The sequence below is a fragment of the Cyprinus carpio genome, chromosome B7 (genome assembly GCF_018340385.1).
Source record: "Cyprinus carpio isolate SPL01 chromosome B7, ASM1834038v1, whole genome shotgun sequence".
Classification (NCBI taxonomy): Eukaryota; Metazoa; Chordata; class Actinopteri; order Cypriniformes; family Cyprinidae; genus Cyprinus; species Cyprinus carpio.
Genome location: NC_056603.1, coordinates 20,822,656 through 21,106,361, shown reverse-complemented (window position 1 = coordinate 21,106,361; position 283,706 = coordinate 20,822,656). Strand labels below are relative to the sequence as shown.

At 37.9% G+C, this 283,706-nt stretch overlaps 2 protein-coding genes across 3 annotated transcripts; one reads left to right on the top strand and one right to left on the bottom strand.

Moving 5' to 3' along the window:
- Nucleotides 1-58,471: 58,471 nt before the first annotated feature.
- LOC109108396 (alpha-ketoglutarate-dependent dioxygenase FTO-like) lies at nt 58,472-192,219 on the top strand. Of its 2 annotated transcripts, XM_042727870.1 has the most exons (10): nt 58,476-58,752; nt 87,425-87,502; nt 88,417-89,173; nt 93,699-93,938; nt 95,748-95,827; nt 95,953-96,096; nt 103,625-103,744; nt 117,646-117,770; nt 190,486-190,626; nt 190,761-192,219. In XM_042727870.1, the coding sequence occupies exons 1-10, from the start codon at nt 58,675-58,677 to the stop codon at nt 190,765-190,767; spliced, it is 1,770 nt and encodes a 589-aa protein (XP_042583804.1). In that variant the 5' UTR covers nt 58,476-58,674; the 3' UTR covers nt 190,768-192,219. The 2 variants fall into 2 exon arrangements, with proteins under 2 accessions (XP_042583805.1, XP_042583804.1); XM_042727871.1 differs by lacking the exons at nt 190,486-190,626; nt 190,761-192,219 and adding an exon at nt 133,222-133,324 and having other exon boundaries at nt 58,472-58,752.
- A 39,870-nt stretch (nt 192,220-232,089) lies between these two features.
- irx3a (iroquois homeobox 3a) lies at nt 232,090-235,502 on the bottom strand. The gene is made up of 4 exons (XM_042727868.1): nt 235,050-235,502; nt 233,330-234,359; nt 232,792-232,858; nt 232,090-232,434 (listed from the first exon to the last, which is right to left on the bottom strand). The coding sequence occupies exons 1-4, from the start codon at nt 235,260-235,262 to the stop codon at nt 232,380-232,382; spliced, it is 1,365 nt and encodes a 454-aa protein (XP_042583802.1). The 5' UTR covers nt 235,263-235,502; the 3' UTR covers nt 232,090-232,379.
- Nucleotides 235,503-283,706: the final 48,204 nt, after the last annotated feature.

The window sequence follows — 283,706 nt, the reverse complement described above, 5'->3', positions numbered from 1 at the left end:
ATTTTTAGTCATTATAAGAAATGTCTGAAGATAAATCTGATGACGCATACTTGACCTTTCACTAGAAATAAAATTAGAATAAAATTAAGAAGCAAATATAATTTCCGCATACACAGTCATTGGCAAGTGGATTGACTGATTTTGCAATGTCCCCTTTAGGACAACAGAGGGAGTCAAACACTAGGGATCAGAGTAATTCAACACTCTCCTATAGCGACTGCCTAATTTCACCCTCTCTAAATAGGCACACAGGCTTTTGCTTCAGAAATCAGTAGTGTCATTATCAAACCTGTCAATGATGATTTCATTACATGGTCACAACAGTAGATTACATGTAGACAGTTTCATTGTGGCCTGCTACAGTAGCATATAAGTGTTCTTCCTGCTGTCTTCTGGAGTAATTGCACTGTAAAATTTGGTACCTGACGTTTGATTGATTGATTGGTTGGTTTCTTGAGGGATATGCCTCATAATAATTTATGAAGAACAGAGGGAAAAAGAAAAAGCTAATTTACTGCTTCACCGATTTACCTAATTAAGGAAAATGACATTGTCCAGAACTGAAAGTGGAAGCTAATTATTGACTTTAATTATTGTTTAATTATCTGATTCCATTTTGTTTTTCAATGCAGTCTGCTAAATCAAAGTAATTGGCCTGTAGTTTCTTAATGCAGCCTGTAAACAAAGCAAGGTCAGTGACTCACTGACAGAATGAATTTGACTGGATTCCAGTGGCATTTCCAAAATGTAAATGTTGGACACGAGAAAGCTGATTGCACTCAGCCTCAAATGCAAATACTCTCTGGCCTACCTGAGCTGGGGAAGTTCAGAATGTTGCAGCACAGAAAATGATTGTTTGTTGTTCAGCAAATAATGTGGCACAGTCCGGTTTCAGTCTGAACATTTTAATGTCATCCTGATGTTGTGTGAGAACAAGTCAATGCTCAATGTTTTATATGTTCTGCTGTGAAATAATAATAGCGATATTTGTGTATAGTTTTCTGTAGGCAACTGTGTACTGTCTCTTAGAGATTGTAATGTATGTTCACCTAATGAAGCTCAAATTCAGCAAGTCTTTTTGTGCTCCCATTTAGTCTTTAACATACGCAGGAAGACCTGTTTAAAAAGCCTTTTTAGAGAAGACTTTAAAATAATGGATTTCCAGCAGGCTTTCAGAAGGTGTTTGCTCGCTTAGTCCGTTGTTTGAAGTGAAAAAGCAACACTAATGAGCAGCTGGGTTGTTTTGTCCTTTTTTGTTAGTATTGATTAATGTACCAAACTTTCTAAAAAGCAGACACTCAGTAGGCCATTGTGTTTGAAACTGCAGATGAAAAATATCCTGTGCTCATCCTCTCCATCACTCTGTGTCTCCTCTGAGACACCAAGGGCCTGCTTATTCTGATCTGCAATTTGGTTTAAATGACAGTTAAAAATTGCAATTGGCAGCCCCCCAGTGAAATATGCCACGACAGCAAAAGCCATAAAGCAGGCAGAACGAATGACTTCACGTCTACATAATAAGTAATAACAATGTTAGTTTGAATAAGAAAAGCCAGAGCTGGATTCAGATGCAATATTCATTGTTGGAATATGCACGACTGGGGAGAGGAAAGAGGAGGAAGAAAAGCATCAACCGAGTCCCACACACAGCAATAGTCTTGTCTTATCCCTTAGGCTATGGCCCGGCTAGCACCTCAATGCAGCAATTATTTGCTATAATGACTGCAGTTCAAATAAGCCCGGAGATTTTATTAAACCAAATGAGGAAATCTTCAGTGTATTATCACCTTGTGATTGACAGTGACAAGTGTTGGGCCGGCTCAGATGTGAGTGTGATGAAGAAGCTCTCGGCAAAGCTCTCAATAATGTTCCCCCTGATAAAGTTGCCTATTGAACTCCAGCGAGAAGAGAGCGCAGAACTGCACGCATATTAATTCTTATTGTCAAGAGGTGGTTAAGGGAGCAAGGGCAGACAGAGGAGCGAATAGTCTGGCTGGGCTGGAAGTCCCTTACACTGCCTGGGCTGGCATTTTACTGCACTAATGAAAAGGAGATCTATTGTGTGTAGATTTTACTATATGATAGTAATAATGAAAGAGAAATATTCATATTAAAAGCAAAGGTCATTCACAGAGTAGGCTAAGCTTTCCTAAGCTGCAACCTTTACAGGAAAAGACAACCTGTGATGCAGATGAAGAGGAAAAAGGAGTTAGAGAAAAAGAAAAAGAGACAGAGAGTGCTGTTTCTTAGTCTGGACAAAGGGGGGAGACAATGCACTGTTCATCAGCTGTGTTTACGCACAACTAAACCCTGCTGTAAGGGATAAGAGTTTATTGAGATGATAACCATTATTCTGGCTTACACAGACTACTAAATACAGCTGACATGGTTAAAAATATATATAAGGCTTCTATTAGAAGTGTCCATTGCAACATACAAAATGACAAAAACTGTAACAATATTTGCAATTTTTAATACATTTATAGTTACAATATTACAGTAAATCAAGACTGAATTCCTGTGAGGTCATATTTTGCTACAATTGATAACTGAGATGCAAGGTGGAGGCAGTCTCATTTATATGAAATGTGAAACAGCAAATCCACAATAAACGGGAACACAGCGCCAGTGTTGTGAAGAAGTTCCAAGGGAATTTAGGTATTTAGGCTTCAAAATTAATAAAAGTTACCTTCATTTGTGAAAATGATCATAATGAACAAAACATGTAATAATCAGAGCATAGTTTCTGCAATAATCGAAAAGCTGACTGAAAAATACTACTGGGTTTTTGGAACCAGGGGTGATGCAAAATTCTGGTTGGCCTACACATCATCACTCTATAGTGCGTATGGTTATGTTGGCTGTGTTTGAAAGTTTAGGCAGCTGACTTGATGCCTCGCTGCCTTATCAGGCAGTGACTTCACAGGCAATGTGTGTGTGTGTGTGTGTGTGTGTGTGTGTGTGTGTGTGTGTGTGTGTGTGTGTGTGTGTGTGTGTGTGTGTGTGTGTGCACAAAGAGTGTTTGTGTGTGTGTGTGTTGGTTAAATGATCTACAACAACTTTCAGGTGCCTTTTTTTAGCTTGATGCACAGGATTGTGGCAGCAAAAGATTAGATGAAGGTATCTTAGGAGAGGGAAGTGAAGCTAACATTGGATTCAGATGTGCCTTGATTCCTATCATGGAATGCATCCTCCAAAGGCAGCATTTTTCAGCTTTTGGACCATGCCAAAGAGTGATCTGCTGGCAGTGCAAAAAGATGGCCTTTGAGGTGTTTTTTATCAGCCAGTTTTTGGCAAGAACCAAATCAAGTCATCTTTATTTCTAAAGTGCTTTATACAATACAGAATGTGTCAAAGCAGCTTCACTGTGATAAACAATGAAAATAACAAAATCAATTATGGAAACTCAACTATGAAGATGATTCAGATTCTGCAATAAAGCAGCTCTAAAAAGACAATAGTGTCATTAAACCCACAATCAGATAACACCTTAATCATGTCAGGAAAAAAAGATCTTCTTATGAAAATATTTGAGAACAACTTAGGATTTTTTTTTTTTTTTTTAAGAATTGCATAGTTTATGAACTGGAATCTATGACTGCCCTATCTAATTGATAATCCAATGAAATATAATCAGATTTTGTGCAGTCAGCATGAATGATAGGTGTCATAATTCACTATCGTTGCTTGGGTATGTTATGCTAATCTTAACAGATCTGCTCGCAGAATGATAAAACTTATTTTTAACTAAGAAACTAGCATCCGCACAACAGTTTTAATCAAAAACATAGGCAAACTTACTTTTAATAACCAGTGCACAGACGATATGAAGAATTCTCTTTAAGCTGGATGTTCTGGTCGTTCTTTTTTTAGACTTGGGCAGAGTTGCTTTGAAAGACAGTGCGCACATTATTGTCTGCAGTATGTGAATGAGCGAGTAAGTGATGTGGGCTCTATGTCCGCATATGCATCACACACGCCACCATTTATTAGAGTCGTGCACTAAGTACAGGCCATGTTATTGGATTTGAGTACCGACTCCCAGACACGTTCTCTGGCGCTGGATATATATTAAGATGAAGCAATCTCATTTAATAACACCCAAACTAATAAAAGGCAGAGAAGATTGGAAATTAAATTTATGAATATTGCTCAGCAGCAGGGGTTAGCCCAAAAAGGCAGGCTTGAGCTGTCAGTCTAGAAGCAGATGAGTTCTTATGAGGTTCAGACGGGCTTCTGGAAAAACTGGGAGACACTCTGGCACAACCTTCAAAAGCAGGAACAGAGAAAGCACTGTGACTTATCTGAGGTCTCCGAGTCACCATATTAAACAGGAGTGAATTAGACATCTAAACATATGCTCCTTGTGTAAATTCACAAAGCTCTATGTATGCTAGAGGATAGATCACTTCATATGTCATGTATGCTTGTATATGACATATGGCATATTTCTTCAGCAAAAAGCATTTTACTATAACAAAAATGAAAAGATACTGAAAGATATATTCCAGATAATGTAGAACAATACAAATCACCATCGTTTTTAGCTATATTATTATTATTATTATTATTATTATTATTATTATTATACACACATTCAGCTGTAAGCTGATCCATCTTTTGTGCTTATTTAGTCACAGGACTACAACTCATTGTAACTGGCTTTATATCAGATAAATTACTGACTTTTACTGACTGAATTATATAGGCCTCAATCTACAATAGTGTAATTATAGGCTACTTGTATTTTTATATTCATAAAATATGTATTTACCTCGATATTTATATTTTTAATTGTATTTATTTTGACATGATAAATGTTTATTTGTATTGTAATTAAAATATTGTGTAGGCAATATGGAGTTTTACCTGGTGCAATTATTGTAGGCCCTTTTTGATTTTTAATTGTATATATTTTGAAATGTAACCTATAGCCTAAATAATGTTTATTTTTTATATTAAATATTGTAGTTTATATGGAGTTCTATCTATCTATCTATCTATCTATCTATCTATCTATCTATCATTAACTTTAAACGATCATTTTCATTAGGTTGTACATTGATGTCAGTTTTCTACTAGAGAAGGCTAAAGGATCCGGGTATAGTTAGTTTTTTGAAGCTGATTTTAATGTGTAGTTGCTAAAGGAAGGTTGATTTGTTGCTGAAAGTTGCTAAATGACGTTGAGATGAGACTGTCATTGAGACTGACGTTGAGATTGTCTCGGGCCGGCAATACCATGACTGAGGTGCCCTTGAGCAAGGCACCAAACCCCCATCTGCTCCCAGGGCGCCGCAGCATAAATGGCTGCCCACTGCTCCGGGTGTGTGTTCACGGTGTGTGTGTGTGTTCACTGCTGTGTGTGTGCACTTTGGATGGGTTAAATGCAGTGTGCACTTTGGATGGGTTAAATGCAGAGCATGAATTCTGAGTATGGGCCACCACACTTGGCTGTATGTCATGTCACTGAGATGTCATTGCGCGATGACGCCATTACGTAATCACAACGCAAAATTGTGTCACTAAATCAAATCTCTTAATTTAAGATTTGTTCATAAAATAATATAAATGCATAATATAATGTTAAAATATAAATAACTATTTTATATACAACATTGAATTATTGAACACAAACATTTTTGAATGATTACAAGTTTTTAGTTTTTTCTTATTAGCTATTAAACTAGTAAAACTACACATTCTGAACAATTGTAGTTTAAAGCAGTATATTAGTATACATTCTGCTACACTCTAAGAAAAGGTTTTTACCTGCATTTTAAATTACGCATTGTATTTTGTGTTTCGGGTTACAACGGATTATGGATAATGGATTACGGATAATGTCCTGGAAAATTATTAGTACCTTTTCCATTTTTCTAGATATTTTTCTTACAGTAACTGATCAACAATCACAGGACACAGGTACAAGCTACTAACAAGGTGTATCATAAATGAACAATTATTAAATTATTATTATTATCAAATTGAACAATTGCAAATAGCAGTAACTTAATTCATGTGATGTGTCTACTGCTAGGAATCTTTGGTTTGCTCTTTTTGTGAAATTTAGATGGAAAATGTTTGCCTTTTATTGTTTGAGTCACTTATCAAAAGTTGCTAAAAGTAGGCAAATAAAATTTAAAAATAGCTAAATATGTTGCTAGGTGCTTTTGGAAGAAAAAGTTGCTAGGGTAGTCTGAAAAGTTGCTAAGTTGGTAACACTGGGTATAATGAGCGTGTCCCGCGGCTGCCGCTGATTGGCTGCAGCATCGATCAGCGCGTCCATCTTCCGCTGCACTTCCCAAACCTCCGTCAACAGACGCAGCCGCGCGATTGATTAGCGAGCGAGTCTCTTCGGAATCATATTTATTTATGTGTGTATGTAGATAACTTAGACGTCCATTACTGGGATTACCTTTGAGAGCTGGTGGAACAACAGCTGCTCAAGGACAGCTCATTCAATATTACTTAGCGAGAGCACCTGTCCACACTGAGCGGAGAGAGAGATGAGACGCCTAAACAACAAAGCACTTCCATTTATCCGTCGTTAATATTTGCCAGTCTTAATCAATAACTAAATGTCCTAAGTAACCTACTCTGGAAAGAGAATTAAAGGGGGGAAATATTGCTTATAACCCGAGTACTGAACGTAGGAATGACTGGAAGAAAATGCTTCTGGGCACTAGAGGGCGCTCATACAGCATTTATCATTTTCATATTTAAGACGAGTGTGGGGTTAATGTCTCGAGCTCCAAACACGTCTGCACAGCCACGATTTTGCTAATGTCGGATACCTTATGAGCAGCATCACTATTGTAAAAACAGTTTAAAACCATGTGTCCTCATGATTATGGTATTATGTCATAATCTATATGTAGATAATTATATACTGTATGGACTGTTAGGCTACTAAGATTATTCAAAGATTATTCATGGATGGTAGGCTACATGTCAGATTGTAATTTCCTGTATATTACATTATTATAAATCTCCATATACTATATTATATAAGCTACTTTTTGTAGTTAGGCTAACACAGTTTTCTTCATGTGATCAAATAGTTTCTTATGATGTAGCCTATGGAGTTTCAAGAGACATATTTAAAACATTTTTCAGACTAATTTTCTTGCATTTTTATTATGGATTTGCCAGTATGGCATAACCCAGCAATATTATCTTGATTCTTCTTATTATTATTTCAGCTCATAATATGCAAGGTAAAGGGCTCTGTAAATAGGATCATGTGCATTTGTAAAGGGTGGGGCAATAGAAATAAAAGCAGACTTAGCCTACACAATATACAGTACAAAATACAACATAAAAAAAGGTTAAGTAATGTGAATATATAGGATAGTAGTCTAAAATATATTTTATATAGGGTACCCAGGTTATTAAATTACACTAGGCTATATATATATATATATATATATATATATATATATATATAAAAAATCCATGATGTCTTTTTTTTTAAAGCACTTCTGGTTAAAGTTAGATACTCTGCAACAAGTACATAGGCTACACTTAGCCTTCTTCTATTAGCTTCATCTGCACACTGTTAAAACACAAGCAAAAGCATAAGTCATAACACAAAATGAAATGAAAAGTTTAAGTGAAACAATTTGCATTGGGATTGGATTAAATGTTAATTCGTTCCCAAACTAAGCCCCTAACAATCTACCCCCCCCCCCCCCCCCCCGATTATTTTTCCACACGGATGCGCCCATTCATTAAACTAAAATTATAAACATAAAGGATATCTCGGTATTAATATTTCCTCTTTTTGTTAAAGCTCAATCAACCATAATGTCCTAATTTTTCTCTCCGAACCTCATTTCGCATTATCTCGCTAACCGAAGATGGGTGTCCCAAAAGGGATTTATTTCATTTATCGGGATTATTGAATTAAATTAAACTAGACACTTAACGCAGTAGGGGCACGGCGAGCCCGTCTAGGCCTACTTTAAACTCTATTTAAGTGTGATTTAGGTAAAGGCATGCAGTCGACTTCCAATCGAGAGAAATTTGAATTCAACGCTTTTGACTAAATCAAGCTTCACGATGTTCATTAGAAAAGCAGTGAGCTTTTATTTTTTTTGTTACACAGTCACGTATTTAGGCTACACATTTTTTAATAATGTAAATAATAAAGAGAATTAATCGAGACTGGATTAGTGAAAGTTAAATCATATAGTCTATAAATACTCACTTTCTGCAGGAGAGCATTCACGGACACATTTAGCACTTCAAGGCTATTAATATGAGCTATTTAAATGATTTTCTATAAAATACTGATGACATGTTTTTGAGCCCCTTTCTCTGAGCTGCCGAGCTTGCTTACCATTTTTCAAGACAAAACCAAGTTCTTAATGAATTAAAAGCTGTTTCATGTTTAATAATCACGGACAGGTAGCTACACACTTGTTTCCGGTCAGCAGTAATTCAGTACATAAACAGCAGGTGGCAGCCTTTCTCTATCATTGTCTCCGCGTTTTTCTCCTGGGCTGAACTTCTAAACCTCTCTGTGATGTTGCTTTCCCAAGCCTCGGAGCTCATGCCTGTGAAACGCACTGCCTATTAAAATGATTTTAAAAGGCAGCACCACGGTTATAACCATCATCTCCCAAAAGCTGGTGCCACACACAACAGCATGTGGCGGCTGCCGCAAACAAAAAAAAAAAAAGTGTGAAAGTGACGTGACATTCAGCCAAGTATGGTGACCCATACTCAGAATTTGTGCTCTGCATTTAACCCATCCGAAGTGCACACACACAGAGCAGTGAACACACACACACTGTGAACACACACCCGGAGCAGTGGGCAGCCATTTATGCTGCGGCGCCCGGGGAGCAGTTGGGGTTCAGTGCCTTGCTCAAGGGCACCTAAGTCGTGGTATTGAGGGTGGAGAGAGCGCTGTACATTCACTCCCCCCACCCACAATTCCTGCCGGCCCGAGACTCGAACTCACAACCCTTCGATTGGGAGTCCGACTCTCTAACCATTAGGCCACGACTTCCCCAAGGCATGGCACTTTCCTCCCCGATCGCCACGGTTACAGCCCCAATCCTGCCAGAGGCAATTACAGCCCTAACCAAGTGTGAGGTCTGAGAGAACCAATCACTGCTAATAAGATCAAGACCTAATGCCATGCCACCCTCCAACACCTCTCTCTCCCATCTTTCTTTCTTTGCTCCTCTGGTGTGTTGGTCACGGCTGAGCTTGAGACAACAGTGCATTGGTATTTCACACACTTGAGGGTTAGAGACAATTATTTATACTCTAAGTTTGCACTAGATATTTAAGGGTTATGTTTATGCTTATTCTATCAGTGCACCAAAGCTTGCCTCTCCAACATGCTAGCTGGGGCTCTTCACATCCTGGGTCATGCAGAGTTCAGATGGGTAGGCCTACTTCTTTTTTTATTATTATTATGATTCAGGTTACCAAACGCTATAAGACAGATTATTTTACGAGTCCGATCTTTTTAGTGAATCAGCATCATACAATGTGACCAGTGAAGTCTGATTGTCAAGTAAGTTACTTTTATGAGCTGATTCTTTTAGTGATTTGAAAACAAGTGTGACTAGTGAAATTTCATTTGGAGCAGTTTTTCAATAAAGCTGGACAACATACTGAACTACAACTCAATAATTGTGTCCAACTCATGAACCAAGAACTGATATTGTATTATATCAAAATATACACTGAGTTTTGTCAATGGCATTTACAAAAATGTAGAAATGAATAAAATAGCCTGTTAATTTTTATTTTATTTTACTTTTACTAATTACTAAAATGATCTTAGTTTGAAAAAATATGCATCCTTTGTTCACAATTTCCTTCTCAAAGTCTCAAAGAACTACTTTATCACTACTGAGTCTACTAAATTCAGACTTTGTTATATTCAAGGATATAATTAGACTAAAGTGGCAACTATGAGGCAGTCTGCCATCAAACCCATCTGCAGCATGTGTCAGCTTTCAGGTGCTGGTGTTGAATGCTGGGTACAGAACAGACACCTGAGACATCGGCGGTGTGTGCATGTGTCCCTAAACAACCCTGAACAAGTTCAGGTCCTCCTGCTATCATCTCCTCACCTGTTACAGGAATCTCTCCGTACATCTCATCTTTCAAAGATGGAGAGACAGTTGACGAAAGAAAAACAAAGAAAGTGTTCTTAGATCAGCGTGTTCATGAAGGCCTTACTCTAACCTGCTGCTTGGGGAGACGAGGACATTAGTGACAATGGGAAATCAGAGCATCTGCGAGCTGATGCAACGGATGAATATGTATAAGGCTCTTTCTCTCTCTGTCTCCTTCCCCCCCGGTGGCCTCGCACACCCGTGGTTTTGCTCAGGGAGTCTGCGCTTCACGTGTGTAGCATCGCTGTCGCACTGGCAGCTTGCTAAATAATTTGTGCTCTGTTAGTGGGGTCATTGGATAGAGAAGCTGAACTCTGAATAATTTATCCACAGATACAATCTGAGCTGCCCTCTCTCATATCCTTCAGCTTTCAGACGGCCGGCTGCGCGCACGCTCGCGCACAAACCTGTTACCGCTAACACGTTCATTTAGATGGAAATAAGCAACGACAAAATGGGAAATACAGGGCTGGCGGACTTTGTCCTGATTGTGACCCAGAGGATCTGTAAGAATCTCATCATCTTCCATAAACACAGAAAAATTTGCCTGTGGATTATGTGGACGGAAATGAGACAAAATGCAGCATGGCCGATGGGCTTTGTATACCTACCTAATTGCTTTTCATTATTGAGCAGACAATGGGAACCTGAGGAGAGGGATGAAAGGAGTACAGTTGTTCTTGTTAGGGTTGAAATGTACTGTATTGATGTGGCTGTGTCTCAGATGTGCTGAAACAAATAGAGAATCGCACCTGATGGCTTGTCGTGCCTCCCGCAGAATATTAATGAGAGCATCCTTCGTTACAGTGAGATCAGACACTTGGACAGAAAGAAATGCACACCTGGACACCGCACACCTGAATACTGAACACAGAGCAGATGAACCTCCTGTAGAGCTTTTTGTCAAGGAATCAAGCTTTTTCGGCTCCTGGAACAGAGCACAACAGTGGGCGGCCGCTTTCTCGCTGGCCTGGGTTGCTTGCAGTGCATTTTCCCATTCATTTTCTCCACATGAACATGAAGGCTCTTCAACAAGCCAAATCTGAGATGAATCACAACATTACTATATTTGAAAATCAAAAAGAAAATCAGAAAGTGCTTATAAGTGAATGAACTTCAAATCTCATTAGGCTTTACAAAAGGTTTTCAGGTTAAAAGTGACTTCTCTGTGCATGTGAGAGAGCATTTGGTTTGATTTGTTTGATACAATTATATTAATTTTTACTCATAAAATGATTAAATGTTAAGATTACAATTTCAAAAAGATAAAAAGACAAAGTTTGTATATTAAAATACTTATTAAATGTATTTTTTAAATTAAAAGTATAAAAATTGCAAAGATTAAAGTTGGAAAATCTCACATTGACCTACACCGATCCCCATTCATAAACAGTAATGGCCACATGGTAAAATATGTAATGTACCTATTTGCATACTGAAATGTGATTATTTTTAAACATCTGTGTAAACATATAATGATGATACCTATAACTATACTTTTAATAATAGTTCTAATTTGAATAGAAAATGAATGTGGGAAAAAAACAACTGACAGCCAATCAGAATCAACCAGACTTTAAACAGCTTAAGCATTTAAATTGGCAGAAGACATAACTGCAGCATTGCTTATAATACACAAGACATTATCATCTCTTGATGTGGATGCTAATATAATTATCCATATAGTTATCATGAACTTGCCTTTATAGCTGTTACACTGTTAAAAGTCTTATGCACCAGCAGCTGATTACATGCCATACACTTAAACCCTAAACCTAACCTTACTTAAAACCCTGACGCAATTTTTTTTGCTGCTTTACAAGCACAAGTTTTTTTTTAGTTTGTATTTTTCTGTACACAGAGAAGGACCTCACAACAGCTCTGGTAAACCACTGGCGGAATGATCAGCCAATTACCATTGAAAATTTCCAACAGACAATTATGAGAAGGGAAGAGCGAGCAAAAACCAGAAAAGAGGCCAGTCATCAGATAACCACACAGTTGGATGTGTCTCTCTCTATCAGAGCTCACCAGTGTGGCAGACAGACTTGACTGGTTCTCACCGCAAGAGAACTTTAAACTGGGAACATCCTGTTTGCTGTGAACAGCAACTACAAATGACATAATTACACTAAGCCAATGCAAATCACTCATTGTATTACTGTCCCTAAGATTCCCTTGCAATACAACAAATTGTTCCTAAACACAGCACAAATACAACATTTCTGTGGCTAAAAGAGCTGCACTTTGTGTGTGTGTGTGTGCATGAGTCTCTCGTACAGTATGTCCCAGTTGCTTTCCAGCAGAAAACCAGTATTACATACATTTAAATAAAGCCATAATGTGCTAATTTTACCCAGCCTACAAAGATGAAGTTTTCCAATATGCCCAATTAGTGCAAAATGCCTGACCCTCCACCCCTCACACCGGCTATAATGAATTGTCAGCTAATCTATCCCATCCCCTGGACATTAGTTGTCTGGAAGCATAAGCTAATATGAGCAGTATAGCCTCATTTTCCAGATCACACCGCACGCCTCTCACTTAACGCTCCAAGTCAGATGTGCCATGAGCCACAGCTTTAATATATCATGCAAAATTAGGTCAATATTAATAAAGCACAGATCCAAATGAATGCTTCACATATGCTGTAAGGATGGAGGTTTTAATAGAGGTAATAGAGGTGTGTGAAATAAAATGTGCGTCTTCTGAACTGGAAAACGAAGGCTGTTTTTAGCAACAAAATGACTGGAGAGAAAAGAAAGAGATGAGGAAAAAAGGGAAGGATAGATACAGAGTTGAAAATCCTCCATAAATCTTGACGTTTTACCTCAAACCAGTCCGCACATGAAATATGTGAGTTTACGGGAATAACTCTGACTGTGAACAATGCAGCAGTGTGTTTGAGTGGGAGTGTGTTTGTGTGGCAGGTCTGGAAGCACTTTGCGTCCAGCTTTTCTTTTGTCTTAGTCTGGACAACTGTCCTTTGAAATCTGCTCGCATGATCATAAATTCAAAGTGCTCTTGGATGACGATCTTGTCAACACACTCTCATAAGGAAACATCACTCTAGAGACGTATCATTTGCGTGCTGTATGACTCCACTGTGATTCAGCATTCGCCTCATTTCATAGCTTTCCATTACTTTAACCAAGGCTAAAACCTGTTTAATTTAGCCCCCCCCCCCGAATGTCTGCGATGCTTTTCCATAAAATGAAAGTGAATTTTTTTACTTTTTTTAAAGAGGTATGATTTATACTTTCTTTCTTGAAAAATTGCAAAAGCATAATGTAATTAATAAGTCTTCTAAAGCCAAACACCAATTTTCTGTTTTTTTTTTCTCCTTTTTACTTTGACCCAATGTATATTTTCTTAAGTAGAAAATAAATTACAAAAGCACCATAAAATGTGTTGCAGCAGACCATTCTACTTGTGCAATTTATAATTCTTCTGAAGTCAAACAATGGTTTTGTTTTTATTTATATAAAATAATAAGAATTTCTTGAAAAACTAGCACATAGTTGTTTTCACTGAATCTGTTAAACTGTACATCTGGTTATGTCATCCTGCAGTCTAATATGCTATTATTCATTCAAAACTATTCAACAGCAGTCTATTAAATCAACAAATGATCTGTCTAATACACAAGAAGGAGTATGCTATTTTTTCGAAACACTCTTCACAATTTAAATAAATGAATTTAAGAAACTGTGAATAGGAATAATTTTAGGCTCTGAGCAAAACAGGTTAATCTCCCACACGCCTATTTCAGACCATTGCATTTAATTGATAGCTGTTGCTTACATGAAAGAAAACACACACTGAGATTTAATTGGCATTAAACATACATTAGCATTTTTAAAAGCTGGATTAAAACCTAAATCCGAGCAAATTTCTTGCAATGAGATGGTCTCTGGTTAAATGCCCCTAATGGAGAATTACTGGCTGGCACACTGAAAGACACTCAGGGATGAAAAGAAGTTTTTCCAGAAATTAAAGCTAGTGCTTAAATTCCTTAATCTGTATTTTGAAATGGAAGATTATGTGTAAAGGATGTCCAACTGACATGCTGAACATTTAAGACATGTTGGTTTTTACGTCAACATATCAGGTGAGACGTCACCATAACCATAACCACACTACTTACTAAACTTCAAGTATAACCCATCTAGTCACAGAGAACATGCATCAATAACAAGTGACAGGTCATAACCTTTCATAACCACAAGTGACAGGTCATAACCTTTTGGTAGGTTGATGTAATCTACCTAATGGAAAATGACAATATTGAGAAAAAAAGTACAAGAATAACTTATAACAACTCCATTTACAACCTGTCAAAACAAAGACGTTGCAGGGGCTGTTAGGTTGGTCTGAAATCAAATGCATTAGAAAGTCAATCCACTCCTCACCTGTGAGTTAATATTAATATCCTCTCTTCTCATCTCTCTGTACATCACTCATCAGACAAGGGTTTGCACTCAACTCAGTGTAGGAATATTTTATTACACGGATTGTTAAAATCAGAACACTGTTCAGAATTAATAAACAACGGACTATATTGCTCTAAGAGGGAGAAATCCTCTTATTTTTTTTATTAGCTGGTGTTACTGGAGGATCATGATTATTTTAGTGAGACTGTTCTGGTGAGGTATTTTAAAGTAAAGATCCATTAGACAGAGAGGTTTCTTCTGTCCATTCGCCATTATCAGAATCGCACCGCTCTCCAAAAAAACAATGTTTTAACTTGATGTTTTTGACTGGTACCAAAAACATCTGTGCACACATATCAAGCTATACTGACATTTGCACACACACACATTGGAGCACAAAAAGGGTCTAGTGAAACGAGTGCTCTTATCCACTAGTTTGCTCTGCACAGTTATCCTCATATTATTTAAGATAAGGGATTTGCACCCACTTTTCATTTTCAGTTTGAATCAGGTCTAGAACAATCAATTTTATATTAAACCACATGGAGTTTTATCTTTTAAAAAAAAACATTTTCATTATCAACAGAATAAAAGGTAGGATTACTTCCCAAAAATATTTACAGAAGAAAAGCAGAAACATTTAACAACCCACCTGCTCTCTGAAAGGAAAAGAAAAAAAGAGAAAAAGGCAAGAGAAGCAATAAGAGATACAAAAATAAAACTTTCAATGAAAGTCCAAGAGGAGTTTGTTAATCTCATTCTGTCAATCACAAGACTGCAGGGTCCAAAAGTTTACTAATGAAAAGCCCCCCACCCCATTATAAATGATCATTTCAGAATAATAGATCTTGATAAGCACACTTTAGTGAAGAGTTATACATTACATTGTGTGTCTTTACTTAAGCATCAATTTATTTAAATAAATTGTAGATTGTTTATGCTTGCAATGTGGTTTTAAATAAAGAGCATGCGTGTTTTTCATTAATGGGACTGACATAAGCAATGGTATGCATCCCCACACCCCAGAAGCACCTACACCCTTCATTCAAACACGTGAAGAAAACGGTTAACCTTCTTCCTAAGTGTCAGCAAAGATAACATCACTCCTCAGTCCATAAATCACAGAAATGCAGCCTCTCCCAAATCTGTCTTTCTTATGCTCTGTACCATTTCTGTGTGTCTAAAAACTACTGGAAACAAAATCTGCTCTGAATTTGCGAAAAGAGAAATACAGATAAAGGGACATTTTCACCCAGGGGCTGAACAATGGTTTCATATTTGAACCTATACCCAAAAGCTATTTTTCTTTCCAGATTTTTTAAGTAGTTGTGTGTATGTGTGTGCATAATTATGGTTATCTTCTATGTCTGATGTGCATTAGTGGCTTGAGCATTAGCCAATGCAGTTGGACAGACCAAAGGATAAAATTCATAGCAGGGAGAACGTCTTTTGACATGGCTTGGCAACGAATACCGGCCTTTTGCGACAATAAAGCTCAATTGCTTTGAACAAACTGATAGGAATCATTTAAAGCTGCAAGGACATAAAGTTAAATGGAATCCAATTTTGAAATAATTCTCCCCAAATAATCTGATGTCTCTCTGGAGGGAAGGTGCTGTTTAACGGAATAAAATCAAAACAACGTAGATGACCAAATTAAAAACAGAACATTCAACAACAAAAAAAGTACAATGTATGGTCAATTGTTATAGCAAAATAATCTTGTATATTGTGTTACAGCTCCCACTAAGAAAAGATTGTCTCCAAGATATACACTTCAACGATATTAAAGTAATATTAATACCGAAGTCCTCTCAGATAGTTTTCACATGCAGTTAAAAAAAAGAAAGAGTGAGAGAACGAGAGTAGTACGAAAGACATGAAAGTAGTGCAGGTTTCAGTTTTAGAAATTTTTCCTTGCAAAAAAAAATTTTTTTACTGTCAAAAGTTTAACGATGTATGAAGTACTGTACACAGAAATATTTTGATTGAAAACGAAAGAAAAGAAAGAAAGAAAGAAAGAAAGAAAGAAAGAAAGAAAGAAAGAAACAGCTAAAACCAGCCTAAACTGGTTGGCTTGTCTTAGCTGGTTTAAGCTGGAAGTAGCTGGTTTTAGCTGGTCTCCCTGCCTGGACAGATAAGACCAGCCTGAGCAGCTGAAGAAGTGGTCAAAACCTCTCTAAAACCAAAACGCTGACCAGCAATGACCATCCAACCAGCTTAGGCTAGTTTTAGCTTCTTTTTTTTCAGGGTCATTCCTCTGTGTGGTGAAAATCTAATATATTTTATTTAAATTATGATAATTAAGATAATCTAGTCATGGTATTGGTGAAACCAATCAAAAGTGAATGGAAAACAATCATTCTTAATTCAGTTAAAAATAAAGCCGATTATATGGAACAAGATTTTAGATTCCCTCTTTCGAGTCACAAAAAGTGAAATACTTTAGGTTGATCTGGCAAGACTAGCTCTAAAATTAATTCATCTTACAAGGGAAATAAAACATTGAAATATGTTACAGACATTGTTACTTGTGAGTTTTTGAGGTCAAATTTCAACAGTCCATTATTGATAATATTATGTGCAGACCATAAAATACTATTTTATGTAAAGTTTAAACAATCAACACAGGCTTGGCAGCACCACTGATGCTCACAGAGATGTACCAATCTCATAGTTATTCTAGCAGAAGAACAGCACACAGTGTTAATGTGACTTTGCTGTATGTGTGTGAGTGTGTGTTTGTATTTTAATGCATGGCTAGGGCGATATTGACTTTTCTTTCATCATTTCACATTACCCACGAGCCATCTCTTGCTCGCAGACAGACACAGGTAAATAAGGCCCAGCTCTTGTCACTGATCCGCATTCCAAATCAACGCTAATCATCATCATTGTCTTCATCATCATTACCATAATCATTATCCCTGTCACTTCTGCCACTATACAAACTAGATTGCTCTCCTCTCGCTACCCTTCCGCTAATCTCCATATTCATAATGGGGACGGATATTCTAATGATGTGTGTGAATATTCCTGAAGGCAGTGTGGATAACTGAGACTAGCAGTGCTGACAGCGTGGTCTGGTCACATCCTGCTCGCATCTCAGGTGTGAGTCCTTCATTTAGCACCGATTACCGTGACGCCCAGCTTATGCATGTCACTTCCTTTCCTCTTCACAATTTAACCAAGACTGAGGCTGTTGCCGTGGCCGCGAGCCCCGGTGGCGAATCAGGCGGTACGCAGCCGACTACCCGGCCTCCCGTCACCTCGTCTGTGAGCCTGCAGTTGTCAGGCGTGTGAAAATCACCCAGCCGGGCCTTCAAGGATCGGGAGCGCGTGCATGCTGCTGCATGAACTGACGCCTGCTATGTCCAATTAAAGTCTGGAGCGCTGCGACGAGCGCTGTAACTACATATACAGACTCTTGGGCACGCACACACTTTGTGTCGCTATCTGAGTAGATTATTGGTCTGTCTACTGATTCAGAGCGTGCAACATCCATTCCCTTTCCTTTAGCGGGAGCCGTCACTTCTGTCTGCTGAGTTATTGCCAATGGGAACATGCATCTACTACACACTCAAAAGCCCACCCTGTGTCCTGGAAGACGTAAGGGGCCGAGGCCTTCGTGCATCTATCAGTGCTGTCCTTAGCAAAAGTGATAGATTAATGAATGACAAATGTCTGTGATTAAAACTCACCCAAGTTTATTCTGTGACCATGTATTTGCTTCAAACCTAAAGCTTTCAGAGAAAAACATACAAGATAGTCAGCATTGTTGTGATCTTATCGTGAATAATTTATTCATGAATATATTTTTTACTTGGTAAGTAAAACAAAAACGGCATACCGGTACAAGTGGCTAAGTAGACAGCATTGTGAATTGAGAGGAAATCCCTGTTAACTTCATACACTTCTAACTAATGGTTAGCAAACTGTTAATAACACAAAACTAATTATTTAACTGGGCAAATAAACCAACTGTAAACTGCTGTTAACTGAAGCCAGAGACGCTGAAGATGAACGCAAAGAGGAGAAAATACTGTAGCAGACAGAACAAGATCACTGTTCACAATGCTCATAATACTGAAGAAAATCCTAAATACTGAATTGGGGTGTGGGGTTTATATGATGTATCTCTGAGGGAAAGTGACTGTCATCAGAAAAGTTTAGATGGTATTTTTTATTTTTTTTTATTCTTACCTCCACATAATTCATATTAATGTAGTATTTGAAAGCACAGTGCTGCTTTGTTTACAGTAAGGAAACGTTCTATCGCTGCTGTTCCATAAGCGCCACCTGCTGTCCAAGAGTGAATTTCCGTTCTTATACAGCCCTGTCTCATGCAGATATTTTTTTAGCTTAATTTCGCTAAAGTCAGACCATTCTGTTTTTGCTTTAAACTTTAAATTTATATAATCAAATTTACATTAAAAACTGCTCATACTATAATGTAGCAAGTTTGTTTGGATCATGATAAAAAATGCAGTGGTTCTGCAACTGTTTTGTGCAATCTGATTCATATTAAGGCACAGTCAGAGACAAACCATAATAAACCGTGAAACTGCCAGAATCCAAAAAAATAAATAAATAAAAACTGATACAGATTTTTGGTCAAACTGCCCAGCACTAAATCCAGTTAACAGCCAATGAACCCAATTAACCAAGTCCCCGCCCTACATTTTTCAATAATTAGTCTCTCTTGGATGTTGGTCATAATACAAAAGATCTATTGCTACTTCCGTTTAATCACGACTTTAAATGAATGTCATTATTAACTAAAAATCCACTCACTGGTGCTTTCATTAAAGAAGTAGATTTGTTGACATTTACTCCCTCTCTTGTTGTTCGAAACCTTAATTTTATACTTTAATGGCAATATATTAGCAATATATTCCTTTATATCACCTTTTGTGAAGAAAGAAAGTCATACAGGTTTGGATCAACAAAAGGGTGAGTAAATATTGACAGAATTGTTTTTTTAGGGGGTGATCTATTTCTTTAATATTGAGAAGTTCATACCCTATGTAACACATGTCTGACCCTGTTGCATGAGACTACCTTGTTTTGATTTTTGTTGTTTTGTTTTTAGCAGTTGAATGATCGCCATCTAGCACAGCCACTGAAATTGTGGTCAGATCTTCACAGAACCGAAGGGTAAGCCATGTAATTCTCATGCTGGGACTGCAACATTTATTGTTCGAAAATTGTTTTTATTTGCAAACCCACATTCCTGCAGGCCCGTTTAGTGACCTGCTCTCTAAATGTGTTTTCTCTCATTCTCTTGCCACACACTGAGCTGTTTCTCTGCCATCCCTGTTCACATAAACCCCAAAACAAAGAGAAAAACTGGACGTTTTTCAGTGGTTTGTTGTGTGTGTGTAGTCACGGTGGCCTGTCTAGCTTTCATCACGCAAGGATCTCCACGACAATGATGTCATCACAAGGTCAGTCTTGCACATGAAAGCGAGGCCTGCGCTCACTAAGGTTTTGTGGGCGAAATCTTTTTTACCAACCATGAAATACATACCCAGACATACACTCAGCATTTCAGGCTTCACCTGGTTATGGTTTATTGAACAATGCAAGAGCAGATGAGTATAACGTCAGCATAAAATACATTGTAGATGCCTTCCGTTTCAAAATGAAATGATGTTTGTGATATTTTTGTGTATAAACAGCTGGAAAACAGCTTAGAATCAAGCTCTCAACTAAAGCCGCTCAGCATCTGGGAGAGGGTGGGACCGTATGCGAGATATGTTTTACAGCGCGGTGATGAAAAAGTCACCATGTCAAATGTCAGCGGAGTTCACGGCGGAGCTGTGTTGAAAGGAGGATATATAGCGCTGAATCTGGTTTGCCAGGATGCTTGTGTTTCTAAAGCTACTTATGTTAATCAAACTTTTATATATTTGTCGTTGTTTTCACTTTGAAACAGAACAGATTTCTCCACCTTTAATTTTTCTGTCCCTCATATCAGAGGAGAGCAGAGGGTGTGCGATCATCCCGGCTGTGCCTTTCTCAGACATGTGTTACGTGAGGATAACAAGTCGTGTTTCTAAAGAGCTCGCTTTTTAGCCGCAATCCACTCTCAGATGAAGAGGAAGAGGAAGGAAATAAGACAGAGAGAGGGGAAGAGACAAAGAAAGGCACTTTCAAGCTTTGCATTTTAGTACAGGAAACAGATTTAGCAGAGCTGATTCCTGTCTTCTGTATCTCCATTCTCTCCATTTTTTATTCTTAAAAAACAGAGCGTGAACCTTAATCTCATGTTTTAAAGATTCTTTGATGGGAAAGTCTAAATATTTCAATATGAGGCTGTTTTATTATTCAGAATGTTCGCAGGTGTTTTAACATCCACCGATCGGTGCTTTCATCACACACACACACACACACAGACACACACACACACACACACACACACACACACACACACACACACACACACACACACACACACACACACACACACACAGGTACACTGCTCCAGCCAGCAATATTACATGGATTAGCATGATATATGAAATATTTAGTGGATTCGTCTCTTCTTTCCAGTCCTAAAATCTAATAAATCAAATGACTGCCAAATGACATTAAAAAGACAGGCAGTGTGTGAGAGAAAGCTTTTCATATTCAAATACTAGCCAGGGGAAATACAGCAAAGGAAAAGGTTACTTGATTTAGCACACAACCCTGACTGACCTACAGTGAAGAGAGCCACAGAGAGAAAAAATGACTATGAAAGAAAAAGAGATTGAAAGAAACATGACTGATAAAATACATGAGGAAGTAGACAAATGAAAAGGTATAGTTCACCCAAAAATGAAAATTCAAAATCATTTACACACCGTTCCAGACCCATGTGACTTACTTTCTTCTGTGGAACACAAAATTAAAAACATTTTCAAGAATGTGCTTATTGTGCTTTTCCATGCAGCTGCAATAAACAGGGACTGGAGCTTTCAACCTTCAAAGAAATATACAAAAGCATCATATAATTATCATAAAAAGGTCCATGCACTCATATGCAATAAGTTTTCTAAAGCTTTGTGTGATGAACAACCCAAAATTTGACTCTTCCTCTACAACTGGATCATAGAGACAATTACAATTCATGAACAATTTTGATTCACAGATAAGATTTGCTCAAAGAAACAATTATCTAAATTACAATTATGTTTATCAAAAAGCCAGCATACTGCTTTAGAATTTTTGTTTTGAATACTGCACACAAGTCATATGGACTACTTATTATTATAATTTTATTGTGCTTTTACATTGATTTTGAAGCTTGAAAGCCCCCAGTCCCTGTTCACTGTAATTGTGTGGGGGAAAAAAGTTGCCACTCAGCTAACAAAAATGTTTTGCTACCATTCTTACTAAAGGAAGAGTTGATGCAAAAATGCAAATTCTATCATTAATTACTCACACTCATGTTATTCCAAACCCATAATACCTTTGTTAATCTTAAGAACACAAATTAAGATATTTATGATGAAATCCAAGAGCTTTCTGACTCTCCATAGACAGCAATGCAACTGAAACTTTCCCAGGCCCAGAAGGACATCAATAAAATAGTCCATTAGACATCAGGGGTTATATATGAAGCTACAAGAATACTTTTAGTGAGCAAAGAAAACAAAAATAACTACTTAAGTCAACAATTTATTCTCTTCCATTTCGGTCTTCACCAGCATTCACAAGAGTACCACCTTTCATCAAAAAATAATATCTTAATTTGTGGTCCGAAGATTAATGAAGGTATTATGGGTTTAGAACAACATGAGGATGAGGTAATTAAAGGAGACATACAGTAACACACAGTTTCACACAATCTCATGTTGATCTTGAGTACCTATAGAGTAGTATTGCATCGTTCATAGCTCCAAAGAGTCTTTTGTTTTATTTATATTTATAAAAGAAAAATACAGCTTTACGATTCTCTCTGAAAACAGCTGAGCTCCTGGAAGCGCACCGTGGGCGAAATTATTAATCATTTTGCAAACATTATGTGAATGTTACTTATGTTTTTCACTAAACAGTTTTAAAAATGTTAAATGAACATCCAATTAAAATGTTTCAGAAAAAAAAAACACTTACCATGAAAGATGTATAAATAATATTTTTGTACTGACATTTTGAACATTAGGCCGGGCCAACTGGTCTTGAACGAATGTTCTAGTATCGTTACTGAAATAACTTTTTTTTTTTTTTCATAAATTTGACAGAATCTTGTCAGAAAATTCCGAGAATGTTCCCTGTTAGCTAGGCAGTACATTCTAGAAGCACATGTATTAACAGTAAGTAGTTACAATGGTAATTAAACACAAACACTTAAACTTTTACCAGACCATTTCCAGAACAAAATATTTCAATATACACTTTTGATTCCTGGAAAAAGAAGCAAGGCTTCTAATCACAGTATAATACATTAAATTGATACTGCAAACTCTAATAAGTCAGGATCATGAAATACTAAAGTTGTTTTCCCCCTACTTTTTATTCTCACATTTATGAGACTTTTTGAGTGTTAATTAGTAAGACCCTGAGCTCTGGAGGGAGAAGAACAGACATCATCTTGAATCATCCTGACAGGACAGCATGGCCCAATTACAGCAATGCTCCGTTTCACTTTGATGTGGCGGAAAGAGAGATAGATTGGGGCGAATCACTTAGAGACACGTGCACACACACACGTTATGGTAATGATGTGATTTAGCCCCAATGCTAAACTCTATGTAGCACCTATAAAGACGATGCTAATGCTAATTACGCCGTTGGTGGGGGTGAGCTACTATTTTGCCTAAATGATGAGGCTCTTATGTACATAGTCAACGAAAATGAGACAAAGTGACTTTTCACTTACCAGGGTTTAATTATACACGGGGTGATGTGAGAAAAAGGTTACAGGGCGGAGTTTCCTGCTTTTAAATCGAACCTGTTGGGTGTCTTCCATTAATTAGAGCTTTGGAGAGAATAAAGAGAGTGGAAGATGAGAGGTGAGGGAGAGAGGGAAGACGAGAAGGAGAGATAGACGCGTCTACAAGGAAAGCTTGATATTATCAGGCTGTAATTAAGTTGTCACTTCAATTAGGGCGGCTCAAATTAGAATTGTCTTGGGTTGCAGCACTGAGCGATGTCTGTTTGGTTAATTAGTCTGGTGAGTAGCCAGAACATTGTAAAAAAAAAAAAACACACACACACACACACACACACACACACACACACATCATCAAGCAGGGTCGTTTACGGTCTCAGCTGACTGGTTTATTGTCGAACATCAGGCAAACACGCCGGAGAACACACAACCCTCTACAGAATAAAGTCGACTGAAGGTCAAGCACAATCCATCTGTTATTAGTGAATAAACCTGTACTGCAGCGATACGTGGATGTCAGATTACTGTGCTCGTCCCGAGGGCTGGTGAGAACACGCCGAATAAATAATCAAGTGAATGTACAGTAGATGGCAAATGAGGGACTCTATTAGTCTTTTAATGTGTAGTTATGGGAATGGTTTAATCCTGTAAGCTTTACTGAACCTGGACTGATTAAAGTAAAATTACACTGAGGCATTAACTGAGCACTCATTTCAGATAAACTGACAGATCAACTGTTTCAAATCACGATATTACATTTTTGTGTAATGAAGATGTGATTCTATTTGAACTTCAGTTCAGTGACTGTGCTGCTTTTTTCAATTGTAGATCAGTGGTCAGCATATATCATCAGAATTACTGATAATTATGAAAGCAATTACAGATCCAGGCTTTAGGGGTGTGAGATTGGAATCTGTTTTTTTTTTTGTTTTTGTTTTTTTTCAAGGCCATGGAGACTGTTAGAGTAATAACTCAGATCACTGTGGCCATTTCCTCATCTTTATGTGTACAAAACTTATTTAACCTGTGTTCTTCAGGGGCACACAACAAAAATCTGAGAAACAGATTGAAATTTTAATTATTATTTACTGAAAATCTTAAAATTTGTTGTGGCTTTCCTTGGTGTGTTCATGAGAGTACATGAGGAAAGAATCAATGTCTGATTCATAAATGAATTTTTCTATTGAGACTGATCTTTTCAATGAATCAGTTGTTTCAGTTCATAAAACCGGATAGAATTTGATCAGAAATTTGACTGATTTAGTTCACAACCAATTTGGTCATAGTTGTTCACAGCTCACAGCAGTGTTTTCATTTAGCTTCAGAAAATTTGCAATATTACTCATATTCGAGTCATACAGACTACTTTTATGGTGCTTTAGTGTCCTTTTGAAGCTTGAAAGGCCTTTGTAACTGCAAAATAGCGATCAGTGCATTATTTAAAATGTATCTGTTTGTGTTCCACAGATGAAATTAAATCATACAGATTTGGAACAACATGAAGGTGAGGACATAAGTAAGACAAGATAGTAATTTTTTGGGTGAATTGATCCTTCAGCAGAAACACTTTTTGTAAAACAAATTACAGTCTCTCGATTGTGGTTATCTTCTCTTTCTTCCACTTATATATTATATTTTCACTTTATCCATTCTTTAACCTTTCTCTCTCTCACCAGTCGATGACTATTGATGTGGGCTGTATCCCATCAGTCTGCCCTGCCCTCTTCTTTTATGGTTTATCCATCACTTGGTGTCTGTGGCTTTGCTTCATACTCACAATGAGATGTATTACAACTACACTTGAAGATGCTCTTGTAAAAGGCCAGCCCGCGGCAGTCCTGATGCTTACTGCTGTCTCGAGATAACGATCACTTTATCGACAGCTGTCGTAGCACATGCTGGATAGTCTTGAGCTGTTAAAAAAAAAACAACTGGGTCAAGAGCACTACAGTACATGGGCAGTTTAGATACAAATGCTGAATAAAACACAACCATGGTGCAAAAACAATTAGCAATGTACTTACAGACTCGATCTGACAGTGTTTACAACACATAACACATAGGACAGCCAATAACCACAATGATACAATGTATTATCCAAGGGTGGATCTTTGGACTCTGCTGACCATAGCCATCTGTTTAGCTAAGCACAGATTATAAGAAATAAAAAGAGAGAGAGAGATTCATACCCTTGAGGTCAGTTAAGATGGAGAGTTTGGCTGGAGGCTGCAGGCTCTGTGGTGAGAGAAAACATGTGAAAGTATGTTTAATACTGGATCTCTCACAGTTTGTTTCCTCTGTGCTATGGACCTCATCCTGTGGGTTTAGGCCCCTGGAACTTTAAAATGAGAGCCCACACCACAAATCTAAGTTTAAAGTAAAAGCTTTCTATGAATGTATATGGAGAGGAGGTCAGATGTGTGTGTGTACTATATATACACCAACAGCAAACCCACATTCACAACTCAGGTAAAATGTTATTTAAAATTCAGATTTTTCGGTTCTTTGACAAACATGTCTTCTGAAGTTTCTCTCAAAGTTATTCATAATTGTTACACAGTTAACTAGTAAACTAAAGACTTGCAAAATTTAATGACCCAATTTCACCAAATTGCCATGACTTTGAAGAAATAACCACCACTTATTTGGTATACCACTAGAATTGTGTTTATTGCAAAGCGTTGGGTGGACTTTTCTAACTTTGTAAAAATAAAAATAAAATAAAATAATCTCCAAACTATTTTACTGGCCAAAAATATGTGTATGCTTTTGGTGACTCTTAAAAAAATATATGATCCTACATTTATTAGTTTAAAATTATCTTATAACTGTTTATTGCAAAACTGTAGATTCATAAACATTTTCAAAATGTCAAAAACACTTTCTTTCTATTTTCAAGAAAGATGCTGATATGTTTCTCTCAAAAATAAACTGCATGTAAGACTCTTAGATGGTGCAATACTAATTATATAATATAATTAGCTGTAGTACATTCCAGAATTTCATGTATTGTAACCCTCTTAGAACATCTCGTTTATTGTATTTTATAAGTAAATCAATCAATCAATCAATCAATCAATCAATCAATCAATCAATCAATCAATCAATCAATCAATCTTCTAGTTCCCTGGCCAGCTCTTACACCAGAGAACATTTACTACTCATAACAAGTTCAGATTCAGCTGGCCAGCAATAACATCACTATTTTTTTTTGTTTTTTTTTTGGCAATCCAGCTATTTGCCAATTTATTCTTCTTCTGCGTTTTAGCATGTGATTACTACAGACAGACTGGATGTTTGTGTCATTCTGAACAATGAAAATGAGGAACATTTCAGCACCACCAGCCTCTAATAAGTACAACCATATTCAAATACGCAGAATGCTTAACGGGATACATGCGAACTCTACAGACTGTTGGATGACAGTATTCTCTTGGGGCAGGTCAAAAGGCGAACTAATAGTGCCTGACAAAAACCAAATGATACAACTAGAGAAAATGCCAAGCTATCAAAGGACCGATGTGATTTTGGGGAGAGTGAGACATGCAGAAAATGCAGCCAAGAGATTTTTACAGTTGCTGAGCAAAATGAATCCGTCTCTCTCGCCTTTGCTTCAGTTGTTATGTGGGATAGAGCAAGATCCAAACTTTCATAGAAACACATTGTTAAATGTTTGGCCAATACAGACTGAAAACAACGAGGCAAACATGGAGGAGTTGGATGGAGACAGAATGCAGGGACAGATGAAGGCCAAGTTGGGTAGTGGTTTTGTGTTCTCTTTGTCTCCAACATATGTGAGCTCTAACCCATCCACACATGGTCGGATTCTCTTCTCAAACCTACAGGTTCCGTGTGACGTGCTGTTTTAGCTCTTGGGTGGGCACGTCAAAGGATGATTTGTGTTGGCCATTTTAGATGACATCACAGTGAATTGCATTAATCATCAGGGAAATACATGGTTTATCTCTTCGTATCAGGGACGCCTGCCCGCTTTACCTCCCCTAATAAATCCCATATGGGACCGAAAGCTGCCTCATCCGAACTGAGCTCTGGCATTCGACGTCTACGGCCAGGAAATGGCATATTCAGAGAGGCGTGTAAACACTCTCTTGAGAAATAACAGCAGTTGCAAAGACCATGATCAACTCCACCAGGACACGTTTCACTGTGACGGAGCTTTAAGTCATTTCTTACAGTCACAAGCCACTGAATAAAGATCTCAGCTCGCACATAGTCTGGAGTGAGTTTATTAGTATGAGGCTGCGATCAGGGATCTGGGTGTTATTAAGACTGACATTGTCGTTTTGAACTGACAAAGCATCTCTGCTTCGACGAGGCATTAAAAAGAGCAGTTAAAGTGCTAACACAAACATGCTGATAAATTACATTTATGTGTCATCGAGCTTCAGCGTTTGCTGACACCAGAAATGTTTTAACAGATCTGCCGAAGCAATGTGTTTTCATTATGATACTCGCGCTAACAGAGCAAGAAGGCTAATGAAAAGTAAACACGCTGTGACCTTTAGTAAAGTCGTTCATACAGAAGACCCAAATACACTAAGAGAGAGAGAGAGTAAAAAGACGCAGTAAGAAAGAGGTTTAAAGTTCTTCCATGAACTCAGCCTTGAGGTCAAAACATTCAACTCTGACAAGCAACGAGTTTTAAAAACTGCTTTTCCATAAATAACGCTGCATGTGACACTGTGAATGTTTAGTACTTGCAGATGTTGTCCACTTTGACAAATGAAGAGTTCATAAAAGGTCCTTAGACTTTGTCACCTCTCAGACACCTCAAAGAGCAGAACGCTCCTAAAATGCAGCTCTGAGCGCTTGGCGCAAGTCTAAAGAAGAACATTACAATTGTTTCATGAAAGCGCAAGAGTTTCTAGAGAGGCTAATAGCTTAATTAGCCCATAAGAAATAATAAAAGACAGAAAAAAACTAGGGCCGCCAAATTATGACAAAACGGCAATAACTTTTTACCCTGCAGATTCTTAGAAAATATGCAGCTCATTAACTGAAGGGGTAATAGGCTAATTTCCTATTCTGCAGACAAGGTTTATTCGTTTTTATTAAAGATAGGTGTGGCCAACAGACAGCACATAAAATTATATTTTGTTTCCTTTTATGCACTCAGATATGTAGACATTGCTGTGTTATCCCATTACTGTAAAGACGTATTAAACTTTAATTAAAGAAATCCAGTTATGTTTTATAATAAAGGAACATGTTAAATATAGTTTGACCTTTCTGTGCCCTGCAGCCACACTTCTCATAAATGTTATTTTGGATTAAAGGATAAGAGAGTTTTTAGTATGGTTTATTTGAAGGTCTTTGCAGACTGGGCATGGTTACTGTTGGCCTAGTGTTTTTTAAAATGTGGTTTTGCAGAATAGCGATTCGCTGGGTATTAAGAGTTCAGTGTGATCATTAAGCAAGCTCTATAAAACACATCTCAAATGGCCATGGCTGGACAAATGACCTCTCGGTGACCACAGTGTATGTCAGTGCATAAAATCTCTTCTGTTTCAAGACCATTTTGAGTTGATGCTTGAATTCACCAAGTCCATCAATTTGTTATAAATACCAAAATGAACACGAATAATCTCTGTTATCAATACTGTTATGTAACTTGGGAGAAAAATAGAATTTGTTATTCATAAAAAAAAAAAAAAGTTAATTGAACTGATTAATTCAAAACACTGATTCATACAGGAACAAAACAAGGGCTGGGTCCGAAATAGTTATAAATAGTGTAAAAATTGTGAATATATAGCTACTTTATTCTAAATAGTATGAATGTGTGTACTATTAATGCAATCCAGACATACTTCTTTAGTCATATTGCTGGGAAGTATTAGGGCATCCAGGTACTTTTTGCCTATTGTTTTATGAATACTGCGAATGCAGAACCACAGCTGTTTTCCCATTATTGTTTTTTCCTACTGCTGTATATATAAGGAAGCATGCATATTCAGATTCTTCCAAACAACATTTTCGAGTAAGTCACTGAATCATTCATTCAATCGATTTGTTCAAAAACACTGATTCATTCAGCAACAACCTTTTTGAGTTATTTATTCAATCGATTCATTCAATCTGATTTGTTTAAGAACAAAGCAAGCAGTTGTTGTGTAACAATCACAGAATCATTTACATTTACTCATTTATTCAGGAGCAAAGCAAGCACTTGTGTAGTCATGTCTAAATTGTCACTTACTCAATATACAACTTCTTGTTTATTGAATTGTTATTTAAAGCAGTATTACACTCAAAATTGTGCTGCTGTGCTGAATGTCGGCATATCTGTATTCTAAAACATCTAATTATATGATATATCATATGGTTGATTGTCACAACAACAATTTCAGCATGCAACGTCATCATGTGGCTTCAGAAGACCTACTCTTATGATTCATTTATACTTTTTTATTATTTTGGTGCTTGACAGGAATCATCTTCCATTTTGGTTGTTTGGAAAAGAGCATACATTCCTTAGAAAATCCATGGAGGAAAAAATTTGTTTGAGTAAATAATAACAGCATTTTTATTTCTGGATGAACTAACTCTTTAAAACACATGCCACATTTATTTTTATAACAATTTTTCCAGATTGTGGTTCCAGACTGCTTATATTAGCTTCATCATTGTTCTTTGATGGAAACCTCTGCCCTTTCTCACACTATGGATACGGTCATATGGCCTTAACTACAGGAGGCCTCCATCCGACTGGTGCTACACGCCACCAAAGAGCTGTCACACCTAAATAAGAGAGATCAAAGCTCTCAGCAACTAGAGAGCTGCACCTGTCAGACCACTACGTCACAGACGCAACCTGTCCAGCATATTGCTCTGACGCTCATATTCACTAATCCAAACTTTGATCCTGTTCTTTCCTGTATTTATTATTCACAGGGGGTCATGAGTCAGTTATCATGAGGGATCTAACAAGGTTTTACTGTCACTTTGCTGCTTTTTCTGGTTGTTTTGAGGTTGTAAAACCACACTTTTATGTATTTGTTTGTTTGTTTGTTGTCATGTTTAGTCTTGAAAAGCCGCATGCGAGAAAAAGCAATGCCAAAAAAATAGGAAAAAACTGTGAGAGACAAGGAAAGGGTTCTGCCATCTTCACGCTGCCAAGCCATAACCACCAAGGCTAAATTGTGATGAGGTTTCCACTTGTTAAACAACAGCTTTGGCTGGTGACAGAAACAGCTTTTCATAGGACAAACATGCTCGCAGCCCACAGCTCTCCACTCTCTTTTCTGAGCATGCCCAGAGAGCTGTTCTGGGGACTGTCATTAGCAAATTCCACAGGGGCGAGCAAGATGATTAAATGCTAACTGCAACGAGGCAGCAACTTCTGTGCCATGAAAACAATCACCAAAAATGAGGGCTGTAAATTCTTTGGGCACTGAGCAAGGCAACAAATAAGCAAACAGGGTGAAAAAATCCTGTGAGGAAGAGAAAAGCGGGAGGCAGTTCAACACTACGCTCCGTTGTTGATTAATTAAGGGATATTTAGGATTATTGAGCTTTCAGGATGTAGAGGTCCAATGACATCTGTTGGATCCCTGTTCCAGTATTCCACTTTATCCTTGGAAACATAATTAACTTAAGTATGCATACCCAATTGAACTAAACCTTTTTAGTCCAGATTGATTTGGGGAAATGTCATGGCAGATCACGTTAATGCTCCACTCTCATTCTTTTCTCATAAGGGTATTTGCTTCTTCTCTTCTCACATTACTGCAAATAAAATGGTTGTCATTAAATGCTAAAAGCTTTTATTTTCCACTAACACAACAAAACATGTTGCCGGAGGGCACTTAACACATTGTTAACCTTGAGATGGAAATAAATGTCAATCATAAATACCAAAACAAACAAACAAACAAAAAAACATATGTGATATTCACAGTGATAAGTTTAAAGCTTGATCAACTGAAATCCTCTTAGGTCATTTTTTTTACAACAATCAATAAATGAGTTGCAAGATGGCAGCAGTTGCAGTGAATTGAGAGAGAGAGAGAGAGAGAGAGAGAGAGAGAGAGAGAGAGAGAGAGAAAGAGATAGGGTCTGCAGTGTTATACAAGAAGCAGGAAAGTAGCATCAGTTTCAGTTTCAATGTTGCCATGGATGATGAAGGATTTTCACAAATACAATGCAACTCTAAATCACTTTTTCAGCGGCCTTGGTTCCATGCCCCTGTCCCCCCCCATCTTTTTTATTTCATAGGGTTTTTAAAATAGTCTTTGTTACCAAACCATCCAGCTACGAGGTAAATCACAACATTACAAACTATGATTTTAAGTAAAAAGGTATATGAAAATCTGACACAAAATCAAAAGAACAGGACTGTGCACTACAACATACAATCTCAGGAAGCACTGTGAATCACAGTTAAATAAAAAAATAAAAAAATCTAATTTGACCCCGATTTGATTCTAAAGTGCTTCATGTGTACAGTAGTATGCAGTAAAGTGCGACATTAATGCCTCATTCATTCATTCATGGAGGAAAAAAATGACTTAAAGATGTTGATTACAGTACATGCAAATATTAAAGTAGTTTGAGAGTATAGGGAGACTTTTACGCTGTTTGCTGTGCTTAATGGGAGTGGCTTGACCTGTTTTGGTGCTTTTCACCATTCTATGATAGGTGGAGAGCTCTTTTGAACAGGATTCTTGCTGTTAAATATTATTTTAAAAATAATCTGGTTTAATGGCTTCAACAAAAGCATGCGATCGATTAACAATCTCATAGCTTAAAGTAGGTCTGTCTTTAAAGATTTACAAGTTATTGTTAAAAAATCCACTATGAAGAAAAATGGATTTTTACTTTCATAACCAGACTGTTGTACTCTATAGAGATGAATGGCCAACCAGAATCTAGTATTCAATTAGTAATTCAAGAAAGAGAAACAGTAGAGTAAAACTGTAAAGGTATCTTTTTATTTAGCTTTTTGTGGTTTAGCAAAAAACGTAATTAGCGGAGATTAAGTCATACTGTGGTGAATTTATGATAAACAGTTATGTTTTCTTGATATAAATCAGTCAATGTATAAATTAATTTAATAACTAATAAAAAAATAAGTTTCAAATTTACAAAAGATGTGTAGCATACTTGGGGAAAATAAGATCTGTATCATAAAACAGACATTTTAATGGTTTGGTTTTCAGTAACAGCTTTGTGGCATTATGTTATTGATATTTTTCTGGCATTGAATAAAAGACACAGAAGAGAGGGAGAGGGGGAGAGGGGGTAGAGAAAAAGACCCAGGTCACACTTGAAAAAACACAGATGTTTTTATCAGAAATGAGTCAGTGTATGAAGTAAGAGCTTATCAGTCAAAAAGCTGTGACTGCCAGATGCAACCGTTTCAAGACAAAACCAATTTTTTATGTGCACACTAAAAATGAGGAGAGCAGGCCTCAGCTAGTGTCAACCACTGGTCAGTTTAGCGTTCAAAGGCATTATCACAGACCTAAGTGCCCTAAAGAGTTTTCATCACTCAGGCAGACATAAACATTTCTTTTTTCCACATACACATATATAACATAGGCTATATCACCTACAATTAAATCAGTGTTGTCGGAGACAAACTGTATAGAAACATTTGGTCTTAGCTCAGTAGTAAATTGTATGATAATATTTCTGTTAATCTATTGCATTTGGATCATAGATGGACAAAGTACTAACCGCCACTAGGTGTGTGTTTTTTGCATTCTATTATAGCAAATAAAACAGGTTTTGTGGTACATAATGCATAAAGTTAATTATTTGTCTAAGGCTTTATGTTTCATTTTCACAGTCAGTCAGACCTCATGCAAAGCATAGTAGGCAACCACAGTTTTGCAAACATGGAAATATTTTCATCTGTGATTGTTTATGATAATTCATAGGAATACAATAATTACATCAGACATGCTGCAAAAGTATTTTTCCTTGAAACGTTTCATAAGAGAACCTGAGCAATCTAATGTCTATACTTCTAAACCTCATAGAATGAATTGCATTTTATCAACAGGCTGCTATGCTAAGATGGCAATCTAGCCAAAAACATTGTATAATTTATTGTTATAAACTATATATATATATATATATATATATATATATATATATATATATATATATAACAAGGAATTCAATCAATGAAAACGAGAGACAGGTTACAGGATATCCATATTCAAAATTAATTTGCAGAATTTTTTTATTTTTTTGCATGTATGTCACACTTTAATGTTTCAGATCATCAAACTAATTTAAATATTAGTAAAAGATAACACAAGTGAACAAAACATGCAGTTTTTAATGAAGGTTTTTATTATTAAGGGAAAACTACAAAAAATCCAAAACTACATGGCCCTGTGTGAAAAGGTGTTTGCCCCCTAAACCTAATAACTGGTTGGGCCACCCTTAGCAGCAACAACTGCAATCAAGCATTTGTGATTACTTGCAATGAGTCTATTACAGTGCTGTTGAGGAATCTGGTCCACTCATCTATGCAGAATTGTTGTAATTCAGCCACATTGGAGGGTTTTCAAGCATGAACCGCCTTTTTTAGGTCATGCCACAGCATCTCAATAGGATTCAGGTCAGGACTTTGACTAGGCCACTCCAAAGTCTTCATTTTGTTTTTCTTCAGCCATTCAGAGGTGGACTTGCTGCATGGATCATTGACCTGCTGCAGAACCCAAGTTCGCTTCAGCTTGAGGTCACGAACAGATGGCGGGACATTCTCCTTCAGGATTTTTTGGTAAACAGCAGAATTCATGGTTCCATTTATCACAGCAAGTCTTCCAGGTCCTGAAGCAGCAAAACAGCCCCAGACCATCACACTACCACCACCATATTTTACTGTTAGTATGATGTTCTTTTTCTGAAATGCAGTGTTACTTTTACGCCAGATGTAATGGGACACACACCTTCCAAAAAGTTCAACTTTTGTCTTGTCAGTCCACAGAGTATTTTCCCAAAAGTCTTGTTGATCATCAAGCTGTTTTCTGGCAAAACTGAGATGAGCCTTTATGTTCTTTTTGCTCAGCAGTGGTTTTTGTCTTGGAACTCTGCCATGCAGACCATTTTTGCCCAGTCTCTTTCTTATGGTGGAGTCATGCACACTGACCTTAACTAAGGCAAGTGAGGCCTGCAGTTCTTTGGATGTTGTTGTGGAGTCTTTTGTGACCTCTTGGATGAGTCGTCGCTGTGCTCTTGGGCTAATTTTGGTTGGCCATCCACTCCTGGGAAGGTCCTTCACTGTTCCATGTTTTTGCCATTTGTGAATAATGGCTCTCACTGTGGTTCGCTGGAGTCCCAAAGCTTTAGAAATAGCTTTATAACCTTTTCCAGACTGATAGACCTCAATTACTTTGTTTCTCATTTGTTTCTGAATTTCTTTGGATCTCGGCATGATGTCTAGCTTTTGAGGATCTTTTGGTCTACTTCACTTTGTCAGGCAGGTCCTATTTAAGGAATTTCTTGATTGTGAACAGGTGTGGCAGTAATCAGGCCTGGGTGTGGCTAGAGAAATTGAACTCAGGTGTGGGGGGCAAACACTTTTTCACACAGGGCCATGTAGTTTTGGATTTTGTTTTCCCTTAATAATAAAAAAACCTTCATTTAAAAACTGCATGTTGTGTTTACTTGTGTTATCTTTGACTAATATTTAAATTTGTTTGATGATCTGAAACATTCATGTGTGACAAACATGCAAAATAAAAATAAGAAATCAGGAAGGGGGCCAACACTTTTTCACACCACTGTGTATATATATATATGTATATATATATATATATGTGTATACACTTTTTCACACCACTGTGTATATATATTTTTATGAGTTTTCAAGAATGCTCCAAGACAAAAACTTGAAGTCCCCACTTTACCAACAATGGCAGAACTGAAATAATTATTTTGTCTTGGTTTGTCATCTTGAACAAATAAATGCATGAATGTGGTAGACATATCATTTTCTTATTGCAAAATGCATGATTTATATCTGTAATTTACACTGAAATAAACATTGATGCAGCTTTATACATTTTAAACTTTTTAATTGCTGTGCATCAGTTTCTCAGTTGCATCAGCTTTACATTTCTAGACATCCTTATTGTTTTGTTTCAAACGAATCAATTCAGAGAATGAATCATGATTTGAGAAAGAGCTATTAAGCTGTCAGTCAGTGCATTTTAGCAGCTCTACAGCTATTATAAGATCAGTCGGATAGTAGTATCTGACAGAGAGGAAACATCTTCTATATTATTATCCGCTGGTTTTGGCAACACTACCATTACCATTTTATTAAACATGCTATTCAATTGGCCTTATCTGGTTCTTCATGATCTACAGTACTGTTGGCTTTTGGTCGGATTTATTGGTGATGATTAACTGAGCTTAAAATTGTAACAATAATTCCTCTAGTTCCACACAATCCCTCCACCACAAGCTCTCCCATTTATAAAGCTATAGAGAATTGTGGAAAGGTTAGATTATAGGGATGGATTTTCATTTGAAATGAGAAAATGGGTAATGTTGCACTCCATGAGAGTGTGTTAATCTCTTTACTGATCTAGAACTAGTTTCCTGTGGCCTGACGACTTCTACTAAAACCAAATGTTAGGCACATAGATGTGTGATCATGTGCGAGGTGTTAGCGTATGGTGAAAAGCAGCGGGCTAACATCTCACGCGCTCATGTTGGCACAAGCAACGGACGACTGAATGGCCGCCAGATGTATTTAGGAGGGCGAAGACACAAAGGCAACCGAGTTGAAACTTTTCAAACCTCTTGGCAGTGTGTGTGTGCATGTGTGAGCACACAAGCACATCTTAATGAGTCTCACAGTCACATCAAAGCTAAATTACACCCCTTAAAACCTGTCTCGCACTTCGATCTAATACAGAGAGTGAGAGAGATCTGATACCAGAACAAAAACCACAGCAGACAAAAGCTAGCCATGTGCTAACCATTACCGATCCGCTCTTTTCTTCCCCACTCTGATGGAAGCAACATGTATAAAACAAGAGAGACATAATCTCAGCAGCGGCAGCGAGGAAAAGATTTCGACATCAAAGACGCAGCGCACATTACCAAAATGTATGCCTTCACCCTTCTTGTGTCTTTATTGCCTTTTCAGATTTTTACATTTGTTAGATCATTCCGGGAATGAAGCGTACAGGCTACACCGCACCGATACTGACAGCTGTTAGCAGACACGGCTGTCGCAAAGGCAGCGAGAAAGAGAGAGAGAGAGTTGAGCTGCTCAAAATGGACGGAACGTGGTGCTCAGCAAGGATGTGATGACTCGCTGACAGAGCGCATGGACGAGGAGGGAATGTTCCGGCATGTCAAAATCAAGTTCGCAAAGATGTGAACTAGGCCATAAAACAGTGCCGGAAAAGAATGGGAAAAACAGAGAGCGGGAGAGAGAGAGAAAGAAAGAAAGAGAGACCACAACTGCTTCAGTCTGTGCTTGTGGCTAAATGACACCATGTTTGCTAGTGTGCCTCTGTTGTGTTCTTGTGTTTCAACAAAGCCAAAACAAAAACAGACAACAGGCACACCAGTGCCCCGTGCTTGTAAGTGTGGCATGAGGCCTTGTAAGAGGCTGAAAGAGGTAGTCTGTGTTTAGTTTAACATTATTTTGTTCACGCACATGGACTTCAGCCTTAAAATATAATAACAACTTATGCACGTTATTTTAAAATACAACATTAAAGTGGTTTCAATGAAGAATACAATGTAAAAAAGAAATCATATATTTTTTTAAGAAATGAATACTTTTATTTAGAAAGGTAGCTAAAACTCAAAACTATTTCAAATAAATGCTGTTTTTTTTTCTTTTCATTAAAAAAATGGTTTATGGTTTCCACAAAAACACTAAGCAGCACAACTGTTTTCAACACTGATAATTATAAGAAATGTAATCAATGATTTCTGAAGGGTCATGTGCCACTAAAGACTGGAGTAATGAATTCAGCTTTGAATTAAGTAATATTTAATAATATTACTGCTTTTACTGTCGTTTTGATAAAAAAGCAGTCTTGGTAAGCATAAAAAAATAGAAATAAAAATCGTACCAACTTCAAACTTTTGAACATCAGTAATAAATAAATAAATAAATAAATCTGTCACTCAATCAATCAACCTTTGGGTGCCATTTTTCTTCTCAAGTAGTATTACTCGGGACAATCTACAAAAAATAAAATGCAAAAATGTAAAAATGCAAAAAAACGTCTCTCAATGATTCCATTCTAACAGTAAAGTGAGGTGTCAGTGTTAAAGATCATTGCTTGTAAGTTTGATCCTTAAAAGCTTTGAAAAGATTGTGCCCATTAAGACACTAAACCTGAGGATGTTGCAGAATGATTGCTTTTGTAATAAGGTTTCTTTACTTCACTATCACTGTCAAAATGTTTTATGATCAAATAATCAAAGTCCACATGAGAACAAATTGGGCTTTCATCTACTCCACTGAGTTATTTTAGCTTGAACTCACTTCCTTTCTAAGGGGAAATGGACATATACATGTGGCTATGCGTTTGATATAAGTTCAGCTTCTTGCCTTTCTCTCTCTCTCCTTCTCTCAGCCTGAGGTACAGCTGGTTTGGTCTCTCAGGTTTCTGCCTTTAAAGTTCTTGATCCCACAGGATGCGAATCACACCTGCGAACAGAAAGAGCAAAGGAAAAGAGGAAGTAACACATACCTTCCCTTGATTTCATTTCTCTCCGTCACTCCATTTCCAAAACTCTTTCTTTTTTCGTTATGAGGTGGGATGAGTTTTCTGCATGGACCAGTAGAAATTTTCTCGCTCTATCCCTCAGCCACCATATTATCATCTCTCTATCTGCCACACACACACACACACACACACACACACACACACACACACACACACACACACACACACACACACACACAAACACACACACACACAGAGAAATCACTAGTTAGAGTCAATGTTAAATGTGTGTGGGTCCACTTTGGTTTAGGAGATTATAACAGTGCGACAGATTATAACAGGTTTGTAGGTGAAATGTGTTTAGAAAGAGAAAGATAGAGCAATAGTATGATTTATTTTTTCATTTTTTTTATTTATTATTGGTTACACTTAATGAAAGGAGGGCAGTGCCAATGTGTAAGCAGGTGATGTCTGAAACAACCATAAGACATTAGATCATCTTGATAAGAAACATTGGTTTGTCTCTCCCTCTCTCCTACTGAGTTTAAAGTGGATCCATGTGATGCTGGACTCAGAGCCACATCTGGAGCTGAATGCCATGACATTGTGTGTGTGCTCTGTTGCTCAGCCCCTTATTAGAGAGTACATTTAGCTTCTTTGTTCATGAATATAATTATCCCGTTTTTAACTTATGCAACAGAGCAGTAGCCAAGCCAAATGACAAACAGACCACAGCCATAAATTAAGATTTTTTAATGATTTTCACTGCCATAATGTTTGCCACTTACTTTGTGCTGCAAACTGCAGTGCTATTTATTTTCTTTCCATCATGTTTCTCTCTCTCTCTTTTTCTCTTACTGTCTCACTCTCTCTCATTTAACAATAAGTTTCCAAGCAACAAAACAAATGTGCCATATGTGGAATTGCTTTGCTCCGTGCATTTGGTTTCACTGCTAAACACATTGAGAATAAGTGCACAAAATGATACTGAGGGTTTATGAGGATATAAAAAAGTTTAGAGTGTTTGTGTGTGTGTGTGTGTGTGTGTGTGTGTGTGTGTGTGTGTGTGTGTGTGTGTGTGTGTGTGTGTTAGTTAGGACAATGGCATATGAATTTCTTATAAAGATTTTTTTTTAATGATTTTTACACAATAACACACAAACGCAATCAGCAAAACACCTCACCCCTACCTATACCCAGTGTCCCTTCCCTGTTGACCATAATTAGACTGATAAAGCTAAAAAAATTATATCATAACAATTAAATTATAAAGTGCATATAATTGTGTATATTTACTTTTTCTTCTTTTTGTGTAATTATTTATTTATATCAAACAATACAATTTTTAATAAAAACATATTTTACATATATACTTTTATTAAAAATTAGATTAAGATTTTATTTTTGTTGTAAAAATATATTAAAGAAATTTTTATACACTTTAAAAACTGTTCATTTTACAATAAAGATACCACTACAGTCTTTCTAATTTCATTAAAACTGTAATGAAGAAAAGACTATGTGCTGATATAATAAACAGGTATTTAACAAAAGAAATGCATTTAATGTACAGTGCAGATTTTTTTCACAAATAAAAACAGCATTCAATTTGTGGCTGCATGCAAGAGAAGCATCAAAGAATATGAAAGCATGGAAAGTGTATGTGCAACTATTTCCTTGTCACTTGCTTGTTCAGGGAACCCATTTGGTCTTACAGGTATGTGGCACATACACACTCTCTCACACACACACAAACACACACTCCTGTATAATTATATATCTTGTGGTGGATTCTGATTTACAGCAGGCCAGATGTGGCATCAGACGCCGTTTCTTTGACTTGTTCATGGTGTGTTTATTTTGACAGTCACCAGTAACAGCCAGAGATGCTGCTTGTTATTCAGAGTTGGTTGAGAGCAGATCCAATAACAAAATACATTTGGTTTATAAAAATAGAAATAGAATCCACATACTGCCTAAAACGTTGCGGTCTGAAGAAATGAAAGAAAAACAGCTCATATAAGCCCATTTTAACCTCGCTGTCTCTCTGTTTCTGGGAAATGCTCCGATTTAGTGCTTAACACACACAAATGTGTAAATTAGGCTTATATGTTCATACATCCATCAAATATCGTAAGGGTTCAAGCGTTTTCATTTCTCCGTATAACATAACAATGCTTCCTGCTCGCCGCACATCTGCGGTGGATAGCAATAAGATGCCTTTAAATGCATGCCAAAGCTCACCACTACGAAAAAAAAAATAAAGCAGACTAAAAACAACTCGAAAACCAAACTAAAACCAGGCTGAAATCAAACCTAAACACAAACCTAAGAAAATCAGCTCCCCTTCTACAAATACACCAGTCACTCAGTGTGCAAAATACATTGGGGTTTGGCTTTTTTTTCCATATGATAATCTCAATTCCCCAATGCTGCTCCTCCAGCAGACATATCTATATGTGTCTTCTTCATTTTTCAGCTTTAGCGCACTTGTCAGTGCAGAAGCAGCTGGAGAGAGGATAAAACAGCTTGAACTAACGCGAGTTCCAGCTGCTGAGGTATTATTACTAAATTAACCACACCGTGTATCTGTTAATTGCTTTCTGCGTAATGTGCTTTTCAAAAGCCCTGATGTTTTATTCTTTCTTTGTGCAGTTTCGAAGGGAAAAGGATATCGTGGACCATTTTAAATGAATGATTTCATTTTTCTCCTATCCTGGATGGATGAATATAAGACTCTCTTGTGAAATATAACCATGATTGCAGCATTAAGCACCTGTTACAGTGTCTTTCAAATGAACAGATTTTATACGGTATGGAATTATATGGGTGCATTATGTAATCAGCATTGCCAAGCTCTTAGCTTTCTATTTCAATTTTTTAATCTCGCTCACTTTTGCTTTACACTGAATACTTACTATATATTTTGAACATCCCAATGCCTGTATTTAATTCCCTGAAAGACATTCCACTATTATCTGTGTACACCTCAGACATATCCAGTTTGATTGTTGTGTCATGTATAAACTAGCACTGTGTGTGTGTTCATGCGTTTTGTGTGCCTTGCTCCCAGGCTCCAGTAAGCTGTAATTGTTTGCTGTAAAACATTAATTAGGACCAGATGAAGAGGGAGAGATTTCTAGCATAATTTGAGGTTATTTACACAAAATAAATGAGATAATAACGAGTCACTAACCAAGACTGAGAAGAGACAGAGACTTGGAGAGGAAACACAAACTCACACACGCTTTTGATGAGCTTGTGCTCTCACCTTGTCAATCACAACACAAAGGTTTTTAAACCGCTGCTTACTCATTTTCAATCCCTCTGTCATACAACAGCAAACTTCCATTAATAGACCTTTGTCAGGGTAGCACCACATTTAATGTTTGTTAAGAATGAAAACGAGGCTGTGAGGAACCAAAGTACAGTGTGTACAGTGGATCGTACTGTAGTTTAACAACATGCCAAGAGTTCAGCTGACAAAGCATATTTACAAAAGAAAAGGAAAAAACATCAGTAGACAAAAGCTACTGTTACATACAACATTGTGAAAGTTGTTAGTTTTGAAAATTAACTTTTAGTACCTTTATAAAGTATGTAGTACACGCCATTGTAAAGAGCGTAGTCAGCCTAATTTTCATCTGCATAAAATGCAATATGGCATCTGACTTGACTAAAAATTGGGAATTAGGAGTTTGAGTCTCATACCCCAGTTCTTCTATTATGGATAGAAAGTTAAGCTTTATCTATAGCACTTTCAAGGACTAGATAAACATGAACTTGTAAAGTAATGTTAAAGTCGTTTGTCTTTCTCATAAACAGTTACCAGAAGATGTGATGTGATCATTTTGACCCTTGTGCCATCAGATCAGATTTGGACAGTCCTCTTGGTTATGTGTTTAAACTAAACTGCTCTTGTTCCTTTGTTGTCCATTAGGTGGCTGACTTGTACAGCACTCACTCACTCCTCTCTCTCTCTCTCTCTCTCTCTCTCTGAGTCTTTCTTCTCTCACTCTGTTTGCACAGAGCCACAATTTGGGTACAGCCTTATTACATTAAACTTACCAAACATACTGAAGTCTGTCAAAGGCAGAAGATCAACTCACAAGACTGGGAGTAAGAGTGAGGTCTGTCACCACAAATCAGACACACACACACAAACATCTGAAGCAAATAAGTGGAGTCACCAGCTTTAAATGACAAGTGTATTCTAGATTTCCTGTGGTAAGAGTAGGAAAGAGACAAATAATTGCATTGCATGATGTTAAAGAGATAGCTCACCCAAAATGAAAATGTTCTCATCTTCATATTCTTCCAAACCAACATGTAGCTGTTATTTCCTCGATGGAAAACAAAAGGAGGAATCATCACATAGATCTTTTCCATAGTGAGCACAGGCTTTAAACCTCTGAACAGAACAAAGACAGAACAGATTTATAATGTACATAATGGCATTTAAATTTTTAAGGCTTAATAATGTTTTATGTTTCCATTTTTATGCTCTCTATTATATAATAGCTAACTTCCATTAATGAAGTCACCTAATTGGAAATTAAGAGCTTGATTTGAGTCTCGTGCTCCCTATATTATGGACAGCAAGCTTGTTTATATTTACCACTGTGAAACATTAGACAAAACTGAACTTATACAGACTGTCTCACATGGCTACCAGTATAATTTTGACCTCTATGCCACAGGATCTGATTTGGACAGTCATAGTCTCTCTGTCACTGTCATTAGTACTTGTGTTGTCAATGTCCAACCTTGTGACTGACAATACAGTATATTTGATTTGAGACCTATTCTGGAGGGGAAGATTTCCAAAGGAAAAAAAAAAAGCTTCAGAAAACGTTTATGCCATTTTACTGTTTCTACGCAGTATGCAGAGCTAAGAAAAGATCCATCCTTTTTCATTTAAAAAATAACCACATACAGGTTTGGAAATGACATCCATGTGAGTAAATAATGAATTTCCTTCTTAATTCAAAAGTTTGTTTGAAACTACTGTTGCCCTTTAAAAAGTCTCTTGAATCTGAAGGGATATATTTTTTTTGATCAATTCATGTCACAATCCTCTCAAGAGTATTACATATCACTTCTTGAAAGAAAGAAACTGTGCACTGTCAGTGGAGGAGAACTTCACCACGTTTCCCTCTCACATGCAAATGCTTCATTGATTTGATGTGAAGTTGCTTTCGCCTATAAATCTAACTCTGAGCATGGGCGGCATCACATTCCGAATCAATGTTCAGCACTTTCAGCTGTCGTTAAGGTGTACAGCACTTTGAATGGCCCTCAGCCCATGACAGAAGATGTTATGAATAAATGAATGCCCATTCCACACCAGCAGCTTTCCCTCTGCTTTTAAAATGCATATTGCCGCATATATAAAACATTTTATTTTTCCACCTAGACAACATCCCGAGTAACAGCCAAAAAGAAAGGGAGAATGCAGACAAAAACAGCCTTTATGTCATTGGTTGCAAGTTGAAAGTCCTCTTTCTTTTTCTTTTCTTCTTTCTTACATCATGGCGTGATTTATTGTCACACTCAACAAACTTGACATTCATCTTTTAATTCAACCAACTTCCATTCCAGCGAACCAGAGCTGTAACTTCTGGCTGACTGTGTCAAGTTTCTCTCTCTCTCCCGCTTTCTTTCCTCCCTCTCTGAGAGGATTAAATCAATTATGTTGATTTTGTATTTATTGCGTGCATGCCCTCAGTCGTTTGTAATTAGCTTATAGCTTTTGATGTGAGGTAATGTGATGAGAGGGTTACGAAATCTCTGGAGGCAGGAGCGAGAGAGCGAGAGAGAGGGAGAGTCGGGCGCCAATGCTGGTGGGTTTCTGGCCATCCCTTTGTTCTGACCCAGTCACAGTTGAACAGGTGAGTTCCACCTGAGCGGAGCGGGACAGAGGGGGAAAGGAGATCAGTGCCAGGGCTAAAGGGGCACATGACTCAGGGAAGGACCACCCAACGGACTGGCGTCAATCCTCAATCAAACCTTCATTACATACTGGGGTACCCCCCCCAATCATTTCCCCTACCCCTCAAATACACAATTACCTTAAAGATGGTCTTACCAGCACTCTCCTCCCCAGCCCCCACCCCGTCTCTCGTATTCCCATACCCCCCTTACAGATGTGGGTGGCCGCCTCTAGACTGGTCAGTTCGGGGATGTAGTTTTGTCCCCTGTAAAGGGCTACCGTATGAATTCGGTAGTTTTGAGGAAGGAGGAGAGAAAGAGAAGCAAAGTTTTTGCTGTTTACAAATATATTGACTGTTACTATCGATCAGTTCAAAGCATCCTTGCTGTATAAAAGTATTAATTTCTTTAAAACATTCTCAATTTCTTAAATTTCTTAAAAATCCATTCTTTAGAGTTGTATGTCATGCTGTTCTGCAAGAACAAACCATTAGGTGTCTGTAAAAATGTAGATTGTCCACCTGAAGAGAGTTAATAAAAATAGGTTAAATTAATTTTCCTCTGCTTTTGGGATCTGAGTAAGAGGTTTAAGTCAAGGCTCAGACACTGTTACAGGCAAACAGGCATTTCGAGCTGGAGTCGGATGGCTCGGGTTGGATCACAGACAGAGAGGCTGTTTGAAGATAAATTTAGTCCCATTCTCTGGTGTCAGTGAGGAGGAGGCATTTTAATGGCCCTGCTCTGAAAATGACTGAGATGGACTTCAGACAATAGACGACTTTCAAGTCTTGCCCACTGTTATTCAAAGACAGACGCCTAAATACACCTACTCCTTTCCATCATATATATTCACACACACACACACTCACACACACACACACACACACACACACACACACACACACACACACACACACACACACACACACACACACACACACACACACACAGATCTATCTCTCTTTTTGTTAATCTTAGGGGTCACCGTGCCACATAAGGCCCCGGTGCTAAAACACACACGGCTGCTGCCACGGTTACTAAAATTGCTCTGCGGCTGTCTGAACATCCCATAATAAAATAAACTCTGCATGTTTCAGGCTGCCTCGCTGAGGATTTAATGACTGAGGATTTCAAACTCTGGTCAAATTCGAACATGTTACAGAAAGGCAGAGCAAAAACACTCAAACAACTTAAAAAGCCTAAGGATATTGGATTGGACGTCAGCAGCTTTCAAGAGCTGTTTGCATTGGCAAACGGAGCAGCGGATATTCACGGGAGAAGTGTGTGCCGTGAGACACTGCTCCACGAATAACTGCATCACAGTAAGCCGTAGGAAACTGGTGGTGAAACTCAACACATGTAATGGCAGCCACAGGCTAGTAATGCCAGCCAACGCTGCCTCTCCTCTGGAAAAGACAAATCCCACAGGTCTGCAGGGCATCTCTGATTTCTCGATTTTTAGTCCGCTATAATGTCATAGATGTTCTGAAAATATATGTTCATAAGTTTTATCTTCCTAATTTCTTCCCACTTGCAAATTTTATGGAAAAATTGTGTAATTCAAGGCTGAAGAGAACCTCAGAAACCATGAGGTCAATTGACCCTTTGCTAAGCCCTGCTTAGCCTGATGTTAGATGTGTATATTTGGGAATGAGGATGGACACACTGTTTAAACCACAGAACCAACTTCACCATTTTCAAGATTTATTTAAAGATTTGTCTAAGGAGAAAATACTGTTTGGGTACCTCACTATTACAAGCAAATGTTACACTGTATCATTGTTTAAAACTTATCCAAACACAAAGATCCTTCACAGACGTGTCCACCATGGGGCCAGGGTCCACTAGAAGTGTCAACATGAACTACCAAGGGTGACTTAGAATGAATTAAAATGGTTGAACATAAAACAAATCAAGCTTTAAAATAAGATTATACACCAAGATATTTCTTCATTTAATTCACCTACTTAGCAATGAAGAACCAGGGTTCCAGGGTCTTGGAAAAGCTGGATAGGTAGCTGAATTTTAAAAATGTGATTCCTAGACCTGGAAAAGTAAATTAATAAAGTTTTATTATGAATATATACAAATTTTATATAGATTTTCTTTTCTAGTTTTGCCAAACTCTAAAACTCTTTTCCCAGATAGAAATCCAATTCAGATCCAATAAATCATGAACAACTGGAAAAGTAATAAATTCCTTCATGTAAATGGGAACCCTAAAAATATTCAGCTCTTAAAGATTCTGGAATCCTGGCATTTAATTTACAGAAACAAGGAGTGTTGGCCTGTCAAATGTTGGTATGGACATGGACAATGGGGTGGTTGGGGGGATGTTTTTGTTGCCATGAAATGTTTTGATTCCATTTTGTTCACAACTAAGAAAGGATATGATATGTAAATTTTTGTCTTAAAGTCCCTGAGTCTCTCTGCTTTTAGACATAAACTGAATAATGTATCGTAAAATAAAACGTAAATTAGAAAACAGAACTTCTCAACATTAAAGAGTATAATAATAATAAAAGCGAAGTCATAATTCTTTGTAAAATATTCTCCATCTTTGAGGAATAAGCACTTAGCTAAAGAAATGAAAATGTAGTTTTATTTTAGATAAAAGTATTTGCTAAATAACATATGTCCATTAGAATTATGCACAGTATTAAAGTGCAGCTTTAGCATCTTGCCATTTTCTCTTTGAACAATGAGAACAACACAAGAGTCAATGAAAATGTCTACCACCACATCACTTGTTGCATTACTTCGAGCTCTGGGATATCAACTAGTTCCCTCATGCTGCCAATACATTCACACCCTAAGTCACATACAGAAAAAGAAAGTGTGATAAACAATGGAGAAAGAGAGTGAGAAAAAAAAAAACTTAGCAAAGAAACACATGTGGCAAGAAATCCCGTGGTCTGTTACTTCTGGAAAACGTCAGTATCAGAAAGTAGTAATTAAAGATACACAAACCAGAATAGGGACAGGAGGATGGAGAGAGAAAGGCAAACATGACAGACAGAGAAAGTTTAAGATGAAAATCAATAAAAGACATAACACAGAGCGAACGAGACCGCACTTTTTTCACTCGTGGCAGGGAGGCCACTGTCATCATGTCTCAGGAATTAGGCAGACACATGCGTTGGTGCTGCAGTAGGAGTGAGGCGCCGCTCTTGGCCTGCGGTTGGGGAACATGAAAGGCTTTGTGGGATGAGCAGGAGGGCTGGCCTGGCCCCTGGAGCGCCGCGCTGCTCCTAGCCAGAGAAATTTGGCAGCACGCTCTCTATGCAGCCCGCGGAAGGAATCCACTCCTATATTCCAGCAGGGAACCACAACTCCAAACAATCCCCCGAGAACAGGGCTTCTGACAAAACAACTCTGTCCACACACGTTCATGCACACACTAAATCATTAACGAACACAAGTATACACTCAACATACACATGAACACAAGTATACAAATTAGCAGACATGCCCTCGGCATACAAATGCGCATCTTAGACGGTTTCACCTGAGAATAAAAGCTAAAGGGCCTTGCAATGTTTCTCTTCCTCCCTCCTTTCTTTTCTGTACTCCAGAGGGGAAAAACTCTCCAGTCACACACATACACACACACACACACACAGACGCTGGCTTGCCTCGGTGCTCATTTGGCTGTAATGTTCCCCTAACAAAGTTGTCTTTGTGTTTTGTTTTATTGCGGCCAATTAAATGGTTAAATCTGATATCTATCATTAAGAGGTCAGCCGGTGTGGTGAGAGGGGTGAGAACAGAGAGCAAAGCAGTGAAAAGGTCAAAGGAAACCCTCTGTCACTCACTCCTCTACCTATGGAAACACTGAGAAAATGCTGCATGTCCCAGCAAAACCTCTTCTGATAATAGGGCAGCTATAACAATGTGTCGTGGACTAAAGAGATTTTTCCAGAGAAACCTTCCAGCGAACTGATGTGTTATTGTTTGGCGCTCTGAATTACATTCATTTCAGCCTCATTTTAGGATGCTGATTTGTTATTTATGTGTATGTGTGTTCAAATAAATGAGAATAAATAGAATGATAAATGAGCTCGGAAAAAAAGAATGATGACAGTTATTTGCCATGTTTTTATTTTAGAAAAATGCAATAGGAAAAACTATTAAACCCTAGATCAAGGACTTTCAAACTTTTAGTGTCAAGAAGCCCAAAATAAGATGATGTTTCCAAAATTTATAATTATAGTTATTTAATTTCATGTATAAAAAAAGACATTATAATATGATGCTTAATATGTTTTTCAGACATATTTTTTAAAGACAACACGCTGTTTCCAAAATATACTATCGTTCAAAGGTTTGGGGTCAGAATTATGTTTTTTTTTTTTTTTTTAAGAAATTAATACTTTTATCCAGCAAGCATGCATTAATTTGAAAAAGTGACAGTAACAACATTTACAATGTTACTATATATATATATAACCTTTAACATCTGAGGAAACTTTCGGTTTCACAAAAGGTTGTTTGTGGCAAAAAAAAAAGTTCTTCAGATTATAAAAAGTTAAGAAAGAGAATGTTCTTAAAAGAACCTTTGACTGAATGGTTCTTTGTGGAACCAAAAATGGTTCTGTGAAGAACCTTTTAAGCACCTTTATTTTTAAGAGTGTATGTCTTCCACACTTTCAGTCTGTTTTTCTTAATTAGTAAAATGCAATTTTATTAGAGGAGTTGAATCATGTAGACAGCAGATTATGTAAAAATATTAAATTACAATAGCACATAAATATGATAAAATGCTCCTCTTTATAGTTATTTTTCTAGCTGACTGATGAGCTTATTTACACCGAATGGTTATTCTGAGGTAAATGTATATTAAGTTGCAATGTTTACGAGCTTTACACGGTTTCCTCAGTTTGAAACACTAAATTAGCTTTTACACGAGACATTTCAGTAAGTTGTACTGTAGGCTCTCTTATAAAATAGATGTTAATTCATGTTCATTATATACTATAGTAGTAAAGAGAAAGATAAAATGGGTTACTTGCCGCTTGAACTAAGGCGCTAAAGCGATCGCGCCTGCCGCATCATCCGTACGTCAACACGGCAAATTATGCGATCGCAAAACAATCAGGAAAAAAAGGGCATTATAGGCAAATTTTTAAGCTATAACATGTAAATATAGGCAAAGTCAGCAAAAACTTCACTCGCAATTTAATATTTAGTTTTAGTCGCAGCTTATAGCCCTGATATTAAAATGATTTCTGAAAGATCATGTAACAATACTGGAAATTCAGCTCTGCCATTACAAGAATAAATTACATTTCCAATAAAAAAAAAAATTCTAAATCGATCAAAATCGACTTCTTTCGAAAACATTACAAATGCTATCGACCCAAAACTTTTAAACAGTTGTGTAGTTTACTCCAGATATTTTCAAAACTATATATTTTTTAATTATTACTTTTTATTGTATTATTATTATTTCTTACAGTTTAAAAGTAGGACTGCCACCCCCCCAACCCCCCATCACCCCCCCCCCCCCCCCAGAAGAAAACTGATTTTAAGCCTTTAAAACACAAAATGCATTGGTAATAATACCAAATTTTGTAAATGTGTTTAAAAAAATATTGTGTAAAAAATTAAATTCTGTAAAGTCTTTTGTTTGCTGGCACCCCCTTGCATTCCCCTAGATCCCAGTTTGAAAATCCATGTAGGCCTTTTAGATTATTACGTGTGAAGGAAACATTTCATGTGCAATTTACTGTACAGATATGGCATCTCCATAAGAACCTTTACTTCAGTGTAATGGTTTTGCACTTACAGGTTCTCATGGCCATTCCCATTTCGTCTGTGTGAATGAGATGGCTAAGATATAACCTCAGACAGTAGGAGGCAGCACAGACCTACAGATAAGCAATGCACCATTAAACTCTCTCTGTCTTCTGCTTTCTTGCCTCTCACGCACACTTAAACAAAATGATACAGTTTCAGACCAGAAGTAACTGTCCATCCCTCAGGCTCAGTGTCTTGTCTCAGGCACACATCTGCAGAGCAGATCACAGGTCCATGGCCGCATGTAACATATGACCTACAGAGAAATAAAGAAATGTGACCGAAATCAAACCAGGCTTCCATCTCTCACGTTCTCACTTGCTTTCTCTTTCTTTTCATCTCTAGATTCATCTGTCTTTTCCTCTTCTGTGCTGCAGGGCCAGATTGAATTTGGCTGCTGTTGTTGTTAGTGGCCGTCATTTTGTTGTTATCCTTCACAACACAGGCTTACATGCAAACACACAGTCATACAGTTGCTACAGACACATCTTTCCCACAGAATCAGCAGAAAACGCCGGCCTGACGCTGCCAAACCAGCAGTCAGGAGGGAAAATGTCTTCTGGTGACACTCGATTCATCCGAACAACCACAAAAGATATTGCAAATGGCCACCGACTTGAGTTTACATCTGCGAATGATTTTGAGGATGTCACACTATCAAACACACAGAGAGGGGGTGGTTTAGGACAATTTATAACCCTTCACAGGTATAATTTATAGGATTTAGAGGCACAGAGGTTTATGTAAGGCCAAAGTATATGGTCTGTAAAACAAGGCTCATTCAAGACTGTGTACAATGAAATCTGACAAGATGTTATCCCCCCCCCCAAAAAAAAAACTTTAGTCACCTCTTCAAATGTTAATAGAGAAATTTGTCCGTTCTGGCACAGACTACAGTTTAATCAAAGCATGATAATGTCTCATACAGCATGAGCAGGAGACACAGAGTATGCACTCATGCAGTAAATTGGCCATTAGACATAAAGAGATGAGTTTAAAAAAAGAACCATGAAGACCAAGAGAGAGAGAGAGAGAGAGATACGCACATCATCAAACCCAAAAATACACTTCTGCGCATCTGTCTCTCTTTAAACACATTCACTCAGCTATTTCACTTTATAATTTCATGTTCGCAATTAAAACAGCCTGGCCCGTCCCTGAAGCTGACTGTAATTTACTGAAATAATGCTCTAAATCAAGCGTTTCCCCTCTGACAGACTCCTGTCTCTCTCTGGAGGAATCTGGGATTCAGAAAACCACAGTCTGCCATCCGCATGTTGTTGTCTCTCGAAAACACGTTTAATCTGCCATCGCTGACTAATTACCAGCAGCAAAGCATGCCGGGTAAAGCCTCAAAATGGCTGTCTTATGTTTTCTGCGGTGCAACTGCGCAATAACGGCCTTTCTTTGCGTTTTTAATTATGGCTGATTTGTGAGGCAGGGAGCTGAGGTCAGAGGCGTATAAAAAAAGGGGTCGCACTAGGTTTACAGCTCCACCGCTCTGCAAATCTGACGCAGCCAAAAAGTGTCAACAGTTTACTATGTAAATTTAGGGGGAGACAAAGGGAGCGATATTGTATCCCAGCTCACTTAGGGCCAATTGCTGTTTACTGTTTAAACGCATGATTATATGCATCCCTTCACCCGCTCATCAGGTCGGGGTAACCACATGTTAAGATATCTCTAATTGCTACATTCGCTGGCAAAACCTTATCCTTTGCGCAAGTCAGACCGTTAGCACTGAAAAGCATGTAATTAGTCAACATTTCATAGCATTTGTATGTGATGAACGGTGTCAAAAAACATTCAGACTGAACATTCCTGTGGGTTCTGGCTCAGGGAGATGGTCTTTGTCCGTCCAGGGCTGCAAGTCAACAGATTTATGGGTTCAAAGGGTCAAAAGAACCAGCATTGTAAGATTTGCACCCCACGTGCCGTTGATGCTGATCGAACAATGCGTGATCTTCTGGTGTGACACGTGGCAGGGTTTTTCTTTTCCTGTCTGATCAGGACAACACTAGGATGTTTCATCCCGCCTGCTGGGGTCTTTCGCGGCAGCCCGGAACAACGCCAGCATTTCTGTCACCTCTCCGCTTACGGATAAACAAACACGCTTTATTCGCTGGCTGAGAGAAGTGACTAATGAGAACGTCTGGAAGCACTTTCTGCAAAGAAATAAATTGATAAGTCAGTAAATATTGTTTTGCCAGCATTTCGGTTGCAATTGCAGCGTCAGTCGAAACAAAGGGAAAACAGATTATTAAAGCCTTGGACACATATTCCGCTGTTAGGAAACCCCAAAAAATTCAGTCGAAATTCAGCCTGCAACCACCATAAAAGTTAAAAGTCAGCTAGCTAGGCCTTTTTTCTTTAATGATAAGAGGAGCATTATATGTGGTCACATATTCGAATGCCACCTGCAAATTATTGGCCCGTGGAGGGATTTTTTCCCTTTAACACATACAAATGCATTGTGCGCTTTTTATTAGGGTAAGTGAAAAAAAGAGAAGTCACTAATCTAATCCTGGTTCAGTCAGAGGACGCCCACCACCAACACATCTGCGGACCAGCTGAGCGAAGCGTTCCTACCCGATCCAACTCCTCCCGCTTCAGCATATCAAAGAGCCTAAGGGTGCCTTGGCACTGCTTGCATAGTTGTCCTTTTTATAAAAGACAAATAAGCCCAAACCTCGGGCTGCCGTCCAAGAGCCGTCTATGACACCATGTTGAAACGAGCACTTGGCCGGTAGACATGTGATCAACATGCGTTTAAAAGCTGTGGCGGTTTCAGGACGGCAGTGCTTGTCTTTCACATTCTAATACAGTCACACATTCTTTCATTAATCTGGCCCAGCACTGCGCCACAAAACAACATAATTTGCAAAACCACTTGATGGCTTCAAAAGGTTTTACCCAGACGGCTTTGGTCTCCCTGACAGTGGGAGAGACGGAGAGGGGGAGGATGGGGGTTATGGAAAGTGTCAGCACTAGGTGTGTGGTAGGCCTCTGTCTTAGTCGGCTCTTGAAAGTGCTCTTTTTCCCCTGAAGGGTGTGTTTACGTGTCGAGAGGGGTCAGATTGTTTGTTTGACATGGTGATATCATCATGAAAATCACGAATTACAGTGGTGTTCAATTAAGCAAAACATCACAGAATTCTTGTTTTTCTTCCCCTTGGCCTCTCGCCGCTTTTATGCATGCTTTTGCAGTGGATGCATGTGAGTTTGAAGGGTCCTGTGAAGGCTGATAGAATCAGGTGTCAAGACAAGGGCCAAAGGCCTCGTGATGATGCAGCTGGTGTGATGATGATGCAGAGACTGGAAAACAATGCTGCCAGTCATGATAAAAACTGACCGCCAACCGCATGAGACACACGCACACTCGCTAATAAGGCGTCCTGTTTAACACACACAGACAACACATCGCCCTCACTGAGTCAGAGTCATATAACAACTGCATCTAAATGAAAACAAGCAGCTTTTGGGTTTCAACATCAAAGCAATTAATGAACGATGGATAACCAGAAGCCACTTTTTAGCCCAGGCCAAACCAAACACAATACACATGCACATACACGCCAAACCAAACACACAATTAAACACATGCTGTTTGAGCAGGGAGACTGCTTAAATACTGCTTAGATCCAGTGAACGGCTGCTGAAAACCTCAAACTGAAGACAATATTGTTTTATCCACACACACACAAGCATGTCATTTTTACATCCTCATGGAGACAGAATCATTCATTGGGAAAGTTAAATATAAATAAATCATCTGCGGAGTACAGTTATACAGAAGAGATCACAGATTATCACTATTCGAGATGATTGATACAGGGGAACTGGGGAGAATATTTGCTTTATTCTTCATGCTACTACAAATCTGTCTGCCATCTTTTGGTATAAAACATATGGTTCAACAGTAATAGCACTACTAAAATGTTTACATTGATAAATGCAAAACATCTAAATATTACAATTGCTTATGTTATGGTTAACAGTGGCTCCAGCTTGTAGGCTAGTACTCAGTTTAATGTAAAAATGCTAATTACACTGCATACAATTTTTTTTATTTCAGAGCTTCTTTTACAATCAGATCTCATTGAGCTGTTGTAGTAGGCCTATGTAGATGGACACTTTTGTAGCACTGCCTCATGTGAATCTTTCTGTTTTGAATTGGTGGTTCGGAGTTTGTATCGATTTCGAAACATTGCCTGCGTCCCAATGTGCACACTATCATTCATTTCTATCATTCTATCATTCATCAATTCATTATCATTAATTATTCCATTATTGTTTTTTAGCTTTCATTCGGAAGAGACTTTGATCTGAGGAGGTTGTACAGAACTAAATTCTTAAGTATTTTGTAGAAGTTGCCAAGACAAGAAGATCAAGCAGAAGAATGGCATTTGTTGATCTGCAGCGATGTGCCCTTACTTTCCCTTTGAAAACAATGTTTTGTAGGGAAGGCAGATGACTTCAACCTACTGCGGTGATGCATGAATAAAGAGCAGTCATTCCAGTGGCTTAACCTTCACTATTAGGACTAGCATACGAGGCACAGACACACAGAAAAGATGTGTGCTTCTGTATATAGAATTTTATAATGTCTTTCAGCCTGACATTGGGCATGAGTTTTAAAACAGGGCTCTTTTGTATGTCAAACCTCACGTTTTAATGGGTTTCCTATAAAACTGTTCACCGATCATGGTATTCAAATCACAGCTCTAGAAAAACTGCCCCCTCTGATGGTGTCTGGAAGCGATCCTAGCCAAGGAGGTACACCACATCTAACGCCAGGCTGCACGCTCTTCCTTCAGCACCCATCAGGCTTTTTCCTGTGGTGCGTGTGTGATCATTTATAGGGGGCTTAATCAACATGTATTTAGTGCATGTATTTTGTGAATCATTTTTATAGGCCTTGGTTGCCTGATTCTGTGTACACAAGCCAAAGGTTGTGCCAGATCTGAACACGGATCTAACAAAAAGGGCCACCGTGACATTCAAAGAAGGGGTTGTTAACCCTTATTTCACAAACTATTACAAGGTGCAGTAAATCAGAGACTAATAACGTTTGTAGAGCTTCATATGGTCCTCGAATCATGCCGGTGCTACCACTTATTAGCTTATTTGTTGCATATCTATCCATTAATTATGTTTTGTACCCAGACTTCCCAGTGCCACAGGCCACCCTCTGACATCTGAGAGCTTTCAAGGTGGGTCATTCAAACAAGAATATGAAAATAAAACTGAGAACGGGGGCGGGGGGATAAAAAGCAGGAATGCATAAAGTCAGCAAGAAAAGAAAATCTCTTTTGAAAGGGGTGCATAATCATTCTGAGAGCTCCAGTGTGGAACCTAAATAATACAGTTCAGGTTTTGATATAACTATTACTGCCTGGGAAGAGCGCTTTGAAGTTAATTGAAACCACTGGGCAGCAATCTCCTTTATAGCACTGACAAATAACAGTTTCCTACAGCTTATCATTGAAGGTTAGGGCATGGGGAGGCACATGCCTGTTCCATATGCCCACTCAATACAAATAAAACTCAAAAGGCCTTCCTTTTCTCCCAGGCTCACCATGCAGGACACTGAAATAATGGTCACGGACAGGATGTGAGAAGGAAAAAAATGGTCTTTAGTGGTCTTAAATTGCCTCAGTGTCTGATCGCCATTATTGTGTTTTTACCAGACTTTACCACATCTTTAGAATAAACCACATCACAACTTGATAATGCTACATTAAAGTATGTATAGGTGACCCAATATATTGTATGCGCTCAAAGGGAAACCTATTATTAATCAAAGGAGAGACTGCTTTTACTTACAAGATGTTTTCCAAACCACGTAGCAGGTTCTGGTTCGAATATATGAGCCGAGTATAACGGTCACTGAAATTGTCTTTAATGTTACTTATTGTTTTTCTGGCACAAGGCTCTTTTCACATTTGATTTCAGCTCTCTCTCTCATTTTTTACATGCCTGTTTGCAGGGGTAAAACACAGGCCCATCGGAGGGTCTTCCTCTGTCGATGCGCTGCACAATAACACATAACATCCCCCATGGTGAAAAGTGAGAACAGAAAATTGGCCAGACAAAAGACAAGGAGAATTTGATGAGCTCCAGGAGTTCAAAGTTTTCCGTTGTACCACATCTGAAAGCATGCTGCCCTAAACCTGCATTTAACTTGCTGATCACGTATTAAAAGTATTCTTGAACATGATGAGGCACATGATTGGACGCAGAGCAGGCTGACAGGCACCGGCTCGAAGACACAATCCGCCGCTGATGGGTCCATGAAGTCCCACTGGTGAGCTTTTTAAATAAGCCTTGAGTGACAGATGTAATATATGAAGAGTGGTTTAACACGCACACACAAAAGAAACGCTAATTGAATGATTGGATGTGAAGCATAAACAGACATGAACTTTGTTTCCTCAAAAAGCTATGACAGAATAATAATTTCCTTTCCATTAGCTTACAAAAGAATCCCCATAGACACATGTGCTTATACACTTATATCCATATGGAGCCACTTTGCTCAAGGTATTTTTCAAACACATATTTCCCTCCAAAGCTAAAAGAGAAGGGCGGAAATGTAGGTTATAAATAGGAATCAAAAGAGCCCTCCTGTTTATTGCAACAAGATGACAGAGACACTGAAATCTTTGAAAGTATGAGTGCTTTGAGCTTTTTACAAGACAGGTGAAGAGAACACGTGTGTTCAATCTGCGTACCAGGCTCGCCTGGGTCGACCCTATCATAAAAGAAGAGAGATTACAAAGAAGTCTAATGAAGACACTGATCAAAGTCTGTAATGCTAATACATAGCAGGTGTTTTGAAACCTTTTAATACCCCCCTGGCCCTCCGCGGGGCTCGTGCCTGTATATCTTTCACAGAGCGGTCCTTTTGTCCTCGGCTGGAACTGGGAACCGGCGGAGCGCTTTTCAACACCGCTTCACATGCATTACGAGATATCTGTTGACCTCAGACGCTCAGAGGGGGTTATGTCCATGTCATACACAAATGCTGCTACAGATTCTATTACAGCTCAAAGTGGTGTTTTTGGAAAATAGAATATCCTGCTTTGGGGCCCTTCTGTCTTCAGCTGTACAGCACCTGGGCAAAAGCTGGAGAAGAGGTTGCAAGAAACCTGACAAGGCTGACTTTTTGGAATATGCTCAAAGCACGATGACTATTTTTGTAGGAGCTGCAAAGCTCTGTTTCTGATTTCCATTCATTGAAAGCAAGGGCAAACCTCAGGAGAGTATAAACAGTGGCTAAGCTGCTCTGGTTTAACTCAGCTATGTATTATTAAACCTTATTATGGTATAATCATTTGTTATTAATTTACACTCTGATGTTAATTAGCCGGCCTATTGTCCAAAGAAACTGCACCCACCTGTGATTCTTGGATCAAAATTGAAAACTATCAGAATATAATCAAGCTTGGTTACAGTACATGGGGTCATCCTTAAGTAAAATATGTGTTCATTATTTAGCCCTAATCTGTAGAATATACATACTTTGGTCAAATTTTAAATGTCTATTCAAAAGTTCATGTTTAGTCAATAGTACATTCAAATGTACAGTTATTGTTATAAAAATTATAACACATTTATAATGATATAAATGTATATATAACACATATTTCTATATATTATATAGAAATCATATAAACTTATTTATATAGGCTATAGAGAGAGAGAGAGAGAGATTGAGAGAGAGTGTATACATACATACACACACACATATATATGTATATATATATATATATATATATATATATATATATATATATATATATAAGTGCTAGTTTATGTATATTTACTATGTACTGTATATATAAATACACACACATGCATGTATATATTCAAGAAAAATGTTACGTTTATACATTAAATATATTTATGTATGATATAATTTATATGAATATAAATATATACATGTATTTATTTGTTAATATTTTGAAGTTTTTTGTTGTATGTTTGTTTTTATTTTTATTTGTATAATAAATACACACAGTACACACATATATTATGTACATAAAAACTTTTATTTTGGATGCAATTAATCGAAATAATCGTTTGACAGCACCAATATATGTATACACACACACACACACACACACACACACACACTCAGAATTTTTTTCTGTTTTACTGTGTGTGTGTGTGTGTGTGTGTGTATATATATATATATATATATATATATATATATATATATATATATATATATATATATATATATATATATTCGTGAAAATGTCAGAAAACCTGGTCCTAATAACTGTAATAATCGTATTCTATCTGAAAATTTTGAAAAGACATTTACAATTGTCATTGTGACAAAGGATTGTCTTTATATAAGTAGTAATCTTGTTCAATCTGAAAGTATAACATATAACATTTAGAGTAATTCGCTTTATGAGCTAGTTATACACTATTAATATGTACTCTACACATTTAGTAATACAGTCATTCTTTTAACATCACGTCTAGCACCGCACGAGCATAAAATCCATTAGGAACCTCTCTCAGCCCATCTGAGCCTATATCCACTTCCGGTTTGACTCACGTTACAAGCGTGGTTTTCCTGGCGCGAGGATTTTGGGAAATGTAGTCCTAACCGGAATGCTGGTAGTGACTCAAAAGCAAAACAGCAACGTAAAATAACGACAACAGGTTCATTGTCATACATGTTGCATATAATATCGTAAACATAGCTAAGATTATATTTAAATCAGCTCAAGAAAAGTTTACAGGCTAACGGCACAATCTAAAGACTACATCACCCAGCTCTGCGCGCTATGAAACCGAGGCAGCGTAAACAGTACTTCAGGAACATGAAAAGATCGGATGACAGTGAGAGGGAAAAGAGGAGAAAGGTATCGCTTGTAGTTTTCTCTCAGTTCGCCAAGCACCACATATAGCTGTGGAGTTTGTAAGACACCGTTCAGTGTGTCCGTGGCGGTGTTGCACGCGCTGGTTGCTGCTGTGTGTTCATTTGAAGTGCGCATGTGATGCTGCTGATCGCTCCTGTAATGTTTCCATTCTTTTATCCGATGAGTTCGGTCTGTGTGTGCACACAGTCATCCGGCACGCGAGTGTGTGTTGAGGCACAGCGCGGGGGGAGTGTTTTCTCATGACTGCCACACACTGACTTTGCTGGAATGGCTTGTGTGGCAGCAGTACAGCGAGTTCAGTCGTGGCGCTAATGAATGAAGTCAGGACGCGTGTCCAGGTGTCTGTCACTCTGCAGGTGTCTCAGCTAAACCAAGTATTCCGCATTTAGTTTACTCATGAGGCACACGGGTCCTGTTTTTATTAGTTTTTTTTCTGAATAAAAGATGGATGAATGAGCTGGTTGGTAAGTGAATGAGTACTTTGTTTTTTTTTTGAGGAGCAGTGTAATAGAAATAACTTATGGTGCAGCTGTATTTATCTGAACCTGTTGCTTTTTCACTTTGGCATTTTGTGAAGCATCAGTGTGTGAAGCTATGTGGTCCTGAAAGTAGATACAGTGGTATATTGGTCTTTATCTCAAGATAAACCCTGATTATTACACAGTCCTTTTTAGATACATGGACAGTAATATTATTATTGTACAGTTTTTTGCATTGCATTCAAGGTATATTTTATAAGTTCATGCACTCCCTGGGAATCAAGCCTGTGACCTAGGTGTTGCTAGCACAATGATAAGAAATTATACTTCCAATATATACCCTTTGATATTTTGCTATACTGCATTCTAGGTGTCAAGTTTCTTAGGGGTTTGAAGTATTTGAAAATGAGTGTTTTTTTTTTTTTTTTTTTTTTGGATAGGGAAAAAATTTCAATGCCACAAAAAACAGTTTCAGTATGAAGTTATTTACTGGTGCTGAGCTCAAATAAAAACTAGTGATCTCTGAAAAAAGTAATCATTTTTTTAATACATCGCAAATGAAGAATTGCAAGAATTAAGTTTTACTCTTTTGGCACTGATCTCTAATCATTGTTTTCATTAGATGGAAGTAATGTTTAACATGTCAGCATATTTGAAAATGTCACATTTATTTATAATTGTACTTGACAAGTTGACTTGTCACTTTCTAAACTCGTCTGTGGTTAAGATGGTTTAGTTTGATAATCAAAATACATATAATGTGGCAATTTGTTTGCATTTCAAATGACTGTATGTTTGATTTATCTGTAGTATAGTCAAGTTGCTAGAAGGTCTGTCAGCAGTTTCTCTATTCAATTCTCTCTTTCTATAACCTGTTTCATTTCCCACTCACTTTTCTCCCTTTTTGTTTTAGTCTGCCCTCTCTCTCTCTGATGGCATGCGTTTGGATCTTGTCTGACAGCAGGGAGTCTGTGTAGTACGTGGTTCCTCCACTTTATTGCAGCTGCCACAGGAACCAGATGAGTCCCTGAGAACTTGATCCAGCTGGTTTCAGGTCTGTAGAGCAGACGGACAGACAGACAGGTCTGCTACCCTGCCCCATCTCATTTCGACTTATCTCTTTCTTCACAAAAATAAACGGATATGGGAAGAAAACCACCGAGCAGCTAGACTGAGGGTCTGGTGTGTGTTCCTGCGGTTCCTTAATATAAAACGCGGGTCCATTTAATCATAATAATAAATAAAAGGGAGTACATTGTTGTCCCAGCCATAAACATGTGTGCATTTGTGCCCAATAACTAGGATGTGGATGGATGTCAGAAGAAGGCCTGTGAACTATCCGTCTCAAAAAGGAATTATTTTTATCCTTAGTTCAGCTTCGCCAGGCATTTCCTAACCATATGTGGCACATATGTATGATAAAAAGAGCACTTCCATTATCATGCGCTAAAAGAGGGAGACTATACTATTGGCTAATAGCCTATTAAAAACTGACTTCATCCTTTTAGAAGTGACCTTACACGGCCTTCAACCTAAAAATACTGTTTTAGTAGTAGACAAAGGGACATTGGACAATCAGAGTTGGTGATTTTAATGTTGCCAGGGTGACCACAAAGATCCCACTGAAGTATTATTCAATTATAAATGCCATTTTGACCATTTTATTGGATTTGCAGGAGAATGGGGGCCCTGTTATTTTTCTTTCCTCACAGTTATAAATTAGAAAAGCACTTTATTGTTTTTTCGTCCATCATGTTTTATTTCTTCAAGCTCACAACTCTGTTGGCCTCCGCTGCTGCTTTTGACACCTTTCTTGATGACTGTGCGACATTATGTTCTGCTTGTACTGTGAAGAATAGTGCTTTTGATTGGGAAAAAAAAATAGTCGATAAATATACAAAGATTAAAGCTATATTAATAAAAATAACTAAATGCATTATTTCGGACTGCCAGAGTATGTGAGGAGCACAGAGGGTTGCCAGATGTTCAGAGGCTTGCGCTCCTCCCGGCCCATCATTCAGAGAGTTTTCGGCTCATTGGCTTTCTCAGCTCGTGTGTTTGCTGGAGAAAGCTGTTTAGGCCATTTCATTCGTGAACACTCATTAAAATGGTTTGTGTTCCCCTTGGCAATTCTGTTAAATTAACAGCTAGCTTCAGTTTAGGCCTGATTATGAGGCCACACAGCCAGTCTTGATTAATCAATTTCTCCCACAAAATGTTCCTCTGTAAATTAGTGTTAAAGTAACGATTTATAGGTCCTAATGCCGAGCCGCTGTCATGTCGAAGCCGGTGTTTTAGCGGGAGGTGGTGTCACTTTCGGCGTAATCAGCAGCTTTTCTGCCCCCCTTGTCGTTTTCCCCCTCTTCGTCCGTCACCGTATGCCTACATCCTATTAATGAGTCCATAATAGAGAAACAGTGTCGGACAGAAACATAAAACACACTCAGGAATACATAATTAGACTCGTGTTCAAGCCACGCTAGGGGCAGATTTATATCCCGTGATGTAAAAAGAAAGAAAAAAATAAAACAAAATAAGGAGGCAGTGCAGTGCAGCTCATGACTTCTGATTCTCGAAATCTGAAAAGACGGACAAAGAGGCAAGGGAACGAGGGAGGGTGGGAGTGTTAGAAAAAATACTGCCACAGTTGATAATGATACCATTACACTAATGGAGGCAGCAAATGAAGTAGCAGGCGGACACCGTGCTTTATTGCCATAGGGGGTCGTTTTCTGCTGCATTCCTAATGGCTGGAACTGCCGGTATTGATCAGGCCATCATACTGCTAATCCACGTGCGCATTACTTTCTGCCGCAACACTGTGTCAGTGTTTCCACTGCTGCCACCCACAGCCCACCCTGTTCCCTTGCCACAGGCCCTGCAGAAGACCCCACAGAGCCTGTGATTTAAGGGGGGAGGTTGAATGGTGGTGTGGACGGGGTCATTGAATGTCCCCTTAGTCAGGCCTCTTTTGTTTTATGATGCACAGAGGGAGAGTGAGGGGCCTTAGTGATTAAGTACAGGCAGAGGTGTTTGTTTAATTAAGAGGTAAGGCATTATCTACTCTTCTGCCTTTTTATGGTAGTTAGTCTGTGTTTGAGTTGAACCGTGAGTGTGCTGCTGTCTTTTCTAATGGTTTGGAGCTGTAAATAAGTCTAGGCTGATCCATATCCATTGGTGAAGCCATCTGCTAAATGGCAAGTAAAAACACCTGGCTTGCCAGATCCTTGATCAAGTATTTTACTGGACTCCAGGGGAAATGGCTTTTAATTTAAAAACGACTGATCTGGCAACTCTAGTCTTTTAAATTTTCTTTTGAAAAGAGAAAGTAGATCTAGAATGTTCCATTAAAGGAATCAATCTCAGATTATTTATTTTTTTATTTTATTATTTATACAGTTATTTTTACTATTATTATGATAGATTTTTTATTTTTTTAATTGAATGTAGGACAGTAATGCAGTAAGTGTTTCGCTGTCTTTTTAAATTATATTTAGTATCATGCAATACTAATATATTTCTATCATGATTTCATATGTTTGAGTTTGTTTGGACAGTTCACATTTACATTTACACTTAGCAGATGCTTTTATCCAAAGCGAATTACAAATGAGGATGATGAAAGTAGATGGAAGTAGGGCTGCACAATTAATCGAATTTCTAATCGCGATTACAATTATGGATGCCACAATTACGTAATCGTTCAAATCGGCAATTAATCATCAGAAAGTCCACTTATGTTATTCTGTGTGTTTAAGATGCATTTCTTTCTTTCTACATGTTATCTTTAGGGTTTTTCGCACTATTTGAATTTTAGTTTTAGTATAAAATTATAATACCATTCATATTTTTACTTTTTTATAATTTATAGAAGAAACCAATCAGATGTATATTTGACATTTGAGGCTAAATACTATAGTAAAGCACTAAAAGTTTTCCAGTTAATGTTTTCAGCTTGTTTATTTTAATATAAAAATACGGCATACAGTTGCATTAAACAATGGTATAAACATCATTCAGTGTAAATTGTGATAATTGTAATTAATAATCGCAATTACAATTTCAAGGGATTAATCGACAATTATGATTTTTGTCATAATTCGTGCAGCCCTAAATGGAAGCAATCAAAATCAACAAAAGAGCAATGATATGCAAGCGCTATAACAAGTCTCAGTTAGCTTATCGTAGTACACATTCCAAGTTTTTTTTTCTTAAATTATATAATAAATAAAAAGACAACGGATAGAATAGAAAAAGGATAGAGTAAGCAAGTGTTAGAAGCCTTTTGCTTTTGTTAATTGTATAATAAATAAAAAGAAAAGGAATAGATAGAATAGAAATAGAATAGAGAAGCTAGTGTTAGTAGCAGTTAGTAAATGAATAGAGTGCAAGTCTAAAAGCGGCAAGTTTTTTTTTTTTTTTATCTATTTATTAATTTTTTAAAAATCTAGAGTTAGAGGGTCAAATAAATATGGAAGAGATGTGTTTTTAGCCGATTCTTGAAGATGGCTAAGGACTCAGCTGCTGGGATTGAGTTGGGCAGGTCACTCCACCAGGAGGGAACATTTATTGTAAAAGTCCTTGAAAGTGATTTTGTGCCTCTTTGGGATGGCACAATTAAGTGATTTTGAATTTGAGTAAGGTAGCTTCTAGAGGGCACATAAGTCTGAAGTAATGAATTTAGGTAAAGGGGTGCAGAGCCAGTGATGGTTTTGTTGGAAAACATCAATGGCTTGAATTTTATACGAGGAGCTATAGGTAGCCAGTGCAAATTGATAAACAGAGGTGTGATGTGTGTTCTTTTCGACTCATTAAAAATGTATCTTGCTGTCACGTTCTGGATTAAATATTATTCATAATTCATAATTCAATAATAATAAAATAATGAATAATAATTCATTATAATTATAATTCTGAACTCACATAACAATACCTTTGAAAAGTTTTGGGTCAGTAAGATCTCTTTAAAAATGTTTTTGAAAGAAGCGTTTTATGCTCATCAAGGCTGCGTTTATTTTGAAATTTTTTCAGCAGCTTTTGCTCTAATATTCAGTGTCGCATGATCCTTCAGAAATTATTCTGATCTGCTGATTTGGTGCTCAAGCAACTTTTATTATTACTGTCAGTATTTGTACTGCTTAATAATGTTAGTGGAAATAGTGACAATTTTTTTGGATTCTCTGATGAATAGAAAGAAAGCTCAAAAGAACACCAAATAATTAAAACAAATATAGAAATCTTTTCTTTGTACCCTATAAAAATATTTACTTTAATTTTTGATCAATTTTAATGTGACCTTGCTCAATAAAATTATTCACTTATGCCCCAAATGTATTGCGCAAGTCACCTAAAATGAACCAAGTTTCATTTTTAGATAAAATTTTTTAAAGTTTGTGTCTAAGATGGAAATGCTTGCTTATTTAATCTTTCATGTAATCTTTGAGTGAAGAATTACATTCTTAGATTATCAAAGGTTCCTTTAGAAGATTTTTCTTGAATTCCCCAGTTCTTCCGTAAGCCCGTAGCACCTGATGATGAAATCCGCTTCATCACAAGTGACTTAAAGCTCGATTAACATGTACGAACAGGCCTTACTTCAGCTCGGTGCTGCTCTGCTGTCATCTCCACAGCCCCTGCCTGGCCCGAGCCATCAGTCTCGTTTTCCTGTATCAGCATATCAGCACTAACCTCTGCCCTCCGCTAATCAAACACTTCACCTTAAGGGAAACATTCATTCAGCTCTCTCATTATGATGGCTTGTGTGGTCATAAAGATGTATATTTATATTTCCCCACCTCGTTGCGTGGCTGTTGATGGAAACTAGGTATTGATCTGGATATTTAGTCATTTCTTTCTGCTGGGACATCAATATTACGCTAACGTGTATGCGAGCTGTGCTTGACCCTGGCCCCTGTCTCTATCCGTTCTCCCATTGGAGCTCAGTGATATACTATTCTGAAAAGCAAATCAATGAATGAATATGAAGTTTGAGAAGTAAGATAAGGCGACCCTGAGGCCTATAGCAGCCGCATTGATCCAATGTGTGGATTAAGGTTGATTTGTTTGTTGTGAAGCTTTTCACCTTTATATCATCAAGAGGTCCGGCACACACACAAACCCACACACATGCCCTAAATGCCTTTTATGGTTATTTCCTCCATTTCCATTACAACTTATTTGCATTTATTATACTGATCATGAAAGAATTCTGTAATAGGCTGTAATATTCGTTCTTTGTTTATCAGATATTCATGCGAGTGTGTATTATAGGCCCATATTGTGCACATAATGCACGTCCCGTTAGATGTCTGACCCTGTTTATGGTTTTGTGTATTTAATAAAGAATGTGATTTTTATAAAGACGCTCAGTCCTAAAGTTGGTTTTCAGTATATTTATTTCTTCTGAGACCAGAGGATGTCTAAGAAAAGAGCTGCTTTATCAGTTTTCATGTTCTTTTTATAGTCAGTCTGAGATTGTAATTGGTTTTATAAGGAGGGGACACTGAGTGGGATTTGTTATTTTACCTTCATTCTGACATTTCATTTTGTGTTGAGATCTGCTTGTGTTTCAGATGTCATGAAAGGGGCTATTTACTGTATACTTGGTTATACAAACTGATATCTATCCGATCACAAAACATAAAGCGTCAGTCCCATCCAATATATATTTAAGACACAATCAACAAAAAGATGCCACCTGTTTTTAGTTGTGTGAGTCAAGTCAAATCCAGAAAGATTTAAAGAAAGCTAGCTATATTTGTTATATTTGCATGTAGCGCAGCTAGGAGAGTTGAATTTATGACCAATTGTGTCCAATTATACCCAATTGAATAACAGTCTAGTCAACCAAGATGCATGAAGTTAAATAGGCCTAAATGTGCCTCAGTCAGCTGTTTGGCTTGCTGAAACTGACCTGTGTGTGTGTGTGTATGAGAGAGAGAAACTTATGAAACTCAGGGGAGGTTGATCTGGTAGCTATTGGCTGATCAGTGGTGATGTATAATCAATAATCAGGTTAATCAATAACAATAGGATCACTTCAAAAAAGCTTTGAATAAACATAAGATTGACCTTGTAACCTAGAGATCAGCGGTTAAGTTTTAAGGGGCTTCCCTTCCAAGGCTTTAGGTTTTTTTCATATTTTATAAAATAATGTATTTATTAGTTTGTTTATTATCTTTTTACATTTTTATATTATCTCTGCAATATATTTTTATATTACATTAATAATAAAAAAAGTTATTTTAAAAGTATATTCTCAAAGCATACAGTAAACACAGTATAAACAATACAATAAAAAAAGTAAAGATGATCAAATGAAATGCAAAAAAAAATAAAAAAATAAAAAATAAACATCATCAAGCAAATGCAAGTTTAAAAAAAAGTCTTAAGTTGAACTTTAAAAATATCATAGTTCTGAACTTCCCTCAATTCAAAAGGCAGAGAATTCCAAAGGTCATGAGCGTTGAAAGAGAATGAAAGAACTGTCCCCCAAAGATCTCCAGCGTGTTTGAGGAACAATGAGCAAGTTTGATTGTGAGGAGCGCAATGTGCGATTAGGAGCGTAAGGATGTAACAGTTCTGTTAAATAATGTGGTGCTGGGCAATGCAATGCTTCACATGTCAGCATCATCATTTTAAAATCTACTCTGAACCAGTGCAAGGATTCTAAAACTAAAGTAATATGGTTGCAAATCCTGGACCCCGATGGCTGAATTTTGTACACATTGCAGCTTGTTTAGTGTGGATTTAGAAACTCTGGCTAAAAGGGCATTACAATAATCTATCCGAGAGATGACAAAGGAATTTATTAGTGTTTCTGCTACAGTAAAATTTAACATAGGACACAATCTTGTTTCTGAGATGGAAAAAAGATGTTTTAACAGTACTCTGAACAAAAGAATCAAATGACAGATTAGCATCAAAAATAACTCTAAGGTTCCTCACTCTATTCTGGATTTCCAAAACAGAGCCATCAAAAGTCAAACACCGAGAAACAGCTTTAGAAATCTGATGATGGGAACCAATGAGCATAACTTCGGTTTTACCACTGTTCAGACAGAGGAAATTATTACTGATCCATGTTTTTAGCACAGTAATACAGTCAGAAAGAAAAGCAGTACCAGGGCGCTTATCAGGTTTTAAATGTATATAAATCTGCGTATCGTCACCCTTCATATACATATATTTATATATCTTTTAACATTGGATTTTTTTTTATGTAATGTAAAAATCACTCCATAATTTTTCCATCTGGCTGCTCCACTGAACAGCAGGCCCCTTCTTTGCTGTTTATTTGTGAATTTATTTTCTTGTGTAATAGCTCACCTTTTCTTGTAAAGGGAAACTAGCTAATGGCAGCCCTTTGCCCAACATCTGCTTCCTATTGCCAGTCCAAAGTCCCTCTTTCACTGGAACTACAGGAGGCCACTTTCACTAGAGCCTGTAAACACTAACTCTTAATTTGTACATCAGAAGTTATGTTCTATAAATGAGGGGAGTGAAAGTGGGCCTGAGCACCTGGTGTGTGTGTGTGTATGGATGCCCGATGGGTGACGAGGCACTGCCCCATGGTTGTGCCAGTTGGAAGGCTGTGCTTAAGTCTGCATGTGCCAGACAGGAAAATGTAGATCCTGCCCTGCCAACCTACTGCTGAGCGCACACAGGCAATGGATTTAGAGAGATAAACTGGAGGCTTTTAGAGGCTTCTCAGATGAATTTGATGGATTTACCTGCTGTTGCTTATAATGTAACACAGGCGGGCCGTGTAGATAGGGTTTCATGATAATAAAGAGTGTGATTTGAAGTTTTGTTCATGTTCTCATATCAGCTGAAATGTGTATGTACAGTAGTTTAAAGCTGCATTCTGTGAAAAATGTACAAAATTAATATAATAAGCGAGTACATCATGAATCCATTTTCCAAACCATGTTTTTGGCTTATCCTGAATCACTATGGTACACCTATAATAGGTTTTTATATTCGGAATATTTCAGACTGCTAATGGTGGATCTGCTGCGGAGTAGCCCAGTACCTGCATGATTCGTCATAAACATAAACAGAGAGAAGTAGCTTCAGCTACAATTTTCTTCCGCAAGACACATGCAGTTCTGTTTATTAACCGCTAGATCGCCAGAAGTTACGGACTGCAGCTCTAAGATGGATGATTTGTTATGACCTTGTTTAGACTGATAACAGAGCTGTAAAGGGATAGTTCACCCAAAAAATGAAATTTCTATTATTAATTACTCATCCTCATGTCGTTCCAAACTGATAAGAACTTCGTTCATCTTTGGAACTCAATTTAAAGGGGTCATATGATGCGATTTAAATTTTTCCTTTCTCTTTGGAGTGTTACAAGCTCTTGGTGAATAAAAAAGATCTGTAAAGTTGCAAAGACTAAAGTCTCAAATCCAAAGAGATATTCATTATAAAAGTTAGCCGTCAACCACGCCTACCTAAAACGGCTCATTTAAACACGCCCCCACATGTCTACGTCACGATGTGGGAAGATTTGCATAACACCGCCCAAATGTTCACGCAAAGAAAGAAGGTGCAACTTTTATTCTTGCTGTAGTATTGTTGTTGCCATGCCGCCATGTTGTGGAAATGCTGTGTGTTTCATTGTGAAAGCAAAACTACTTTGTATGGCCTTCCAAAAGAGGATAAATCCGCTTCGTCATGCCTAGAGCTGATCCGTGCTGGTCGCTGAGGAAATACATCAGCTTTGCACTGTGGATCGCCGGATCAGCTTTCACTGTGGATGAGGCAGAGTTCAGCCGGGGTCATCACATGTGGTTGCCGCTCCTTCGTTGAGTCTGCTGACTGCGCCGTTCTCGAGCTCGCCTCCACTCTAGCCCACCATGTGTGATGCTGTGTTTCGTTGTGAAAGCAAAACTAATTTGTGCTGGCTACAATGCCGGCTGTTCTGACTCACAGACTGTAAGTGCATTTTTCATATTTAAAGAATTTGCCACTGACGATTGAAAGGTGAGATTTGAGCAGTGTAGAGTAGCGCTTTTTGTTCGTCATTTCTTCAATCACAAATGCAAACATTGTTTTATGTTTATGTGGCGCGATGCAACTCGTAAAAAGACAGTATAAGTCATTATAATCAGTAATTATGTCCCCACTGGATGCAACAAATGCCTAGTTTATAATGGGTTTTAATGTTTTTGTCTCGTCTTTCCAGCCGGGACATAGCATCACAATGTGGTGAGGGGTGTAACATTTCCGTCACACGCTTGAAGTATCAAAATGCACTGGACAGCTGGCCAATCAGAACACACCTTGCTTTTCAGAACGATGAGCTTTGTAAAAATTGACGGGTTTCAGAAGGTGGGGCATAGAGGAGAAACAATAATGTACAGTATGTGAAAAATAATGTGTTTTTTGAACCTTAAACTGCATGAACACATTTCATTACACCAAATATACAAAATACTGTTCTTTTTAGCAACATCATATGACCCCTTTAAGATATTGATGAAATCCAAGAGCTTTCTGACCCTGTATAGACAGCAATGCAGCTACGGTGCTTAAGGCCCAGAAGGGTAGTAATGACTTTGTTAAAATAGTACTGACATCAGTGGTTCAATCGTAATGCAATGAAGCTACAAGAAAACAAAAATAACGTTTTATTCAAAATATTTTTCTCTTCAGTGTCAGTCTTTTCCACGTGTTCAGGTAAGTACTACGACACATGCATGTCTGACACAGAAGAAATTGTTGAATAAAATTATTTTTGTTTTGTTTTTTGCTTTCAAAAAGTATTCTTAAAGCTTCATAACATTACGGTTGAACCACTGATTTCACATGGACGATTTTAAAAGTGTCCTTACTACATTTCTGGGCCTTGAACATGTCAGTTGCATTGCTGTCTATGCAGGGTTAGAAAGCTATATATATATAGACCCCTTAAAAGTTTGTAAACATTGCAACGTCTCCGGGTGGGCGGGGCTTAGCTGGAGGCAAAAAGAGGCGCGGACGCAATGTTGACAAGCGTAAACTAGCACGTTTTAGGAGGGATTTATTAAACATGGATGCAGAAGAAGGTTCGGAACTGCCGAATATGTACAGTCACTGACTCTGCGGGACACTGACAAAAAAAATAATAATAAAAAAAGTGGGAGTTAGCATACATTTATCAATTAATTCAGTTGATCACTCAGTTCACTGACCAAACTGGTTATCTGACCAAAAATATAATGACGAGTGGATAACATTACAGTAGCCTAATTTATTTATTTATTTATTTTTAGCTACGCCTGGTGTAGTTCTTGAATCTTGTTCTCATTGGAAACTAGACAATACTTTCATAGACAACATATGAATTAGCCTACTTTCGGGTGGTTTGGGGAACTTTGTCAAGGCTTATTGTCTAATGTAACCTATCGCTGGGCTAACTATGATTAGCAATGTGGATTATTTTAAGAGGCCATTCAAAGGATGGCACACACATCTATCGCTGTATGTTTGTTTAACATTTAAGCTAGCTAGTGCGCTGAAGGTTGGCGACTTTTCACCTATAAAACATAAACTTGCTGATTTGTACTAGATAAAAACCAACACACCAGTACATATGCATAGATTATTTTACCTAATATGAAGTGTGCACTGCAAACACGAGCATTTATGATCGTCTCTGTCTAGTCTGTACGCCGTATTGCATTCAACCACAATTGTCTTCTTGATTTCTGTGAAGGAATGTCGGCCGGGATCCGGTGAAACTTTAGTTTTGAACCAAAAGTGCTGTTCCTTCTATTCTGGCAGCCAAAAACACAACAAGACGACATTTTAAAGCCAAAACCTCAAACTTTTAGCGCGCCTGCTATGAGTTCTTCCTTATGTTTTGCCTCCAGCTAGAGCGGTGACGTCACAGTGACGTAGGCGATTAAGGGGTCTATATATATAAAAAAATGAATAATAATAATTTGTGTTCCAATTCCAAAGATGAACGAAGGTCTTACAGGTCTGGAACGACATGAGTGTGAGTAATTAATGACAGAAATTTCATCTTAGGGTGAACTATCTCTTTAATGCTTTAAGCGATATGATTTTCCCCCACTTTTGTGCCTTTAAGACTTGTATATAAAAGCTCTTTTTTAACTTTGTGATTTATATTGTTCATTTAGTGTGAAAAGTATTCATGTCTTTATTCACCCAAAAATGTAAATCCTGTCATCATTTACTTACTCTCATGTCATTCCAAACCTGCATGACTGACTGACTTCTGTGAAACATAAAATAAAATATCTTGAGAAACGAAAAAATAAATAATAATAATAATGTGGTTGCCATTCTTGTAACTGACAGAATTCCTTTTCTGTGGAACAGCATTAATCATTCAGCCACATCCATATTCAGCTGCAGTATACATGGCCATTGTTTCCTTGACTTCATCACAACTTTTCTCAGCATTTTTCAAGAGTGGCATCACCATGCCAACAGGTTAAATGACACCTTGTCAAATGTCTAGTTTGTGATGCTGTTGTTTCAAGGTGAGGTGCAGCAGGAGTGAAAGAGAGAGCGAGTTTGAGCGCTCGAATGGTCACCGATCCATGACACTGGCCTCTCATTACTGTCTCTTCTGCCTTTACCAGCACACACACAAACAGGTTTGGTTGTGAGCGGTGGCCTATTGAACGCTCATTGGTATGCTTGTGGTAATTTTACTGTCAAAACTCGCTCTCTCTCTGTTTCTGGCTGTCTTTCTCGCTCTCTCAGTCTCTGTGCCCCTGGTCATCCAGCTGTAAGTTCACCCTGAACTACTGTCAAGCACATGATCAGGGCTGCATAAAGAAAGCTGCTCTGTCTTGCTGTCTATCATGTGCTCTTCTTCTTCCTCTCCTCTCTGTGTGTGTGTGTGTGATCGGGCCAGACCTCTCGTCTCTCCTGTTGTTTATTTAGATGAGATCAGCCAAGGTTGGTGGTTCAAGTTCAGTTGTTATGGTGATGAGCAGACGTCAGTGTGCTGTTCTTCTAGCGAGACTGACTGAATGGAAAATGTCTGTCCCATTATCTTTTGTTTGAGGGAGATTTTATGTTTTATGTGCCTGTTTGTTTGTGCTGAATTTGTTGTTGAGCTTATTTCTTCAGACAGATGTGATTCACTAAGTATTAGTTTGAAATCCTAACCTGAGAGCCTTATCTAGTGAAAATGAAACCCCAAAAGTCAAACTTTCAAAAAGTTTTATAGTAAGTTTTAAACATTTATAAATGTAATGGAGTGTATTAACACTTTTCTTTCAGAAATGTTAACTGTTGGCTGTACCTTAACCCTTGAGCCTGACAAGCCTTTTTATGTAATTACTAATTAGCCTATTTATATTTGCTAGATCTTGTTGTTGTGCTTTGGATCCAAAATAAATACTTTACTAAAAAACGTATCCTTGTTTTTTTTTTTTTTTTTTTTTTTTTAAATAGGTATTACATAGTTTTATTTAAATGATATTTTTTGATGCATTGATGCAACCCATCAGAACTGCTGTTTATATTGTTATATATACTTATTTAAGTTTTAACAAATAGCGTAATTTTCGTTCAAAGTTTGTTTTTAACAAAATAAATCACAGTCCCCCACCCCTTAGAATAGCATCCATTAAATCAAAATGGAATTGTAAGAACTCAGTATACATACAAAAATGCTGACAAACATTAACCTCCAACCAAATACAACAAATACATACATACATAAAAATTATAATAATAATTTATATATATATATATATATATATATATATATATATATTATAAACTGTCCATAGTAGTGGCATTATTTAAACAGACTTATCAACATATTCAATAATAGAGTGCCACAACTTAAAAAAAAAAATTTCCGATCCTCTTAGCGAATACCTAATTTTTTCGAGGCAGAGACAAGACATCATATCTTTGAAACAAATAGCCTAATTTTAAATGAGGAATAAACCCCTACAGTTTTTATGGGGTACACTACATTTTTCATAGCATTGAAAATAATCATTCTGGGGAAAAAAATAAAAAAATTGGAAAAGGCTGGAATGAATTAAAACAGTAAATTGCTGAAAATAAATAAATAGTGTAAACATTTAATAAATGTTGCTTAAAAAATCTATGGCATATGCATGGCATATATGGCATATATATATATATATATATATATATATATATATATATATATATATATATATATATATATATATATATATACAGAAATAATATTCTATATATGTGTGGTATCTATATATATATTATATATATATATATATATATATATATATATATATATATATATATATATATATATATATATATATATATATATATATATATATTGTTTTCATTCAAAGCTGTTGAATTGCAGTACATGGGTCAATGTTATGGTGTTTTAAGTTAGTATTTTTATGAGTAAAGAAATCTAGTCAAAGCATAACACCTTTTTTTTACTCCTTACTTCCAAAAAGTAGCCTGTTTTTGTAACTGTTTATGAGGATCTGCATCTACAACATCTCTCATGTTCTCTCTTGTAGGCTTATATTAGTTTTTATACCCTACACACTCTACCTCTACAGACATTTTTTTTTTTTTTTTAGCTTTTTCTATGTTGTAATTGAGACTTTCAAGAGTCTTTTATCTACATTTCCAGAAAAAGGAAAAACATGCACACACAAACACTGCAGGCCATTGTCACACATTTACGAATAGTAACCTTTGCTTATAAACAGCCAGATCAGTATGACACACAGAGTGATTATGAACGTAATCCTTCTCTGATACTTTCCCACTGTGTGTGTATATGTGTTTGAGCGGTATATACGTGTCTGAACACATTTTTGCTTAATCGCATTGTCACACATAGTTTGTCTGCCATTTTCTCTATTCGTGGTGTGTGTGTTTTTGTGCGGCTGACACACTGACAGGCTTCCTCGCCCTTGACTGATGGCACGTATGGATTGGATTAATCCAGGAGCCCGTTTCCTCTCACACGCACTCACACACACACTCTCTCATGTGCCACACACTGTCTTCTGTTCCTCACCCACAGACAGCTTCGGTTGGGCTATCTCTGTTTGTAATGGCGTCCCCTGCTCCGTGATGACAATGGGGATTAAACACAAGGTTTTTTTAAACGCATTTCTTCTTTTTTCCTGCTTCTGAAGAAAGAGAGCTTTCTTATCAGCTCTTCCAGGATCCACCATCATCCCTCTCTCCTCTCCTCCGCTGCCAATTACACAGCGGATCATTTACTTCAAGGGTATAAATGTTCCAACACAAGTATTAGCGAGAAGAGCTGAGTCGCTGACAGATGTACCAACTTTAATTCTCTACTTGTGTGTGTTTTTTTAACTTTAATTAATTTATGTATCATCCTTTCGTCCCTCCCGCTCAGTCCTGATAATCTGGGTTGCCATGGCGGCGGGGAGGAAGTGTCGCAGCTGTCACTCCAGCATGTGTTTCAGAGGTTCAGGTAGCTAATGTATTCAGGAAGACAGTAAATGAGAGGTAAACAGAGGAGAATTGAGCCCGTGTGTGTATATTTAGATGTGGGTCTGTGATGGGTCTCCATCACTTAATTTATTGGCACATACCGGAGCATATAATCTTATTCCTAATCTTTCTTAATTATAGTTGTTGAATTAATATTACTTGTTTAATTTTGTTTCAATTTGTTAACTTCATTTTACCTTTTGTTTATTTTGTGCTTCTTATCAAACTATTCTTTTTGTTTAGTTGCTACTTTTTACACAATATTATACTTTGCAGCATACAGTATGGCCAGTAAGATTTTTATAGATTAAGCATTTTACTAATTTGTTATTTGTTCAGTGTAAATTTAATTTCAATTATTTGTAATGGTGATTTGTGAGAGGCAAGAAGTTTTGGAGACTGTAAGATTTCTGTGTCAGTGCACTAGAGTCTGCACATACTGTGTAGTGAGTGTGTCGAAATGAGTGTGTAAGTATCTGCTAATGGGCTAACTCGCATCGTTTCCCCAGCATTATCATTAGCTGTGTTTTATTCCCTCTGTCAGGAGTTGTGACAGCTTTTCTACTGTTGATCAAACAGTGCAGTGACACCTGATTAGCCTGCTGTGAGTGTGTTGCAGTAAGTTTTTCCCCTGTGCTAATTAATCGTGAACCTGGCCTGTCAGCTCAGAGAGGAAGCAGAAACTACTTCTATGTCACGCCATACCTGCTTTTGTGACACTGTCCTGACATCTCTTCAGTGGACCCTTTTCACAAACTGTGATGATAATGCATTTTCACAGTTATTAACATTGTAAATCTAGCATTTTTTATAATACTTTATAATATGTGATGATAATGCATTTTCACAGTTATTTTTATTGTAATTTTTGATTTTTTTATTATAATATATTATTTTTTATATTGTAATTTTTTATTTTAAAAAAAAAAAAAAAAGTGAATTTTGTGGTTAATGCTATTTTTTTTTTTTTAAACCCAACTAGTATGACTAGTTGATGAAATCCCTGGAAATGTGAAATAGGTCCATAGCTGGTTTGAATCTTTCCTGCAGAAGCTGTGCCAGGACAGGTGAACCTCAAAGTGACAGTTCACGCAATAATGAAAATTCTAGCATTTATTTTAGGGGTCGACCGATTATCGGCGTGGCCGATTATCGGCGCCGATATTAAGCATTTTTATTGTTATCGGCATCGGCCATTTTCAAAACCGATTTGCCGATAAAACCATTTTATTTTGAAATGCGCGATCTGGCACTGATCCAGCCACCTCAGTCAGAGCGCACCGCTCTGTGGCCTAGACTAAGCCCCGCCCATCGTCCGTCTGATTTGTTGGGAGTCACGAGCCTGGCCAATCAATACGGCTGGCGCGGCTGGAAAATGTTCCGCTCTAACACCGAAAGCACAGGAGCTGCTTCAGTGATCATCATCACACATCAATAAGTTATCTCTCGAAGGTAAGAATGCAGTAAACGTTCCTGAAGTTGCAGTAAATCACTACACTTAAGTTGCCAAAACACCTAAATATAATCGATTTATGATGACAAGCCCCGTTCAGTTATTATACTGTGAATTCCCGGTCAATGTCCGTCATTGCAATGCTTTAACGTATCATCACATTAGTGCTGAGATAGTGAAACTAAAACCTACTTCTCTCACCATTCGGCCAATTTAACGTTATATTGTGAATAGATTATCAACACGAATGAATTCACTCATGTCTGCTGTGGTTTTTTTTTTTTGTGTTGTTCACATAGCTTCACTGAACAGTGTCCGTTCCGTTAGGGCTCTTAGTCAAATAAATTGCGCATATTTGGAGAAATATTGCTTTATTCTAACATGATTGCAAAATAATTTAACATACAGATTCAGAATTACCATTATGCAATTTTGAAGAGCTGAAAGAAGGGCATCAAGCGCGAGCTCTGACGCCCTGACGCGACGCGAGCTCCCTATTCCTGATTTAGTTATCTCCGCGGCCGCGCTCTCTCATTTGACTAATAACCAGGGTGCGACTTGATGGGGGGGATTTCCCCCTTCTGGTCTATGCATCCCTGCCTCTGCTGAATAACTTTTATCCCCGGTGGGGATAAAAACATCATGCAAACCCGCTCTGACGTCCAGATCTGAATCAAATGATTCGCGATACACGATCCGATTGAAGCGCATCGAAACAGTGAATCATTTTGCGACGCAATGGTTTAACTGATTCGGAGTTTCAAAAAGCTCCGTTGTGTTCTTTGCTCGCTTTCTAGATGTAATTTGTTGTTTGAATACCGTGGACATTAAATCATTACAATTAATAGGCCTAACGTAGGCTTACAATGTTTTTATTAAACTGAGATCACACTAAATACAATTTCCGTCGTATTAAAAACATTTCATAAAATTTTTCAAAAGCATCCCCCCCTCTGTTTATTTCACAAATCGCACCCTGCTAATAACCCTATGCTTATAACGTAAATTGTCAATAATCTCACATTGCACGTTTCTGGATGACGCTGTCCTGTATACTTCCTAGTTTGTATCGCCGTGATAAACAGTCTAAACAAAAAAAAAAAAAAAAAAAAAAAAAAAAAAAAACACTATAACAATATGGGTTGTGTGTGATTTTAATGCAATTCTGGGTTGCAAATAAAATGCTAAATATAACACACACACACACACACACACACACACACACATACATACATATATATATATATAAATATATATATATATATATATATATATATATATATATTACATTTATTTTCCATTATTTGTTCATTTGTTGCTGTTTAAATTTGCTTTAAGTTTTACTTAGTTTACAGAATGCTGCTGATGGATGCTCCCAGCACTTTTTATGTTTGTTGTTATTATTAATATTAATGTTGTTATTATGAACAGTTTCTCAGAATTAAAGATGTGTTAAAATAATTTAAAGAGAGTCTTTGTCAGAGGCCTTTTATTCTTAATTTTGACATTAATTTTCATTTTTACACTAGACACATATCGGTTCAAAATATCGGTTATCGGTCTCCTTGATCTGTAATAATCGGTATCGGCATCGGCCCTGAAAAATGCATATCGGTCGATCCCTAATTTATTTATCATCTGTCATTCTGTATTTTGAAGAATGTGGTAACAAAACACTTTGGTGGTCAGGTCATTTAATCTTTTGAAGGGATGGACAAAAAAAGTGCTTTGATTTTTCTCAAATGTTTCAATGTCTCCTCATTTCTCATGTTCCACGGAAGAAAGTCAGTCATTCCTTGTGGTCCAAAGTGTCAGTGCTGGACCTACCTTGGATTTCTTGGAGAATGGTATCCTAAGTATACCATGGTAAAGTAGAGATGTACACATTAAAGTTCTGGCTGACTAACCAATAATTTTTTTTTTTGTCTCTGATAAATGTTTTAAAATCTGCAAGTGAATTTAGGTATCCTAATATTATAATGGATATTCATTTTGAAGTTTACATTAACATTAGTGCTTTTAAAGATTACATTTAAATTAGCATTAGATGACAGCAAAGACAACCTAAATGTACAAATATTGGAATTGAACATGCACAATTAAATATTCAAAGTGATAAATGCAAAAAAATCTGTAATATTCACTTATAACTGATATCCTGTCCATCCCTCAGCTATTTTAATATAGTAATTATTTAGTTTTATAGTATAGCAGCATGGTATTACCATCAGATGCTGTCAGTGTACAGTAGCGTATTCTTCGTGCTGATTGTGTGTGTGTGTGTTTGAATGGCAAGTCCTTTGCTTTCCACAGGACCATAATTTACTCCCACCCCTCTCCACCCAGATGACTCCTCTGCCTGAGCTGGTTTGACCGCTGGTCATGTGGTGTTACCCGGGTCAGTAGGAGTAATTATTTGTAGCCGCTGAATACACACTGAAGATGAATAGTTTTTGAAGAGAGTGTAATGTGTGGCTGACCCATGCTGACACATGGTTCATCCCGACTCAACAGCCTTGATTTATCCCCTCGCTGTGTGTGTTAACGAGAGGAGGGTGACGGCGCTCTTAGCTTCACTTCCATCTTCATCATTGAGTGCAGGAGATGGTTGGAGGGAAAGGCTAAAGGGGATGCTGTTGCTCTCATCATTTCCTCATCCCTCTGCTGCCTCATATAGGGCATTTAGTCTGGTCTCTGTAGAGACTTGTAGCATTGTTTCCAGATAAAACAATGCAAGTTTACCTAAGGCCCTGCCCTGGTTTTGACGTTTTAGTTAAACAGCGATTTTAAGTTATTCAGTCACAAGACAATACTAAACACTGGTTTATATAGCATTTTGTGAGCCGTGTAGTAGCAGCAACTTGATTTACTTGATCACAGTCCACTGTAAATGCATTATGTACATCTGGGTGCAAGAGGTTATTGGAGGAAAAGAAAAAAAAATGTAGGATCTGTTGTTGATTGGTGGAAGGCAGATCTGGATGTGAGCTTGCAGTTGTTAGTAAAAAAGGGCCAGGTTTTAAAGGTCTAGTTCACCCAAAAATAAAAATAAAGAGGATATTTTAAAGAAATGGTAGCCAAACAGTCGATGGTCCCCACTGGCTTTAATAGCATGGAAAAAAAAGAAAGTCATTGGGGTCCAGCCAACTGTTTGGTTACCCAGATTTTTTCCAAATTATATCATTTTGCGTTCAGGAGAAGAAAGAACTTTAGATTTAAGAACAACTTGATTTAAAGGTGCAGTAGGAGATCTTGGGAAATGCTAACATTAGCCTGATAGCACTGAAAGTGAACGTCCCACCCTCTTTGCAATCACCATCCAAAGCCACGCCCCCTGAACGCATATACACTCACAGACCAGAATACCAGAGACAACATTACTACAATAGTCTACATCAGCGATTCCCAGTTCCAGCCCATGTTCCAAAGTGAAATAAAATTCAACGGATTTCCCCTGCTCAGGGAGGAGGGAACAATGAACACTGTGTAGGGAGGGATCATATCGATCAGGACACAGTTCATACACGTAGCTCACTTCTGGTTATCTGAATCGGGTGTGTTAACTAAGCGCGACATGCAAAATATGCAGAGTGAGGACCAGAATTGGGAACCGCTGGGCTACATCATGTGTCATTTCCCGGTGAGAAAACTTTAAAAATGCTACAATACCAACAAGGAAGGTCAGGTTGTTGATGTTTGTATGCCATTCTCGCTCTGTTTGCACAGCGTGTGTGAACGCACTGATGACGTATCCTGTCTGCGCGAACCAGGTGCGCAGAGTTATGCTAATACATACTTTGAATTAAAATGCTTGGACTGAGCGTTTTGATTGGACGAACCTTTCTTGGTCCTACGCCTTCCACAGAATATATAAATACAGATAAATACATTTAGAACACTTAAATTAACGATTGCTATCAGTATGTGAAGAGACTTTCAACCAGCATAACAAAAAATGTTTCTGAAGACAATCACCTATTGCACCTTTAATTAAAATGAGTTTAAAATAAATGGTTTTGGGTGAACTATTGGTTTAAGTGGAGTAAATGATTGGAGAAGTCTGACACCAGATGTCTTGCTTCATCAGATTGATTTTGATTTTGATAATAAAACGAAAATGGACAGAGATTTTTTTCAGCATAATCATAAAGATTTTCACATTTTGAATATATTATTATTTCTAATTTATGACGTATTAAAAACATGCTCTCGAGTATGACCTCACATCCCATTTGTTGTGTTGTCCAATTATATTTTTGTATGCTGAAATTATAGAGTGAATGTACATGCCAGGCAGTCTCTGTTGGCTGACCATTTGAGATTAGTTCACCTGAGAAAAATAGTTAAAAATGAAAACTAGCATAATCATATCTGAGCAGCATATAAGATTCAGTGTTAATGAAGAAATGGCTCCAAGGAGAAATGGGCCTCTGCATCCATTCCTGCTTTGATACTCCCACTATAGGGCCAGGGATTTGTCACTAGGTGGCAGATGGACATCAAGAATGTATCTGTTGTTTTTTTACCTCCGCCTCTTTCAGCAGATGTTAAAGTGTAGTGTTTTATAGGATCAGTGATGGCTTCTCATGCCTCTGTGATGCTGTAAAGAGCCCAGGAGCATGACCCGCCCCGCTCCGCCCTGTTAACCCTTCTGATTGGCTCTAATTCTTAGTGGCACAGTACACTGGGCACATGACAGTAACAGTGTTCCAGTTCGCTGGTGAGCAATCCGGCCCAAAACACACCCTACATCCTCTCTCCTACACACACACACACACACACACACACACACGCAAACGATCGTGTTAGTGTCACTTCTGTTTCACTGGTCTCATATGAACTTAAGTGCTTAAGCAGACTGTTCAATATGCCACCAGCAATTACATTTTCAAATGGGTGGGTTTGCAAACATCATCTGTGTTAATCTGTCTGTCACTGCCCGACTTCCTGCCGGAGGGAGGAAAGAGGATTAAGTTATTCAGTCCCTGGTAGAATATTCTCTTTGTTCACCCTGACTGAGGGAAAAGTAAATAAAGCAACAAGATTTTTTCCCGACGAGTTAAAAAAGGCAGCTTCCTCCTGCCATGTCTCTTGGATTTGACTAATGCTGTTCAGACAAGTCGTCCTCCCAGAATCTGTTTGGAAATCACCTAAACGTGAGGGGACATCATGGGTCTGGTGGTGGGAAGGAGCAGAGAGTGGCTAGGCTGTAGATTGTAAAATGTTGAATAAGTATTTTCCATACTTGATTCAATTATGATTCACAATTTTTATTTCACTTACAATTTTCTGCACATGAAATTGTCTTCCAGCTAATACTGTAAATGTATTACTGTAAAATTATTCTAAATTGTTTCAATTACATAAATATTATTTGGAAAAAAGAGAGAAGTGAATGCTTCCATTCAGCCATTCATTCCAGTAGAATGTTACAAAACATTTCTGTTTCAATTAATTGCAGTAATTTAAAAAAATTGTATTCATCAAAAAATCCTAAAGAAAAGTTAACACATATTAAGGAACATTTTTAACAATGATAATAATAAATGTTTCTTGAGCACAAAATCACTGACACTGAAGACTGGAGTAATGGCTGCTGAAAATTCAGTTTTGCCATCACAGGAATAAATAGCTACATTTTAAAATCTTTTAAATTGGAAAACAGTTGCAATAATATTTCATAATATTACACTATAGTTTTGATCAAATAAATGCAACCTTGTTAAGCACAAAATACTTTATCGCTTTAAATTCATTAATTAATTCATTCTTCAAGAAATGCATTTTTGTTGCAATGTTGTTTGTGTTGATTATTATATATTATTACCCCATTAAGAACGTAGATTTTTTTTTCTTTCATCCAATAACCCCTCTGATAGATTCAGTGAAGGATTCCTCAGACTGATTGTGAGTCGGTTTGAATGATTCATTAAAAGACTCTCCTTGAAAACATTCATTTTGATTATGAGTTAAACTATACTTCAGATTAACCGGACAATCAGTTTTACCCAGCTCTTTGAATTAATGAATCAGTTTAAACGCATATTTCATGGCTCTGTTTGTGCTGTAGAAAACCGAAGCGATACCACGTCTTGATTCACAGTGCCAGGGAACAGCTGACAGCAGTGGTAAAATGATCTGATTTTATTGTTTGAACTACTGAGAACGAAGTAATCAGTGTGTCACGCTGGGATTTTCAGCAGTGAGTCTGCGGCACAGTCCCTCACACAGAAACACATTGTTTAGCTCAGGTTGACAGGAACACTTTTAAAACATCATACACCAGTGTGCCTAAATGTTATTGAGTTGTTTATTGTAGGAAGATCCTAGCTCCTGTTCTTTTCAGCTTGAAACGCTCAGAGCAGGGCAAGCATGCTCCATCACTCAGCTGGGCCAAACGAGCGTGACGCTCCCGCTAGCTGAAATTTAACGCCTCACCCGCTTATTGATCCTTCCTGCAGAGGAAAGAGAGAGAGGAGCAGCAGGTCTAGGCCGGACACTGTCCTTGACTCCAAGCCCTGGAGGACGCCCCACTTCCACCGCCCTCCACAACAGCAGCCTCCTCCCAGGGGCTCACTGCACTTTAAAGCAGGATATTGATTTTGTAGGAGGAATGCAAGGAGGGAGAGAGTGAAAGAGAAGAGCAGGAGGAGGAAGAGAAAGTGACAGAGAAACAAGGCTTGAACAGGTGAACAGAGGAGAGGAGGGACACAGAACTGAGGGTTAATGGGTAACTAAAGGACATGACTGCTCCCCAGAAGAATAGACAGATTGAGTCAATCCACTCTCAGATATATTAATCATATTCTTTCAGCCGATATGAAGAACCGTACTGCAGTGGTTACAACCATAGTTTTATCTGTCTGCCATGCCATTCATGTGAATACATAATAAAAAAAGAAATCATTTATTACCATGTTACCTTATAGCACAGGTTAAACTGGTCTTAAAATATACATTTAAATTAGTTTTGGATTAAAAATGTCTGCTGAAGGAGTAATTATAACTTTTGTTTTAAGCAATCAATGTTTACGTAATTGAAAAACACTCCAAAGCCAATTGGTTATTTTTAAATTAAATTGCATTAATGTTTAGCTTTTAAATAGTTTAGACAGCTAAAAGGAGCATATTCAATAAAAAGATAAATTTTTGTATCTAGAAAGGTGAAAGATCACTGGCATTGGTACACCCTTAAAAATAAAGGTGCTTAAAAGGTTCTTCACAGCGATGCCATAGAAGAACCATTTTTGGTTCCAAAAGGAACCATTCAGTCAAAGGTTCTTTAAAGAACTATCTCTTTTAAAATCTGAAGAACTTTCTTTTGCCACAAACAACCTTTTGTGAAAGGTTCTTCAGATGTTAAAGGTTCTTTATGGAACCATTTAGACAGAAGTTCTTCTATGTCATCGTGAAGCTCAGTTATTTTTAAGAGTGTGTATTGCAACATTCATGCCTACATATATATTTTATGCCACTTTTTTTAAATCATGAATTTTGCAATATACCAATTCCAGTGAATTGTAATCCTCTCTTTTATAACATTACATATGTCTTTACTGTCACTTTTGATACATTTAATGCGTCCTTGCTTTCAAAAAAAGAAAAAAAAAAATGTTGTGACTTTAAATGTTTTGAATGGTAGCATAATGTATGTGCCAACATTTCACTTTGATCAGTACAAACTCTGTGAAAGACGTGTAGTCTAATCTGCAGGTTAATGCTAAACCATCCTTTCCATTAACATAATCTCAATATTAATGTTTGCTAGCTAACACAGTGACTAGTGTGGCAAAGACTGACCCAGAGCCTGTGTGTTTTTCTGCTTGTGTGAGTATAACTCCATCAGTGCGTCTGACCTTTCACCTCTCCTCTCTCCTCTTTCTCCTGTCCTGGCAGCTTGTGACGTGATCGGGCACGGAAACATCTTTTTCTGCTTTTAGATGAGGACGAGTGTGAAATAGATGTCGACACACACACACCCTGAAAAGCACTTAAGCCCAGGGCTGTGTGTTATGCGTCAGGCAGGCAGTGGAGCAACTCTCCTGTGTGCATTTCTAAATACTTTCAAATGATTGATTTGAGAACCTGGGCTTCAGTCGCAGGCTTACACCTGCTAAAGACCTTACCAGAGAGAGTGAATGAGAGTAACTGGAAAAGGCATGCGGAGAGTGTCGTGTGACATTAAAGCTTCTGATGTGTGTGTGTGTGTTAGGTGTGTGTTTTAAGCAGGTGTAATATGTGTGGTGTGTTTCAAGCTAACAGATGATCCGTGTCTTAGTTGACACATTAGTAGTTTTAAAGTCTGTGTGACAGTTTCTGACCTAGCTGAACTTTTTGGGACAAAATCGCTGTAAAAGCAGCAGAAGTTGGCAAAGTAAAGTTAGAGTAATACAGAACAACCCCTTCTTTTAGAGGCATTTTCAGTCATTTAAATTTTTCAGCATTTAACCAAGAACCCATTCAAAAAACCCATTGACTTCAGGACAATGGAAAGGGAAGTTCAAAAATGGTAACTAGTTTCCAGGTTTTTGGACTCAATCCTGAGGCACTCTAATGGGAATTGCCATGTTGTTTTGGAAAATTTCCGTATCAGATCCAGAGCTTCTGCGGTGAAGGCTCAGGACCAAGTGAACTTGGAGTTCCTCAGACTTTTCGAAGTTTCAGAGACTTTTCATTAAGCCTCACTCTAGTCGGCCAGATCTGAATGGTCAGTAATGTAGTGTCTGTTTCCATAGGACCGTCCTGTTTGAGATGAGATAACCGCGAGTTTGCCGTATGGGTCACCTGAACCTCCTCTGCAGTGTTCACATCTTTTTAACATGATGGAAATTCTTTCCTGTTACTTAGAGATGCTGACACTCTGACTACACTTCCACTTTAGCACGGATGTGAGTGTGTTTGAGCCGGGTCCACGGGCATGTATGACACCTATGTGGGGTGTTCTCACAGGCAGGTTCGATGCGGTCACACACAAGCCTTCAGCATGAGGTAAACGGCTCTGTTTGCTCAGGTGTGTCGTTTTCTCATTCCCTTCTCTTCAAGGAGGACATCCCCTGCTCTTCCTCCTGCTTCTGTCCGCCTGTACCGCCGTCAACCACAGAACACATTCCGGAACTCTCTGACAAATAGGAGCTGTGGAGGAAGTGTGTTTGATGTGTGTGTCCACCGACATGTTTGTGTTTGATGCTGTACAGGTGAGCTGTCCGACTGCTTGATTCAGCAGGAGAAAAGGAACTCAGTAACTAGTGACACACAAGCTCCAACGGTGTACTCGCCAAACATGGGGCTCTATTACACACATGGATCTCAATAGGCTACCTCTAGACAAATGTACACATAGTGAAACTCTCAGATGTGTTGGCAAACACTTAAAGGGTTAAACTGTAAGAATTTGTTTTGTGCTCATCAGTCACTCACACATTTTATGTTTGTACAACTTCCAGTGCTTAGAAACTGAAAGTCAAAAATATGTATCGTGTTTGTCTTTGACTGACTGGCATCTCTTATCTAAGAGGAGACCTGTTAGTTTGGTTTGAGTGTTTGTTTGTGTGGTTGAATGAAACCCTTTTTTCCTTTATTTATTTACGTGTGTGTATGTTGTGTGAGAGAGAAAAGAGCACTCGCTTAGGCTCATCTGTGGAGTAGAATGGGTCTGTCTCTTTTTTTCTTTGGAATTTGTGAGCAGCTTGATGTATTTGACATCTGCGTGACAGGCCACTGCTTCTCAAGACTAGCCCCAGAAACTGTGCTGTCCAGACCATTTCTGTGTGTGTGTGTGTGTGTGTGTGTGTGTGTGTGTTTGCACATCAGAGCAGCCAAGCATTGCCACTGGCAGAAAAAAAATAAATACAAACACACAAATCCACAGTTTTTTTTTTTTTTTTTTTTTTAAATACCCATCGCTTCTGCGTTGAGATACATTTTGACACCAACAATGAGTGTGTGTGTCAAGTTGTCAGTTTATCTCTGTCTCTTCCTTCTGTGCATCCACTTTGTCTCATTCTCGCCCTTTTCTTCTGCCTTATTCTTCCCTTCTTTTTGTCTCTCAGGCCTTTAAGTCAAGGCTGTCCATGAATAGTGCATGTTATTTTGTTTTGTAGATTTCAGTTTGACAGTCTGCCTGTCCTTTTTATTGTTTTTGTTTAACGGAAATAACCAGAAGAATCAAGTCCAGACCGGGCCTAAATCGAACCCTCCAGAACATCTTTTTCTCAAGAGTCTCCTTGTACCGTTATTGCAAAACCTTGCAGTAACTTTAATGGTTATACAGCCCTATTTCCACTCACTAACACATCCGCACACTTGCGCACGTGCACCCGTGTCCTTTCTCAAATCAGGACGTAACCTTTTTAATGCCTTTACTTTAATGTTATTAACAGGACATTTTATTTTACTCTAAAAGTCAAGACCCATTTGGGCAAAGTGTAGCCGCTCGGCACACTCACAAAAAGCCCTTCCCATGTGAAAACACTGCCATTATTAACATGGCTGAAATGTGAAACTCGGTCTCCGTAAATGTCAGGGAATATAGGGCATATATATGGCCCCCTTTCTCCGTTAACGTCTCCGCTGTGCGTCTGCATTCTTAAGGGAACAGCGTGGCCATTCTGCCGTGCTGCTTGATGGGGGTATCAGGCGGGGGGGCCGGATCGGGGTCACTGATGTAACACCCCCCACCGTCCCACCTGAGCGGGGTGAGAGAAGGCAGTCTCTCCTGCACCTGCGGTGAAGAAATAGAGGACGTGTGTGTTGGAGAGGGACTGGAGTGGGTGCACTTGTGAAATTTATTTGGGTATCGTAGTTTTACGCCGGTTGCTGTTGGATTTACAGGTCAGAATGGAATGCAGCCCAATAAAATGCTCTGCTTTGTTTTTCGGTGGGGGTTGAGTTTTGAGTTTTAGAGGGATGGATATGAGTAGAAGGCCGTAGTTTATGTGGCTTTGAGAAGACCCTCTGCTGCCTTCTAGAGCCGTAAAAACCTGAGATGCCCATGAACTAGAGCACTATGGGATGGCAGCAGAGGGTTCTGGGAAATGTGCTCTGACTGGGGAAGAGATACTTATGAAAGTGTGTGAAATTTTCCTCCTTTGGAGTTTTTTACTTTTGTAGAAATATAATAAAGTCTTTCTAATAATATGCTTCTTCATGAAAATGATGAGGATGTCCTGAGAAAACATTGAATATGCAGTGAATTTAAAAAAAAAAAAAAAAAATCAAATTCTAAATTTATTTGTGGTTTTTGTTATCTTTACAGAGGCGGAGGCTTATACAGGAACTGGGAGAGCAGAGGATTCCCTATCTTTCTCCTGCAGACCCAGGATTTCAGGAACTGGTTAGAAATTCAAACAAATCTCCACAATGCTCCATAATTTTTGATTGATCTGTTTGTACTCTACTGTTAAAAAGGTTAAGGTCAGTGTGTGTGAGCACGGTTCTATTAAATTGATTAAAAGTGACAGTAAAGACATTTATGATGTTGCAAAAGGTTTCTATTTCAAATAAACTGTGTTCTTTTGAACTTTATATTCATCAAATAATCCTGAAAAAAATATTTTGGTTTCCACAAAAATATTAGGCAGCACAACTGTTTTCGACATTGATAGTAATAAGAAATGTTTCTTGAGCACCAAATCAGAATATTAGATTAATTTCTGAAGGATCATGTGACGCAAGCTGTTGAACATTTAGCTTTGTTGCTACAGGATTAAGTTACATTTCATAGTAATAAAATAGAATATGTTTATTTTAAATTGTAATATTTCTAAATATCATTTTTTACAATATTACTATTTTAATTCAAATAAAAGCAGCATTGGTGCTGCAAGTGTTTAAGATACTTATTTCAAAACGAAATCTTTCTGACCCTAAACCTTGGACAGTTGTGTATAATGTAAAGATTTCCATGGGTTTCCACAGTCATAGAAATAGCAAATCATAATTGTTGTTTTCAGGCTTGGAAAAATCTGAAAGGTAAATAATTTTGGTGCCACTAGCAGAACTGCATAAACCTATGGCTGTTTTAAACAAGTTTCACACACTAAATGATTCATTAGCAAGTTATTGACATTATTCAGTAGGTCCAAATGAATGGAAGGAAAGTAATTGATTAAGATCTTTACGGGAGTCGACATACTTTCTGGCCAAGACTGCTCACATACTGTTTTTTGTTTTGTTTTTACTAATTTCATTGTTATGTTTGCTTGGGACAATGTGTAATCTGTGCGCAATCTTTGTGTAATCTGACAGTGGGACTCCAGTTATGCAGGACTGGCTTTACGACAGTCTTGTGCCCTGCCAGATGGTCTCCATGAGAGGGTTCAGTCTGCTTTGATAACTCTTCAGCGGCGTGGATGTCTCCTCCGAGATCTTGTCCGAATCCGAGATCGGGACGTCTTCACAGCTGTTTCCCGTGCTCTCGTGGGTAAGCCGGGCTACACATACCGTTATCTGGACACCCGTCTGTTCACTATCCCCTGGCACTGTGAGGGAGAAGAACGCCAGAAAGATGAGAAAGACAAACCTTGCTGTGACTCCGACCTGAGGGACGCTTGCAAAGCATTGTGGGAGCTCAATCAGTTCTTTTGCTCGGATGTAAAGCAGCAGACAAACGCAAGAGGCGTCAAGCGTTCCCGCAGTGACACTGAAAACAGTGAAGACACACCGGGGGAGGGAATGTGTGAAGAGAGTGTAAAGGACAGGTTACTTGAGAAGAAGCAGAAGCAGGAGAAAGAGGAGGAGGAGGAAGAGGAAGAAGACAGTGGTCAGGGCTGTTCTCATTCCTCACCTCCTTCATCTGCTCCTCCACCTGATGTGGCCGGCCTGGTTGAGTTTAACGTTACCCTCATCAACTACATGGATCCTACAGCCATGACCCAACTGAAGGAAGAGCCGTATTATGGCATGGGCAAGATGGCGGTCGGTTGGCATCATGACGAGAACCTGGTTCCTCTGTCACCAGTTGCTGTCTACAGCTATAGCTGCCCAGCAGAGCCAAAGAAAGAAGGTGAGAGGTCAAAAGTCTTGGGTAGAGCTTATAATACTGTATCAGAGCCATGGCACCATAGGGCTCTAACACTGTCATTCTGAGCCTCTTAGATTCGAACACCCCACTTTGTCCAAGACAATATTTAAAACCCTGCTCCTATCAAAGCTGATACAGTATGTACCTCTAGTAATTCTGTTGTAACAAAACAAATAAACGTAGACATATGATGGCAGTTTACTCTTTAATGTGCATCTTTATTTTAATGAGATATTAGCAGTTTTAGTTAAGATTATTATTATTATTTGACCTAAATTTCAGTCAAGCATAGCATTCTGGCAGGTCACGTCAGTCAAGCTTGCATCAGCTGACTCTCAGTTGATCAATAACTACCTAAAGGAATACAACACCTATCACGACATATCTATATAAAGTCTATTCAGTATTCAGCAGCTCTGTATTCAGCAGCTCTGCATTGCTCAGTAACAAATTACCCTCCTCCATCCCCGGCTCCTCCTTTCATTCACAGTCAGGACTTGACTTCTGATTTTCCTCTTAAAGTCAGACTCCTTTATCTTTAATTATATTGTCACATTAAATTGTTATTTAGAACATTAATGATATCTGCTACATTTGGTTCTGTTCTGTTTACTCTATGGGTGTTATTGTTGCTCTCCCTGGTCTTATTCATACCAGGCTGGATAGATGGGCAGGGAGTTTTTGCCCAGAACAGAAGTACTGCCAATCCAAACTGTGAGCTAATTGTCAATCATCTTTGACAATAGGGATCCTTACAGAAATAATTTAAAGACTTATTTGGGCCTCTCTGGATGTTTGCTAAGATACCAGCCCACTAGGGTAAATTTATGTATTTATGCATTGTTTATTGAATGTACTTTTTTATGGACAAAAATGTAATCAGAATCAGAATGCAATTGTTAATAAATAACAAAGACAATAGAATACCAGAATAGAATAGAATAAGACATGTCACTTGTATAGTTTTGAATGGGGAAAAATGCAATGCTCAATATGGCCGCTCAATCACAGGAAGCCCTGCCTTCTGAATGAAGGAGCCAATCGCTAATCGGTAAAGTCAGCGCGTCACTGCAGCTGCCGTTGTGCTGTGTCCCGGTTGCTATAGAAACAGTCAGCATTCTGAGACATTCGCTCAGGACTGCACATGCGCACTAGATGATCTAGCCTGAATAATAAAATTTTTATGATGCTATTTGAGCAAAATAAAGAACATTTATGACACGGTTGTTATCAGATTTCTTTGGTGATTTCAAATATGAAATTTAATCGCAAGCCTAGTGAACGGTTTTGTAGAATTTGATGTTTCCCCATTGAAAGAGATAGGAGTTGCACTTGGAAGCCCAAGAGGTGTTTCAAAGATTGCCGCCAAGTGACATGACTTGCCTTAAAGGAACTTTGTAAATAATTACTGCTTATTTAAAATTTTATACTGTATAAAACATTATAAAATTACATTTTAGAATCAAAACTGATAATTATATGAAAAATACAAATTCTGTCATTTACTCACCCTAAATGTCATTCCAAACCTGTATGACTTTCTTTATTCTGTGGAACACAAAAGAAGAACAGTTTTAGTCCATGCACTGAATGTCGGTGGTGACCAAAACTACATAATTTTTCAGTTTTGTTCTGCATCAGTATGAAATGCATTACTCGAATTTTCATTTTTGGGTTAACTCTCCCTTTAAATATTCCCACTCCTGTTTCATTCTCATTGAAGAGACAACAAATCCTTTATTTTTCTAGCCCACCACTGAGAATCTAAAACATTTATCATGACACCAGCTAGTTCAAAACCATCCTTCACTTGATAGGTCGAATGTGTTCATGCAGTCATTGTATGAACTTGTTCCATGAAGAAAGTGCCAGATCTTCCATATTTCACATGAATCTCACTGGAGACATTTTCTGGACATCAGTCTCTCTTCACGTCAGGCTAACAGCTTAGCATGCAGCTGTGTGCGTGTGTGTGTGTCGGTTCGACAGAACAGAGTGTGGTGTGCTAACCAGAACCACCTGCCTCATGAGCTCTGTTTCGCCAATCTCTTACTGACCGATTTGACCTTTGACCTCCCCAGGGCCTGCTTCAAACAGTGCATGAATGGTCTGTGTGTGTGTTTTTGTGTGTGAATGTGTCAGTTTTTGTGGAATTATTCCACAGCTGTTCTTTTGGAGGTAAAATTGACCCCTCGGTTCCAGACTTCAGAGAGACTCCCCTGATGGAACGCTTTTGCATGCGTGCGCACCCGTGCAGAGCATTGCACAAAATGTTGCCTTCACTTTAGAGAAATCGCTATTAAATGCTGCAGACCAGCTGAAACGAATTGTTTCTCAGAAGAATTTCACTTTGTACATCGTTTATTTGTTGCTCTGTGTGTGTGTGTGTGTGTGTGCATGAATGGGTTTTATTTTTATATTGTCCCTTCGGATAACATCTGTGTGTTGTATAGATTCGTGTTTCACCTGAACATGCTTTGAAAAAGAATATCTGACCGAAGCTTTTCATGATGCCCCTATCTTTTAACACATCTGTGATGGGTTTATAGAGTATGCTGGCCGTGCTGCGTGTAGTATCACGAACAGTCTCCGGCGAGTGGAGTCGCTCAGTGACAAATCTGTTCAGCTCTTCATCCAACACCGACTAGATCCAGCTCATTTCCTTTTCTTACAGGCAATGGTTTGTGCCACTGTGATTTTGAAGTGTTTTAGATGGAATCTTTTCCGCCGCTGCTGTGTTAGCTGCAGATGGCCCTTTGAGAGCTGTGTCAGAAAAAAAGGCTGAAATTAAGTTACAGTTTATCCCTGCTGAGCACAGAGAAAGCATTGCTCAGGGCTCGGGCTTCCAAGAGCGCTTTTGTATTGATTTCACTGATAGGTGCCAGCCTGCACTCTCTGATTTTATTTATTTACTTACTTTTTCTTTTGGTCTTATCAGTTACACTTTCTTTCTATATTTCTCTTTGGCTCTGTCATTGTGTTTTTATTAACACAGATCATTGGTGGAAGTTGCATAACATTTTATTAATACGTACTGAGACATTTTATCCAATGCGACTTACAGTGCACTTATTATGGTTCTTGAAACGGCAACTTCTGGTAATGACATTAAACTGCTGCATTGTATGCAGAACCGACTGAACAACTAGTTGTTAATGCAGTGTGGTCTAAAACACCTTGTAATTTTGTGTTGCACAATATATCGGTTATCCACCAATATTAGAGTGTTTATGTTGTATTTGCCTTACTCTATTTTTACATTTAGATGACCTTTTGTGGTCATTGGGTCACACTTAAAGTTAATCTGTAATAATAATAATTTAATTTAGATACTGCACATTTCAGAATAATATCTGCTTTCTTACTGTATAGTATAATGTGATGTCTCAATTCACTTGTAGCATTAAAAATATTTTATTTTAGTTTTTAGTATTTATTTTTGATTTGGGCATAAATAATTTAGAAAAGGCCATGCTTTATTTGAATGCATCCTTGTTGCAGTGTAATAAGTACTGACTAATAATAATTAACAGCTTTCACTTATAATAAGTTTAGGGTTAGGATTTGATTTAGTGACACCAGTAAGCTGATAACTCACAAATATCAGCTTATTAAAATAACCAGTTTTCCCCGTTTACATGCACATCAGTAACCTGACAATGCAAGTAAGCTGTGTTTCCATGACTTCATTAATATATCAGGTTATTTCCCTGTAGTGATGTCAAAATATAATCATTTGCGTATCTGACTCGGAGTATTCCATATATTTGTTGGTTGTGATGTTAAATTAAGCTTGCAACATGGCGGGAAACTTACAGCTCTTATATTTTCCTCTCATGCAGTTATAAACACAGCATTGTGACTGAACCACTTCTGCTTCTGCTGCACAAGATGAGAAGAAATTTTTATCACTTTCCGAGTCATGAAAAGTCTAATTTTGTGATCTATTTCCTTCTTTCTTTACTGCAAGACGTTTGCTCGGTCTAGATGCACTTAAATCTGCACTAACGATGTGTTCCTGTCACGTATCACACATGCGCACTTCAGTAAGCCGACAGAAAGCGGGTTATTGCATTTACATGTCGTGCGAAATCGGAGTAAGAGGCAAAAAACTACCTGTTATGACCGGTTTATGCTTACGCCTTTTATGACCATACTCCGATAAAAGAAAACAGGTTACCACGTTTAAATGACCAAGTACGTTTTCGGTTTATTAAGCATAATCGACTTAAGAACGTGCATGTAAATGCGCTCAGTGTTAGTTACTTGTAATTGTGTATGATTACTGTTATTACTTTAGTAAATACATGTGCTGTAAGTTGTTGCAAGGACACATTAATCTAAAGTGTCACCATAGACATTAAACATTGAACATTTAGTGGTCACTGGCTATAACAAATAAATAATTATCTCTTTATGTGCTATTTAAAAACCAAAAAACAACCAAAAAACCAAAACAAAATGGTACATCCCTCCTGTAAATGTCAAACTACATCTTTGTTTACAGAGGTGACTGAAAAGGACGGGGAGGGACAGAGTAAAGAAAAAGAAAAACAAAAAGAAACAGAGACAGAAGGTGAAGGAACAAGTAAAGAAGAACCGAAGAAAGAAGAAGGAGAAGGTTCGGAGAAGGAGGAAGTACAGAAAGAGAAGGCATGTTGGCGTGTTGGACTGAAGGTGGCCTGGGACATCCACACACCAGGTCTGGCTTTGCCTCTACAGTCCGGAGACTGCTACTATATGACAGGTACACAATCACACTCATCTGTATCCAGAAACAGTAGACTCAAGTACATGTGTAAAGCGGATTGTACCGTCTCGGGCATCTTGAAATGCATTAGACCAGGAATTATCTTTCCCAGAGGATATATTCATCTACATCCTTTTATATACATATGTGTCTGTTTCCCTAGGATTTTGCTTCTAAAGGTTCCTTTATCATGTGAATCAGAGAGTTAAGAAAACCAAATGTTATTTTATGAAGCGCTGTGACCCCTGTCTGAGAGCAGGACTGAGAGAGAGAATCAGTAAATCAGACTTTTATTACTGATTGCTACAACAGATGCCCCCTGTCTCCGACCCCACATACACACAAACCCTCTCCTCTAAATATCCCATAAAGTGAGTCTGATGACCTTGATAAGGACGCTATTTATTTCCCGATTTCTGTGTACAAGCATGACTAATGCTTCCCCCCATGCACACAGTTTTATCATCTCCGCTTGGACATTTTCATCTGTTTGGAAGAGCTTTCCAGTGATGGGCCTCTTTGTTGCTGGCTGCTCTAAACTGAGCGTTATTTATACCTACCTAATGGCACTCTTACTCTTGTGAAGTGACTTTAAGTGAAAAGCTAAAGCAGCATAAACATAATGGGTCATAATGGGTTTCCTGGGCGCAGGGCAAGGGTGAAAGTGTGACTGGAAAACTGGCTTATAAACTGTTAATGACACTATGTCTTCTGGCTGAATTAGTCAGATTTTTTTCTGTTGAATTTGTAGAAAGCTACTTCTAAAGGCACATGAAGTCTAGATGGCAGTGCAGAGTGTTGGGGTTTTCAGTAAGCACCCATTCTCTTAGATTTGAAGAAAACCACTCCCTAAAGATCCCAAAAGATGTATACTGTGTATATATACATGATGTATATGTACATGATGTGTGTGTGTGTGTGTATATATATAATTTTTGGTAAGGGAAGTTTTACGAAGTAAAAATGATGTGAAAGGACTTTTAAAGAGAGAGAAGGAAGGTAAGGGAAGTATTAGGAAAGAAAAAAGGGATAGGTAAAAAGGAAAAGGGAAAACATGAAAAAGAAGGTAAGTATAAAAGGCAAAAGAAAAAAAGAAGTGGAACTAGGAGAAGGAAGAAAAAAGGAAAGCAAGCTAAGGAGAAAGAAAGAGTGGGAGAGGAAGGAAGGTGTACAGAAAATAAGTCTGTGATTCTCTAACACTGTCACATCTCTTCCCCTTCATCTGCTGATGCCTCAGACCCCTGTGTGCAAATCTAATCAGTAGATTCTCAAAAAGGGAATTTGGTGCTGGGTAGCGGAGAACAATTTGTTGGACCGACACCGGGCCCAGCTGGTAATAAGATTTCCTGTGCTGAATGCTCCAGGGACAGGACAGACCTAGGGAGAGGTTTTGACCCAATAGATTTAAAAGCCCGCTTTTAACTCGAGCACAGCAGCCCCTCGATGACAAGAGAATAATGATAAATATTTATTAGGAGAATTTGGTATGGCCCAAGATTCACACCGAGGTTGAGAGAATCAGAATATTATTAGATACCAATTTAATGCAACAGAAAAAAATAATAGCATACAGAGGAAATGAAAGAGACATTACTGTTTATGCTGCAGTGCATCAGAGAATGCAGCAAAGGAAAGACAGTTCACTCAACGGATGTAATTGCAACGCCTTGGGCAGTTTATATATATACTGTATATAAACTCTGAATAACCAAGACAAATGCTCTCTTCCTAGGTTCATAATAATATTGAAGTATGTTTCTTCTGTTGTCTATGTGTGTGGCTGTTGGTATGTGATTGTATCTATAGATGATCTGAATCGGACACATCAGCACTGTGTACTGGCTGGGGACACGGCTAGATTCAGCTCAACTCATAGAGTCGTACAGGTGAGCGTCGCCTCTCCAGTTGTCCTGATCAGACCAGAACCTTCATCACCATTCATGTTAAATCCTCAAACAGTATTTCAGGCTCATAAGTAAATATCACATTAATATCTGTCATGTTTCTTTAGTGTTGTACAGGAACACTGGACTACATACAAAAACGCTGCTCAGAGGCCTTGGAGAATTTACACACCGACCCTGAGAAGACCACCAAGAGCCTGAAGTCCCTGCTCCCCAACACCCTCCAGCACATTGAGGACATCCACAACGAGGTGTGTATTTGAACAAGATTGTGAGTGTGTTTGAAGCAATGGAAAATGTGTACTCATAACATCAAATCCCAAATGCGTGTCTCGGGCCATAACAGATGAGGTTGCTTGGAGGTTTTTTAAAGGTTGAACTTGGCATTAATTTTTCAAACCCCAAACAATAGCTCTTTCAGAGGGCCTAACTATCAGTGCAGCCTTGTGTAAGTCTCTGTTGGACCCCAACTCACCTGGATTACAACCCAGCACCTTAAAACCCCCATCAAAATATAAACTGCTATATATATATATATATATATATATATATATATATATATATATATAAATATATACACCCCTGCCCGGGGGCAGCAGCTTCCCCCGGAGGTTACCGGCCTCAACACTCTGACCTGATTGAGGCTATTTTGTTGAAACTGCCCACGAGGGCCTGTGTGTGTTCTTAAATGATGCATTATTGTATTATTTATTATTGATACTAATTTTTATCCCAGCATGCTGTTCTAGCAGAGCTCAGTGTCTAGCTCTTGTTTAGTGAGGTGGACTGCATGGAGATTGCGGTAAGCAGCCCCTGATGGGGGTTCTGTAAAGGAGCTGCAGTGTGTAGGATTAATGGAGTGTGTAAGTCCATTGACGTTGATAAAGGTGAAAGTTTACCTGTGTGTTTAGGGTCGGTGCTGGTATATGGAGGTTCAGGAGAGGTTGTTGGGAAAGAGAGCTTTTCTGCACTCTGTATCTCTCGCTTCCAAGTTTTGAGGGTCTGCGGGGTCTTCTGAAAAGGTGTTGAATTGAGGGCTGTTTCCCCTTACAATAAAAATTCTGTCAACATTTGTTTACCCTCATGTTGTTCAAAACTGTATTTTGTGGAATACAAGAAAATGTCCGAGCAACTCTTTTCTATACAATGAAAGTAGAAAGTGCTAGGGGCTGTGAACTTTCAATTGGACACAAAAGTGGCTCCTTGACACCTGTACTCATGTGCAAAATTCCAAGTCTACTGAAGCCATACGATGATAGATTTGTGTGAGGATTGTGTCGTTATTTTCTGACTCTGTCCACCATTGCTTTCAAATCTAATTTGCTTATACATATTCATGTTTAACATGAGTAATCAGATTTCCATTGATGTATTTTTATGCAAATTTTTTCAACAGCTCAGAACGCACCAGTTTTGCATAAGCACTAGAAATGTTTGTATTCTTTTATATAGTAGGTGGATTTCCAGCCATGTAATTTTTTTTATGCAAAGTTTGTGAAATTTAATGAAACATGTGGAAACGGAACTCCAAGATGCAAATAAAATCAGCTCCCCCAAAAAATGTTTACACTTTAGCACATTTATGGAATAAATTCCTAGATGTGCATCAAAAAGCGCTTTACTTGAAGAAGTTATGTGACTGAATACTTTAGTTATATGTTATTACATTTTGCATCCCTGCATTTCTTATTGTCTGAGCTGATGTGCACACACATATATGGCTCTTTATTTTTATGTGTGCATATGTGGGTTGACAGAGCAAATGGCACAGACTGGCCTATTGATTGAGTCCCAGCAGTGCTGGACTCGAGGGTGATCTGGTGAAATTGATTGGTAGTCCTAACAGTGAGCCTTGTGTGAAAGATATCTAGAAATCTTAACCCATTTGATCTATAAAATGGCACAGTGCTATATCTGCAGGTTACTGTGATGAGCACCTGACCAGTAGCGTAGCTAACTAATAGTTACCGCCAAGTTCATCTGGAAATATATGCTGTCAGACTCTCCACCTGTCACTGCAAGCCTTTTGTTTCTGTCTGTTTCCTCTCTCTCTCTTTCTCCCTCCAGCATATGCAGGTGGCATTTAGTCTCAGTACCTCACAGCAGCAGACGGCTTGGCTCTAAATGCCAATCGCATAGTTTCCAGCTCTGTGCCTGTTGCAGGCCTGCTCTGCGGGAAACTGGCCTCCATGTTGGCTCAAAGCTCTCAGCACTGTGTGGGCTTTCAACACAGAAGGACAGACAGACAATCAGCACGGGGGGGAACGACAGACACAAAAGCGGCAGCTAGCATTTGTAGCCTCCGGCATCCGTAGAGAGGCTGTCAGCGGTCGGCATTGGTCTGAAGCGATTGTAGGTTTGAACCAACACAAAGTGTAGCATTTCTTTGAAGACGGCCATATGTGAAAGTGAACCCTGGGTGTCTGATCTCAGTCCAACTAAAGATGATCCTGTTCAAGCCAGTTTGAATGCTTATAAACTGATAGCCAACACAGGTTTTTATGAAGCTGAATAAGAGAGTCAGGTGTGTGGTTTTATGGTCCATCAGATAAATGGCCTGTCCACACCAGGATTTAAAAACAAAATACATACACATATTACATTCTGACCGTGTGTGTGTGTGTGTGTGTGTGTGTGTGCGTATATATATATATATATATATATATATATATATATATATATATATATATATATATATATATATATATGTATATATATATATATATATATATATATATATATATATATATATATATATATATACATATATATATATATATATATATATATATATATATATATATATACATATACATATACATATACATACATACATGCGGTCAGAATTGTTGGTACCCTTGGTAGATATGATCAAAGAAGGCTATGAAAATAAATCGGCATTGTTAATCTTTTTAATCTTTTATTTTAAAAATTTAAAGGTTTGGGGGGGGTATAATTATGAAATAAACATTTTTCTCTAATACACATTGGACACAATTAATGGTACCCTTTTATTCAATACTCTTTGAAACCTCCATTTGCCAAAATAGTATAGGAGTTTTCTCCTATAATGCCTGATGAGGTTAGAGAACGCCTGACAAGAGATCAGAGACCATTCCTTCTCCAGACCCTTCAGATTCCCATCTATCTATCTATCTATCTATCTATCTATCTATCTATCTATCTATCTATCTATCTATCTATCTATCTATCTATCTATCTATCTATCTATCTATCTATCTATCTATCTATCTATCTATCTATCTATCTATCTATCTATCTATCTATCTATTTTTGTGTTGTTTTTAAGGTTTGTTTTTGTATTATTGTCCTGTTGGAAGATCCAAACATGGCCCATTATAAGATTTCTAACAGTCAGTCACTTTTTGATTTTTTTTTAATCTTTTGTTATTTGATAGAATCAACGATGGCATGTGTCTAAACAAGACGTCCAGGACCTCCAGCAGAAATATAGGCCTTAAAAAATTTAAATAAACATTAAAGAGCAGGTCAAATGGTATTTTAAAGTGTCCTAATATTGTGTTGGAGTGCCCTACAACAGGTTTAAACAAGGTCAGTAAAAATTGTAATTTTCTCAGAACATACATTTATTATTAGAGTGATTTGCCAGTGATTAGGAAATGATTCGTTTCAAGCAAGTTCGAAACAAACCCCTCCCTTCCTCAAACCTACTCTGCTCTGATTGGTCAGCTGGCCAAGCCTGTTGTGATTGGCACAGAGATGAGTCACTGAGCCAGTTAGCCAGTGCTACCATTGACAAAGCACCTTTACATAAAACAATAATATAGTGCTCCAATTCGTTCTTGTAATAATGACATAAAATACAAAAACACTTATGCTAGTGAATCGTGCCTACAGCTAAAGTTTAACTACTAAACTGTGAACACTAGGTTAAAACATTAGCCGAGTGCTAACGTGACTAACTGATGAAACAATACATTTTGTAAACCAAAATATGTCTACTGTAATGTTTGAAGAACGACCGACAAAAGACGCTTGGTCTTAACTTTTAATCAGAACGCAGAGCAGCTGTATCACAATGATTATAAAGTCTGTGTGCTACACTACATTCTTTATTATTAAACGAAGTAATTAGAACAACATCAGTCTACAATAATCGACACATTCTTAGGAAATAGTAGGTTCACAGCGAATTATCAGAACTACTTCAGTAAGACAATAATATTGTGCTTCACCTGGAAACCTAAAGCTGCACTAGGTATACATAGAGTATATCACACATTAGCCCAAAAACTTTTTTTGAGCACTCAGTTGAAAATGTACACAGTGTTTCAATCCTGCTACTTACAGGTTGTGCCAAGATTAGAGAAGCAGTTCTTGATAAAATGACATGCACACAACAAAAGGATTGAATTGTATTTCTGTGGTATCCTTGAACACAGCGTCTTCTTAAACATGATGTAAACACACTAACTAGCGAAAGTGTTTGTGGGCAGGTCAGACTCTGGTCGTATTTCGTGGGCAGGTGGGGATTATGCAGATGTGTTACCCAGTGATGTATACCCGTAACAGGCAAAAGATTTGAAAATATAACGACTCGTTAAGGCGATTCAGAACTGACTCTCTCTTTTGAGAGACAGTATCTTAATTTATCATGCACTTTTTTGATTAACAACTTTGCAGATTGTTTTCATTTAAGGATAGCTACATTATAAACTGCAAAAGAGATATTTTTCAAAAACCCATATGACCTGCTCTTTAAAAATGCAGCAGTATATCTCATTGTACACATGGGGTACTTTTTACACCAAACCCATCTTGAGTGCTTGCTGCTAAAAAGCTATTTTTTTTAGTTACATCTGACCATAGAAGCTAGTCCCATTTGAAGTTCCAGTCGTGTCTGACAACTGAATATGCTGTTTTTTGGTGAAAGCATTTTTTTTTTTTCTTGAAGCCCTCTCAAACAGCATGTGGTGATGTAGGTGCTGTTTGATAATTTTTTTTAAGGTTTTCTGACCCCGAAACTCTGCAATTCTCCAGCTGTGATCCTTGAAGAGTCTTTGGCCACTCAAACTCTCCTCCTCGCCGTGCATTAGGACGATTTAGACACGTGTCCTCTTCCAGGCAGATTCATAACCTTTTCTGTTGATTGGAACTTCTTAATTATTGCCCTGATGGTGGAGATGGGAATTGTGAAGCTCAGTTATCTTTTGCTGCACATCAGAAATATATTATTTGTTTTTTCTCATTGTGAAGGCTGATTAATTTGGAATTTGGCCTTTGTTTTCTCTCCTATTTATATTTCTGTGAAACAGGAAGCCATGGCTGGATAATTTTATGTTCATAATAACCCTGGTGTGCTCAAAATTGTGAATATGAATGGGAATATATTTCAGATATATTTTACTCTTAAGAATTATGTATTTTAGAAAAAAAAAGAAACATTTATTTTTATAATGATATTTTCCCCCATTTTAAAATCTTATTCTCTAATGAAAGGTTAGATTTTTGTGAAAAAAAAAGATCAAAAGGATTAACAATGCAGATTTATTTTCATAGCCTTCTTTGATCATATTTACCAAGGGTACCAACAATTCTGACCACAATTCTGTGTGTATATATATATATATTTATACACACACACACACACACACACACACACACACACACACACACACACACACACACACATATATATACATTCATACGTGTGTGTGTGTGTGTGTATATATATATAATTATTATAAATCACAAATTCACTTTTTTCTGTATTTTTGACCCTAAACTTTAAATGGTATTGTTTAAATATATTTGTAGCTATAATATAACTCTGAAAATTCAAAAGCACACACTTTCATAAACACAGTATCTGGCAATATTGTGTCTTAAATATGTTACTCCATATGAATTTCAGTTTATTGCACAGTTAAAACAATCACAACCATGCTGATATTTTAAACAACAAGCTCAAAAGAGCAATAATCAAAATGTGTGTACTTTAATGTCACTCAGATGCTCTGGACCAAACCAGGCCAACTATGCAGTGAAATCCAGTAAAGAGACACGGTGCATGTTTGGGTTGCTGTTCTATTGTTGTGTTTTCGGAGTGTTGTTTAGTTGTAACTCTTAGCTAAGGCGCAGAGGGGCCTGTTGTTTGGAGAATGAATTTTGGAGCAGTGCTTTGTTCAACCGTTGTGGGAGGGCAAATGTGAGGTGCTTACATTTACATGTGGGGCAGACACAGATACACACGTGTACTTGGCTACATTAAGCATCCTTTGGAGGGTTAACTCATCACTTCAAAAGAGTCAAAGATGGGGAGATTCCCAGAGGAGAAAGGCTGAGAGCCTGTGGTGGATTCTGTTGCTCCCTGTAGAGAGAGAAAGTGAGAGATTGATGGGATGAAGAATGAAAGCAATGAAGTAAAGAACGAAAAGGATTCTTTCGACTGAGAAGGAAAGGAAAGAGAAGTGTGTGTAGGTGAGATGTTTTCGGCGTGTGGGATAAATCTTTACGTCTCTCCTGGGTGTTACATAGCAGCAGACATAAACAAAGGAAACGAAACAACAAACAGGAAAACAGGAAATGCAGATGTCATCAGCCCCCTTCCTATTGTGATGACACAGTTTTGATCAGCGGTGCACAAAAAACGCAAAGATGTCGAGTACAAAGCAAGCAGTTTGTTAATGTGTGTGGTTACAGAGAGGTGTGTGTGTGATTTGTTCTGCATCCATTGTCCTCTAGGAGTGTGTGTGGCTACCTGCGTTTCCTTGTTAGCGTGACCTTAACGTGGGTGTTTAGTTTTGAAAATGACTCCCACCACCCCATATAAATGCCCTTCCCCCGTCTCCCCTCCTCACCGACTCAGGTGACTAGCGCACAGTTCCCTCCGCTGCTCTGTTCTGCTGCTAAATTGCCCACTGATGGATGGATAGAGTTTGATAAATGGATGGACGTCTGGATTGCTGTTGTTTCAGACCGTGCTGTTATAATACACTACACATAGGCCAGAGTGAGGGATAGTGAAGAATGACTGGAGCACAGAACATTTTTGTCCAACAACCACATTTTACAGACTATCAAGCACACTTGACTGCTGTTTTTTTTAGTCGTTGTGAAGTAGATGTCAGCTGCTTGCAAGGGTTTGACCTCTTGTTCAAGGACTGGACTTCATTGGTCTAGTTTTCTTGTACAGGAAGGCAGAATGAGTTAGTTTTTTCGCTAGCTTTTTAAATTGTTCTTACGTTCAGAAACCAATAGTATTAAAGGAATAGCTCACCCAAAAATTAATTTTGTCATCATTTACTTACCATCATGTCATTCCAAACATGTGTTTCTTTCTTATGTTGAACACAAAAGAAGAGATTTTGAAGAATTTTGAAGAACCAAACAGTTCTTGGTCCCCATTGACTTCCATAGTAGAGAAAGAAATACTGTAAAAGTCAATGTGGACCATCAACTGTTTGATTACCAGCAATCTTCAAAATATCTTTTTTTATGTTCAAAACAAGAATTACATTACATTAAATTTTAATTACAATTTGTTTTTAGAAACATTTTAATGTGCATGGATGACTTTATGTATAACATTTGATCAACAATTTGTGTCAGTTTAGTGCAGGACTACCTGTTTGTCCAACCCATGCCAGACAAAGATAGTGATTAGTGAAACATGTAAAAAACAAAAGCAAAAAAAACAAAAAACACCCTGATTAATTTTGCAGTTCTTTTGTTGTCTCTAGTGTAGAAATGACACCGTGCAGCTTTAACATCTTGACCCTGTGTTGCTCCTTTCAGGTGGAGTTTGAATGGCTGAGGCAATACTGGTTCCAGGGCCGGCGTTACGCTCGATTCTGCAGCTGGTGGACTAAACCCATGGAACAGATGGAGAAAGACTGGAAGGAAATGGAGCGAATGGTAAGAGTGATGGAGTGAACTGTAAGCAGGCCTGCACAGAATCTGTGCCCAGATTGCAGCTGAATTCAGCGTCTGACATTTAGCACTACATGTGCGTGTTTGTTTACGAAATATTTTGGCTAATTTGATTATGCTTTCAGCTACCAATACAGTGTTGTAATCCCAGCACTGCTTAACACATTTTACAATATTTAAACCAAACAAAACATGTGGTAAATGTGAAACAAGTGTGCAGATGGAGTGAGAGAATAGGAAGTACAAATTAGATTTTGAATCTGCATTAAATCCGTTTTAACACAATCATAAGACCTAGTCCTATTTTTTGCCTGCTTACCTGTCACATTTTTTGTCATACCAGTTTTTATTTTCATTTTTTTGTTATATATATATATATATATATTTAGCTGTCTTTTGCATTGATTAGGACAATCTTTGAAGAACATGAAGACACATTTTAGTTTTGTTCTTTATAATTTAGTTTTGGTGGTTTAATATGAGGAATATTCCACATAGGTATTGTCTATGTGCTGTTCTGGGTAAAAAAATAATCTTTGGGTATCCTAGATAAACCTATGAGGTCACATTTTCCACTGAGGCATGCAGCTTGTCTGTTTTCTGTAATAGTTTGTATTTCTAGATGGCTGAGTTGCTCACGTCACATTAGTGCAGTTCAGAAAATTACATTTGATTTAAACCACACAGGCCTAATGATGCAGTTTTAAATATTTACTGGCCAAAGGTATTTGCTACTGCATTATTTATTTATTTATTTATTTTTTGACATTGCCTGTCCCAATAGTAACCCTTCTGCCCGCAGATGACCCCAGTATGCAGAGCGGCGTCCAGGCTCTCTGTACTGCAGAGGTTATATAAATCTAGACGATCACAGCTGATCAGTATTGTCTGTTGGACACATGTTTGATGATCCATATGTCTGTGTGTGTGTTCAGCACACAGCTCTGCTCTCAGAGCTGTAGTCACTTTCAGTAGGGGGCACTGTTGTATCGTTATATTCTGATTTCCTCTGACTGCCTCTTTCACTCTTTGAGCAGTAATCACATCTAATGTGCTGCTGGGGCTAAGGACCGCTCTTCAGCTAGCCGCTCTGTGTGTGTGTGTGTGTTTGTGAATGTGTAGGAAGGGGTGAGACAGTCTCACTGTGAGACACTAGTCTCCCTCTGTTAAAATACACATATATTTTAAGACATTTTAGATATGCATAATGGTTTAAATTGTAAACACACTTAAAAAAAAAAATTGTTTTAGTTTATATAATGTAAGTGCCGTAGTTTTTTGTCAATGCTAAATTATTTTCTTTATAGTAGTATTGTGCATATTTGTAAATAATACAATAAGATAAAAGAGAATCTTTAATTTATGAAATTAAATTATATATTGTTTTGACCACACAAATCATTTAAATAAATATATGTACAAAGGACGAGGAAAAAAAAATCCATCCATTCATCCAGCCATTTTTGACTGTATTTTTCTTTTTGTAAATTCGTCATTAATTCTTACTTTTTCTTTTTTATTGTTTATATATTTTTTATAAATTGTGTGTTGGTGTATTTTGTTTTGATTGATCTGGTTTATTGAAGTTTATAGTTAAACAAATATTGAATTTGTAGGATTGTTAGAGCTTAAATAATAGCTCATGAATGTGAAATACATATTCATTTGAATTCTTAATATCTGATATTTCCACGGCTGATTTAAATTCATTTAAATATGATTTCAACAGACAGTCATGGCATTTACCAGAGACATGTGTTTATCTAGATTCTTGGGAATTGTCTCGTTGGCCTTCCTGCACTCTTCTTGATTTTTCCGCAGTCCGAGCAGGTTCCGGGGTTGGCTGGTCCCTGTGTTTCTCCGTGTGTTCACCCTCTTCCTGCTGTTTATTAAAACCGCTCCTCTCCCATGGGGGTTTCTCTCTTTCGTTTTCCTTCTCTCTCTTTTCTTGTGTCTCCCTCTCTTGCTCTTCAGGCTGTTGTGATGCAAATTTTCACCCCTCCATTTGAATGACATCCTGATAAAACAACTCTCTCTCTCGCTCTTTCTGTGGCTGTCTCTCCCCCCTCTCCAACCTGTACCTCATGAATTAATATGAACTGCTTAATGGAAACAACATAGGAAATATAGCAGAAAATAGAAAAGGAGAAAGAAAAGAATAAAGATAGCCATTTAAATGTGCTCTGATAAGATGAGGTAAATGTTATCAAACATCAGGTCTCAGGTCCCTTTCCTCAATTTCTCCCTCGCTCTCTCTCTCACACACACACACACACACACACACACACACACACACTGGGTGAACGTCGGGTCCCTACAGAGAAGCTATCGTACTCCTCATACACCACTGACATTTATTTAGGCTTTTAACAGTGACACTTTCATTCTCTCCTTCTCTCGATCTGTCTATCCTGCATGGCTCAGGAGAGATAGTTGGCTATATGCAAAATATTTTAAATACCATCCAGGCATATTTTCTTTTTTTTTTCTTTTTCATTTGTACGTGGTTGCAGGGCTGAGAGTGAGACGGCTGAGAGCGAGACAGGTCTGTTAACAGTGTTGTGGGTTTATTCTGATGTTTTAGGTCTAATTTGTCACTTTTTCCACTTCTGTCGCTCAGAGCGTCACATCAAAAAGCTTTTTTTCGTCTCTCACTGCATGTATTCTATCTTTCTGCCACAAACGCCGTCATCAAATATTGTGTGCTGAAACATTTATTTTCAGACTGAATAGAAACTATGATGCATTTATGGATACAGTGAGCCGTTTAGGTGCATCGTCTGTGCCTTCTCGGTGGTGTTTGTGTTGGTCTTTATTTGTGTGTGTCGGCTCGTGCACAGTGACCGTTTCATAATTTCATCCTCTCCGTCCAATGAAAGAAAGCGAGTGAGAGAAAGCGAGCAATCATGACTGCAGGGGTCACCATTGATATCTGATTACGTTATTGACCTAGCGTGCGTGTGTGTGTGGCAGACAGGAAGGTAAAGACCTCTCTCCCCAGCGAGAGAGTGAGAGTGAGGGTCAATGTAAATGTTATTGCAGTGTGAGCTCATTTGATCAAAGCCACTGAAAGGTTAAGCGAATCCAATCTGGTTTAGTGTGTCTGAGGGTAGGGGGTGTATATGTGTGTGAGGGCAGCGGAGAGAGAGAGAGAGAGAGAGGATTATCGTATAGCCGCTGAAATGCTGGATGTGGTGCGGAGCGCTTCTCTCTGTCTCTAATGCGTTTAGACAGCAATTGGCCTTAATAACCTTTATTGACTTCAGTAGGTCAGTGCCAAGGATCTAATTATTCAAGTGTATCAATTTCATCTAGTTTAGAGCTGCCTCGTTCTGATAATTATTTTAAGGTCGACCGGGGCAATTAATCTCTATTCACTTATTTGATGAGTTTGTAAAACATCATAAATGTAATAGCTTTGCTGTACATTTTCATCATCATAATATTCCAGAATGCCTTTTGTAGGGCCGCTGTGTATTTTCCTATGTAGCTCTTTTCTGTCTTGTGCATTATTATTATTAATTTTTATTTTTTTTTAAATGTATGCATACTGGAGAAATATTTTACTACTGATATTCTGTAATAAAATAGATCTCAGATAAAATGTAGCAACAGCAAACCATTTTATTATTAGAAAGAAAATATATATGTGTGTGTGTGTGTGTGTAAGTAGGAGAAAGAAAATAATAGTTGTTATATATATAATGATAATAATATGTTTAAATAATACCATATATTGAATCAGTCTGCAAGTGTTTTTGTGTGTCACTGCTAATTTTGAAAAATATAGTTTCTTTCTCTTTTGGAACATTTATGTAATCATGTTTTTCTCAACAGTTGTTTCCTGTCAGATCAAAATGAATTACAGATTCATTTACCTGCTTTTTCCTTCGGCTCGCCTGCTTAAATAACAGCAGAAATTACCTCCCAATTTCTCTTATTACACTTATAAATAGTAAATAAAAGGCTCCTAATAAATTTCACAGTAAGGGATGGTTTTTACTGGAGAATGGGGGGAAAAATGGGAAGAAAAGAAGCAGGAAAAGGGGGGCGAGGAGAAAAACACTGTACAGTAGAATTTGCTGGCAAAAGGTATTTATGATTCCCTTTGAAGTCCTTATTGAGCAGGGTAAGCTGAATTTTAGCAGGCCGTGATAGTGGGGAGGGTAAATACTTAAACCCCTTTAGAGACTTTCATGCGCTGATATGCCACTTGCAGGCTGTGTTTGTGTTTTCTACCTACAGGGAGAGCGAGAGAGTGGTCGCTGGCTTTGTACCTGCATACAGAAGCTTTTACAGATTCTTTTGGGAGGCAGGGAGACTGGTGGGTTTGTGTGTGGGATTGTTTTTTTGTGGTGGCAGGGATGGAAGTAAACACACAGAGCCTTACGAGTCCCCGAAAGACCAGTTATGCACAGTCGGCTAACAGACAAAAATACCACACGTTATATCCCACCAGCAAAGCTGAAAACAATCTATTGTGGTCAGTCTGTTACTGGATTGATCAAATATTTTGAGGTGTAACTAATCACTGGTTTTACAACAGGTTGCCAGATTAGTGAAGTCAAATGTTTGATTGATCGATTATTAAACTTGAAAGCTGTGCATGTACATTACTGTTCAAAAGTTTGGGGTGGTAAGATTTTTTAATGTTTTGAAAGTAGGCTTTTATGCTTATTAAGCCTGCATTCATTTGATATAAAATATACAATAATATAAATTACAAAATACAATGTAAAATATTTTGGGAATACTTTAGTATAGGGACCAATACTCACTATTAACTAGTAGCTTATTAGCATGCCTGTTATTAACATATTGACTGTTTATTAGTACTTAAAAAGCACATATTCTGCATGACTAATGTATTCTACACCCCTAACCCAATGCCTAAACTTAACAACTACCTTACTAACTATTAATAAGCGGCTAATTAGGAGTTTGAGGCAAAAGTCGTAGTTAATGGTTTGTTAATAGTGAGAATTGGACCTTAAAATAAAGTTTGACCAATATTTTTTTTATATTTTAAAATATTAATCTATTTTACAAATTGTTGAATGAATTGTTGAATTGTTCTTTCTTTCTTCTTATTTTTATAAAATGAATTTTTACAATTATTGTCAATGTTGAAAACAGTTGTGCAGCTTAAAATTTGTGTAGAAAAAAAGTGTTAGATTTTAGAATGGAAAGTTCAAGAACATCATTTATTTGAAAGAAAAACCTTTAATAACAATTTTGAATGTTTTAAGTGTCACTTTTGATTTTTTTTTATGCTTTCTTGCTGAACAATATTTACTTGACCCCAAAGCTTTGAAAAATTGTGTATCATTATATAATACAAAAATGCCTTTCCCTTCAGAATTGTGTCAGATCTGGAAAGCATTTTCCACATATATATATATGTATATATATATATATATATATATATATATATATATATATATATATATATATATATGCATATATATATATATATATATATATATATATATATATATATGCATATATGCACAGCATTTTGTAGAAATCCCTACAGATTTCAACAAGATTGGAATGACCAGCATTCCCAAAGTTTGACCATGTTTGTTTATTTAATACTTTGACTAATTTCATTATGTTTTCAGCTACCCATAACAGCGTAGTACTCTATTTACCACATTAATACCATGTTTAAATCCACTTCCCCTAAATCCTACAAATTTCAGCACAGAAGATGTAAAGGAAAAAAAAAGCATACAGAATGGGACCGGTTCTAGTTATTAGTATCATCATGTGCGTGTGCATGATTATATGCAGACGCTTCAGTCTTGTTCTGCTGGTGCTGAGTGTAGCTCAGTGTGTGCAGGAGCAGACGTTCTCTGACAGCCGTTGAATTCTTTGAAGTTGAATTTTTATTTTTCTTAGAAAACCAATAAGTGCTTTATAATGCTTGATCCGTCTTATCTCCCGAAACCCTCCTCGCACTCCTCGGTTTATTTAGCACTTTGTTTATTTATTTATTTACTCTGCAGTTTTTCCGCCTCGCTCCTTGATCAGCGAGATAAGCAGCTGAAGAAAGAGGAATAAGATCTGGAATTACATACAGACCATGACTGATTAATCACTACTGGGGATATACACAAAAACACCACACATATACAGTATACTTCATTAAATTCCACAGAGACGTACACAAAACGTCTCTGCCAGTCAGGTACATGCCGACCTTATTTAGCAGATATACGTCTTTGAGTGTCTAATGTGTCTGTCTTTCTTCTCTATCCCTTCTTTTAATTCCCTTCTTTAAGTCACCAGGTTGGCTATCATGTTGGGGCTCTTAACCGAGTTAAGCCACGCTTCAGAACAATGAGGGGAAGAATGAGAGATCCTGATGCCTAGCCACTGTAAAATTGTCAGATTCGCTTGAAAAATCGCAAAGAAAGAGAGGAATTATAAAGAAGATATTGCAGATAATTTGAGAGGTTTTAGGAGAGGAGGGAAAGAAAGAAGATGATATAAAAGGAGCCTGGGAGAAAGAGAGCTTAGAGCGTGTAGTGCAGTCTGGTGGCTGGTGCGTACTCAGAAGTTGCAGTCTTTGTGTTTGTTTGTTTGTGTTTGGACAGAAGTTGAGAGCGAGGGATGACACTCTGGCTGAGATGAATAGACACAGATGTGTTTGATAGTAAACACTCTTTCCCTCTCCAAGGGGAAATGTTCCTGTAGAAATCTGTTATGATCCCCCTCGCTTTCAACTCGCTTCCGTTCTCTGTCTCGCTCTCCCTCTCTGTCTGTTTCGTATGGTGCTGTGGAAAGTGGCAGATGATTTTGGGATTAGAAAGCAAATTCAGCATCTTGGCTTGACCACAAGAAAGTCAGATCACATGCTACAGGCGAAGACTCTTGAAACTGTAGCAGATTGGTCCTGAGCGATAACTCGCATGAACGCTTCAGGTCCACTGAACCTTGAGTTGGAAGCAGTTGGATTTTTGGAACTAATAAGAGTATGGTGGGCTTTACCTGTAAAATATTTGAGAATTAAGTTTTATTTTGAAACGTGTTAAAGATATAGCTTATTAATTTACATTCCCGTTATGAGCCGGTTTATTATGCGTTTTGAACAGGTTTGATGCCTTCTGAGCAGATTTTGTGCTTTTATGAGTAGGTTTTACTTGTACAGGCTATGAATATTATCCTCTGCTGTTTTCTATGGTGTACTTAATGTGAGTGTCTGTTTGTATCTGTCTACCCACTAATATTATACTTACATGTCATAGTGAATGATTCCCGCACATATTTCTTAAAGCATTCTCGCTGGAGGTATTAAACTCCGATTTTGGAAAGAAAATTCTCTTATTTCTTATTTCTCTTACACTTACTCATATATAGTTAATGCACTGGAAAAATGTGTCCTGCTATACAACAGCCCTCAGGCTTCCCAAAACCACTGATGCATATTACTTCATTCACTTCACTACTGATATTTTCAGCATTTAGATGACATATAAATTACACAACACGGTGTCTCCTATAACATCATACAACTTGGGTTGGGTTTCGTTCTTTTAGTGGCAAGCCAACGTTAATCTTTTTCCCAAATGGCACTTTTCAGCCACCGTAGAAAAAAGACACATAATGAAAATGGCTTCAGGTCTGTGTGATGGTAATCTCTGCCTAGAGTTCACATTCTTTAAGTGCTGAAAATGAATCTGTGTGGAGTGAGGAGAGAGTGAGGTTTTGGCCTCGCTCCCACTGCCAAAAGCTTTCACTGGCAGGAGAAACGTGGGTACAAGATGCTAATCTCTAATCTCTGATCAGCAGGCAGATCCAGAAGGAGATGGAGGTGGAGAGAGATGAGGCATATGTGTATACATATGTTTGTGTATGAGAGAGAGTGGAAGTGGTTCTGAAGTCACAAAGTAAGAGATGCATTCAAGAGACCAGCACACGTGATTTTAAAGACACTGATATTGTATTAGTTGTCATAACCAACCATAAAGCATACATGCCACCGTTTAAAATGTTTGGAGTAAGATTTGTAAAAGCTCACCAAGGCTGTATTTATTTGATCAAAAATACAGAAAAAGCTGTAATATTGTGAAATATTATTACCATTCAAGATAACTGTTTTCTACATTAATATATTTGAAAATATGTTGTGGAACGTTATAGAGAAGCTGCATTTTCAGCAGACATTACTCCAGTCTTCTGTCACATGATCCATTAGAAATCATTCTAAGAAGCATTTCTTATTATTAGCAATGTTGAAAACAGTCATGCAAATATTTGAAAAAAAAAAAAAAACTAAATTTTCTTTTCCTTTTTTGGGGGGGTGGGGGGGTGGGGGGGGGGGGGTTAATAAAAAGATCAATAGGTCTTTTTTCTTTACTGTTACTTTCTGATCTAATTTAATGCATCCTTGAATAAAAAGTATTAATTTATTTATAAAAAAAAAAAAAAACATTACTCACCCCAGGTGACTTTTAGTAGTGTTTATGTATATATTTTCATATAATTACATATAATAATTGCATATTATTACATATAATAAATATAATTAAGTATAATTACACACAATAGTGGTGGATAATTAAATATAATTAATGGATAATTGATATAATAGATAAATTGAAAATTATTATTAATAATTTAGTAATGTGAGTCAAGTCAAGTCACCTTTATTTATATATCGCTTTAAACAAAAAAGATTTGGTGAAAGCAACTGAACAACATTAATTAGGAAAGTGTGTAAGGCAAAAGATTGAATAATACTTTGCATTAAAACATGGTATTACTAAGTACATTTACTTGAATTATTAGTAGAGCCTTTTTTTTACTCATACTGTTTGTATTCTCTGGATGAAGTTAAAATCTTTTGGGTGAAACTGCTCTGCAGATGAGATTTTCGGAGCTTATATTACGTATACAGAAAGAGTGGTAGAATCATTAAACTCTTAATCTATAGACATATTAGACGGCAGATTTGGTGATTTGAGATGTTATCAAAGGCTTTTTGGTTTGCAGTTGCCTTTTTTAAAACGTTCCCACCTAAAAGAGGCAGAGAGAGACAAACCATGGCAGATAAAGGAAGAAAATAACAAAGCTTTTAGCCTTTGCCTCATTAGTTCAAGCAAAAAGCATATGTCCAGTTGCCTCTGGCTAGAGGAACCACAATCCCCAGCACAAAAGCCTGCGGCCCACAGAGCTGCCCTACAATGCCTTCAAACACGGTCACTTGTTGCGTTGTGCTCTTCAGCAGCTGGGTTTCTATTATCTGTCCCCTCCTCTGTCCTCGGACACATTGCTGTGATGTTGTGAACACATTTTTCTAATGTTTTACACTTCATATAATCCATTCTCTCAGCGTGCTGGCTCTGAGGGGAGAGGTAATTGATGAGCCTCAGAGAGATCAGAGGGTCAATCTGGCTGAAAGGCCAAGCTCTCAATCACACACACACACACACACACACACACACACACACACACACACACACACACACACACACACACACACACACACACAGGCATGTGTATATATATTGTCTGTGCTCTACGTGTTAAACGTGATATGTGTGATTCAGTCTGCCATGGTACTCTGCTGTAGTTGTACCCTTACAGTGCTTCAGTGCATCAACTGTGGTGAGGACCATCTGTGCTGGACATAACAGAACTCCCCCAAAACATGTCCCACCAACTATAGTGAGATACGTGTCTGTGCATGGGCACAGAAGGTCTAAAAAATATTTGAACACCTGATTTACACTATAAATGTATTGATGATATTTATTTATAAGAAAGATAGCAGTTTTCAAGCAAAATGTTTGAGATTTGCCATGTTTTGAAAGATGAAAACAATGGGAATACTGTTTAAAATGTAATGTAGTCGAGCAAATTATTTGGTTGTCAGACATTAGTGGAGTACATGTACTGTTTCTGATGAAGACTTTGATTCTCGACTGTGGAAAACATGTTTTAAATTGACCCAAAAGTTAATGTGTGTAGTATGAATATAATTCTGACATTTTGTATGCGACATGTTGCTAGTCATGTGACCTACTATGTCGGTGGTGTCACTGTTCCTGAATACGTGTCTCCTGTGGCCTCATTGGACATTAAAAACCAATCAGATATATATTTTGGAATCGTGGAACCTTACTCTTTTATGTGTACTTCCTATTTAGACTCATTTGGCATACTGCTTTTCACATACTAGAAAGAAATTGGGTTCGGAGTAATTACCCACACTCTTAAAAATAAAGGTTTTTGCAGTAATGCCACAGAAGAACCATTTTTGGTTCCCCAAAGAATCTTTCAGTGAACAGTTCCTAATAGAACCATTTGAAGAAGAAGTAACATTTTTCCACTAATGAACCTTTTCTGCATTTGAAAGTTTCAATGAATGTTCAAGGGTCTTCGTGGAACCATCCATGCCAATAAAAACATTTATTTTTAAAAGTGCAACCCCTATTTTGGTAAAGTTAGTTCTAAGTAAATGATCCACTTATATGAATTTCGTACATTCCTTAAAGTGATATTCACCAAAAGAAAAAAAAGAAAAAAAAAAGAAGCAAATTCTGTCATTGTTTACTCACCCTCATATCATTCCAAACCTGTATGACTTTCCTTATTCTGTGGAACATCAAAGAAGATATTTTAAAAATGTTGGTAAACCAAACTGTTTTGATGACCATTAACTTCCATTGTATGCACAAAAAACACTAAGACGTTTCTCAAAATATATTATTTTATGTTCCATAGAAGAAAATCATAACAAATGAATGACATGAAATTAAAATTTTTGTCCAGTGTTTGGAGCCACCGTAGCCACTTATTGAGAAATCGAATTCACTTTGCATTTAAGTTATTGAATGATACATGCAGAAATTGCATTTTACTCCTTTTTATATCGTATTAACATAAAACTGCCTTGAGCACACTAATATCCAACTCATAAGTTCATCAAACAGAAAAAAAAAAAAAAAAAACATACTGTGAAACATACTGTTGTCTTGCTGCCTATATGTTTTATGAATTGATTAAATACAGTCTAGCTGTGTAAATTTAGTGTGTGTGTTTGTCAAACGTAGGTTTTTTTAAAGAATGCCCACTGGCTGTTATGCGTTTCAAATCCTCATGTCATACATTATCTTAGATTGGCGCTAGCTGTTCAGGTTTCTGTTGGTATTTTAGATGGCCTTTCTGCCATTGGTTGGCTGATGTACCTGTCACATAGTCCTGGTGAGTGTGCATGTGTGTTTATTCTTCCCCTCTGTTAGCGTGGGGTAACCTGAAGTGTGTTTCCTTAGACAAATACACTCAGCCGCCTCTGTTAGTCACTTGCCCTCTGTCTCACCCTCTCCACTGTGGTCCTGAACCCAGGAGCGCTGCACAACATCACCCTTCTGATGACAGCTACCGTCATTTAGGGGTAAACAAGCACATGCACAGATAAGGTGCACATATATAGGGTGGTAAGCGTAACTTAGTTGTGAAAATTTCTCTCATCAGCACAGTTTCTTTCTCTTTCACACACACACACACACACACACACACACACACACACACACACACACACACACACACACACACATACACACAAGATCGTTAGTCACTGTTGTTGTGTCATCTATGTTTAGTCTGATATGATTCAACTGACCTCGTGACCCTGTAGTCAGAGTTAGTCTTGGCAGACTCTTTCAGCTGACGCTTTCTGAGACAGGATGAGTCTAACAGGTAACGATCGCTGACAGGTAATGCTTCAGCGAGAGACAGAAGTGCTGTCTCATGGATGAACGGGGGATGAAAAGAAATAAAGAAAAAGAGATTGCTGTGAAGCAGGTGAGGTGAACCAATGCTCAGAGCACTTTTTGCGTATGCTTCCTCACCTGTCAAACATTTTGGCTCCTGCTACTGTAGAGGAAGAGAGTGAGAGAGGGACAGGTTGGGATTTTGCATTTTTTTAAAAAAAAATGAAAACAAAGATAACTTTGTAAAATATATTTGAATATGTTATTTTTTTTATTGTTATATAAAAATGTTCTACCAATCAAAAGTTTAGTGCACATGCATATATGTAAAGTAAAAAAAAAAAAAAAAAAAAAAATATATATATATATATATATATATATATATATATATATATATATATATATATATATATATATATATATATATGTATATATATATATATATTTTTATGAAGTTGATACTTTTCAGCAGTGATGAGTTAAATTAATTGAAAGTGACAGTACAAACATTTACAGTGTTAGAAAAAAGATCAATTAAATGCTGTTTTTTTACACTTTCCATGCATAAAAATACTGAGAGTATACATCACGGCTACCACAAAAATATTAAGCAGCACAACTGTTTTAATCACTGATAATAATAAGAAATGTTTCTTGAGCATACTACAATGATTTCTGATGAATCATGTGACACAGAAGGCTGGAGTGATGTCTGCTGAAAATCCAGCTTTGTCATCACAGAAATAAATTAATTTTGATATAAATTAAAATACATAATATTATTTTAAATTGTAATAATATTTCACAATATTAATGTTTTTACTGTATTTATGATGAAATAAATGCAGCTTTTGTGAGCATACCAACATTTTCAAAAAATCTTACCTATCACAAACTTTTAAATGGTGGTGTATACTGTATTTACACATTATTATGTAAATTATTATTGTGTTAAAAAAAATGATGCACACAGAAACATCATTGCATAGCAAATATAATTTTGTCCTGCTGTTTCTGATTCTGGCTTAATCATTAGTGTTTGTAAGATTGAATCAGCAGCATAAGTAAAGAGTAGATTTGACCTCTGACATGAAGGGAATGAATGTACAGTATATTGATTTGTTTAAGCGCTGGCTAAGAGCTTGTCCACAGGATTGCTATTACAGTTCAATTCCTTTATTTTCTTTATTTTCAGATAAGAGCTGTTGTTTCTTTATTGAGGATGCTCAGGGATCCATTAAGAGCCAGAGTTGCTGTGCAACCCTAATGAGGTTTTATTCTGCCTTGTTTGTGCCAGTCATAAATATATTACTTAATAATCACTCATGAATATAGTTGTGTACTACTAATTTATGATTGTTTGAAATGCGGAACGTAAAAAAAAAAAAAAAAAAAAAAAAAAAAAAAAATGCATTTATTTAGCCTTACTGTAAGATATTGTGTGACCATTGTCTTGCCTTATGCCATGACTCTTAATCTCATTTACAGTTCTTCTTATTCAAACTTCACATCCTGGTAAGTTATGAGATGCTCCACGGCTAAAAATGTTTTATCAGCATGTCTTCATGCAGTAATTTGAATATCTTTAAATTTTTGTAGCAAATTGTAAACAATCACTTACAGTAGTTGTGGTTTCTGTATATAAAGTACAAAACCATTTAAATTGCAGGTTTTTCTACATTATTAAAAATCCAGTAGAAACAGTAATATTGTGAAATATTATTTCACTTAAAATTAACTTTTCTAATTTGATATATTTATTCCTGTGATGGCAAGGCTGAATTTTCGGCAGCCATTACTCCAGTCACATGATCCTTCAGAAATCATTCTAATAAGCTGAAAGATAGAAATCAATAATAGGCTGATGCGGTGCTTAAGAAACATTTGTCATTAATATCAATGTTGAAAACAGCTGTACTGTTAATTTTTGTGGAAACCATGATATTTCTTTGATGAATAGAAAGTTCAAAAGAACAGCCTTTATGTGAAAAATAAATCTTTTGTACCATTATGAAACAAACAAACAAAAAATACTGACTACTGATCCCATACTTTTGTACTGTGTATAGTATAACGTTGTTGAGCATAATTGACTGACTGAGCGAAACTGATTTTGTGTGATTTCTAGTTTGAAGTTATAAAGCGACTGTTCTTTGTTTGCAGACTCAGCTGCTGCTGGATGTGGTGGAGGACGAGAACACGGTGCAGGAGAACAGAAGAGAGATGGCAGACATTTTACTGAACGCCCTGACGGACAGACAGCAGCACAGACAGACATGGAGGGACAGGTATGTGCCTGTGTGCCAAACTCTTGTGCTTATTGTTACATCTTTAGTGAATTGTATAGAAGCAAGGTTTTTTTATGTTAGCAGGAGAACAACCCTTTAGGCTGAGAGAGTTCACACAAACACACACATACACGTGTGCTGATAGCCCATTGACTTCCTTCCTCTGAGATAAGGGCGACTGAGAGACATAGCCCATTTGTTCCGATAACACAGTGAACCAGCCGTACACACAGATACAGATACGCATACCAACACACTAGCACACACTCCTCCTTTCTCTTGCTTTATTACTTCCCATCAGACTGCTGTGTGTGTGTGTGTGTGTGTGTGTGTGTGTGTGTGTGTGGTAATCTGTCTTCATTTAGATCAGACCATTAGTCAGTATGGCCTGAAAGAAGTGGATTTCCCGCTTGAAATTCTTGCATCTTAACTTTAAGAAAAATAAGGACTCCTCCCTGTCATCTTGTTTCTGTAAAGTGGCCTCTTTAAGGGGGTCCTCCCCTCGCTTTGACCCCAGAGTGACACCCAGGGCTGCTGGTACCTGTAAACAGTGCTGATGTTTTGCTAAAATTGCGTTCTTAAATCAAATGATGAAAACTATGGACCAGACCGAGATTCATTTGGCAGATGGCATCAAGGACACATCTTCACTATCTTCACTCCTCTGTGTGCACACACTGCAATGTGTTTGAACTCATCCCTTTCCACTATCACTTCCTGCCCCCCTTCTGGAGCGAGATAACGTCACTCTTCGGAACATCAGGCACAGGTCTGTAAAGTAGCTGTCAACAAATCGCATTTAGGTAGGGGAGGCAGATAGCTCAGGCTAAGGTTAAGACACACTGTTAAGACAAAAATGAACTCATAGCTGATAATATCTCCTCCGACACGAGCTGATAAAGTGAACGTCGTACACCGCACACCTGAATGCGGTGATGTATTAGTACTATTATTATGACGGACTGTTATAACAACTATCATGACTCACAGTGCCCAACACAAACATCCATTTCTGACCACTCTTCTTGAAAAGAAACTTCTTGGAGCAGCGTGCTAAATCATGTCGCTTATTTTGCCATGAAAGGTTGTGATTGTTTTATTCATTTAGCATGCAGCAGGCCCGCTCCTCACATTATGCCTTTCTTTTGTCTCTGTGTCTGTGTTTTGAGTGGTAAAAACCGGGTGATGGATGGTTGGCGCTACAGGCTCATAAACATAAGCACAGCGAGCTGATTGATTAAGGCTTTTATTGTCTTACAGACATTTGCTTTCTTAAACAGTAGTTGGAGTGTTGCAGACTGTGGGGCCTCTGGACCTGCTTTCAGCTATCTGAAGTTACCCTGAGGCACAGAGATGCTAAATGTGACTGTAGGCTCCTCCTGTTGACTTATGGGTACTCAGGCTTATTAACTTACCACCTCCAGACATTTTGGGTCTTTATTTTTTATTATCTTTCGATGGACTCATTTTGGTCGTTTACTTTTTTATTTTGCTCTTGCAAAATGAATATGACAAGACAGGTACTGCGGTCACCTGATTCTTTTACTAGACTGTCTCGCTTTCCCGTAACACACAACATGTGGAATTTAAATTTAGCAATTAAACAGTGAAGCAATAAATATTTGCATAAAATAGTCTAAAGTGGTTCAGAGGCTCCTTTGGAAGTTAGCTGAATGTGTAAGTGCAGTGTATGTAAAGGGGACCATATATGCATATCCATCTGTGGTTTTGGAATATTCTGGAATGATTTGCTCTTAAAAATGTGTTGTGTCTTCCATAGGTCAAAATCAAACACTTACAGAAGGAAGATCTCTTAGAGATTCATTTGCATTGGCAGACGAAAGGGGTCGGCCTTGGGTTTTGTTTCATCCATATGCAAGCCGCAGTGTTGTGGGTCAGAACCATTGATCTCGCACCCTTTATGCCTGCACAGACGTGCTGCATTTCGAATTTACGTAAAAAGTACACATGTGAACGCGCTCAGATAGAACCGACCTTGCTCACATCTCCTGTCACATCTACATCCATCCTTTGACCTCTGCAGGGGTCACAGTCCATTCCTGCGGTGGGCAGATTGCGTGTTTGGGAGGTGATGAAGGGGGCAGTGCCGGGAACAGCTGTGTGGTTTGTAGTGACCGTGCTAACTGCTGTAGGCTTTGTAAGGTCATTATATGATAATGAAAATGATTACTGAATTACATGGGGGTTTAGGAGAGGGGAGGGGAGTGAACGGTCTGAGTTTGATAAATGATCTCTGAAAATGCCCATCTGTCTGCACCCCCCTCTCTTTCAGTCTCTCTCTCTGTTATGTTCCCCTCTGTGTTTTTGCTTATTCTGTTTTTGGTGTTCTTGCATTGCCACTCAATTACAAAAGGTGATAGAGTAGTAAATGGAGCAACAAGAGAGGTGTGAGAGGAAGTGTGCATCTGTGTGCATGTTTAGTGCTGGACTCTCAGTAAAACCACAGGAGAGAGCAGCCACCGTTCATACTTCCTGTCAGATAGCAGAAAAATGAACTCACCCTCCTCTAGATACACAAGATGTCTGTCAGATTTAAGTGGACGGGGCAGATTTAGGGCATAATTTACTAAAGCATGTAGGTCATCCAAAACCAGTTTTTTCATAGACGAAAAGAGCAGCAGAGCATGCACTTGGATACATGGCTCTTATTAAACACTTAAGTTATTAATCATTTTATTTAAATCTGAAAAGATTTATGAACTGCAAAATGCTTCAGTTGATCTGTTCTCTGCTGTTTCCTTGTGTTATTTTGAAAATGTCTATTAAACATATTAGGGTAATAATTTTTTTTTTGGTTTTTTTGTTTGTTGTTAATTTTTTTTGTTTTTACTATTACTATAAATTTATGTTTTGTTTAATTAAATTAAAGCTAATCCAAAACCTAACCATATAGTAAGTACATGTAGGTTATTAATATTACTCAATACTTAAATGTATAATTACACTGTAACAAGGACACCTTAAAATAAAGTGTAACCCATGTAACACTTACGTGGTTCAATTCATCAACATTAAGTAATGCATAAGATATCATAATATATATCTGCATTTTTTACAGCATTTATTATTGCTGTTTATTTTTGAGATGATATTACAATTTACAAGAGCTGTTTTCGCTTTTAAAATGTAAAGTACTCCCGTGACGCAAAGCTGAATTTTCAGGAGCCATTACTCCGGTCTTTAGAAGTCATTCTAATATGCTGATTTGCTGCTCAAGAAACATTTCTTATTATTATTATCAGTGTTAACAATTGATGTGCTGCTTAATATTTTTGTGTAAAGCATGATACATTTTTTTCAGGTTTTGATTTTTTTTTTTGAAGCATTATACATTTTTACTGTCATTCACTGACACTAAACTTTTGAGTGGTAGTGTTTGTAGAAATTAATAAATGCTGTAAAAGTATAATGTATGCATTAACCGGTGTTAACTTATAGAACTTTGTTATAAAGTGTTAACAAAATATGTCTTGCATATGCATGCATTGTGGCAAATGTTTGTTTGCATTTGAGCATGTGAGTGTTGCATCCTGGAGGCCTCAGCTGCCCTCATCAGTCACCCTCAGTGCGTGACCTTTGACCTCAGGCTCTGAATGTCTGTATTTTAGTGAGTGTCTCAGTGTGTTGAGTGTGGTGTGACCTCTCGTACTTCACCTGGGTGGAAACCTTCTGAACAGAAATGCCACAGGCTGTCATCACACACTCACACACACACAGAAAGGTCATGGAGTTCAGAGGGCAAGCAGAAGTTTCTCCACAGACTAGAACATCAAACACCAAACATTACACTCACAGGCAAACATGATAGGTAACTCACCTATGTTTTGGCAATACAAACGAGGTCAGTGTTAATGCTTTATGAGTAATGTGCATTAAATAATTACATTGTTTTAGAGGAATAAAGTTATTAACATGTTACTTTTTGAATTAACACCATCATATTTAGTGCTTATATAGCACTATACTTTAAGTAATGCACACTTTGTATTATATAATATTTTTGCAAAGCTGTTACTACACTTTATTTTTGTTTCAGTTTTGATTTTAGTAATTTTATACATATTTTGGTTAGTTTCTAAGGCAACATTGCTATTTTTTATATTTATGTTTTTCATGTAATATTTGTATTTTATATTTTTTTAGCTTTATTGCAGTTACTATAAATAATTTTTAATAGTTTTAGTTTTGATTTGACTGCAACTGCATTCAACTCAAATAACCACATTTATATTTGCAAAGCTAAAACATTAAGTTAAGACATTTAGGAAAAATGTATTCAGGGGGGTAGGTGATCAATTCTTGTATTCCGCCACAACATGGCATGACACAACATTACTAGCATTATACTATTAAAAAAGTCAAGCGTTCAGAAAACCGTAACTAACCAAAACTAACATGTTAATTTCCTTAGATTTACACTCTACATGTTTTTAGAAGTAACACAAAAGCTATACTTAAAACTACCATTCCCAAGCACTGATTGCAGGTTTTCCCTCAGTTGGTTTGTCTTTATTCCTCAGTCTCACTTTCATTGGCACACAAATTCACTCCACCGGTTGTCATCTCACAAGGTACGGGGTGTCTCCATAGCTGTCAATCCTGCGGCGTATCTTTTGTCCCAGCAGTGACTGTGTCCCTCCCACCAGGGTCTGACAGAGGACAGACAATAGAGCTGCTGTCCCCGAGTGGAGGGAAAAAGACTGTTAACGTCTATCTTCAATGAGAACGGACAGGTTTACCCTGCACATGACAGCGCTGATGCTGGGGAGACCTTTACAGTTCGTAAGAATGGAGATATCATGCACACACACACACACACACCTACGCTTGAGGGTTCGATGGCGTTTGCTCTCGCTAACTCATCAGTTTAATTACCCAAACTGCTTTTGTGTGTGTGAGTTTGTCTTCCAGTAAGTAGGGCGGGTTAATGAAAAAGCCGTAAAAACATACAGGTACACACCCATATGGGAACATGCTTACACACACACACACACACACACACACACACTCATGGACTCGAGTGTAAGTGCAGTGTGTTTTTTCTTACGGCCTGTGATGGGTGTTTTAGCATCGCTGACTAGAGCTTCTTATGTGTTTCACCGAAGGCTCCAGTGCTCACGGGCAAACACCTGGACTTGCTCTCCGTAAAGACACACACACACACACACACACACACACACACACACACACACACACACACACACACACACACACACACACACACACACATATATTCTCCTGCTGGTGTGTTTGCTCACTGCACACCGCTCAGAGAGGTAAAACATTTATTTGTGTGTGTCTGGGTGTGTTTCTTTTCATCATCGACAGGGCTGTAATTAGTGTGAAAGTGATGGTTGGGCTTAAAAGCTGTCATCTAATTTGTCTGTCTTTATCGAAACAAACATGTGTGGTCCCTCCATTGCGACGTGCGTGCGATGTGTGATTACCAGTAGAAAGAGCGTCTGAGAGTTTGATCATAAATTACTCCGCTATGCCTAAACCACTGTTTAGCAATCATAATGCTATGCGAGACATACCCACCATGGCTGCCGTCCCCTTTGTATGCCCACTCTCGTATGCCTGTGGTTGTCAGGATTGGAGAGTACATGCAGTGACCCACTCGGCGAACCGCTTGGATTTAGGGGGCACCAGTACACACACTAGAATGTCATTCTTATTATATTTGTTTGTGGAGAGGAAAAGTTAGTCCTATTTGTTTCTTTGCTTGTATGTTTGCGGCGAACGAACGCAAACAAGTACAACGGATTACACCCAAATGTACACATGCACACTGGTGAACACATGTGGTGTCCTAATAGCTGGGTGGATGAGGCCTGTTTCTCGGTACATGGAAGGCTTCATTATGTGACCAAACTATAAACAACAGTTTATAAGAGGACATGATTCAGCAAGTTGCCTCCCTGTGTAAAACGAACGTTTCTAGGATGCATCCAAATGAGAGGGGAGAATGCCATTAAAAAAGAGAAATTGCTTTTCGTTTTAATTGCTCGCTTGGCTTAATAAAAACAGCATCGCATAATTATGCTTTTTGCAGTGATGGTAAATGGTTTGCCGTGCTTGATGCAATTATGAGCACCGCAGAAATTCGGGGCCCCAGCAAGCAGTTGCGCACTCTGCTATTAAGCATTGATTTTATATGGAAAGAGAGACTGAGAAACGCGTGAGGCTAACCAGAGTGGCACAACATTACTGCATCACAGAAAATGCCAAGAACAGTCTGAATTGAAGCGAGCAAGAGAGTGAGGATATAACTGAGCTAGAATGTAGAGCTGAGCTGGAGCTCAATGGCTACTGAAACACTTTAACAAACTGAAGCAGACACAATCACATTTCGTTAGCTCAGCTGTTAGATACACTTGAGTTTTGCTGTATAAAACGCTGGTCTTTACTTTTAAAACAAAGCGTATTAACACCTTTATTGCTTTGGCCTAAAGGTGAGAGAGCTCACCCAAAAATATTTGTAAAAAATCTGCCATTTACTCACCCTCCTGTCATTATATTCACCTTCATATAGTTTCTGTTTTTCATCAGCTGAAAACAGCTAGTTGCTCATACACTAGCATTCCAAAGTCTGTAATATATATGAGCAATATCACACGAGTAGACATGAGACATGGCTGTATATCGGTAGGGCTATCATTCGGCCATAGGTAATCACAGTGTGATATTGCATTTATACTACAGTTCGATGACTCAAGTGTCTAAACAAATTAGGAATAACAACGGCTGTCATTCGGTCATAGGTAATCACACTGTGAACTACTTCCTTCCGCCACGGATTCAAATCTAAAGTTGACAGTTTAACAGCTGAGCCCAAGCCTTCATTACTAATTTGAAAACATAACTTTAGAACTAGTAACTTGGAACGTTGAGTTGCTTCATAAAAAGCTTATTGTATTACTATATTAAAAGCAATGCATTATGTGTCGTAGAGTATTATGTAAGAGAGAGATTGACTGAACAAGTGTGATAACCTGCATCTGATACAGCATTCATTCTTCAGCTCAATCTCATATTCACAATAAAACATTAGTGCTGACTCATAAAACAGTCTCTTGTCACCATCTAATGTAATTAAAATCACCATAACGAACACACACTGATTCCTAAAACTGAATACTACTATTTATTTATAGTATTATTTATTGAATAATAATATTTAATAAACAACAACAGCCATCATACAAGTTGATTGACTAAGACTTTTATTGGCAAAAATATATAAGTCGTCAATATTTACAGTGTTGACCCTTGTTCTTCATTAGCTCTGCAATTCACTCTGGCATGAAGGATATTAGCTTCTGGGCCAAATCCTGACTGATGGCGATCCATTCTTGCCTTCTTAGTTCTCAGAGTTGATCACAATTTGTGGGCTTCTGCTTGTCCATCTGCCTTTTGAGGACTGACCACAGGTTCTCTATGGGATTGAGATCCAGGGAGTTGCCTGACCACAGGTTGGAAGTTTAATTTTAATGTTTTTAAGTTGACTTCTTTATCACTCTTGCTTTGTGACATGGTGCTCTGTCATGCTGGAGAATGCACGGCTCATCACCAAACTGCTCATGGATCATGTAAGAAGTCGAAGTTCTTTATTCATGGTAGTGTTTTTGGGCAGAATTATTCACTGTTGGCACAACACATGTCTCATGGTAGCGTTCACCTTTTCTTCTCCGAGCAATTGATTTTCCAGATGTCCCAAACAGTCAGAAGGGAGCTTCATCAGAGAAAATAACTTTGCATCAGTCTTCTGCTGTCCAGTCCTTGTACTTCCTGCAGAATTTCAGTCTTTGATGTTTTTCTTGGAGAGAAGTGGCGTCTTTGCTGCCCTTCTTGACACCAGGCCATTGTCCAAAGTCTTGGCCTTCTCTGTGTGTGCAGATGCTCTCACACCAACCAGCTGCCATTCCTGAGCAAGCTCTGTACTGCTGCTGACATGATTCTGTAGCTGACTCCTCAGGAGGAGACGGTCCTGGCGCGGAAGTCCGGAAGACTTCTTGACTGCAGTCGAACATCTCGCGTTGAAGTTCTTGATGATCCGGTAAATGGTTCTTTCAGGTGCTATATTCTGTAGTAATTTTCCTTGCATGTGATGCCATTTTGATGCAAAGCAATGATGGCTGCACTTGTTTCTTTGGAGGAAACCATTGCTAACAAGAACACAATGTTTGGAAGAGCTTCTTCCATCCTTTTATAGCAATCAGTCTGCTCTTACAGTCTATTTAGTATGATAGTGATTTTATCTGAGTAGTACTCATTCACACTTTCACATATGCTGCTGATATGATTAGTCAGTTAATGTTAGCTGGCCATTTTGTGTCAGGATCAAAAAACAGTGAAATTGGTTTTGTTTTGTTTTTTGTGTGAAAAGTTCAATTTTTGGGCAATGAAGCTTTTAGCAATTATTTAAAATGCATCTAATCACTCTACCCAATAATCTAGAAACAATGTGAATGAACACCACAACAACTTAAGCAGCAAACTTTGCAAAACACAAAATTTATGTCACTGCCAAATCTTTTGGCCATGACTGTACAGCATTTAATTTACAAATATAACGTGATGAGATTTTGCCCTCAGCCAAAACTATTTGTTCTAGAACAAATAATAGATTCATGAGACCAAAGACTACCCGTTAGATTTACCCAAAATGAATTATATCTCATGTTTAACCACTATAGAGACATCAGAGCCAGCTGCAAATTCCAGAAGATCTGGCCGAGGTGAGGTTGCTTTTGGCGGATTTACAAGAATAGGTTATATTTTAATAATATAATATTTTACAATGTAATATTTTTAAATATTACCGTTTTGTTCAAATAAACGCTACCTTCATGAACATGAGAGAAAAAGGTTTGAAAGCTTTCTACAATAAATTTTAAATTTTTTTTTTTTTTTTAAATGTCCATATTCAAATTTGTGTACTACATTTGAAAACATGCAAAAGTAATTAAGATTGGAGAGACATTTCCTAACACAAAGCTACACTCTGGTTTTTGGAATTGTTTGGACTTGGAATTTTGTGTGCGCAATATAAGTATAATTTTTTATATGGTTTTATGTACTTTTTGAAGAGTGGTTCATGGGCTCACAGAGCCATTAGCCTACACGAACGCTAATGTGTTCTGATAATAACATTTCTCTTTTTCTCCCAAACACAAACTCTTTTCCTTTTTCTTTTGGGGGACCAGAAGATGCAGGAGGTGGCGGGGCTTTATTCTGTGTTTGTGTGTGTGTAATTAGTTCTTCATATCCTTGACTGTGCTGAAGTGACATGTACGTTAATGATAGTGTTAGCTCTTCTTAATCTTCCTCTCCACAGACACACACTCACTCCTTTTGCCCTTGCACTGTTAATTATTTCCAACACCGCTGGAGCAGTCCGCTTCATGGCAAGCATATTGTGTCTGGCAGGCGAGTGGCGGGTTATAAATGATCCTGAAGGTGAAGATGTGACTGTGAGGAGATAGTTATGAAAATTTCATCTGTCTATGCGTTACGGCTACAGCTGCTGCTGTCAGTGGAGAAATTACTGCGGGTCAGCCCTGTCAGAGAGAGAGAGGGACATCAGAGCGGACCTGTCAGACCCCTAAACACACACTCACACACTCAACACAGACTGTCCCCAAGCTGTCTGTGTTCATTACCAAACTTAGACAGGGATACAGCAGGCAGGTGGAGCAGACCTTTCAACCTTACCTACTGCCATCAGCTGCTGTCTGTGTGTGGCTACATCTCGCTCCGAATTACCAAATGTTGCTGTGCACTATCAAAGCAATTGCTTATGATGTGTTTAAAGGTGCAGTTTGACATTTTTTTATTCTTTTTGGATGAATCCAGGTCAGCAAAAAAATATTTTGTATTAGGAAAATTAATTTTACTTTAAGGCCTTTTTTTTAATTGTGACATATAATGAAAAGAAAATCATTATTAATTAATATGCATTTAAAAAAATACACTAATGTAGGATATAATCTTTTTACATTTTAAGATTGACAGTCTGGGTCTGAGACAAGGGTAAAACAATAAAATATTTACATATGAAGCATTGAAAAAGTATAGCAAAAAAAATAATGATTAAAGTATGGTACAAATAAAAAAAGTGACCTTTATATACAAAAAAAGAAGTGTTTAAATTAATTGAAATTAGTTTTAATAAAAATCGACCCTACATTTAAAAAAATATATATATAATAAATAAGAACAATATAATAATAAATAGTACAAATTTTCGCTACATGCCCTATTCAGAAATATATTTGTCGCCTATAATTTTGTCACAGTTATGGACTTTTGTTTGTGTTCCTGATCTCCTGTTTTTTGTTAATTTGACCTAGTTCCCCTTAGTTGCCCTGATTAGTTCATTATGTTCACCTGTGTAGCTTCCATCAACTTGTTAATCATCTCGTTGCTCCTTTTGTTTGCCTGTCTTTATAAGCCTTCAGTTTCTGTCTACTCGTCGTCCTGGATTGATGTTTATGAAATGGATTATGTGAGTTGATGTGGATTAGTTCTCCTGGTTATTCTTCTGTCCTTTTGTTTTGAAGTTGGAATTAAAGACTATTTACGTTTACTCCGTTGTCGTGTGCTATTGCTACAAACACATTCCAACAAATTTATTCCACAACTGAGTGTGTCAATATTGGGGCAGTCACTGAAATAAAGTGGGAAGTACTCAGCTAGGGTGGCTATAAGGGGACAACTAGGGGTGTGCATTATGACGATTTTTGATCGTGGATGCTAAAAATGTCTCCACGATCTGCTTTTGAAGAAATATCGTAGTATCGTGCTACAGCACACATTCTATTAGCTGTCGCACACGTAAAGCCTGTCAAGCACTGTGGACCAGCAACTGTTTGGTTTTCCACTTTCCTCAAAATAGCGTATATGTTCAGCAGGGGAAAGAAACTCATTCAGGTTTAAAACAACTTTTGAGTGAGTAAATGGTGGTATAAAAATAAAACACTATGACAGAATTGACAGACAGCTGACAGAATTTTTATTTTTGGGTGAACTATTCCTTTAAGGTTAATAAAACAACAAAACACAAAGAGAAAAATCACTCAATGCTCATTTCTGAAGAAATTTAATACAGTTGTTTTAGAAATCAGTTTATATAGCGTTTTATTTTTATATTTGTTCGTCCAATTTCTTGAATGCTCCTGCTAAATACACCTATTGTACCTGAAAATAAAGCACTGCTTGTTTTATTTGTATATTATGTGTAGTTGTAAGGTGTATCTTTGTCATTCTTTTATCTTTGTTATTAAACATAAGAACAAAGATTTTTTTCTCTTGCCCTCTTTGGCCTTAATATCTGCCATATCAATATCTGCCTTTTTGTTTTTGTTTTTTTTTTTACCTTGAAAGGCTTTGTCTTTATAATTAAGAAATTAGTTTGGCTGTAAGGCTCAGACAACTTGCAAAATAGTAAAACCAACATGACAAAGAATTGTGCTAAAAATCGTGAATTGTGATATTTCTAAAAAAAGTGTGATATATTTTTTTCCATATCGCCCACCCCTAGGGACAACTTTTATGAAGAATCGTTTGTCAAATGTGCTGTTCATTTCTTTATGAATACAACGTATCAAGTACTAGTGTTGTGTGTGTTTGTGTGCATTTATGTTTGACAGGTTAATGTAAGTTCACTTTGCTGATGTCCTTAAAAGGATTTTTGCAGCTTCAGTCCATCCTGAAAGCATTGTAATTAATACAGGCACGGCCTGCCATCTCCCTCTCCCTCACCACCAACTTACAGTTTCCAGAGAATTCTATTAGCCCAGTCCAGCAGCTGTTAATTACCTCTCTATATCCGTCGCTCTTAGACAAATGAAAAGCTCTGGTACAGATGTAGGATAGAGTGATACACTGCCTTTCCTCTGCCTCCTATAAAGCCACTTTCAGAAATGGGTCATCAATCCGCCGTTGATAAGTGTCTTTGGTTGGTAATGAGTGTTTTATCAGGGTGGGATTAGTGCAGATACTTTTTGTAATTAGTGTACTAGCACAGCTCTCGCTGCTTTCTCTGAGGTGTTTGTCCGTGTTTTACTCAAAGCGAATTGTGTGTGAACTTTTCTGAGGATGAAAGGAGCCGGCCCGGGAGGGAGCACAGCTTATACAGGACTTTGAAATAAAAACAGAGAGCTAATCCACAGCCAAGTGCTTTACAAAGAGATTTCAAATTAAGTGAGATACATCGGATGGCCTGGATATAGGAATGAGGCTGACAATAGGCGATTAAATCAGAGCAAGCTTATAATAGTGCTTTACAGTAGCTTGAGTGTGTTTGACTAAAGCTTTTGGGTATGTTTGATGGAAGGTGCTGAGTGTGAACTTTAACTTGACTTTAACCTTTTTGACCCATCTCTCAGTTTGTGAAAAAAAAAAAAAAAAAAAAAATGTCTACGAGTGTTTCTTCAACTACACATTTGGGTCTTGGACCTGTAGAAGAGTTTGAATTTTTTTTTTTTTTTTTGTTATTTTAATGAACATTTCCACCTCCACAATCCAAATTATGTATTTTACAGCATTCTGTGGCAGGCATGACGGTGACTGAAATTATTATTATTATTATCTTGACATGACACTTTTTATATGTCTTGCAAAGACTATGAAAATGTGTTTTAGTTGTACTGTATCTTAAATACACAGTTAACAACCCCCCCCCCCCCCCCCCATAATTTAGTAGTAATAGTTCACCAAGCTGAAAGCAGGCACTTATATGAGCTCTTCAGTAGAAAAATTGTTTGTTTGTTACTTGTGGTAAAAATTTGTCTAAACCATCCCTTCGAGGGGGGATGTTTTTAATATAGATTCTGGCAACCCATTAAATTTCTTTCCGTTGCGTTTACTGCATTTAAACAAAGCTTTACGGATGACTGATGAGTTAAAATGGTTTACTGTGCTAATAGACAGCCGTAGATTAATTTAAGTTGAAAACATCAATATTTCTTTAATAAGATCAGTTTGGCCCTTGAGTTTGAGTTGGTAGTGTGTTGCAGTTACTAGAACTCTTAATCTCTTGTATAATCATGTCTCTCATTTAAGAAGTACATGCTGTTTTCTGTCATTTTCTACATCTGCTTCTGTCCTGATTTCTTCAGCTTCGCTGAGGCTCTCCAGTGCTAGTTTACACAGCCTCTGGTCTGCCTGCGAGTCTGCTAGCTCAGAGGTCACATTATCAACCCACTGCTGGGGGCTTTCAGCCTCAAGGTACCCACTTAACTGCCTGTGGGAAGAGGAGGATTCACTTTCAACTTTCTTCTCTCTTTCTCGTTGCTTTGAGATATCCGCTGTGAGTCATTTTTGTTTCCTCCACTCTTCTTTCTGTCGGAGGGCTGCCTTTTTTTCTTGCTCATGAAATCACAATGCGATGTATTCCGCCCGAGGTGCAACTATTCAGAATGCCGTTTGACACAGAGGAACTGAATTCCTGCTGCTTGCTGCTGTTTAAACGACCCCACGAGCTCCGAGAGGCCATCGAAACACACACATCTCTCTCTCAGGCTGCAGTCGGTGGCTTATCTGACATTTATGAGGCTCTAAACTGCACTAGCGGGTGTACTAAAAGATATCTGATAAATAAACACATCAGGCTCAGTGCATTAGAAACACTCTTTCCATCCTTATGGATGCTTTATGAGGACCTTTTTAGCTTCGCTTCTTTCGTTTATTTCTCAGACGTTTACTCTAAAAAGAAAAATGATGAATTTCATTTGCTTTTGCTAAGGAGACCAGCAGACCTCTGTTAACTGTTATAAAAAAAATAAATAACATGACTTCTCAGTGTTAAGTGGGAGATTCTGATTACCTTATGTGTACTGTGTGTAAGGTTCTCCTATAAATATTCAGTAGGTTGGGCTTTTGTCCTTTCTGATAGTGAAGTAGCTGTCAGAAAATAATGGTATGATATGTGTGTGTCATCTGATTGAGATGTGATACAAATTTTTCAAAACTCATATTTTGCTTGTTGTTTCCTAACCAAAGCAAATAAAAGCCGTTTCTGCTATTTCATATTTTTGTTGTTGTTTTCATTGCTCTCCAGCAATGACCATAGCAAGAAAGATGACAACCATGTTAACCAAGTGTTAACCATTTAGTTTCTATTTCTGAAACATTGTGCTGGCTTGCTTATGTCTGGTCCTGCCTCCTGAGAAATTTAATAGATCTAAATTTTATCTGCTGTTATCTGTACATTAAACATCAGATATCCTCTTACTGGCTGTAATTGTGCTACATCGCAAAGCATTTTTTCGTTAAGTTACTACCAAATTACTTGTCACATCATGAACGAAATCTGTTGAGTTAATTATTCTGATCATAGATAATTATACTTGGTGACTGCACATTAATAGTTCTATAACAGTATACTGTGCTGCAGGGATGACATTGTTTTGTAGGCCAAGCCAGAATTTAGCATCACCCTGATTCTCTTAACATAGGATTTCTCCATTGGCTTTTGGATTATTGTAGAAAATAAGATCTTTGATGAACAAAAGTGATTTTGGCCTTCACAGTTGAACAATTTTACGCTTAGGTTAGTTCTCACAAAATTGAAAATTCTGTTGAAAATTAATTAATTACTCACCTTCAAACCCGTAAGACCTTCGTTCATCTTTGGAACACAGATGAAGATATTTTAATGAAATCTGAGAGCTTTCTGACATCAGTGGTTCAACCATAATTTTATCAAGCTATGAAAATACTTTTTTGTGCACAAAGAAAACAAAAACTTTAACAATTTTATTCAACAATTTCTTCTCTTCTGTGTCAGCCTTCTCCTGTACTCTCATGAACACGCTGACTGACACGGAGGAGAAGAAATTGTTGAATAAAGTTGTTATTTTGTTTCATGTTTCTGACAACTCTTTCTAACTTTATTAAAAAAAACAAAAAAAAAAATTGTTTTAGGTAGAATAGCTTGCAAGAGTATGAATATAAACATGAGGCTGTAAACTTACAGTAGGCTAGTGAATAGACAAGTTTTTCCTTCTCTGCATGATGACGTTTAATTTCTCTAACATCTCTGTAGTCCCATTTTGGCCAATTGTTAGCAACTGCCTTTTTCAAGATAGTTATGTATTTTGTTTCATAGAATAAAACGTAAATATATTGAGGTTGTGTTTTCCACAGACCTTATTTCACATATTTAATCAAAATCCCATTGACATTGGGACAATGGAACTGGAAGTGTAAAAAATCTAACATATTTACAGCTTTTAAAGACTCAAACCTGCAGCACTCAGTATGAGCTATAATATTGAGAACACATCATTAGTGTTATTTTTCTGTCAATATTGCTTCCCTGTACAAACCTTCATACTACATGTAGATGTTTTACTTTTTTGTATTTTAAATGTGCAAATGTTTAATGATTGATTAATGATTATTTTCTTACACTACATTACAGTAGTCCAATCCCAAATGGATGCTGCAGGGCAGTGAACGTGCCACAGAGTCATAGTCTACACTTTTTGAGGATAACAGCCTACAAATAGTCTGCACATTAAACTGGTTAGAAAAAAAATATTTTTTATGTCAATTGCACAGTATTATGAAAGCATACCAGTGCACACACTCCTGAGTCCTGTGGAATATAATGCATTTATTTTCTGCTGTTTTGACTCTCCATAATAGTTGAGTGCATGTACCCTTCACAAATGTAATTGTTTTAGTGTAGACTTCTCTCCTCATGTCTGTGCTGTTCACTACCTGTCTCTGATGAGTGTAGTGTGCAGGCTGTGCAATAAAAGACTGTGGTAGCTCTAATTAGTAACATGCAGTATCTAATAATGAAGTCTAAGCGGTTCCTCATTACGCGCTCCTGGAGCTTGATTAAAATGTCAAGGTTTAGTGAGGACAGATTTGGCCAGGGGGGTTTTATTTTTTTGTGTGTATGTGCTTTGTAGTAGTCAGTAAATATCTGTGCTTCAGCTTGTTTCCAGCGTTTTAATTGCTAGCTCCGGCTGTAGTCATTTCACTGAATCATTTTATCAGAAACAAAGCAATGCCCTTCCCAGCAGCTCTGTAGTTTGACGTGGCCATTGTTTCTGTTTCAGTTGTATCAGCAATTGCAGTGACTGTGCCCCCTTCCCACAATCAGACACTGGGTTAGTTAGTGGTCATTAATTTTATTTTATTACTCTTTTTCAGTAGTGAGTCATTGTCTTAGGCTGGATCTGAAACCCTAACATACTTTCTTATTGCTTAGCATCCAAAGGTACCAAACCACCTTGCAAACTGGTCTGATACCATCTGGTCTGTTTCCTTGAGAGTTACTCTACCAGTCAAATGTTTCGACAAACTTGACAGATTTTATGATTGTTATGATATGTATATGGATCTAGTGTAAATAAAAAAACTAAATAAAAATTATAACAATAATTGATAATAAAAATAAATATAATTCTGATGCTTTTATTTGTGAATACAAGGCTTAATGCTATTATCCTGATTATAATATAAAATGTTTTATGTGTTTGTATGTTATGACATGTTATATGGATAACATTACTAACTAACAACAAAAACAATTTTGATATTGTATATTATTATTAAAAAGGGCTGTAAAATCGATTAATCACAATTAATCATCCAAAATATAAGTTTGTGGTTACTTAATATATATTTGATATTGTATATTATTATTAAAAAGGGCTGTAAAATCGATTAATCACAATTAATATATATATATATAAAATATATGTGTGTGTGTGTGTGTGTGTGTGAATTAATCATCCAAAATATAAGTTTGTGGTTACTTAATATATATGTGTGTACTGTGTCTATTTATATTTATGTATAAATACACACACATGTATATATATGATTTATACATATATATGTACAAATAGATACAGTACACATCCACATATTATGTAAACTTAAACTTTTATTTTTAGTATGATCAATCACGATTAATCAATTATACAGCCCTATTATTAAATTATTGTTTTAATCATTTTAAACAGTTTTGCAGAGGGTCCGCTCCATTTTTCCCATGCTTTTAACTACATAATTCTACTGTTTAGGGGAGATGTTTCTGATTAACCAAACTTTAGCAGCCAGGTTCTTTCTCTTTTTCTGTGCTTCTTTTGTCCTCTCCCTCCTTTAAATATCTTTTACTTTTTCTCTTTTCTTTCCTATAATGCTGCAGGTTTGTAAATGGTTATTGGGTACATGAAGGAGTGTTTCTATTGCAATGTAATCAGGGCTGATTTAAATTACAGGCAGCTGAGGCAGACTTGAGGGGGGTCTCGGTGCTTTTATAAGACACTTAGAATCTGTGTATCAGACCCAGCGCTGTAGATCCTGTGTGCTAAATGGCATTTATTCAGCCGGTTAGTCTGGGAAAACATATGGTGCCATTTGGAGCATCAGACTGTTGCATGCTGTTCCTCCTTAATTAGAGTAGGCCAGCTAGTGAGTGCCACACTTAGCACTCTGTCAATTTCCCATGCACCATGCAGTCTGAGAGGTCACACACTATTACACTAACTCCACTGACTGGATTGGCACTACACACTGGATGGAAGGGGATCATTTTTAACTATGATTGTTGTGTACGTGTAGGTGTTTGAGTGCATCATTAGGAGGTGTGAGGTTTGGTTTGTGCAGTATGTTGGTGATTGGCCAGTCATCTGGGAGATACTTACAGAGAGGAAGAGCAGGTTGGCAGCACTGCAGGTTGTCTCTGTTAGGAGTCACTGCTGGGATTTCACTTAAGTGAAGTCAGTCAACTTAAAGAGACACACTATGGATAAATGCACTTCTCATTCTTTCATAAACAATGAGCCTCTCATAGCCGTCCCACTCTCCTCTCTCTCTTTCATCACTCTTCTCAGGTTATATACTTCACCCGTTTTAGAATAAAGACCATATGGCTGTCCTATTTCATTTAAACATTTTGCAATCAGTATGCAGATCAAAACTCAACTGGCCAACCATAAAAATGATGTCAACTGGAACAAATCTCTGTTGGTGTCTCTTGGGTGCTTTCACATTAGAGCTTTTGGAGCAGACCAGAGTCCATTTGTTACCATATAGTTCAGTTTTTTCGGTTGGTGTGAGAAGTGTGCTTAAAGTGGTGGTCTGGAGTTTGTTTTGTACGAACTGTGATACAATTCACTGTTGGTGTGAATGTGATCCATTCTATATTACAGAAGGTAAACCACTATTGATAATTTGGTTTTGAATTAACTGTTATACTGTATATGTTTGATTTTATATTGTTGGATTTTGTATTATTAACATTCGTATTTGTAAGTTGAAATTTACACTCACAGCTCTGATGTGAAAAGCTGAATCTTTCAATTTGCACACACAGACAATGATCAAACACCCGTGTTTTGAATTGGAAGTTGTAGATTAATAGTCACAAATGTGTAAAATGACATACACAAATGTTTACGACATATTTACTTTTGCACTTTACTTTAGTTTGGCTGCACAACGTCAAGTCGGCACTTACAGCCTCTCAGATCTGGCAGTACAAGTTCAAATAGCGCTCTGACTTTTGCTGCTCCTTTTGCAGTATTCCTGTTGCAAAAACTCACTTGTGCACTTGTATATGCAGATGTGAGAGCGCAGAGCCAGGGGCGGGGCTTTGGTGCGAATGAAGACATTTTATTTGTCGATGCCTGACCAATGAACAACGCCAGCCACCGCGACATGCCAAGAAAGAAATGTGTTTTATTTCATGCATATGTATCAGTTATTTGTAAAACACTGCAAACTATTTTCACTGAATATCCTTAGCTTTTACAGGATTTTAAGACACTGCATTCATTTTGTCATTCAGGTATTATCTGGTAGACAAATAATGCAACATCTTTCATATGTATATCACACTGCATATCGCTGTACCAGAATTGCAACATAACTCTGTTGTTTTTATTATTTTTATGATTTGTAAAAATAATTTAAACTTCTTCATTGGATTAAATTCCTAATTTGCTTGTCAGTAATGAACCTTTTTAAATGCAACATAAAAAAAAAACTTTAAAAATCGAGTGTTTGATAATGTCTAAATGTACATTAAAAAGCAAAACCTAAAAAATAAGCAGTTATGACCAGCAATACTGTTTTGACGCAACTAGAGTAGAGCTAAATACATCTATTTATTAAACATCAATAATGGTTAAACAATGGCATTACATATAAATATTATCTTTCTGGACACCAAATGCCTCTAATTTGCCTCTTTGCACTGGAATTTAAAAACATTTTCTCTATTTTAACCCTAAATACTACACTTATTGTAATATAAATAATAAGCATATTAGAAATTGTTATATTTTAAATGGTCATTCATGGATCATAATTATTGCGCATATTATTTAGTATCATAATCTCTTCAAATTAACTAAACAGGACTGAGCTAAGTAAGAGCTATGTAAGAGCTATGTAGTGCAGTTATTTTATTGGTTAAAAGTTCCACTTAAGGTGTTTGATCACATTTGACTGATAAGGAGTATGCGAATGCGAATATAATACTGTTTCATCTCCAGAATAAAATGCTATTGTAAAGCGTAGTCAGCCATGCACAATCAATGTACATTGTGTTAATAATTAAAAATCGCTGCAAATATAGTGAAACCGCTGTCTGTCCTGATTAATCCCATTCCAAATAGATTGACAGCGCGAGATGTTTAGTACTATTGATAGCTCCACATGACCGCGTGGCGGTGAGATCAAAGCATGTCACAACTGTTTCTCAGCTGCTCTGGTGCAGCGATATTACTCTGCAATATGCAGTGGGATATACATATGAATACAAATCATAAAAATAATAAAAACAACAGAGTTATGTTGCGATTCTGGTACAGCGATATGCAGTGGGATATACATATGAAAGATGTTGCATTATTTGTCTACCAGATAATACCTGAATGACAAAATGAATGCAGTGTCTTAAAATCCTGTAAAAGCTAAGGATATTCAGTGAAAATAGTTTGCAGTGTTTTACAAATAACTGATACATATGCATAAAATAAAACACAAATTTCTTTCTTGGCAAGTCGCGATGGCTGGCGTTGTTCATTGGTCAGGCATCGACCAATTAAATGTCTTCATTCGCACCAAAGCCCCGCCCCTGGCTCTGCGCTCTCACGTCTGCATATACAAGTGCACAAGTGAGTTTTTGCAACAGGAATACTGCAAAAAGAGTAGCAAAAGTCAGAGCGCTAGGATTTGAACTTGTACTGCCAGATCTGAGAGGCTGTAAGTGCCGACTTGACGTTGTGCAGCGAAACTGAAATAAAGTGCAAGAGTAAATATGTCGTAAACATTTGTGAATGTCATTTTACACATTTGTAACTATTAATCTACAACTTCCAATTCAAAAACACGGGGTGTTTGATCATTGTCTGTGTGTGCAAATTGAAAGATTCAGCTTTTCACATCAGAGCTGTGAGTGTAAATTTCAACTTACAAATACGAATGTTAATATGACAAGTTCTCACATTCAGATGTCCAACCTCTCGAGTTTAGCTACTGATTTACCTCCACACTGTTGGTGTGAATGTGATCCATTCTATATTACAGAAGGTAAACCACTATTGATAATGTATGATCATTGCATGCCGATAAACACAAGTGCTGTTCTTTGTGTGTTTTAGTGGTAAATCCATTGCATCAAAAAAACATGCATAATCTGGCATCTCTCGTAACTTAGTTACAGTGATAAACATCTGCCACTCACCTTGGTGATGCAAACACACTGTAGTCCAAAAATGCAATAGGAAAAGTAGAGAAATCAACCTCAGGTTTGAATTAAGCAGCTGAACCAAGTGTGAAAAGAGCCTTAAATTACAGCTTTTTTTCAACCTTTTTATTTCTAATTATGCTCCAAACCCCACCCTCAAAACTTCTTTCTCTTTTTGACTGTTTATGCCCAAATTGCCCAAATAAAAGTGTGGGAGAGCCAGCAGACAAATTAGCATATGCTGCATTTATATTTCAGCAGCATTTAAAACACATATCTCCAGCTGTGAATTATGCATGCTGTACAGAGAGGTTCTTGTCTTGGAGCCACCTGGGAACCTAGTCTGATTTATTTATGTATTTAGATATTTGCTTTTTAAAAATGAAATTAATTATTAAATCAGCTATTTTCATTTCATATTGCACCTTTATTATTGTTGCTATTGGTTCTTTATTTTTGGAAAAGCCATGAATTGTTATGCCTACGAATAAAGAAATGTACAGGATGATCTTAGTAGGGACCCGAAACTCTTATTAAAGAAAAACAGCACAAGTTTGAGGGTACAAAAGGATTCAGCTGTCAGTTGAACTGTTTTTCATTTTTTTGCTATCACTACTGCATCACATGTGCACGTTTGAGCATGTATTCGTCACGTTTTTATCTCTGCGAATGTGAATCATTGCCAGTGATGGCAGAGTGAATAATTCAGATCCTCATGTCCTGTGGAATGTGGTGTAAGCGGCGTTTGATTGTCAGAGGATGGAGATTGTGTAATGGTAAACATGGCTTAAAAGACTCGCATTTATTATGGACAAGCCTTTTCAAAACGCTTGCAGATGCAAATCCACCACAGATCAGTTTAAATATGCTGCGTACACTCCTGCAAAAATATCTGAATGAGTTTGAGATGTTTATGTACATATTATCTTGCTCGGGTAAATCGGATGAGAAGCGTACGGTCAGGGGGGATGGAGTAAGTGAAGATATGTTTTATGTATCAGTGAATATGCTCTGAAGCTCGTATTTATCACAGACTAAATCTTGCCATCAAAGCCCTGCTGTGAAGCACTGTCACAATATGATATAAAGACTGCTTTTAATTCATACTCTATATGTCTGTTTTTATTCCTAGAAGACTTAGCGGCTGTTTAGGTTTAGCACGCAGTATTGCGGTTTACACATTTAGCATCAGGCTAAATTGAAATGAATAGCTGCTTTGTTAGCAACACAGTTGTGAGCTTCCTCATGATGATAAAGCTGCGGTCTGTAATAAACACTCATCTCATAAACAGCACTTTCAGACACATGCTGGCCTGGGGCGCTTGTAACCGCTTTGTATCACCATTTATTGCACCTTTAATAAGTATTTAATAGAGTGTAGCGAGGTAGGAGTGAGAAGAGTAACCTTTCCTAATGGGAGCTGGGAATTGGACCAGGTATCACAATTTTTTATTCGCTGTTTCTTTCCCAAGCGTCTAGTTAGCGCACGCTATATTTAGCCCAGTGTTGTTGGCCCATCCTGTGCATCTATAATTTTTTATTCTCTGGCATGAAGCGTTTGGCTCTTAAAGACCTTTACTAGAAAGGTGTATTGGAGCCGTGCTGTTAGATGGGAAGAGTTTGTTTTATAACTGCAGAACAGAATAGCAATACAAATTATTGGTGGGACTTTAAAGGTTAGCGTGGTTTTCATGTGGGAAGACTATCTTGACCGCATCTAGCTGGTTCTTTGTTTTGGAACTTTAAATATGCTATCGATTTGTTGTTCTTGATTTTACTGCCTCGCTTTAAAGCATTTGTTCTCGTGCCAGCATTAATCCATCCTCCATGTTCTAATGGCTCGAATGAGCTACCGAATAAATTACTTTCTGCTCAAGTACAACGTCTTCTTTGTTGGGCGAGATTGTGTTTGTCGAGAGAAGCAGCGGCTTCCTTTTCTGAGAGCACGTTTTCAATCCTGTACACAAAAGTCAGACATTTTCTTATTATCTCTTATTAAAGTTACCTCTGGGTCTGGATATCTAATTTTGCTCACTAACTCACTTTCTTCAAATACCAATTTGACCTCCCTTTTATTATTACTTTCTTTGTTCTTTCTGCCTTGTTTTCCACTCTTACTCCCTCTGTAAAGAATAAAGGTATTAATCTTTTATGTTTTGGAAAAATCAGACGACTGCTATTTGCGGGACCTCCTGTGCGGTTCAGGTCGGTGCGCTGGCAATTGGGGGGAGAGAGAGAGAGACACCAAATTGCCGAGTAAATCAATACGTTGCTGTAATGTTAGGGGATCCGCTTTCAAAGGGCGGCGTTGAAATTTGTAAGCCTTGGTTTTGATCTCTTTTCCATTCCACTCCAGCTCTTCTTGTTATCATAGTTGCTGTTGTTTGTATGTTATTTTAGCTTCTTTTCCAAGTAGCTATTTTGCAATTTGGACAGAAATACAATTAAAGGCCCATCTGGATGTAATGGCACTAACAGCAGACAGATGGATGGCTCTATTGAAGCCATACCTCGGCTTTGGCAGGTCTGGGCCCCAGTAATGTACGTCTGTAAATCGGGATCCTTCAGATTTGGGTAGTGTAAACTGTTGAAGGAGCTATCGGAGAACCAGAGGATGGGTTTTTAAGTGGTTAAGACAGTACGTGTGTTGGTGCCAAACATTATGCCCTGAGCTATTACGGCTTGACATCATGGCAGCATACTCTGTTCATTTTTACACAGTTTTGGTTGCAGCTTTTGTCTTTTTTGATGTAAATGTGCTTTAAATTTATTTAATAATTTGTCATATCCTATTTATTGGTTTTAGTCAGTGCAAAACTACATTCACATTCTGACTAGCAGTAATATTAAATAAGTAATATTAAATTTATGTTTTGAATACACTGATGTATAAACATTTGGAGTCTCCAACTTTGGTTTTTGAAAGAAGTCTCTTTTGTACTCACCAATGCTGCATTAAAAATGAAGACAGTGATATTGTAAAATATTATTGCAATTTAAAATAACTGTTTTTATTTAATATATTTTAAAATGTAATTTATTCCTGTGATGGCAATGCTTTCAGCAGCCTTTACTTAATTTTTCAGTGTCATGTGATCCTTCAGAAATCATTTTAATATGCTGATTTGCTGCTCAAGAAATATTTTTATTGTCGTAGTTAAAAAAAAAAGAAAAAAAAAAAAAACAGTGCTGCTTAATATTTTTGTGAAAACTGTGTTACTTTTTCCAAATTCAATAGAAAGTTAAAAAGAACAGCATTTATTTGAGATATAAATATTTTGTAATAATATAAATGTCTTTGTCTTTTTTTACCTTTTAGGTTGTATAGCCATTTATTGACTATGACCGGATTATTTGAAACAGTCATATTACTTGTATGTTTGCTACTTTAAAGACATTGTTAGTAAATTTATTTCTTAAAGTGTGTTTTTTTTTCCGTCTCATGATTGATATTTTTATTATTATTATTATTATTATTTATTTAATTTTTTTTTTTTTTAAAATTATTTTTATTAATTTTGTTTTATTTTTTCGTCTCATGATTTTTATTATTATTATTATTATTATTGTCCCCCCAATTCCATGACAAAATCCAAAACCCAAATAACATTGCATGTAAAATATCTACTGAATCTGAATTTTTAGAACAATATAGTGCCACTCCACTTAAGAAGAAAATGTTATCACTTACTTTCATCAAAAAGTACTTTCCATCCTAAACGTACACGTACACTATCAGTGACAGGTTAATCACAGGTTATAGATTTGACTGACTACCTGCACTGCTTGTTTTGTCCTAAATCTCCTAGTCAGAGACACAGGCATCTCACGTTTCTCCTCGACTGTCTTCAGGGTGATTGATTGTGCTGTGAGAATGAGGACAGACCTGGACTACATTTAAACACACACTTCTCTTTCTCCCCATGTCTTCTAGAGCATGCAAGTACAAACATCTCTGACACCCTTTATTAACTAGAAACAAACCCTGGAGGCTTGGGCCAAACGGGAAATATAGGAAAATTGAGCAGCTTTGAACCGAGGTGTTTTTGATAACTACTTGGTATGCTTCCTGAAGGATAACCTGTAGGCTTGGCTTCTTCAAACCTAATCCCTTTGATTAGGTGCCAAGCCAGATAGCGCTCTCTTCCCCTTTCTCTCGTCTCACTCCCGATCCCTCTGTCTTCATCTCCCTCTGAAGGCCTGACCTACTCCTCCTCATCTGTCCTTTGAAATTGTTTTTGCCCAGACTCTTTCGGTATAGGTGGACAGGCACATAGACCTCATTAAGAGCCTCTTCAGAAGTTTGGGGTTTGATGACGCCCTCCCACGCAAAGAAACACATGCTTCTATCTCTACTGTTCAGGGTCACCGTGGCCTGCTCCTCCTCCCGTACACCCCGTGACTGCTGCATACTAACCTCTGCCAGGCATAACCCTTGGCGCTCTTGCCAGACTACTGTTTCTCTGGATTATGGCATCTTAAGGAGTTGCTCGTTGGCTGGCTGATGGGGTCATAGTGACAGTTGCTAGAGGATACAAGCTGAAGCCTTCAAGTCGGCCGGATCAGGCTCTGCAGATTCCATCCCAGTGCTTGTTATCCAGCTCAGACCCCAAGCTCAACCTTTGTAAACAGCCACCGGTTACCTAATCACCTCCTAATAGCTCTCAGCTTTGCCACTGAGCTGTTTGACCAGAATGTGGTGCAGCCCTTCATAATCCTTTCAGAGTCCATTGAGAAGACTCGCTCCGCTCTGATATTCAAAAACGAAAACTTCTGCAAAATGACAGGATAAAGAAAAGACCAACTGTCCAGCTGACACTCTGTAGTAATAGGCAACCTTCACTGAATTAATCCATAAAACCCCAAAACCCCTCTTACAGTATTAGAGCTCATTTCTGTCCAGTTCATGTTACCCAACCCTGTTCCTCGATTGAATTTAGTCCATCACCAACAGTCTCAAACCCTGCTCCCAGAAGACCCCAGTTCCAGTAATCCTCCAATTTCATCAGTAGCTTCCGGCTCGTTGTCAAACCCACATCCCTAAAGCGTCTCTCACTTTGCTTTCTTACGTGTGTGGCTCTCTAAAAACACTTCTATGTCAGTCTCCAGAGGTTTCGTAAAACATTTTCTTCCCAGCTGCAGTTTGTCAAATGTTGTATCAATTTAAATCCATTAGAACATCTATTTCAGGCCTTTCTATTCAGCTTAGTAGTTTGTTATCTAAGAACAGGCACAGTTATTTTACCTTTTCAAAAACAGTCCATTATGATGCAAACTGGTATTTATTATCATATTATTTTAAATTTCATCTCATAAACAATGGGTTGTAGCAAAAATGGTCTTAAAGTTTACCTCACTGTTGTTTTATCTAGCCGTTTACTTTTAGCAACTGATGAATTGGAAGTCTCTCACATTCACAGGAAGTAACTTACTCCTGCTTTGAAAAATTAGGTGGATATTTCATTTATAATGTCTATTTTTGCTTACAAGTGAATGAAATTCTCTCTCTGCTAATCCTATAAATTTATAGGACAAGTGATTTGGACTAATTCAATCCAGAAACTTTAAAAGCAGCTCATAAGAGCAGTTTATTTTGGAAATCAGGCTACACTGGTTGTGCTGTATGTTTTTGATTCACTAAAAAGAACTGCCTCGTGATAGCCATTTTCTTTTTGTGTGTATTCATTATAACACTATTCATGTGTCAGAACAGTTGGGAAACTGATTTGGGAATATACTTTAGGAGACTTTAGGAGAACCACACATTTCTCGGATCTCGATTGCCTCTAGTTGCTTCCTAGTTTTGTGGCTGAAAACAAATTCAGCAATAGTGTTTCAAGTTAGCTTGCTAGAGAATCTGTTTCCTGTCACTGTTTCTTTGAGCTGACAAACCCCTCAATTTTCTTTGTGTCTAACATACGTTGTCCTTGGTTGTTTCCAGTGGGCCAAGGCTATGCAGTGTTCCCTGTTTAGTTGTTTTTTTTTCTTCTAACCCAAACCAGTCGTGTTTGAGATACATAATCTCCCATTACTATTCCTTCATCCATATCAGATGTTTTGTAAGAGATCACAGCTGGCTCTCAACCATGTTTTATTTGCCTTTTTCCAGCAGCCAATTGAAGAAACAAAAGCTGCCTCAACAAAAGGCACGTCAGTGTTTTCAGTACTTCTGGTGGAGGACTTGTGCTTTTCATTGCCGTGACATGCATGAATTCTCAGGAGATGTTTCTTGTTAAGCAGACTGATCAAAACGTATCATCAGCGTGAATAGCTAAATTTGCAGTCTAGTCGGATTGTGATGCTAACAACTCCAGTATCCCGCAACCACTGTCAACCTTCTGATCAGAACAGCATCATTTCAGAAGTTTCTTATGTGTTGAAGAAGTAAACTTTGAAGTCCTAACATGGAGTTGACGTCCTGATGGAAGGGTAAGCTTCTCAAAGTGGCTCCACCACCATCTATTAAACATAAAGCAATATTTTGTAGAGTTATTTATTTATTTCTTCCAACTTTTGTCATGCCAGAGCACAGGGTGTGGATAAGCATGTGTCACAGCTCTTTACAATCCCTTATGATGAAGTCCCGCCCTGTCGTAGCATAGCATTGCATGGTGCTAAAGCCTAGCCCCCAGCAGCCGGAAAGCACAGAGAACTGCTGATATCCATGACTGGATTTGAGCAGGCAGGCCAGCCCAAGCCTTGTGCTGATCGCTTTTAGTCAGGGATGGAAAGCTGTCTTGAAAGGCTTGTTAATGGGAGGGAAGCCTCTGTAGTCGTGCGTTCTTGAGCGTTTGTGTGTACTGTATGTGTGCTTGTCTGGAGGGGTCGGGGATGATTCTAGGCTAACAGACGTGGAAGATGGGACGACAGTGACCCTGAGCTATGCTGTTGCTCTGAAGTTACTGTCACTACCTCAGGAAACGTCTTCTTTTAGAACTTTGTGTTTGCTAACACTTTCCAAAGAAATTGAAAACTGGTTCTGCACCGGAATGTAGAAACCGATATAGTTTACATTTTAGGCATTTGAAGTATGATTTCCTCATACCATTAATAGTTTAAATGTGTTCTTTTTTTTCCAATGTAATATTTACAGTGATTAGATGCTTTCAGTTTCAAAAGATTGTTATACAGTGCCGTTCAAAAGTTTGGGATCAGTAATTTAAAATAACTTTTTTTTCTATTTTTAATATACTTGAAGCAAAGTTGCATTTTCAGCATCATTACTCCAGGCTTCAGTGTCACATGATCTTTTAGAAATCATTCAAATATGCTGATTTATAATCAACAGTTGTGGTGCTTAATATTTTTTGGGACCTTAGATTTTTTTTTGGATTCTTTAATAATTTTTAGTTAAAAAGAACAGTGTTTATTTAAAATATAAATTTTGTGTTACAGTATACACTACTATTCAAAAGTTTGGGGTCAGTACATTTTTTCATTCTTTTTTTTTAAAGAAATTAATACTTTTATTCAGCAAGGATATGTTGAATGTATAACAAGTGATAGTAAAGACATATTGTTAGAAATGATTTCTATTTTGAATATTTTTTTATTTTTTGTTCATCAAAGAATCAAAGAAAAAATATTAAGCAGCACAACAGTTTCAACACTGATAATAAATCAGCATATTAGAATGATTTCCGAAGGCTCATGTGACACTGAAGACTGGATTAATGACTGATGAAAATTCAGCACTGCTTCACTGAAATAAATTATATGTTGAAGTATATTAAAATAGGAAACTAATATTAGAAATTGCAATAATATTTCACAATATTACTGTTTTTTTTTCTGTATTTTTGATCAAATAGATGCAGCCTTGATGAGCATAAGAGATTACATTAAAATCATTAAAAATCTTACTGATCCCAAACTTTTCAACGTCAGTCTATATATCTTAATATTATAAACAGTGCTACTTGAAAGTTTGTGAACCCCTTGCAGAATCTGTTAAAATGTGAGTAATTTTAACAAAATAAGAGAGATCATACAAAATGCATGTTATTTTTAATTTAGTTCTGTCCTGAGTAAGATATTTTACATAAAAGATGTTTACATTTAGTCCACAAGACAAAAAAAATAGCTGAAATTATTAAAATAACCCCATTCAAAAGTTTGTGAACCCTTGGTTCTCAATACTGTGTATGGTTACCTGGATCATCCACGACTGTTTTATGTTTTGTGATGGTTGTTCATGAGTCCCTTGTTTGAGACTCATGAGAGAGAGAGAGGGTGATTCAAGATCCCTTTAATTTGCATTTGAGACATGATTATCCTGCTAGGGTTTTTTTTTTTTTTTTTGTGCAACTGACTATACACGATCAATTACTTCTGAACCACTGACACTGACTTAACATTCAAATTTGTATCATGTGATAAACAAGGCTTTTGGTATGTTCAGAATGAATTTTGTTCATTGTTTGTGCGCACACGTGCATTCAGCTTGTGTTCTCTGTTTCACCTTGTCCTCAGTCTTTCATAAAACAGTCTTGAACATGAGAGAGACAAATTGCAGCTGAGTTATCTGCAGGTGTGAGGAGTGTTCTCTAGTCTATAGCTCTGGGCCATGGCGTATATGTTTGAGACTACAGGTAAAGTTGTGTTCACTCAAAAAGGAATGCATGGCATCTCCCCACACAGAGACCGAAAGTAAGTTGACCGAGTGGGCCAAACGTGTACAAACCATCCCAATTAGCTAGGGAGGAGAGAGTCAGTGTGCCCGGTACATGGAAAGACAGACGGGGAGTAGGAGAAGGAGAAGGAGAAGGAGAAGGAAGAATGTCTAGGTCAAAGAGACAGAGAAAGAGAAAATGAGAGTGGAAGTGAGGGTGTAGAGGGTCACGGCTAGAAAAAAAAAAGAAAACGAGTGAGTAAATTAGGGTGACTGCCAAACTTATTTTGGACAGCAAGAGTTTGACACGTCCTGCTCTACCTCAGCGAGTTCTGCTGGAGGCCATGACATGTAACATGTCTGCCACAGGCACTGCTCCGGTAATTATGTGATTACAGATGAAATACAGCCTGTGTGTGTGTCACAGACGGTGGAACAGGTTTTAGCAGGCTTTTTTGACGCTCTCAAACCTGATAACTCTTTGACACTATTATATATCGTTATACTGACAATGAATATGCTTTCAGATCTGAGAGGTCATACATTACTGATAAAGTCACTGAGAGGCAAACGCATCAGGTGACTGCATCGGACAGGAATGAGGGTCTGGATAGTGTGAAAGGCCCCTCGTACACATCTCTCCTGTACTGAAAGTGATGAAGGTGCGCACACACAACCACGTCTATGAGGACAACATGTTTGTGCGTGTAGGTTAAGAACGATGGATGGATGGTGCGCTGTGCACTTTAGTTTATTTTCAATTGCAGCTTACAATTTTTCACGGTCATATCATTCCCCTTTTCAAAATAATCCGATGCCGGCTGGCTATGCTGGCCTCCTTTCATTTGGGGTTTGTTTCTGAAAAGGTTGCTATTATAGCCAAATGGGTTGTGTGCTTCTCCAAACACGGCAAACATTAAGCCGAGCTCCGGTTTCAACGTTGCTCTTTAATGAGAGACTTGAACAGCGAGGGGGGAGAAAGGAAGATCAGTTGTATTGCATGAAACCCCAAGTGTGGTTTTACCCTTTCAAACAGCCATTCTTTCATTCTGTCATTCTTTTTGGTTTTCTTTCACTCTTCTTTTCCTTTCTCCCCTGGGAGAAATGTGTTTATTTGGTTTACCAATGAATTATCTGCTGTAACAGCCGTCTTTAATAGTGCGGGTGGCAACGTCACAAGACGGGCAGAGCTGCACTCCGTTGGTTTTTAGCATGTGGAGCCGCTGACTCATTTTTGGCATTTTATCCTGGCTCCTGTTGTGGTTGTTGGATCTTTGAACATTTCATAGGTACTGGAAATGCGCTATTTTGTTTTAAGAATTATCAACGGCTGCGTGTTTTTGCATCACTTTTGAATGTTGAAGTTGCTATTTTGGAAATTCTCCCATCATATTAGTGGTCTGATCAGTTTTGGATGGTCATAAATACCATTAAGCATGCCAACAGATGTAGAAAATTTGATGCAGAAGTCTTTTTATGTGAAGTCTCGTGTCTTATTATTTCTCAAGTCAGTGTTTCCATGTGCAGTCTCAAAATCCCTTTTACTAATTATTTTCTATATACTTCAGTTTAGTTTTATGAACCCTTTTAGAACAATAATATATATATATATATATATATATATATATATATATATATATATATATATATATATATATATATATATATATATATATATACCCCCCCATGGGGTCAAACATAATTTAGAATTTAATAATAAAAAAATTTTTAAGGAATGTTTTATTTTAGCTTTAATACAATGAGAACAGCCAATTATTTATTTTTTAAACATTTCTATATAATTGTTGCATTTAATATTACTGTTTTTTCTGTATTTTTGATCAAATAAATGCAGGCTTGATGAGCAGAAGAAACTTCTTTCAAAAACATTAAAAATAGTAACGTTTCCAAACTTTTCCCCTCTACTATATATATATATATATATATATATATATATATATATATATATATATATATATATATATATATATATATATATATATATATGCTAAAAATAATGCCCAAAAGGTAACTGACTTTTGCTGTTTCTAAGTACATCATAAGTCCTTTTTTTTTTTTTTGCAATTTAAATGGGTTGGTTAGACTCAAAATCTGTCATTATTTACTCACCCTCATGTCATTCCAATATAGTGTTCTGTTTCAACTGATTTCAACAGTTTTTGTCCCAAACAACATTGAACCCCACTGACTTCATTGTATGGATAAAACACTTCAAAGAAGCTTCATCTTTTATGTTCCACAGAAGAACGAAAGTCATACATATTTGATAATGTGAGGGTGAGTAAATGAAGATAGAATTTTCATTTTTGGGTGAACTATCCCTTTAAGTGTGACTCACTTTTGCAAATGAGTGTAGTCTAATCTAGCCTACCTCATGATCAAACTAGTAACCAAACTGTCCATACATTTCATCCAGGCTTTAATCATGTTTTAGGTACTGATAAATGCAGCTAGGAGTAGTGTCCACCTTTGTCCTCTCTCACACTTCCTGTTAGTTGTCAGTGTGTCATTTGGTCCTAAAGCCTGTTGTACAGCTCAGATAATTCCTCTACTCTCCTCTCTGCCTCTATCGCTCTTTTTTTTTGTAGTCAGAAGCAGGTGTTTCTTTTCTCCCTGAAGCGAATGTTTGTTTAATGGTTTATATATTCTTTTTTTTTTCTGCCTGGCTGATTACTGGGGCGGTGAATTGGGTTTGAAACATTCACCATGAACTGTTTGAACTTGAAAGCTGTCCCCCCACCCCCTTCTGGCCCTGTCTTACCAAAAAGCGTCCCCACCGCAGAGCTGTCTAATAGTGTTCGTTATCTACATATTATTGCTTATTACTGTATAGCTTGACATGGCTGTCGTAAAAATAAAAAAACAGTGTGGCAGAACTTCTGACAAACAGGAGCCTTTGCTGCTTATTACTACAACACACACATGCCGCGATGCTAATGCAGGGGTTGACAGGGGATACACACACTTTCGAGGCACTCACATACACATACACATACACACACACACACACACACACACACACACACACACACACACACACGTGCGTCCATAAATGAAAAGCATTAATTTATACAGACAACATCTCAGGATTTTGTGTGAATTCACCTCTTTTACCAGCAGGTGTCGTCGGGCTAATGTAAAGTAAAGCTTCTTTCTCTTTCACACACATACCCACCATGCACAGGTGCACACATAAAGCTGGAGGGGACAGGTAAAGGGTGGAGCGCTTGTGCAACGGGCAGGTGAGTTACTGCATCGGTGTCAGCGAGCGCATCTCACCTGTGAAAAATCTTCCAGCCTCGGGTGACTGTCATATACAGATGTACTACCTCAGTTCCCACCATTACGGGCCGTGTCGGATCAGGACTGGATAATCGCGCCTCCTGCTCCGACATGCAGAGGCCCAGAGCTGCTGTCTTGGTTAATGACTAACCTGACGAGCGTTTGATGTAGCTGAGCATTGACATTAGCGTAGACTAATTTACTCCACCGATGCGGTATTTGGACTCACAGCATGCGTTCCTTTGGGCCGCCTCAGACTGTTCTTAAGAGATGAGAGGGGTGTGTTTAAGTCGATCTCTCGCTCTCCTTCCCTCGCTCTCTCTCCATTTGTCATGTTTGAGGATCTAAGTTGAGATGGTGTTTGAGGAGTTCTTATGAGAGAGGTCTTTTGTAATGAGCGGAACAGCTGAAAGGCCTGCAGGTGATTCTAAATTACCCTTTATTCCATAAGTCTGCATGATTTACAGTCAAAAGAATAACATGCCATTCTGATGAATGAACAAGCGGGTGTGAAAACGGGCCAGTTTCGCCATAAAGCTGCGGCGAGCTTTATTGGAAACACGGCGTGTGCGAATCCGTACTGTAGTGTTCTGATTTCGCACAAGCGAACTCTCTGAAGGGAGCCTGGTGCGCTCGGAGAGAAACTGCTCTGAGTAGTTTGAAGTTGTAGAACAGACATTTGGGAAGATCATGAATAGTAACAGCTGTTTTTGGCACTGTTGGATCAGTGTTCTCATTTTGGCTGGGCTGCATTATCTCCGGAGAGCAGAACTTAGGATGGCTACCAGCTACGGCTCCGGGATTTCTCGGCTTACCCCGGCGCCGCTTCGCATCTTCACTTAAGGCGAAATGATCCTGCAATTATGTAAACTCATTTTCCAACACACACACAAAAAGAAAGGCATTAATATATGCTTTCACCTCCAGCCAGTGTTTTATATGCTAATGCGAGTTAGTTTGCAGCAGAAAGAGGAGGTGTTTTATCACAGGGGCTTTTTGACTGGGCCTGTAAATGGATCCGTATGTAGAATTAGATTAGAGACAATGTGGAACTCGCGGGAGCGGCCTGGACCCGAGCTTGATGCACGGTAGCAGTAGGTGCGGGTCCCACCTCTCTGCTGGTTGCTTGTGTGTGAGCTGCTGCTGTGTTTGTCTAAGTCATAATGAACTCTAATAAGCTGAATAAATCATGCTGACTGTGTTGAGCTCTAAAGGGACAAGCTGGCATTGATGGAGGGCCCAACCAGTGGGGATAGCTTCTGTGAGGAACAGACAGTAAATACAACGCCACCATTTGTTTCCTTTCGTGTTTTTGTTCTTCTAAATCAACAAAGTGTTACAATAAGAAAATATTTTTATGAGGTGAGAACTGCGTGACAGATCCTGAAGTCCAGAAAACCAACAGAACATTTAAAAACTTGGAAACTTTTTGGAAATAATTTATCCCATTGTTCACTTATTTATTTTGTACACTTGTTCAATTTTCTTTAATTTTATAAATTCTTTTATTTTTCAGTTCAGTTTTGTATTGTTTGGAAATATCTTTTTTTATTTCTTTATCATAAAAGTTAGGAAATTCTGATTTCGTAAGCTGCATTACAATGTACGCCTGTTATCACACAATCTTTATTAACAATGAACTACCATGGGTGGAATAATTGTTTATTCTAATTATAATAAATATGTTGTTTATTATAGTTATATATTATATATAGGGCTGCAAAGTAATTAATCACATTCAAAATAAGTTTATCCATATACTATATATATATGTGTACTGTATAATTAGCATGTATATATAAATACACGTGTATATATATATATATATATATATATATATATATATATATATGTGTATATATATATATATATATATATATATATAAATACACGTGTGCATATATATATATATATTTTTTTTTTTGTATAAATTTTATTTTTTTTATTTAATATATATGTATATATGTCTGGTTTTGTGGTCCAGGGTCACGTATGTTGACCTAATTTGTTGACCCGATACATCTATCTATCATATATATATTAATATATTATATATATATATATATATATATATATATATATATATATGTATATATATATGTGTGTTTATACATACATAATAAATATACACAGTACACACACATATAGTATGTAAACAAACTTTTATTTTGAATGTAATTATTTGCATATTATTTGCAGCCCTAATTATAATATATATAAGCAGTGCGTTATAGTAAATAACACATTCTAAAATTATTGTTTTATTAATAGATTCAAAACAACTGATTATATGCTGTCTATATTTATTCATGTCTTGTCACTGAGACATTTTGTCCACTGTGTGTTTGTAAGCATTATAGTAACTTGACTGCACAAAAACACACACAGCGCTACCTACTGATTAATTCTGTTCTGTCCTTATTGAGACATGTTATCTGCTGCTATTAATGCGCTGAGATAATTGTACTGGGCTATAATTACAGCCTCAGACTTCAAAAGTGTTTTGCATCTAAAATCAGTCTTCATACATAAAGCCTGCGATTTACAGTAAAACTTCATTTAAGGCAATAAGTCTCGCAGATTATGATTAGGGTTAGGAATGGAGATAGTGTGCGTGCCATCAGAGATAGACAGGTTAGAACAGGATCTGAACAATATTACTGCACAGTGCTGCAGGTTATGAAAAATAATTAGAGATGCTTGTGTGTGTGTGTGTGTGTGTTTGGGTAGTCAGGTTAGAACAGTATCTGTTTTGAAGTTGCATATTACAGTTTTCACAACTTTCATTGCGTGTGCACTCTCTTTTAATTCCCTTCCAAATGAAGACCATTATTCTCACTCTTGCATACTGTTATTAAGGGGGAGAAAATATTAAAGTAGCTATTGCATTAAAAATCTTAAGTGCACATTAATGAGAAAATAATGCACTGCAAATGATTCCCGCCTTTTATTCTGAGACGTCACGGGTATCAGACACACTGAAGCAAGAACCAGAAGTCTGTTGTGTGTCACCAAAACAATAACTTCATGATTATTTGAAAAGAATACTGAAGATAAATGGACAATTTATGTCATATTGTATCCAGTTTTATTTTTTTATTGAGATGCCAGAGCTAATAAAAAAGCATCAAATAGGCAGCAGCTGGTTTCCAAGTTGTTTCTAAAGGTTTCCTGGCATCATGTCCAAAACCTCTGAAATGCAAACTATAATTAGAGCGAGAGAATGAAAACGAGAAGGAGGGGAGGGAAAGTGCTTAACGTTAAGTGCACAATCGGGTGTTTGAACCGCTCAGAGTTCAGGCTTCTCGGTTTTGTGTTGCTGTCAGACTGTGTCACGGTGTTAGACTGTGTACTTTTGTGAATTCGCAGGAATAAAGATGAGATGAATCAGATGTGCGCGTATGAAAGTGCGCCTGCATAAAGAAGAGACTAAAAAGAAGCCAAGAGGAAAAAAAAAAAGGAAAAAACTCGGCTTTGGTTTTTCAGGCCCACTGGCAGAACTAAACAAACGGGTGCGTATTTCAGGGGGAGCACATTAACTGTAACGGCTCTTGATCTGTTCGAGCTGAGAGTGCTGTCGGCATGGCTAATAAACACTTCATTTAGTTTTAATGGTGCTGGCGTCTCTCGGCAGCCTTCAAAAGCCCTCTTTATTTGGGTCATTTATGTCTTTCCTCGAGGAGCACCCCGGGGACGCGGGATCTGTCCACACCGCTGCGCGCCGCAGTGTTTGAAAGCGAGGGGGAAATTAATAGGGCTATCTCTAAAAAATAAATAAATGATGGGCAGAATGCCGCCAACCAGCCCGCTGAGCTTATTAAAGAGAGACGGCGAGAGACACTCGCAGAAAGAGAGATTTTAATATGAATTTTGCACCTTTTAATGTGCGAGTATTTTCCTTTTCCTCTTTGATTTCTTCCTTTCTTGTCGCCCTCCCTCCGTCTTCGTCGGCTCTCTGTTTCAGACTGAGTTAATGTAAACATGGCAATTATGGATTGTTTGAGAGTTAATTACTGGGTGTGCTCCTGCCCCGGGGGACGTTTGGCAGCGTGTTTGCGTTGATAAAACGTTCTACTCATCAGCAGCCCTCCAATGGTGGCTGTGCCCTCCGAGAGTGGACCGAAGGGAGCCAATCCCCGGAGTCCTCGCGGCTCAAGGACCAATTAGTATTAAGCAGAATTAATCTAAACGGAATATTGCCATCCACAGCGGGTCCACTGGAGGTGAGGGGGAATTAACCGACCGGATTGATTGGATGGATCTTTCTAGCTTCTCTTGCTTCCTCCTGCTGAAATAAAGATTTAGAAAAGAAAAAAAAAAGACACATTTGGGCTGGAATGATTGACTGCTCTTAAATGTTTTAATGAGGACAACAACAAACAAAAGTGAACTTGGCTCTGTGTAGTACACTCCTAAATTTTTTTATTCTTTATTAGTGTTTCTGTGGGTCCATGAAGAAACTGTAGCCTTTCCATTGCACAAAAGGTTCTTTATAGTGAAAAAAGGTGCTTTTGATCATTATAAGGTTCTTCACACTAAGAAAAATGTTTCTTTTGAGGAATGTTTAATAAAAAGAAAACGGTTCTTCAATGGTAGGGTTTCCAAAAATTGTTGTTTGTGGTGGAAATGAAGGAGGTTCGTGACTTGATGAAAGGCTAATAATTATATTGAATGAAAAATTATAAACAAATATGGAAGAAAAAAAATGGGACTGCACTATAATTGTGATATAGCTTTATGCCATACTAAAAAGGCTGCAACTGAATTAAATAGCTGCATAATCTGATGCACTGTTTCAGAGTGAAACGTGGCACTGTGTTCATGCAGGCAGCTCATCATCTCACTGTACATGTATAAACCCCATCTCGGCATGTGCTGTGATTTTTAGTGTGCATTTGAGAATTCTAGTTTTACTTTATTTACACATTTACATCATTTCTGTGGGCAGAAGTTTTCAGAATTTCTCCAGTATTCTGCCAAAATAAAAACCTGGGGATTTAAAATGATAAAAACTTCAAAAGTTTATTATTAAAGACATAAATATTAGTAATGTAACTTGTGTAAAAAAAAAAAAATATTCTTGTAATTATTAAATATTCATTTTGTCTAAGGGGTTCCACTGCCAAAAAATGTTTGGAAATCACTACAAAAACCCCTTTTTTTGGAAAAAAGGAATTATTTTGAAATACACATCACACACACAAACACCAACAAACAAGCTGGCCATTGGATTTGGAATTTTCTGAAAAATAACTCTCATGTTCACACTGCCCCAACAGACACTGACAAATGCTCATTGAACATGTTCACTCAGGTGAAAACAAACCCCGACCAATTCTGACAGGGCCGATCAGACAAAATCCAACAAACGTGTTTTTTGCCGTTTAACTGTGCTGTGTGAATTGGGCTTAAAAGTGTATTTGGACATGCACATGTGCATTGATCTGAGACTAAGATTTGGCCTCCACACTCTGTCCTGTTGTGGTCATTTTATTTGGTTCAGATGAGCACCCGCTGGTTCACTTTCCTCGTGTCCTGTATCGATTTGGGGCGAATGCAGCTCCATTAGGGTGCAGTAAGTGTGCACGTTTGTTTGGAATGAGAGATGTGACACTCGCGACCCCAGCTGCAGTGTAGAATTGATTAGCTCAGGCCAAGAGAAAAGGAGTCGGGTCAAGGTTAGCCCCACCAGGCCTCATGCGCGATTATGCTACATTAGCCTGTTAGCGGTCAAACAGGAGGGGTCCTGTTAAGCTAATTAGCACTTTCTCATCATATCAGCGCTGACAGGAATTCACAGCTTTTCATTGATCCTTTTTTTCTGTTTTCCATTTAGCAGGCCCGTCCCGAGTACGCTGGTGCACCTGACTCGAGCGTCTCAGCGGAAAGCGCGCTCATTTGATTACCTGGAAACGATTAGCGCTAGTTGTCCCGCGATGCTACGCTAATATGCTCAGCACCGCAATACTTTCTCACTGGAGCTCTGGTGTAGGAGGTTGTATTCAGATTTCACGAGTTAAAGAGTTGATTTAGTAGCCCGTGGAGAGCGAGTCGGAGTCTCTTTGCCTCCGAGCCATCTGCGTTCACATCAAAAGCAGGTCAAAATTCACAAACGTCGTTTCGCGCAAGCAACCCCAGTGCGTGTTTACACGCAGAATCTGGAAGGATGTAAAGCTACGGGGTTTTATACACTATGACAGCTGCTGAGATGAGCGCTGCGTTTGAAGACTGATCTCCTGGAGTTGCAGGTGGAAGTGTTGGGGATGCTCGAGCGAGTGAGAAGCAAGGCAGTTGCCTTTTATGATAGTGTGGTACACTCTCTCTCTCTCTCTCTGAGAGACTGGTTCATTTTTGTGTTTTTGAAATCTTTCCCTCTATACATGCACTCACACATACACTCGCTATCGGTAATTTCTTCCTTCAGCGATTAAAGCAAGGAAGTGTCAGAGGCACGGCGTCTTTGTCTCTGTCTCGCGGTGAAACACTGATCCCCCTGTCACATCACACCTAATCCCCTCATACAGCAAACTGCCATTGTCTTCATTTCCCTTCCTCTTCTCCTGCTCTGCCGTCTGTCCTCTCTGTCTCTCTCTCCTACTGTCTTTCACTCTTGTTTATTTACTTTTCACAATATGCTGGCATTTGGATGCTGCTTTGTCATGGAGCAGTTACAATGTCTATGACTCTTTCATGCGATTTCACACTAATTTTTGTAGAGGACATTATAAGGGATGCACAATATACCATATTGATTATCAGCCGTATCTATGGCAGTAGCACATCGATTATCAACCGAAATGACTATTCAGCTATTATTTTCCAAACTAACTTAAAAGTTTATCTTGAAAAGCACTAATAATTTAATAAATTAAATTTGGTCTTTTGCTATTTTCTAAATAAATATATATATTATGATTATATGATAATCATAATTGCATTTGTGATGATATGAATTTGTTCTTGAAAAGCACTAATAATTTAATAAATTAATATATATATATATATATATATATATATATATATATATTTACCTGTAATACATTTGTGCATTGTTTATGATCAGATTTTCTACAACTATGGTCAACTAAAGCCTGGAATACACTACACGGTCTTTGCCCCAATTTTCCACCAATGTACAATCTAGAGAAGTTGATGCATGCTGTTGAAAGTCAGAGCCAGATTCCACAGGAAATTGCGTAGTGTATAATGGTCACAGATTTTTTTAGCTTCAGACTTTGATTCCATCCAGATGGAGGATATCACTCATGTTTGATATTTTGAGTTGATTTTAGAAGGCATATTGTTTTTATTTGTCACGCGTCTCAGAGCAACAAAGCACACATTTATGCATGAGTTTGCTGTGATCGGAACAATTTGAAAGTCTGGTAGAGTGTGATCCTCAGTTGTTTAGTGTATGATGCCCAGTTTTCCTTTGTGACTATTTACAAAGTCAGTAAGTGTATGATACCTAATGTTTTAAAAATCTTCCAGCCTTAAGCAGACCGCAAGTAACATTAGGGCATCTACTAGCAAAAAATCACTGTCGGTGTGATCTAGACTTAAGAGGAAGAATGAGTCAATGAATGAAGAAATTAACACTATGATGATCTGAATGGAAAGGGTGAATGAATGAATGAATGAATGAACGGATGTGTGATATATTTACCACATGTCACTGAGTGCAGGTGAGTTATTAGGCCTGATTTGGGTTTGGCCCTTTTGTTGCAAATGCTCTCAGGTGAAGAATGCTGCCATAACAGATCCCCACTTGATTTACTGGGATCGAACACAAGCGAAGGCCTCGGGCTAAGAGGGTCATCATGACAATTATACAATCTTGTTTTCTCTTTCTTTGCTGCCCTGCCCTACATTCCTCTGGGTAATTTGCTGCACTGCACTGAATAGCTACTTCATTTTGGCATTTGTGACATATTGACATATTTCTGCTGTTAAACAATGTTTAAGGTGGAGATACATGGGAGATAATTACAGGTTCACTCTGAACCAGAGTTTAGTGAGATGTCAACAAATCCAGCTTTCCAAAAGAGAATTACAGATAAAAGAGACGAAATTAGAAGAGAGCAGATATATTGTTTGTTTAACTCTACTGTCCATTGTCCTGACACATCTGGTTAAAGGAATAGTTTGACCAAAGCTGTAATTAAAGTAATTTACTCACCATCATGTCGTGTTTTGAAGAATATTCTGGCTGCTGTTTTCCATAGAGTAAGAATTTTTGTTTTGGCAGGATCAGTCAAAATTCTCCATCTGCTGTGGATTTCAAATCGCATTCACATTCAGATATTGTTTGTCAGATTTGATGTTGAACCTAATTGGTGTTTGTGCATCTCATGTGGATTGTCATTTAAATTAAATAAATTAAAAAGTTAAGAAGTTCAATAAAAGTTACATTTGGAATCTTGGAGTGAAAATGGAATGAAAAGTAGGACGGAATGTGTAGAAACCAGGACAGAGGAAACTTATGTTTCTCTGGAAAAACCAAAATTAGTTTGAGACAATAAATAGTGATAAACAAACAACATGCACAAAGTGTAGAGCTGCAATAAAAAGCACATTTCCTTTATTCTTTCTCCAAACAGGCATATTCCAGTGGTCTGTAAATCCAAAGCAGCTTGTTGTTAAATATCTAGTGAAATATCATGTGATCATGAGAGCTCATTAACAATATTTTCATTTATTTTTTTTTAACTTTGGAAAAGTTATAAACTAATGACAGATGTACTATTATGATCTCTCCATCTGTCTTTCCATGTATCTAATGCTGAGGGTGTTGTCTAGTTTTGTGGGTTCCTTGGATATCCCAGTGTCCCAGAATGGTTTTGTGTGTGTAGTGTTTGTTTGTGCCACCTTTTTATGCTTGTTTAAATTGTGGCGAGAGGAGGAATCCGCGGTTGCATGCTCATATGCTCAGAGCACGGATAAGGGCCAATTATGAGGAACGCAGAGGGAGACGGAGTGGCAGAGATGGGAGAGGAAGGCCTGGTTTGCAGCTGGCCTCCTGACTGGCGCGATGCAGTCTCTCTCATGTCTCTCTCTCTCTGCTCTTGTACTGTAAAGTTCTGTAGTTGTTAATTTTGGTTTCCCTTTTCTCTCTCCAGCATTTGCCCTCTGTGTGGCCAATTAGAGCATGGCTTATGGGGGAGTGTGGAGATTAGCTGTGTTCTGCTGTTTCCTGGCCGTGCTGTGCGGAGGGATCGAGTGGGTGTGTTCCTTTGTGCTAAACGCTTCCTCTGTCCTCAGGACCCACTGACTCTTCTTACTAGGCATGTAAAAAAAAACAAAAAAAAACGTATTATTAAAATCCCTATAGAAATGAGTGAAAATGGGGTCAGGTTAACCTGGGTTTATAGTTAAAGGGATATTTAAAAAATAAAACTTATGTGATCATTTACTAACCCTCATGTTGTTTCAGTCCTGTTTGTAGAACACAAAAGAGGACATTATGGAGAATGTTGGGGTCCAAACAAACTTGGACCCCATTTTGGATAGACAAAAAACACTAAGACACCCCCACCCCCCCCCCCAAAAAAAAAAAAACAGGAAAGTTAGTGTACACATACTGAGTGAACTATTTTTTTAAGACCAATTAGTCAACTAGTTGTTTAAGCAAATCAGAGACTAGTTGACTAATATCTTAATTCTAACCCTGTTTAATTACACTAAAACCTTCGTTGTCACTATTTTGTTTTTGAAAGATGTCTCCTTTGTTCACTAAGGCTTCATTTATTTGATCAAAAATACAGTAATCACAGTAATATTGCTAAATATTATTACAATTTAAAATAACTTCCCACTTCAGAGTCACATGATCCTTCAGAAACAAATATGCTGATTTGGTGTTTAAAAATATTCTTTACTCCCTATCATTGATGTTGAAAACAGTTTTGGTGATTAAATGTATTGTGGAAACCTTTTTTTTCTTTCCTTCTGGATTCTTTGATAGAAAGTTTTATTTTTTTTTAACTTTTTATTGTAACATGATAGTTTTACTGTCACTGTTTTTAATGCATTCTTGCTGAATAAAAGTTTTCATTCATAATAATAAATATTATATATATATATATATATATATATATATATATATATATATATATATATATATATATATATATATATATATATATATATATATATATATATATGCGTAATAAATTATATAAAAAAAAATGGTAATTGGTTACACTTTATTTTAAGGTCCAATTCTCACCATTAGCAAACCATTAACCATAACTTTTGCCTCAATAAACTTCCTAATTTGCTGCTTATGAATAGTTATTAAGGTAGTTGTTAAGTTTAGGCATTGGTTAGGATTAGGGATGTAGAATATGATCATGCAGAATATATGCTTTATAAGTACTAATAAACAGTCAATATGTTAATAATAGGCATGCTAATAAGCTACTAGTTAATAGTGAGAATTGGTCCCTATACTAAAGTGTTACCTTATAAAAGAAGTAATTTATATAAAAAAAATGCAGGCAAGGCAAATAGAAAAGTACTGCCCTTAATTGGGTAGCAGAAAACAAACAAACAAAAAAAAAAACAAAAAAAAAACTTGCTTCTGAGCCCTGGGTGGTGCTTTGTTATTCCAATTTGATCAAAGGTAGTTTTGGCCTGAAACGTTTGAGAGCCTCTGAAGCAGAACAAGTTTCAACTGCACAGATGTGTCCGTCCTACAGTGACTGGTCATCAGGTGTTGCTCAATAGCAGGTATGGTTATTTGAGAAGTTGGTGTCCTGAGGTGAATATGTATAGCTACAGAGTTAAGGTCCTGACCCGGGAGGAAGCTCGTCTTATCTCCTTCCATCCGCATCACTCAGAGCGATAGCGTTCAGCTCATCGCTGTGTGATAAAGAAAACAGTGCATCATTTGTCAGGCGAGGCCCACTGACAAGACCCCCATTAAGATCCCAGCCTGAGGCTTTAGCTGGACAAGTCATTGCCTGTCTGTTTTGAGTGACAGTTGATAAAGCGTCGCCTGGATAGAGAGGACATATTTGTTTACAGATCACTCTCTGGCTAATTGTAGGTGTCTTTTTTTCCCAACCCAGAGTCCCCCATCGCAAGCTTCACTCTTCTGTCTGTCTTCAAACTTACCGCTCCCCTCCAAATGAGTCTTGACACTGTGGAGAAATGGCTAATGGATCTGTGTAATGGCTTCTGATGACAAACTCCACGCTTGGAGAACCATGTAATCTCTCCACAATTAATTAAAGTGCTTACCGCTCTCTTACACACACATACGCATATGCGCACACACACTCTCCTCCTCCCTCTCCTTTTCTTTTCCTAAGCAGATGTGGCTAAATGACAGGAATAGCATCGCTGTCAGTGGTAAAAAATGAAGGCCTGGCCTGTTAACAAAGAGAGGGGTGATGTGAGACACAGATGCGGGGTTATCGCTGCCGTAACGCTGGGATGGATGCGAGGGTCCTGTGCTCCTTAGCATCTGCAGCTAGGCGCTAGTAATTACCACAGTGACCCCCAGCAGCACACCGGTCTGTCAACACCTCACCACAAAGAGCGACGAAGAGGTAGTGTGTATGCTAGTTCTGCCTATACTGTGAACAGTGCTACATTAGATTCTCCTTCCACTGCAAAATGTCCCCATGTCCCATACAATTTGGTTTCATAATGGCTCTGGAATTCTCTGGGTTTACAGAAAAGTTTTGTTAAATATTGAGTTAAAAAAAATAAAAAATAAAAAATTACTACAATTAATAAAATTACTACAATTAATAAAATTGTTTTTTTAAGAGTTTATTGATATTGTCAAAATATATATTCTAGATAACTTTAAATCATTAAACAATACATTCCTAGCATTAATTTTTAATGCAGTAATTCTTAACATATTTCACAAATTTAATTTTTAAGACTAATTTTATTTTATTATAAATAAATAATTTGATTTTATTTGTTTAGACTAAAAATTTTTTTGTCTAAACACTAATCACAATTATTCTATTGACAGTTCTTTCTAAAACTAAGCAATAATCTAGATATATTGTTATTATTATTATAATAAGGATACTTACGTTATTTATCTTATAATACTCAGTGTGTAATATACATAACATGATTATTGTTGCATTTGAGGCACCAAATATATTATATTATATTATATTATATTATATTATATTATATTATATTATATTATATAAACAGATTCTAAATATTACATATAATAATATTAATGCTAAATACTAATACTACTACTACTAAAAAAATAATAACTAATATAGTCTTTTTCTTTACACTATTAAAAATGTAATATGTAATATATAGATTTTCTTTTTTCTTTTCTTTTTTTTTTTTTTTTTTAAAGAAGGGGATTATCACATTTGGGTGTCCATAGCATCAAGAAGTCTAAAAACTCCTGAAATCGTTGCTATAAATTGGCAGTCATGCTTATAAGCACTTTGTTAAAGAGTCTGAACAGTTGAAATAATGCCTTTCTGACTTCTAATAATGAAAGGGTGTAGGATTAAGTTGTTGAACGAATGGAAAAAGTTTCAGCTGTAGTGATGTGATTATCGTTTTCATTTGGAAGTCTTCTTCATTGTGATCTTTTTGGTTCAGTTGGTTTGTGGCGGCTGGTTTCTCATTTGGAAGATCAGGATGAGTGGCCACAAAATGCGTCTAGCTCTATACCTATTACCACATCATCTGTTCAGTCCCATTAATAATTAGTTACAGCAAATCCTGCATGAAGTCTTCTGAGCCTCAAGAGAATGCCGATATCCCTTCAACTCCATCACCTTTTCCGTCTTTTTCACCTTTGTGCTTTGTTTTCGTTTTTCCACTGCGATATCGATCCGAACGCAAAAGCATAATTAAGCTCATTTTGGAGATAATTCCTCCATCTTAGTTGATGTTTCATAAATAAATGAGAAATTCTCTATGCTTTGTGTAAGTTTTGATAGGAGCCATCAGTTTGGAGTTGCTTTCGCCATTGATTTGATTAAAGGCATTATGCATTGTTTAATGAGTTTTACACTTGGCTGGGTGGAGAAGAATTGCAACACTTTCTTTGACCCAAAATTCACTCGTTCTCTTTCTTTCCTCATCCTCCTTTTCCAGCAAAAAAAAGAGCTAGCACTGGCACACAGCGCAAACATCGCACAAATCACTGGAGCCTTTTATTTGGAAACGTATTTGTTTTCCCCCCTCAAATTGATTCTCGAAATCAGTTCTGCTTTAATTTCCATTTTCATAAGAGTTCGATAACTACAGCAGGAATTAATATGAAGATTGGTTACCTACCGTATGCGAGCGATTGTTGGGAAAACCACAAAAAAATCGCAGTGCCGCAAACTGCCTCGCAATTAGAATTCTCAAAAAGAAAGATATATTTTTTTCCCTGCTTTCTCTCTCACCTTCTCTTTCTCTCTCTGTCTCACTCTTTCCATTTAGCTTTCATAGCAGTCTTGTTTAGACACCCGTTTTATATCTGTGTCTGTTCAAAAAATGCAGCGTATAAAAGATGAGCTGAATATGTTTGGCTGAATATTGCCCTCCTTCCCCGTGCCGATCTGTCTTGCTTAGGGAAGCAATCCTAGGTGCAGTGGATAAACTAATATCAGAGCATCACCTCAGAGAGACAATACAAACGATGGGGTAATCTTTCATCTCTTTATGCATACAGGGAAATATGAAAAATTGCAGTTTAGGAATATTTCCGCAAGATTGGAGGCTCAAGCGGCGGTCGCTTTGGCGCCCAGGGCCACTTCTGACGCCATGACATCCAGAGGAAGAGTGATGAGAGTATTATGCCCGCCTGTCGCCCCGCTACGAGCCCCCTGCCAGGGCCGCACGTCAAAACACACACACACACACACACACACACACACACACACACACACACACACACACACACACACACACACACGCTATTTCTCTCATCGTCGTGATTGACAGCTGGGCTTGACATAATTGTCTCCGTCATCTCTCTCTCCGGTCGCTTTATTGCTCCTGCCGCGGCGGCGTCTCTGCTGGAAGAGAAAGATAAATCTGTCATTTATCACTCCTCCTTTCATCCCTCCATCACTCGTCTCTAACAGACCCTGTTAAGGGGGTAATCTGCCTGTGTTAGCCAGCGAGTCTATTCATCACCACGAGCAGACCCGGAGGGGTCACTCCGCTCATTCCTCGTCCCCGGTCCCCGTGCGCCGCGGCTAGGCCGGGCGGCAGGAGTGAGCTGGTGTGAGCGGAGCTCAGGATCAAGCTCAGGGCAAACAGAACAGGCTCACAGCAATAAGGCGGCATTAGGCTGGGATTGACGCTCACGCTCGGGGTCTGAACTCCTATGATTAGATCTCATATTAGCTGTTAGCATATGGCTAACACCTGAAAACCCCAGTGCACCGAGTAAGCCCTGAGACTTATTGAACACACAGCCCTGTGTGAGATGATATCAAAACACCATTGATGGGTACCTCGGTCATATTGCTAGCCTCTTAACGCTAAGTGCGCTTCCATGACCGGCCGTTAGCCGCGCCGTCGCCTGATGTGTCTGAAAACACAGCTCATTTTCAGCCTGAAGACCAGCTTGTGTGTGTTTTGGATGCGGTGACTCCAGGGATTGTGGGTAACCACCCCACCAACAATCCTCGAAAGTGCTGAATCCCTTACAATTTAGCAGGTAAATGCTATTGCCTTCACCTCCTAAGCGTTTTCAGAGAGAGAGGGGATTTTATTTGGTAGTTTATTGCGTCATCTCTCTCTAAAGATTCTTTGTTGCTGAAAGTCTCAGAGCGTCTCTGTTTACTTCCCATATATATGTATTATCAGCCTCTCTCTCCTCCTCTTCAATATAGACTTTTTTAACTTCACAACCCACTGCTTATTTTTTCTCTCTCTCTCTTTTTTTATTCCGCTAAATAACCTCTCGGTCCCCGGGTAAATCTGAAGAATATGTATGGGTGTGTGAGTAAGGGAGTAGATGAGATCAGCGTTCTCATATCTCGCTCGCCATGTGTAGATTTATTGGGCTTCGATAAGCAACAAGCGAGCCATCACTCTGGGCCAATAGACTGTCTCTTGCCTGCCTGTACTTATTTCGCAGGACCGCTCAGTACCAAACTAGCGACCCCCATGGGTCTTCTCTGCACCAGAGGCTGCCCACACAACTGCCCGAGTCATTATCTGTTATTATATAAAGAAAAGGCACACAGAGGGGATGAATGCTGATAGGGCTTGCTCTTGGATCCTTTGAGGTGAATCTAGAATGTCTTCTTCCTTTCTTCTACCTCTTTTTTTCTCCACTCTTTTTTGATGTATGAATATTTTCGATGTGTGACTAGCATGCTAGTCTGTGAATGATTGCATAGTATGTTGATGAGGGTTAAGTGATGGGGAAGCTACTTTGAGACTAGTGCTACTCATAATCACTACTCATAATTTAAAGCAGTTAAGCAACAGCTAAGCCGACCTTTTTGTTTGGAACACTACAAGCTGCAAAACTAGCCTTTTACATTTAAGCCTAACACATTTTTTTTTTTTTTTTAATTAAATTATAAATTGCATCATCAGACATTTATATATTTAAAAACATAATGTAAAATGTAATCATAGCCATATTTTTGGCTCATTTAATACATTTATTTATTTACTTATCTAAATGTAGTTGGCAAAATTGTGTTAAAAAGCCATACATTTCTGGCACAATGATTTTTTCTATCTATCTATCTATCTATCTATCTATCTATCTATCTATCTATCTATCTATCTATCTATCTGTCTATCTGTCTATCTATCTATCTATCTATCTATCTGTCTGTCTGTCTGTCTATCTGTCTGTCTGTCTGTCTGTCTGTCTGTCTGTCTGTCTGTCTGTCATTTCAAATAGGGTGGCAGCATTACATTTGAACACTATAGATAAATGTACACAATACTACTTAATTAACAGAATATCTAAAATGCACCCTGACTTATATTATTTAATTTAGTTAAAAAACATGGTAATAAACAGCCACATTTAAATTAATATTTTAGTCTATAAAAAGACCTAAAATGCCCCACAGTGATTCAAATCATGTCCTTTTTTTTTTAATAATGTTCATTTCCAGTAACCATCTAAATTTTGGGTGGTTTAAAGGATTTCAAACTTAAGAATGTTTTGCAATGTTCAGCTCCAACCCTAATCAAACACACCTGAAGCAACTAATTAAGGTCTTTAGGCTCACTTAAAAATTAAAGGCAGGTGTGTTTGATTAGGGTTGAAGCTAAACAATGCAGGACAGTCGATCGCCAGGAGCAGGGTTGGGCACCCCTGATCTAAATGAACTAATTCACTAGAATAACACTATACACTGTATCATACACTACATAATTACATACATATATATTTACACACACATATATAATGCCTTGCCAAAGTCTCCTTCATTTTTAACATTTTATTTTTGTTTTTTTATGCCCACATTCTGTGCTTTATTCAGATTGATCTATATATATATATATATATATATATATATATGTATATATATATATATATATATATATATATATATATATATATATATATATATATATATATATATATATATATATATATATAAAATAAAATGTATGCCCAGTTGCATCCTATTGCTGATTCCTCCAGGTGCAGATCCTTTGTAGGTCTGGTCTTGAGTTATTGTTTTAGTCACCCTTTTTTATTTTGATCCTTTAGAAGCTGCACTTGTTCCTGTTGTTAGTTCCTGTTTTAGTGTGTATAGAAACCTGTAGTTCAGAAAGAGGTCAGATGGTCGTTTTTCACAACATATGTTGTCAAAATACTGTATAGATTGCCTTTAGACCTTTTTCTCCACACATAGAGCAGGTGAGCTTTCTGTTATCTGTGTGTGTGTTGCATTATGTGTGATATTAGAGCAAATCTCTGTTTGTGAGGGTGTTACGCACTTCTCTGACCCCTGATATCCTGCTGAGAGAAATTTCATCAGATGACACGCTCACTCTCATCAGGGGGGGTCTGCCTTCCTCTTTCACTCTCTCTGTCTGAGATATCAAGTGGTACTCCAGGTCTTTTCCAATATCTGAACAAAATAGGGGATTTGGTCTGCAATAGACCTTCCTCTGATGTGCCCTGTTTTTCTTTCAGGTCCAAAATGAGACTACACATATCCAGTAGCCCTCAAAACCTGAATGAACCATAACAATAACTTCATTATTTTTATTTTTGTTTGATTATTTCTATTTTAACATAGCATAGCCTTTTATGTGATTTTGTTGACACAACATGTATGTTATTAGTCTTTACACAGATCATCATTTATTATATTTTAGAGATTTGAAGTATTAGAAGGGACAGTGTGTCTCGCTCTGACCAGGTTGCCTCTGTTCTTCACACACACACACACACACACACACACACACACACACACACACACACACACACACAAAGGTCTTGTATAGATTTTGTGTGGGTGAGCAATATTAGCAGAAACTGCTACAGCAGGCTAATCAATGCTCGGTGTAAAGACATGCAGACTAGTGAGTGAAATCGCCGTTTGGACACGATGACTGTCGATACGCAGCTGTCTTCCTGATGACTGAAATTGGCCTGGCGTGACCACTCTGAACTCAAAGAATTTGTTTTGTGGTAAATTGAACTGTTCTTGTGTGTGTAGAAGAATATGTGATGTATTATTTATTCCACAGTACAATCTCTATTGTATATATATACTCTATAGTGTATACAATCAAAAAGAGCCTTTTGGGGGGGTTAAATTAATTAAAATAAAATGTTCACACATAAAATAACAGTTTTATTTATTTTGGGCAGTGGATCAGTGATTCACAACATACTTTTAAAGGTAAAGGTACTTTAAAGGTACTTTTGAATTTATACACTACTGAAGCCACCCTTTTACAATAGATATTCGGTGATTGGTTACCACATTTCCCAATAGCATCATCATCCAAGTTATTTTCCACATGGACTTCAGCGTTTTATGAACTTTTGACAGAAGTCTCTGTATGAGTATGTCACCCATTATAGTCCTGTGTAAAATCTGAGAGTTTTGAGAACAGCTGTGTGCACAGCAACAGTGATCTGGAGAAATGGTCCTTAATGGTAAACCCATTGTGACGACTGCTTATGAGACTGTGTGTTTCTAATCATGCTATACTTTGAAGAAACAAAAAATGTTGTCAGATGTTGAGAATAAATCTGCTAAATATGGGTTCAGAAAGAAAAAAAAAAAACTTAAACGGTTTATTTTAAGAATATTTTTGTTTTATTTTATTATATTTTAGAGTTATTATATAATCCATTAGCCTATATTCTACATTGTTCTACTTATTTAATTCAATATGTTTTACATTACAAAATTTTATTTTGTCAGTTGCAGTTATAAATATGGGATATCCCCTTTGAGAAAAGGTAATGTATGCAAGTGTACTCATCTAAGTTACTTTTGTCTGTAAGCATTTATGTCAGGATTTCTACCAGCATGCAACTCTGCTAGTAAATCAGCCAGTTACATCACTGCACAGAGAGTGTTTCATATGAGGGTAGATCATTGCACAGTGTCTGATTGGGCTTGTGTGTGTGTGTGAGAGAGAGAGAGAGAGAGAGAGAGAGGTGAAGCCTGCACAGTCCACTCTCCATTAATTTAATGTTAGGCTGCCTATCATCATGCACAGATGCCTATAGACACATAAATGGCCCTCTTGTGTGTGTATGCGTGTGTGTGTTTGCACAAGCATGTAGCCCACTGAGCCTAATGATGCAGAAAGATAGCGTATGCCACTGCAGCACACGGCTTTATTTACAAACACACTTTCTCACACACACATACGTATACACACACACTCATTAGCTGATCAGTACAGTTATAATAATTAACACATAAAACACCAGCTCTTTCGACACCCTCCCCCCTTCGCTGTCATTAAGATGATATCATTGAGCATTGAGATGGAATGGTTACGTCTGTTCATTCATTAGAGAATGCATCCATCTGGTGTGTTTGGGTGTGTGGGAGTGCGTTTAGCGGGCAGTGTGCCCATCGATCTGAAAGGCTTCATTAGATAAGTGCTGACATCACAGATTGATGTCTCTTTAAGGCAGCCTGCCACAGCGCTGACAGGGGAAATCAGAGATATTGACTTCCCTGTGGGTATGTGTGTATGTGTGTGTTTTGGATGCTTAGAGATGTGAGTGGTGTATGTAAAGTGCATGCATGCATTATGGGAGCAGGTGAATATGTGTGTGTGTGTGTGTGTGTGTCCTATTCCTCTGGTTTAATGGGCTCCCAAGCTTTAGGTGTTCGCTAATGATTGTTGTTACACACTCCGCAGCGCGGCTAAGGGCCTTGTCAAACTGTCAGCATCACGTACACTCGTTCGCACACAGCTTTTCAGAAGAGAAGAGAAAAGGAGAGAATCAGAGGCGAGGCATCAGACTAATTAAAACCGAATGCAAATTGAACAAACAGAGAAAGACAAACTATAAGCGGGTGTGGAACTAGAAAATGATGATAGATATAAACTGAAGAAGAATAAAGGAGAGAGGAAGAGTAATTGAGAGAGAGATTATCTGTGTTTAACCCGTGTCTCTGAGAGCTGATAGCAGATTGATTAGGGGATGTCTTTACTATTCAAAGGGTTTTACTAATGAAGACTAGGACAAGATCATTCTTATTGACTATCTATGAGGCGCTATTGATCTCTGTTCAGATTGAGCAACAGAAGTGCATGATGTGCATGTGCTTATTTTAATGTATGACTCTCTTTAAGGTTTTTCTGGTTCTGTCACTTATATAAATAAACAACCAAGTTACAGTCATGACTAAAGGCCTACATTTCTCACACCTGTCATTATTTATCCAAGTAGGACATGTTTCCTCTATCAACATCCTTGTTGGTCTTGGAACAATATTCTTGTAAACCAGTCAGATTTGAGTGGTAGTTAATGGTTAAAGTTAATACTATGTTTGCTAGGAATGTTGTACTAAGTCCAACAAAAGATGTTGATCCAGAAACAGACATCTTAATTACAGCTGAAAATTAGCTTATACTCTTATACTCTGACAAAACAGGCACAAAAGCTGTCAGTGGGGTGGTACCTTTTCAATAGGTACTCTTTTTAGGTATGATTATGTACACTTAGGTAATTAAAATGTCAAATCAAATGTAATCAGACAAAAAAAAAAAATATATATATATATAATCATAAATAAAATGTTGATTTTTGATATTTTGTTGAGAATCCTTTGCAGTCCTTTTAAGTCTGGAACTCATAGACATCACCAGAGACCTGTTTCCTGCTTTGTGATGCTTTGCCAGGCCTTTACTGCAGCTTGCTTCAGTTGTTGTTTGTTTGGGGGTCTTTCTGCCTTTAGTTTTGTCTTCAGCAAGTGAAATGCATACTCAATCAGGTTGAGATCAGGAGATTGACTTGGCCATTTCAGAATGTTCCACTTTTTACCTTCAAAAACTCCTGGGTTGCTTTTACTGTATGTTTTGGGTCACATATATATAGTTACAACTATCGAGAGATTCTTCTTTCAATGCAATACTCAGCATGCGAGCATGAGCTGGCTTTTGCTGTGCGTCTTTTAAAAGTGGCCTGTCCAGTGCTATGAAGCATGATGAGAGGAGAGCAGTCTAATGCAGGAGTGATGTTTCTGTGGTCTTCATGTCTGACCTGTTTCTCATGGCTGTAGCGTATCAGTAACAATGACATGCTACACTCAGCATCAGTTCTTTGTGTTAGGTAAGTTTCACATGGAGAATTGATTGTAGTTTTCGGTTTGTGAATTGTTGAATTTGGATGGTAAAGTCTGAATTATATTCAACAACCTCACTGCTTAATAAAACAAGGCTTTCTGGATCTCTCTTCATGTGATGTGTGAAAGCAAAACAGAAAGTTAAAGCTGAAAGTTTTAGTGGAAGATGAGCATAAATTTGAGTGATTTAGTGTTTAGTTTAGCACAGGCAGTGTTAGCAGCCGCAGGCTGAATCCCCGCTGGGCCCTGCTCACCCAAGGCTCTTTCCCTATTGGCTGCCTCCAGGAGATTAAAGAGAATAAATGCCACCTGATTGGCTGTTTAAAATTTCATAAGGCTTGCAAAATGTACAGCGATGGCTTGGTTTTTATTATGAATATTGTAGAAAAGTTTAACCTGTTAAAAGGGAAGGTATGTTGATGTTGCTTTCTTTTGTATATAGACAGAAAAATGTCACTTTCATGCTCCCATCAAATGTCAGTGATAGGTGCTGTTTTATTTTAGTAAGAGTTTGCTTTGTTCTGCAGAAGGTAAGTGACTAACTAGCAGCTACAACAGACACTTCAGTCGAACAGCACTAACAATTCTTGTTTAATCCAATTTTACACAATTACCCATTTTGGAACCACTATTTCCATGGCAGAGAAAATTGGCACACATTTTCTTACTACTGTTCAAAAATTAAATGAATAAATTAATACTTTTGTTCAACAAGGAAACATTAAATTGATTAAAAAAAAAAAACAGTAAAGAAAAATGTTTCAAACTGTTTCGAACAAATGCTGTTCTTCTAAACTGTCTGTTCATCAAAGAATCTGGAAAAAAATATTTATTTATTTATTTATTTATTTTCTTTTGAGCACCAATTCATTCAGTTAGAATGATTTCTGAAGGATGATGTGACACTGAAGACTGGAGTATAAATTCAGCTTTACCACCACAGGAATAAATTACATTTTAAAATATATTAAAGTTGAAAACATTTATTTTAAGTTGTAATAATATTTCAGGATATTAATGTTTTGCTGTACTTTTGAAATCAACTAAACACAGCCTTGGTGAGCATAGGAGACCTAACAGAAAATGAACGACCTCTAACCCTAAACATAATTTGATAGTAAGTTGCTGAATGTTAACTTAAGCATGACTGTCATTAATCGCAGCCATGCTGATATTCAGACAGCTCTCTTTCTCACGGGATATTGCTTAATCACGGGGCAAAAAACAACAACTTTAGTTTGCATCAGAATATTCTTGTCTTCTCTTTTTCATAAGCCTCTGTTGAATCTCCCAAGTCGCTGCTCAGTATTTTATTCAGCTTGTCAGAAGCGGTAACAGATCTATTGTGGGATGATTATTACAGAGTTTTTTTGAAAGCCACTGATCAACAGAGCAATTAAAAACAATGAATAAGGCATCCAGCTTTAGCTACAGCTTAGACAATACAATCCCCTCCTGGTGGACACGTTTGTTTGAAGAGAAGTAGGGAGAAATGTCACTCTCTCTCTTTCTCTTTCTCTCTCTTCCTCTCCATTTCATTTTCAATGTGTCTCTCCCCATCTGGTATTGTAAATTCTATTTACTCCTCTATCAGCACATTATGAGGTTGTTTATGTTTGTTAGGTTTGGCATAGTTATGTGACACTGTTTCTCACTGATATGGAGATAATTTAATAGTGCCAGCTACATGTGTTTAGCACAGCAAACTAAACCAAGTGCCAAAGGCAGAGATCCAGAATTCAACCGTAATTCAGAGAGAAAGAACAGACAGAGAGAAAATGAGAGCATAATACTAATGTCCAGAGGAATGTTGGGTGTTTAAGGAGCAATATAGGTAAAATGCCACTTAAAGGGATAGCTCACCCCAAAATGTCATTCTGCCATCATTTACTCACCCTTTTTTTTGTAGAGTGTTGGTGACCATTGACTTCCAGGTATTTTCTTTTATATTCCACAGAAGAAAGTCATGCAGGTTTGCATCAACATAATGGTGAATGAATAATGGCAATTTAATTTTTTGGGTGAACTATTTCCTTAAGCTCCGTCATTAAAATATGTTGGCATGCTGTCCATTGCCACCAAATAATTATAACTCAACACTCAATGGATGTATTTCACTGTGAAGATTTGGGATCATATAACACACAAGAGCGAATTGCTAGACATGTGGCATTTGTCATGTACTTTGTGTCAGGATGGCACACATGCCACCTTATGAATAACTAAAGAGCTAGAAAGGGGCATACTGATGTGTGTGTGTGTGTGTTTGTGTGTGTGAGGTGGTGTTGGTGCCAGGTTCATGCTAGGCTCTGCTGAAGGCGATATGCCTTAGCAAGATCCTGTGTAGGATAAGCAGAGGAAGCTGGCAGCATTAACATACTGATGCCGGAGGACTTGAGCGGAAACGCCTCTTCAGTGCCTGTCTACTCTTCCCTTCTTATTTCACTTCCGTATGTTTCATTTTAGCCCTTTATTCCATATGTGTGCTTTCTCCTTTCTTCCATGTTCTCTTCCTGCTCCATGTTTGTGAACATCACACTTTTGTTTTTGTGCCACACTTTTCCTCTGCAGTATTATGTTCCAAATCCAGGTTGTTACTCAAAGGGTTTCGCCATTTTCAGTAGGTAGTTAGAAATATGTGGGTTGGAAGTTCATGGCAAAATTGGGGAGCTATAGCTTGTTGAGTCTGTTCTCCAGTGTGTGTAGGCTGAGAATTACACTCATTAAAGCAGTTTTAAATTCCATAACAATCAAAACATGGTGCATTAATTACTGACTGACTGTTGTAGCTTTGGTGGGACGTTCCTGCTAACTAGTTTCTCAGTTTACAGCATCTAAATTGTATTACATTTGCAATAACTTACCAGAGCCAGTTTGGGCCTAACAGCCAATAAGTGTATGAAGTCCGAGTTTCCTCAACGTGTAGTGAAACACCATACATAATTAAAACACTTTTTATAGAGAACTGTTATAAGCAGACATCATCTCGTGTGAATATAAAAAAAATTCACATAGCTCTTCACAAAAACACCAAAGTATCAGCCACTTTAATTTAAACATCAACCAATATGATAACTTAAAGGGGTCATCAGATGTGAAATACTTTTACATGTTGTTTGAACATAAATGTGTGTTGGCAGTGTTTACACAACCACACCATAATGGTAAAAATCCTCCCAGTGTTTTTTTTTTTTTTTTAATCTACTAAAATCCTTACCCCTTTCTCAAATCAACCTATTTTCAGTGTCTTGTCTGTGTGACGTCACACAGACCCAGGCCCTCCCACGATAGTTGATTGACACTAGCGTTTTACCTTAGACCTGCCCTGAGTGAGCTGTCATTAGTCCACCATTGTTTCGACGCTGGAGCAGGTGTAGACAAGAATGACTCCTAAGCGATTGAAGTGTTTTGTTGTTGGATGTAATAATTAACATAGCAGTCGTCATTTACTCCCGACATCTGAGCAGCTGAAGACACAGTGGATTACGTTTGTTTGTGAAGGAAATGCACCCCTCGATCTACCTAAATGTGTCTATGTTCGCGCGAATCATTCGTGATCCAGCTTCACCTCCAGAAGAAGTGAGTATATGTTTTTTTTATGAATCTTTGCATTGGATGTTCAGTTTAGCAAATGAGTCAGTGCCCGAGAATTAAAGCGAAAGTGATGAAACCTAGCACGTAAATGATGGCGGTACAGACAGAAGGCTGTTTAAATGTTACGTGATCTTTCCCAATCATTTTAATACGCGATTGTTTTCATAACAACATGAGCCACTTAAAATGATTAAAGTTATCAACATTACTGATAAGAGAGGGGCGGGGTGAGCAGAGCTCATTTGCAATTAAAGCGGCATGCAAAGAAAACTGCTTGCTCTGAAAAAGGCTGTTTTTGACAGGGTAAAAAGGGTGTTGTTTTACACTAGCATTGAGAAATTTTAAGCAAAGTATGTTATAGACTTTTCATTAAGACCCTAAAGAATCATATCAACTTGTGGAAAATGGGCATCCAATGACCCCTTTAAAAATCTGTAATATCGGCCCATGACTGATACAGTATTTCACCAATATATCATACTTCCTAATGACTCACTATTGTTGCTATGTGGGACATTTATGCTAACTTGTTTGTCAGTTTACAGCCTTCAAACTGTATTACATTTGCAATAACTTACCAGAGCCAGTTTGGGCCTCACCCCAGAGGCATTTCGTTTTCAAAGAGCATCAGAGAACTGAGTTGAACTTGCCTTTTACTGCTTGTTCGACATGAGAGCGACTGTTCCAATCGGAGAGAGTGTGTGCGATTCCCTTGTGCTGACTCCTTGTTCCTGTTTTGGTTTGTAAGAGCATCTGTTGTTCATGTCGCTCCCCTAGTCTGAGATTTGAGCATAACCCTGGCCTGTCTTTCTCTCTCGTTCTCTCTGATTAAAGGTATGAAGGTAGCGGTGGCCTGTGTGCTTTTTAGAGCATTAAATCCAGCCTCTGCAGATTTGCACGCCTGTCGCTCAGCCCTGTCAGGTGAATGCCAGAGAGACCGAGAGAGGTACCAGGGTCCACGGAGCTACATGGATAAACCATTTGTATCTGTTCAGTACTGTGAACAGCGATCAGACAATGTACTCCCACGTCTCATGGGGTGCGGTTAGCTGTGTGTGTTGTATTTGAGGCATGAGTGATGTGTGGGGTGGACAGGCAGTACCCACAAGAGAGGACCATGGGGCAGGATGCCACGGGGAGCCACCCACGTCATGTGTCCTTCCCTAAGGCTGCCCTCCAGCATTCTCTATAAAACTCCTCTCCTTCAGGTTAGCCACAGTAGCATCATCAAGTGACTGAGTCTGTTTTAGCATGGCCATATTTATGTGATTTGTTTAGCTAGAGGTGGTCCATATTAAGTTACTTCACAAAGCAATGTTTCTGAAAAGAATAGATGCTAGGAGTCATTTGAGAGATAACTTGTTCATGTTTTTTGCAGCATACAATTGGGTTATTGATGTTGGTTATTCTGTATTTCTCTTTAATGACAGTATTCATTAGGAATGCACCAATATTAAAACTTTAGCCAGTGTTGATAAAAGAGTTTATTTCTTATAAATTGTGTTGGCAAATATTAAAGTCGGCATGAAATGCAAATTGCTACCAACTTTTCTTCCCAGTTGACTTCTCAAACAAGAAACCTGAAGAATTGTCCATTTTGATTCTACTGTGATTTTAAAATTCTGTCTATTTTGTCTAAATAAATGATTTATTTTAAATGTTGCAATTGAATACAGATACTAAGATATCACAATGATTTGTCTGAGATTTGCAAAATTCTGAGTGTTTAGTGATGAAACTGGTAATGTAAATATAAAAATATAAAAAATGTGCAATATTAGACCATTTACATTCAATATTGACTGATATGATCAATTAAAAATCTTTAATATTGGGCCATAACTGATCATTTACCAATACATCATGCATCCCTAATATGACAGTAATTCCACCCACCTTTGTCAGGTACATCCAGAACTGTTATCCACCACGAGAGGACACTCTTTACACTGCGCTAATCCTTATAGCTCTTTCTAAACCAAAATGTATCTCTTACTCTATTATAAAAGAATGTACATGTACCTTTGTACATATACTACACATCCTCTAACAGCAATTCATACCTCACGACTTGAGGAACTAATTGTCATAAATCACACACTGCCTTGTCAGTGGGTTCAGCATCCTGTTGAACAGGACACAAGTGCTAAAGTAGGATCTGCTAGATTAGAATCAAACAAAAGCAGGTGAGCCGCATTGTTAGCACGAGTAATTTGGTCCCTTTGTGAACTTGTGTAGACTAGGGTTTAGCTCTTGTCAAAAAATGGATGTTTGTCGAAAATGATTTGCGTTATACGATTCTCAGTGCTGGTTTAATTTAAGATCATTATATTGGGTTGGGTGTGGGTTTGTAGAGTTAAATCTGCTCATAGACTATAATTCAGGCATCTGTTTTAACATACATGAAGTAATAAATAAAATCTTTCCAAATGGGTGGGCCAAATCCACTTTGAACCCCGGTCCAGGACAGTTGTTTGTAAATGCGCTCAAGGCATCGTCAGCGAGGTCACAGGTGGCGGCAGTAATTCTGTCAATATGATATATCTCCACTCGATTCAGCACCTCAAAGCCACTTCAGTGGAGAGAAATTTGGCACGCAGTTCGCACTCTTATTAAACAACAAAAGGGGGAGGGAGCGTGGTGTTGTAACCTGTTCATTTTTAATTAAGTGAACCATCCTCATCAAAAGCTCACCTGGTATTTTGGGTTTTTTCAATAATGATGCTTTGAATAAGTGTCAGAGCAACAAATAATACCGTGGGAGAGGACACAAAATCTTCACATGCCTTGCTCTGAAATAGCAAACCGGTGGAGGATTGAATGAATCGGAAACTTGTTCTTGACAGACAGCATATTGTATTCCATGTGTTTGTTTTTCAGTGAAGCCGTGTTTTATAGTGTGTATAATGGCAGGCAGCCAAAGCCTGGCTAAAGAGCTCAATTAAAGGTAAGACGCTAAGCACACGAACATCGTTCATGACGTAAAACAGCTAACTCTGCAGATATGACTCACTCTTTGCACCAGATGCCACAACAAACAGATGTTATGAACATATCAGTTATAGCAAGGGAAACGATTTGGCAATGGGTTAGATAAAAATTTTCAGTGGTGTGGTTAACAGGGTACAGTAAGTTTGTCTTTGACCTCTATGGAAGCACTGATTGATGCTAACAGCGGAGGAACTGCTACTTTAGATGACGTTTATCAGCTATGGGAAGCAAAAAAATCTCGGGGAATTTTTCTTGAGATAGATGTATAAAAGGCAAGACGCGCACACAATACACACACATACTGTGTTCTTATTCACCATGGGCAAAAATACTCTCTCCCCATCAAATATTCATCCAGGCAAGCTGCTGAATGATTTTCTGTCTGTTCTAGCCATGTGGCTGCAGGTGGACGGAGCGAGTCAGGAGTCATTAGGCCTGAAGAGGCTGCAGGGTCCTCAGATTTACAGGAAGGAGGGGGAATGAATGGTGACATGTTGATGTTGTACTCCGTGTATGTTGGGAGTCCCTTGAGAGGCTAACCCCCTCTCTTTTATGCTCCTCTTCCTCCTCCTCTCTGGCCAATTTTTGCCCCTTTACTTCATTTTCTCATTCACAGGCAGCCTTTAGACTCCTGAGTGACACAGATGATAACTTTCTGTACTTTGTGTTGGCCGTTTCGTTCCAGGAGTGCAGAGGCTAAACAGTTGTGAAGACTGTAATCTCTCAGATTGACTGGGCTGTCTGGCTCATACTTGTTTGTTCTCAGACACTGGCCTTGGGCCAGCTGAGGGTCTGGGAGTCTGACAACTGAGCCCCTTTAGCGATCCATCCTGCTGTTTCCAGATCAGCAGTTAACCCCTTAAGCCGGTCATCTCACCGTCCCCCGTAGCTGAGCTCTGTGGGTGAACGCAGCCATCCAACGAGGTTCAGAAAGATTACAGTGTGGTTTATGCAGCTTTAATGGGAATCGCATGAAGCAGAGGAAACAATTACTGCTGCTAAACACAGCGATGCCGAATTATACTTGCAAAAACGTAAAGGTCACATCACGAGGAATCAAATTTTGCTTGATCTTTTGAGATAAAAGAGTTGAGTATACTATGAAAACAATTTTCATGACTTCAACTTTGTCCTGAGTCCAACAAGAATTAAGAAACCGCCACTGGAACAAAAAACTAAATTTGGAGCCCCATGTGGTTTCTTTGAATTAGGAAAAAAACTAATTATTTCCCTGACTTGACGTTTTTTCCCCCCATATGATAACAGGAAAGTTGTGTACCATTTAAATATATGATTGTGCTGTCAATTAAATTACTATAATTATCATGTCTGTAATAATTGTGCAGAACAGGTTTGTTAATAATGTGCTAGCAGGTATTTTTATGTTTTTTTATGTAGTTTATAAATGTAATAGTTAAAGTGCAGTCACATTTACTGCTGTTCTGCAAATTTTTAATTTGAAATCCAGTAATTTCTAAAGGAATCCACTCATTCAGGAATTTCGTTTGAAGGTGAAAGGGTTATGTGAATTCACCATATTGACTGACAGAAAGTCGTTTGGTTTGAAATTGATTTCTGTGCGTCATTCATTGCTACACTACTGACGATAGAAAATGGACCGTTTTTTCGTGCAGAAATTCTCCTAAAATTTGCCTATGCGACCGTAGCTTTAGGGGCTGTTGTTGCATTCCACTGTGCTGCTTTTCTATTGTTTTATGTAAACATGCAGTAGACGGACGTGTTTGTGCTCATGTCCTACAACTTTTGCTGCTTCTTGCTCATGGCATTCTAAAAACATTGTACATTTCTAGACTTTGCTTTTTTCATTCAACTTCCATGCTTCTTGTTCTTTTAAACTCATAAACGTGTTCTGTGTTAATGGCCCTTTAAGAGTTAATGAAAGCACTAAAAAATGGAACCAAATGATACCCCACTTCTCTTAATACACCCTCAGACAGAATTTTTGGTTGGTATTTTATTATTATTATTATTATTATTATTAATTATACCAAGAATCACTAGTACACAAGAACATGCTTGCAGTTTAGTAAATGTGATCTCTTGATCTTTTATCATCACAAGTTGAATGGAGCTGTGTGTTGAAGTTTTAATTGTATGTTTTTGTTTTTCAGCAAGTGGCACATTTAAGGGTTAGAGAGGGTGAAATGGTCATTTAAAAACTAATTATGGTTAACCTTTTGTAAGTGGACCAAAAGATAAAAAAAAAAGTGTTATGACCTCTTTAAATAATTTTGAACATGTATTTTCTTTGTATTTGTCCTGATTCGCCACACTGTTGTATTGCATTACAAGAGTTTTACTGGAAACTGAAACAAATCTTATGTTTGTCCTGCTATTGTGCTTTATAGAAATGTCTGTTTGAATAGGAACATTCCCATTGTCCTCTTTAAGAACCTTCTCCAGTTCAATTGTTCATGTGCTCTTTAGTCTCAATGTCTGAGTTAGTCCTTAAGGTATGAGGCCACTGCAAAAACACAAAGGCTTCTGTAAACCCTCATTGTGGGCTTTTGTTTGCGTGTTGACGCTAGTAAAGCCCAGACGGTGTAGACAAAGGGCTGGGTACATTACCCAGCAAATTATTTTCCTAATATCAATGGATGGGAAATATCCATTCTATTCATTACAAAGATAACCTGTTTGATTGTGTCAAGCATGTGTTTACCTATCACTTTAACTACGGTGTTTCAGTACCGTTACCACACACACATCCTTTTAAATGAACACACACATGCATGAACACAGAAAATGTGTTATTTAATTTGCTCTCTTAATTTTTCTTCCCTTTTTCTCTCTCTTACACACACTCATTGTGTAAACACATATCCTCCACCCATTACCCATGTGTTTGATTCTGCTACCTGCTCGTTGCAGTGCCCAAGGGGCTTGCTCGGCCTGACCGCTCCCTTAAACAAATTGTTGGCAGTTCACAGGCTTTTAAATGCCACACTGTTTTAATTAGACTATTTACTTCATAAGCTGCAAAAACACTTTTCACACAGCAGGAGGAGCAGGTGATTCAGACACCTGGTGGATGTTCTCTCCCGTTTCTTTAATTTGATCTTCTGTTTATTTATTTTTTTTAGTTTCACTCTGCATATTGTGTAGATGATTCACTGCATGCATGCTGCTCATATTTGAACGAATTCCTTTTCTACTATCTGTCACTTTGTAACTTTGTCAGTTCGCACCCAGTACTCTTAAATTACCCCAGAAGCCCATTTAGAGGTAGCACGTCTTATTTCAAACGTTCTTATTAGCAGCTGTCATTTGTGACAACATGACACTTAGCACCTGCGGCTCTCTCAGTGTAATTATTTCTTAGTAACTGAGACCAACCTGTTCTGTCCTCTGAGTTTACGGAAGCGAAATATTAGTGGTACGTGACCAGGATATGTTGGCAAACAGTGGCATTTGTGTTAGAACATTGGTCTGTTTGTTTCTAATGAGATGACATGTATTCATTTGTGCTGTTTGAATAGAATAATGATACAGGGCTAGTGTCACCACCCAAAATTAGTTTTTGTCCACTTCTACCGCCACTGTAATCATCTAATCACTTTCACGTCATTCGTTGTTATTGTGTTTGCCTGTTTAATTTGGTGTGTGTATGTGTGTATGCACTAGCCTATGCCTATAGCCAAGTTACTCACTGTAAGTAGAATGTCTATAGTGGACTAACAAAATAAAGTGTTACCATATGCCATTGTTAATTTATTTTCATTCATAATACACTGCCTTTCAAAAGTTTGGGGTTGGTAAGTTTTTTTAGGCCTCTCATGCTTACCAAGGCTACGTTTATTTGATCAAAAACAAAGTAAAATTGTAACACTTTGAAATATTAAAATAACAAATTAAAATGTCATATATTTTAAAATGTCATTTATTCATGTGATCGCAACACTGAATTTTCAGCAGTCATTACTCTCCAGTCTTCAGTGTCACATGATCCTTCAGAAATCATTCTTAAATGCAGATTTGGTGCTCCAGAAGCATTTCTTATCAATGTTGAAAACAGATTTTGACACTTTTTAAGTATTCTTTGATCAATAGAACATTCAAAAGAACAGCATTTGTTTGAAATAGAAATTGTATGTAACATTATTATTATTATTAACATTATGTATAACATATATGACATTATCTTTGTTGTCACTTTTGATCAATTTAATTTGTCCTTGCTTATTAAATGTTAATTTCTTTAAAAAAATAAAATAAAATAATAATAATAATAATAATAATAATAATAATAATAATAATAATAATAATAAAATAAATCTACTGACCGCAAAGTATTGAACAGTAGTTTATATTAAGGTTCATTTATACAACTTGAAAATTTAAAAAATATTGTATGTATTGAAATGTTACCTAAAGATTAATTAGTATTGTAAAATGTATGGTTTTGAGTTTGTACTTATTTTGTATATTATGTGTTTACCAGTTTAAATGCTATGCTTTATGAATTATTACCTTTCTTTCTTTGCCATATCAGCAATTTGCAGACTTTTTTGATAATGTGGGCTTTATAGATGTCCGATGGATGCTGGTTATGTGACTACCGTCATGTGTGGGTCACTGAAGTTGCAGTAAAACCATCAGAACAGGCACATTTTTCTCATGTCTTTCCACTCTGAGATGCCCACAGGGCTAAAGCTTGTGTATGTTGTGTTGATCGTACAGGACACGTATGCATACAGGTGTATGTTCCTAAACGTATCCATGAGACTGATCGTTTTACTGGTGCGTTTGTCTGTTTTCATGTGGCAGACATTTAACATGTTAAACGCAGTGTTAGTGTTCTCAACCTTGCCGTTATGCACTTTCTGATCACTTCAAGATTTATTGTCCCTCAAACACTCCCCTGTGAAAAACTGTAAACATTCAGAACCTCATAACCTCCTCTCCCTCAGGCACCTCTCTCTCTCTCTCTCTCTCTCTCTCTCTCTCTCTCTCTCACACACACACACACACACACACACACATACGCATATATAGCCTTTTCCTTCTTCCAATCTCTCCATATTTCATTCAGACATGTAAGTAAACACCATCAGAGTGGAAAAACCCCTAGTGTCTTTTAAACGCACTAATTAGTTTTGGCCCAGAATATCACAGTTTTGTATATGGCAGGCTGTCACCTCAGTAGGTGACAAAATGGAGTGGTTGGACATGTCAGGGCACAAGTTACAGCAACACTATTTGTTTTTACCTTGGTGACACCCAGAGGGACCACTGTCCAGGTGGGACAGTGCCCAAAAGGACACTGAGACCCATGCATCTTTATTCAAGTGTCATTTAACGGAGCTGACTGACAGACAAATGACTTCAGACTTGACTGTTGCCCTCTTCACACACTCCTTCTTATTACAACCTGTCTCCGTGTGTACCAGTGTGTCATGTGTGCTGTAAACCGGTGCTGGTGTTGACATCTGGCTGCGTTCTTTCACAAGGCCTGAGGGGGGCGATCGGAGGGGCGTGTTGGATAATTTGTTACAGTGTTAACAGGCTAATAGACGTCCACCTGGTTTTGAGAGTTCAGAGACAGCAGTGGCCTCCTCTGCAATCTTCAGCCCCTTTTTTATTACCCCAATTATGAGAACAGTTTAGAGGCAGCCGGTGTGTGTGTGTGTGTGTGTGTGTGTGTGTGTGTGTGTGTGTGTGTGTGTGTGTGTGTGTGTGTGTGTGTGTGTGTGTGTGTGTGTGTGTGTGTGTGTGTGTGTGTGTGTGTTTTTCATGTCATCTGGTTGGGTTAGGACCCAGACACCCACTCTCACCACATCAGACGAGCTTGTCTCAGTAAAGGTGTGCTGGTGGGGTCTGTCCCCATTTTCTCTTGCGGTGTCTGTGTGTCCTGTGGTAGAGCTTGGGAGAGCTTGTTTCATGTGGTCTGCTGTGAGCTGTTGGCGTGCAGATGCTAAAAACCTGCTGCTTCTTGTGGACTCATTGCCACCCAAATATAGCTCTGCTCATTGTCTTCCAACCCACTTACACATGGTAGCCATTAATTAGGGGAATGGTAGATTAGATGCTAGTTTTATTAGGCTTTAAAATAATCAAATACCACTCATTCACTCACATATTCACCAGTCTACCCACACACACACTTAGATATGTTTACTGAGATTTTAAACTATGTATCTACTTTTTAAGTTACTTCCAGATTTATTTTATTTTATTTTATTTTATTTTATTTTGGAGCCATGAAAATGCATTCTAGACTAGTTTCAATTTCTCCCTTTTTAATGTAAGTTTTAGTTTTACTTCAGTTAACAGAGAACTTGCTTTCTTACAAGGAAATTTGATGAAACTGAGTTGTTATTGTTCCTAAATCTCATTGACAAATGATGTCCGTTCAGATCTATTCAGTCTGTAATAGCTTAATACATTTAGTGCTTACTACCCAGTTTGAACCTAGTTTGAACTTTACCATTTTATTTAATCTTAATTAAATTCGTCTCCAGTTCAGTTCAGAGACAATAAAAAAAGCAAAGTTTTATAACCAGGCAAACCCTTTTTATAGTTTTAAATGAGACTGTCTGAAGAATCTGTTGAAGATGTTATCAGTGTGCTTGTTCGTACTCTTATATTGGAGATGTGATTGCTTGCGTGGGCCTTAGAGCCAAATCGTGATTTATGATTGACTCACTTGTTTTTGCATGACTTGTTTGATGGCATTCTCTGAACAGGGTCAGTACACTGCCAAAAATCGTAAAACTACACACACCCTTAACACCTGTGCATGAACAAAAAATTTCACCCAAAATGAGTTACACCATTAAATACCTGTAAATTTCATAGCAGGCGTATACAAACCACAGACTTCGTATAGACACACTGTCGTACAAATACCGCTTATCGCATGCAGATACAGGATAGCGCACAGGCTAACATCACCCTAATGTCCTAACCAAACAGGCCCATTTGTAGCTGTATGCTTGTAAATGATCTCCTGGTGGGCTAATGCAATTAGCATTGTCTCCTGTCTGTGTACCCAGCATTTTAGTCCTTCATCTATCAGCGTAATGGTGGTGGGCAGAAGCTCGGATGTTGTCTAATAAGGGCATTTTACTCCCTTTAAGAGTGGGGGGCAGGTAATGTACGACCTCGCAGATGAAGTCCAGCACTGTGCTATAAACCACAGCGATATGTCAAAGAGAGGGAAAGTCCAACTGAAAAGGGGTTTTAATCATTTCATTTATCAGTTCGTTCTTGCTTTTCACTCCCCCTCTCCTCTAGTTTATCTCAGTTGGAGGAGGATTCAGAGAGCGAGGGAAATCGATGCGGAGAACATTACAGTAAAATGTATTGATCAGACACCAAGAGAGCCTTGCGTGCCGCCCAGAGATGGCCTAGTGATGCAATGCTTAAAGGAATTTATCCACTGCCTTCTGCATTAACCTTTTATTGACTGCTTTGCCTGTCCATAATTAACACTCACTTTAGCTAAAGTGGTTAGTTTCAGCTGGGAGGCCAGGTGTGCGTGTGTGTGCGTTGCATTGTTCGCGGACCGAGTCGAAGTTCAAGTGCGGCGAATGTGTCGGGTGGGAGTATGTGAGCTGCCCCCCAGAAGAACAGAGGTGATAGATCTCCTTCCCTCCACATTAGCTCGCTATTCCAGCAGGCCTGGCTGTAGGGTTATAGGGTTTCAGAGCAAATTGAAATGAGTGATTGTAACGTCGATCTCTCCTGAGCGCGGGTCAGATGGGAGAGGTAGACTGCATCTCACAGAGGTTAATCTGTATGGATGGTTGGCATACACTTCCAAATATACTTCCAACAGTCCACACACACACTTTGTGTCTTTACGCTTAACCACTGACTGCATGTGGAAATGCGATAGGGAGTCAGATGGTTACAGGGTTATGTCTATGTGAATTTCTGAAACCTAAATGATTCAGTTACGCATATTCATAATTCAGAGGCGATTCAGTACAAAGGAATAGTTCACCCAAAACTGAAAAATTCCAAAGAATGTTGGTAACTAAACAGTTATCGGTAGTCATTGACATCAATAGTATTTATTTAGTTATTTTTCATACTATGGAAGTCAATGGCAACCGACAACTGTTTGGTTTCTAACAAATTCTTCTTTTGTTCTCAACAAAGGAAACAAACAACTTGAACAACTTGAGTTATTTTTTGTTTTGTTTTGTTTATTTTAACCACAAACAATGCTGTACGATATTAAAAAGAAAATCCTGTCATCATTTATTAACCATGTTGTCTTTTGAAATTTTTTGTGTTTTCCATGGAACACAAAAGGGAGTGAATGGTGTCCATAGCTGTCAAGTAAGATATTTTATCAGTAATAGAAGAGTTCATATTTTCTCTCTTTTTAATGCAATACTGTCATATAACATAATGTTACAGGTTTTTTTGCTGCTGCATTGTCCTCTTTGGAGTCCGCATTCACTTTCATTGTATGGAAAAGAGATCACTCTTAAATGCAGATTTGGTTCTTAAGACATTTCTTATCATAGTTGAAAACAGTTGATTCTTGAACAGGATTCTTTGATACATATAAAGTTCAAAGGAACAGCCTTTATTTAAATTATAATTTGTTGTAACATTATGAAATTTCTGTACTTGCGCTTTAGATCAATGTAATGTATGCTTGATCAAAATAATAAAAAAAAACAGTAGTCTATATTAATTTTAATTTATACAACTTGAAATTATATTACTTCATGGTGAAATATTATCTTAAGCTCAGTTAAAGCTGTTAAAGTATTGTTTATTGTTACCTTGGACATTCTGTGAAATGTCTCCGTCTGTGTTCCACCTGTCATTTACAGGTTTGGAGCAACATAATAAATGATGCCAAAATGTTTACCTTTGTGCAAACCATCTCTCTAAGTGTGTATGTTTATGTGAATCTTTATTGCAGTCCATCTTCTCTGTCTCTTCAAATAATCCAATAAATGATGAGAGAGTTTAAACACGCACGCGCATTCGTTTAGAACAAGCTCTCGTATTATTTATGAACTGATGTGCTACATTAGGGTACTTAGCGCATGTTAACGGATGTTATTGTCAAGCCCTGATGCAGTATGAGGATGATATATTGAAGAGCTATATGCTAATTCCACCCTCGGCGTGTAATGCAGCCTCTCATGTGGCCAGTGCAGTTGGAGAGACAGCACTTAACAGGAGAGCCACTCCACCATTAAGTGGCCCTTACAAAATATATAACCACAAATAGTGTCAGAGAGGGGCTGTCCTCTGACCACTGGACAGCACAGACTCATCCATAACACTGGCCTCCTCTGGGCACCGCTGCAGTCTTTGAGTGGAGGACGATGAGTGTTTACTGTAGGCTATGTTTACTTGAGACAAGTGTTTGTGGGAGAACTTTGTGTGTTTGTGAGGATAGTGATTGTCCCTCTGTCAAAGGTGGAGAGTGTCAGCACTGAACTAAATAGGCTACAGTAAAAAAAATAGGCTACATTTTTTTGTTTCAGGATTCCTCCATTTAAATTAAAGAAATAAAGAAACAGCATTTATTTAAAAACTGAGGTCTTTTGGAACACTAAAAATGTCTTTATTGTCAAATTTAATATCTCCTTGCTGAATAAAAGTTAATTTATTTAAAAAAAATATCAAATAAAATACTGACCCCAAAACTTTCTAATTGTAGTATCTTGATGCATGTTGAAATTCACATTACCCTAACTATTTATACATATTCACTACCCTAAAAATAACCACTGATGATATAAACAATTCCCTTTTACTGAGCCAGTGTTACACATACCCTTGGGTTTCTCTTCATGTGCAGTTAAAAGTTCACACTCATCTTTTATATTATTTTTGATTCATAATGACAGCCTTTCTTTCTCTTTCTTTCTTTCTTTCTTTCTTTCTTTCTTTTTCTCTCTCTCTCTCTCAATTCAATTCAATTCAAAATTGCTTTATTGGCATGACTGTAAATGATAAAATATTGCCAAAGCTTAGTATACATGTACAAAAAGATAATATATATATATATATATTATAATAATAATGATTAAATAAACCTCATATTAATAGAATGGAATATTATAACATCTTAGAAGCATTAAACTGTAACAAATTATAACGTGTGAACATTTGATACCACAGTCTTTAACTTACATAGAAACACACATACAGTACATACTAAGGATCACTGTGGTGGACAGCAGGATAACACACACAACGCACATTCACCTGCTGTCTCTCAGGCTGTGGCACATCCACACGTATCTCGCAGCAAGTACAACTGTCTGTCCCTCTCCTAATATTATCTTTATTTGTTCTGTTTCACTAATGGCTGTAAAGTTCTTTATTAAGTTGGTAAATTTGTTGAAGTAGAGGTTTCTTATGGATATGTATTTATGCCAGTGAAGGAGGAAGTGCGCCTCTGTCTTGATCTCTCCTGTCTGACAGTGAGCACACTCCCTTTGCTCTCTGGGTAACCAGCTCTTTCTGTGTCTGCCCGTCTCGATGGCTGGACTGTGCTCACTGAGCCTGTACTTGGTCAGGATCCGTCTCTGACACTCTGGAGATAATCTTCCAATTCATAATTTGATTTTAGAGTTCGATAGAATTGTAATTTACTTTGTGTTTTAGTTTCCTGATCCCAATGTTCCAGATATGTATTTTTAGATTGTTTGATAATTGGATTTATTTTGATGTTTGGATGAGAAGCAGTGCTGGTTTGAGACTGGTTAGTGTTAGTAGAGCTAGTCAGGTTAGTAAGGCTCAGAACTAACTGACTGAGTGGACTCTTTTCAGGGTTCAGTTGAGACTGGTTAGTAAAATGTACTGCTGTGGGACTTGATCTAAGATGCATTCAAAATTTGACTGATCTTTTATGGGAGTGAAAGTTGATCTAAGCCATGCATGACCCATACTCAGAGTGCTTGAGGGATCCTTGCACACACATGCAGTGAACATATTAATAATCAATGGAAATCGGCCTAATTCGGCGCCCTACATGCATGTATTGAAGGGGTGAGAACTGTACATTCAATTTGTAGACTTTTTTAAGTCCGACTCTTAACCATTAGGCCACAACTTCCCCTAATTCTGTGTATAGGGCTAATTCTGCCCTACATGCATGATGTCTGTGCCATCTAGTGTAGCTCTGATCACCAAACCTCACTTCCATACAGCGCTATGGGCTGAATCACACTATCAAAGATTTTACACTAAATTGGAAGCGGTATTTCAATATTCTGGAATTGTTTCTTTATTGCGTATAAGGCTCTTTGAGCTTTATCTTTGAGAGCATTCACTGCCAGACTGAAACTCCCCGATGAAGTGATGATCAGGCTGAGATAAGTGGACTGCATTGTGTGTTCTAGGGCGGTGCAGCCTAGACTGAACTGGTATCTGTGTTCCTGACATCTGGGCTTTTTCTGAATGTTGGTCTTTTTGAGGTTTACTGCCAGGGCCCAGTTCTGGCAGTAGTTGTCCAGCAGGTCCAGGTGCTGCTGTAGTCCCTGTGGGGTGGATGACAGCAGCACCAGGTCATCTGCATACAGCAAAAGCTTGATGTTTTTGTCTTGTAGAGTGAGTCCAGGGGCTGTAGACTGTTCCAACTGCACTGCTAATTCATTAATGTAAATGTTAAACAGCGTTAGACTCAGGCTACAGCCTTGCCGCACTCCTCTTTTCTGGGTGAAGAATTCTGTATGTTTGTTGCCAATTCGGATTGCACATTTGTTGTTTGAATACACTGATTTTATAACGTCAAAAACTTTATCCCCTACAACACTTTGTAAAAGCTTATAATATAATCTGTCCTGCCAAATAGAATCGAATGCTTTTTTGAATCAAATGCTTTATTGAATTTTTTTTTTAATTTTTGGTCTGTTTTACATCTTTATTGATTAGGGTGTGTAGGGTGTAAATGTGGTCAGTAGTTCCATGATTTAGAAGGAAGCCAATCTCTCTCTCTCTCTCTCTCTCTCTCTCTCTCTCTCTCTCTCTCTCTCTCTCTCTCTCTCTCTCTCTCTCTTTCTCTCTCACACACACACTCTCTCTCTCTCTCTCTCTCTCTCTCTCTCTCTCACACTCACTTTTGATATTTACGAGAAGCAATATTGTCACATTCTAGTGAAAACCACACTGTATATTAATTAGCTGACAAAATGAAATGCAGTAACATCAAAGTTACTGTGGAATTAAAGCCACAGGCTTCACCTGCCCAGGTGTAAATGATTGAGATATTAATCAGCACCAGGTGTGTTTAGAAGGTGATTTACACTGCTTACTCTTGTAGGATTGCAGAAGTGCATTCCTGGGGCTTCGTTCAAAGGAAGAGCAAGGGGATGATATGATGCCATACCAGCCACACCCACACACTCACACACTTCGTTCCTTTATAAACGTGTCATGAGGACAGGTTATTGTATGTCGTAAAGAAATCAGGAAATGAGTGTGTGGACTGCCCCTAGACAAACACACACTTCTTTGTGTGTTTAGGGTGAAATTCACACACTCTCTGGAAAGCACATGCGGTAACCTGGAGGTGTTTTCTCATAAATTTTAAACTGTAAAGAAATTTTTAGTGTAAATACACATCCGTACAGAGGTTTTGGCAATGTTAATAGTCAGTATTTTTATTTTTTTATTTTTTAGATGTTTATGAAAGATAATATAGATAAGTAAAATAACTGTTTTTTATTAATAATAAAGTTGTTGATCTCTTTTGTGTCCCAACAGATGCCAGTCAAGCTTGGCACAGAGCTTGCCCCCTGAGGAAGCGCCTTTCGACCGACCCTATTGGAGTAATGAAGATCCTGACATGCCCCTCCCCTTTGACCTCTCTGAAATCATCAACCGCGTTGAGTCACTTCTCTGGAGGTGAATTACCATTACTGTGTTTTTGCACATGTCTTATGTTAGGGATTGTTATTCAAATCTTCAAAAGTTGCCTTAAGGAATTTTCAGCAATAAATGCTCAAAATGTGACTTTGTGTTTTTTTCTTTCTTCCAAGGATGTGAGGTGTTAGTGAAGGAGTGAGATAAATGGAGAGAAAGAATGTTATAAGGTGGATGTGAAGAGATAGAGGCCAGGATGGAGATCACAGGTGACAAACAACAACAACAACAACAACACACACCTGTTTAGTTTCCCCTTGCTTCCTTGCTTGAAGACCAACATTCATCGCCACACACACCACATTGAGATCCACTCGGATGAATGGATGGATACAGGGGTGGATACAGGGTGACATCTGGACAGGACGTTTTATTTCCTATTTCCATCAGTATCGTTTACTCTCACTTTAACAGAGTTCGTAGTGTTACAGTGACCATGCATAGACACATATCAGTAGTAGCATATGATACCTATCCATAAATATAGCTATATATATCCATTAACATATGTATGTTTCAGTTCAGTTCTCCATATATCCTCTGAAGCTTTTTTTTTTTTTTTTTTAGACAGGCATTATGTAGAAGTATACAGTATACACAGTTCACTTCTCCTCAATGTGTGTGTGTTTTTCTGCCTGCCATCTTTTTAGGGGGAAATCCGGTAAAAATAAAATATGACATTGTGGGGGTGTATGACATCATCATTAACGGGTGTCATATGCGTGCCGTTGCCTTTCACCTGGCGTATTGTCTAGGGATTTATTGTGTTTGAATTTGCCCTAAGTGTGTTTGAATGTTTGCGTGTGCATCCATCTGACTGTTTGTAGGGAGAAGGTAAAGTAAAAGTTGTTAGACTGACTTTGTCAGTGATGTTTGTCTATATAGGTGCATGTCGGTACGAGGCACACATGTGTATGTAATCTTTTAGACAGTTTTATTTCTGTGTGACTGAAAATGAATGTGTGTGTATGTGTACATAAGATGTTTCTCTCCCAAGCCGAGTAGTGTCGATAGGCGGCTCTTGCTGAGCTCTCCAAGAGAACTTACACCCCTTGCATTGCATATTTCTCACAGCTCATTGGCTCCTAACTTTTTAATAACGCCTGCCTATGTCTGAAATGCTGCCAGTTTCGGGAGGAATGCACTCAAACATCGTTAAACGATTGAAGGATGAAGAAAAGCACTCTGATGTCCTCTAAACGAATGAAGGGATGACTGTTGAAGTCCAGCAGCTTTCTTTTTATTTTTATGTTTTTCTATGTCATCAGTGTTAATGTAGAAGATCCATATTATAGTATTCGATGAAGATGCTTAAATGTGTTTTATACTTTTGCAGTTTTAGAGTTGTCACTGGTTGCCAAATATTGTGTTCTTGCTGAGTAAATGCTGTGAGGTTGGTATATAAATATATATAAATAATCTTTCTTTCATTGTGTTTTTTTTCCTCTTTTTTTTTTTTCTTTTTCTTCTATATTCTTTCTCCGGAGTGCCACAAGTCCCTCTGCTTTTCTGAAAGCATTGTGTTTGCAAAGCACTAGTTACAATAATAAATAAAATACAATGCTGGTTTATCAATCAGTGCATGGGTATTTGTTCTTTTTTGTATGACTCTGATTTGTATATTAGTAGCAGTTTCTTCAAATTTTCATTCAGAGTTATCAGGGAATTATTATTACATTATGACCCACAGATGATCATTTGATTGTGCATTCAGACAGATACAAATATTTAAGTACTGTACATTTTTTATATCAGTATAAATAACCTATGTATCTTTCCAGCTTTATATAATCTATTAATGAGTAATTAATTGAATTAATATGAGATAATAGAAGTGTTACCTACTGTATTCATTTTATATACAGTGGGGTCCAAAAAGTCTGAGACCAGTGAAAATGCCTTTATTTTGCATTCTTTAGATTTAAGTTTCCCCCCTTGATTTTAAATTACAATATTTTAATTCAAGTGAAAGTTTAAATCTAAAAATGTAAAAATTTCTGAATAGTTTGGTATGTGGTTTATTGACTTGAAGTCCAAACAGAAGTCAAATCTGGCCGATTTTGTATCTCAGATTTCTACGTTTTACACTTCTGGATTGAACTTTCAATTTATTGTATGAGAGAGATGATGTCTATTTATCTGCTTTGATCTGAAGTGTATTTGTGTCAGTCTTTAATATGTATATATTTTTCCTTTCAAATCTATTATGGGGTCAAATAGATTGATTTGAGCTTTTGTCTCAGCTCTATTAAAGTGTGTGTGTGTGTGTGTGTGTGTGTGTGTGTGTGTGTGTGTGTGTGTGTGTGTGTGTGTGTGTGTGTGTGTGTGTGTGTTGCCTGTAGGGGATGGAGGTGTTTCCTCTAGTCTGCAGTGAAGGTGTGATAGATGGCTGAGCCTCAGGTGAGCAGGTGATTGTGAATGGCTATTCTAAACTTCACCGCAGTCTGTTTTCAGGCGTGTGTGCACAGGTATGCATTGTTCTAAGGAAGGGCAAAGGTCATCCGTAGTTTCTATCTCTTACATCACTGTAGGTGAGAGGAAGATGACCAGGTGCATGTGGAATGAAGTATCTGTATTTGTGTGTGTGTGTGTGTGTGTGTGTGTGTGTGTGTGTGTGTGTGTGTGTGTGTGTGTGTGTGTGTGTGTGTGTGTGTGTGTGTGTGTGTGTGTGTGTTTCTTATACAGGCAGGCGGTTTATTATATGATTGACAGCTAAATTAATGTCGGATCACATCTCAGAGGTGACATTCAAACAACATACATGATTTGAAGGGCAAGTGCAATGTTGTAATACATCCAATTCCTGTTATGAGTGATAATGTGTTATACAACAGTGTGCTGAACAGAAACATAAAATGGTTAAGTTTATAGTCCCAAAACCCAGAAGATAATTTGCATTTTTGAGTCATGGCTTCCCTTGGGAAAGAACTTTCGATGTATGATTCAAATCTGTGATTAATATTACCTGAAGAGATGCTCACAATTTGTTTTACAACATAAATTACACACAGTCATAGCTCAAACATGAATTTTACAGCCATTGTGTTTTGTTTTTATGTAAGTTACTAAATTAGGACTTTGCATTTCAGACTACCGTTGTTGTCATCGTAACGACTGTGGATGTTTTCTGTGATTAACAACAGAGATTTCTGCCTTTTATTTTATAAAATTAGACATAAGACATGACTTATGTAGCACATGATTCATATGAACCACTTTTATGGTGTTTCTTCTTTCTTTTTATAGCTTGACAGCCTGTGGTTATTGCTTGCTTTCATTGTGTGGAAAACAGTAGCAATATTCTTTCACAGATCTCCTGTCGTGTTCTACAGAAGAAAGTCACATAGGTGAGTAAGTTATGGCAGAATTGAAATTTTAAGGTGATCTGTCCTGTAAGAGATAATATATTTTTTTATTTTTTTCTGTTCAAAAAATCAGATGTCTAATAAGTGAAGAGACAATATCATAGCAAACTTGAGATTGTGAGAGTGTGCACGTTCTCATGAGTCCACATCTCTACACAGACTGAAGAGTGAGTTATTCAGTGAGACAGTGAGTCCCAAGAGCACCGTGTGTGTGTGTGTGTGTGTGTGTGTGTGTGTGTGTGTGTGTCCACATGATGAACACATAATGCACTTCTCCCAGTTAACCAGCAATGAGTGGACCTGTCAGACCCATGAGCCTCATGGTTACTGCCTGATGCTGCCATGACAACACTCTTCAGTGCTGTGTGGGTTAAACGGCCACTCAAGCCTGTCATGGCTGCCTAAGCAATGGGGAATAACAGCCCTGTGACCCCCTGATATAAACAGCCATGTGGCCCCATAGTACTGTACAGGAGAAGAACATAAACTGTGCATTATAGTGATTTCAGTATTGGTAAAGTGTGTTGTTAATACTTTTATAAAATGTCGGCAACAAACATGTTATAAAAGATGCTAGGTTAATAAAAGGTTGATAATTAGGTTAATAAAATAAAAATATAGGCTTGTTTTCAGAGAACAAACTCAAAAGTTTGCATTAAAGTATCTTATGGTAACCAAGGCATAAATACAGTAAAAATACTTTTTCTATTTAAATATGTTGTATTTTTTTTTTTTTCTGAGATGGCTGAATTTTCAGCAGTCATTACTCCAGTTTTCAGTGTCACACGATCCAGTCATTCTGATACGATCATTTGGTGCTCAAGAAACGTATTATTTAAGCTTATTATTTAGCATTTAAGCTCTTAAGCAATTATTTAAAATAGAAATATTTTATAACATTATAAATGTCTTTACTGTCACTTTTTTTAATGTTTCTTTTGTTTACAATATATATATTTATATATATATATATTATAATATATAGTGTATCTAATATATTATATATGAATGATCAAATGAAACCCTAATAAAACCAGTTATAGATTTTGTTCTGAAATTAGGATTTTTCCTATTTCACCTTTATTGAGAAGTATTTCTTGAATTTTGAACATAAATTAAAAAATGCTAATTTTAAATGAGATTTTCAGATGCTTTAAGAGGTTTTGCATCTGAACTCTATTCATATTTCGTATATATATTTATATATTGTATTGAATAAAGTATATCTAAGTTTACAGATGTTGAATAGAAGTGTATCTAAGCCTTAAATGATAAAACGAGACTAATATGACCAGTTATTGTTTTTTTTTTATAGGTTTTTTGCTTAGTTTAATTTTTTGATGTTTTTTTTTTTTGATAATGAATTAAAGTTGTTATCTGGTTACCACCCAAGATGTAATCTATTAATACCGTGCACAATTTACATTGTGTGCAAATGTATCTAGTTTACAGATGCGTTTAGAATTTTTTGATGAGATTTTTTAATCATTTTTTTCTCCAGTATAGGTATGTGGTTCACCCAATCTGAGAACAGAGGCTCTTAGTTTGATCATTACAGGATGCAGGGATCCAGGGCTCTCAGCAGTGTGTGTGTGTGTGTGTGTGTGTGTGTGTGTGTGTGTTTGTAATAGAATGGATCTGTCTTTTGACTGATGCGCTGATAGTGATGTGAAACTCTTGGAGCACATTTTTGGCACTTGAGTGAAGGGACAATGCTGTGATCTGCCTTAAAGGATTCCAATGTGTGTGTGTCTGTGCTGTTGACAGTTTCATTCTGCTAAACTCTGCTGTGACCTGACTTTAGAAATGTATTTGCAGCGCTCCAGAGAGAGATACAGTCTGTGTGTGTGTGTGTCGGTGGCCTTCTGAAGTCCTTCCACTCTGCAGTGGCTTTGGTCTCAGGGACCACTTTAGAAGTGCCTGTCATGTTGTATGACCCACTTCCTGTCCTGTCCCACAGCACTGGCCACCACTGGCCCCAAAAACCTCAAACGCACCAAAGCCACTACAGTTCCCCAGATTGAGCAATGCAACCAGTTGTATGTGAGGTGGTTAAAGTTCAAGAAGACTGTCTGTATGATGTGTGCGGCACTGGTGTTTATAAGTGTTTGTTTTATGAGGGGTAGTGGGTTTATTGCATTATCTCTCTCTCTCTCTCTCTCTCTCTCTCTCTCTCTCTCTCTCTCTCTCTCTCTCTCTCTCTCTCTCTCTCTCTCTCTCTCTCTCTCTCTCTCTTTCTCTATTTCAGCTCAATCTAGCCTGACATAATAGAGTCATCTGCAACTCATCTAATATGGATGAAAGGCCTTCATGATATTGCTGGCCTGTGTGTGTCTACACATATGCTTCATGATCTCATATTTCAAATCTTTTTCCTTTCTTTCTTTCATTCTTTCTTTCTTTCTTTCTTTTTTCTTTCTTTCTTATCATGTTTAATGCATATGGATGAAGTCTGCTATTAGAGGGGAATTAAGATGTTTCGATAGTCCTGCGAGAAGAGATGAAGAAGGAGAGGGTGATATATTCATCAGGTACGATATTCACCTTATCTGCTCCGACCTTGAAGAGAGTGTATGTGTGCTTGGCCACTTCACAGTCGTACACACACCTACACACTCTCCTCTCTGCTCCTTGATTGACAGGTGCTGAAATGAGCCCCTGAATAGCTTTGGGCTTCAGTCTTCCAAATAACTCGCCCGTCAAATTACATCCCGCCCTCCTCACTCGCCCGGTCGCCTGGGAGACCTATTTATTTGTCTGTTTATTTGCTTGGTTTAAATATTTGGTGGGGAAAATATTGAATTTTTGTCCCCCGGTCAAAGTGCTCATATTTAGTTAATAACAAGAGGAGAGAAGGTTGTTTGCTCGAGAGAAGGAGAGGACAGAGAAGGAGAAAAGGGAAAGGGGAGGGTGATTTTATTTTATATAAGAAAGCCCTTAGAGAAAGAAGATGACCTGTCACTGAGACTCTCTGTGAACGCTGGACTGTAATCATCGCTCATTTATGCGTTCTAGAGCTATGAAGGATAAACTGATTTTTGTAGTGTTATTGTATTAATCTCTAAATTGCACTGGTTATGATACCTCTTATACCCCTTATACCCTTTATGATTATGCTACATGACCATAAATGTATTGAGCTGGTATTGATCTTCCTTTAAAACACTGTTTATATTCATTCTCCTATCACCACATTCTGATTGTTTTACTAAACTAATCCTAATTGTGTGCTTGTTCTACACAGCTTGCAGAATTAAAGTGTTCATCCAAACATTCAATTGTCATCATCTACTCACCCTCATTCCTGTATAACTTACTTTCTTCTTTGGAACCAAAAGAAGATAAAAAATTAATAAAAAAAAAAAAAATCTGTTATGTTATTTATTTATTTATTTATTTTGTAATACAGTGGAAATCAATGGGGTCCAGAACAACACTGAAATCCAGTGGCGTTCAAAATATGTTCTTTTGTGTTCCACAGATGAAAGTCATACAGGTTTGGAATGACATATGTGATGACATAAATGATGACAGAATTGGTGAACTACATCATTAATCTGAAAAAGTTCAAAATAACCTATATTTCAGACAAAATATGGCCAGTTTATTTATTTATTTTTCTGCTCCAGTAGTTCCAAACAAATGAAAAGGCATTTTTGGATTTCAATTAGCATTTAGTGACATTTTAGTATTGTTAATATACTTATATACTGTTAATATTAATAATATAAATACTATTAATAATATACTATTATTATTTATTTATATTTTCAAATTATCTTTATATTTTCAGGTTTCATTTTAGTTAAAGATTTAGTCATTTTATTCCCTTTTGTGAATTTATGTCTGTTCAGCTTTTATTTATTTACATTTTACAATTTTGGTTATATTAGTACTTTAGCCTATTTCAGTTATTTATTTATTTATTTTTTTAAGAATTTAAAAAAATGCTTATATTCACTTTTATAATTCTTATACTTTGTTAATTTAATGAAAACAGTTTTAATAACTTTAGTTCATATTTTGTGTGGGGGTGAAATCCCGTCACTGACACTCATAATGCTAGCACACCTTTCTGCTAATGAATAGCCTTGATTAGCACGTTCCTCCACTGTTTAATCTCAACCTTGCACCCCTATTTTACTTAAACAACGAATGGCAATAGAAGGAGGGAGATAAGAGAGACAGGACAGGCTAAGCCCCTAGCAAGTGAGATCAGTGATTTCATATCCCCTCATATTACAGAGTTAATGTGTGTGTCATTCAGCCCCTCCTTGCCTATTGATTCCTGTTTAAAGGCAATGGCTCATCAATACCTCGCCCCGCTCCATCTGTCTCCTTTTACTCATAAATAAAGTGCACAGCATTGACTGATCAACCCTCGTCCGTAAAAGCACACATGGTAATGAAGACAGCCTTGCACATAAACACACACACGCAGATACACAGTCACTTCGTATCGGTTTAAGCATATGTGCTAATCAAAAGTGGCTTGGAGAATACCTGAGGGACTAACACACAAATACACATACACTCTCCCTCCAATCATGGTAATTGCCCAGCAGCGCAGTCGTTGTTTAACGTCCCTCGTTGGTGGAGTGATGGTTGCACTAGTTTCATCGATTTTGTTCCACTCATTGTTTTTCTTTTGACATCAGCCAACCTCGCGCCCCTCCTCGGCTTGTGTAGGTCAGCTCTAAAGGTTGTGTTTGGTCATTTGTCAGACAGCAGTAGCTGAAAGCACACAGGCACACACGTTTATCATCTCAGTCAATTATAGATCATACACGGCAGCCTGGTTGCTTTGGTCTGACCGCTGCATTTATTCTCAGCGGTGGCTCAATGTTTCAACCCAGTGTACATTTCAATACAAGAGAATGAAATCACTAATATTACTGTAAATAGAGATGATGAATTGATTTGCTGTTTTTTGTTCTCAAATAGACTCTTATGGCAGTATATCAATGAGCGCTGAACCAACAAATGTTGCTTTAATGTTAACAACTGCATTTGAACTAGCAAATATTCTATCTATCTATCTATCTGTCTGTCTGTCTGTCTGTCTGTCTAGCTAGACCCCAAAGTTTTGAATGGTTGTGTCTATATTAACTTGTAGCATTGATTTTAAGAGAACTAAAGATCAATATTTATTGTACAGGATCGAAACATGTAATTTTGGGTCCTGCCAGGATACCATGAGTGCTATTTGCATTTTGTTCCACCTGAAGCTAGACTTTACTCTGATTGGGTAGTTCTTAAATAGGCAAACAACTGAAAATTAATAGGACTGATAAACATGATTAACAGCATTCTGAATTTAAAATGTTGTAGGCCTATACATATAGACATAGGCTACAGTTAATTATCTGTTGTGACTTGTGAGACATTTAGTTTGATGTTAAACATTTTTTCTGTCTTGTTTCCTGAGAATTGCAATTTCTAATATATATATTTATATATATATATTAAAAAATTATGTATGTAAATTAATTCTTCAGAGTTTGAGAAGTAGAGTTTAATAGAAACAGACAAAATGTTAAAGGGATACTCCACCCCAAAATAAATTTTTTTGTCATTAATCACTTACCCCCATGTCTTTCCAAACCCGTAAAAGCTCTGTTCGTCTTCAGAACACAATTTAAGGTATTTTGGATGAAACCCTGGAGGCTTGAGACTGTCCCATAGACTGCCAAGTATATAACAGTGTCAAGGTCCATAAAAGGTATGAAAGTCGTCATCAGAATACTCCATCTGCCATCAGAAGTGCAATCGGGGTTATATGAAGCGACGGGAACACTTTTTGTAAGCAAACAGAGCTTTTACGGGTTTGGAACGACATGGGGGTAAGTGATTAATGACAAAATTTTCACTTTGGGGTGGAGTATCCCTTTAAGAAGTTGATTTTGCTATAGTACGTGCTATCTGTCTTTCTCTTGTAAAAAGCACTGTCCATCACTGCATCCACTAAGTTTGCACCCCATACAGAGCAGTTATAGAAATAAAACACACACACATGCTCTGTCATCGTACAACAGGGAATCACACGAGCAAATCCGAGTTATCTGAACTTTTGAGGAACTCGTAGAAAGTGGTTTACCTGTGTAACAAGTCTGAGAGCCCCTCCGTGGATCCCAGGGTGCAGCGTATGTATGTGTTCAGAGCAGCTCAGTGGTAATTCTTCCTTCCTCTCTCCTGCTTCCGGCTCAGTCTGTCCCCCAGCATGCATTGCAGGCGTGACCTCAAAGCTAAATATTACGCTTGCACTTAAAAGAACACACACCAGGGTCCAGGCCTTGAAGTTAGTCAGCATGAAACAACAGGATTATTGTATTACAGTCTGTGTGTGAAAAGAAAAGAGAGACAGAGTTCAGTCAGCTCTTCCGTTGTCTTTCTCTCCGTTAAGCGTCAGATGATATCTCCAAATATTGCTTTAGAGCACGCACACACATTAGGAGACTCCCAGTGTATTTACCCCAAAATCATTATTGTTGTTATGTTATTATTATTATTTTTTACTTGTAATATTTTTTATTGTTGTTGTTGTTGTTGAGAGAGAGACCCCTAGTAAAAGACAACTCACCAATCTTACTTCCTCTTTGTTCTTCTCTCTTTTCCTGTGAAAGGTGGCAGTTCTCCCTTTCTTCTCCTCTCCCTCGTTCCTCTCCTCTCATGCTCTGTCCGGGGAGTCATTATTGCTTTGGTAAATATTTCATAGCCTTCAATACCTCTGCACACAAACACCTGACAACCTTTCACTCACTCTCCCTTACACACACACACACACACACACACACACACACACACACACACACACAGACACGTATGCACAGATCACAGATCAAAACAGCTCTCTCCTGCAGTTCTATCTTGCATTTCCATCTGCAGGTTTAGCACACACACGCTACACTACACAGACATTGAGGTTTGTGTTTTAAGAAATAAAGGAGATCTTCCTGGAAGTTGTCATCTCTATGGCCAACACTTCTTAGCTTTTCTGCAGCTTGACTGAGAGCTTTTCCCAAACATTACGCTTTGCACAGATGAAAGGAAGAGGTTCAGAGGCTGCTGGTTAGCTCGTGAAAGAACGTGTGTGTGTGTGTGTGTGTGTGTGTGTGTGTGTGTGTGTGTGTGTGTGTGTGTGTGTGTTTGAGAGTACCAACATCTTTTCTAACCTTGAAAAGGCCTGTAATCCATCCTTCTGTGCCGTGTCTGTGCCATTGTTCACTTTCTTTTATTTTAGAGGGTTGCAAAAAGGATCAAATTGGTGATGAGATACTGTCTCTTTTAACTATGTCTCTTTTTCTAACTGTCTGTGTTTGTGTGTGTGTGTGGTTACATTGATTTAGCATAGACCAGAGGTGTTACCAGCCTTTCATCAGTACTGAGGCACAGGCCCTCCATCAAAAAAGTGTCCTCATATTTTGTAGTCTTTTGTTGATGCTTTTACAGTTATATTGATAAAATTGTCTTTACCTGCAGTACAGAGTTGTTCATAAGCTGCATGCACAAAACAAAACTGCTTTATCGCTGACAAACAATAGAAGACATTTGCAAGTTTTATTTCTTGTAATGATATTGCGAAATATCCACTTCATCCAGCATCCTTTTTGTTTTCTCTCTCATAAAGTATCCCATTGTGTTGTTAGAAACTTCTGCAAATGGTTTAGTGCAGTGAACTGTTCGAATGAATTGAATTGTGAACAATTGGAGATCATTTTGCAAACCTGTTTGATTGATTTGATCAAAAGAGTGATTTAGAAACCTTTTTAACCCTCTGGTGTTGTTTGGTCATTTCAGACCAAAAAAAAATAATTTTTTTTAGAAATAGCTACTTCATTGGAATGGTATGAAACTCTTGTGACTTTTATGGCATTCACTATGTGGCTACAAAAAAAAAAATGTGCAGTTGTTTTGAAAAAGCTACATGGTTGTAAAAAAAAATGGTCACACTTGTGTTGTTCACGTTCAAAAATGAACACCATTGGAAATGAATGGGAAATATGCAAAAATACCTAAATACAGAGATTTTTTGTGTGTACAATCAACAAATCATTTATGATGCAGACAAACTGTACACAGCTATGAAGGGGTGACACTCCAAAATATCAAGAGTGCAAAACAGACACACTTGACCCACCCCCACAGACACACATATATGAACTAGTGTGTCTGTAATACAAAGCATGTTTCTGCAAATGTGTAAAAAAAATAAATAAATAAATAATTCAGCCATAATGCAGTAAAAACACAGACACCAAGGAAGGGGTTACACTTGTAAACAAAAAGAGTACAAAACAGACACACACACTCAAACACACACTCACTCACACACACTTAGAGACACGCAAATGAACTGGTGTGGCTGTAACAATATGGCAATATTGAGCCAGAAGACTCAAATAAGAGGTTGAGATCAGATTGATTAATCTCTGATAAAGCATTCCTGGTCATTTTTCTTACTTTTTTGTTTATGTATTTATTTATTTTTTACTTGGGTGTTACGTGTAATAAAATGTTTTTCTGTGTTCAGGTTTGACTGTAGTAAAATGAATGCAAAAACTGACATTTCAAACCAACATTTCAAACGAAAGAGAACAAACAAAACAAAACAAAAAAAATCTAAACCTTTACAAAAAGATTTCTTTGAAAATGTCTAACTACGGTATATATCCAAATCAAAAACTTAAAAAAAAAGAGAGAGAGAAAAAAAATTCTAAAAACAACTGGAGAATTTTATAAGCCTTTTATATAGAGCTATATAGGAATCTAGTGGCTAAACCATGAAATTGCAGACATTTTTCTTTTTTTACTCCTTCCAGATGGTACTAATATGATTAAAAAAAATAGGATTTTAAATGCATTTTCTCTATTTTAACATGAATTACTTCCATAATTGAAAAGTAATAGAACATTTTTTAAAAAAACTTTTTTTATATATATATATTTTTTATTATTATTTTCAATGGGAAAAAATGTATCAAAATGATTGCATAAATATTATTTAGTACCATGAAATTATCTCAACATATAAAAGAAAAGAAATATTATTGAAAAAAAACATATTACATTGATTTTACTGAGAAAAAAAACAAAGTTAAGTTTCAGGTGTCCGGTCACTTTTGTCCGCAAGTGTGACTCCCAAATGAACAAAACCAGAGGGTTAAAGAATGAAACCTCAAAACAGAGTGCAATTCTACATAGAGAGCAAAATTTATGTTGTCAGTAAAAATTTTATTTTTAAATTCTTGTTACCAGTTAATAATCTTCTGAACGTTTTTCATTCCTTGTTCCTGTTTCTTGACAGTTTGTCTTTTAGTTTCATATAAAACCAACCAGTTAACATTCGGAAAGAAGGCTTTAGCCAAAGCATACAAATACTGTTCCTGCTCAGAACAGACTAAAATGAAAACATTTAATTTCTAATCCTTGAAAGTCAGCCCATGGATATCTGTTTTTTTTGCTATGCGTGCACATACTAATATGTAAATAGTCATGCACACAAACCGGAACAGAAGAAAGGGCTGTAGTGAATGTTTTGGCTTCTCCTTCTGTTCAGAAGTATTGTGCTGCCAGCAACAGTAGTATGTTTTCTTTCACAGTGACCCAGAGGGAATGTGACCTCTAAGCTTCTGCCAAATAGAAGGAAATTTTACATTTTATTTGATTTACCTTTCAATTCCTTATGGACCTCATTTTCAAAACTGACATTTTACTGTCTTATTCTTTATTTTACATTTGCAGTTCTCAAAATTAGAGTCTTTACATCTGTATGTAATATTTATGTTAAGAAATTAATGAAGAAATATTAGTGTTACCAGTGACAAAACAGAAAGATAAATTCTCCTTACTGAAGATAACATGACTAGAAGACATGACACTTTTGTCTTCTTCATATTTGATGCTTTTATTGTTTAATCTGACCCCAAACCAATTTCATGTTAGTTATCATAAAAGGTAAAGTTACTGAATTTAGGCGACTCGTTTTCTTATAGCTATTTCTAGTGTGCAAAAAGAGAGATGAAGGATTTGGAGAAGCAGTGTACCAGCATTATTAAGATGAGTGACATAAAGAGTTATAAAGAGGAAAAATGAAACAGGAAAAGGAGTGGGGTGAGTCTGGATTAGACTTTCTAATGTTGTAATCCACCTAAAACTCAGAAATAGATAAACATGTGCAGTGTGAGTCAGATGGATAGACTTGAGTGTTGCACTGCAAGTTAAGGCCTCTGCAGCTATATCTGTCTGTAAACAAGATACTTTATGATTATGTACTCTTTTTATGAGATTATTATAGAGTGAAATCACAGATCTGCAGTGGTTTCTTCTAAATCAGGCCTCATACACGGAAGTGCCATTGAAACAAATTGTAGTCCTGTATTTCTCTGTGATCAGCCTCTATTCTTTTCTCTTTGCTCTCTGTCTTTTAGCCTCCTAACTCTATCATTTAACCGATGCATTATTCAGTGTTTAAACAATGCTAGAGAGGCTATGAGCGGGTCTTTGTATAGGACACACACACACATATTTTAGGCTAGCACAGTGTGCATTAATAATGCACCGTGTGCCAAGGAGAGCCAGATTTACCTCGGCCTGGTTAGAGAGTGCCATCTTATACTGATACTCTTTGATTATACGACAATAGAAAACCTCATTTGCTTTTTCTCCTCTTGTCTTTCAAAATGAGATAGCTAACACTTGTAGATTGGCCCTATGTTGGCCCAGTGTGGACTAGTCTGATTTAAGGACTGGCATTAATATTTCAGAAGGCTGGTGGAGGACGTTTGGGAGCGAAACTCTTTCAAAGCCTTGTCCCAGAAAACGGTATGGGTGCATGAGCATGGAGAGATAAACGAACAACAGCAGGTGTGTTAGAGCACTGTTTTGTGATCCTGCGCTATTGTAATATTGAACAATGAACAAAAAGCCTGTGTGTGTTTGTGGATGTGGATATGCTGTTTAAACCCATTTATCTTGCAGACAGACTGAGCACTAAAGGTGTATAAATTTAATTTCTTTATTTTGAATTTCACCTCCAGCAATTCAGTAAATTGCATCTTGAAATGGGAGTAAAACTCAATGAGATTGCACATGAATCGGATATATTACTCGCAGAGCTGTCCCTCCTGTTGCTATGCCGTGTAGTTCTGTATCTCTCTTTAGCTCTATTACAGAAATTATTGAGCTGCCTATGGAGGAGAGATTTTAAGGCGTCAGAGGTGTCACTCTCCCACATGGAGAATATGTTACTTAAATGGATAGTTCACCCAAAAATTATGACAGTTTTGTCATAATTTATTCACCCTGTCACTCCAAAAACAAATTACCATTGACTTTCTTGTATTAAAAAATACAATAAAAATAATAATAATAAACATATTTTTGTGTTCCACAGAAGAAAAAGTCACACATATTTGGAATGACGTGGGCGAGTACATTATTACAGAATGAATATTTTGGGTGAACTCTCCTTTGAATTATGCTGCTACTAAGATACAGGAGTGAATAAAAGAGTGTAAAATGGTGAATAAGGCAAGAGAATGTTTATTATGAATATTTGTATACGGTACATTCCCATGGCCAATAAGGCGTTAGTTCAAAAAAAGTGCCCCATTTTGTACATCCCAAATCGCGTCCTTATGCACTATTCTGTGATGTTTTGTAGTATAAATAGTACGAGTATATTCACACTGAAATTTCCAAAAGGAAAAAGTGCACTTTAAATACCTGGATGCTGCACTTAAATAACCAAAAATGTAAAGTGTGGAATGTTGGACATGTTGGACACTTCATGCACTCAACTGTCACAAAGTCGTGAAGAGGGAGGGGCTACCAGACTCCGATTATTTATTTATTTATTTGGATTTATTTTTGCCGTTTTATGCCTTTTTATTTAGATAGTGGACAGCAGGTCGACAGGAAGCGAAGTGGGTGAAGGTGAGGGGGGTGGTATTGGGAAAGGTCCGTGAGCCGGGATTTAAACTCAGGATGCCCAATGGCACTAGATGTCTGCGTACTGCCCATGAGGGAATCAGCGCCGACAGAGTCCGATTATTAATGACCAAAAAAAACGTATAAAATTCATACACTACATGAGGTTGAGTACATAGTGTGTAAGTACACAGTGTAAGTGCATAGTGTATACATTTGGGACGCAGTTGCAGATTGATAGCTTAGCAACATCTTAAATGTATGCTTTTGGCATACACTTTTTTTCAGAATCAACATGTATTGCATTCAGGCTATGCATTTTATCTGTATGTTTATCTGTGTGTTCCCTGGGAATCGAACCCACATTCTTCTGCTAGTTGAACTGCAGGAACACTGGAAGAACAAATGTGAGTCGAGTCTCCTGTGTGGAGTGCTGTTTGTATAGCTTGTGGAGTTCCTGCCTATGTAGAGTGTTCCGAAAAATGTCTTTATGAGGTTCCATCTCATAGGCTCTCACCTTGTTGGGTTTGAGAATAACAGACCATCTCTCTCGCACTTTCTCTCCCCACTATGCCTCTGAGACTCTATATTTCAAGCAATGAATGCATTCGTGAATAACTCTCACAGTTCTTCAAAATTAACATTTTAAAGACTATACAAAAGTAACAAATAAATAGCGTTAAACTTTTCATGCCTACTTTAGACGCCGGTCTGGCATGAAGTTAATCAAAAAGGTGCAGTTTTTTTACTGCCAGGGGAAGAGCGAGAAAAGTGAGAGATGGAAGAGAGGAACTGTCATTTCATATTGCGAGTTAGCTGCTTAATTTGATCTTTGTAAAACTAAGTTGCTTCAGGTATGCAGCATACAGCAGTGCTCATAGCCTCAGGGCCGAAAGAGACAGAAAGAACCCTTAGAGATTTCCCCCTCTCTCCCTCCCGTTCTCTCTTCCTGAACCTCCTCTGAAGTTGCCCTTGGTTCTACATGTGTAGTGGTAATTATGAATGAGGAAGAGTTAGATCGGTACAAACCCATGAAACATTTTACAGCTCACTGCTATTGTAATAAAGATCAATGAACATCATATCGTTACTTGTCCTAAGACTTGGGAGGGGGTTAGAACAGTGTTTTTTTTTCTAGTTTTCTTTCATTCTATAGCTCGCTCTCATCATCTGTACCAAAGGGAAGCGTATCAGTTTTAATTGTCGTTTGCTAGCTTTTGTGATACACTGTGCTGAGAGACAGCGGTCCTGAGAGAGATTCAGGAGACATACATTAAGAATAAGAGAAGGTAAGAAGTGATTAGAGAGAGAGAGAAGGAAAGAGGTAGAAGATGGAGTGACAGACAAATTGGTCGACATACAGTTAGACAAACGCTGTTTCTCTTTCGCACTGCGCACAAAGTGCCACATTTTGATTGATTTGTGCCTGTCTTAAAGGGGCATCATTTTAAACAAGCTTGAGAGATTTGTGTCTCTCTTAAAGCCTGCTCGTCTATATAACTTTTCAGTCAGCCTGTGATTAATGCACTCAGGATCACTTCATGGGTGATTAAACTCACGAATAAGTATCTTGGCAACACATTAAAAATGAGTCACTGTCACACATAGGAAAATATGTGCTTGCTTAAAAGAGTGCGAGTGGCTTAAAGTTATTCCAGCTTGTCATAACTCCAGCATTTTTTCAATTAGAAGTGTATTTTTTAAAGTCGTGTTACTTTTTTAGAGGCTTGTGGAGAATTTTTCTTTTATGGATTGTGCTTGTGTGCTTTCAGCTCTGTTTCAGTTCACCACTGCTGGTTTAAAAAGTCATTTTTAGTGTTTGACAGCAACAGTGGATTGCTTATCTGTCTTATAAAGTCAGCTGAATGTGTCTTTACTTGGCATAAGAAATGTGTTTTCTTTCCTTCTTCAACTGCAATCGAAACATGTTGGCATTTAAACTTTAAAATAAACCAAATGTTTTAACAGGCTGTTTGATGTTTAAATCAAATATTGTTTTGGATAATCATTTTATCAGATGAGAGTGAATCTCAAATCGCCTTATCAGAGAAGCTCTCAGACTAGTTATTTTAATCCCTTGTGCTGTGGATGGGGTTTAATTGATTCACCAGTACTCAAGCTTCTTTTAAGAGATAATGCAATGGTGGGTGGACTAGGGTCAAAACCATCTTTATACAAAAAGCTTGTATAATACTGTCTTATTAGGGTTTTGCAGGCCGTCCGTTTGCCCTTCATACATACTGAAGACATACAACTCAATTGAGATATACTCTCTTCTGTATGCTGTGGCCTTAACGACATAGAAGAAGGGACAGCAAGTATATTTACCACTGCTTTCAGTGCACAGTTAATAAAACCATCATTTATATTCATGAATACAGTCGCCCAAAGTATACTTTGTGTCAATTTAAAACTTTTGTGAACCCAGCCACAGTTTAGCTACAAAACACCCAAATAGCATTTGGAATCTGAGTTAAATCTAGTAATATGTAACGATGGAATTTAAGCAGGAAATCCATCAGAAACTGCATTGAGAAATTTTTCATTTTGAATGTCTGTTGACAGACATCACTACATGCCCCTCACAGTCATTGGCTGCTGTCCAGTGTTTTTCAGTTCTTATTTATGTAAAGTTGAGCATTTCTTAACTGTTTCACTCTCTTGCTATTCTTGTACCACCCTACTGTCAATCCCACAATCCACCTCACGGGCGTTGTACAGTTCCCATAGAGAATAAACTGGAAGCGCCTGCTCACTCTGCTTTGGTGAGCACATAAGTGTTAGAAAGGCTGTGAAATTCATTTGTTAAACTGTTTATTGAGACTAAATATTTGATAAGTTCACTCAAAATTGCTTGTAATGAATTCTCAAAATGGGGTTGGCAAACCCTTGGAGGTTTTTGAAAGAACTGCAAGGGTTTTAGGATGAAAGGCTAATAATTAATGTATGCAGAATGAAAATAACTATATCTAAAATAAACAGGTTTATTTAAAAAGATGTTTGTTTACCTGCATGTCATGCGACCATTATCATGTTCATTTTATTGAAATATTAACTTAAAATCTCTTTTAGGTCAAAGGTGTTTGGCTGACAAAAATGTTTGGAAATCCCTGCTCTGTGATAAAGTGTGTGTTAGACAGGTGAGCTAAAACCCTGTGGGTCTGAAAAGTGTCCATGTGTCTTTGCAGTGTTGATTGATAATAAATTTCACCTTCTCTATGGTCAAACATTTGGAAGCTCGTTGTCCCACAGTGTCCATTTAATAGCATGGAAAAGGTTATCCGTTCCCTTGTTCATTCAGAAAAGAGCTGTAAACTTCCCCTGTCTTCTGTCAGCACAGATATCGCTTCTGATCTTCCTGAACTTCTCACCTGCGGTCGTGGCCCAGGCTTGCAAGCACTCTTAGGCCATTAATGAATTTCATCCATCGCTGTCAGTCATGCTTCTGTTTTATTGTCCCACCCAGGCCTTTCTGGGCTTGGACAGAGTCTTCTAACCCCGCAGGCGGCAGCTATTTTTGAGAGTTCAGGGCTGGGTGATGGAGCATAGGCGTAGTTGTGAAGTTATTCAACCCTCTCTCTGTGTGTTAACCAGTGTATTTGTCTATAATCTCGACAGCAATCCTGTCGTAACCCAACCAGCCCGTAGACGTCTCCCCTCAACCTCTGCACCGTTTGGCCCAAAAGCCCCTATTAATCATAGTCTAATTGAATTCCAGCAAACACATAAAACTCTGATTGGGTTTAGTTATTTCATTTTGCAAACACATGTCTCTGGTGAACCGTGTAAAGTGATATGCAGTGGTGAGCCATGTCATCTGGAACTGTCTCGCTGCTCTGGCTGATGTTTAATAAGCAGAAACATGTGTTGTCCCCGATTTGACTGCCATAGCTGGCCTGATGTCCGGGGAGAGCCATACTTCTGGATTGAGCCACGTCTGTTCCTATCTGTGATTAATGCTCTGTGATTTTATTCTGTGAAGGATAGCTCTTGTGGTTGCTCGTTTCTACTCTGTGACCTGCTAAACTTCACTCTGGAATTGCGTGGATGGCAGCAAGACAACAATGAGAATATTTCCGTCAGAGCCGACCAACACTGCAGAGCAGGAATAATTATCAGCAGCTGCCACATTAAACTTCAATGCGTCGGGAGGGACCCCGCTCTTCTCAAACGGACACGAGTGACAGGACTTGTACCCTCTTCGCTGTACTGCATGAAGAACGAAGAGGAAACGGGCAAGGAAAACAAGGGAGACAAGAAAGAAAGAGATCCATATGTCTCTGTTGTACCAGTCACTGCTTATTATCCACGGAGAGCTGCAGAAAATGTTATGTTTGTGTGTGTGTGTGTAGATTCAAAGCTCCGCTCTGTTATTAGAACCTACGCTCCGCTGAGGAAAGAAAAGCCCTACTGTGAGCTTAAAAGATGTCTCATTTCATCATTTAATACACATTTAAAGTGGTTTTGAAATGGCTGAGGCCATTGCGGTCTGCAGCCCTAATAGAAGCTCTTCTCCGCCATTAATATATCCAGACTTGTGATCCTACCAGAGAAACACAGATCTGAAGTACAAAGCATTTGTCAACGGTTAACAGTTGCTGTGTTACCGCACATAGATCAGATTGAAGTTTTCCCCCATTTCTCCTTTTTAAAGGAGCAGCTGTCGCCATCAATGTTCTGTCGCCAGATTAGCGGTGCATGCCACTGATTCTGCAGATGGTATGAATGCATACCCTTGGTTGTCGTGCTTTCGTTACAAAACCCATATGAAACTCATCTCAGGCTTATAAATTATGTTGCATGTATGATGGCCAGTTGCCACATTGCTACATATGCACCAACATTTCAGCTGAACAACAACATGTGCATTCGCTGTAGATGACGCTGTTGTTTTGAATAAATTATAGCTGTTTTTTTTCTCTTGCAGAGAGGTTAAATTTATGTATGCAACATGATGATATTCAAAGATCATTCAATCCTCAGCAAATTGACATTAAACACATTTTAGGCTTAATATTAAGAAATGTCTATTGTACACAAGTAGTACTCTGAATAAAGTTTAATTACTATTTTTCTCGAGCGATATGTTAGTAAATATGTACTCAAATAGATTTGAACTGCACTTAGTATGGAATAAATGTATTTTAAATGTATAACTTTTTTACTAGGGGTTATTTGAAATTTTAAAACTATTTCAGAATGCTACAGTTTTTACTTTTTGTTCAAATAAATCCAGCCTTGGTGAGCATCTGAGACTTCTCTCAAAACATTAATTTTACCAACCCTACACTTCTGAATGTGTATGCAAAACAAGGCCCACCTTCTTACTTCCCGAAACGTATTCACTTGAATCCAATCCCCCATAATTCAGCAGTGTTGTCTCTCACTTTGACGTACACCAAGTTAACATGTAAAACACATTCCTAGGGGATTTGCTACATTTTAAAAACTTCAGATATTCAGGCCGGGCCACAGAGACCTGATATCAGTTACTGGCTTTTAAGAGTCTGGCACAGGCAGGGATGCCAGCGCTCGTGCTTCAGAGAAGACTCATGTCCAAAACTAACAGAGGGGACAAGCAGGCAATTTTTAGAAATGCAGTTTTCAGTTTCTGCACATATTTTTCCAGCCGTGCTATGAGACCATGATGAAATGTACATCTGGCCCCCGAGAGCGACGTTTACCTGAGTGTGTGTCAGGTGATAGCCTGCCTAATGACTCTGGAAGTTAAACAGAGGGGCTTTTCTGGCTGAGGTTTCACAGAGCCCCCCATGCCACTAAAAGTGTCGCTCCACCGGTAAAATGTGATCTTTTAGCTAATGAACGACACGCTTCATTTGTCTAGCTCACACGCCTCCTGCTCCGGCCTCTAGGGGGAGCGGCACTGAACGATGGTCTGTTTTTTTTTTTCTTCCTGCTCACATTAACTGTTATTGGCCACTGTAAAGTCTTAAAGCATCGTTTGTGGAACGCTGCTAAGTGAAAGAAAGATTGTGTTGCAGACTGTTCCCGCATACACTACTATAACTGTTTACATTGTACCCTTGAGTTGTGTATCGCTATGTATGCGTCTCTCACACTCCACACCCATACCAATCTGTGAGGTGTAACATCGGTGTGTATGAACAGTGGCTTCACACACATCACTTTCACCTTGTCCTGCCACACTCACCTCCTCATCCCTCCTCTCTCTCTCCTCCCCCTCACTCAGTCTTTCGCTGTCTAGCTGTCATTGGAATATATGTTTCACAAGCAGTAGTGGGACAGTAAAACTCTCCAGCCACAGTGTTATTCTAGCTGGACTAACAGGCACCACTCTGTGAGTTATGCTGCTCTCTTAAAGTGGATGACATGTCAACATTTTTTTTCTTTCACGTATCAGTGTCCAACATTCAGGCTTGAGCAGCTCGTTATAGCCCAGGCATAATAATGTGGTGTTTGAAAAGTGTTTTGAGGTTTTGGCATGTAAAGCCGAGCACACACTACAAGACTGAAGCCTGTCGGCCTTTAATGTTTTTAGTTTCTGTGTCAAAAAAAAAAAAAAAAAAGACCGTCGCCTACTCAAAGTGTGTGCCAGTGCACAATTAGTCAAAAATGCTATGACAAGTTTAACATTTTGAGATATTTAAAATTAGGCCAAATTACTTCCTAATGATTTTTTTTTTACTTGTTTTACAATAAAAACATATAAACATTCTTAAAACCAACATATATTTCCTTGAGAACATTAAAGGGACGGTAAACCCGAAATTGAAAATCCTTTCACAAAAAACTGGACCTCATTGACTTTCGTTATAGACAAAAAACAATGAGGCATTTTTTTCAAAATATCTTCTTTTGTTCCACAGTAGAAAGAAATTCATACAGGTTTGAAACAACATATGAGTGAGTAGGTTTCATATTTAAGATGTGTTTTTTTATTGAACATATCTTGAATATGTGTAAAGTGGATAAGTGTATGATTGTGTTAAAGATACATTCTCTGAAAATGTCTTATGCAGTGCAATTTCATGATTATAACTAAATGATCTTGTAACTGACACTCCTGTGTGCTATTAACTGCATGTATGCACCAAAAACAACAGAAAACAAGAGCTGCAAGTCTTTAAATGTGTATAGGATGATGACCCTTTGTGTTGTACTGTGCTCTTGGTTTAATTCAGCCTAATTGAGTTTGAAATGGAACAGATAATTGAGACACAATTTATTCCCCCCAAAATCAGCATAGAAAATTTGAAAAAAGTCCACAGACCCCGTCTGGGTCTGGTCATAATATGCATGTTAATTCATAGTGTACACATGCTGTCTCTGTTTTAGTTCAAAACATGTTTCTCACATAGAATTGCGTGAGTTACTCTGGTATTTCTTATGCTTTAGACCGAAACAGACACCCATCTGCTTGGCCAGGTTTTCTGCCATCAGATCTGATACTAAATCTGTTAGGATCTGGACTGTTACATCTACAAAGCATGTCTAATCTCTCCTCTTTTTCTTTTCTCATGTTTTCACCTTTTCCTTGACGGTCGGCATGTAATAATCCAGATACTTCTGGTCGTGAGTCAGTTTGCATATGTTTCACTGCTATCTGGTAAAGCAGGGGTTGTAAATAGACGTTATTGTTAGCCAAGCCAAAGGCCCACTGCACCTGGGTCAGATAAATGCTGTCGATTATGCCTCTCTCTCTCTGGCCACTGACATGCAAATAAATGTGTCCATAAATTGAGTTTGTGTGTTTGAAAGTGAGCAGGGATATCTGGGATATTAGGGCAGCACAGCGTCTGATTGGCTCCAGCCGCTGTAGCATAACTTCAGTAGGGAAAGCTGTGCAGTCTGGCTGCTGTGGTGTGTGTGTGTATGTATGAGTGAGTTGTGCTAAGGAGGTGGAAAGCAGAGTAAGTCTGAAGCCTAGCCAAGTAAAATAAAGACTTCTTTATTGCTGTTCAAAAATCATTTGATTGAGTTTGCACAAACACAGGAGTGGCAAGGAGTGTGTGTGTCAGTGGAGTGCATGAGATACATGTACTTATACAAGTCCCTGCGATTCCCATCTACGGTAGCCCCTCATTGGTGATCCAGCTCTCAGAGCAGCATGTAAGTAACCCTGACAGACCTTTAATGTGTTGGCACCAGATTCAGCCACTTTCAGCTGGCTTTCATTCGCTTTGCTCCAACTATGTCTGACCAGCAAGCAATTCTACCATCTCTCACCGCACCACTCCCCAGTCCACGGTCTCAGTCAGGTCCATGTGAGCAGCTTTAACAGGGATGTAATGTCTCATGTAGACCACAAACCATTTTAAGCGGCCCGTGTGCCAGAGGTGTATGTAGGACAGGGCTGAGCTTCCTGAAAGATCACTGCAGATTCCCAGATATCTCAGAATCTTTCTGCAGCGCTCCAAAAAGCCTTGACCTTTTTGTTAGAATAGAATTACTTTCTGAATGCTCTTTTGATTTAGCTGTGTGCATAATGCTTTTAACACACATGCATTATAAACTCATAACAATTTAAAAAATATAGTTTCATAACTGCTAGAAAGTATTTATGGCCTGACGGCAATTTCTCCCAGTTTGCTCATCATTGACAGATCCATAGAAAAATTGGACCCTGGCTATACCTGTTTATGTTAAAGGAACAGGAGGAAGATGTGTTAGTCAGATGTCAGTTACTCAATTATTAAATTCCATGTCCTCCCTCTCTTGTTCATCCCTGTATTTACATGAAATTAGTTTTGGGTGCAAGTTCACACTCAGAAAAAGGCATTGTGTAAGGCAGGCAGAGGCTACATCCAAATTTCAAGGAACACTGGGAATGGCACACTGAATGTTTCTCAAGTTGCCACATGTAAGGTGCCTTTAGGGACAGTCATAAGTACCGCTGAATAAAACACAGTAATAGGCATTTAGAACAGACACAGAGAAACACTTTGATTCTTTTTAAAGCAATGCTTTTCTCATCCATCGCTCCTCCTCTTGTACTCTTAGTATTGCTAAATATTATACAGTTTTTAATAGTTAGTTTAGTTTTGCCAAATAGCCTTGTGTATTATTTGTAATCTGTTGCTATTTTATCTAAATATGTTTATAAATTATTACTAGAGCTGAAACAACTAATCGATTTAATCGATTAAAATCGATTATTAAAATAGTTGTCAACTAATTTAGTAATCGATTCGTTGCTAAATAATTTTTATTTGCCATAAGCGGCTCATTTCGTGCATATTTTAAATCTGCGGTGACCAAAGTGTGGCAGTAATGAGCCACCGGAGGTTTTACTCAGCCAGTACAGCAGGAGAAGCAGCGAATAGCCAATAGCTGGCCTCGTTTTATGTCACGTGCTTCCCGCACAGCGTCTCTCTGCAGCATTCAGCGTGATGGGTGAGGCAGGCGGCAGTGGAGTAAGCTCGAGTAAGAAAAAGAAAAAAGCGGAAGATAAAACTAATCGGACGAAGTCATCCAAAGTGTGGGAGCAAAAAGAGAGCAAGCCAGCTGTTAAGCCCTGAACATTTGGACATGTTGACCTTTTTGCACTGCAATGCAAAGTTTTTCTCAAATAATGAGTGAATACTGTTCTGCCTCATTTCCCACAGGTAGTCGAATTCCTGTCAGTTCAGGCATAAGCTGTTTTGTTAACATTTTATCGCTTTATTACATTTTTGAATTTTGCACTGTTATAAGGACCACTACATATTTAAATCCGATGACAATCACAGTGTGCAAAGACTTTTATTTGTGTAGATTCTGCAGTACAATTGTTGTTTGCAAATGTTTAGTCGTAAAAGCTGATAACATTGCTTTTTAACAATTAACATTTAAAGCTTTGTCGTTTTACCATTTCATAATTCAGTCTTGCAGCCTAATTATGACTGATTGAGAGAGGTTAATGTTTAAATGTATTTGAAATGCACTTTTTTCTAAGCATTCACTGCTCTTTTTCACACAGCAGGTTTTTTTGTGTGTCCAATTTTTTTTCTGGACAACCTTCTGATGGATTTTACTTTAAATTTTACTTTAAAATGTGAGTTCCATTCAGGTTTGATGCCATGGGACTTTATTCGAAGGATTGTTTACAATTTCACAGCATAAGCTATAAAGCTGTTTCCCAGGTATAAGCTGTGTGTTTACAGGGAAAAAAATAATAAAATGCAATTTACTGCAATTTTAATTCTGTTTTTATTCTTATTCTTCGTGATGATATGTTCTGAAAGATTCCTTAATAAGCTTTGTTCGGGATGTTAAACTACTTTAGGAGCCCTAAGGATTGCCATGGTGAAAACATTATTTGAAACCTCCTTGTGAAATTTGCTAGATTATGTATGGGTCAGTGTTTTGATTGCAGAAGAGTTCGACAAAGGATAACTAACATAAAAAAACACAACTCCAGGTATGTTTTTGATGAGGATATGACAATGCAAAATGGTTAAAATCTCTAAAAAGTCTATGTTGAATGATAAAGACCCTTTGTTAATAATTGACTTGGGGAAAAAATGGGCAAAACTAAAATATAAGTACATAAACCGATTCATCGATTAATCGTAAAAATAATCGACCGATTAATCGATTATCAAAATAATCGTTAGTTGCAGCCCTAATTATTACTAATTGGGCAAGTAAACTGTACAAAAAAGTGAGTGATATTACGTTTAAAAAAAAACAATTATTTTGTTGTTATTGTAGTTGATATTATTTCATTTTATTTAGCCAAACAGCCTTGTGTATTATTTATTTGTGTATTATCATTTGGATCTCTCTCTTTTCTCTCTCTCTCTCTCTCTCTCTCTTTCTCCTTCTCTTTCTCTTTCTCTCTCTTTATGGTGGCAATCACACTGCTATTCTTAGTAAACTTGATGAGGGGAAAAATCCTGTGATGTTATTATGATTTTGCCAAAGTGTAAAGTCATGCACAGTAGGACACAGGGGAGGTCTAATAATGTATCTGAGTATATATATATATATTCATTCTCCAGTTAGTCAAATGTGCTAAGACCGATGTAATCTATCCATTCCAGATGCATGTTTCATGAGTCTGTTCTCTCTCTCTGTGAGTCAGATTTTTGGACAGTGCTATGATATCACTAGCTAACCTGTGTGAGAGTATAAATTCTGTTTATATGGAAGTGAATCTATTTTCAGGCTTTTATTCACCGTGCACCATAAATGTTCATCAGTGGCCCCTTCACCGCCTCTCTTTGGACCCGTCAATAACCATTAGCAAATGCAACATATTTTCTCTCACCCTTCTGAAGGCTGTCCTTTGAATGACCTGCAAGTGTTTTTATCCTTTGAGTGAAGTTTAGAAAATGAAGGAGTGAATGAGTCTCATCGTCACTCGCTCATTTAATTAAAAATCTCATCTCATTAAATCTGCCTCTCATTATGGCCCTCATTTGCTGCAGCTCACAAATTTGAAGAGTGGGGAGGAGAGGGAAAAAAGAAAAGCAAAAGCAAATCTGTTTACTGTGCACGCTTTTCATTTGTTTAACCAATCCCTCAGAACACACTCTGGTTAGGGGTTGTGTTTGATATAACAATGCTGTTGTTTATTTTGCTACTTAAATGTGCTGAAAACGAAGGTATCAGGAGATTATACTGGTCTCCAGCTTGCCCCTTAATGTGTAGCTCCACATGCAGGCCTCTAGTTCAAAAGTATGCTCACAGTGTAAACTTGGGTTCACCCCTCTAGTCGAATACAGTCTGTGAAAACAAGACTGAATCCCCATCATCTGGTTTCCCTTTTCTGGCCCAAACAAAGTGGCTTTCTTATGGGTCTCTCAAGAATGGCTGACTAATAAAAATGTGAAATTAGTTTATTTGTATATTAAAATGCGCAGTTATTTGAACATTTTAAACTAATATAATGATCGTTTACAAGGGGAATCAAACATCATAAAGACAACATGTTCCTAAATTAAATTAGCTTTTTGTTTCTGTACTAAGGCCAAAGTGAATTATTAATAATTATTTGGGGTAAGTTTTTTTAATGTTGAAATAAGTTTCATATGCTCACCAAGGATGCATTTATTTGATAAAAAATATGGTAATTTTGTAAAATATCATTGCAATTTATTCATTCAATTGATGGCAAAACTTCAGAAATTATAACCTAATATGCTAATATTATCAATGGTGAAAACTGTTCAACTGATTAGTATTTTTGTGGAAACAGTGATAAAAATTCAGAATTCTTTGATGAATAGAAAGTTCAAAAGGACATAATTTGTTTTAAATAGATTTGTTTTGTAAAAGTGTAAAACACGTTATGGTGTTGCATGAACACGCACAAAGATGAAGATTAAGTCAAACAGTCTTTAATTAATCCACACAAGGTACTCCAACACAGAGGAAGGCTGGTGACACACGTAGACTTCGACGAGACCGGACGAAGACAATAGACTTGAACTTAAGTAGAAAGGTAAATGAGGATAATTAATAAGACACAGGTGAACTAACTTACAAAATCAAAGGGGAGACAGAAGGTTTGTTCGACTTCATGTGGCTGCCACCTGACAAAAGCAATGCATTCTGGTTAGAACATTTGTATGAATTTAATTGGCGCTGCAGCCACCTTACGATCATGTGCCATCAAAGTACTGCGGGAGCAAAACGAGACCAGCCGCCTAGGTCAGGTGTTGCAGTTGCTCAAAATTGGCTGTGAGAGCCTTTATGATGACACACTTTCTTCTCATTGGTTAGATTCTGTTATAACAAGCATGAATTTTGTTGCGTGTTTATTCTAATAATTCATTTCCAATAATGCTCACAAATCTGTTTTTGTAACAGTAAAAGCTTTTTTAAGAGTAGTCGCACTGTTATCCTGAGTCATTTTTTATCAAAAACACTGATAAAAGCATATACCCACACTTTATTGGTATTTAGTAGCCTATGTTTATGCTGAACATTATTCTTGAACATCTGGCGACATATTAAGCAGTATATAAAAGTGTTTCTGTTGCTCATAAAAATGTTTCTGTGTGTTTGACAAATGTTGCATTTAATTAACTTTATCCGCGATAATAGTATCCAAACACCGTGCGAGTGTCACTACCGGGAGCGGAAAGTGTCTAACTTGACGTCTCCATTTTTAATTCCACCCTGAATGCAAGCGGCTGCTTTCGCCAGCCAGTGGGAGGCTAGTATAGTTCATCTCGAACAAGCCTACTAACTAGGTCAAACAGGGAAGACTAAGGCAATGAAAGTGAAAGTCGTGACATTTGTCAAGTATGGTAACCCATACTCGAAATTGGTGCTCTGCATTTAACCCATCCAAGTGCACACACACAGCAGTGAGAAGTGAACACACAGCCGGAGCAGTGGGCAGCTATATCCAGCGCCCGGGGAGCAACTCGGGGTTCAGTGCCTTGCTTAAGGGCACTTCAGCCATGGGTATTGAGGGTGGAAGAGAGCGCTGTTCATTCACTCCCTCCCACCTACAACTCCTGCCAGCACCGAGACTCGAACCTGCGACCTTCTGGTTACAAGTCCAATTCTCTAACCATTAGGCCACAGCTCCCCCTTGACATGATACAGACTGTGACAGTACTCCTCCCTCCCTGAAGGCATGACAGACAAAGGAGTGAGGGACGTTGTTTGGGCTGGGGATAAGGCGATGGCGAAGGGCAGGCAGGAAGGCAGGCAGATGATCAGGGTGGCGGTGATGGAGGAAGGAGCCAGAGAGGAATCAGGAGGAACCAAGGCGGATCAGATGGAGGGAGGAGCCATGGAGAAGACATGAGGGACTTGGAGCAGCAGGATCCAGGTGGGACCCAGGCTGTAGCCATGAAGGCGACCCACGGTAAAGACGATGGAGGGATGAGCCCTGGTGGAGGAAGGGCTGACAACTCCAGGAGGCCGACCTATGGCGGAGCAGGTGGGAGAGGAGCCCAGGGCGGAGATGGAGAGCCGACTAGCCAGGGCGACGGGGAGGATCTGGAGGGCCAATATGGAGCAGATGGCTCAGGTGACTGAGGCGCAGGCGGGGATCTGAAAGGCCGTGGTGGAGCCTGAGTGACAGAGGACCAAGGTATAGCTGGAGGGAAGGAGGAGCCTGACAGAGCCAGAAGGACGGAGGGATGAGGTGCAGCCAGAGGAGTGGAGTCCTGAGGCAACGGATGTTCGACGGCTGACCAAGGTGGAGCTGGTGGACTGACGGGCCACTGTGGAGATGGGGGAGCTAGGAGCCATGGTGGAACCACTGGGTCGAATGGCCGCGGCGGAGTCCAGGACTTGGAGGCTGGAGGCGGAGACAAGGGATCCTCCAGCCACAACGCCAATGGAGACTGGCAGACCTGCGACAATCCCACCACACAGATGGTGGGCTAAGGGTGAGCTGAGGGGCTGACAGGAAGCAGCGACAAAGGGGCAGACGCTGGCAAGGCTGAGGAAGCAGTGATAACAGGAGGAGGCAGGAGAGGGAGGGAGGGAGGGTGGATGATAGATCATGACAGGCAGAGGTTTCCAGGATGGTGTGTGCTGCCCACATGCACCAGATCATGACTCCCAATACTGGGAGTGCAGTGGATAGGGGAATGACCTCCGTGGTCATAACCAGATTGACAGATCACAAATGGCCTCCTTGGCCAAAACAGGACAGACAGAATGCTCAGGACAGACCGACAGTTCAGAAGAAGATGGGAAAAGAACGGGCATATCCGTAGTCTATTTAGGTCCTCAGAGTCCAGTGGCAGCCCACCCGTGGTGGGCTCAGGCTCCGCGCAGCAGGGTGATGGCGGGCTGGGCTCTGGGTTGTGTGGTGTTCTGGATCGGGGGCCACACTCTTCAGATACTGGATGATTGACTCCCTCCAACTCAGTCCTGTGGTGTCTGGAAGGACAAAGTGGTGATGGGAATTTACCCCGATCCAGAACAGAGACTTCAGTGTTGCATCGTTGAAGGGGCTGGTGACAGCAAGAAGGCTGAAGTCCCTTACAAAACAAACGAAATTATTCTGAGCCACACCAACTGACTTTGCGGGGAAATCCATAAATAAAAGTAAAACTTTCAAAACAAAAAACAAAACATGGGGAGATTCACCGCTTAACTTGGGTCCAGTCTTCAGACAAGACAAACTGAACAGACTTGAACTTAAGTAGAAAGTCAAATGAGGATAATTAATAAGACACAGGTGAACTAACTAATGAAATCAAAGGGGAGACAGATACTAGGTCAAACAGGGAAGACTAAGACAATGACATGACACAGACTGTGACAAGTGTATAAACCTTGATAGTATTGAATAGCATAATAACGATTTAATATTTTAATTTCCCACCAGTATTTTCTGTCTTTCTCCTTAACTGTCAAATTTTCCACAGGCCTATTTGAACTCCATTTCGAAAATCCCTGCGACAGATGACGTGATGGGCACAGAGACAAAAACGTACACATTGCTGACAGTAGGCTGTCACTAGGAGTTTGGGGAGGACTTCTTGAGGATATGTCTATTTCTGTTACCCTGACTCAATATTCTTTTTCCTGTGACTTCACAAATCGGTCATGTAGCCATTCTGATTGTGTGCCTGCTGCTGTCTGCTCGTGAGTGTTAGTAAGCAGATACCAGCCTGGTCTTCAGGTTTCTCTGCTGTCTGACTGCAGCATGATGTGCTCAGGTTCCCTGTCTGCGTAACAGAAGTTTTGCGGGACAGATGACCTCACTAGATTTCACACTGGACGTTGTACAGGTAACATGAGTATTCCTGCATCTCATGAGCCAGTGAGCGAGAAACTGTGGCCATTTCCACAGGTACACATTAAATTAGAACTTGCATCAGGGCTCTACATATACTGGGCTTTGCGTTTTAATGATGGAATAAATCTTTTACAAATATGCTACACATTTCTCTTACAAACGGTCAATAATTCATGGCATTAGACCATTATTTCACTCCCGGGTGAATTAATTAGTCATGTAGAGCTTGAATGTACAAATGCCTACAGTGTTAGACACGCTTTACTGATCCATGTGACATTAACAGGAGAAGCCTTGATGGAAAAAAGGACATCTTAAAACCAGCCTTAACGGGTTTGCTGTTCTCCCAACCTGGTCAAGCTAGTCTGTTGGATGTTTTTTGAGGGATTTGGACACGTTTCAGCTGGCCACCCAGCAGAACACCAGCTTAGTCTGGCTGGGAGTCCATATTTTTAGCCCCTCTTTATATTGCATAACATTGTTGTTATAAAAGCTTGCTCTTAAACTATATGGAATTTTCTAATAACCATCTTTAAAACTTGTTGAACTAGTTAGTATATGCTATTAAACTTAGTCTAAAATTTATTAAGACAAGGAAACGGTATATGAACCTTATTATATCAAAAGTCAACAAGCCCAAAATAACACAGGCACTTCTGCTGCCCTGGTTAAATTGCTCATGAAAAGCAGCTCATTGTAAGTAGCCTGATATAGATGGTGTGGATAGACAGTGATGTCTGGTTTGGTTCGACCACTTGTGGAAAGCTTAGAATAGTCTGAGAAAGAGAGGAGAGACGGGGTGTGGTTAGCAGCTCTTAATGAGAGCTTTCCATTACATTTGAGTGTGTGTGTTTCTCTGATGACTGAGCACCTGTCTTTCACTGATAGATCTGCTCTATCTGGCTCTGTGTTATTTCCTTGCCTTAAGCCCACGTTTCTTGTAACGATTTTCCCCCCTCGTCTTAACTGATTGGATCATATTCTTTTACAAAGCCTGTCGTGCGTGCCTGTGTGTGTTTGAGCAAATGACCAGCTGTGTGCCAGCTGTGTGCCCACTAAGTGTTGATAGGATTGGAGAAAGAACCTGTATGACATGTACACACACACACGACATAAATACACACTCATTTCACACCTACCACCAAATGCTTCTCTGAGTCTGCCAGGCAGACATTAGCAAATTTTAAACTCACAAGATCAAACACGGCAGAAAATAATGAATCAGCCTTTGGTGGACTATTAAACATGCCCACACATACACAGACTGAACATTAGCTTTAAGAGGAACAGATGCAGTAAGATGTCGGTACTGTATGTAGTATATAATACAAATATATTTAACAAGCCTTATGTTTAAAAAACAAACAAATAAAAATATACATTTTTATAAAAATTATTACAACCTATATAATGCTTCACATTATGTTTTTTTTTTTTTTTATATATATATCTGACAGCAAGTAGTAAAAAAAATCCCATCAGTACAAGTTTAACACAACAGCATTTGTGGCATAATGTTAATTTAATAAAGGCCAAATATATAATATAAATAATTCCAGATAATGGTTGTCTATCATTAGCTCTTGTAAGTACTCTTCTGTCTGTCTAAATGAGTGCTGATTTTTTTTTTTTGTTTGTTTGTTTGTTTTAGAAAATTGTAAAAGTGAAAAGAGAACCACTCCTTAATCTACATAGCTATTTTTTAACAATAACTGATTATTTCCTCTAAAAGATACACTATAATTACACTACTCCCAATTTTGTTCCTTTATTATAAAAAGTTACTATGCTTACTAATGCCCAAACCTCTAATAGATACGATTTGGCAGTGGACATACTCATGATCTCATAAAGCAATCAGATGAAAGTGTTCTTCAAAACAAAGAGGAACACAGAGAAATACCTTTAATGTCTCTGTTTCTATCCGTAGTTCTCGCAGGATCCAGCAGGCTCCAGAGCATAGTGAGCAGTTGTTAGCAGAGTCAGGAATGCAGCGAGCTCAGATTTGCCAGAACTGTGGTTGGGTTGCATATGTTTGTAATTGATTTCTTAAATATTTATTTCTCCATTCACAATCTTTGTTTGGCTTTGTGTAACTCATATCAGAATGCCACTCTGAGCAATTACAAACTTCTGGGATGGCCTGCCGATGAACCCTGAGATACATTTGATAGGTGTCAGCGGTGTGTGTGTGTGTGTTTGTGTGTGTGTATGTAGTCTGTTATGAGATGAGAGAGACAGAGAAGAGAAGACCAGACCAGGCGAAATGGATGACAGTTACATGCCTTTCAGACAATTAATTGTCATCTCAGCTGTTGTTTTAACTCTCTGCCCCGCGCACGTCCTCACTGTTATTCTTATCATTTCCGGAAGACGAGCTCATCTGTGTATGTAAAAGAGCCAGATGACCTTCAGCCCCACAGCAAAGGTCAGAGTTCACCCAATGTATATTTCATTAGCAAACGGCATGGATTCGGAGAGAGAGCCACAGAAATAGATCCAGATAAAGCTCTGGGGATTTTTCCATGCTATATACACTATTAGCGCTAATTATTCGGCTCTCTGCTGCCGGTGAAATGGCATTCGACATGCTTGCTCAGCTCCCTCGCACAGGAAGGACACTGTCAGTCCTTCTTCTCATCTTCTGGATGGCGAGAATTATTTAGTCGTAAAGCAGATTACAGACACTTACATCAGAAGCAAATAAAACTGCCTGTCTGCCTGAAAACACACAGATAAATCAACTTTTCCTTGAGAGCCTTGTCCTTCAGTTGTTATGCTTCTGGATGTCACGCTCTCCCTGCTGTTGTTTAGTCCTGCATCCCGCTGAGAGGCCATCTCTGCAGTCTTTCAAAAATACACAAGCTTTTGTGTGATAGGAAGCACAGAGAAGGGAAGAAACCGTGTGTGTGCGTCTGTGTGAAAGAGCTTACAGTTCCAGTGAGTGACGCTGATTTAGCATTACAACAGAGGAGGCGGCTCTGCTTGCCTACACTTTAAAAAGTGTGTGCACACACTTGGCAAGGGGTGGAAGGGTGTGTGTTTGGGCCTGACTGGATTGATCGACCATGGGCTTCTTTTTTTGCCTCCCTGGAGCCCCCTACTTCCTACTTCCTGTCTATCCAGGAAGAGGGGGACGAAAAGAATTCCAGAAAAGAATTAGTTTGCGTAGAATGCACAAGCACAGACAACACACACACACAAATTCCTGAACTTATTGTGCCCAGCAAAGAAAAAAAAAACCTTTGTCCCTGGTCCAATAGAGGTCCCCTCTCACCCGTAATTTGAAGACACGCTCACACAAACTCATCCTCTCTCATTTGCATGGCAATAGCATTATTAAGGAGAGAGATGTCATGGTGACAAGAAGTTTATATGTAAGCACAAAGAGAAGTGAGGAAGAATGGAGTGCTCTTTGCTGTTCATTTGACAGCCTTTAACACACACACGCACACACACTCATGTTTATATCACACAATTTTGTCCTGGTGAACTCCCTCTTCCACTGATATTGTCACAAAACTTGTTTACAGTTATAATCAAGAAACAGTGGGTTTTGTGGTAAGTATAACATAATACATGAGTGTGCAATTGAATATTTGGATTAAACACACATCATCTTAGACTTTTAGGGCAAGCATGCAACTCACAGGCCAATTGTGGTTTGATTAACACTACAGTCTGAGCTACAATCACATTGTCTAGTTCTGTTGGTCTGGCTTTCAACAAACTGGAGTGGTGCTTTTTCAGTGTGAGGTTTTAAATGCTATACAATATTGCTTTTGTCTAACTGAAAATGAACTTTACTTTCTCTCATGGATATGCCATCCGATTGCAATACAGATAAAAGCACAGTGGAGTACGAGCCGCAGCCGAATTTTTTGGCCTCCTGTTGCATCTGCATTATGAAATGGGACACAAGAGTGTTTAATAAACCCTATTAATCTTGCTGAGAGAGCAAGTTCATTTGTGTGCTCTCTCTTTCCCAGCTCTTCCAATCAATCAGCCGAGCTCTGCTAATGTATTCATGCGAAACACACGGCACAACTTGTTTGACAGAGCTCCGAGAAAAGAAGAATTTATGAAGTCTTTCCTTCCACCACAGCCAATCCAAAGAAGCCCTTAGCCACTCTCACGATCAATACCTGAGCTGGTAAATATATGATCTATAATTACATAGGGAAAACATTAGCCATATATCTGTTGTCAAGACAAGGCTCGAGTGGAATTCACAGAATGTGACTCATGCTGTTTGATTTGCAGAGTTGATTTTGACCCCAAGGTATTGATAAGGAAGTAGTCCAGAATCTGTTGAACAGGTCAGATGGATGTGCTGGTGACACTCCTGTCCCAGTCATGATGTCATAGCTTTCACAGGGGCACAGGAGCTGAGTTTAGCTCTCATGAGAAATTCTGTACTACACTGCTGACTGATGTACAAGGGGAAAGCAGGTGATTTTTCTCTCCCTTTCTTTCTGTCTCTCTCTCCTTTCAGTTGAAAAATATATCCATTCTCACCTTGGTATTTCAGATTTGTATCAAAATGTTATATTGTTAAAGGAATATTCTGGGTTCAATTCAAACTTAAGCTCAGTTGTCAACACTTGTGGCATAATGTTGGTTGCCACAAAAACATATTTCGATTTGTCTCACTTTTTCTTAAAAAAAAAAAAAAAAAAAAAAAAAAAAAACGGGTTACACTGAAGCACTTACAGTGAAAGGGGGCCTGTAAACATTAAAATACTCTGTTTCAATAGTATAGCCCAATATGGAAAAAATGCTTTCTAACATTTTCTTTGCAGTTATATACAATTTTACAGAATTGCCGCCATGAGAAAGCAACACCAGGAACCCTAAAACAACTATAAAAATTATGGTTTTAAAATGATTAATGTAAGTGTTTTTATAAAATGATAAGCTATACATTTCTGCTTTTAGATCCTCCAAAAGTTGGCCCCATTCACTTTCATTATAAGTTGTTCCATGTAACCACAATTTTTGCCTCTTTCAAAGAAAAACAAGGGGCAGGAGATGCAAGCTGAATCCCTTTTTCTTTTTTCTTTTTTTTTTTAAGTTATTAACATTTTATGCCACAAATGCTACCAATTGAGCTTAACTTGTACTGAACACTATTATAAGAATAATAATATTCCTTTACTGATGATATATATATATATATATATATATATATATATATATATATATATATATATATATATATATATATATATATATATATATATATATTAGATCTCATGTCATGTATCTAGTAAATCATCTTTTAAAAGAACCCTTTCAGCAGTCATAAAAAAGTTGATTTTTCAAGCCTGGCACTGGCGTGATCCCTTTGTAGTTTAACCTTTACAGTTCAGTCACTCCATTCAGAACGCATTCACCAAGGCAGCCCTTTTTTCATGCTATGGAGAAAGGGGAGCAAATGCAGGGGGAGACAGAGCCATGTCCGGGCAGAGGCGAGGAAAGAAGGATGGAGACTTCTCTTGGTTGGGGGGAGGAGAGAAAAAAGTGCAGTCCTCTGCTTCAAAGAAACATTTCCATAATTGCCCTGTAACTCGGCCATAATGGCTGAGGAGGCTGAGAAAGGCACAATCTTTCAGATGGCTGAACGGCAAAAGCTCCCACCACCTTTCTGTCTTTCTCTCTCCCTTTCTTTCTCCGTCCTCTTCCTTTTACACCCATAACCCTCTACCCCACTTGTTGTCTTTCAGATAGAGTGAAAGAATTCCTCTCTCTAACCTCTGTCAACAAAGGGCATGAAATTAGCGCTCTCCACAGCCCCGCCTCCTGTCCTACAGAGTGTCACTCTCTAGTTCTTTTGTCCCCAGACCTGCCAGAGACACAATCAACTGACAAATGCCCCACCGCACCTTCATCGCTGTGCATTTACATGCTGTTTTCTTTCCCTATAGTATACCAATCACATTTTCTACATCCGACATGCCTTCACTGCTCAGCTTAGATGGTGAACGCTAAACATCAAGACCTTGGTAAATTTCTGTGAGGTACGAATTACTCAATAGTTCTGAAGTTGTTTTGATGGATTTTCTGCGGATTTTGAAAATGTTTTTCATCACAAAACTAATCCTGGCTTTAGCGGACCAGACACTGGAGGCTGGTGTATTTTTGTATTTGTGTGTGTTAAACAAGATTTAGGGGTGTAAATGTGGTTATCTCTTCTTTGAAGCAGCAGAAGTGTTCAGATGGCCTGTAACCTCATGTACAGTGACAGTGTGGAACATGTGTCCTCTATACTTTCACTGTTTTCCTCTATAGCCTTACAGGTCATCTAAACATGTCAGCCATGTCTGAGGAAAAGAACAATTCTACACACTGCTGTGTGAGATAGTGAGAGAGAGACAGAGAGAGAGAGAGAGCTCTGAGCTGTGCATATGTGTGTGTTTGCCAAGCTAACAATCAGCAGTGCCTCATAAAAGGATTAGTGACCTCCACAATGAGAACAGGGCACTTCAAAGCTTCTGCAGGGCTACAATAGCGCTGACATTTGTCCTGCTCAGTGCAGGGATGGGGTGTGGTGGGACATCGTCGCCACAGAGCACACTGACAGAGAGGGGTGGACAGGGGCACGGCACAGGGCTGGTCTTCTCTTTCACAGCCTGACTCTGGCCCCTTCAGCAGCCCACTCCGGTCTTCATGTCCTCCTCCGGCCCTGTCCATTCATGCAGAAGGCTGCTGATGACTCCATTGGCTGGTTTTCTCTAAAAGGGTTAGCCCTGTCTGTCCTCCCTTTCGGCATCAATGGCGAGACAGAAAGATAGATTAGATTTGCCTTTGATTCCACTGCATTTCATCGCTTTCCCCCATCCAAATTGGTATTTAACAAAGCATTCCTCACAGTGAGTGGTACAGCTATGTAGCTCTGTCATTGATGTAGAGGGAGAATGGTACTTGGAGATATAATGGGTTAGTGGTGGCTAATAGACTGAATTGCCATTTATTTGGAGAGTGTCAATGGTGCTGAATTTCCCACAGATGCTGCAGTTCTGCGGTACTGAAAAGGACAGGTTATGTATGTATTTATGCACATTGATGATATTATCCCACTCGACCTACTCAATCTCCCCAATATATACACAATGTATTATCTGTGTGTGAATAAATAAATATATATGCTCAAGTCCGTTCGTAAAACTTTTAGTATTAGCAGTGACACCAATTTTTATTTAATTTTATTTATTTATTTATTTTTTTTGAGCAAGGTGCAAATTAAACTGCTGAAAACTTCAAGAACTAATTGCTCATAACTGTTGTTAAATGTAATGAAAATAATTGCTTATCAATGATTTTAAATTGCCATTTCTTGCTTTCTTCTCATTTATTTATTACATTTAATTAAAATGTTAACAATTTGTGTTTTAATGCTATGTGGATAGGCATTATTATTATTATCATTGCAACCATGTAAATCGAATTTAATCTGATGTTTCTAGTTCGGTAGCAGTTGCTGCTAGCCCTCTTGTGTATCAGCGGAAAAATGGGCTCCCATTTTTAACATTGCTGGAAGCGTTGGAATAAAAAGAGGAGTCACTGTTGATTATTGCTCATTAGCCACAAGGACATCCACTTAACTCTGAATAAATGAGTGACACTAACAGCCCCAGTCGGAATGTCCTCCGCGTAGCTCTGAGCAAAATGTTCATTAATGCTCTCCATTTGCTAAGTTGAGAAAGAAAGCGGTTGGACACGTATGGCGACATCGAAATCGGTGATTGCTTTGTTTCTGGCGAGGCATTTTAATCCTTAATTTCATGCGATGATCAGAGACGCCGTGAAGCCCGGTGTCATCCTTTCAGGAGCATTTCAAATGGATTTTAATGATCAAGAGTGGCTCAGGTCCCTCAGCGCCTAATATACGGAGAATGCACACTAAACAAGCATCAATATTTATGACAGCCCTGAACGAGCTCGTCACTGGAAAAGGTGCGTGATTTCTGCTGAAAAATGTGTGCGTGATAAGGTCTCTGTCGTCGACCTAAGGCTGATTATATTATATTTCGCTAATGAAAGACAGAGTATTGGCAACATAAAAGTAGTTTGGAAGCGCTGTAACACCATCAACAAATAGAGGGTGAACTTGCTATCATACATGACCACCATACTCCTGGGGTGAATAAGTCTGTGCAGAATAGGCTATATATATATATATATATATTTATATATATATATATATATATATATATATATACACACACACACATACATACATACATACATACATACATACATACATATATTAATCTATGTATTTTATTTTATTCCTTTTTGTATTGGAATGCTTAAAAGTTAGTGTATTATGGCGAATAGCGTAACATTTATTTTGAAGACGCATCTGACTACCGTGACAAATTAGTTCACAAAATTTAAAATATCGATGTTCTATTGAGAATAAATAGCAGCCTACTCTACCTATTTTAATATAATATACACATATTTGGGTACGTATAGTAATATAGAAAGCCTATATTTCTAAACTCTTGTAAATTAGAATACAAATAGATTTGAACAAAATGTGTTAAATGTGTTTTAAAAAATGATCTGATCTCCCCTACTCCTTAGAGGGGAAAGCTCGGTTAGGAATAATGCCCACATCTAATGTATAATTTAATGATAGCCTAATATTGTAACAATTTTAGATGTGGTTTTTGCTTAATAGTAATGCACGTGTAGCCTATAGGCTACATCCTCGGTCTGTTGAAGTGCAAAATGCACGCAAGTCTCTGCGAGCCTGTTTGCCACTGGTCTCGCGCTCTCCCTCTTGACCTGCCCGGTGCGCGTGAGAGGGTCAGCACTGATTGGAGAATGTTGGTCACTTTCTGCGCTTTAGCTGGCTCTCTTCCGAGTGAGAGCCACAACGATGATTACATCAATCAGTGTCACGTCACACGGCGTTTTATGAATATTCATGGCCAGCTCTAAGTTTGACGGAACGGAATTTCGGAGAGATAGGCTAATTGAATAGGCTTATATTTATACACTAAAAAAGCACGACAGCGGGCACGATGAATACTTTTTTATTAACCCGGACGGAGCTTTTTTTTTCTCTCTCTCTCTCTCTCTCTTTCTGTGTCTCCGGGTTACTATGGACTGGAGCGCTTTGTTATTCTAAAAGAGGGGCAGTGGCATAATTAATTAGGCTACAATTTGCTGTAAACAGACTGGCATACCAGTTGACCATTTGTGCTCCGTGTCAGTAAAGCATTGGTAACTAGTGACAGGCTACACATTGCGATAATTGCATTTATTTTAATCATTCTTAAGCATTTTTTAAATCATTTTTTTTGTCTTAAAGTTGTGTGTGATTGCTGAACACGAACTGTACGTTTTTAAATATTATTTTAATGCAGGTAGTTTCCCATTCAAGAGGGGTTTTTATATTAATTTTGATTCTTGAAAATGTTGTATTGTTTTTTTGTTGTATTATTAAGGTTTTATTTTTGTCTGTCTTAGAGACTCGGAAATTAATTTGACATTTAAACCTATGCTGATAATTAGTTTTTTCATTAGCTATTTACTAGTTATTTCGCTGTGCGGAATGTGGTCTTCAGTTTCGATGATGTAATTTTGTATGAACTGTGTCAAATATTCCACCAGGCATTTTTCTCACTGGGAAATCGCTAGCCTTACATTGCTTAACACTCTGCTTATAAGCTCCCAGCAAATCTCACAAAAAGAACGAATGATCCCAAAAATGCCCATGGTCAACTTTCTCGATTTACATAAATGAAAGATTATGATCAAAATGGCTCAGTCCATGTAGCCTAAAGTCCGCTCAGAGTGGACTGTAGAGGGAGCTCCAACTCTAAATTTCTCCAAACTTTGGAAACCCTGAAACAAAGCTGCTGCCATGCAAATCATCTTCAAGAGGGAAAACACACATAAATAAATAATTTCGCACAGTTTCGAAGGCATATGGCAAGCAGCACAACATCAGTGTCTGATTAGAATTCATTACATTTTTAAAAAGCAGAATCTCGAAAATTATAAATAGTCGAGATTACATTAACCATCTGTGCTGAGGAAAGCATTTAACTTTTTTGTGTGACTTTTCCTCTTCAAAGAAGAAAATATTCAATTCTCATTACAGTGAAATTGAGTTGTATGCTATTTCAACCCAATATAAATGAAATAATTATTCATTTCATATTGGCTGTTCCGCCTCGGTGGGGATAATCCCCATCCATTAATATCCAAATGCGCGATTCAAGAAGGAGCTAATTACAGTTAAGTCCCTGAAATAGGAAAATACTTCAAATCCTCCGTTTCAAACCACATAACCTCGAGTTAACGTTTTCTATGCCTTTCAAAACACATACGGTAACCATTTCCGCACAGAAAAGCATGACATTTCTAATATCATTTACAATATTAGCGCTCCACTCAATTTTTTAGTGTTTTTTTTTTCTTTTTCTTTTTTTAAGAAAAAAGGAAAAGTGACGGTAAAGTTGCAGCGGTTCATTTATTAGCCAAAATATAGACTTTCTTGTACAATTTCGGATCACAAGTATATACATTTTCTTTACGTTATATACAAAACATTTCAACATCAAATCCTCACAGAGCTTACAAAAGAAAATGGGACTCACAGACTACTTGGCCTGACAGCATTAACATCAGCCATTGTACACAGGACATGCTTACAATGTAAGTATACAGAAGTGAGTTATTTTTATTTTACATTCCTTACACAGGTTAAAATGAGAAGTAAACAAAAAAGAGAGAAAAGCCTACGAGGACGAGAGGGCGGATAATACCATGGCAGCTTCGAGTTGGTTCTGGGGCCTATAGAAATAGGAAGGGAAGCATGAAAAACACGGGGCCAATACAAAACTAAATGTGCAAGCAAGTATAGAACAACGTTTCTGAAATCAACATTCTGAAATATCGCATCGACGCACTGGAGATTTATTGGTTTGACATTATGGGTTTATTATTGCACAAGCACAATATATAAATCATGTTTAAACCACGGTATACCAAGTACCCGAATGCGTGACTAAACAGTCATGCATGAACATTATGTGATATTCGAATGTAAAAAAAATAACAAGTAACAATTAAAAAAAAAAAAAAAAAAAGTAACACGCTGAATTGCTAAATTGAAGTCATGGACAGGCAATGTAAGATCTCCGCTCTTACCGTCTCTGAACAGGATGGAAGGCTGTTTTTAACAACTTTTTCTCTGCTTCCAAGGCACTAGATCTTTCTGAAATAATAAAACCAGTAACAACAAGAAGAAAAGAAAAGAAAAATTAATGTAAATGCCAACTTATTATTATTATTATTATTATTATTTTAAAAGCAGAGTCTTTAAAAGATCTTACAGCCAGTTGTTGAGAAAAAAGTTTGCGAGCTAGAAATATCAAAATTCGCACACACTAACACACAACTGGAAACATTTTCCCACATATTCAATTGGACAGACTTTGAGTATTTGAAGAAAGAAGAAAAAAAAATTATATAGCCTATATATATATCAGATAAGTACTCTCCACTAGACATTTGCATTTCAAGCGTAATTCTTTTTACTTGAATGATTCACAGTAGTGATCAAATGAAAATGGATTCAGAGAGGAATAAGAATGGTGCGTTTCCAGTCTGTCAGTACAGTCTTAATGGTGTCAACAAAAAGCATGAATTGCACATCTCTGCGCTTCTCAGTGTGGGTGACATGTACCTGTGACTGTGGACTCGGAGTTTTGACTCCTGTCCTCTGCTTGTCTGCTGTACAGGGCAAGGCCATTCGCCGAAGCCTGGTTACTGAGTCCTAAGTAGTGGTTTGAGTTCAGCAAGGCGAGCTGGTGTGCGGTGAAACCCCGATTTGCCCAGCTCTGGATTTTCCCTACGGGACACGAAAGGAGTCTGTGAGGAGTGATGATGGTCTGAGCGGCGGACGCAGCGGAAGTCCCGTTCATCAGAGGAGATTTTCGTGGATTGTCTGGAGTTGTGGCAGTCTCTGCCAAAGACCAGATCTTAGGTTTTGGAGCCGGAGGTGGGTTGTTTTCTGAGGGCGGAGAGTTGATGATGGCCTGGTTGAGTTTGACCGGCTCGCTGTTGGCCTGTTCTAAGTTGTTGTGGTGGTGATGAAGATGATGACTGTGATGGTGAAAGTGCTCTGCGCGGTCGCCGTGAATCTCTTTGCCGTCTTTCACCATCGCTTTGAACAACCTTTGCTCCGGTCCTTGTAAATCCTCATAGCCGTCTGAAATTTCAGAGTCGCTCCTGCCGTCCAGTTTCAAGTCAGAATGCAGCTCGTCCTGCTCGTCTAAATCGTCCTTATTTTCAATATTCTCCGTGTCAATATTTTCCAAATCGATTTCCTCCTCATCCTCGCGTTTGTCGCCGTCCTCTCCCTCGTGATCGCTGTTGTAAACATTTCCTTCTTCGTCTGTGCGACTCCGTGGGGCCCAGGTCATCTTGTTCTCCTTCTTTAGCCTCCTCCTGGCATTGGCGAACCAGGTGGACACTTGAGTGAGGGTCATTTTAGTGATAATGGCCAGCATAATCTTCTCGCCTTTGGTAGGGTACGGGTTTTTCCGGTGCTCACTTAACCAGGCCTTGAGCGTGCTGGTGCTCTCCCTGGTGGCATTTTTGGGTCTGGAAGGGTCTCCGAACTGGTACTGACCATATGGGTAAAAAGCAGGATGATGGTGGGCAAATCCAGGATGCTGGACGCCCGGACTGTCCTTCAGTTCGTATTGTGCCCCCTTAAAAACACAGAACACGGAACCAACATTATTGCGATTCACTGTTATTATTCTTGGCCTGGCATAGGCTAGTTTGTTTTGTTGTACTCAGTACAGTTCCCTGGTGTAATGTTGCTGAATACATGAATTGCGTAAATGATTTTCAGTCTATGTGAGCAATTACAAAAGCAAGGAAGGATTGAGATTTTTGTATTAGGCTACTTTTTATTTTTTATTTTTTTTTATAGGCCTAATTAACGGCATTCAATTCTTTAGTAGGCAATAGCTTGCACTTTACTTATAAATTTACTTATAAATTGTTCCAAATAAATTGACAAGATGCACCCACATATATATGCATTTATATTTATTCTGTGCATGAGTCTTAATCTTTTTTCTTCATTAATATGTGTAACAATTGTTTAACGATTTTAATTTGTTGTAATTAATTAAAATCACAAGCACTCGCACACTGCACTTAACATTAATGTTATTTTTATTTTATTTTTTTACTGTTTCAGCTCCTTTTGTATTTACCAAACGGAGGAAACAGCAAAGTTCGCCACCGTCTTTCAAAACTAGCATTCAGTAATGAGTGGTTTTGAAACATAAAGTAAATGATTTTGTAACACAAGCATTTTTTAAAGGTTTACTACATCTGAGTTTGAGAGAGAAAGAGAAAACAGCACAAAAAATAAAATGATTACTCACCAGCTGGTTGAAAATGGACAGATCATTTGAATAAGGAAGAAAAGCTCCATAGCTTTGTGCGGCAGCGAAAGGTGATCCGTACATAGTGGAGAGAACATTAGAGAGCGCTCCGGATGGGCTCAGGTCTGTCCCGGCTCGGGCACTGCCTATCCCCTGCCTGTCCTGCGGGTATATGGGTCGGATGTACTGATATCCCAACTGTGGGAAAGACATTGTTGTGAAGAAAGTCTACTGGAGTCACAAAAAGCGGCGAATCGCCCTCTTGGTGCGCACCACGATATCCACGTTACAGTGAGTACAAAGTGTCAGGGAAGTCTATATTTCCTCCGAAAGAGCCAGTGTAAACGATCCGATTGCGCTTTCCTCCCTTACTTCCCTATTGATCTGAATGGACTAAGGTCAGGTCCTTACAGATTGCTTTAGATTATTGGAACTCCTTTTTGTGATTGACATTTTTAGTCGTTCAGAAGCTCCACCTATTTCTCAAGTCTCACCCCCACTTACAGAGCTTCTCTCTCTCCCTCCCACCCTCTCTCCCCCCCACCCCCACCCCCTGCTCCTGCTCTCCGTCTGGATAAGTCCTCTGACGTCGCCATCTCTTATTTGAATGAGTTTCAAATCTCATTTTATGGCTCGCCAATCATTTCATTTGTTATTTGTTCGCCGCTTCAGCCCTTTCCCATTTCTTGTTTTACTTCTCAAAAATTTTGATCGTCCACAAAATTTTAAATATTTTACTCTTGTTGAGTCTTTAACTTCCCGCAGATCTTTTGTGTCTTTATTTTACTCGCGTCTCTTCCACGTGAAACGAAGAACTTTAAAGTTTAAAATGGAGAGTACACCGCCTACAGCATTTTGTGCTTGCTCTTACTAAAATAGCTACTAAAGGAAAATATTATGCGAAGAGCGGTTTCAGGTCATCTAACACGGAACAAACCAATCGGGGTCTATTCTGATGCCTTTAGTGAAACATCAAAACACTGGCATGTTACCGTTCGCCTTCAGAGTAAGTTGAGAGAAAGAGAGAGAGAGAGAGAGAAAAAAAGCCTGAACAACAGCATCATTTCGTATGACATACGCGGTATTGTGGATTTCTGCAAATTACCATTTAGTGTGGTGGATTTTAATTTTTCAACTGTGGAAATGTATTATTATTATTATTATTATTATTATTATTATTATTATTATTATTATTATTATTATTAATTTATTATTGTTATTATTACTAGTACTACATATGATATAGGCTAGCCTGTGTTTATTAAGCTGTTAGTCTTGGCGGCTTTTTTGACTGTGTACAGTGTTTATAAAATATAATCGCTATATATATATATATATATATATATATATATATATATATATATATATATATATATATATATATATATATATATATTGGGCGATTAACCTACAGGATTGCTCTACAGATAGACATATATCCATTGAAAATATCTGATATAATCCGCACCCTTCTGTAAATAACACGGATTAAAACAAAGGACGGTGATCACAATGAAATTCCTTGAATCAATATATGAAAATATGCAGGAAACATTTATAATCGTATTATGCTCCTAGTCTAGTGTCATCATATGTCTGCTAATCGTCTTCCAAACAACGGCACCGATTAGTGCTTTAACGAGTTTCGTTTATTTGAATATAGGATGACTAAATCTCAATTCAGTAATGAAAGATTATGGTGAATCAGCTTCGGCTTGGATTTAATGTGATGTGGTTTCCAAGAACGCAATGTTCCTTCTAAACCTTCCATCTGCTTTTAAAGAGATAGCCTAGTTATTGTTATGGGATCCTAATATCAGGAATGTCATTTGTATTGGCTCTTTGCTTATTTAACGGCTCCCGGATTCCCATGTTCTCCTTACCACGTGTCTGCTGTTTTGACGTCTAACAATGCAGGATTACGGGGGTTATTAATTAGAACAGCAGTCTGATGCCATTCAGAGCGGATGGTAATAACTACATAACCGTCAATAACACCCACACGGACCTGCAGAGCTAACAAGAGCTCTCAGCCCACCCAGCTGACCCCACAGCACTGCGCCATCTGGGATTATACAAAACACAGCTAACCCTCTAGGTTTCAAGCAGTCTGGTTTTCTTTATAATCTTATTTACCTACAGGTACTTGCATTTTTTTTTTTTTTTTTTTTGATGTAAGCTAAACGTTTTCAAATCACTGAATGTAGTGAAACTGGGAGCTCGGGGAAAGGATAAGTGTGCGTGTTGGAGTCCGCCCTGCAGCGCTCAGAATTCGGATGGACACGTGTCTCATCCCGGGACCTGTCAGGGTCTCAAGGTTTGCCTCTGATTTATTGACCCAATCAAATACACATGCACTAACTTAACACTTTCACACTGACCCAGGAAACTGGCACAGCCATAAAAGCATTAGGACAGTGTTTTCTTCCTGCCTTCTTCTTCCACCCCTCTGGAAGCCCTTGTAACAATGTAAATAAAAGGCTTAAACATTATTATTATTGTTGTTGTTTATATTTTTATAGTTACTATAATAATATTAACAGCAACAATAAAACCAAACAATTGTATCAGAATTATTAATATACATAAGCTAATATGTAAGGCACGCGTTTATTTAATTGTTAGCTAAATAATAATAATAATAATTATTATTTTTTATTTATTTTTTACCCATTGCCTAACAAGACTCAATCAATTTTAAACGCAGGCTAACATTTAAAGCACCGCACTAACATCACGTGTAGAAATATGGCAATCTCGGATGTGTGACTTGAGGGATGATTTCTGTGACTCCTTTACTAGCAATTATGCAGATGACACCATTTCGCATTCTCCAACACGCTTCCAAATAAACAAGCAGAGACGTTGCGTTCAAAAGCGTTTCCTTATGCAATACACAAGATGCCTGCGACAGCGCTGATCAAAGTCTTCAAACAGGGGCTCTTCAAATTACACCTCTGAATCAGCTCTGCAATGCCAAGGCGACAGAAAACAAGTAACACATACCTCATCGTGGTCTTTTAAATGGGCTTTTCTGATCCGATCTTTTAATTGAGGTGACAAAGGATTTAAAACGAAAATACACTTAATGACCTTTGATGTGTGTGGTGTATTCGACAGGGGGAGGGATAAGAAATATGTGTGTTAGAGTGACTGGCCTAAATCACATTTTCTTTAACAGCTCCGGCAAACAGGATTTTATTTGGTTAGGGTTGATAGGGGAAATCAGTTTGCAAGTTCTGTGAAGAGTTTACATTTTGCATCTAAGTTTTGGTTAAACAGGAAAATGCCTAGAAATATAGCCTAGTAGCTTTATCATTTATATACAGAATTGCAGAATCACTATTGCTAGATGGGTTGTTCTGAAAAATTCGGATTTGTTCTATAATATGTTTTATACTAAGTAATTCCAGATTATTTACCACATTTCATCACAGTGTATATACGCTATTTTTATAGAGCAGTCTACTGCAAAAAGAAAATTACAACTTAAGTTTACATAACTTCATTAAAACTATATGGTTTGTTTTATATAGTTAGTTTTAACGCTGAAGCACAAAATAAATTGTAGGGAGAAATTTAAATTGTCCTATACAAACACCTATCATTATGTTATGTCTAAAAATCAAAATAGGCCTAAACACGTGTGTGTGTGTGTGTGTGTCTCTGTGTGTATGTGTGTGAGAGAGAAATGGCTGAGGACGTTTAATCCAATAAATGAAATGCTTTCAAAAATTAACTCAGGAGCAAGTGTACTTCCTGAATATGTTTAAAGTTTCATTTTTACTGTTAGCATAATTTGACTAATGTTATTTTAATTAGGTTTCTCCAATCAATCGTGTCTATTAAAGAGATAACTTGCAGTGGAGGAGAAAGTGACGAGTTTTGAACTGTTCCCTGGGCACACACAGCAATTTGGAGTAAATTAAGAGTAGTCAATGGACTGCAACATATTAAAATGCTTTAACAAATTGTATCAAACACCAAATTCAAACAGCGACGTCTGTTTTAACCCTTCTTTAGCGAGGACCAAAAGCTCTATCAGAACCGACCTTGTTGTCCTACCCAACATCTACAGGTGGTTTAGATACACGTTCTGGCGTCTCTACACTGTGGGGATTTTCTTAACCTTTACGCTTCCTTTACACGTGCGGATTTAGACCTTTTGTTTGCACAATATCAAGAGGCCTAAATAGAAAGAAGGTGAAAAAAAAATATTCTATCCTAATTTTATAAATGTTAAGCGTATATCTAATATTATACTGTGTGCAGCCTTTGGCAATTCAAGCAAAGCACAGAGGAAAAGGGAAGAAAAACCATTTTCCTCAACATCAACGCTTCGACGACAACCCCAGTCTATTAAGTGACTGCTGAAGTCTGTGTGCTGAGGTGGCGGAAATCTGGAGGTACTTTATTCTCGATTGTTTCATCGGCTGTGATACGGGGCAAGCGTAGGCTATAGTCGGAGCAGCGCGGTCATAAAGTGGGAATTTGGATTTGGTAAATTGCGCAGCCAGCGGCGGCCACGCGAAGTAATTGATTGAGAAGGTCAGAGCACGCGCTGCCCAGTCTTCGCGCGCAGCTTTGGTAAATATTTTGATGGCGGTCTAGCGCGGGCTTTGAGTTGTTCTATTAGCAAGGCAGGGTCACTTTCATTTATCGCTATTTGCCAACATCTGCCCTCTCAGCAAAGAGTGCACACACCTACAAGACCTATTTTTTTCTCAGTTGCATTTTAGAGTAAATATGTAGGGAATGACTGACAATATGAATGTGACAAGAATAGATTTCCTGTTTTCTACTTTTGCTGGTCATTCAGTAGTTCTACCTGATTATTATTATTATTATTAATAGTAATTCTTATTATGATTATTATTATTGATGTATAATAATAATAATAATAATAATCATCAACAACAACAACATTCTTTTTATTTCTGACAAAAAAACAAAGCACTGAAAATTGCCCAGTGTTTTTGGACTATCTTCATGATGGTGATTTGAATATTAGCCACATGCATGTTTTCTGCACTGCTGCCGGCCTTTCTCTGCGTGGTTGTCTCCTGTATCAGTAACAAAGCAGCCATTGATTTTATGGTAAAGTCACTTTGCAAAGGGAATGAGTTCCTGTGGCCGGGGATATCAGTGTGTTACACGGGTATAGCCCAGGTAACAAGATGAGCATTGATTCAGCATTACAGCTGATCAATACTGAAATAAGTAACTTCAGGCCTGAATTAAAATACAAGTTGGAGCTTGCTTTGCTGCTGTCAGTTTATCGAGAAGTGACGGAAAGACACACAGTAGCACGACTGAAATAAATTGTGTGTTCAAGGGCAAGACCAGAGTGCACAAGCACCATTTAGGAACTCTCTGATTCTTTTTGTGTTATGTTGACAGATGAGAATTCAGTTATCTTAGCTATAAAACTGTCATCTGCACATATGCAAATTGCTGAGCCAATGCATTACCATTACTAATACCATTCCAAATGAATGCTAGTAGTAATAACTGTTAACAATCCGGTCACTTATGCTTAATGCTTCATGTGGTGACACACACATAAACTACTTCTGGTTTCAAAACTAATTCAGTCAGCAGTAACTCCTAATAATAAACCACGTAAAGAAATTATTGACTCTACATTGACTCTACAGTGACTTGCCTCGAGACATTTCATTTAGGGCTCAGTAATAAACCACTTGCACAACAAAAACCTGTATTGGTCCTCTAACTAACATTCTCTGTGTACATAATAAAATAGTTTGATTAAGTGGTGAAGCAAGCAATTTCTGCACACAAGATTTTCCAGGGGAATTTATTTGACTTTAATATTCATAGGCCAAAGAATGCCAGTTTATGATGTACTGGAAGTACACAAGGAAAATATGGTTGCATTCTATCGATCTCAAGTTAAAGGCAGCCACTGGGAAGGATTTTTTCTTATAGAAGACGTTTGCCTGAAGCAAGTTGTGTCTAATATCTATAGAAAGATTACAGGGTTCCCCAATAGCATATTGAGCTGCTGGACATAGCATTGACACATAAAGAAGACATCTTCTGTCAGCCACAAATTGTGCTGGACAAAAAGAGAGTGACAGAAAGAGAAAGAATAGACGTATATAGAGTGGATTTACTGCTAAAACAAAGAAGGTGTTAGAATAATCAGGTAATAATCTAAATATGTGATATTTATATGGACCATTCAAGATTTCCAGCTCTCTCTCTTTCTCTTTTTTTCTCTCCAGCTGCTGTAGCAGGTTTGTATGTAGCTGCAGGAGAAGCAGCTGTACTAACACAGAGGCCCCTATCCACCCAGAGGCACTGATAACCCTGCTGGAAGAATAGCTCACAGTCTACATATTGATGCATCCTCAAATATAAAGTCAAGTAGGGTTTTACAGATTGCATGCCTTGTATAATTTTCCAGTTAAGAAACTAGCCTCATGTCTTTATAGTTTTTCTGTCCTTATTATATTTTAGAACCGGCTAATAGCAAATTGTAGTGCGAGCTGCTATCAGGTCTAGACTGAATAGCATTATGGTATTCGGTGTGTGTGTGTAATCTGTAATATTGAGTGGCACAGCATGCCAACACACTGAGGTCAGTGCAGTTTATACTGCCAGCACTTATACTCAGCATGCAGTTAGTGATATGACATAGACCACCTAAGCACTGTCCTCATGTACACACTCCAGACTAAGTGTGTGAAAGTGTGTGTGTGGTACATTAACTACTATCTATCTATCTATCTATCTATCTATCTATCTATCTATCTATCTATCTATCTATCTATCTATCTATCTATCTATCTATCTATCTATCTATCTATCTATCTATCTATCTATCTATCTATCTATCTATCATCTATTAAAATGTTACATTGTAGTCTAGACACACATAAATGATTTCAGTTTGATTTCAACAACATTCAATTTCAGATTTAAAATTTTAAAGAATTAATTACCCCCCCCCCCCCATGTATATATTTTTTTCTTTATTTTGATTGCTGATACAAGCCTGACCTGGGATAAAGAAAAGCATGTATTTGTAATAAACAGAAACACATTGACCATTTTCATCAGACCTTGGGATAACAAGATCGCTCTGTTTCTTTTGAGTGCAGCCGAGTGTAATTGTTTGTAGATTTAGCTTTCAGAGTTGACTTGTGAAATTGAGCAAATGTTAACCCACTTTATTTCTCTTTGTGTGTGTACGCATGTGTTTGTGTATTTGGGGCCGTTTGTTACCTTGTGAGCAGTGGAGCAGTGATGGACTCAGCTGGTAGGTCACTCCACTGTGACCCAGTGATGATTACATACACACACAGACACACACTCCCCTAATTCCCTTTTCATACACACAGGCTTGGGAAGAGCTGCCAGATTTTCAGAACAATGCCACCCTCATCATCACCGTTAACGCCTCTCTCCTCCTCAGAAACATCCCAGATCCCAACACGCCTCTATATTATCCTCACATATCAATGTCTGCTGGTGTCTGTTGTGGCTGGCCCTGTCAGAAGCTTAGCATGTGTGCAATCAAATCACTTCCTTCTGTATCCTGCAGATTATGAAAAGCGATTAATGATTACACGCAGCACCAAACTGAAAAAATTAAGGGGGTGAATTGACCCGAGTGAGAGGTTTTCAGCGCTACACAGATTGATGTTGAGCATGGTGACCGGAAATCCAATTTGTGTTTCGAAAGGTACACCTTTGTACTTTAATTACCTCTAAAGTGTGCATATTAGTAATATAATGATAAATATTAATCCTTTTTAAAAAGGGCACCCCTCCAGTGCCAGCATTTGTACAACTGTTTATTAGAGACTAGTCTATTGCATATGTATACGTTACTTAATCATCCAAAGCTAAAAATGCAAAATGTCTAGCATTAATTTTTTTTTGGTTAGTCAAGTGCATCATCTGGGTATTTGAAGTGCGCTTTTTCTTTTTGGAAAGTGAACACACTACTCACACTATTTCTACTACAATATGGGACAGAGTAGTGCATCTGAATTGGGACGCGCCTCCAGGTTTACTCTCTTTTAAAAAAAATATGACCCACACTGGTTGACCACACAGCTCTGAGGAGATGCTCACCAGTGGTGGGCAGACAGTGCTGCATCTCTCAGTAGAATGGTTGTTAAGGATTAAGATGTTAAACGGAGACTATCTAAAAGCATAGCGCTCTGCTGGGCTGCTCTCTCTGTCTCTCCTCACTCTCTCAAGCGATCTGCTGCTGCAGTGGATTAACTCACTCGAGAGAGAGAGAGTCAAGAAGCCACATACGCATGTATAAATACAAGCATTATTATATATTGGAAAAGTGTCTTTGCTATTCCCCTGGTCCCACTGAGCTCCTGCAGCGCTCTGGTGACTCAGGCCTCAGGCGTAGCTCAGGAAAAGGCAAATCACTAATGCTCTTAGCATCAAACAATAAATCCTGCAGTTATTTTCCACCATGTTTAATTAAATATTTTAAGAAGAAAACCTGGCTGATTGATTTGCCTCGGCCATTGATTCACTATTGATTTGGCACTGTCAAGGGGCCTCCACAGCGCTACTTGCTAAATGGCCACAAGGAGCCCTTAAATAAATTAAGTACTTTTGCGAGCTTTAACAAAATCAACTTTGCGAGCCGCTCCTACAGGTCCTGCTCCCACCGCTCTCGGGGGTTTGTGACAGGCCGCTTCTCCTCCTGAGGAAAATAAGTCCTCAAACTGCATTTTGTATGAGCATTGATGAATGCTGAATTATGAAATTGTAATGCCCAATAAATTGTCTTTGTTTTCCCAATGCAGCTATTGCGCTTGAATGTGGCTCCTTTTGACCCCCACAGAGCATTAGCTCGGTTTATTTCCTCAAAACACTTGAAAAGAGAGTGATATTAATAATCCCATTACAAAGCAGGAGGAAAAGAGGGAGAATTAAAAGGCCATTAGTTGTGATAAAAAATGTAGTCATTACCCCGTACCTCGCTAGATACTCAATTCCCTTTTCTCATCACAGCCTGGCTCTTTGGGATACATCATAATATCTCTCAATGCTCAATTTTCTCCTATTATTGTGTGTTTTATCTTCATTTATGTCAGTCCATAATTCAAAAATCATTATATTTCTTAAACAGTGTAGACATTTAAATAAACATCCTCCTCACTGACAAATTACTGCAGCACTTAAATGACTATGTCAGGTCAAGCAACAAAATATAAACATAAAAAGAGCTGGATACAGGTGAAAGCCTTCGTAGCCCAGTCAGATGACAGGGAGAAAAAGAACAGGAGAAAAGGCGAAAGAGAGGACAAGAGGGAGAGTAATTCGAACACACACACACAGAGAAAGAGAGAGAGGCTCAGTGTATGGCTATAGGGATTCAGATTGCTATCAGGCCTTTATCAGTCTCATCTCAGAGCGGCATTGATCTTCGCTGAGAATCTAATCCTAACTATGAAGTTCAATAACAACTCCATTACCTGGCTCGCGCTGATTGGAGCGTTGTAATGCCAAGATTAGTAGCTGGCTGCCTGACCTGCCAACATTGATTTGTGCTGCAAAATCACTTGTTCTAGGAGAAGAAGTGTATGAGAGAGAGAGAGAGAGAGAGAGAGAGAGAGAGAGAGAGAGAGAGAGAGAGAGAGAGAGAGAGAGAGAAAGAAAGAAAGAAAGAACGTGTTGGTGAGGTAATTGGAAATTGAACAATTTTTATTTTCACCTTTTTCCCCCTTTCCCTCTCTCTGGTTTTTCTTTCACCCCCGGCATAAACTCGACCCTTTCTTTCATTGATTAGTTGCCTGTTTATATCAGGCGTTACCAAACACAAGCTACCTGGTGTGTGTGTGTGTGTGTGTTTGTGTGTACGCTGCTCAAACTGTAGCCAGGATAGTGATCTCTCCGTCTTTCTCTCTCTTTCTCTCTCTCTTTCCCCCAGCAGGCCCAAATAGCTCCTCTCAGCCCAGTGAATGAATGGCTTCACAGCCTGTTAGCTTTAAGTAATAGAAGCATTGAGCCCATCCTACTGGCAGAGACAGCTCATTTACTCCTCTCTTTTTCTCCTCTGGTAGCCCCTCCCTTCGTTCCTTCTCTCTCCCTCATCCACCTTCTTTCTTTTTAACAGGCACAGATTACGCAGGTCAAATAAATGAAACAGACTGTTTTGCGCGGGCTGCTCCGGTGGGTGCCGAAATGGATGAACCCATTTCCCTTAATGCAGACACGAGTCTGGCATGCGCACACACACACATGCTCACACAGATGTGCTCCCTCCCCCTACTCGCCCCTGTCTCTGAGGTTACAGGTTAATGACATGCTCATTTCGCCCAGCCATTTGTTTTGTTTTCCTGCAAAGTTCTGATAAGTAGCTAACCAACGAACCTTGTAATTACAATCTTACAGAAACCAGCCCGATCTGTATATAAATCTCACCATCCAATTACAAGATGTAATAATTTTGCACTCAAGCTGGTAATGAGCTCTAATACTGCAGCATGTGATAATCCCCTCTGGATGCTGGCTTGATCAGATGTTGGCTTTGTAATTAGACTGGCAGAAAATCATTATTTCATGTTCAAATAGAAAATGAGGTTGGTGGGAAGTTAATTTCTCTACGCTCTGTGAAGCGTAGACAAGAATTTAATGATTTAATTACAGTTGTAAGCTCCTTGGATGAGACTTAAATTGAGCTGCAATTTTTTTAAGCACACTACCATTTTGAGAGCAGGGCACATCAAAGCCTCTGACAAGAGTCTAAAGTGATAGGGCACTGTGATGTTTTTGATATGCTCAAATTCCTTTTCTCGTTATCTGGTCAGTTCTGCTTAAGTGAATTACTGATTACTGTATAATACCACAGAAACTCTTTGAGGCACAAAACCTTCATTATGCATAAAAGTTATTTTTTCCTTATGCTTTTGATTTAATTTCCACATTGCCAATAATAATTAAAAAAGACTATAAAAAGATAGTATTTTTTTTTTTACCACGTTATGTCACGCACCATTGTGGTGAAGACTAATTTTCAAAAGAGAACTCATATTCATATTCAGCAATGCCTTTGTTCATATATATGCTCTTTCCTGCAGAGATCAGAGTGCATAAAAACATCAATGTTTAAAAATAGCTTTTTTTACGTATATCAGTCCCAGAAAGAATTGTATTTTTCCCTCATTGTATCCGGCATCCACTAGATTCCGATTGTTTATAATTTTTTCTTTGTTGTTGCAATATTTGTCCATTTTCCTCATTGTAATTTTTATTTTATTTTTTAACTCACAAACTTAAGCTATATCCATATAGTCTATTGTAATACACATATTACTTGTATACACATATGCTGAAAATGTTTATTAAACATAATAACAAGAAAAGATAGCTCTCTTTTTAGTAAAAGCTGGCAAAATATAGATTTTGTTTCTCCTCATTTCGCTCTCTTTTTCTTCCTCTGTAGTGCAACGTCTGTTCGGCGCTCTGCAATCACCTGCCCGCTCTGCTCTCCCCTCCTGTTTGTGTCACGTCCTATGACAGTCAGATAAGAATATTTCACCCTGGATAAGATGCTCAGATCTGAGGAATGTCACTCAATATGACTGATTCATCCTCCTCGCTCCTACCCCTCCCCTTTTATTTAACATTTCAAAATCCCCTTTCTTTGTTTTTCTTCGTTCCGCGGAGACACACTCTGGACGTTCCCCTTTATTTGGCCTATCAGAGAGAGAGATGGATGTGTGTGCTTATTGGACAGTAAAAGGCCACTCTTCAGGTGACACGCTTATCCAGCCGAATATTCATGAATATTTAGGAGATGGTAATGAGGGAGTTTTGCATTGTTGCATGAGAATGGAGGGAGCTCCCCAGAGGAGGAGGAGGAAGAGAGCGCGGACAGGTCGACGAGGTGTGGCGAGAGTGTGTGTGTCAAGTGTGTGTCTGTACGTCCGAGGCTATTTGGTGAAGCGGCATTCCTGTCTGATAACCCTCTTTCACTCGCTCGCTTGCTCACAGACTCGCACATGCTGTGATGAACTTGATCTTCTTGTGGCATTGTTAAATCATATGGTCTAGCTTCATACACACCTGTCATTCCAGAGAGCTCAACAATACATCATCCAGATGGGCAGACTACACACAGGAGCCTTAAACCAGAGCTTTAAATGACATCCTGTATTATTGATGCTGTCTTTGCTCATCTCTCTTACTGACTTAAACATTCACATGTCTAAAACTCCATATTGTGATTTAAAGAATGGTGGTCCAGCCAGTTATACTTACTTTTTTGCTATAAAGTTTTCACAGGAGGTCTTGAGAATCTCTTAAACCTTACTGACACGATTGCTTTGCATGATCCAACAATTGCCTCCATGGGAGCGATAACTTGGATGTCATGATTTTTATTTAATTTTTTTGTCTTTTGGACTGTTCATTTGTACCAAACCTGGACACGTTAAAGTTTAGGTTCTGATTTGACAGTCAACGCTCCCTCGTCATCACTTTATCTGCTCTGCATCCATATATCAGTCTGATTTGTGTGGCAGACACGTTTAGTAATGAAGCAGACCGAGTCTTGCTGTGTGAGCACTGGAGTCCTGTCCTCCAAAACCCAGACAGAGAAAGAGCAACCATGGTGAGCTTTAAGCAAGGAACAGGCCCACAACCCTTGAGAGAAAGAGGGAGAGCTTGAGTGAGAGAGGTTCTAAATCAGTACGCAATCCAAAGGCCCTCCATAAATCATGTGAATAGGTTTGGTGGCGGGACGGAAAGCACACCTGCAAGACTTATGTAAGTCTTATTAAACCATAAATATCCAGCAGCTCCGGCCACAGCTCTTCAGGACTAGAATAAATCTTACTATGTGCTCAGTGAGGAAGGCGAGAGTGAGACCAAAAGAGTGTGTGGGTGTCAGAAAGAGATAGTGTGTGTGTGTGTGTTCGCATATCTAAACGATGTATGAGCGGATAAGTGTTAATACAGTCAAACTGCATTTCATTGGTGAGGATTGTCATGCACTTTGTCAGGTTAATCATTGTAGTGTCAACTCAGTGAAGAGTTGCTGCCATTTTTAATTGTATAGGTCTATATATTGCATTGCTGAGCTTGCAGTGACTCCAGTCATTGTGTTTACAACTGGAATTTGGCCTTTTTTTTTTCATTTATATTTTTAACATTAACTTAAGCCAACATGCTACTAATATTGGTGGAATCCAAAGTATGTATTAAATTGTTCCAAAGTGACAGTGAAGGCATGCTGTTCTAGTGAACTGAACTGAAATATTTCAGAAATGTTCATTGAGAACCATATCAGCACAATAGAATGATGTCTGAAGGATCATGTGACACTGAAGACTGGAGTAATGGCTGCTAAAAGCTTAAAGGATAGGCATAAATAGAAAATAGTTATATATATATATATATATTGTTAATATTTCAAATAAATGCAACCATGCAGAAGATCAAAGACACACACACACACACACACACACACACACACACACACACACACACACACATAAATACAGTATTTTAAATAATAATAAGAATAATAATAGTGCTATCACATATCTATACACACTATTTTTCCTAGGTTAATACATCCAGGTCAGGTAAAACCAGTATCTTGGAATATTAATGGTTTGTGGGATAGAGTCTTGCTTTATTGTTTAAGAGATTCTGAATATCAGAATAGCATCCTAGAAATATAAAATTCAGCCTCAGCACCTAACTTTAACAAAGAGATGCAAATCGTTGTTGGAGCAATGTTCACTATCAGATTTGTCTATTTTTTTTTTTTTTTTTTTTAACAAATAATACCAAATAAACAATATCAATGAATCTGAAAGCTCAATTAACTTCTAATGTGGGTTAAAAGTAGAAAGAATGGACAGCCATCAGGAACAGCACCTCTAGTGATGAAGGGATCTGTCTTCTTTCAACCAGTCCACGTACTTGGATAATAACAGTTGTCCCACACACCTGCGTTTCTATTGCCCCGACCTGCTTCTCAAATGAGCTCAATTAATGACAATAACCCAGCAGGTGCCAGAACACAGACATTAACGGATAGGCCACTATCAGCAGCCGGGAGAGCTTGTCTGTGCAGTAAATATGTAATGATCATAGGTGTAAGAGAAGGGGATGGGGACCTAGGGAGACCACAGGAGCAATCTATTTGTGTTTGGCCAAGCTCGATTCAGTAAAGCAAGCTCGACAAACCGAAATGGATGGACTAGAATCTCATTCATCCAGCCTGAAGTGAGTGGCTAAAAAACTCACTAGATCTTTTTATTAGAGATGGGGTGGGGGCTGCAGTGTTTAGTCTGTGTTTCAATTTACTTCGCAAAGTATTTGCGGTGTAGTGTAATTTGCTTAGCACCGATGCTAGATTCATTGACGTTATCTGTCGTTTGAATTTAAATTGTGTGTATCATTTGCCATGGCTACAGAGTGTGTGAGAAACTGTGTGTGTGAGCGAGGTCTGGTCCCCATCATTGGAAATGCCGGTGATCTCTCTGAGCTTTAAACTTGAACCCCCTTCTCCAATGGGCTCCTCTTCACTCGCTCTCTGTGCCCGCATTAGCATAAAGGCATTAAAATGAGAATTGGAATTAATTTGGACTTTCCCCTCCATAGGAATTAATGAAAGTTTGCTCTTCCATTCTGCATAGACAGCCCTCACTCACAGTCCATAAATATTAATATTAATACCACAAACGCATTTAAGGAGCAGCGCTTCGGTGAAGCCGTATACAGAATATTATGAGAGATCATGATACATTTCTCGTGGGGAGCACACTTGAATGAGTGTGCTGCCTTGCCGTTGTGATCTGTAAAAATCCAATCTCCACACGGCACTGAGAGAGAGGGAGGAAATGAGAGGGTGTGAAAGGAAGATGTCTGAAGCCCATCTGAGAGTTGAGCCTGAGCTGGTTTCTACTCTGGATTTGTTCTATTCCGTTCACTCTAGTGTAACTCCATTATCTAGGCAGCAGATATTCAGATAGATGAGAGACTGTTATCAGGATCACACACTCATTTTCACGGGGCCATCGCATCTTAAAGACTTGGGGAGTTACTGAAGGCAGCGATTCAACACCTTCTGCTCTCTCTTTCACTCCTAGTGTTTTGCAGGGTGTTTTACTAATGCCATTTCTATTTGCAAGTTATCTTTGGAACAAAATCAGATTGCGTCAACTATTGAGACACAGATAATGAAACTGCTAAATAATAACATTATATATTATTATCACAATTTCCACAAAAAAAGTAGCACAACTAATTTCAACATTAATAATAATGAAAAAAAAAACGTTTCTCAAGCTACAAATCAGCATATTAGAATGATTTCTGAAGGAAATACTGAAAGACTGAAGTAAGGGCTGCTGAAAATTCAGATTGGCATAACAGGAATAAAATTAATTTTCAAATATATTAAAATAGATAACACTTATTTAAAATTGTAATAATAATAACAATTATATATATATATATATATATATATATATATATATATATATATATATATATATATATATATATATATACAGTACAGACCAAAAGTTTGTAAACATTACTATTTTTAATGTTTTTGAAAGAAGTTTCTTCTGCTCATCAAGCCTGCATTTATTTGATCAAAAATACAGAAAAAAATGTAATATTGTGATATATTATTACAATTTAAAATAATTGTTTTTAAATTTATTATACTTTAAATTATCATTTATTTCTGTGATGCAAAGCTGAATTTTTAGGATCATTATCACATGATCCTTTAGAAATCATTCTAATATGATGATTCATTATCAAAGTTGGAAACAGTTCTGCTGCTTAATATTTTTTCAGAACATGTGATACTTTTTTTAGAAAACTTTGATGAATAAAAAGTAAAAAAGAAAAAAAGAAGCTATGTTTTTAAAATATAAATATTTTGTAATAACAATATGCACTACTGGTCAGTAATTTGGGGTCAGTAATTTTTTTTTTATTTTCTTTTTTTTAAATAAAATCAATACTTTTATTCAGCAAGGATGTGTTAAATTGATAAAAAGTGATAGTAAAGAAAATATATTATTAGTATATATATTATTAGAATTTTTTTTTTTATTTTGAATAAATGCAGTTCTTTTTAACCTTTTCTTCATCAAATATATTAGACAGCAGAACTGTTTCCAACACTCATAATAAATCAGAATATTAGAATGATTTCTAAATGATCATGTGATAGACTGGATGTTACATGTGACACTGAAGGCTGGAGTAATGATGCTGAAAATTCAGCTTTGCATCACAGGAATAAATTATTTTTTTTTAAAGTAAATTCAAATAGAAAACTATTATTTTAAGTTGTAATAATATTTCACAATATTACTGTTTTTTGTTCTGTATTTTTGATCAAATAAATGCAGGCTTGATGAGCAGAAGAAACTTCTTTCAAAAACATTAAAAATAGTAATGTTTCCAAACTTTTGGTCTGTACTGTATATATATATATATATACATGCATTATAGTCAGTAAAGTACAGTTCAGACTTTTTAGTTCATAACTCACTGAGTTATATAATGCTAGTAACTTGCTTTTCAACATATTGAGAATTATATTATAGAAACATCATTGTCCTGAAAAAATACAGAGACTGCTACCCCCACATACAGGTCACTCAGATCACTACTCTGTATTGTTAACAACTTTATTGTTATCAACCCCTCCTGAAACTAAAAAAAAAAAAAAAAAAAGAAAGAGTGTGTAACTAATGTCCTCCCTTTTATGCTCAAATTTGTGTTTTCAGTGGAAGTTAGTTCATAGCTATCATCCTGTTATACTCACACCAGCACTGGACATATTTGCTTTCAGGCAGAACAATACATTTGTGGCTGTCATAATATATACTGTAGGACCTCTTCAACCTTTCCCACACTTAACATTAGAGAGCTGTTCATTGTAGCCACTAACCGGTAAACTCTCTGCACTTGGACTAAGCACAACACTGCAACTGGATCCTAGACTTCCTGACTAACGGGCCTCAGGCAGTCAGGATCCATGACTGAACCTCGCAAACGGTCAACCCAAACACTGTATTTACTGTCATTTGTGACAAGGTCTGTGTTAAATCTGTTTGAGTGTTTGGTGTGGTGTAGCTAAATTGTTGGGTTAAAAAAAAATGGGTTAGTACCCAGAAGGTTTTGGATTCTTACTCCACTTGAGCATTGTTTGCTGTCATGCTGTATTACACTGTTTACATTGCTATTTCCGGTAAACCGCATTTAATTTCTTCTCTTTGTAGGAGACTTTGACTTTGAAGAAATGTGACTGTTTTCAGAAAAGCATTTATATACAAAATATTCCACAAAAGTTTTTGTTTCAGAACGACGTTTTTTTTCTCTTTTTTTTACTGATCACATTCTTGCATCATTTTTGTTTCGATGGTATTGCATTGGAGGGGAGAAGCCAGAGAGTGTCTGTGAACATCAACAGCAGTTATTTGTGAACCTTCTTTAACACGCACACTTTTGATATGTGCAGGTATACGGGTCATTCTGGCCAAGGTGAGACGTGGCGCTGTATACTTGAACTTCAAAGGCATTGTGCTGGTCCAACTCCGCGGGGCGTCTCCTTCATGACTTCAGTCAACTTCCACACACACACATACACCTTTAATCTGAGCTCTGCAATACCTACTCAACCCCGATTGAGTCAATACGCCCTCTTTTTGTTCTGTGATAGAGGGATGTGGAAATGAAAGTGTATGATGCAAAAGCAGTGCAGAAGAGTGGAAACACACTTGTTTAGTTAGATTAACTCTGAGATCAGGAGCCCAGTCTGAGACAGTTTAGAATCGCAAGGAACATGTACTTGGAGGATTTTTTTGTTTCTTTTTAAGTTGTTTATAATGTCAAGTATATCTCATGCAAAGGCATGGACTTTTAGAAGGAAAACTTTGCAATGCTTTGATTTTCTTTTCTCAGTGACATGCATAATGCTTTCATCTTTTGGTAGAGTAAACAAGTCATCAAAGTAAAAGGCTGAATATCTTATAAAACATTTCTTAGGTATCTAAGCATACAATTTTTTTCTCTCTATCTCTCTCTCTCTATCTCTCTCTATCTCTCTCTTTTTTATTTTTTAAAATCAACAAAGTAACAACTGCAAATCCTTGCAACAACAACAAACTATTTCTGCAGTGACTCAATCCATCCATATCCAAAAATGAGTGCATGTCCTTATTGAAACTTAGGAGACAATCTGTACTGTAGGCAAAAGTGGTCCAAATAATTTTTGTCCTCTTATATGAACAGCACAAACCATGTGGAATGTGATCTTTTCAATTCTAATTTGGGCCGCTTCTATTTGTGGTATTAAATCAGGTACAGCACCAATGTTTTGCAATGCGACCTTCATCAGTCATATCAGAATTCTTGCAACGTTTCAGGACACTCTAGAATGACAGTTGTCACGCCACAGTTTGGTCACTCTGTTAATTTGGAATAAGAAAGCTTTGTGTTAGAACTGTTTAGTGTTTTAGTGACAGCCTTACGCAAGCAAAACCAATGGGAAATCTATAAGAGAAAAAACATTGCTTTCTTTCTCTTCATCCTTGTCTTTATCCTTATTTACTGGGCACAAATTCAGTGGCCTCCAAATTTAACTACTTTCACCTGGATGTTACTTTTTTTTTTTTTTTTGTCATGTCCCACTAACATTTACAATGAGATATTGACAATTTAAATTAATATTCCAGGTGTTTCTTCATGTTTTAGTCCCCCTAAATTGAAATGTTTGCAAAAGACATCTTAAGCACAAGTAATTGAATTCCTTTAATTGGTAATAATTACTGTTATTATATATATTTTTTCTTGTGTCCTCAATTTAACCTTTCATTTAATTAATTTGCAATATCAGTGAAACATCAGTGAGTATTAGCCAAAGATTTTATGAGTTTCGGGATGATTTGTGGTTACATTCCATCTTCTTATTCTTCCATCCTCTCCATTATTTTTTCTTGCTATAGAAACCTTTATATAGTTCGTAAAGTTTAAATGCTTGAGGAAAGACTATGTTAGAACACAATCAAATTCTCTTCTCTTCTCTTCTCTTCTCTTCTCTTCTCTTCTCTTCTCTTCTCTTCTCTTCTCTTCTCTTCTCTTCTCTTCTCTTCTCTTCTCTTCTCTTCTCTTCTCTTCTCTTCTCTTCTCTTCTCTTCTCTTCTCTTTTTTCATTTGTAGAGTTCAAAAGTTACTGCATAACAGGAATGACCCATATGTTAATGTCTGAATTACCATGCGTAGCTGTTTCTAAGGTGTGTTGTGTGTTTGCAACCTGGACATCAATACCAGGACGTGTTGGTCCTGGGGGTCATCCTCCATCCCTGGTACAGTTTCATTACCTGCAATGCTCTAGTCTCATTACACTCCTACCTAACCCTGAAGGGCTCTCTCTTCCTCTCTCTCTCTCTCTCTCTCCTCCTCGCTCGCCGTGCTGCGGATACGCCATAAACTCTGGTAATTGCGGCATCAAACTTGAGTTTATTATTTTCCGTGCAGGTGTGAGGATGATATGAGGCCCAGGTTGCATTTACATACAAATTGAAGGTTTTTATTAATCAGGCGGGCAGCAGGAATCACAGAGCACCACTCCATCAGCCTTTTAAATACATTTGGTGACATTTTTACCCAGCATTAGCATGATAGGGCAAGCGGAGGATAATGTCCCAATGATTGCTTTTCCATTGAAAGCACAAACGGTTTCATTTTTCCTGTCATCTCAAATAAGTGTTAAAGAGGGTTTGGAGGCTATTGTGCTAGCGCTCCGTATGCTGGGGACTGGGAACCGCTGATGGCCATATTAAATAACCATTAGCACCGGCGCTCAGATCATCACGCTCTTTGCTTCCTGCTCTGTGATTTTCCAAATGAAGCCAAGCTGTGCTTGGCTCTCATAAAGCACTCACACCCTGCTCCATTTTTCCTCAAACAAAATGCATTACAACGGTAATTTTGTGACTGTTAAGATAACTAGCGTTAACAAGCACTTAATTAAAATGTACAATAAATAGCCGTCTGCGGCCTTATCTGAGCAGGAGAGCCGGGTAGGGAGGGTGGGAGGTGGGGGGTTTCCAGCGCTCAGACCTGCTGCTGCTGCCGCCGCTGTAAAGCTCGTTTACAGATTAATTGCTTTTCTGTCTGGCAGAAGCTGCTTCCTCTCCCGCCAGACCCTAAATAGCCAGATTCAAGACTTTATCAATCAAACCTTGCTCTTTCAATTCTGTTTTTTTCTATGTTTTGCCTTTTCCCCATGTCATTCCTTCTTTATCTGACAAGTATTAAGATCCCGTAATGTGTGTTGATAGCCGTTTAAGTGACTCGAATTGAAAGGCTACAGAAATGTGTAAATGTTTGTCATTGGCACTGTAGTTGTGTTAATGTGTGCTCTGTAGTGTTTATGTGTCATAAGTTAAAGTTTGTGTGGTGGCAAAAGTGGCAAAAATAGTCTAATATTTCTGCATGTATGTTTTTTTTTTTTTTTTACGAATGTGTGCAAGCATTCATCCAGTCTTGTTTATTATAGTACAAAGGTCGTGTTTGTATTTAATTATGTCTGTCAGGGGTTTAAAAACACACACAGAACCCTTGAAATAGCACTGTATTCAACCCCACTATATGGTTTTCAGTCATTTAAGCTGTAGTATAGGACCGGTGAGAGAACAGGAGAGATTTTTCAGAGATTAAAGTTAACAGCAGTTGTTCTCCAGGGATCACATTACTCTACAGCCGTGTGACTCAAACACTTCCACACTGGCTTTAATGACTTCAGCTTACAGAGAGCAGACTGGGAACTGCTTGTTTTTAAATGGTGGAAAAGAAAATACGTAAAAGCAAACTTCCCTCTGTGGACACGCCTCCTGGTGGTTTATGTCGCCTCTGTCCCAACTTTAACCCAGGAACGATAAATCTGCCAAGAATGTCTGTGTGCGTCTGCATGTTTGAAAGTGACCCCTGTGCAATGTTGCAGAAGTGCATTTCTCTAAAGAGAGACTTGCATGTATTTCCAGGAGGACCTAGAAATGAGAGAGTCTGAGATATCATTCATTTTTTTTTTTTTTTATAGAATAACTTAAATGTAATAATACTTATTTTTAGAGAGATACTTTTGGCAAATTTTGGTAAATACAGATAAGCTGGAAATTGTTATTTTAATGTTAATTACTATTACATACTATTTTGTCTACAGCTATTTGCACTTACTGTAAACAGACATGCGGATAAATGAACGGTTAAAAAAATGGCCAAAGCGTAAACAACGCCGATTATGCTGATTATGTTCATGCGCGCGCTTAAACAACCCCAAAATGATGGAAGACGTAACTCGGGAGAGAACAAATTTTAAATAAATTTGGTTATTTTTGTTTTCTTTCTGCACAAAAAGTATTCCCGTAGCTTTTTAAGGAAATTAATGCTTTGATGTAAAATGACAGTAAACACATTTTGAATGTTACAGTACATAATTTCAAATAAATGTTGTTCTTTTGAACTTTCTGTTTATTAAAGAATCATTGATAATAATTTGGAAATGTTTTTTGAGCATGCATTTTAGAATGACTTTTGAAGGATCATATGACTGCAGTAAAGGCTGCTGAAAATTGGGTTTGAGTATGTGTAAACCAATTCTTACTAACACAGACAGAACACCCATCATTGCACCCGAAAATGAGCCCAAATTTCAGAGGTGCAGGATGAGACCCTGGCAGGCCTGGTGGTCTCTCCAGTGCAGAGGCCTCGGATCTGAGAGGAGGGGGATGCTGTGCTGTCACTGCTGTGCTTATCACATCCAATTTAGCCGAGTGATTTATAATGTGCTCAGATGATAAATGTTATTGTAAGAGAACAGTCCAGAAGAGGTATGCCTGCTGTCTGTCAAAGAAAGAGGAGGGAGAACAGAAAAGCTGAGGTGACTGTATCGCTGCTAGTGGGAGTTGGTGTCCTGCGAAGTGCCTGTCGTAAATCAGCTTGTCAAGGACCCCTCTTCCCTCTATTGAAGCACAAACTCAGTCTTGCCACTGAAGAAAACTCCTCTGCAGACTTCTGGCCTCTTAAAGAAGGTGAAAAACACAGTAAAATCGCCTTCAGATTCCTAGTACTTCCTAATTTGGATGATTTTTCTAAAAAAAAAAATTCCTTGTTCATTGTAAATAAGCCTAAGAAACAGTGACATTAAACAAATGCACCATCCCCCAATACATATAAACACATTGCTTCACATAGATTATGATTTGTGTTTGCATTTTTGAAGGTAACCCACCGCCCCACTTCCCCCGAGCACTGCACTGACAATAATTCAGCACAGAGTATATTTTCCATAAATAATTTGCTCTTTATTGATTTCCAATGTGCGGTGAGAAATATGTGGGCTCTCGGCAGAGAGGGGGAGGATGTATCAATTGCTCTGTGTGCGGTGAAAGTTGTGACAGGAGAGGTCGGCATCCTGGGAGCTCATGTCCCCCGTCTTTATTTACGATCACTCAGAGAGCAACTCATCAAACCTGGCTGTGCCATCAACCAGGACGCCCAGGGATAAAGGAGCACACACACACACTTCTTACTAGTACTTTGCAACACTGTTTGATTTACACGTTTGTTAACAGTGATCTGGCATAGGTAATATGAAAGAGATGTGCTGAATAATTGCACTCTATAAATCAAGGCCTGAATGCCATTCGCTTGATGTCTATATTTACAGGCCTGACATCCTACGAGCTTCAGGCCACTACTGAAGGTGAAAGGTCACATTCAGCGATCCACGGCCTATTTGTCACTGTTCTATATGCTGTGCCCTGACACATGATTGACAGCCGTTGAGGTGAGCGAGTTAAGGTGTAGGTGTGTGTCCGTGTGTGTGTTGGTGCAAATGTGGCAGGGTGTGTGTGGAATCTGGTGTTGACGACTGTTAAGAGCATATGCTAGAGTTGGATGTCACACTGTCGCCAGCTAAGAGCTGTTAATTTTGGCTCTGCTCTGCCTTTGTAACAAGACCCCACCTCTGCATGGTTGCTTTCTTAGTCTTGTTGCTTTTTTGTTTGTGTATTAGAAAGCACATCTATTTTCGGAGGGAGTTCCCTTATTGCTAGGAAGATCATAAATGCTCATAGCTCATTATAAAATGCATCTCTAAATGCAGATAGATTACTCTTACTTTTACAAGATTTGTAGAGATACACATTATTTAAATAAATACGTTTGCCTTAAAAGAATAGCTCACCCCAAAAATTAAAATTCTTGTTTTTTTTAAGCATTATTTAATCTCAAATGAAGTAATTTGATTTAGTTTGACCACAGCTGTTGATAATAACCGAATAATTACCAAAATACACTGTATTACAAGTTTTCTGAAGCCATTCAAAAGCTTTGTAGGAAAAACAGGCTGAAGTTTAAGTTGTTTAACTTGTTATTTGCTACTGGATATTTTCCAGTAAAGCTCTCATTTCTCTTCATCAGCAGAGGGGAAGATTTTCAGTGAATAATGACTGAAAGGGATAGTTAACCCTCAAATGAAATGAAAATTCAGTCATAATCAACTCACCCTTATGTTGTTCTAAACCAGTATGACTTTCTTTCTACTGTGGAACATACAGTAAAAAGAGATTTTGATAAATGTTGAGAAAACAAACTCTGAGAAAACAAAATTTCTTAAAGTATCTTCTTTTTTGTTCAGCACAAGAATGAGCGTCCTGTTGTAATGACATAAGTGCGAGTAAATGATGACAACCTTTTCATTTTTAAGTAAACTTTCATTTTAATTTTAGGTCTTTTAACCACGCAAAGCAATCTTGTGGCTTTGGAACACTTGGAATATAGCAAAAACAAGTAATTTGGACTGTGGAGAAAAAACATTAAGTATAGCATTTATGTTTGTATCGGATGGAATATGAGTAAATGAAAATAAAATGTTTATTTCTGGGTAAACTGTCCCTTTAAAACACACAGATTCAATGACACTGTACAAAGTTGTGTCACCATTTGCCTCTCCATTTGAGTCCTCCACATTCCCTCAATCCCCACAGGGACCTGAACACTTTTAGGCTGGCATGATATCCACGGTGCAGCCCATGGTCAGTTTTAGCCCAGGGCTTCTCAAAACCTCACAATGCCCCTTGGGTAATATACAGCTACATGTAAAAGCCTAGTCAATTTGCCAGCTAATTCTGGCTAAATGGTTGTCATAACCGGCCTTGTGCTGGGCGGCTCAGTGTTGGATGACTCTCTCTGTCTTTTTGCTCTTCTGGGGTGTTGTGAAAGCCCTTGCAAATGTCATGTGCTGACACTTAAAACATCCATTAGTGTGCGTACATTAGCATGCTTGCGAGTACAAATCTGGGTGGGTGGGTGGTTGTGTAAGGCAATATCCCTGATGTTTTCTGGAAAGTGAATCCCCAGTAACGTGGAATGAATGTGCCGTATAAAGGGCTAATGCTAACGATAAACTGTTAATAATTCACGCTGAAAGAGTAAAACCCAAACGGACCAGATTCACATGCAGATCTAATTCATTTAGTACCAGTCACAGGCCTATTATAAACTCATTAGGTAATTATTAATCGGCTAATAATATCTATCCCGAGTGTCTCTCAATGGAGCAATTTTACATTAATGGCTCTGGTCCGCTGTGTGTTTGCATGTGTGTGTGTTTAACAGCAGATGGCCTGGAGTCTCAGAGCAGTTGGACTGGTCAGTGTAGAGCGGCTGTAGAGAGAAGGAAGACAGGTGTTATGACTGCAGACTTCCAGCCTTTAGCTTTTTTCATCTTTAAACTTCTCATCTCACCCTTTGTTTCTTTTTTCCCCTTTCTTATCCTCTCTGTCACCTTCAGTGCATGGAGCAGAAGAGCAGCTGCAAGTCTGTCCTCACAAATGCCTCCTCCTGGAGAGAGAGAGGGATAGAGAAAAGAGGAGTAAAAGCATTGACCTAGCATTATTTATATATAGTAGTATTGGCACAGACTGCTGCTGTTTCCCATTGTGTCTTCATAATGAGCAGAGAAATTGGAAAGGAAACTGTCAGGGGAGGCATGTGTGTGTGTGAGTGTGTGTGTGTGTGGGGGGCCTTGTTACAGACAGATCCACACAGTAAACTGAACAAGGAGAGAGGCTAAAGGGGTCAGTCTGTGTGGACGCCACACACACTCATGCTCTAGAGAGGTCTTTGCCTGTTAAGGTGTTAACCGTACGAGTCGTTTTGGGCACCACAAGGGTATGTAGGTCAAAAATCATTTCTGGAAAAGATGTGGCTCAGTTTAGCCCTCTCAAATACTATCCTAAAGGTTTAACATGAAGAAATTTGATTTGATACTTCATTCCTTTACAAAACAAAAAATTCATTTAACATCAGGAAATATTTTAATGTACTTTAATATATTGGCATTTTTTCCTCCGTAAATGTCATCAAATACCATGTAAATACTGTTGTATGTGAATATGGATGGGGAATTTTTGTTTCTGAAAATTAGTTAATGTTTAGAAACATAGCTATGCATATTGCATTCAAAAACCTATTGGACATATTGAACATTGGACACAACTTTTGTGCCCTAAAAGTTGGGCATGTCGATATTCTATGAGGGGTAAGTTGTCAAAATGGATAATTTCCAGACATTTCTGCAAAATTTAAAGAATAAAGAATTACTAAACAGCAAAAAGGTAACACATTAAAATATAAAATCATTGCTTCGGCATTATTAAATATTGTATTTAGTAAATTGCATGAAATGAATTTGACTAAATGACTTGATTAACTTGACTGCATAAAGTTGTCAAAAATAAAATTTTTAAAGAAATTGTTAGATAAAATATAAATAGTTCCTTACCCATACAGCAAATCAAATATATGTTTAAAAAAAAAAAAAAAATATATATATATATATATATATATATATATATATATATATATATATATATATATATATATATATATATATATATATATATATATAAAATAGCCAAAAAATAAATTTATGACACTGTTTGGTTGCAAATGTATTTTCTTGGTATATGAAAGTTGCAACTAACTATATTTAAATTTTTAAAACTATTTAGCACACAATATATTTAGCATATATTTAAAATATATTTTGGCCAGGAAAAAAAGTCTGTCATATGGGATGTAATGATTATCAATCAGTCACATGGTATATATTGCAAAACCAGATAGAACAGTATGATCTGTATCAGATAGTAAGTCTTACCATCTGATAACATATCTACTGTCGTGTGTGGTACAGCTACAGTATTTGATGTAATGGTTTGTAAAAACCTACTGGTGCACATGCATAAACAAAATATACCCTTAAAAATCCCACATAGGTGGAATTCTGTGTGCTGTCCTTTGTCTGGGCCTGTGCTATAGATTTGCATCACACGCTGTGCAATCTGTATTTCTGTGCAAAACCAACCACTGCCTGAGGCCATGTATACAAACACAGACCATGCAGATGGCACTTCGGACTAACAACAGCATTTAAGGTGCCATGCATGATGGGCCACCTATGTGTTTCCCTTCCTGCCCTGGAAAAGTAAAGAACACCTTTACAATTTTTTATTTATTTTTTTAACTGGGAGATCCTGTTAGCATTGCCTTCAGCCATGAGGCAGGGGTTCAAAGTACTCCGAACCAAAGCACACCCCACCATTTCCAGCTAAAACATCTCGGTTTTTACCTGGCTGGCTCCCAGCTCACCCTCCAGCGGAGTGCCTGCACCCGCAGCCTTCACCGTGGTTGTGCCTCTGCTGCTGTCAATCCTTGGCTTAGCTTGAACACAATGGCTGTGTAATTACAGGTTTCTGTTAAACCCAAATCCAATCATATACACGAGTGGAGGATCACGCAGGAACAACAGGAAGCCGAGAGAGGGAGGGCAGGTGAAGAGAGTACTGATGATTCAGATGTCAGGCATGGGCTCTGTATGGAGAGATCAGAAGCTAATGCTAATGACACAGTCAGAGAAGGGCGGACACCCAACCTGTCACACTCAGCCTCAAATCCGCACACTTACACATAGCATCACATAAACACTTCCAGGCCAAATGCACTGAGGTGTAAAACATGAGCCTAATCATTACAGAGAGAACATGAAAGTGCTATGTGGAGTGCCAGGTTCTGTCAATCGGCTGTCAGTTTTTTTTTGTCACTATTCAATTAAAAAAAATGTACATGTTTGTAACCATGTTGATGTACAAATAGTTAAATAATTTAAATAAAACATTGTTTAATTTAGGAATTTGGGCACAATGAAAGCACTTTTACAGCTATGTTCAATCCTGTCTAATCCCCAGTGGCTCCTGTAGCAAGTTTTGCAAAGGCTGAATGTTTGTGCTACATTTCCAAGTGTTGTTAGGCTTTTGTTTTTGCCTATGATAAATTAAATTAATACATGCATTTAATGTTTGAAATGCCGGCATGAATAATTCATGAAAGTCATGCAGATGGAGTGATCAGTACACAGATCCAGGACAAGAGGAAATTAATTTTTTAAAAGTGTATGTCTGTCATCTTCAGAGAAAAGAGGATGTGTTATTGTGATTACACAAGTTCGCTGTGAATAATCAGTCTGTTTATTTGTAACTTTAGCCTCTGCAGATTCCACAGGGAAGCAGAAAGATTTGAATACCCGCACAGTTTTCTGTCATTTTGCCATTTCATAATAATCATCATCAGTAATTAATTAATCCCAGAACGCTTTTAGTGAACTGTGTGTATTATTAGGAAACTGATTCAGGCTATAGCGAGCATTCAATGAGGGATTCCATGCTGTCCATTATTAATATAGATGCAATTTTTAAAAAGGACTTTGAGTAGTTTATTAGTGAGTAGTATATATATATATATATATGAAGAGATCAGATGCAAAAACCTCTAAGTGCCATTTAAAATTTTCTTCTAAAATTAGATTTTTTTTTATCAGGTTCCTGTTCAGTAATTTCACTTTAATGGCAATGAATAGATTCTTTTCATTTCCATTGAAGTGGAATAACTGAACATAAACAGGAGCCTGAGAAAAATGCTCATTCAAAAAAAAAATAATAATAAAAAAAAATGAAATGGCACTTAGAGGCTTTTGCATCTAAACTTCTTTTAAGTAGACAACTTTATATAAGCAATAATGCACAGAATTATGTGCTTTTTTATAAATATAGTTATTTTATGCCTAATATTCCCTCTATTCATGACTATATTCATAATATAGCAAAGCCTTTCATACCTTATTGCTTAAATAAGAAATTCTAATAATACATAAAGAGTTAGACATTCTAATAAAAACCCTGAGAGAGGATTCATATCAACACCACCATTTTGAGAGGAGCAATAAAAATTAGCTTATGTATGTAATCTCAGCTTCTTTGTTTGAGAAGAACGTGTGTTGGTGGTCTTTTAGAGATGTTTTGAAGTGCAAACATCATGAAGAACAACGGATTCTGTCATACATAAACAAAGCCACACAACAACTACCTGTAATCTTAATCACTGCTGCAGCCAGTTCAAATTTAATTAGAAGACTTGATGTTCCATCATTGCGTGTGTGGATTCAGTGGGTTTTTATTGTGGGTGTTAGTGCTGTTGATGGTTGGGGTTGTGTTAAAAACACTGATGTGACAGAACACCACCATATTAGTAGATCTGCTTTTGATGGTACCCAGTTGCAACTGAACAGTCAGAGGGTGAGAGTAGAAGGGAGAGATAAAGAGAGAGAGGAAAAGCTTTCGGTGGTGTGTAATTGTCAATGATTACGGTCTTTAAACTGTCACTCTCATCTCTCCCTCCCAACTCTTCCCTCACAGCAACAGTCGAGGGCTTTCACGGTTCTCGAAGACAAGTAGAGTCCAAAGTCCTGTGGACGAGTGAGACTGTAGTTGCGGTTCGGGGTTTTTTGTGTGGGGTGTTTGGGAGAGAAAGTAAAGACAGGAAAAATGAAAGAACGAGAGAGAGAGAGAGGGAGAGAGAGAGAGAAATCTCCCTACTAAAGATATTTCCATCTAGGGCATATGAAATATTAAACGTGTTCATTATATCCTCAATTTGCAGTTATTTTGTGCGAGCACACACCGCCATATTCTTCCAGCCGTCTTATTGGCAAGGCTCTGTGGGCCTGAAGTCAAATCTCCCTTTTATTATTTAAATCCATGCATACAGCCCTAGCCCCCTCAAATCAGCACAGCCCGCCTGCCATCCGTCCGCCTCTGATTGGCAGCTCGATATACAGAGGGAGGATACAGCGGGTGATAATGTGGGTGACAAAGGCAAATCCGCCCCGCCGGATCAGTTTTTATTGGGGTCGTTTGGGAAGACGAAAGCAGGGGAGCGACAGAAGATTTTAATGCATAGTAAAAGTAGCTGTGATAATTGGCGATGGCATTGGGCTGTGTCCGTGCTTGTGTTGGCCTGTCAGAGCAGCGATGTAAATTTATTTGACAGGTTTTTGTCAGGATGAAAGTTTAATGTGGTGGGTGTGACAAATCATATGCAAATGTTGTTGTTGTTGTTTTTATCCCTTTCCGATGAGTTGACCTCTGAGGACTCCCACTGGAAATCGGGTTTTAAAAATGATTTGATGGCCCAGACCTGGCCCATGACATATGATACTCCTCATGCTTGCACATATGGAAATATAAATATGCACAAGCACACACTCATATACTGCTGTGCAGTGTTGGAGAAGCTACCTCTGAAGTTTGCTTGCCAAGTTATTATACTACACTATAGGCTATGCTAAAAACAATTATTGCTTAAGGGAGAAATATGTTTTTATAACTAACCTAAAAAATATATAACTATACAATAATAGCTTATAATTTCAAGATTTTTATTTTATCACATTATTTATGTGACAAATAAAAATACTTATTACCCCAATATTTTGGTCATTCAAAAACCATGTAGCATTTGTCAAATTACTAAATACAACAAAGCACCATAATTTAGGCCTATTTAACCATGCCAAGGTAGAAAACATAGCCAGTAGCTCAAGGAATCAAAATGGTGATATTTTTGTGTGATTTTGAATTCATTTAAATGAATTAAACCAAATCTGAATGAACCGGTTCACTGGAATGAATTGGGCTTTCAAACATTACAAATTAGCGAGAGGAAGATTTATGATGAACTGATTCATTACAATGAGAATGAATCAGACTTTTCAGCGCTACATACAAGAGAAAAACTTGTTTAGGTAAGTGTTTGGTTATTCTCTCAGCTCCAGTTTAAAAACAGCAATGCAGTTTGGTGGTGCTACACCACGAATAGTTTGACAAAGTAGCTTATTACTGGAAAAGCTACACTGTCGCTATTATTTAGAAACATCGCTACTTTTAGTTTTAACTCCCCGACTCGGTATCTGTAATTATAGCTACTGTGTAATTGAAAACAGTACATGGTAAGTATGCGTGACAGCCTGCGTGTTTGTGTGTATCAGTTTCACTTGGAAACCATTGAAAAGAATGCACATTTTCCATTGTTTTATGCTTGCAGAGGCAGGAACAAAGTATGACTCTATGAATCTGTTTGAGGTTGTGTGTGAGGCAGGATGCATGGCCTCTACTTCCTCCTTTCTAAAATCTCCCTGAATGTGCCAATACCTTGCGTGCACGCACAAGACTGCCCTCTGTGTTCTGTTGTGGTGCAGTGTGTAAGCATAAGTGTGCGTGTGTGCCGTTGCATGTTGTGTATGGCTTTGCTGTAATAAGCAGTGGAATAACAGGCTCTTTTGTACATTGAGAAGCCGCCTGCATCTGAGACCAATAACCCAGAACCCTGAGGTCAGTGTGCAGAGGATGGTGGGACAGATATAATCACAAACACAGACACAACACCTTTTTTATGCTTTCTCTGCACATTTAGAAGCAGGCAGGACAGCCAGAGCTTCATAAGTTTAATATTATCCCGGGATGACCTTTTGTCCCTAATAGAGTGGCTCGGCGATAAGGAGATATTGTGTCTTTAGGGGGTTGCAGGACGCATTAGAGAAGAGGGAGAGTGACCTGTGTCAGACCAGGAGTGTGTGTGTGTGTGTGTGTGTGTGCGTGTGTGTGTGTTTGTGTCTGTACCTGTCAGCGGATTTTTATGATACATAACAGGGCAGTTTAGTGGACTGCTTTAGGAAAGCTGATCTGAGCACATTTAGACTCACTCTGTGAAAACCGCAAACGTGTATTAAAGCTAATGCTGCAGTTAACCACAAACTGTAACTGTAGAGTACACACACACACACATTCTGAAACACTCTTACTTCAACTCACAATCAGTCTCTTTCTCATTCTCACAGCCAAAATCTTTTACTGTCATACATGCATTAAATGCTTGACTTTATATTAGCCTCTTCCACCTCAAAATTTCAACACAGTTTAAAGATAATTGAACTTCATTTCTTGTAAATATGACTTCATATCTCACAATTGTGAGTTTATATATTACAAATATATAATACAAATAAATTACAGTGTATCTTTATATATTACAATATTTCACATTTACACTTAGTTGTAAATATAAAGTCACATTTGGAGATATAAAATGCAATATAACACGGCAATTATGAGAAATAAAGGTATTCCCCATAATTATGACTTTATAGTTTGCAGTGTGGCTTTATATCTCCCAAATTATTACCTTTGATTTACAAAATAAAATAAAATAATATTATTATATCAAAAACACAGTCAAGCGACGATGGGAAACAAAGTCATTTCTATTTTGTAATTTGGATTGTTTTACCCTCATTTGATTATTGTTTATTTAGGATAAAACCGTGTTGAGCCCTCACGCAAATAAAGCAAAAACATTCCTTTCCCAGGCAGGGCAGATGTTTTTTTTTTTTTTTAGTTGGGCAAACGTTATTTTTTTCTTAGAAGTTGTTTGATTTATTTTAATAAGCTGCAAATTGCTGTCACAGATTTCAAACTAACCTCACTCCAGTTCTACAAGATTCTCAAGTGTCATCTGCTGTTTGTCTTTTGAAACTCTGGTAGTTGTACTTGGCAGGGAAGTGTACCTGTGTGTGTGAGAGAGTGCGAGTCTGTGCTAATTTGGGTGTTTGTGTGCATGTGTGCTTTTAGGCTAGGTGTTTGATCTTTGTGCAGGTATGAGATTTGCCCTGGGCTGTGTAACTCATTAGGTATGAGCTGTTATGAATATGAGGATATTTGTTAAAGCAGTCAGCAGGAATAGAAACAGATGTCCCCTAATTAGAGCGAGCTTAAGCTGTCTTACTGCAGAGAGGGAGAAAGAAAGAGTGAGAGAAAGAAATATGAAGAGAGAGAGAGAGTACAACATAGAGAAAGAGATACAGGTCTCTACTAAGAAACAGTGAAGATTAAATACCTGAATAAGACAGAGTTGAAGCTACATTTTTTTTAATTTTATTTTTTTTATTGATAGAGATTACTTATATGAATAAGTGAGGGTTGAATATATGTTTTTTTTAGTTTTGTTTTTTTTATTGGAATACCTTGCGTCTATGTGACCTTATTTTCTTATGGCTCTTTTTTTTTTTTTTTTTGTTTGAATTGCTTGAGATGTTTTTTTTTTACTGACTGACATGTCTGTGTGTGTGACTGAGGATGGTTTATATAGAGGGAGGGTAATTATTTTTTTTATTTTTTCTCTTTTTTTTTCTTTCTTTGTTTTTTTTTTTCGTTTTCTTCTTGTTTTTCTTTCTAATTCTTGTTTTCTTTTTTTCTTTTTTGGTCTTTTTGCTTTCTTTTTTTTGGAAAAAGAGAGTGAGTCTTTTTTTTCTTCTTTCGGTGCGAAATTTGCTTCTTTCTTCGAAAATTTGTGGCATCACAATGCCATCACTTCTTTCTTTGTGTGAAAATTTGCTTCACTGGAATGTGCATCACAATATGGAAGAATTTTGCTCATGAGTTCACATGTTCATAGGTTGTCAAGTAAAACAATATCTTCGAGTGAGAATCAGGACAAATTTTAACTTGCTATTCATGATAAGCTTCCCCTTTACTGCAGCTTTAAAATCTTATTTTTCATTCTGCATATTCATGCTGGATTGCCCATGTTGTCGATGATGGTGTGAACGCACAATGTTTGACTCTAATAAGATTTTAGAGTTTCGGAGGAGGGGAAGATGAATAATAAATTATTAAATTTCAATCTGTTCCTCACACAAAGCTATAGTAGCTACGCCTTCAGACGACTTGGAATATGGCACAGAAGTCATATGGACCTCTTTTAAGAATTCTTTTTATTGTTCTTTTTGCCCTTTTTGAAGCTTGACGGATGTAACTGCCGCAGATTCCTCAGATTTTCTTTTCTTATGTTTCATGGAAAACTAACAGCTTTTGGAACAGCGTAAGTGTAAATAATAAAATAAATAGACAGTTTAAAATAAATAGAGATTTTTTACGGGGTGAAATGACCCTTTTTAAATGCAAGTTAAACATACTCTAAATCTAATTCTAATCATAATGTAAATCTAATCATTACTGACTCTGACATTACTGACATTACTTGATGTATTATTGTAACACCACCTAGAACATAAAAATGAATCCCATCAAAAGACAGTATGTTTACACTGTGTGTTTAGGTTGTGTGTGGGGCCTCATTGATCGATCGTTATGCCTTCAGTTAAATCTCAGGTTAGTAAAGGTCTTTGTGTCATATAGCCATTAACACCCTTTGTTTTTCCTCCTGCACCCGGAGTGCACTGGGAAGTTCAAAAAGGCAAACAAGACAATCTGTTAGCTCCATTACCCTCACACACACACACACACACACACTGGCAACAATGACAACACCCCAACACTGATTAACTGATGCTAAACTCACACACAATGTCCCCATTAACAGCTGTTATTGTTTCAATTTAAAGCTCATAAAAACGGCTGATTAGCTCTGCCTGAGAAGGCACCTTCTACTTGTCTGAGCCACATGACAATACACATCCTCCTCTCTTCTACCTATTTGGCATCTCTTTTTCCTTTCTTTCCCACATGAGATGCCATCTCTCTCTCTCTCCACCTCTCCCTTTCGCTGCCTTTCTTGCCTGTGGCAAATTGGCAAAATGTGTTAGCCAACGTGGGTACATGTGTTAAGTGGGGATCAATTGTTTGTTTAACAGCTAGTCTGTATTAAACAGGGAGGATGTAATTACAGAGAAAGAAAGAGACAGAGAGAGAAAGAAAGAGAGAAGAGGCCCTTTTTTCAGATAGCGCCGATGCTTGCTCTGGTGGGTGGGGGCATTTCCTGACACTTGATCAATGTAAAATCTGGGGCAGGAATTGGCGGCGGAGCAGTGAGGGAAATTAGAGCTGATAAAACAAGCAGGCAGAAAAGAGCCCAGCTTTTAGGGAGTCTTTCCTCCGTGTCCTGCTGAGCATCCTGGGTAACTCGCCTGAAGCAAATGTGAGTGGGTAATGAAAGGGGATGAGAGACCAAAATAAGTGCTTATTCCCTTTTGCCATTTTGCTGCTTTGCTTTGTTCTAATCAAAGAGCTTCTTTCAAATGTTGCGTACCTACTGTGGGTTTTGGTTTTCGCGCTTGCCAGGGAGGCGTATTGGTTAACCTTGCCAAGAAATTGCCCACAACAGGGAAACAAACATATCCAGCACACACACTCTCTCCCTTCCACTAGCTCTCTCTTACAGCCATCCAATCTTACAAAAACATTTGCTCATAATGTTTTTAAAGTACATAATAAAATGGTGTATGTTTAAATGGTGAGGACTGAAGAGCTGAATTTCCAGATAAGGAAAAACATGCAGATTTCTGGGCGTGTCTGTGTGTGTGCATGTGTGTGTGTGATGTACAGACATACACAGTCTGACAGGTTCAGGGTGCACTCATGTTGAGGTTTTCATTTCTGATTTTGGACAGAATGATGGTCAGTTATGTGGCACTGTTTTTTTTTTATTTTATTTTTTTAATTTACTCAAAAATATATTAACTGTCTATTTTATTTCCGTTTCACATTATTGTGAATGATCTATGCATGTATAAATAGTTGTATTTCAAAATATGTATTTATACCAAGTAAAACTTTTGCATTCAAGGCTTTCACAATAATATTAAGCAGCACATCTATTTATATATTGATAATAATAAACATTTTAGAGCACCAAATGTCATATTGAAGGATCATGTGGCACCGAAGAGTGGAGTAATATCTGCTGAAAATTAATCTCTGCCATCACAGGAATAAATTGCATTTTAAAATATATTAAATTAAATTGTAAATAATGTTTTACAATATTACAGTTTTACTGTATTTGTGATCAAATAAATGCAGCTTCTGTGATATATTTTTAAATATTATGAAGATGTGAAAAATCTTTGTCCAAAATGTGGTGCATAAAAATGCAAATAAATAAATAAGAGAGGATCCCTGAAGACCCTCACAGCTGTGTCAAGGTCAGTAAAGGCCCCAATATACTTTGTTTGTAGGCAAAAAGAAGTTCGAAAAAGCTGAGAGACGGTATACTCTTTCCGAACTTTCCAACTCCCCCGCGCTGCTGGAGGCGGGGTGTAGATTAATGTAAACGTGTCGCGACACTCATGCGTTTCCCCTAAACAAAACAGCGATGCAATGAAGAAGTGTAGGCAATCGAGGTATGAGATGGGCACCAATGCTAAGAATATTATAGACAAAAGAATAATGATTAGCAGCAGTTCAGAGTCAAGTATCATATAGACATTCTGTGGCTCATTTGTCTTGTGTACAAGCTTCCTATAATGTATACAAAGGCAAAACTAGTACACAGAGAGACATGCTGTAGTCATTTTCTAGCTCTTTACAATACATGCATTCCTTCAGTGTAGTGAAAATGTGGAAAGGCACCAAAAGACGCTCCATTTGTTCTTCATTTTATGTATGCATGTGTGTAAGAGCGAGGCTGTGATTGAGTGTGTCTGTGTGTCTTTGAAGTCTGTTCAGGTCATTAGGCTCCATTTCCCATTGACAGAGATCTTATAAGACGACCATTTGAGTCCAACAATAGTCCTCAATGGCTTAACGCCTCTGTCTCCATTTAGTCATCCTCTCTCTCTCTCTCTCTCTCTCTCTCTCTCTCTCTCTCTCTCTCTACCTCTCTGTGCTGTCTCTCTCTCTCTCTCGTACTTTAAAGCTGCCAAGCTTCCCTTCGATGCCTGCCCGCTTTTTTTATGGGGTGTAATAACGAGGCGCAGCTGCGGGGTAAAACTGGGTGTAACGTTAACCCAGGCATAGCAGAGTCACTTCAGAGGTCAAAGTTCACAGCATTGTGCCCTGGCTGCATGGGTGTATATTAGAGTCAGTACAGATTGTTTGTTGTGCTCAGATTTCCCCCTAATCCCCTGCTGAGTTTGGGTTTAAGGTACTAAATTATCCCCTCGGTCATAGAACTAGGTTTGACTATATTAGGTAATGAAATGGCCTTAATTGCTGAAGCGTGTGTAATTGGAGGCTGTTAATGGCTGATAAAGTGCTGCAGAGGGATGAAAGTTTCTGATGGAGATAAATGCCTGAGATGGTGTACAGTGTTAGACAGAACAGTATGGTCAACACACGCATGCACACACACTTACAGACTCTAATGTTTTCTTCCTAATGGCAGATTAATAACCTTGAACCTGGAATGGAGTAAAGCAGGGCTTAACTTTGGAAATCTTGGGGGCCACAAATCAGGATCCTTTTAGCCTCAAGTGCATTTTTTTTTTTTATATAATTTCTGTACGTTAATAAGGTAAGTAGACAATGTGTGAAATGACCAGAATCTTATATCATGGTATTAATAATGTAGATACATTAAGAAATTAATACAGCAAGTATGCATTAGATTGATCAAAAGAGACACAAAATATATTTATAATGTTACAAAATATTTATATTTCAAATAAATGCTGTTCTTTTGAAATTTCTCAAAAACTCTAAAAGATTTCCACAAAAATATTAAGAACCACAACATTTCAACATTGATAATAATACAAAATGTTTTTAGAGCACCAAATCAGTATATCAGAATGATTTCTGAAGGATCATGTGACACTAAAGACTAGACCAAATGCTGCATGAAAATTCAGCTTTGAGTTAAAGGTATAAATTTCATTTTAAATATATATTAAATAAAAAAAAAATAGTTCTTTTAAATTGTAATAATATTTTCTAATATAAAAGTTTTACTGTATTTTCAGTCAAATAAAAAATAAGAGACTTCTTTAAATACATTAAAAAAATCTTACTGACCCCAAACATTTGCATGGTATATAATGTGAAGTTGTTTTTCATCATTTAGTTGTTATGAATAATCATATCTTTTGGTTTGCATGTAATAAGTTAAAAAAGGACATAATCAATTAAAAATTAAGCCCCAAAATATGTTATTGATAAAAAAAAAAAAACTCTGTATTGAATATTATCATATATTACATTGTAATAATATTCATAATAACGTACATAATAATTACATTGAAGGGTACTTTATTTTATTTTATTATTATAATTTGAAGTTAATGGATTTATATGATGGAGATCATATAAACATAACTGACTAATGATGCTAGGCATTTTTTATATTTATTTATTTTATTTTTTTTAATGTACATATATGCATTTGGTAGATGCTTTTATCCAAAGTGAAAAAAAAAGAAGAAGAAGAAGAAAAAAAAGGTAATATTGAGTAGTGCTTAAATTTTGCCCTTTTGGCTTTTTGACACAAAGTTACCATGAAACACACACAAACACTCTGCCACTATGAACAACGCCATTCTGATAATGAAAGGACCTTACACAGTTAGCCTTGGAAAAAAAGAGAGAGAGGCAAGGAAAATATTAGAAGATGAGTAAAAACAAAAGAGGCGCCAATCGCTCTGATCAAACTGACCCCTGCCACTCTTTGCTCTCCTTTAATCTTAATTGAATCAGGCTTCCAGAGAACTGTTGACACTGAGAGATTGCACTACCCTGGGAGGCCCAGGCAAGCCAGAGGTGCCACACTAAAAGCAGTCGCCATCCTCATTACGGCGTCCACTCCTCTCTGGTCCCACCATCTCTCACTGTCAGCAAAAGATAATGTCCTCCCTGCAAATTTGATCTCTCACTGTGGTCCAATCTCACGAGGCAAAGTGGGCCACCGATTTTTAAACCTTCACACACACATACACCTACAGTAGACACATGCACTAAAATACAAGATGTCTTTCCAAGAACATGTGATGCAACATTCAGCTTCAAACACTAACAGCGGCATTGAAAGTTGACATAGTACGAAAGCAACAATGTGGCTTTTCCATTAGTGGAAGTGAGGTTAAAGGTAGTAACATATGCAGAGCAGTGCAGTGTCTGCATTGGCTGAGTCTCTGCTGATATCTGCATGCGGAACACTACGTGAAGTATGAAAGCAGTCTGTGATAAGCGCTAATCTAGATGAAGCTCTCAGGAACAGGCCTCTCTTGTTAGAGCTGCTAAACCACTGTGAACGGATAGAATTCTAATGCCTCTCACTCCGCTTGACCTGTGCCAGCACCAGCCTGCCCCGCAAAGCATGCTAAACATGGCCCATGCATGTTCGTAGGGTCCACATGTACCCCACCGGTGAGCCAATGATGGGTCAGCAGCACGAACTCCATACAAGGCAGTGTTTTGATCAAAGGCGAGGATGCTGCATCTCTCTCTCTGTGTTCTGGACAAGAACAAAAATGCCAAATTCAGCCCTGAGGCCAGACTCATGCATAATGAATGTGCATTATTCATACAATTATTGATAATGCTTTTAACATCAGTGATTATTCATACATTAATTATTGCAAGCGCTAATGTCTGAGCATTAAATATATTGTTATTAATGTTGAATCATCTTTAAAGGAGGTCCCAGAGGCCTGAAGCTATGAAGCTAGAGAGCGAGAGAGAAAGATGGGCTGGCTCCAGCATCACTCGCACTCTCTTTATCTGTCTGTCTCTCTCTCCCTGTCTGTATCTGATTGATCATATCCCAGCCTGTCCCCTGGGAGGTCAATGCATCAGTTCAGATATAAATAATTGATATTGCATGTGTACATATTCTTAATTATTGTTAATTATTAATATAGCTTTATGCTGGAGGTTGATTAGAATTTTCCCAGTGATTAGTGGCTTAGTATTACTAATTCTACCTCTGTTATAGCAGTGTTTGGGTTTGGCCTGAAAATCAGGGTTGTGCAAATTCACTTTCAAAATGCTCATGTTCAGTTTATGAGTTTGAGTTTGAAATGAATTGACCACACCACACAGGATGTTAAATTGGAATGGCAAAGAAAAAAAAATCTGTCTGTCTATTGTGGTCAAATTAAATACAGAAATTGTTTTCTAAAAATATCTAAGGGTAACACACACTTACAGCAGTCATTACACTTACACTTCAGTTTTTTATTAATTGGAATTTCAATTTTGCCATTGGAACTGTAATTACCATGCTAAATGTTTAATTAATTAATAAAAAAAAAATAGTGCATTGACTCTTTTTAATTATGCAAAATTATTTTTTGTCTTAAATTATTCTGTTTCAATAATTTTCATTTTAGTCATAACTTTTATATAACTTATTATTTTACTTACTTTATCTAGAAACCAAGAATACCCAGTACGTTAAAGGGGTCCACATGTAGCCCAGTGGTGGGTGACAGCTGAACTCTATTGAGCCAGTGATAGACCAATAACCCAAAGGTAAATAATATCATCATTGATGCAATACCACACATTATCTACTTTGTTGTAGTTTTATATCTTTATTAGTATTATAGCATTAAATAAGTGAACACCTTTTTGTCAGCCACTGGATCTCGTAAGGTTTGTGTGCTTTATGACGAGTGTCTCCCATAGCTCCGCTGCTGCTGACATACCTCCAATATTCTTAGGAGGGTAAGTGAGAGTGTCTTTTAGTCTGTTAATGGTTGTGTGAACGCATAAGTCTCTCTTCCCACGCACAGAGGAAATAAAGAACAGGGAATTCCGGTCCAGCATGAGATGCCAGAGTATTCCCCTGCTTTGCCAGCATTCAATAAATAGTAAATCTATTTCCGAGACTGGACCGTGTTGCTCAAGAGGCCCCTGGCAGCTGACCTTTAGGTCTGCTATTTAGCGAAACAACATTATCATTCCAAGCTCCTCCTGCTGATGGTAAAACACATAAACCCCCCTATGCACAAACACACACACACCAGAAACACTATACTCAGCTATGGTACAGGAAGCCAGGATGCTTCCAACACCTCAGCCAGAGAGGCTCATGGGGAAGTAGAGTGGGCTGCTCATGTGATCAGGTTTCGCCTCAATGTGTTGAATTACCAAAAGAGCACATTTTCATCCTGCTAATCGCTACGATAATTTTATTGGCATTGATAAACTGGGCAAAACATGGTTCTTAAGAGATCTTTCCTCCTCCGTTAGCTGGTAATTGTCTCCTAAAGCTGTCTGGGGCAGTGAGTGATATCGCTGACCAGGTGGAGGAAGGACAGGAATAAATTTAGCCGTTTTGTGACGCTCGCGGCATGGCGGCTGCTTAGTCAATGTGTGTGGGGCGAAAGTGGTCTGTAATGAGTCCTGGAGACAGACAGCTTCCAGAACCCGAGAATAGGAGCGATCTGTCCGCGAGAGCATTTCTTGCGCACGTACACAGGCTCATTTTCTGTCGCACACGTGCTCATTCAAACTCACTTTCCGTCACCCATACGCACTCTACCCTTTGATAATTGGTAAACGATATCGATTTTTTAAAAATTGGGTTTCCGAAGATCTGATTCGCCTCCACCATAACGCTATCTACTGTCATAGATATCACCGGATTTGTTCCGTGCAATTGCTCATCTATCGGTTTCTGCTTCGAACAGCACTGGCCTTTGTTATTAAATAAGTTTAGTCTCATCTTCATTCCTGTAGTGGTGGAAATGAGACCTGCCCCTACAACACACACTCACTCACTCACACACACACACACTCTCTCACACAGATTGGATTGCTGCTGACTAACCATTGTGGCGTTCCAATAAACGTCCATGGTTATGTCCCCATCCAGGGTTTCGGGTTGCAGTGTTAATAAAGAACTGTGTTCCCCCCTGGGTTCAGTGCCATCTTGGCATTTCGGATCTGCTGCTTGGTGAAACACAGTAATGGCCCAGTCCACATTCTCCACAGCCCACTAGAGAGCCGTGTGTGCGTACATGCGCTCCTCTTACACGCCGATGATCGTACACTTCCCTTATTGTTTTACAGCCACTCAGACAATCCTGTGAACAGCTGTCTACAGAAGCTCAGATAAACTGTTTACACAAACACCATGCATTTCATTTTACAGACGATTCAGTGCGGGAGGTGAAGTGCACAGATAAACAGAGGCAGAATACAAGTATACAGAGGCTTTTTTTGGGATCGTTCCTTTGTTTAGGACTAATATCCTTTGGATTCTTTGAAGACAAGTAATTGTGCAAGTAATTGGATCGCTTTCAGTACTGTTATTTCAGTTGTGTTAATGGAATTCTGCCTTTGATTTTTAAGAAAGCATAGACCAGACAGGAAAGCTAAGGTAGAAATGATTGGTTACATGTTGCATGCGGGGCTTGGATCAGGGTCCCTATGAGCTTATCAGGGGCCTCATTTATAACCGTTGCATATGCACAAAACCTGCCCTGAAAGAGGCGTACTCCACTTCCTACGCGAAAGGTGGGATTTCTAAAAACCAAACTTGACGGGAAAATTTGCGTACCTTCACGCAAACTCTGACCCATGTGTACAGACTTTTTTTTTCCTGGAGAGAGAAAAGTAATGAAGTAAACCATGATTTTAAGCTGTTTTCATTTCATCTTATACATTTACATTAAATATTCCACTCATTAATATAGATAAGTGCTGAAATTACATAAAGTCATTACGCAGAAGTTAAACCAAAATTATATGAATTTAGACATAGCTTATTTATAATGGATGCGCTTGACTAATTTTCCTGTGGTATGTTATGTTTTGATGACAGTGAGGAGTGCTATAGGTGCAAATTAATTTAACTGCACATCTCATGTTGTGAGAAAATATTTTTAGCGAGAACAATGATCAATGATGCAGACTTCTTTTCGATATTGTGGCGGACACTGCTGGATTCGGTGGAATGGTCTATTGTCCGGTTTTAAATAGGACCAAGGATAATAGCTTACTGTACAACCACAGCTGCACGCAAGTGTTGATGACGTGTGAAGGCATCTCCACAACATTATGAAAAATATCACTGTATTTGAAGGATACAACTTGAAAAAAACAGTCAGATTTGCACCTTTCCTTTTAAAAATAATTTGTCAATGACGTCAATTATGAGTCAGATAATTGTATTTACACTGCAATAAATATAGGCCTATATCAGTGATCCTCAAATCTGGACCACAAGATCCACTTTCCTGCAGAGTTTATCTGTAACCCTAATCAAACACACATGAGCATGCTAATCAATGCTAATCAATGTCTTTGGGATCATTAGAAAATCACAGGCAGGTGACTTTGATCAGGGTTGGAGCTAAACTCTGCAGTGCATTGGACCTCCATGGCAAGATTTGAGGAACCCTGTCCTATATTTTTTCACTTAAAAAAGCTAAAAGATGTTCATCTTCAACAAAACTGCATTCATTTAATTTGATTTTTGTTTTTAAAACAATTGATATATTATTGGGGCAGTAGAAATTAATGAGATCAACTAAACTTAAAATTATTATTCGTAGAACTATTTTTAATAGTTTTTTTTTTTTTATGGATATTTTGATATATTTATTCTAAAACATAAGGATACCAGATGATTTTTAACAATAAAATTTAATGTTTATGGCACAAATGGCATTTAGTCCATATCTCATATTTCCTTAATGTTTAACATGGTGTCATGTGGATGGGAATATGCATAGAAATGATATGCAGATGAGGTTATGCATAGTAAAACTGGGCGTTGTAAGCTCCATATATGGTGATTTCAAGGGAGGAGTCGGGGAGAGGAGATGCACGTACGCACAATCTTCCCCACTGGGATTTATAAAGGGTTTTTTCGTAGGTTCTGGCGTACACATGGTTTTATAAATCTGAAAACTTTTGAGCGTACGCAAAAGCTTTTGTATCTACATACACTTTTAGGATGAAATCTATGGAGAGTTTTTTAAATGAAACCCCAGCTCTTTATACTGCACGCTGTGCCTTTATTTTAAAGAGATTCCACATTAAAAATCATACAGCCACAGGCTATAAGTCTCTCTGTCTACTGAAATGGCAGTTGAGGCAGTTTTTGGTTGTTTTGCATTAAATAAGGGAAAATTATGCACAAAGAGGGTTGAATGTAATTAAACTAATTAAAACTACAGCATTAATAAAATATCACCCAAAACAGCTGTTGACTGAGATTTAGGCCTTGGGATGCAAGAGGCTGTGTTTAATATGTGCTTTTAAGGACTCCCTGTTGTCACACACACACACACACACACACACACACACACACACACACACACACACACACACACACACACACACACACACACACACACACACACACACACACACACACACACACACACACACACACACACACACAGTTATGTTTTGGGAAAGCCTTATGCACACATGGTGGAACTCACAGAGATATCAATAGTAAAACAAGGTACAAAATAATCACAGCACCTTGTTTGCTGAAGCCATTCTAATATTAGATACAAAGATACAAACAGAGAATTGCAACTGATATCACTAATGTTTGAATACTTAATCATTTGGATATCTACTTTATCTCTAGTAACTTAAATGTGACATATTTGCATAATATAATAATTATTAACACAAATCCCATTAATCTCCTCAGCCCTGAGATAAAAATGCATTTTGATTATACATTGGTAACACTTTAGTTTAGGGACCAATTCTCACTAATAACTAGTTGCTTATTAGTGTGCATATTACTAGCACATTGGCTTAACTTAATAACTACCTTACTAAATATTAATAAGCAGCAGATTAGGAGTTTATTGATGCAAAAGTCATAGTTAATAGTGAGTTAATAGTGAAAATCGGTCCCCGGACTAAAGTGTGAACAAAACAATATACATTGTATATATCAAAACAATTAAAATGTTATATATATATATTGATTACACACTCACTGGCCACTTTATTAGGTACACCTTGCTAGTACCGGGTTGGACCCCCTTTTGCCTTCAGAACTGCCTTAGTTCTTCATGGCATTGATTCAACAATGTGTTGGAAACATTCCTCAGAGATTTTGGTCCATATTGACATGATAGCATCACGCAGTTGCCGCAAAATTTGTCGGCTGCACATCCATGTTGCTAATCTTACTTTCCACCACATCCCAAAGCTGTTCTATTGGATTGAGATCTGGTGACTGTGGAGGCCATTCAAGAAACCAGTCTAAGATGATTTGATCTTTGTGACATGGTGCATTATCCTGCTGGAAGTAGCCATCAGAAGATGGGTATACTTTAGTCATAAAGGGATGGACATAGTCAGCAACAATACTCAGGTATGCTGTGGCATTTAAACAATGCACAATTGGTACTAAGGGGCCTAAAGTGTGCGAAGAAAATCAACCCTCACCATTACACCACCACCAGCAGCCTGAACCGTTGAGACAAGGCAGGATAGATCCATGCTTTCATGTTCTTTACCCCAAATTCTGCCCCACCATCTGAATGTCGCAGCAGAAATCGAGATTCATCAGACCAGGCAATGTTTTTCCAATCTTTTATTGTCCAATTTTGGTGAGCCTGTGTGAATTGTAGCCTCCATTTCCTGTTCTTAGCTGACAGGAGCGGCACCCGGTTTGGTCTTCTGCTGCTGTAGCCCATCTGCTTCAGGGTTCGACGTGTTGTGCATTCAGAGATGGTATTCTGCATACCTAGGGTTACTGTTGCCTTTCTATCATCTCTAACCAGTCTGCCCATTCTCCTCTGACCTCTGAAACCAACCAGGCATTTTCGTCCACACAACTGCTGCTCACTGGATATTTTCTCTTTTTTGGACCATTTTCTGTAAACCCTAGAGATGTTTGTGCGTGAAAATCCCAGTAGATCAGCAAACACTTTTTGAAACACTCAGACCAGCCCGTCTGGCACCAACAACCATTCCACATTCAAAGTCACTTAAATCCCCTTTCTTCCCCATTCTGATGCTTGATTTGAACTTCAGCAAGTCGTCTTCACCACATCTAGATGCCTAAATGCATTGAGTTGCTGCCATGTGATTGGCTAATTAGCAATTTGTGATACCAAGCAATTGAATAGGTGTACCTTATAAAGTGGCCAGTGAGTGTATATAACTTATATTACAGATCACACAACTTCAATTACGGTCACACTTTAATTTAAGGTCCAATTCTCACTATAACAAACCATTAACTACAACATTTGCCTCAATAAACTCCTAATTTGCTGCTTATTAATAGTTAGTAAGGTAGTTGTTTAGGTATTGGGTAGAATTAGGGATGTAGAATATGGCCATACAGAATATGTGCTTTATAAGTACTAATAAATATGTTATAAACATGTTATAAATAAACCAATATGTTAGTAATACGCATGCTAATAAGCAACTTAATAGTGAGAATTGGTACCTATACTGAAGTGTTACACAAATTACTTAGTGTCTTGTAATGTTTGGACTTATTTTTACATAATTTCCCGTGTCTGTGAATTTTCAGTATGAAAGTTTCGCTTCAAATTGTGTTTTGAAGTATAACAAATGACAGATGCAATTGATAGAGCAGATAACAAGTATAGTATCATTTGGAAATGAAAAATGTTGTGTGGTGAATGTCACACACTTTATCACACTGCCATTGCATTTTTATTTTATTTCAGAATCAGATAACCAATCAATATGAATGAGATTGTCCCTCTCTTCATTTGGCATGAGGAGGTTAAATAAAAACATTTCCACTGAAAAATATTCACAGTGTTTCCTCAAGGTGATGTCCACATCCACAAATCACACAGCGTCCTTCCTCAGTCTGTCAGTGAGGGCTGAATGAGCGGTGTGTTTAATGACAGCTAATGGATATTCCAGAGGCCAGAGACAAACAGACAGTATACCCAGATCAGTGATAACAGACACAATGAGTGCTGAGCCCAATGATTAATCAGCCTGAGTCTGATAGTGTGGACAGTCCAACAGGAGTGTGGTGTGTGTTCCTGTGTTGGGCCATTGTGTGCGTGTGTCTATGAAGACAGGGGGTTGTATACAAATTGGTGGATGGGTTTAAGTGTGTATGACTGATTGGGGTCGGGTGAACCCTTCTGACTGGTCATTCTGCCACCCACTCGGCCCTCATCCTCGTCTTGTCTCCATACTGGATGGTTTATGTGTGTTGTTCATGGGTGCCTGAATGTGGCCTGTATGTCTCTCTCTCTCTCTGTGTGTATGTATTGAAAAAAGTTCACAGCAGTACAAAAAGCTCAAAATGTTTGACTGGACTGGTGACAGTATTTAAATAAATATGAGTTCAGTTTGTGTAGGTACATTTGTAATTGTCAGTATCCAGACTGTTGGTGTTTATCTAAGTATATCACTATGTCACCATGTCTGACTACAAGTAATATAATGCACAACTCATATGTATGTATATATATATATATATGATTTTAAACTATAAACTATATATGAAACTATATGTGATTTAAATCTAATGTATGTGTGTTGACGTATAAGTCTTGTCTGGCTCATTAAAGCCATAACATGTGTGACGGATGGTTTGGTAGGTAACCTCTCTTAAGACCGGTCAGCAGCGCAGACCAGTCTGTGACCTTCGGACACTCCTTCACATTAATCACCGCCTGTTGTGAGGGCTTTTAGCTGCGGTGCTGAAAACTACTGTCCATCTCCTCTTTTACTCTGCAGACCATCCATCCTTCTCTTTCATTTTTTCCCTGGGCCGGTATCAGGACATCAGGGTGCTCTCATCAGCACTGGTTTTATCTGGGAGCGCTGCTGAATATTGAAATGTGATCCTTCACTGATAAAGGGCCTCTGTCTAACTCTCCATTCTCTCCCACTCACCTCTATCTGATAGAGTCAGCACACTGCTGTATTACTTCATTGTCTCGCTCACAGGTTGCTGATAGCACAGGTACTCCGGTGGAGGGCTGTGGGTGTGTGTTTGTGTGCTCTGAGATACTCAGGGTAGGTGGAAGGATAACAATGATGCTGACGATGATGATGGTATTAATGAAGATAATGTGTGTGTCTTGGGAAAGAGGGGGTGTATGGCAGATAACAGATAAGAATCGCTTGCTTGGGCAGTGGACGGGTTGTCTGTCCTCGCTTGTTGTGTTTGTGAGCACGTACCTATAATGCAAGGTGAAAGATGGATGTCTGTCATGCATTGGATTCAGATCAACCCGAACTTCTTTCTTTCTTTTTTTCTTTTTTTCTTTTTTTTCTTTCTTTCTTTCTTTTTTTTTTTTTTTTTTTTTTTTTTTTTTTTTTTTTTTTTTTTTTTCTTTCTTTCTTTCTTTCTTTCTTTCTTTCTTCCCTCTATGCCACCCCCTTTTAGGGAATGCTCCTTTCCAAGGAAGCAAATAGGCCAGTGCTAATTAAAGTGTGTACCTGAACAGCAGAAGCACTTCAAAGGAAGCTCACTAATGCATAACATACTCATAATTAACATACTCATAATTGGGAAGTTGTGGCCTAATGGTTAGAGAGTCGGACTCCCAATCGAAGGGTTGTGAGTTCGAGTCTCGGGCCGGCAGGAATTGTGGGTGGGGGGAGTGCATGTACAGTTCTCTCTCGACCTTCAATACCATGACTTAGGTGCCCTTGAGCAAGGCATCGAACCCCCAACTGCTCCCCGGGCGCCGCAGCATAAAATGGCTGCCCACTGCTCCGGGTGTGTGTTCACAGTGTGTGTGTGTGTTCACTGCTCTGTGTGTGTGCACTTCGGATGGGTTAAATGCAGAGCACGAATTCTGAGTATGGGTCACCATACTTGGCTGAATGTCACGTCACTAATTACACACTCCACACCACCCCTACCACCTCATGTATCACCCACACAGGGCTCAGGCTACACTACTCATCCTGTTACTCTTATGTTGTGTGTGTAAGACATGTTGACATGGACTGGGTGCTTATGAAGGTGTATATTGTCAGTGGTATTGGCCTCGTTCAGGTCGGCTTACTTCATAGAGCTCCATCATGCTTATCTTATCATCCAGGTTATTAAACAAGATCAAATAAATGATCAAGACTGAATTAGACAACAATGAAAGAGCTGGTAAAGAACTGCCATAAAGTCAAGATGTTTTGAGACAGAGTGATTGAGATGTGTGTTAGGGCTATTTTTTTTTTTTTTTTTAATTAACTACCCATTAATTAATCAAATAAATTACAAATAATTATAAGCGTATATTTGCTGAAGAAGGTCCCTGAATAAAGATTTTTTTTTCAGTGATATTACATTATTGTTGCAGATGAGTAAGAATGAATTCTTGTATATTGTTTGCCTTTCTGTACTTGTTAAAGTTTTTAAATGTAAATATGCTACAGTATATTAGGTTTCAATTACTCTAATAATTGAGAAAAAAAAATCCTTATTGTAGAATTTACTATACAAACAGTTCAGGAGCATTAAGATACTTTTTTTAATGATTTCATCATATCCTTTTTTAAACATCTGACAGTTGTGCGAATGTTCACTACT

Bases quoted from the DNA above. Each gene is read 5' to 3' on its own strand.
- irx3a (XM_042727868.1), bottom strand. From the start codon at position 235,262: ATGTCTTTCCCACAGTTGGGATATCAGTACATCCGACCCATATACCCG. The intron at 234,360-235,049 runs GTGAGTAATCAT...TGTGTTTTTAAG, and splicing joins TGTCCATTTTCAACCAGCTG to GGGGCACAATACGAACTGAA. The intron at 232,859-233,329 runs GTACATGTCACC...TTATTATTTCAG, and splicing joins CTCCGAGTCCACAGTCACAG to AAAGATCTAGTGCCTTGGAA.
- LOC109108396 (XM_042727870.1), top strand. From the start codon at position 58,675: ATGAAACCGAGGCAGCGTAAACAGTACTTCAGGAACATGAAAAGATCG. The intron at 58,753-87,424 runs GTATCGCTTGTA...TTATCTTTACAG, and splicing joins AGAGGGAAAAGAGGAGAAAG to AGGCGGAGGCTTATACAGGA. The intron at 87,503-88,416 runs GTTAGAAATTCA...GTAATCTGACAG, and splicing joins ACCCAGGATTTCAGGAACTG to TGGGACTCCAGTTATGCAGG.